We start from the raw sequence: 243,793 nt of genomic DNA on the forward strand, positions 1-243,793 counted from the left end.
GAGTTTCTATACATGCCAAAAGTCACAGGAGAGCAGTATGTTAGAGAGCTTTGGAATTCCTAAGTTGTGAGGTGTTACCTTGTGAGTGAGGCTGAACACTGGCTGGTTATTGGGGTTCTACTACTAATTGGTGCCAGATGAATGGAACAATCTGTTTCTGAAGCTGTGCAGGAATTTAATTTACCATAATCCTTGGTATCACATGTGTACTGGGTGTATACCAGACAGTGGTAATGATCAGTGGGTGGTAATGATCATTTACACTTGGTAGTAGGGGTGTGATGAGATCTCGCGAGATTAAACGTGGCGATATTTCTCGTCAAGCTTTAACCTCTCTCGCGGGAAAAAAAATAGTTTAGAGTGGACATTTTAAGCGGGATCTGGCAACACAGCAAACTACTTTCTGTTTGTGGTGTATGCAAACATAGTATCAGCCCTCCAGCGGGGGAGGGAGTGGAGGAGATACTCCTGTCATTACTAGCCCACCACGCTCCGCAAAACCAGCAAGCTGATTGGCTGTGTCTCCTGAGAAAAAAATGATTTGGGGCTTTCATTTGGCGCCCCCTTTAGTGCAGTGCTATGCTTCGCATAGGCTGCATACCCCTTTTTAAGTTGTATGTCTGGCTGCATTTTGGCTCCAGTGGAAACAATAAACGGTAACAGAGTGACCAACAAGACACAAACCATATATAAATACTGTAAGTAAATCGTACACGTGACTGTTTCATAGGCAGCTGTACTAATCCCTTAGCTCTGTACTTTATTAAAAAAATGTTCTGTCTCTGTTTGCACTTCAAGCATAGTCTTAATATGACTGCTTGTGGTTTGCACTTATTGTTTGCACTATATAAGACCTATAAAAGTGTTATTTTTATTTTTTATTCCTATTCTTATTTTTATTTCTTATAAAATCAATATTTGAGAGAAAACAGTCTGTTAAATTAGCGTTATATGGTTTTGTCAAATAAAACTCTAGTTTTCAAGCCATTTTTTATTTTTGAGGTTTTCTTTAAAATTGTATTTTTAAATCTCGTCTCGTTCTCGTGAACCCAGTATCATGTCTCGTCTCGTCTCATGATATTAGTGTCTTGTCTCATGATATTAGTGTCTCGTCACACCCCTGCTTGGTAGACAAACGCATCTCTAGTTTGTCAGCCTGAAATATGATTGCTGTGTGGGACAGTATATGCCAATTAACTTGCTGTGTTGCAAACATAAATGGTGAGTTTTGGTTGTACTGGAGAGAGTGTTGGCTGTTGAATGCGACTCGCAGAGGCAGTTCTGTTTACACTGCTGTAACATGTGGCTTGACCATTTCTATGTGGCTTGGTCTTATCTAGATATAATCCTGAAACCCAGATAGGTGTAAATGAGGTCCTTTATTTAAGGGAAGTATCTGTTCTTTTTCTGTCACATAAACATGGAGTGGGGTTTCACACTGGCTCGGTGGTTAGCACGTTCACCTCACAGTTCTGGGGTATTGGGTTCAAGACCAAGTCTGGGTAGAGTCTTCATGTCTCAGTCCAACAGGGACTGTGTCTAAATGTGTTTCATCCCGAAGTCCAGAAACAACAAGTGGTTACTCTGGTATATATGATTGTATGCTCAAAGTATGTTGTCTGTGATTGGTTGCAACTATTTGCTGTTGTATGTTGGTTGAATGTGAGCGTGTTGCATTGCGTAAATTGTGGAGTGTTGATTGTAAAGCATCCTTGGGTTCATTAAAATGCACGACAAAAGTGTAACTAATTCATTCAAATGGTTTATTGGCAACCTTTTACTTTCTTCATTATCTACTTTAATAGAAACTGTTCAGAGACACTATGGCAAAGTTTCCTTGTATGTAGGAAATCCAAGTGAAAGTCATTTCTTATTCTGGATGTCTGATGTATTTATTGCAAGCCCTTGCAGTAAGGAGCTCGTTTTAATGAACTGTGCTGCAGATACTTTACTCCTGCTGGTATTAAGTCTTCATATTAGGAATTCTTTCACATCTTACCTCATTTTTTTCTACAAAAATGACCTGAAAAGTCCTGGAAAAGGAAGCAATGAAGGGACCTTGATCCTTGCAGAAAGATACTTAAGCATGGAGGATGCTGGTTGCTTCCTTCAGAGACCCTTTTAACCAGAAATAAACTGTACACTAGCATAGAATGACTAATTGCTTCAGCTCAGTGACTGTAAGCTGACATTTTTCCTCCCAATCTAAGAATACAGAAGAACTGGAGAGCACTATATTAGGATGACAAGAAGTGCTGCTGTGAAAATGCCACCTACACTTCTTTCATATAACGGTGCTGCTGAGAGAAATGGTGGCTTTGGTGTGTGTGTGTGTGTATAAATATATACACACACTGATATTAAGCATATGATTATGACCACCTGTTCCTGTTTATGTACCCATTATTCATTATCCACATGTATCCACATGTAGCCATTTTCAATGATTATCCATATGTCAATGATTAGTCAGGGCCCACATAACCACCACAGAGCAGGTATTATTTGGGCGGTGGGTCATTCTCAGCACTGTGTTGTGCTGGTATGAATGGATCTGACACAGCAGTGCTGCTGGCATTTTTAAACACCTCTGTGTCACTGCTGGACTGAGAATCATCTATTAACAAGGGACCTATGGGCAGCATAGACTAGAGGATGACAACACAAACTGTGCAGCAACATTCAACAAGATTTTACATCCGCAAAGTAAAGCAGCAAGATAGGAGTGTCTAATAGGGTGGACAGTGAATGAACACAGTTTTTAAAAACTCCAGCAGCACTGCTGTGTCTGAGAATGACCCACCAACCAAATAATACCTGCTCTGTGGTGGTTCTGAGGGGTCCTGACTATTGCAGAACAAGGTGAAATGAGGATAATAACGTTGGCAAAGAAACAGATAAAGATTACAGGTTACTGTCTGTATATATAGAACTGAAAAAGTGGATATTGGGTGTAGAAATACAATGTTATGCTTGATTGATTTGTGTACAAGCTACCAGCTAGCTTACTTGCTAACATCTAAGTTGTACAGATGTCTGTAAAAATCCTTGCCTGTGTGTGTGTGTGTTTGTGTGTGTGTGTTTTGCTTACAGTGTTTAGAACAAGAGACGTGTCAGTATTTGGTTGTGTGTGATGGAGAGGGTAAGTGGACTGGGCAGACATAGAACAGAACAGTTAATTGTTTATTTCGCCTCTTGGCCCCCTCCAGCTGCCATAGTGTTTCCCTTTTAGTGGCCTGTTTTGACACTGTTTCTCTGCCCGCAGAGCATGTCCAGAGACTGGAGCCCTCTTTGCCCTACCTCAGCGCATCCATAGGCCCGCATTGATAGAGTGCCAGAGGATGAATAGATATAAATGTCTCCAGAGAGAGAAAGAGAGAGAGAGAGAAAGATCGAGCGAGAGTGCGAGAAGTGCTGAGAAGTGGATGTTGTAGGTGTTCACTCGCTGAGCTGATGATATAAATGCTTGAATATGATTTCGGGGGAAAGAAGCGTTCCTGAAGTTGAAGCGAATAATGAGAGGCAAATTTTGCATTTTTAGATTTAATGTGCTGAATGAACACGCTCCAACTCGCCTTTGATTTCATTTGCAATGCACATCATATTTGCAATCTTGGTGAACTTGTTACTGTTCTCTCCTGAGTGCCGTGTTCCCGTCCGGGCTGAATAAAATTCAGGATTTTTGGAGGTTTTTTTGTTGTTGTCCCTGGATGTAAAAGAAATAAACAGCCTTGTTTTGAAATCGATGTTCTTCGAAGGAGCAAGCAAGTCAGAGCGCAGTTTATTAAATTAGCGGCGAAGGAAAATGAAAGCCATTTCTGCTGATTTCTGAAACGCTTCAGTCAAGCTTGGATGATTCAGTCACAACACAAGCGCACGCACTGCCCTTCGGTTGCTACACAAACACAGCTTTGCCAGTAAGTACAGTAAATTAGGCCTGTTTGTGTTGTGTTGGTGTTTTGTGTGGTCATGGAAATGAAACTCCACACTTGAGCAAAACATTTCCCCCTCCAATCACTTCCCCAAAAAATCTGTCTGTGGTTCACTTGTTTTTGCCAGTTCGGCTTTTAAACACAATAATATGTGCAGAAGCTTTTAGTGTTTGGCAAAGTTTGGCTTTTAAAATTTGGGTTCTCACATAGGTTCAAGTTGTTCTTGATTTTCTTTTAAGCTGGATGAAAATTAAAAAAGAAAAAAATGAAAAGAGGGAGAGTAGGCCCAGGAAGGCAGCAAGCCTCATTTTCTTTTCATTTTTTGTTTATCCTTTTTACAAAAAAAAATCTTCCCGAATTGGCATAGTCTATTAACTCCACATATCACTTGCAAAGATCAGAACTAGAGATAGACTGATCAATGTTTTGGGGTCATTTTTTATCAGCAAGTCATCTTTTGGCTTGACCAAACAATGGCAAACCTTGTAATGCATAATCATGCAGGATGTGTGTTTATTGCCTCCGGCTGAGAGGGCCGTGGATACTCCAGAACAGAACCATACTCTGTACGTCCAAGTTTAAACCCAAACGAAAAGGACTGCTTATCCAGCACTAAAAATTCCATTACTGTTGCTTCTGTACTTATGGTGGAGGTTAAATGTGCTCTGCATTGTCTGCACTGTCGGCAATTGTTAACAAGCTCTGCTGCGTTGCTGTGATAATAGCTACTCACTGTATCAGTCAGTAAAATCTCTTGAAAGGGGTATCCTGTTAGTGGGGTTAATTGTCTTTTGCGATTGATTTCAAAACAGTTGACACTGTGACAGTGTTGCAAGTGACAAATACATTTAAGACTGTCGTCTGAAGTTGTCTGAGATCATTCTAAACTGATTGGTCGAACTCATTTTTAGACTAATAGCAGACGTGGGGGTCTATGGTCCCCAGTTTCTGTCATCTGAACTTTTGGTTTCTATCCCTTTTTGTTTGTATTCTAAACACTGATTCTTAACATGTAAAGGAAGCTTATAACTTTTGTTTCATACTTTTTTTTGTTTTATGTGCCAATTTGAAGAAAAAGGAGACATGGAGGAAAAAAAGCGGCTGGTTCGGTGCAGTAGCTTGCTAAATTAGCCAGTATGCTAACAGCGTGAACACAGGGTCAGAGTAGGACCACAGGGTTCAGGGCGCCGATTGGAGCTGGGAGATCTGAGTTCGCAGAGCCAATCTGAGCCCGAAAGCCTTGGCTTCTTTAAAAATGACTTTGATAAATCAGTGTAATGACTATCAGCGATAAAATTCTAGGTCTGTATTTACAGAGAAACACAAGCTCACCACTGAAGAATCCTTCGAGCTTCCAGATCATTTTATCAGCTATTAAAGGAGAATTGTCTGGCAGTCAGATTGACTCCACGATATTGAATCTTCCTTTATTGACTTTTTCAGCCACTGATGTTTTTTTTCTGCTCCCTCTGCTTGATCTTTTGTTTCTCCGACTCCCCCGCACTCTTCCAGTGGCCACATTTCTGAATGAAGCTCCAGAATAATACTTAAAGGTCACAAAACAAGCCCGGATGCACACGCGCGCACGTTGTCACCTCCCTATAGCGGCTGGAAATAGCCATTTTTCATTCTGGGAAGAGATGAATTGGAGATTGAAAGAGATTCCTCTTGTCCCCAGACCTCTTCTCATAAATATTGTACGAAAGTCTAAAAGTTGGTAGGAGAGAAGGAAGAGGAGAAGGAGGAGGAGGAGGACTAGCAGGAGGGTGGGGAAGAAGAATGGAGCTGAGGACGAAAGTAGGGCAGAGAGAGGAGTGAGTTAGAACAGCCTAAAGTGATGATGGGGGGAGAATGGGTGCTTATTAGAGGGGTGCGTGGATGGCAACACTTCACATGTCTCGTGCTGCTATTATGGTAGACAGCCTCAGTGTGCCTCATGTGCAGCCTGTCCCTTTCTGTTGGAGGAAAAACAGCACCTAGAGCAAAATCCTGCTCATTCCAGAGTCTAAAGCATTGGATGTTCGAGCAGCATGCCTTCACTGAAGTAATGTGAGGTAATGGAAGCACAGGCTGGCTTAATGAGGAGCTATTTCTTATTATTCGATAGAGAGCATCTTTAGCCTTTAAAACGTTAAATATGCTCAAACAGTGTATTTTTCATTTTTATTTATTTTTAATGTAACACACATAAAACACATCATTTGAATCTTGAGATTACATCAATATTGCCTCGTAAATGGTCCATTAGAAACACTCCAGAAAGGCATGACTGTGACAGTATATACCTACATATCACATATCTTGGAATAGGAACTTGGACAATTCCAGGCAGATACTGCCAGTCACAATCATTACCACCCACTACCCTGTCCACTGTAGGCAGTAATGCCTTCTATGATGTATTCCAGATACACATTCCAGATATCAACATAGCATATATATCGCACTCATTATCAGGCCATGAGAATGTTAGTCAATTTTTAACCTCACTCATAAGATAATACCTTACAACTTATACACAACATACTGCTGTTCCATGAATTTTCTTTGCCATAGTTAAGTAATGAGAGTTCAGTGTCATGCCAGTGTTCATTTTTATAGTAGTCCATGTGAATTTTGAGCAGCTAAAACTACAAAGATTTGGATGAATTGATTCTGTGATGTCACAAAACCCCTTATGCTTACTAGGTTTGTCATGGTACTTACGTTATTGACTTATCGTACAATAAATTAATATGATCTAAATCATTTTTGATAATCGTGATATCTACTGTGATGTCTACTGTGTTTATTTGTTCACATATATAATGGTGAACATTATTTTAGCCAGTTATATAATGATCAATGCTTCAATAACTGTGACTTCATACACACAGTGTGGACTGCAGTAGGTGAATAAAAAGTATATATTTTACAAACTATGATTAATTAAACTGTGTTTTATTTGAAAGGGTATATTTGTTGTATTATTCTATTCTATTATTATTATTATGTTACTAGCATTTAAATAGTCTTAAAATGACAATAATATTCTTTGTTGCAATAATTTCTGGGGCAGTATCGTCCACAACAATTTGTTATTTTCACAGGTCTATATTTATATATATATATATATATATATATATATATTCATATATACATACGATTTTGGCTTGCAGTAGTTCAGCTCTGCCCATTTGATAAAGAAAAGAATGCTGGAATGTTTAAAAAAAAAAGCATCAGTACCGCCAATCAGAACAAAGCATATAAAATCATTAAATTATTATAAGCCACAAAACATCACATGTAGACTATTTAAAACAATAAATTACAAGAGCAATCTAGAATATGCCCCCTTTCATTCCTCTTTATTTGACCCTTTGTTATTTTATCTTGAATATGTTTTGCAGATGCCACTGGTGTTTCCAATATGTTGTATGGTGGATTAAATATAAGCGCCATATAGAAACACAGTATCTAGTTAAATTTCGTTTATTATTCTTTCTGTGTGTGTGTGTGTGTGTGTGTGTGTGTGTGTATCTGGCATGCCTGAGAAATCAGGAAATCAGCTGTGTGAAAAAATACCCCTTTTTTCTGTGCCTGTAAATATGTTTACAGCATCAAATCTTCTCTAAACATCCTCAGTGCTGAGGGTCTGGTAATTTCACAAGCATTGCAGCAGACCCCCTATTATTAGGGTAACTGAGGAAATTGTACGAAAAAAGAGAGCGGCGTCTCGATTTATGAAAAGACTAATTTAGTAGTGGCTCCTCAGGCTGAAATGAAATGGTGGGCTGTCGGCGTGCTCCATGCGAGCGTCGCGGCTGTTGATAGTGTTATTTCTGTGCTTGTTCGCACACAACGCAACAAAAACACGCTCATTTAATACTCAGATTTCTCTACTAATTACCCCCGTTTCTCTCTCCCCTTTTTCCAGCCACCCCTCCTCTTTACAAATCCAGAAGTGGAGGGTGGAATACTCATTACAGCTCAAATCAGAATTCACTGATGGCACTGCTGCTACAGGTGCATTAATACACTGTTACCAAACTGCATTTACTGTATATAATATAACTATACTGCTAAATATTGTAGCACTGCTGCTACAGGTGCATTAAATACACTGTTATAAAACTGTACATACTGTATATAATATAACTATACTGCTAAATATTGTAGCACTGCTTCTACAGGTGCATTAAATACAATGCTACAAATCTTCACTTACTGTATATAATATGCAGTGCTGATAACTACCGGTACACTCCTAAATACTGATGAAGGCAGGTAAAACCTTTTAAATATAGTCAGTATATGTAATATATTTCATTCTGAGCTTGCTTTCGGAATACTAAGATTATTCAATCTATTTCTAGACATTTTGCATCTGGACAAAACAACTTGAAAAGCATAAGAAGTAGCAAATAGCACCTGTTTTAACATTAGAAATAAAGATACTATATTAATATAGTGGTAATTTGTTGCATTATTCTGCGGTTGCTGTGGAAAGGAAACCTTAGCTGAAGAATGAAGAAATATGAGGATGTTCTGGTCAACACGTCCGCAGTATCCAGTGCGTGTTGACCTGCAAAGGAGATGATTAGCATGCTGGCCTCTGTGTGTCCTGAGCTCTTCAGACAGATAATGGATATAATGGCTGTTCCCACTTCCCTGCCCTCCTCAGTCTATCATACATCACTTACTGTTGGTCACTCAGACGCTTAAACCATCCTTCATTATGTGTTTTCATATGAATGGGTTATTATCGCATAAGTACAGTCCTGAGCAGCCCTCAAGACCTGATTACATGATCGCTGACAGGTCTAGATGCTACACCTTCCAAATATTACCACGTGCCTTGTAATTAGTAAATTTTGCTACTTTAGGGTGCAGCAATTACTGACACAAGGTGTTCAATTAAACACACATGGCTTGCCTTTTCTGATCTCAGTGGGAAAGCACCGGCAGAAGTATGAGCCGCACTCAAGCCTCAAGGTCAAGCATCTTTGGAGGGATAGAGCTCTGTCTAATACTTAAGGAAGAGTTGGAGTTTGTGGGGTTTGTGATCTTTAGAATTATCCAGTATCAGTACCTGACCACACAAATGCTCATGTGTCTGAGTGCAATCAAACCCTCTAAAAAAATTTCTAACACCTAGTGTAGTTAAAAGAGTAGAGGCTGCTTCTGGAAATAGTAGTAGTATATTGTGCAAGTAGTGCTGTCACTACTCATATTATTGCTTTAGTACTCAGCACATCGCTAGTGTTGGAGAAAATAATAAAAATATAATCAAATCATATAATCATGTAATTAATACTAATAAGTATTCAAATACAGCTCTGAAAAAAATAAGAGACCGCTTCAGTTTCTGGTTTTGCAATTTATAGGTATGTGTTTGAGTAAAATGAACATTGTTGTTTTATTTTATAAACTAAGGACAACATTTCTCCCAAATTCCAAATAAAATACTGTGATTTAGGAGTATTTATTTGCAGAAAATAAGAAATGGCTGAAATAACAAAAAAGATGCAGAGCTTTAAGACCTCAAATAATGCAAAGAAAACAAGTTCATATTCATAAAGTTTTAAGAGTTCAGAAATCAATATTTGGTGGAATAAATAATAATGTTTTTTAATCACAGTTTTAATGCATCTTCGCATGTTCTCCTCCACCAGTCTTAGACACTGCTTTTGGATAACTTTGTTTTTTCAGAGCTGTATATCCAGCAGTCAGTGATTTGCAGTCAGGTGCCTGACCAAAACACTGCCTTTGGTCTACATAACAAAATAGCCTAATCTGCAATCTGTGCCACTGTAATTGATCTGTGCATATGCATACCCCACCAGTAGTTACTCTGTTATTATATGGTTTGTTATTGTGTAACTACACAGATATTAGAGACACTTATTATTATGAAGTGGGACCAGCAAGGGACACAATACTATTTTTTATTATTTTTATTATAAATAGGGATATGAAGGAGTGTGTACATTAAGCATTGCTCTTACTATAAGAAAGTTATAAGAGAAGTTGAGAATAAAGCAATCATTATTATCATATGAACTGCTAACTATTCACTTTTTTTTCACAATTTTCTTTCTTTTTTTTTTTGAGTAATTCAGCCCTATTACAAACCTTCCCTCTGACTCACGACACTCTTCTGTTTGTCAGAACTCAATGTTGTCCTTTAAATGTCAATATTCCAGTGACCTGCACGGCTGACACACGCATGACTCACTGGACTGACTGTGAACAGTTTGTGTTTTTTTCTTTTTTTTTTTTTTTATGAAATGTGCAATGTTTGGGTAATAGGAAACCTTTCTGCTTTATTAGCACAACCACTTCCAGTCTTTCTGCACCTCAGCTCATTAAGCACAGAAAGGGAATTTGTGCTGCTTTGTTTCTGTAATGAAGACGTTTAGAGAGTATTCCGAGTGTGATGTGTTTGTATTTTATTTATTTTTTTATTTTTTTTAACTCAGGCGCGTTGTAGTCTCATTATAGGGGCCTCGGGCATACTGAACTTTATGGAGAGTCAAACGCCACCAAAGCCCTGCTGTCAACCCAGTTTCCATCAGCCTGCCTTCTCCTCAGCCTCATTAGAGCCTACCAGGCAGTCTCCTGCTCGGGCCCAGCCTCTACTTCAAAGAGCTGCCTCTAAAAAACACTCACTCATTCACTCACACACACACTTACACACACAAAAACTCTCTCATGTGATCTGAAACACTCTCAGGTACAGTTTATATATTTCTGTTTATATTTATATATATATACACACAAACCTAAAATTCTAACACCTGCTATGTTTTTCAGCTGTAATGTGATGTGCACAGCTTTCGACACGTGCGTTTACAAGCACGTGCCCAGCCATGTGGATGGAGGCCATGTGATTACCTTGTGTTTACTCCTGACCCCCCCCTCCCCCCTTTGCTTCTCAGGCAGCAGCAGCCTCTCAATTACACAGACACAGAGACAACGCTGTGTATATACTTCTTGTGTCAACAGACTGACACTAGATTGCCAACACCGCAATATTGCAATTTATTGGATGTTGGTGCTCTTTGTGTCCTCAGGTGGTACTGCATTTAAAACAAGCATGATTTTATTCTGAAAATCACTGCAAAGTGTAGGGGAACACTTGGAGCTAGTGTTGGGCATCACTAGTGGCCTGAAAATTAAGCAATGCTATTTTTATTTCTTTTTGTTTTGACAATGTACAGGTTTTTAAAAGATTGTCACATGTCTTAGGGGGTGAAATTTCAACCACTTTCCTTGTAACTCTGTTCAGATGGGACAAAGGTACAAAGAGGGGTATAAATAGGAAATAGGCTGGGCTTTAGTCTCCACTGGAATGCATTCATCTTTGTTATTGGATTCAGAATCATTTAGAAGCTGTAATACATTATAATGTACTCTGTACAGCAGAAGTACTCTAGACTGGACCAATTGCTCTTCCTAAGGAGCTGAATGGCGAGAGCCTGAAACAGTAATGCTTTATACCTTATTCCACAGTTTCAAACAGACAAATGGAAGTTAGGGATTATTGTGCTGAGTGAGGTTCTTGTTGAACCAAGTGCTTTTTAATGATTCATTAGACTAGAACATTATCATTAGAAACACTTGCAATTATAACTCAGTATGGAGATTGTAGAGATCGGAGATCTGATGTAATTTGGTTCACGAGTGCTGAGAGTTCAGAGGTATAAATCTTAGAATAATATGATAGCTGGCCCGGCTGTCTCATTTTAAGACTCAGAATTATTGCTATAACTGCTGCAGATCAGACCAAATATCTCACAAGCATCATGCTATTAACTGATCTGTAAGTAATGGAAAAAGTAGTGAAACAACATTGTTAAAAGAATGTGTCTTATATATACTGTATATGTTTATATATGCATAGATGTTAAATTACATATTTAAAAAGAAACAATATTTTTTTTCTTTTAAATTAATAAAAAATATATTCAGTTTTATCCATTGCAGGAACTTTATATGTTTCAGGTTTTCGGCCAAGAAACCTGTCACAATAATAATAATAATTATTATAGCTAATTAACATATATGCACATAAGTCATTTTATCAATGTTGTTTTTCTATTACAATGCCTAAATTTTCACAATTCTTAAAAGTGCCTTGCTCTTTAAATGTAATATGCATATATGTTTTAATTATCCATCAGTGTTATACAATGGTCTTAATGTCTTATGACAATAATATCACAATATCGCTTACTGCAACTATTATTGTTTCTTGGACAATATATCATCCAAAAAAGAATATTGTGACAGGTCATATATACATACATATTAACATTAACAAGAATAGCTACAAAAATGCTCCTCAGTCGGCTAAACTTTGGCAGCATCACCAATTTTCTTTTTGCCATGTTGTGTGTACATATCATTCGTGACTGATGGAAAAGCATATTAGCGCTATAGCCTTGCACAACATGAGGATTTATATATATCTAAGTCTGCCAGTGTAGAAGAATTATTTTTCTTCTATGAACCATCAGAAATATTGTTCACTGGCCAATAATTATATTATTTGAAAACAGATCACGTTCCTTTTCCTCATAAAGACAGGCTTTTTCCTTTCATTCTTTCTTTCTGTTTTTTTCCCCTGGAGAGCTTTCAGCGAGTTCTCTTCCTCGGGAAACCTCCCTCCGCCTGTCTCCACGTGCCTCAGTCCATGCTGAGCTTAAGTAAGCCCATAAGGGCTGTCCCGCTCTAGAGAGGCCCCAGGCTTAGCGTCTGTCTACGGCACCTGACCTCAGTTCAGCTGTACGCTGCTGTCTAGATGTGGACTCCAGCTGCTGCTGTGTGCTTGTATATGTGTGTGTGTTTGTGTGTTTCTGGCTGCCTTCTGGTAACCTGTGGAACACCTCATTGTTCTGCATCTTCTACAGAATCCTAAGGGTCCCATTTTTCTCCCCCATGAGAGTATTAATATCTTTGCTAATTGCACAAACACAAATTCAAACTTGAGGGAAGGGAACTTTATTTGTGAGAGCACCACAGAGAAAAGTATGTCCTTCCAATTATTCCAACTTTTGAAACTTTGGCCATTGGTTCCATGTTCCAGAAAAGGCCCTTACAGCTCCAGAGGGGGTCTGTTACTCAGGAACCAATCAGAATCGGAGGCACTGGCCTCTCCTGGCCAACTACAGTACAGAATGTCTGCACTTCCCTGATGATTCCAGGGTAACACGAACCAGATGAAGTGAGTGTGTAATGGCGCTTTGTGTGCCCGGGCCTCAAAAAGAGCAGGCCTTGCAGTTTCGTTAAGCGCTGCTGAGGATCCTCCACAGAGCTGAGCATTCTTTAAAAACCGCACTGTTTCTGTGCTGGTTGAAATATTAATCAAGGCGATGTCTTCAGCATCTCAAGCTTTAATCAAACATTCAGCTTCTCTCAAAGCCAGCAAAGGATGCGTCGATAAGTCGCTTAATGAGCAACACTCTGGAGAGAATCAAGTGCTGGCTAATTACAGTTTTTTTATTCAGTAGAGAGAAGCATTCTTGACATTCTCTACTGTGTGGAAAGCAAAGAGATTTTGTGTGCTACTGTACCTCATTTCCAGTTAATTGTTTGCTCTCAGACAGTGCGGAAGTTACAACAGATGAAAAGCCCTGATTATTCACTTTTGTGTTATAAAGCCTGGAAATTAGATTGTCTTTGTTTGGGTTTGGATCCATTTCATTCAGAGCTTTTACAAGTATCTTGTTTGCGATATGGCCAAAATATCATGATATAGTGTCTAATTTTGCTCGATGCGATATAATTCCAGTATGAACTGCCAGCTGGCTAACTGCTAACGGGTGATACTGAACTGAGCTGGATTAATCTTTAACAGTTGATAACAGATCAATGGCACTGTACTGTTTAGATGTATTTATTTCACATTTCAGTGCATGATGCATCTGTACGAGCAAAAAAACATACACTGGTGATTGCTGTATCTACTGTAACTGTAGATTATTCCTCATTTTTTAAACAGAAATAAAAGGAACCCAAACGTAATTTGTTGCATTATTCTGCTGTGTGTCACACATGCACTTGAAGAGAGGAAGAATTTGGCACAACATCTTTAGAGGCAACTTGCAACATGTTGCCATCTAATGCGAACTCTTCTACAAACCAATTAATAGCGGATATAGGGAGTTATTAAGTACGATCACTTAACTGCAATGTGAAACCAAATTTAGTCCTGACATCTTTTTTTGTTTGGTTAAATTTAATGTTTGGATGCAGATCAAACTCTGTAAAATGGTTTGTTTGTGGTGAGAATGTTATTTGACCTTGCCCCAATCCAATTTAAAGGACTCAACTACTCTGTAGGCTTGAGTTAAGCAGCTCTGCAGGTGCAGTTTAACCTGGTATAATGCCCATATAATTTCTACATTTATGAAAATTTCTGTCTCTGCTATTGCTTCATGTTAAACATCACAGATTTCTGCACTAGTTCACAACACAGGATATTCTTTTTGTATTTACTTTTCATGCTCCCACCCTCAGAAAGGTCTGACCAATAAGTGGAGAGAATGCTGTAACATGATTTATGTTGCACATTGTTGTGCTCTTATTATTGTTGCGTTGTGAAAATAGAAATACGCTAAAATTAACTTGTTCACTGATTTAGACCAAAGCAAGCAAACTATAGGCGTGAAAACACCCTAAATGTAGGCTACAGCATTAAATACCCAATTAGCATTGCTAGCAGTGGCCTGTGTACTTTATGCAATATTTAAAATTCAGTTCAGGGACTAAAAGTCTGATGCACACTGCTTTATCAGAGTTTAAAGACAGAAGCGTGAAGTTTCTGCTGCTGGGGAACATAAAACACAGCAATATATATCTTGCATGATGAAATCCAGCTCAAATCAAAAAAGTGCTTCAGGCAAAAACATACCGTTTTCATGATTCCTCCAGTCCTCTATGACTAAGCGGAGTCTCGCCTTTACTCTGGATCTTCTATTCCCTTATATTGAGCTAAATTGCGCGTATGTATTCAGTAGAAGTGTGAAGGCAGAGTTCATCAGTCTTCCTCTGTTGAGCGTTCCATTTACTTCTCTGGCCTGTTTACACATTCATTACCTTATCTTCCCAGGATTCCCCAACAAGCCCTGCACTCTGCTGTCAGGGAGAGTGGTATTCCTTGCTGGCACTGGCGTTCTACTTTCCATTCTGTGTTTCTGTGCTGTTCTTGTTTATCCCTGGGACTTGTGTAGTCATTGTCCTTATTCATTGCTGAGCTGCTGAGGGTGCTGGTGAGCCTGTAGTTTTTTTTTTTTTTTTTTGCGAAGTGCCTAAAAAACTTTTTATTTGTCTTGCTGTTGAGAGTAGATGGTGAAAATATTCACTATGGTTATATGCTCAGACAAAAAAAAAACTAAACAATTGTCTAAACAATTGTCAGTTAAAAAAAAAAAATGACTTTCATTATTTCATTTGTATTTGATTAATTTGTCCTTTATATGGTTTCTACAGTTCTTGGAAGAACTTTGACAATAGACCTAACACAGAATTACATACGAATAAAGGTGACACATTTTACACATACATTTCTGGACAAGCTGAGAAATAAAAACAATCACTGGAAGTGCCAGAGGCATGTAGACTATCACAGTAGAATAATATTACATGATTTTACACAAACATGACACAAACAATAGTGATGCTGTTTTCATTATTAGAAGTCAATGGAGCTTGTTGTTTAAAGGTAATTGTTTTTTGCGGGTTTTATCTGGGTATCCTTGGGATATGTCCCACCCTACAGAAAAACACATTGTAGATGGTAGGAGTGAGTATGAGTAGGGCTGGGCAGTTTAAATGATAAATGAAGCCAAACTACAATGTCAGTGTCATTTTGCCATGTTAGTTGCTTTTTTTTATTGGAAAAAAAATATATATAATTATTTTATAATATATACAGTAGTATAATTATATACTCTCGACTCGACTCGTGTTTATGTACTGTTCACTTCAAAACACACTACTATGTGTAAAGTCACATTAAAAAATTTCAATTAATCATGCCATATTGGCCAGCAATAATTGCAGCAAAATGAGTATATCCATCTAAAATACATCACTAAAAGAGTTTAACATACCTATTACCATCATGCTAATTGCTATCTAATCACAGCGGTTTGTTTTTGTTGATTAAGAAATTATATTTAATGGTGTTATTGTAGCAGATTAAATATTACCAATAGCAACTACAATAATAAATACAATAACAAACTAAAGAACCCAACTTCTTTATTGCTTCTTTATCTGATAGCTTTCTTTTTCACATGCAGTGTCTGTGCCAAAGCATCATATACATAATGAGAGGGAAAGAAATCACTCACGTCAGGGGGTTTACATTGAATTCTTCCAGTGTTTCGTCACTGTTTGGTTTAACCGCCGACCACAAGCATGGAATCTCTCCTTGCGTCCTGAGAAGAGGGCCATTGTTCGCCTGGGCTGCATCCGAAAGTGCTCAGATTAGCTCTAATAGCGCAGCGCTGCAGTTTGCTGAAGCTCAAGCTTCTTATTAGATTAGGATCCACAGGAAAATATAAGTGAATCAGTCTGAAGGGCTTGCACTCTGGAATATGATCTGCTGGTAGACGTTTGATGTTTTTTTGGGTTCATACAAGACGCTCCGAAGGTTTACCAGCTTTCCTGAGGCAGGTTTCATTCTTTTCTTATCAAATTAATGAAGTGACCACTGTAGGCTCAGATATTCTCTGTGAACAGCTGGAAATCCATTTCCTCGTTACATCACATGTTCATCCACTGCTATTGATTGTACTTGGCTTTTCGCCTCTTTGGAGAGGAATAGCTGGTGTGGGGTGGTGAAGAGAGGATGCTGGAGATGAGTTATGGTGCTTTGACACTGGTTGGAAAGCGTCTGTGATGAGTAAGATGCAGTGAGTGGGATTCGCAGGGGGATTGGGGATGTCTGGATGGCCTCAGGGCTTGTATCTCGCATCTGAAAGGGATCCTGTTATTGTTTCTCTGTGATGAATGTTTTGTGGAGCTTTGCTTTGATACAGCTGACCAGCTTTTTTCCCTTTTAACCTGGATTGATCAATGACATTAAAGACACGTTCTGTCTTGTCGGCTCAGTGTGATGGGATTGTTTTGTGGGCAGTTGTAGCCGGGGATTGCTTTAATGGTTCCAAAATAGAAAGCAATGGTTTGAAGAAATGGTTGCTGTGATGATGTGTATTACCTGACATGTTGAGCTCAAATGTTCAAATATCAGATTGAATAAGATTTTAGCACAGTCAGTTAACTGTTCTTGGGGTCTGCGTTAACAATGGGGGCAAGCTTGGTAGTCGGTGTGCTAATGCTGTAGTAGTGATGTTGGATAAGCCAGGTCACTGGCATGCTGACATGGAACCTCAAGTGAGCGAATGAGGCAAGGAAGATTCCTCAGATCTGGAGGAGAAAGAAACCTTGGGAGGAACCGAGGCTCACATGTACCTTGTACTTGTACTATCAAATGTACTTAAAAGCTAACACATTAGAGGGGTCCTCCTTTGGTCAAACCACTTTTAAATGAATGAAGTCAATAAAAAATTCAGAAAAATCCTAGAGTTCATGTAAACTTCCATGTAAATGGTAGTAGAGAGTGAGCAAATCTTCCGAGGCAGGTGGTGTAAACTGGGCAGTGGGCAGCTGATCTGTGGAAGGTGACAGGGAAGCCTGATCTCCAGAGACTTCCATCAGTCTGGCCGGACAGGTAACAGAAGAACCTAAGGCTCGAAAACATCTATCAGAGTGGGCCGGACCGGTGGGCAGCAATGTTGGATGAGCCTAGTAGCTGGCATACTAAGAGTTTGGATGTTGGATGAGGCCATTTAGTTAATACTCTTTGTTTCAAAAATTAACATGTAGGAAAGAGAAGGAGCACATCTCCACTGACGAGAAAACATGCACATTCTGGTCCTGATTTAGCAATGCAGCAAATGGAAAAAGAAACCATAATCAGTTTTAAGACTCTGCACTTTGCACATAGTATGTTTTGCAATAGTGTACTAGTTCTCAGAAACACTGTATTGATTTTTGGTTAGAACTTTCATTCAGTCACAGTCATTTCCTTGATCATTTTATCTAAAAGCATGTATCAGCCAGGTTCTTGCCATTAAGGAATCCCTAGTCTTTCAGTTTGTAATGCTAGTATTGACTTACCAACGATACCACGTGACCATTTAATCCTGTCAACATGCACTAATGGTTACAGTAAATTCTTACACTGACTTACACTGTCAAATCTGATCAATTTCTCACAATCACAGGGTTTATACATTTATGACCAAATGCATTATACCAAGCATCTATAGTGATAGCACTAGTTCACCCTAGGATGCAAGCCATAACTAGAATAAGTTTTGTTTTGTTCATTTTTGTTCAATTTTTTTTTAAACACATTCCTTTCCTATTATGCAGAGATAATGCTGTAGATTGTAATCATATATTCAAACAAAAAAAAATCACTAAAATAATATTCTGGCTTCGTACTTCTAAAAGCATTGCTTTGGCACTTCATCAGTAGACCTTCCACCACAATGAAGGTTCTTCAGGAAGAGAACCGGTAGAGATTGACATTGGCGGGAATATAATCATTGTAAATGAAGGACATCCACTTGTTTACCTTCCATCTTTAGGCAGTTGGTGGTAAAGAGCTGTTGGCTGAATATAAGCCAGCAGCAGCAGCACATTTCCTGTGGCCTGTCTTACTCATGTTCTGTCCTTGCTAGCAAAACATGAAAGCCTTTTTTGGCAGTTGTTCACATGCATTGGTGGTGCGGATATGTAAATAGCGGTGTATAGATAATTGGTCTATTTTAATGAAGGCCAGGTTTCGTGCTATAATTGGAGCTATTTCTGAAGGTCTTGTGAAACTGGTTGTAATGTTTCACCAGCAGTTATACAGAAACCGTGGACTGGAAGCATTTGGAGGTTTAACAATGTTTCTGACGTAAACAGTTAACCATGTCAGTGTATTCTTGTCCCTTTACATTTCTCTTAGATTAATTTATGAATTTATTTTGTTTAATTTTCTTTTCTTCCTTTACTTGTTGTTCATTTTTCTTTAATTACCCTTTTTTAGCTATTTTCCTATGGTTTTCGATATTTTCCAATCATTACTTTACATTTAATATATATTTATGTCGTATCTAGTCCTGGTATGTCATGTTCATATGCTTTTGTTTCCTTTATCATTTATAGTTTGTCATTTTTTGTTCTTTTTTCCCTTTCCTTGTTTCTCTTTCATTTTAGGGTTCCTCTAATTTCCTTTGATTACCATTTCTTTTTATTTCCTCTCTTTTACATGAATTGGCCTTTTTAATGTCATTTTGATTTCTCTTTACTATTTCCTTTTACATTTTGTGTACTTTTCTGTTTCTTTTTTCTTCCTTTTATTTAATTTCCTTTTATTTCATTTCTTTCCATTCCTTTCTAATTTTTCTCCTTCTCTTCCTTTCTCATTCCCTTTCTTCCCTTTTCTTTTTATTTCTTCTTCTTCTCTTTCCTTCCCTTCCCTTTTACCCTTTCCTTTTATTTCTTCCTCTTTCCTTTCCTTCCTATTCCTTCCATCCCCTTCCCATTTCATTTCTTCCTCTTCCTTCCCTCCCCTTCTCTTTCTTTTTCTACCCTTCCCTTCTCTTCCTTTTCCTTTTCTTTTAATAATTTTCCTTTCCTTTCCTTTCCTTTCCTTTCTGTTTCAGTATTTCCTGCTTTTCTCTGAATGGTCTGTTGGGCTGTGGCTGGAAGGGATGGAGAGTGAGTGGGAGCGGGATTAAGAGGTTTGATTCTTAACAAGAGAGAAAGAACCTCCCTGTGGAGACTGGGATCTACAGGAGTCTAAATCTACAGCTTAATGAGCACAGGCCCAAATGCAGAGCGGAATTGATTGGTGCTGCTGGGTTTGTCACCCCGCGTTCAGCTCGGCGTGTTTGTGTTTGTACTTCACTGTGTAGCTCATAGTTTGTTCTGTGCCAAAAAGCTTCCAGGAAAATGTGTTTGTATGTGTGAGATTTATGAAAGTTCTGACGCATTAATTAGCTTTTAGCCTGTGTATCCAGAGCTGCTGGATCCACCCAGTGTCTGTGTTGACGGAGACAGTGCAGCCGTCCTGTGGGGTTAAGAGTGACATTTAGACAAGCCGTTGGAACAAAGCTGACATTGATCAAATCAATTCAAACATATAAATAAAGATGTGTCAGGAGCTGCTGCTGCAGACCTCTTTTCCACGGGGTTCAAATATAGATTTTTATGCACTCGTATAAAAAACATAAATTTAAATATGTCACTTTGTTAATGTACTGTACTTTAGTTTTAAGTGGTAAGACTTTTAAACTGCGTGAAAAATGTAAATATGTAAACATATGGTCTGCAGTTTCACTGACTATAATAACATTCAGATAAGCAGACTCACTGTATGAAGTATGTCAGTGTATTTAATCTCCCTCTTCCTCTCCTCTCCTTTGCATCATTTCCATTCCTCTTCTTTCCTTTCCTTTTTTCTTTTATTTACTTCAATTTCTTCAATTCAGTTTAGTTTCTTTTCTTTACATTCTCTGAGTTTCATTTCCTTTCCTCCCCTTTCATTTACTTTCTGTCCATTCATGTCCATTCCTCTTCTTTACTCTTCTCTTCTTTTGTTTACTTTCCTCCAGTCCCTTTTCTTCATTTTTCTTTCATTTCTTTCATCTTCTTTAATTTTACTCAGTTCCTTTTATTATGCCCACTTCTGAGATATATTGAAACTATATTAAAATGTTATGTTTTGAGTATATTCTAAAATATATAACACTTCATTTCCATAGGTATTTCTCTCTGATTGGCCACATAGATGAAAGCAGATTTGGCCAGACAGTATCAGTTATGACCAGATTAACTCCTCTTACCTTATTTTTGTCATTTTAGTAATAGATTCTTTAGCATTTGCTGCCTTTAGTTAGTCACAAATATTTTATTAGGGCCACTAGGAGGTGCTATATTTTAGTCATTTTAACATCAAATACTGAAACATAGTTTAAAAGTGTGATTTTGCCTAAAAAAAACATGTTTTTTTAGCACAAACAACTGTATCAGACTTCTGAGGACACTGAGCTTCAGCTTTGATAAATAATTCATAAGGCATAAATGAGAGAACTTCAGACCTTTAGATAGATCATAGTAATGGTCTTTTTTGTTTGTGCTGAGGTGAATCATCCAACAGCAAACCACAAACCAGGCTTCCTGTGTCCTGGTCGTCCCGGTCATTGTTCTGCCCCGCCAACATTCTCACTAATGGTGCTTTTTGTTCCATTTATCTCAGATTCTGGATGTTGGAGCTGGGAAGGATGTAACAATTTTTGAGGCACCAGTTAAATATATTCAGATATCAGCTGTCACTGCTAGCATTGTCTTAGGTTAGCACTTGTTGTCAGTTGTTAGCGATACCAGTTTACAACAAAGCTTTATGCAGTTATGCTAAATTTTAACAACTGAATATTGTGGAAATATGTCCACAGTTAGAAGTTACGCAGTACTGTGTGTGTATCATTTGATTTAATAAAACACAAATAGATAGAAATGATAATAAACTGTATCTTACTGATGCTTTTACTGCTGTTGATGTGCAGTGCAGCCATCTTGGATTCTGAACTCGGGGTTGGTGAGGATTTTCCTATTTTACTAGTAGAAAATCCGACCTGTAGTTCAGATTTCCTACTTGGAACTAGGAAATTCCGACATCCAGGCTCAAATGGAACGCAGCTTTACTTCTCTGGTTGCTCAGCTGTAGGCTGCCTAAAAGAGACGGGTGCTGAAAGAGACACTGAGGGGTTGGCAGACCTGCAGTGAGGCTGGTGAGGTAAAGAAGCTGTCTGTAGATGAAAAAACACTGTGCAGCTCTGCCCTGCAGGGGATTTACCTGGCAAACTCCTCCACTGTTTATCCCTTTCTTTTTCATTTCATCTCTCTGATCCAGTTCATTCATTTCTCATATACTTTCTTTGTGCACCTGCATCAATCCGTCGCTTTTAGGTTTTGTGTGCAAGAGACCGCGTTTCCTTTCGCCCATGTTCGCTGTGTTGTCTGCTTGCGCTTCCCTTCTGTTCGTTCTTCCTGCCTTCCTCGCCCACACAACTCCTGTGCCCTGAATCTCTTGAGATTGTTTAGTCAGATTGCATGTTCTGTCTGCATTACCTTGCTTAGTTTCCCCCTATCATCACACTGGTCCCTCCATCTCTGTTCTATCGCTCCATCTCTCTGGGTTTCCCTACACATTACCCCCTCTCTTTGGAGCTTTGCTGGCAGTGTTGATTACTGTTATTGCTTCGTGACTATGGTGGATGGCTTAAATTGCTTGTTGGTGTTTTAACACTGTGTTCTGGCTGTACTTCAGTGCACTAAGTAAAGTGTCAGTTGAATGTTTTCATGTGTTTTTACAATATTTGACAATACTTTGCAGTAGGATATTGAATATATATTCATATGTATATATATTGAATTTTCTTTTTTTTTTTTTTCATTTCCTTCCCTGCCATTTTTCCTGATTTTTCTTCTTGTTTATTTATCTTTCCTACTGTTTCCTTTCTTGCCGTTTCTTTTCCTCTGCTCTCTCTCTCTCTCTCTGCATCTCTCTGGGTTTTACTATTACTACTGTCAATTACTATTGTTGCTTCGTGACTATGGTGGATGGCTTAAATTGCTTGTTGATGTCTTTACACCGTGTTCTTGCTGTACTTCAGTGCTTCAGTAAGGGGTCAGTTGGATTTATGGGGGTTTTCAGTAACTGGCTTTGCGAAGACAATAGAATATATTGAATATATCACTTTCTCAGACACGTCTTGATGAAGAAAGTGGAAACTGTGGTGTTATTATGGTACGTCATGCTTTTACTTTGAGTAGAATCAATGTACTTCATCTTTAGCCAGAAAGAAGAAGAAAAACCAGCCCTCTCCTGCTCCGTCGGTACGAGTGAGATGCTGAAGTTAATGATTTCAGCATGTCTGCATAACTGCAACGTGACCAACTCCCTAAATAAGAGGAGCGTCGGTCTAAGCGCAACAATTACCATAGAAACTAGATCTCCTAACAACCAGGAATATGAAAAAGGACCAAGTTCTCCAGAGCGTAAACATACTGTCAAACTCCGCCGTGTTGCCATGGCTAGGCTCTGTGTGTTTACATGCATGTCCTGTTCACTGAAATTTGATTCAATATTAGTGCGTATGTGTATGTCTGACAGTGTGTATGTCTGAGAGTGTGTATGTGTGTGTTTTGGTGTGTGGTGGAGATTGGGAATGGCAGTCAGGAACCATGAGATTTTGAGACCATGATGTATTAATAATACTCCTCATCCAGTCCTTGGCATTGAGAATAGTCTAGTATAAATGAATGCAGTCTGAATTGCTGGACTGCTCTGTGCACATTGTAAAGACTGCAGATCCCTGCTGGTTTCAGAGAAAAGCTGGTGAACCTTCAGTAAACTTTAGGAGAAGAGCTTAAACAATGGTAAATGTGGGGGTATTAATGAAGCTGACTAGCCTTATTTTTCAAAACCAGCTAATTCAATTTGAATTGGAGCCGAGAAGTTCTTCTTTAACAGCAGTTCAGCTCTCAAATATTAAAGTTAATATTTGATGACATGCTGCTTGCTTACTTTGTCATCTTAGTTATCCTTTTTAATGGGTGTGTGGAAATTGCTATCCTGTTAACCTAAATGATTGTCCTGAATTTGGCTAATGCATGACAGCTGGCATGTTGGGTGTGTTTGAGCTCATTCATGTATTATACTTGGTAACCGCGGTTTCGACATGTTGCTCATATTATACACGGAAAACAAATGTGTTGACACATGGCCGATTCCTGCATTGTACTCTGCAGTATCAGGCCAACCCCAGACAAGCATTTGGACCAGAATTCAAACTGGGGTCAGGCCGGTATAACCCCTGCTCGGCGTGTGGTATCCGCCCCGGAAATTGCCCGATTGCTTTCTGCTATCTGGGTAGCTTGCCATGGTGCTTCTCTGAAGGCTTTGTTCTCCTGTGACTTATTTAGGGTTCCTTTCTGTGAACAAGCAAGTGCTGGGCTTTATTTACTGACTATAATGGGCTGTGAGATTGGCTGAGCTATTCCGGTCTCTCCTCCCTTTCCCCGAGTCTGAGTCTCTCATACAGGAGCTGGTACATTGAGAGCTGGTGTGGTAAAGTATTTTTTTTCAAGCTATGTAATCTCTAGCTGGAGATTTTCTCAGGATCTTTCCAAGATTAGATGGAAGAGCCAAGCTTTTCCCAATGAAGAAACAAGTCTGCTAGTCGGGTACTCTGAAGACAGTGATAGATAGAATGGATTCCAAAGCAGACAGAGGCCTCTTCACTGTAAAGGACCACCCGGCCTGCACGTGGATGTTCATCGGTACACACCCCCGCCTCCTCTTTACTACTTGTGGTACGAGGCCACTGAAATTAAGCTCCATGTCAACCAGATGGCTCCAATTCCACTCGTACGCTGGAATGCCTGTGTTGTCTTTCCTAAACCAAGAGCCAGAGGAGTTAACAATGTTGTTAGCATGCTAACAGATGAACGGTTGCTATTTACACTTAACAAAAAAAAGTGCTGGCCGGCTACTGCCGCCTCACACATACACACATTCTGCGCTGTTTGGATTAAGGGATATATTTCAGACGTAGCTACACTGTTTTGTTGTGTTTTTTTTTTTTCTTCTGCCGTCAGGCATGCGGCTCTCAAAGTGGAGGAGACTGTTTTATGCTAATGCTAATAAACCGGAGGAAGTGAAGCCGACAAGGAAGGAGAAACGTTTAGAATGTGTTTTATCATGCCTGCGATCTGAACCTCAGCTCGATAGTAATTCTGTCACTCTTTCTTGACCTGGGCTTGAGGTAGGTGGATTGGCTATGTGCTAACTTTAATATTCCTCTCTGCCTGGAGTTGAAAGGCATTTTAATGGACTTAATAAAATGATACCCTCTGTCATTTAGTCCCAGAGATATCTCCTCCATATGCCCCTGACACCCTGAAGTGCCTGTGTGCTCTGGAATGCTCGTGTGCACCTCACTGCTTTCTTGTAAACGTGCCAGACAGTTGGTATGTGCTTCTGTCCCTATAAACAGTACAGATTACACTAGCCGAGGCCCAGTTTCCCAAAAGCATCTTAATGTTGAGATTTTCTAAACTGGGAAAGAGTATTAAGTGTGATGCTCACTTGACTATTTAAGAGGCATTTTTGTGATACGGTGCTTTTGGGAAACTTGGTAGCACTTTATTTGAAGGTTACCTACATATACACTTTGGTACCACTTTAACATATGGCTCCTTTATAAAGGGTTTATAAATATCCATTAATGGTTATTAATTAAGTTGTAAATACTTAAAAAACATTAATAAGCACCTACAACACATAAAAAGAAAGAACAACAGTGACAGTGTCTTTTTTAACATATGTAATAAAATAATATAGAAAGTCAGTTTAATCCTTAATCATGTTAAAATAAATAAATAAAGTTATTAACAGAAGTGTTAATGCTGACTGATGGATACGACAAAGATAAGTTAAAACTAAGATAAGTATCTAGTAAGATCTGAGGTTGAATGTGAATGTGAATCACTATTTGATACGCCACAGGCCACTGTTGCCCTTCCTATGTATGTGTTGTAACAGCTTATTAATGGTTTAAAACCTAATTAATAACTTTCATTCTTAAAGACCAGCTAACCAATCAAACTAAAAAAAAAAAAACACACCCTGTACTGGTCAGGAGCTAAGCAGATCAACTAGATTAAGCACCATGATCAAGATTTTATTTTATTTTTTATTTTTTGCAAGGAAGTCACTAATATTATATATTTGGATAACTAACACATGAAAATACAATATAGATATAAACGAAAATACAACTTTTTTAGCCTAATCATTCTAAACAATCCATCATATGTACTTGATTTGCCACCTTTTAGCATTGTTCTCTAACAGCCGAGTTACAATGATACTCAAAAGTTAGAGGAGTTTGCCATTTGGCTGCACACTGTCTGCTTCTGTTTTTATTATAGCTTCAAAGCTTTGCTATGACATTGCTCTGAATGCCAAGCGTTTAATGTATAATGCAATCAAAATTGTTCTGCATTATGCTTAATAATGATTTCGCCATTTCCCTCTTTTTGCTGACGGCTGCACACAATCATTTAGCGAGAGTTACAGATAAAATATTCCAATCAGGCTGATCTTTGTAGACGATTAATGTGTAAAGAGGATAATGCTCTTTTTTCCTCTTGCTTTATTAAGTAACGCCTGCATTACTTTCATCACTTCTTATTTAGTGTCTCGCAATACCAGCTTAGACGCAGCAGTGTGACTGCTAAACGCTAATAAGGCAGAGCTGTGGATGCTGGGATTTGGGAGTGTTTTACTCAGCCATGTCTTAAGGCCTGAAGCTGCAGAGCTGGCTTAGAGAATACTAGCACGCTCCTGGGCATCACGTTAAAGTATTAGCTCTGTATTGTTTTTTCAATGTTGAATCTTTTGCTGAAGAACTTAGTTTTCTCAAGGTGTTTCTAAGAGCGTGTTTCTAAGAGTGCCATTTTCAGTTTCCTTTTATTGCTTTTGATGTCATCACCTGATCATATTTTATGCTAATATGCTTTTATGCGCATTTACTCACCAGAGGCTGAAAAAGTCTGTGGGCATGATTTTTTGGGAACTTGCTTCGGTCTGCCCTAGTTCCAGTTCAGCTGGCTGCGCCATCTGGAGGAGAGACATGGCCTCCCTTCACTGGTACAAGTCTGTGCAAGCCAGACCAGCCGGTCTAGCGGAAATCAGTGAGATGGAGAGGATATTTGAGGGCAGTAATTAATTAATAAATTGTACAAATGGATATTACAAGTTGTTGTTGTTGTTGTTTACTTGTTTTTCTGCTCTGTCCAGTCGGCCAGTCTGTTTTTTGTCTTTCTGAAGGAAAAAGTGAGTGAGTGTCTAACATTGTTGAATGCACATGTGCCATCAACATTCCTCAAAACAGTAATAAAATGAAACGGTAGGTGGCACTATACACCTATGATGTAACCTGCCTACATACTTCTATGTGTCTTTTACATTGGAATGGATGTTAAGCAATAAATTAACTAGATGTTCAGTGCAGTCAAACAACAAACAGCTGCTGCTGTACTTGCTGCTAAAGTGTGGTGCAAAATACTGCAGCACCATCTGAGGTCTTGTGGAATCCATTTTTAAAAAAGTTAGAACTGTTTTAGTAGCATGAAGGGACTGTCATGGTCTCGTCCTGTTTTGTGTCTCTCTTGTCTGTCTCTGTGTTTCTCCTCTACTCATGTTTGTTTATTTTACCTTCCTCTGCATGTGCCCTGTGTGTTTTTTCTGTGTCTCCGCCCCTGTCTTCTGTGCTTACTTGTTCATTTGTATCCCTGTCCCCTTGTTACCCAGTCTCAGGTGTTTCCTGTTTCCTGTCCCCACCCATATGTATAAATAGCCCCTTTTGTTTCAGTGTCCCTCGTCGGTGGTTGTACGTCTTTTGTCAGTCAGGTTACTTGTTTTTTCTTTAGTTTGTTTGTTTTGTTGTCTTGTTTATTCCAAGAAATACTCACAAGTGCGTTCGCTCTCAACGTCTCCTTGCTGCTCCCGCCCTGAGTTTTAATGTTATGCCTGATTGGTGTGATTTGCTTCAAGACTTCAAGAGGAAAGAGTACAACTGCTTGAGCCTGCACATGATTCTAGGTAAAAAAACTAGGTACTTCCTAAGTAGTAAAGTATGTAGGTCATGAAATATTGGCGTCTGCATCCATACAGAGTATTGTAGTACAGTATGTGTAATATTAAGCCATTAATATTCAGATTAATAGCAATTTATAGTTTAATACATACTAAGCCAAAAACTAGTTTCATGACATATGTAGTGGACTAACTAGGCAGTACAGAGGTAGGCTTGGCTTTTCACAAAACAGCAAATGGTGACATGGGGCATCATGAGCACTTAGCACTTGGTTTGGATGTCTGTAACTCAGTTAAAGCAGCTTTTAATGATTATGTGATACAAACGCCATGTAGCCAATAGCGGTCCTAAAAAATAAAACAGGCTTGTCTTGTTTGTGCTGTTATTTAACCAAAGTTTATTGCAGTGTGTGTATGTGTGTGTGCGCATCTGTGTGGAGGGGGAGTAGTGTGCTGTCAAACAGCTCACTCAACTCCGTATGTGGGCGAATATCCTACCATGTTCTTTTTCCCATCCAAACAATGCCTCTCCTGTCGACAAATTATGTTATTTGTTTATAGCTAATTACATTCTGCCAGACAAATTTTCTAAAGACAAATACTGCCTGTTGTTAGCTGGTGGTTGACTGTGGAGATTTTTCTTCTCTTACTCACAACGAAGAAGCTGGAGTAAGTCAGGGGTTAACTGCAGGTTGCTTTTTAATTTTCATGTCACAAGCCTACTCTGATCAACGAGAGCTCAAAAATGAAAGAGAGCCATGGATCATAAATGCGTTATTTATCCTTCTCCTGCTGCCAGGTTCAGTGTTCCATGCAAAAAAGGGGCTTTAATGGTCAAAATAGTTCCTCATTAAGTTTGTTTCTTCAGTTTCACAGTAGTCGGAGTTCATTGGTGCACCATATCATGCAGCAGAAACCAGTCTTGTGTCCCATAACTTTCACCCTATTCCTTATGAGTGTGTAATATAGTGTAAGTGTGGGGTCTTCTGCATTGAATGTGGATGTAATTTATGTGAGTCGCATGAGTTGTCTGTTCACATGGACAGTTCTAGACAAATGTCACTAGTCATGGCCATTACTATTTACCACACTGTGCTGTCCACTGTGGGTGGTAATGCCTTGTATGACGTATTCCTGATACACATGTGGCACTGTGGCACTCATTCAGAAACTTTACTTCAACTACACACTTTGTTTTTACTGTCAGTGAATGAGCTACTGAGCTCTGAGTTTCCCTTTCTGAAGTCTCCATTGCTCCACCAGCCGCTCGCGATCAGAAAAACTGAGCTGGATCCTCTTTTAGAGGCTGTACATGTGACGGCAGTATGTAAAGACGCGTGACGTGGCCAGAAGAACTCCCGTGAAAAGCAACCCGACACCCAAGTTTTTATAATGAATACATTTGGCTTAGCAGGGATGGTCGTTCCAACACACTGGTACCATTAAACACAATATTCTGACTCTTCTGCACCCAAAATGTTTCTACTTTCAGTTTAAAAACAAAATAATATAGACTACCACTTTAATTTGTTCTTAGAATGTTAGTTCTACAAGTGACAAATGGCTTTTCCTGGTGTTGTGACGAATTCTAGCTGTCTGTCCGAATCCGATTCACCTTTGCGTACTAGTGCATCTTGCAGCAGAATGAATGGTTTTTAAATTGTGTTCAGACTGCTGTGTGATACACCTGTACACCGGCACAACACCAAGTTTTATACCTTTGGTTTGTTTAAAGACTGCCTCAATTTTTATTAATTGGTCCAAAATCTGAACCATCTAGAAAAGTGCTTTCACACTGCAGAAGAACCAGACCATGGTTCAGTAGATCCGGACCAAGACCACCTCTTATGATTGGGTCCTTTGATCTGGGTTGTGGTTTGCAGCACTTCCACACATACTACTTTTTTTTTGGACCAAAGAGAAAAGTTTGAAATTTGAGACAAAACAAGGTATGTGTAAGCACCAAAGTGACCAAGCCAACCATAATGACCATGCTGATTTACCAATAGGATCAGCATAAAGAATGTTATTAACCAGCAGGATCAGCCTGGTCTGTTTGGCCAAGGTAGTCTTATGTTGTTTATGTTGGTAAACCAGCATATTCAATCTGGTCATGCTAATTGATCAGAGAATTGGTCACACTGGTATATGTGTATATGATCAGCTTGTTGACCAACTTGTTTGAACTCAACTGAACACAACACCATGCTGGTCAAGATCTAAACTAGCTTACTAGCTTTCTTACCAGCATTAGGTATGTGTTCACCTGGATGACCTGAATGACCACCGTCAAAGACCATTTGAAAACTAGTATTTAACCACTCGTTGTTGGTTAAGAGACTGGGAATAGGTTTCCACCATGTTAATGTATGACTACAAGTGCAAAACCAAAGAAGCAAACATAATATGGCTAACCACATAAAAGATGAGGGAAAAACTGTGTAAATTTACCTTAGATTACAGTAGAATTTGGGAGCATTAACCCTAGCAGGCATCTCTCCTGTGTATATGTGCAATAGAAGAGTTAAATTTAGCTAACATAGCTTTAACAAACTTTCATTATTTGCTAGCAACATTAGCCTCAAAGCTCCAGTGCAAACTGAAGTAACAAACTTGCTAAAATACTAAACATCTCATGGCTTACTGTATTCAGGATAAGGTAAAAACTGTGTAAATTCACCTTTACTTGCAGAGGGATTTGAGGGTGTTAACTCTAGCAGTCACTGATCCTGTGCATATGTGCAGTAGAAGAGTTCAGTAATCTAGCATAGCATAGCTTTATCTTAAATCTGTGCCTGTGTTTAATTTGAGCCCGTGTGTTTACCTCAGAGTGCAGCAGCAGCTCACTGAACTGGGACCAGTCTGCTCTCAGGATCTTCCCCGCCCTCAGCTGTCTGCTCTGTGATATAAAAATAGCCGTGTGCGCTCCCTCACGTGTCGGCACATTGTTCCAAATGAGCCTCTCTTCATATTTTGGCTTCAAATGTTTTATTCATCCTTCCCCAGCTCAGGAGCAGTCCTTGATTTGTTTCTCTCTCATCTCTGCCACTGTAATATTGAATGACTGAATAGATTTAATAGATAGAGTTAATGCCAGACCTAGCGCTAGTCTCACTAACTTCTCAGCTAAATCTCTTAGATCTTTGTCTCACTTTTAGTGGAGTGTGGAAGGTGGTGGAACAAACTTAGAGGTTGGTCATCACAAACTTCGATGTCAAACGTCAATAAATGGTCTCTGAAATTGATTTTTTTTTATGTGTGTGGTGTTAGAAATTTGCATTTGAGATATTCTAGTGGAATCCCTGCTATCACATGAAACGAAATATGCTCTCTGGCGGTAATGGAATAGGATCAGGGAGAGACCTTGAGCTGTCATGTAGAAGCTGTGTATCCCCATTCTTAACCACTACAAATGATTTAAAATGCATTGCGGTTCATTCAAGAATGGCAAAGTGCAGTGTTGTACTACTCACCTTGAGGAGCAAATCATATATTTACAGAAATACGTGGAGAAAAAATGAAAATCTGACCTTTTTGTGTTCTCACGCAGTGTCTATTTCTTGCGCATGGCAATGATGCCCTTGAAGGTGAGGGTGATAGTTCAACAGGCATTTACTCAGAGAACTCACTACAAAAAGTACAGTATTTGAACCAAAAACACAAGCCTTATTAATAGTATAAAATTCAGCTAGATGTTCTGAGAAGCAGAAGCAGCAGAAGATCGTCATTGATGCTTTTGTTTTGTTTGATTTTGATATTCTGATTATGTAAGTTATATGCCAAAAATTAATATACATGTGTACAGTTTTCTTTCTGTACCAAAATGTATTTAATTAGGTTTTTTTGGTTCCATAGCGTATTTCTGTAGTTCTGCAGTAAACATATGTCCTACTGAGTGAATGAGTGTATATACAGAGAATACTGCATTAGATTATTAGAAAGAAAACGAGGATTAGAGTTCCCTGGGGCTTTACTACAGTTAGTACAATCACAAATGTACGTATACAGTACAATTACACAAAGTACAGTGTCTTCATAACCAGTTACAGGCCTCGGTTGTGTTTTTACTGCTTCTTTACTTGTACTTTCTCGCGCAAGTGGATTATCTGTTTAGATTTGTCAAACGTAGCTTTAACGTTGTTTTAAAAGTGTAAACACGCCGTCAGACTACAGCCGTTAATACTCGCCTCTGAACGGCTAAATAGCCAGCATGTTTAGTGGCTAGTGCTAATTCTGCTCCAGCAGTGCTTGCCAGGGTTAGCAGCAGGCTACAGGCCAATAATACTTAACTCTTTTAGAATGTTGCACCTCATTGGAGTGGCTTTACTGCTGTCATTATAAAACTGTAAAGTGTTGTATGTTGCTCAGTGGAGCTGAACAAATGTACAGGGAGTGTTGAAGAAGCCAGGAAGTGTTCATAGTGTTGCGTTTGTGTCTGTGTGACTAATCATAACTTCATGTATAAACTGGGTGGAGCTGAATTAATGTATTATGCTCTGTTATTGTTATTTTTTCTCTTGTTTTATTGCGTACTTTACATGTTGTATTGTGACTCTACATGCGACCTGGTTCTGGCAGTTGTGCAATAGTTTAGGTTGTGTTGGACAGAGAGAAGGTTGTGTGGTTGCTATTGCGGTTTCTGTGATTGGAGTGGTTATTTGACTGTAATTGAAGTGGGGTTTTAGTGGATTGTAATAGTTGTGCTGACAGGAAATGCTGATGAACACGACTCTAATTCTGCTCCCTGCTGGGTGAAGGCCTGAGCCGGGCTGCGCCAGCTTCTCTGACTCACTCTTTCTCCTTTCACATTCATCACAACATCCTAAAAACACACGTGAAGGATCTCCCTAGAGACAGTGGAGCACTGCATTTCTTCCTCTGCATGTACCTCTGATCCACTGTTTGAAATTGTGTGTCAAACTAACCAGTCATAGTATACAGTGCAGACTTTACATTAAAGGTATTTTTGTTATACCATTTTAAAAACACAATCATTTTTAAACACATTCACCTTTCAGTGCTGGGGTCTTGGGTTTAACTCCCTCTCTGGGTGGATTTTCTATGTTCTCCATGTGTCTCTGTGGGTTACCTTAAAGATTCTGGTTTCCTTCCACAGTCCAAACACTTGGAGATCAGATTGACCAAAATTTAGCTATCATAAATTGCATACATTGCAGCTCTGGAAAATTAAGAGAACACTTGAGTTTCTGAATCAGATTTTGCTATTTATAGCTATATGTTTGAGTAAAATGAACATTGTTGTTTTATTCTATGAACTACGGAGAACTTTTTTCCCAAATCCCAAATAAAAATATTGTCATTTACAGCATTTATTTGCAGAAAATGAGAAATGGCTGAAATAAGAAATAAGAAAAAAGAAAAAAAGCACAGCTTTCAGACCTCAAATAATGCAAAGAAGACAAGTTCATATTCGTAACGTTTTACGAGTTCATAAATCAATATTTGATGGAATAATCCTGGTTTTTAATCACAGTTTTCATGCATCTTGGCATGATCTCCTCCACCAGTCTTACACACTGCTTTTGAATAACTTTATGCCACTCCTGGTGCAAAAACTCAAAAAGTTTTTCAATTTGGTAAAATCAAGAAAAAACATCATGATTAAATGGTCTCTTATTTATTTCCAGAGCTGCATGTGTGTGAAGTGTGTATATCTGTATACTAATATGTAAATTTGTCCTGGTTTAAAGCTCTTTGTTCCTGATGCTTGTGTGTGTTGGTTGAGTGCTGATTGTAAAGGGTTGTGTGTAGAGTGTTGATTGTAAAGCATCCTTGGGTTTCTAGTGAATTAGCTACACCCTTTACCCTTAAGGGGTCATTTTCTCTACTACACTATAAAATACAGACTAGCGACTCTTCACAAAGTGAAAGAGTGTCTGAGTTGAGCTACTCATACCTGAAAAACTTGAGAAAAGTAGTTTTGCACTGCCAGCATCCTGGGGCATCAGAAGTCTAAAGGAAATAACGGAATTGATGTGAACTGCAGGGAAACGGTCTGAAATAGCAGAATAATCCTACCACCAGTAGTCTTCACAAGCCTTTATGTTGCTTTTTATGAACATGCCTTCTACCTAAACAGCTGGTTTCACTGAGATTCAGAATCATAATGAGGAGAGCATGAATTCTGGCTAGAGGGCAGCATCTTATTCATGTACAAGTCCCAGCGGGGAAAGGATCAGCAGCTGCATGGTATTAATAAAGCATGTCAGAGTCTTCCACACAGTCACGAAAACCAGGATCCCCCTCACGGTTTCTGCATGCTCGCTCATGATAATCTTGCATAACTGAAAAGAGCTCGCAAACATCCGAGTGCAGTTGAAGATCTGCTTTTTAATCCTGCCTTTAGCCCACTTGGTGTGGTGCGCTTGTGTGATGAGTCCAATTGCTTATCAGTCAGCACCTGTGTCCCAGAGTTAGGCTGCCAGTGGGTTTGTGAAGATGACGGGAGGACGGGTGAGGGAACCTGATTGCTTTGTGCCGAGAGGGCCCTGCTGGCAAGAAAAGAAGAGCTGCCCACTTCTGGTCGAGCCAATGGCCTAATATGCTCTCGACTTCTCAGACACAGTGTTACTCGTCACACTACTCTCAATCAATGGGATCAGTCGACGCTTTACAGGTTTTCTTACTGTATTCCTGTTAACTCTGTATGAATTTCTGTGTTGAATTTATGAATTAAGGGACACTAACCACATTTAAAACCAGTTGAAACAGTGACACTTGAAACAGTTGAAACAGTGACATTCTGGTCCTGGTGTAACATCTCCTGCATTGTTTAAATGTGCCATTGTGCTAAATTCCAACTTATGTACAGTGGTGTGAAAAAGTATTTGCACTCCTACATATTTCTTTTTTTTTTTTTTTTTTGTGATACTGATATTATTCTTAATGTTGGTTTCTCCTGGGATGTTTTGCCAGTGTTCCATGCTTTCTCCATTTGTGAATAGTAGCTCTCACTGTGGCTCTCTGGAGTCCCAAAGCTTTAGAAATGACTTTGTAACCTGTTCCAGACTGATAGATGATCAATGTTTTTTTTTTTTGTTTAGCTGCTTCATGTGGTCAGAAAGGTTCTATTTAAGTGATTTCTTGATTCTACAGGTCTGGTGGTAATCAAGCCTGGTTGTGGTTAGTATTTAAATGAAACTCAGCTTTCCAAAAAGTGTGATTAATCACAGTTAATTTATGGGGGGGGGGGGGGTAGACTGATTTAGATTTTTCCTTAATAAATAAAATCATCATGTAAAAAGTGATTTTTATATTTACTCTGGTAATATTTGTGTGATATTAAAGTTTGTTTGATAATCTGAAAAATGTATGAATAAAAAGTATGACAAAAATGCAAAATAAAAAGAAATCTGTAAGGGAATACTTTTTCACGCCATTGTAAGGCCTACCAATGCTTTGTTTTGCAAAGTGTGTTTTCGGATGCATACAGTTTGGTTTAGCAGCAGGTTGGAGTCGTGTAGTGAATGATACCTAGTCGTTTAGTGTGTGTGCAGCTGTGCAGGTTGGACCTTCAGTTCCACAAGAAAACAGCTCCCAAAAATGTAATGTACCTTAACAGATTACAAAATTACATTTGTAATTAATACCATACCCTACAATTTGATTTTGTGAGTCTAATTTGTAGGTTAAATGGAAATGACTCAACATTTCATAGCTTGTTCAAACTAGCCAGGGATACACCATGCGATTTATCTCAGAGTATTAGTGCTGATTCTCAGTCTGTGTTAATTGGCTCTAGTCTGCAGGATTTTAATCAGTCAGAGATGCAAGAGAGAATTTGGGTATTGTGTGAGATGGGCAATGGCTTTTTAGACGATTTTTGGCCTCCCAGTCATGTTTAAGCCCAGTCAACGTGTCTCAAACATTGTTCTTTTTCTTTTATTTTCTCTTTGATTAAACTGTGAGAATACTCTTATAGTGATAAGCAATTCAGTAAATGTGCCATCAACAGTCAATTAAACCACATTGCACATTTTTATTTCATTGTTGTGTTTCATGTTAAATTATGTGGCATACACATTTGGACATGAGTACATGTCTGATTCTGCAGAACCCTTTAACCTGATGTGAGACATGCGTTTTTTTTTAGTGTGTGATAGAAAAACTCAATGGAAAAGTTTGAGATGCTCTTTTATAGTATACTATGATTTTAAAAGCTGTGTTGTGTGCCCAAAGCTTAGGGTATGGGAATAGCATGAATGCAGTCCAGTTTATTAGAAGCCTGGCCATTTTCTATTCTTCTCATTATGCCAAAGAACATGATTACAAAATGTTAGCAGACGAGCAAATCCACAATGCAGAAAGATTGTGGTCTTTAAGACATCTGCATTACTGCTAATACTGAGTATTAATTTAATGGGAAGCAGGTCAAGCAACTATAAAGTGATCTGAAATAATTAAAATACTGAATGTATAAAAAGAAATGTTGCAGTGTCTTAAATTTAATTGTAAAGCTTTGTTCAGTACAATAAACACTGCTAGACACTAATAAAGTATCAAAACTTAAGGTGCAATAAAATTGATTAGAAATAGAAAGAAATGATTAAGTAGTTTAGTGATTTAGTTAATGTATTTTCTGTGTAAAACAAATCTGTCATTTTTAATTTGTAATTTTGCACAAGAACTCTATAGGTCACCACTTTTTTAGACACTCAGGAGCGCCTTCTAGTGTGTGAGCATCCCAGAACACATTATGAAACAGCATTCACTAGCATTCTCTTAACTAGAAATTCTCTGGCATGAATCAGTTGGTTCATCAGTGTAATCAGATAAATGGGAACACTTCTATATAAGGAACAGTGGCTCCAGGAAGCAGGACAAAGAAACACCTCATTAGAACAATATGTATGTATTACAAAATGAATAGCAGTGCAGTAATGTAATATAAATGAATATAATTCCCACTTTTAGCGCAGACACACTTCGCCCTATATACTGTATACTCCCTTCCTCGTCACGTTGGAGAAAGAAATGAAAAAAAAAAAAAAAAAACTTGCAGCAGACTTGCTTGAGCCAGGAAACACCTCTGTTCCTCTGTGCTCTGAAATGTCTGTTGCTAGGCAACATTGGCTTTTATGAGAAAGACTCATGGTTCAGCAAAATAACGTCTCAATTACTATTTTGATGACAGTCATAGCAATGGTACAGCGGACACTGATTGGTTTATAATTGGAAGGAGTACAAATGCAGGTGTTAATGAGAACAAGTTGTATAGTTGAGCTCATTTTTATGTATTTAATAACATTTTGAAGAGATGGCAGCCTTGTGTTTGACAGATGCTTGTGATCAAACTGCACCTTTAGCAGTTACATTTATTTCTTCAGGATCTCATTTCATTCATCATAATACCAAGAACTAGATGTTCCTGCAGTTATAAATATATATTTCAAAAGCGAGTTTTTCACGGAAAACACAACAAACAAAGCAAGGTTTTTCACATTGTGTTGAGTTTGTGGGCTGTGAAAACATTTCTGATCCATGAACGATTCTGAGAATGAAGGTTCGGCACAGAATGCTTATTAACTGGCCTGGGCCCAGTTATTATATTTCTTTATATGCTTAGTTAACTATATTTGGGGACAACAAACTATTCAGGATGAGGGTTTACACACTGAGAGATCTGCCTACTGGCCACAAAAGAAATGTGGGACAATCCCGGTCGCTGGCATGTTAACATCACAGTAGTAATATTGGACAAACATGGTTGCTATTGTGCTAATGCTGTTCGTAGTGTTAGTTAGTTTGCTCTGCCTCAAACACTGCTTGAGCTGATTGTCGTATTATACTCAGCAACTGGGGTGTTGGCACATGCAGCACTCGCATTTGGGCAAGAATCAGGCCTAGATTCAAACCGTAGCAGCCGGGCTGATATAACTTATGTGGATGTGGTTAAAATGTCATGTTTTTGAATACTTCAACCCACTTTCACTGAATTGATGGCCTTGATGAGGGTTGTGTGTAGGTTCTGCTCTGGGGCTGGTGTTGTATCAGCTCAAATCATTGATCGATTGTCGATTAATTCTGGCTGAAGGTAGAATCTCTCAAAGTTCGGCTGAGGTCAGCTTCTTCCTGTGTGTCAGCTGGCCATTTTCCTATCATCAAAGAAATCAAAACTGCTGCTGAGAAACTTCACTTTCTTCATTTTCTCCTGCTAAGATCAGGGGTGTGCCCTTCCCTATGCCATGCCTCTCTGGAACAGGGCTTGTTTTGATGTTCTAGGCTGGTGAACTTCCTCTTCAGGTGATAAGGTATAGCTCACGCAGGGCAGGGCTCATCAGCAGAACTGTGACTCAATGGATGATGGTGGAATTATCCTGTGAAGGATTTGATGGGATGCATGACTTGTGTGCTGTGTGCTGAATTGTAACACATTTCTGTCTGTATAGCCAGTAGTTCAGCCTTGAATTTCAGTTACGGATACTCTGATATTATCTGATCGCTGAAAAAGACAAAAAAAGAATGGCAACTTTACAGGAGCAGGCTGTAGAAACAGTTTATTCCAAGTAATTTTGGGGGATTTGGGGGACTGTTTGTTTGTTGCTACAACCCAATCTAGGGTCAGGGTGATGACAGAAAGTGCAGATACTGTATTTTCTGAAGTATCATCAGTCAATGGAGAAAACATGAGTTCAGGGGTACGCATATGCTGCTAATTTTCCCATAAAAGTAGTAATGACAACCTGAAAAATTCTGATACGAAACAGAATCAATCAATTTAAAGCTTTGGAAGCCATATGAAAATGAAAAAGTATAGTGACTACATGTGACTGAAACATCCCCCATATTGGATGTTCAAGACAACAATTCCTAACAACGTGTAAAAAAAAAAAAAGCATTTGTTATCATGTAAAAATTGGCTGCTAATTGAACTGAACACAGAAAACAATTCCTGCCCAATTCCCAGTAATGTAAATTAGCCGATGGGTCGCTGAGCTGTCTCTAATCTCATCAACAGTTCCTCTTCTTTTCCTCCGCAAACAGAAAGACACACTGCAATCACAACAGCAGCACTCACTGATTGTGCTTCTGTGGTGTTCATCTGATTGCTTACATTCGCTTGGTGCTCCCGTTTTTATTGTGTTGTTCTTTCAGTTGATTGGCTGCCAAGATGATCAGTGCGTTTTAGACTTTAGCAGACGAATGGCAGACCGGAACTGCTCTGAGATGTTTTGAGATGCTTGCTTATACAGATGAACTGAAATGACACTCCAATTATCACAGCATTACCACTGCATTGGCAAATTCTGAAGTTTGTAGAGACAACTTTTGAGCACAGCTACAGTTATATGCAAAGATTTGGACATTCCTGGTAAATTTGTCTCAGTAATTACATTATGGCCTTACAATAAATTAACATTACCTCAAAGATTAATGGAATCCTCAGTGATGTCCGTTGCATTTACATGTATGTTTGTTTATATAAGGTTTTAGACTTATTTTAGTCTCACTTAATGAAAAGTACTGAAAACTTTTGACATATTATTAATAACTAAAATTGCTCTTTAAAATGGTGTAATGAATTATTTACAGAGAAATCTTTATGCTATTATGTCATCAGTATCAGTGCAAGACCTTGCAATAGTCTTAAATTGACAGTCATTTTTGCACAGTTCATCATCCATACAATGTAGCTATTGTTACATCCCTTTAAAGCACAATTTATGTGAACAGTTTGCTTTGGATGTTACTTGATTTCACAGTATTATCAGTTAAGCAGTTTTTAGCACTAATTTCACACTTTCAGGTTCTTCCTCTGACTCCCTAATGTCTGCTCACTATAATTCCCAGAATTGGGAATCAGTAATTGTGGTTTTACATAATCTGTCTAATTTTGAAAGGTTTTGTTTGCCAGTACACTGATCAGCCATAACTGTCCATAACCATAACTCTCTTTCCTCTGAGCATTTTTGGTAACTATTGACCACAAAACACCACACAAGACCTTTCTGATATTTGGGAGACTCTGAGCTAATCTTCTTGTCAGCACAATTTGTTCCATATCAGTGTGCCTGACCAGTTTTCCTGCATCCAGCAGAGCGGACTGTTCACATCCTGTATGTTTATATGTTAACAGATTAATAATATAAAATAAGATAAGCAGTGTTTGTAATGTTAAAGATAACTGATTGTTGTAAATCTCTCCAAATGCCCCTGAAACACTAAATGAATGAAATCTTCATAGCTTTTCTCAGTATGTTCTAATCAGCAGATAAACAAAAAGAGAAGAAAACACATTTTAGACTATTTTTTCCTTCAGCAGACTGAACTGCTAATTTTGACCACTCCGTTGGGGAGTTGAGTCACGGATCGTAGAAGTTCTTGGATTCGGCATGCATACAAAGTGGGTTATACTTCATGTTGATGTGTTTCTAGTAACACATGGTCACATATGTTAGTGAATAAAACATTTCACCCGCATGATTTAGATATGCTAATGGGCACATCTCTGGCCATCTGATACAAATTAGCACATACAGTTTGATTTGCCTTTGGGCAGAATACAGCATCAGCACAGTATTGGCATTGGACTGAAATAGAGAATAAAACATATTTTTATTTTAAACAAAGAAAGATCATTTATTTCAAGCAAGGGAGGCTGAAGGTCAGAGTTCAGTAGGGTTTGATAATCACCCTGTTCTTACATACCTACTAAACCCCTGCAAATAACTGCTGAATTGGATCAGGTGAGCCTGAGAAGGAAATTTAAAGAATATTCCACTGTGTAGGAATCTGAACCTCTGGGACTCGAGGACATCCTCTTCCCTGTTCTGTATCTTTGAGGATTCTGTGTTCTAGGTATGCTTGAGAACTTCTGTGTGGGTATTATCCAGTCTGGTTTCACAGTTGAAATGTCTACATTGGTTGTTTGTTAACTTTTTGTGAAATGATTAATTCCTGAATTTAAGGGTATTGCAACTGCTAGCACTGAATAAAAATGATTCTTTAAGGCCTCTTGTAGGTCATTGCTGTATCTCCAGTTTACTATACGTTTTGAAAACCCAAACTGTCCCTTACACTGTGTCAAAATGTATTGATAAATAAACCAATATAAATTCTTCAGTATTAATTGAAATTAATTATTTTTATAATGAATTTTATAAAAAGTTAAGAAGAATTTAACTTTCTTCTGTAAAGTTCTGTAATGTTTTTCATTGGACAGTGACAATTTATTCCTAAATTTCCTTCAGGATAAATAAAGTATCTATCTATCCATCTATCTATCTAAAGGGTCCTTCACTTTGTGACAGCCTTTTACAATCTAACCCAAGTTTAGGATTTAGCAACTATCTTCTAGTTTGCTTTTTCAATTCTTCTTCAAGTACATGACAAAAATAACACCAGATAGCTTGTAGATTTGGACTGGAACTAAAAAAAACTGCATTGACGTTACTTCGCGAGATCATTGTTGGTAGCAGCAGTGGTGAGTGCTGTCCTGGGAACAGTGTTGCAGCTTGGAATGGGGTCTAAACTCTAGTGGCCCATTCATCTTGACTGGCCTGAGCAGACTCAGCAGCAGGAGAACACACAGGCCACTTTAGAGACTACAGGGCAGCTAAGAGTGTGATAGTAAACCTTCAGTGAGTAAAGAAGCTAATACCCCGTGACAGGAAATCGTTGGCATATGAGCGCAGCGTGGCCTGGGCTTGGCTAGTAAAGAGCCGCCTCTGACCCGTGGTTAGTGTTCAACTCTAAAGGATTTGTCACTTCCCACTTATTGCCTTTTTAACTCATCAGCAGGGCTCTTTGATTCTGACTGTGGCGGCACGTTCCCTGCAGTTCGGTGTGTGATGTGCTTTAATGTATGTGGGAGCAATAGCAAAGGTCAAGAAGCATCAAAGCCATGTTGAAACGGATTCATAGCTTATTGCAGTTAACGTGGCTTCTCTTCCATATGGTCTGAAAGCATGCAATTACTACTGTAGAGTATAATGAAGCTTTAATGGTCAGCCTGAATGTGAAGCACCATGTTCCTGTGATGGTGTGTTGGGATCATAGAACTTTTACCTTTCCCCCACACATGCCAGCTCATGTGCTATATGTTTTTTTTTCCAGGCTGAATTTCTAATTTCGACGGCTCAGTTGGGGAGTTGAGTCACAGCTTTTAGAAGGGCTTGGCTTTTTCACACTGCTGAAGTGTATTGCATTAGCTCTTTGCACTGACGGAGAGAGAGCTGCTCCCTGGTGTAGAACACAGAGCCGCTCTATAAGCTCTCCTGCAGTGTAGAAACCCTCCTGTCAGAGTTCCTCCTCTAAACTTTTTCCTGCAGCATGAACGGTCTAGAAAGCTGGGAGATGAGATGAGCTGTCATTTTTAAGCACTTGTTGCAGAATGCTGCTAACCGTGGTAGAAAATACCTGCTAATGTTGCAGCAGATTTGAGCAGCTTGTTTATGAAGGCCTGTTTAGGTTATCAGATTTACTGGGTTGTACACGGCATATGAGGTATAGATGGGATAAAGGTGGGCTGTATTGTTTCTGCTTATTTGAGAATCCCAACATATGTACAAAAGCCAGTGCAATTCAAAGCCCATGCATACCTGAAACCAGGGTTCCAACAATTAGTCGACATAATTAACAATGTCTATTTGTGTCCTCCAGTATATTATAGAATCTATACCCTGGCAAATCCAAATCCATTCTGTTATATATTGTTCTGTCTGGGTCGACCAGAGGAGAATGGGTTCCTCTTACTGAGTCTGTTTCCTCCCAAAGTTTCTTCCTCACAGAGTTTTTCCATGTTACTGTTGCCACCATCGTCTTGCCACGGTTACCACTCTCACTGTGGCACTCACTCCATAAGAGGATTCTTCATTCTATTGAATGCATGCTGTTCTTAAAAGGCCAAGGCAGGCAGAACATGCTACTGGTGACTCAGTCTGTGTATATATAAATATACTTTTCATTTTGACCTGTTTTTGATATGTTGTTCAGATTGATCACATAACTATTGAGTCTGTCTGAGTTGAGCTGAACGTCTGACAAAAACAACCACAGAGTCGCAAAAGTCTGTCTGTCTGTCTGGGGAGAAAAAAAACGGAAAGATATTTCCAGACCTATGAGAGACCCCTCATGTTTGTTTTCTTACCCTAGGGCAGAAAAATGCCTCCGAGCTCTGTAAACATTTGGTTATCTGTTCTTCTCCTCATCTGTTTTTCTCTTCGCTGGTAAAAGTCCGTCTCTGCCAGCTAGGAAAACGTTGGAAATAGAGGGATGAGTGATAATTACTTCACTCATCAGTTACCACCTGAAGACTAAACTCTTATAGTCATAGTCAGTCCATCTGATCACATCAGTCCATCCAGCCATTCGACCGGTTTTCTTTACACAGCTTACTGAAGGTCCAGGGTGGTATGTTACAATCACAGAATGTATGTATCCTTCTTTTTTGTTAGTGTTTCATTGCTCCGAGCTATTTTCATCTCTAAAACTCTACAGAGTGCCGAGGGAGAAGAACTTAGTCCGACGCGTGGTAGAAAAACGTGCCAATTCCATACAGACTCTCCCCTCTCTCCCCAAAACTTCCCCAAACCCACTTTTTCACTTTTTTTTTTTTTGCTGTTTTACCCTTTTTCTCTGCACTAGATTGACAGACAGTTGCTCTTTAAAAAAGGAAAAATGAGAGTGTGTCAGAGAGAGAAGAGAGTGAGCCAGATATCTCATGAAATATTGACTAAAGTCAGCCTCGTCTTCTGTTTGATCCATCCCTGCCAGCGTGGAAACGGTGGAAATAGAGGGCTAGATCTTGTTGGATATATTCAAATTATTTAAATGATTCAAATGTTTGCAGAAATCTATAATTCAAGCTGTCATTTATATAGTAGTGTAGCCCAGTTAATCCACACTTATTCCTTTTTTGTATAAGCCCATTTAACCTACTGACCAATTAAGTTTTTTTTATTATAATGATGAATTGGCTTTCCTGTACTTTATCTAGATAATTACATCAGCATTGTCTGTTATTTGTACCTTAATGACTTTGAATAAATCTTTTGAACCACATGGTAATAATTCTGTTATTGATCGTAATACAGAAATCACTGTGAACTATTTGATTGAGTCCCACCGAGTTCTGCAGTATATAAGGGCCTATTAAAGTGAGGTTAAATAAGATAATATGAAAGAGTTAGAGTAGAAGCATTGTGTGAATTGAGAGTAGAAAAACAGTAAACTTAAGCTTGATATAAATGAATGACTCAGTAGGTTCTATGATTCATGAAATAGGCAGTTGAAATGAATCAGTTTGGTAAACTTCTTATTTTTACTGTTGTTGAATGGGTCTTTATTGCTTATGTTGTAGCTCTGAGTACAGTCTGTGCCCAGTCTGTGGCTCAGGGCTGCTGGGAAGGGATTTAACATGGCAAGGGTCCGGCTCAAGATGAGGTCAGGGAGTGTGAAGCCTGAGGCATAAAACAGACAATGCCAAGAACCTTCAATTAAAGAGCAAGCAGATGAAGAGGCCATCAGCCAGTGCTGGAACTGAGCCACCGCGGCCCACAGGAGCCCCAGAGAGTGAGGACAGAACAGCGCAACACACACACACACATTAACGCACACACACACACACTTAACGGTGGAATAATAAAAGAAAGACAGAATGTTGAGAGAGAAAATGAAAAGCCATGGTAGCAATTTTTCCTTTTTTTCTAGCGTTCTCTTTACAGAGCAGTCTGAATAACATCAGCAGTCCATCTCCTGCACTGTTCTGATTTTGTGGTTTTCTTGTTTTGAGAAGTAAAAGGTCAGCGTATTATTCCCACTTACATTTGAATACGCGGTCAGGAGAGTCTAACCAGCCAACTTTTTCTGCTCGCTCTGGTTAGAATGACTTTATTCTGCTAATAGAGCTTGTTGAGTCTGGAGGAAGATGTTTTATATTACACTTGCCTTAGTGGGAATATAGAGTCCTCCTGCAGACATACTGAGATGCGTGGAAATGCAGTACTAGATAGAACTGGGTCAGACCAATTTATCACTGAATTCATGGGAGCTTAATTTTGAATGAAGGTGGAGGAGCAGTTGTCTTCTATATGAGGTTTTTAATGAAAAAGTGGTCAAAATCTTGAAAAACTAAAATGTGTTTTGGCTAAATCATATAGAAAGAAAATGTCCTTATTATTTTATTACTACCTAAAGTAACAACTCTGGAAACTAAGCAATGTGTATGACTACATAAAAGCTTAACATTCTAAAAATTCTGCCATTCTTTATATTTTTGAAAAATCTGACTAAATATCTGTTTGACAGTAATAAGGGGCAGTGAAAATATGGGCTAGTAATATTCTTTCTTTGGCAGAATTGAATGTTAAGTGCCTTTTTCAATGGAGGGTTATGAAGTATAATTTTGAGTACTATATTTCAGTAGTTGTTTACACTGGAAGTTGACCATTTCAATAAAAAGTTAAGGAACAGAAGATAATATTTGTTCTCACACAACATAAAAATAAATAATAAAATAAATGCAGCCTTCAGTTGTTTTTAAATATGTTGGACCAAAGAACCAGATGTTGATTCCAGACTCTGTATGACATCTGCTGATACGAACCAATAAGCTCACCAACAGCAGCGTGTCTTAAATTGTTCATTACCTTGTCAAATGATGTTCCTTATTATAGCATTCAATATATTTATCTGGATTTTCTAATTCAGGGATAAATTTAATTGAGCTCAATTTAGGTATTGAATGGTAACTGTATAACATCACTGTCCAATGAAAAATAAGTATAAATATAAAAAGAGTTTATTTTACATAAATTTAGCACATTCTTATAAGCCTTTAAAAAAAATAAGTTTCCAAGTTCAAATTATGTAACAAACTAAAAATCAACAAAAATGGAGATGCTTGTTTGTCATTGGACAGCGTTGGGCCTTACTTAAAAAGAGCATTGACAGTAAGTTACACATTCACTCATATCAATCATTCTGATACAAATTAATGCTTACTGTGCAAACAGACCGTTTAAATCTCAATTTCTCAGATAATATTTAGTTCTTGATGGAATGAGGTCCGGTGGAACTTCCAGCAGTTTATGTATTGTCTGTATAATCCATACATTATGGTATTCTGTAGGAAGGTATAGGATAGATGGCAACCAAAAAAAATACTGCTGTGTTTGATGGAAAAATATTTCATATAAAGGCGTATTGTGATTTGTTTTTTTTTGTTGTTTTTTTTTCGGCTGGGATTTTAAAATGTTTAGTGTTTAATACATGTGTTAAAATGACCTTCTCTTTAAAAAGTAAAAAAAAGAATATAAATCGAAATAAGTGGTAAAAAAAAAAAATGGTTTGGTATTCAGTATATGGCTTTATATTACTTAAATTTGAATTGTACATCAAAACTAAAAAGGTCAATAATAAATAAGTGGTATTTTTAACTGAAGTTTATAACTGGGTGGATATAATGTGATATATGTTTACATGTAGCAAATACTGCTAAGAATGAGTTAAAAGAAACCATAATCCTTTAGCTGAATTGTACATTGTATTCGGGTCTGTCCAAAATGTTTCATTTTGGTACATCTCAAATATTCTGTGACTATATTTCCAGAATAGAAACCTTTACCCATTCACAAGACCCACAGAGCCACATTCCTCAGCAGAAGCTGACCTGTTCTGACGCCTGTCACCTTTTTCAATTACGCTTGGCTGCTGGATTTGTGGTGTTAGTCTGCACAGCACACCTGTAAATGGGGAGCTAGCTGGAGACAGTAGCAGAATCACAGGCTCACCAATCTCCTGCCTGGTGAGGGTTTTTTTTATCTTCTTCTCCTTCTTTGCCTTGTTAGAGGAGTGAGAAAAAGCGGCTTTGGAGCATGAAGAGACCCCCATCAGGGAATTTGGCTATAAAGCGTGGGGTGTTGATGAGGTTTTGATGCTGCTGTCATCTGTGAGCGAGTTTCCACCTACACTCTGTAAGCGATGCTGGAGCTGTGAGGATGTCCACGTGAGGGAGCATGCCAGTGTTTGGATGTGCTTGGAAGCGTATGGCGGAGGAGAGGAAGGAGGGGGGAGTTCAGTCAACCTTCTGACAGAACACATCCGTGTACGTACCCTCTCCGCCTGAGCACATATCAGAGGAGATCATCACTCTTTAAAGAACACACAGATACTCGGATCTTTCCTTCCCTCTGGCGTATACCCTGCATGTCTGAGATTTAAAGCTTTCCATATGTTCTTATTTCAGTCCCTACTATATGGAGTCATGGCAACAGGCCATATGATGTATTTGGATGCACAGCTTTATTGCTGAAGGCTTTTTTTAGGTTTATAATTTCCAGTTAAATGTTTCTATTTTTTATTGTTTATTAATTGATTTTTTTCAGTTTTCCATTTAATATATTACATTGGGGAGACATGGGGACTATTTCCCGTATAAATGAATAAAGTTCATCCTTTTTATCTTACAACAATCTAATTATCCACATGGACTACCACAGCAACCATCTGGCAACCAATAATTAGCACCATAGCAACACTATAGCAACCAAAAGGCAGGTAACTAGCAACCATATAATAATCACCTGGCACAATAACCACAACTAACTTCCCCAGCAACCTTGTATTTACTCTATAGCAACCCTCAACAACTACTTAGCAACACCCTAGCAAAATACCATGCAACCACTTGGACTACCACATGGACTACCACAACTATTAAGTAACACTGTACAGTAGCAATCTACCAGCTCTCACATAGCGCCCTTATAACAACCACATGGGATAAAATAGTAACTAGCTGTCAACCACTTAGCAACACCTCAGCAACCATGTGGTGGCTTTATAGCAACTTCCTAGAATACCCATCAAACATTTAGCAACACCTGAGCTACCACCGTGACAAATACCATGCAACCACTTGGACTACCATAGCAACCACCAAGCAACTATTAAGTAACACCCTACAGTAGCAACGTACTGGCACTCACCTAGCAACCTTACAACAACCACATAGGCTACTTAGCAACTAGCTGTCAACCACCTACCAAAATCTTAGTAACCACTTAGTGACTCAATAGCAACCACCAGCAATACCCGTTAAGCACCTAGCAACAACCTAGCAACTATTAAGTAACACCATAGGAACACCATACCGACTAACAGCTAACTAGCAACCACCTAAAATACAACCACTAAGCAAAATCATAGTGGAACCATCTAGCAAAACCATGGGAATCACATGACAATGCTAACAAAACTAAGCACCACCCAACAAAGCTACATCACCCCCAAACACACTGCCCTGACTTTCTTGACCCTGCCTACTTCCTGAGCTTCCTTAGAGTTCTCTGTCCCTCCACCAGGCTGTTTAGGGAGTGGTCTTCACTCACACACACTGCAGGTTCTAAAGCTTAATGTCTCCAGTCAAAGCGAGATTGTTTCAGTGAATAAGTGCCGCGCCCTGTACTAATGTTGATCTTTCATTTAGGACACTTTTCAAAGGTGCTTCATCACCTGCTGGATTGTGCCCACCCTGTAGTTCTATCGGCCTCCACCGAATCTCATCAGGCTGAAGCTCCAGAGCAGTGTGGAGATCAATGAGGCCCATCAGCAGTTAGCAGCTTGTAATTAGTTCCTCCGCTGACTGCTGGAGCGAGACATACTCTTTTCTACATTATTCATGAAGAATACATTACTGCTTCAGCTGCTCTCTGCTACCAGGGGCTTTTTTGGGCAACTGTAAGGTACTGTAATCTCACAAATACGCAGCACAGCACTTGCCCTAGGTGTGGCTAGCCGCTAGGATAGAAGCGGCGGTTCTTCCTCCATCCGTCTACGCTTAGGAAGGCTAGAGGCTTCTTTTCCGACAAGAAACTGCTACAGGAATGGCGATAAAAGTGGTTCTCAGGAAATGACGAGTCACGTAAGCAATAGGGAAATCCTGCAAACAGCACTTCTGTTCATGATACCAATACGACAGTATAGCCAATGGCTTTGTTGTGGACCACTGAGACGTACAGTGCATCTTTTCTGCCAGCCGGCTCCCCTTTAGAAGTTTCCCGTTTGATGTTGTATCCCCTCATCTGTCGTCTTTGCTGTTTTAATTGTGTCCCTTTGGTGTTGTCTCTGTCAGTAATTGAGAAAAACGAGCTGCTCTTTGTCTGGTGCCACAGTGTTCAGACAGCACCCTGCCTGGGGATTAGCATTGCTGTATTTAATTTAGATGTAAATGCGCGAGCACGACCCCTGGCTGGGCATCTGGGCTGCTGTGGACCGGCGGCACGACACTCGCCTACTTGGTGATCAATTACCAACAGCGTGCAGAGGATCCTTCTTCAGCGTGGCGGAAGATCAAGAGTAGTAGTGACTAACCTAATGACAAAACCATTATTTTATTTTTAACCTGCTTAACTGCGGTGACCCCGCTGTAGGTGAGACAGAGCCATCTGTAAAGGCATTTCTGGACGCTGTGGCAATTCGATTATTTGGAGTTTTCACTAAAAGCTTTCTTTCATCATGTGGGTAATAAGATTTTGAGATTAACTTTCTTTTATCGAAGGTGTTTATAATTACTGCTGATACATATGGCATGTTTTAATGCTGTTACTTTGAGGTATGTAAGCCCATGCTGTCTGTTGGGTATTGTTATTAGTGCCTAAGTTCTTGGTTTTTGTAGTTGTGGTTGTGATTATAGCTGGCAAAAGTCATTGGCATGCTCATGAAACCAGTTTGAGGTGCTCTGTGATGTTCTATGGTTGGAAGTAGTCATTAGAAGATGGCCATGAAGGGATGCACATGGTCAGCAACTATCAAACTAAAACTTAACGCTTTTGCACTCAAGCGATGATTGGATGGACTGTTGACACAAGGAAGGTTAGGTGCATGGACTCATGCTGTTGGCACCTAATTCTGACTCAGGCATCTATGACCTTTAGCAGAATTTAGCAGAGGCAGAGGCAGCAGACCATGCAACCTTTCAACCAGTCTTTTCTTTGGTGCTGTGCCCACTGCATCCTCAGCTTTCTGTTCTTGGCTGACAGACGTGGAGCCTGATGTTGTTTTCTACTGTTGTAGCCCTTTCTCCACAAGGTTGGACGTGTGTTTTTTCTGAGATGTCTTGTTTCTCACTACAATTGTACACAGTGGTTACTTGAGTTTCTGTAGCCTTTCTCTCTGCTCAAACCTGAGTCTGGAAAGTCTCTGTTGACCTCTCTCCAGAGCTGGGCATTTCTGTCTGTAGAACTGTCCTGTTTTTAACTTGGTGTTTTCACTTTATTGCACCATCCTGAGAAAGTTATTTGACACATTCACTACTTTTTTACTACATGATACCTACATCACGCTACACTACCCAATACATACACTGCTCTACACTTTTTGTCAAGATTATTCTTGGTCACAGCCCAATATACAGCTCTGGAAAAAATAAGAGACCACTTAAAAATAATTAAAAACCTCTGGAATATAATCAAAAAGAAGATGGATGATCACAAGCCATCAAATCAAACTGAATTGCTTGAATTTTTGCACAAGGAGTTGCATAAAGTTATCTCAAAGCAGTGTGTAAGACTGGTGGAGGAGAACATGATGCCAAGATGCATGAAAACTGTGACTAAAAACCAGGGTTATTCCACCAAAGATTGATTTCTGAACTCTTAAAACTCTTAAAAAAATTCAAAGTTTTTAAGCAGTACCACATGTTTACTGTGTAAAGAGGTATTTGTTTATTAGTTTTATGATAAAAAAAGATTGTTGTGTAAATATAGTCTATAATATATAAAGTTAGGGACAACCCTTTTATTTATTTATTAATTTTTTATTTTGATTTTTAGTTCACTTTTTGTCATTTGTTGACTGAGAACTTGATACAGATTGTAAATGTTTTAAAAAATAAGAATGTGGGCTAATTATATATGTAATAATTGTGTAGCTATGTATCAATTAATGCAACTTGTTGACTTTTAAGAGTCAATGCCCCATTTCTAACCACAACACATTTTAAACATGATAAATTAGACTGCATGAAGAGTGTTATATTGTTATATTGTAGTGTTATATTGAGTGTTATATTGTATGTTGTGTTTTTTGTTTTCATACAAAAGTTTTGTTCCTTAACTGCTGTTCTATACATGGTTTGAGCGTGCCAGTATGCTAGTGATCCTGCTGAACTGTGTGACTCTGGGCATGTTCCACCCATGTGAAGACAGTGACTGTGACTCCGAGCGCTGCAAGATCCTGGAGGTGAGTACTGCCACACACACACACACACACACACTAAGAAAAGTAAGTACAGATTTGTGCCTAAAAAAAGAAAGTTTGTTGCTGGGGCTATACCTTATACTGAGGTACAAAAAAAGTACCTTTCAGTGAAAGTCCTTTTTTGTACACATGATTTTTGTGCCAGTAAAGAGTATAAAGATTATAAACATTATCATCAACTAAATATGGCTCAAAAACTTGATGATGCAAAATTGACTGGCTTTCAAATGAAAAATGTGCAATTTAAATATATATATAGTTTATTAGTACAGTCATACAGAATACTGAATGTACCTTTTGTCTGGTTAAATGGTACAAATTTGTACTTATCAGAGGGAACAAATCTGACCCTGTAAAGACCGATATTGTACCTTTGAGGGTACAGTTATGAAGAATGTATCTTTGAGTACAAAAAAGTACTTATATCGTACCTCTGTTTATTAGAGTGTACACAGCATGCTTTAAACTGGTTCTTTTAGGCTACGTTCACATTACGAGCCACATTGCTCAAATCCAATTTTTTGCTCAGATTGAATTTGGCTGTCGGTTCACATTTACAAATGTAAGTGACCTGTATCTGTGTGTAATGTGAACGAATCTGTCTCTGAAACATCTTACGTGCGCACACTGATACGTGTATAAACGTGACCTTCATTACCAACAGCAAAAAAAACGTCATATTTGAGAGACGACTCGTAGCTTTATAAAGGTAAAATGGATGACTTAGCAGATCATATGTGGAGCATCTTTTGCTGGAGTGGAGAGTAAACAGCTGGTCTAAAGTGCATTCTCAGGTCGAGGAGGTGAATAAAGGCCAGGTGGTTTGCTTTTGCTGTTTTTGCAAATATAGTTGCCAGCTGCACCAAGAGAGAGAGAGTGTGGGTACGAGAGAGAAGCATATAGCGCATGTGTAAAAGCTAAAACATGCATGAATTCTGATTTGACAGTTCACATTCATGTTGCAGGAATTTGACACATTTACAAAGCCATGAAAAAAACAGATCTGAACCACATTGAGTAAAAAGTCGGATTTGAGTCACTTCAGCTTGGTAATGTGAACGTAGCCTTAAATAAATGTTGGGAGCTGACTTACACACATAAATACATTTTATGTCCAAAAGTTTGTGGACACCCCTTTTAATAAGTGAATTCGACTACTATTACTGAGACAAGCTGACTAATGCAAAGACATACACAAATGTACATACACACACACACACACACACACACACACACACACACACACACACACACACACACACACACACAGAACTGAGATGTACTGTCAATAGAATGGAATTCTCTGCAGCGGAAAATCCTGAACCTGTTGCCACCATGTCTAATACCAGGTGTGGTTAGTAGTAGGTATAAAGCCCTAAACCTGAGTTGTGGAGCAGTGGAACTGTGTTCTCTGGAATTAGGGTTCTTCATCCAACACTTTTAGGATTAGTTTTGGAGTTGGAGGGAAACAACTATGATGGTGACCATCCAACATTCTGACCTCACTGAAGCTCTTGTGTCTTTCTGTCTAATTGCAATCAAATTTTCACAGCAATCTAAGTCTAAGTTGAAAGTCTACAATAGACAGTAGAGTCAGTTATTCCAACTTTAAAAAAGAAATAAGGAAAAACTCTTCTTAATAATAGCTTTTGATTTATTGCGTTTCTTCTGTGAATCTTTCATTAGATGCTGCTGATATAGATTTTAACTATTTTACTTTTCAGTTAAAGTAATTTTTTTTATAAAGGCATTAAGTTATAAAGGATTATAAAGGAAAGGAAAAAAAATCTTATATTCATAGTATCTTTAACTTTGGCTGATACTGAAAAGAAAATCAACTGGCAGTGCTTTTGAATGAAGAGCTGCTGAGCTGACTCTTATTCATGTGCTGAGCCAACTGATCTGACTCACTCAAATACGCTGGAATTCCCATCACTACAATAACCCACATAACAAAGCTAGCCCTAAATAAAGTTCTATAAAATCAGCACAGGGTTTCACTCCAGGCCTGCAGTCTTCTTCAGCTCATTCCTCATTGGACAAGTGCTTTTATTATTGTTCACGCAGCAGCAGTGTCATCTGCACACAACACTGCGGCCCTCCAGATATCCTGCAGCATGTTTTGTTGAACACACTCCACAAACAAATGTCCAAAACCTTCTGCGGTGATCTCCAGTAATTCAAGACAGCTCCAGTAATCCGCTGGGAAAACACAGCGCTGTTTTATCTTTCACTCGCTGAGAGCAGGGCTCAGCTTAAGGACATGGACTTTGCTTTAAATCTTCTAAATTCCTTTTTGCTTTATACCAAAGACAAGTGTTTTGCCTGAAGGTTAAATGAGAACTGTCTTTCTGTTTGCTCTCTCTCTCTACATCTCTCTATCTAACTCAATCTCTCTGTATCTCAATTTCTTTCTCTCTCTCTCTCTCTGTATGTCTCTCTCTCTCTCTCTCTCTCTCTCTCTCTCTCTCTGTATCTCTCTCTCTCTCTCTCTCTCTCTCTCTCCCTGTATCTCTCTCTGTATCTCTCTCTGTATCTCAAACACACACGCATCTATGTGGATCCCTGAGATAAATGTGCTTAAACTGCAATAAAAAAATCTAACTTAATCACATTCATCACTGTTTGCTAAGAACCTATTTAAAACTGCACAATTTAAATCAATTTTAGCTTTTGAGTAAATTAATTAATAAATATTTACCTGTAATGAACAGACACATGTCACATGTCATAGTTTATTTTCATTAAATTCTAGGTTTAAAAATGTCTTAAATATGTCATTTTGCAAATTTATAGCTTAAATATCTTGCTCTACAATAATGCTAGCACATAAGATGATATTTGACATATTAGATTAAAAGTAACATCCAAATAAAAGATTCCAAATAAAATAAAAAAAGGAATGTTCTTTATTATTTTTAGTATATATCTTTTTATTAATATGATTTGCATTGGCAACTTTTATGATGCATCCCAAAATGGCGAATTAACCATGATGGCTAACAGCTAACTGGTGATGCTAACTGTTTTCTAAGCTAAATAAATGGCTGATGTCGGATAACAGATGGATGACACTGTACTGGTTTGATTAGTAGGTTCTGTTATATGTTATGATATGTGGATTATGGCTATAGTTTACAGCAAGTCTTTAGTTTTTGACCAAAGAACTGTTTTCCGAGATTAATTTACCACAAATTTTGAATTTAAATAAGATGTTAATGTGCTTGTTAGATAAAGTTCTGCTTTTTTATATGATGTTTGTCTGATGTCTGTACGTTACTCTGCTCTTGAGCCGTTTCATTTCCCTCCATCACTTTACAGTAACCGGAATGAATCAAATAATGAATTAACATGGGCCCCAGCATTGAGCTGTGGAGCATAGGAAATGTGTTCTTAGGTATTCTAATGCTCCACCATCCAATACTTCTGAGATGAAGTAGGGATCATACAATACCCTGACCTTATGACCTGGGAGCTGGTTTGGTCCTAGGCCCACCTTAGGTAACAGCTGTATTGAACCCAATTTCAGAACAGTTCGTCTCAAAGTAGGTGAAACGAAAAACCAAGAAAAAATATTAAAAAAAATTAATAAATAAACACTCCACTCCTTACACGAGATCGAACCCGGGTTATCAGAGTCGCATCCCAATACACTATCACTGCCCTGGCTAGTAAATTAAGACACGGCCGGTTAAAAAAAAAAAAAAGTTATAAGGAGACAGGGAACCTGAGAATGAGCGGAAAAACTAAAACAGGCGGAAACTAAAGTCATGTCAGGCGCAACAGGGAGAAAGGGGAGGAATATAAACAAAAGCTGGCCAGAGAAGCATTTTCATTTTATATTTTTATTTATCATTCATTATAGTTACTAGTTAATAACCTCACGGGCCAAATGTTTCATGCTTGTGTATAGGATATTAAAGTAATTTGTTAGTCATGGTAAACTACTCATGCATAGACTTTCCCCCAAGGGTCAACAAATTCAGACTAACTTGCAGCCCCCAGCCTCAACATTCCAACCACTATGGAAGCCCGTATTTCCCCAGTGTCCTCTCTTGTGAAAGCCGATCCATGTTCTGCTTAGTGAAACTAGCTACTAATATTGTTTAACGGTGTAACAACTTCAGCTGTTATAGCCAGCTGAGCGAAAGTTTCATTTGTAAAGCCAGACTTCCAATGGCAAAATGAGGATGACTCAACCGTGGTCATGAGATTGTGTGGGTTAACAGCGATTACCCTCTCTAGCAGCGCTATCATATCACTCTCCCGCTTACCATATGGAAATACCACATCCTCGCTGAAAAAACACGATAAAACCAGCCGGCAGGTAATTCACAGAGACAGCCAATCGGCTCCCATCTCTGTCAGGCAGATACCGGAGTCTGCAGAGCCGGCGGGACTCGGGTTAACCTCAGCATGAGCTGGAGAAAGAATGCCTTTGGTGGAATAATAGAAACCAATGAGATATAATAAAGGCAGTGAGTGTGCAGGACCTCTCTCTCTCTCGCTCTCTCTCCATCTCTCTATCTCACTCTGTCTCTCTCTGTCTTTCTCTCTCTTTTTTCCCTCTCTGCCTCCGCTTCTCTGCCCACACAACAACACATCCTCGTTTATTCCTCTGCTGCTTCTCTCGCTCACTATCTTTCCCTCTGCTGACTCTCTCTTTCTCTCTCTCTCTCTTTCTCTCTCTCTCTCTCTCTCTCTCTCTCTCTCTCTCGCTCACATACACCTACCAGTCTAAACACAGCACTAATGCTGCTCTGAATACCAGAGGAATCAGTCTGTTTATGCTTATATGGGTTTTCCTCATTCAGTATCATTCAATGAATGATAGCAACTTTGACAGAATCCTGTGCAGCTTTGCATGAATGTGTGTGTGTGTGTGTGTGTGTGTGTGTGTATATAAGTAGGGCAGAGTTGCTGGGTCAGATATGCATGGGAAGCATATTCAGACTCCGGAATAGTCTTTATAATAATAAAATATATATTTTTAGAGATATAACGATACACTCTACCCACAATATGATTTGATTCACAAAACTAGGTTCAGAATTCACTGTTCGCATGTATTTCACACATAATTAAAATAAAGAAAAACAAGCATTGTGTCAGTGTTGTTGAGTCTACTTGGGTCTATAGTAATTAAAGTAGAGTGACACAGTGGAAGGAGTGTCAGATATGGCATGACTGTGCTGTTGTGGGTTGGTTGCAGTTGCACTAAGTTTCATCATTCTGACAAACATGTATTATTAAGTCCATACATGCCAAAACCTTGTACCAGCATGCCAAGTATAGTAGACTCTGGACTAGTTTACTGTTTGCATGGACAATTTCAGCCAGATACTAAAGGTCATTATCATTATTAGCCCATTATTACTGCACATGCATCTTGTCATTGTTGTTCTTCTCCACCAGTCTTACACATTGCTTTTGAATAATTTTATGCCACTCCTTGTGCAAAAATTCAAGCAGTTCAGCCTGTTTTGATGGTTTGTGATCATCAATCTTCCTCTTGATTATATTCCAGAGGATTTCAATTTGGTAAGATCAAAGAAACTAATCTTTTATAAATGGTCTCTTATTTTTTTCTAGAGCTGTATGAGCACCTCTGCTATCTTCTGTATGCTCCCTTTAGTTTTTGCAGGAAAACATGGCTAACAGACACCGTTTAGGTCACCGCCAGTCACGCAGAATGTCTAGGCTTGTTTTGCTCAGACTGGAATGCTGATCTGTAGACTCAAGAGCAGTAGGATCCAGTGTGTTTACATCAACTCTAAGTAGTTTCTAGAATTTAAAGACTGTTACTTGTAGGACATTTTGCAGTATTTACAATTTAAATGTACCACCCTCCTCATAGTTAACTCAGTTTAAATGCTAAGAACGTGCTGTATAAACTGTCTGAGGTGTCCGGTGATCTCCACTGTCAATGAACTTGATGAATTCCAGTCATTCAGATCCTAGACCAGTGCTTACAAAATTCCATCAGTCTGTGCACTTTCCAACCTGTTGCTCTTTTCCTTATGATTTCTCAGGAAAGTAAAAAATATAGGTTAAAAAGTTCAATAAATAGACCAATATTGGCCAAAATTGGCTCATGTTACGGTCTTCTGAAAGAAAGAAAGAAAGAGGGAGGGAGGGAGGGAAAGAAGCGATGTTGGTCTTAATTGCACTGACTGCAAGTATGAGGTGTTATCATCCATCACCACAGCTCGCTGTCACCAGAAGATAGACACACAGCTCTTAATGTGTGTATTAACATAACTGATTGAATTAACTGGTGGGACTCCTTCCATTTCTTTCTCTCTTTCTTTCTTGCTTGCTTTCTCTCTCTCTCTCTATCCTGTGAGAACATGGGCAGATATCTCTGAATGAGTCTTGTATGCATGGGTTGAGCTGGGTATGTGCTCTGCAGTGTGATCTTCCCCAGTCTCTAAGGGAAGTGGAGCTGAGTTTTTCTTATCTTTTTCCCCAGGTGCTAGAAGCACATGTCTGTCTTTTGTGCTGTTTCTGTTCAGGGAAATCCCTTTCTTCCTTTGAAGAATTTAATCTTCCAATTTAAGTTACTGAATGGGAAGTTCTGCTTGTTCTCTGCAATATTGCTCTGTGATATTATGTTCTCTTATGTGTACATTTGATTACTCTTGCTTAGATTATATTTTTCTTACCAATTACACTTCAATTACACTGAATTTTATAACCATGTCGCAGTTAAAAGTTCCTTCTTATGACTCTTGCATGAAGATTAGAACTATATCTATGCAAGCAACACTGCACAGTGAAATAGTTTACCCGTTTTTTTGACTCTAAGATAAACTTTTCTGAAGATTTACTTGTTTTACCGGCACATTAGTAGTTCTCTGTGAGAGGTTCCTGGTCTTTCCAGTCTTGAGCTGACCTCCACATTTGCCCTGAATTGCTATTTGTTAATGACAGTTCATCCTGCAGAAACTGTAGTCTGAGCTACAAAGTTACAAAGTTACTGTGCAACAGGATTTGCAGTATGGTGTGTTTTATTTTAAATAAGCTATTGAGGCTATGCTTACTACTTCTTAATAAAAAGACAAAACAACTTTCTATAGTTTAGGTATTGACATATTAAAAAAGAGGCATATTCTGCGTAAAAAAAAATATTGATACTAATCAGCGTACATTTAATGCTTACAAACTTCAATTATTCCTTTCATTTCTTGGTTTTCATTACATTTTATGGTTATGATTTTTCTGTGTGAAGATGTGGTGGGCAGCAAAAACTTTAAAGTACAGAAATTCAATTCATTAATCAACTAAATGAGGTGACCCCTACTGGCCTGGAGGTGATGCTGTAGAATAGGATTTACATTTTGGTCTATATTTCCAGGACCATGAGTTATGCTGCAGGAGTCTTTGTTCCCTAGATTCCTTGGAATATGCCAGTCGAAAATGCCTCAAGGGCCTTGCACTTGGATTTCGAATTCTGAGCCAATTTGCATTATATGCAAAACCGACTTTTGCGAACTAGTGCACAGCTATTCATTCTCTCTGCATCAAAGTGTGCTCACTGAATGAGAACTGACTATAGGATTTGGCAGAGACACGTTTAGAAGTTTGCAGATTAGCTTAATTGTGTTAATTGTCCAAATTGTACTAATCAAGTGTTCCGGAGTGTGGATAATTTATCCTAAACAGCTGCTACTCAGGAGCTTTTGCTCCTGTCTTTAAACTTATTTTGTCTTTGCCCTGTTTGTTTAATCAAGTTGGAGTCCTAATGTCAGAACATGATGAATGGACCAATAGAAATGTTGGAATACAAATAAAAAAGTATTCTTGGTCTCCCACTACCACCTTATAATACCTGTCTCTAATAACTGTTTAGTTACACGTTCAAAATCCTTATAATAATGGTGGAGTATGCATTGTTATAGATTAATTACAGTTAGATTATGCAATTACATGTGTATAAAGGTCAGTGTGTCCATCACAGCTACACACAATATTATAAAAAAAAGCATACACACACATTATACCCTGTTCAATGTATTGTTAATGTTTAACTACATAGTAACTAGTGGCTTATATATTATACCACAGTTAGTTCCGGCCCTGCAATATGATTGGCTGAGTGGTGATCTATGAGTGCTGTTATCAGCTGGTAATGCACTGGAACCGAAGCTCTCCATGTATTACTCCGCCACATACAGATAACTTAGCAATGATGCAGCGCTTACAAGCCAAACAGAGCAGCAAACTTGCAGAGTTTTTATAACCAAAATCAGATCATCTTTTCTCATTCTCTTTAACTCGAAATCTTTCAGTAAACATCAATAATGTTAACATCAAAAATGTGGTACAGTTAAGCAATAATACACTCAAGGTTTGTGCTATAACGTGTAATATTGGCACTTGTGCCGCAGAACAGCACAGCAGTGCCAATATTACACGTTATGGCGCGAACCTCCTGTAAAGTTTGCATTTTGAAAAGTTTACAAGGCTTTTGTCTTACTGCACAATTTGCTTTGTGATAAGTACCCAATTTTTCAATGTTTTTTATTTTTTATTTTTACTTTTTTTCTACATCAAAATTGAGATGACATAGGCTTTGCCTTTCAATTTAAATGTTTATAGTTCATAAAAAGACATGAAATACGTGATATGTGCTTCGCACCCTCCTATTAGCCTTTACTAAACTATTGTGGACTTACTATAACATTAATAGAAAATTGATGCTTGGGCCCAATAATTGCCACTTTAGGATTTTTCATTTTCCTTTTTGATTCTCAATGATTTAATGCTCTCCAGTGGTGGAATGTTAGCATTTACTCACATGCGATGTGAGCACTGATCTGTTAGAAGTTCTGTACGTTCATCTGCTTTACACACAATGACGCATCATCTGCATAGCAACTGCTCTGTATACACATGTGATGAAAGACACTGTCGGTGGATGGAAATGCTGCTGAGAAAAGAGACAGAGAGAGAGAGAGAGAGAGAGAGAGAGAGAGAGAGAGAGAAGGAGAGAGAGAGTGGTGACCATATGTTTCTCCACCCTGGTGTGTCTGCATGAGGCACGCGTGTAAATTCGGATATGTGTGTGTGTGTATATGCATGTATGTGTGTGTGTGTGTGTGTGTGTGTACTGTATGTATGCAGCAGAGAGAGGGTATCACTCGCACTGGAATAACCTTCTCCACCAAGCAAAGGCGAAATCCTATCAAATGCATTGCGTAGGCAATAAACGTCTAAGCTGCTCGGACAACAAAGGGGACACCATGAGAAGATTTATTCGGTGCCAAAAAGATCACAGTGCACAGATGAACTCCCTCGCCTTCAGTCACACCACATGCTACTCTCCCCACCAACTCCGGCTATTTTTAAACGCTCGGCACAAGATATGAACAAGAGGGATGACAAGTCTTTAATAGAAATTGCTGGATGAGATGGCGGGGAGAGAAAAAAAGGAAGAGAAGGAGGCAGGAATCTTGAAAGAGATAGATGAAACAATGCCATCTGAGAGAGGACGGGAAGGAAAGCGGTAGAGGAAGAGATGCAAAGAAGGAGCGAGTGAGAGAGAGAGAGAGACAGATACATAGGAGAATAGGAGATCATTAAGCATGCTGGCAGGCTGTGTGTGTGGAGATTCTTGAGCTGTGCTGTGTTGAGGGGATCCCCCAGTCTGCGCTGTTTATCTTTAGAGAACTGCTGAACCATGGAAGGTCCGTAGAGGCGCGCACACACTTGTGTACACACAGTTAAGCAGACCAAACACCATACAAGGCTAAGAAAAACTTGTTTTTCCTAAAAAAAAGAAGAAAAAAAAACTCTAAGAAAAGTCTTTTGAAGAAGCTTTTTAAGGATTGCTCTTCTTTTTAGCTTTTTATTATTTAAAAAAAAAACATTTTTTATCATCATCATATTTACTCTCATAAATAATATATAAAAGGCTATCTCTTGTTTTATCTCCTGATCTCCTGTGTTATGCTGTGTTTTGCATGCAGTTTGAAACATACCATCAGAATGCGATTGCTTAGAAGGAAACTAAAGGGAGTGGTTGAAACTCTTTGGGCTGGAGTTCAGGTGCCCGGCCCTCTTTAAAAAGGTGGAGGCAACAAGGAGAAAAAAAATGTAGAAAGTTGGGATGGGGTGGAGGAGGGGTGTGAATACTTGTAATAGACTTATAAAAGTATTTATTAGGGGTGTAACGGTATGTGTAATCTTTACAAACCTTCATGGTTCGGTTCGCGCAAACACACACGCAGAATACACGGTACAGTCTACAGGAGACTTGTGGAACCAGTGAACGCGGAAAGTGTAGCTGTAGCACTGTTACTATTAGCAAATCGATTCTGACTTAGCCTATAGCCTGCTCTGAAATTTAGCTGCACCTGAGAGTTCATGCAGGGTCTGGCGCTCGTACTGTCTCTCTCTCACTCGCTCATTCGCACTCTCTCTCTCTTTCTCTCGCTGTCTGTCTCTCTCTCTTGCTTGCTTGTGCTCTCTCTCTCTCTCTCTCTCTCTCCCATTTTTAAGTGATTAAAACCACTAATATAATTTAATTTTAACAATCTAATACTGCTATTTCTTAAAAAGAACATCCAATAATATGGTTAGAAAAAATATTTGTAGTTTAAGCAGTTAAAGTAATGCTGTTGTTTTTGTTCTTAATAAAGCACCACAATCAGGCTCATTGTTTGTTTGTTCCAGCAAGATCCAAAAGATGGATCCTCTCATGATGACAGTAGGAGAGAACCCTGGTTTCAAGCATTTAATAAAAGTGCTTAAGCCCAGTTTAAACATTCCATCCCAAAATACAAAACATGGTTATAATGAAGATTCATTGTTATTATAAAGTTAATAAAGGTGAGGCTATACAGAATGCCCGCCTCTTTATTATTTTTTTTTTACCAACCAGACCGAAAACAAACCGAACCGTGGGATTTATACCGAGGTGTGAACCCAACCGTGAATTTTCTGTACCGTTACACCCCTAGTATTTATAGAATATTAGATTAGAAGTATGGCTTACACAAACCTTTGTGAACTCATAACACCATGTATATCCTGTCTGATATCCTGTCTGTTCAGTATTCCTCATTCCTTCAGCTTTTTTGCTATAATGAAGGTGAGATTCTTGGTTTTGATTCAGTAATCTCTAGGGACTGGCATAAGAGCTTAAAACTACATTAATTCTCAACATTAAGCTGTTCTTATCTAAAGATGAGTCGAATCTTTGAATATTAAATTAAAAGATGCCACAGAGTGTGGACTATCTTTAAGTTAGAGGTTCTTATCTGTTGTTTCAAAGATAAGGAGTTTGTAATTTCTGGAGTTTATAATTTCTTTGGTTTTGTCCATAGAAAGTAAAGAGAGGCTGCACCCGCAGCCCACTTCTACTGCTACTAAAGACTGGTGCACACCAGAGCAGAAGCTTTATGCTGTATTTAATGTTGTGCCCCCATACAGACACAAGAAGTGCTCCTGGTCTGGGTTCAATACAGTAAAGTAATAGTAAGATGTCAGGATGAGTCTATGGATTGTCTATGGAGTGTTGGTTTGTAGTAACCCATCACCATAAAGTCCTGAATTTTTTGTGTTTGTAAAAGTATGAACTCTATGGTGGTAAGGTAATTTTTTGTCCCGTCCGGACGCACATCTCTGAGTTTCTTCACCTCGAGTTTAATAAAAAAGCTATTTGTCCACTGCCATGCACTTAATTACACGTAATTAAGTAATTACACTTTGGCCGTGCGTTTTCACAGAGATCCATGTAAACACAACAGAGAGTGGAAATAGAGGAGCTACTGAACGCAATGTCAGATGACCAAGAAAACTCACTTTTCCTCTTGTTTTTTGAATTGCAGTCCAGCTGCAGGAGTTTTATCACTAAGTAGAAGTGTAAAATATTTTACACAGATGTCCCCCTGAGAAACTAATCCTGTCCAGTGAGGGCTTAATTGTGTTTTGTGTCCAACTTGCCTTTATGAGCATTTATGTTTGAGAGTTTGGGTGACTGGCTGATGGCCACATATTAAAGATGCAGACGGCAAATATACAATATGTTAACCAGAGTATGTGCCTGCCCACCAAATCCAGTTGTTATGTTTCCACTTCTTTCTACATAAGAATACATTGGGAGCTCATGGGAAAAAACATATTTTCTAAATTTCATTTTTTAACATAGTGGTCCTACTAGAATAGACCCAATCCTCCTGAGGGTGTTTTCACACAAGCACTGTTTAATCCAGTTAAAAAGCACTTCGTTTTTCCAGATGTAAAAACAGTCATTTCACTCAGGTGATGACCAAACAACCACCTCGATGTCCCAACCCAAACAAACTGTGGAGCAGTTTGTGCTGAAAACTTGATCTGACCTTGATCCGACACAACTAACAAATAGACTCAGGTTTAAGCTAAATGGCTGTTCAGGTGCAGGTTAATCTGATGTGTTACCCAAATAAATACTACAGGTATTATCTCCATAATAAATTGCTCTGACTCTAATGTGCTAATCCTGAATATAGGACCTTTTTTCTGTATTTACATCTCTAACCCACATTTTGAAGTTTCCTTGTTTGAACCCAATCCAAACCAAACCAAGCGGGGGGAAACACTCCAAGTTAACACACTTGTTAGCTAATTAGGACCAGAGAAATAATGTACGTAATGTAAAAAAAAAAAAAAAAAAAAAACCCTAAGAATTAATCTCTAAAACAATTTGAGATCTTTTCAACCTTGTTTTTTTTGAGGGGGGGATTAATAATTTATTTTTATATAAAGGTTCAGTTTGTAGCTCCACAATAGAAGATGACGGATTGTTAACAGTATTGCTTTTAACTTTGGCTGTGCTGTAAATGTGAATGTGGGAGCTGTGGGATTTCATGTGGTGTTGATGGGTGTGGTGGTCCAAAGTTGTTCATAAGTAATGAAAAAAAAAAAAGGCCTTTCTTGTCTATAGTGGCTTGTGTGCGTGTGCTCCCTATTTCATTCTTTATTGTCTACTGACACACCATGTGGGCCGCCATATGACCAGCGCTGGTGTTCCCGAGCCAAACATGGAAATATTACTTACAATTTATGGCCTTTTCATTTGATTCAAAAGCACTGTGGTCCCAAAGCATTCATGTTAAATGACTTGTCACAGTTTGGTGCCAGAACGGGCCTCTTGACAGTATTCCCTATAGAGAAACTGTGCAAGAGCATTAACTCTGAATGACAAAAGCGCCGGTCCGCAGTGAGTGAAGGCGCTAGAGTGGCCAACACTTTACTGCTGGAGTAGAGATGACGCAGAGCTTGTGACAGTGTGCTTATCCGCTGCAACTTAATTAATATTCCCTGCATAGCGAAAACGTCCTGGCTGGAGGGATTCCCTTGCTTAAGAGTCTTCACCGCTAATGCTCCAGCTGGCTCAGAAAGCCCAGGTGCATTTCCCATGCGACCACAATTACCCTTGAGGGAAATGAAGGGGTCACTGAGGCCAGACCAGCCCCAGTGCCTCCGCCTATTTCACGAGTGATTAACATGTGCACCAGCTGCCTGCACTCTTTCATCTTTGACCAAGTGAAGTGCAGGAGTGCAGTTAACCAGACTGTATTAATAGTTAATACGGTAAAAGGAAGTAGTCTGCAGTAGGGCTGTGCCTGATCGTATCATACAGAATAATATCGCCGTCATATTTTAAATAATGAAAAATAAATCCATATTGTGATTATGGTGGTATTCTGTTTTGAAAGTACTATTTAATTAATTTAACCCTTTAACAGACATAAAAATAATAGAAAATATTCAAGTAAATCTGCAACTGTTAAAATATATTGAATAAAATCATAAAATTGGCTCTTTCCTGAACTTCATTTTAAAATCAGGATTTTCCTGAATACAAATCAAACAATTTATGTCCTCCAAACCTTTCGTTTCGTTATGTTTGTCTAGTTTTTATGTCTATTTTCAAACCTGCAGAATTTGGGTTGATTGCTGTTACTGATCTGAAATCATTAAGTGGGGTAGAGCTTCTACAAGTGTCCTGTAGGAGATTTCAAAGCCCTTAGATTTTTTAGAATATAATGAGTTATTTCACTGCAGTAAAAAGGGTTTTGTATCACCTACACCTGTAGCATGTATACAGGTCAAAACATGTTAATAGGTTAATCTTTAGGGGTATTTTTTTGTGCAATTGTTTATATTTGCAGTTCCTATTAGTGCTGTCAACTTCAATGCATTGATGGCTCTGGTCTCCGCCTACTGAAGGCAGAGACATTTGCTCCGCCTCTCGTCATGTCTGATTGGTGGTTTAATATGTTAGTTATCTGCCTCTTACCTGTAATTTGTGGATTTCGTCTATGAAACTGACCAATAGACACTTTTCATCACAGAGCTCCACAGAGCTGCTGGAGTCTCTGCTGGGCTTTTGGGAAGCAGCTGTAAGACCTGAGGGGTTTTGATTCACATGATGAAGAAAATACAGAAATTTAAAGGATCTATTTCACAATAATTACTCTCTCTCACACACACAAAATATGAGCAGGGGAGTAACATCATTAAAGTTTTTAATCATGAGTTTAATTGTGATTAATCATATTATTATTGACAACACTGATATAACTGATATAATAATTTTAATTGTGTCAATCTGAAGTTAATTATTTTATTTACATTAAATATCCTCTATTAAAATCTCAGGTCTTAAGAAGAAAAAGTACACATTTATTGTGATTTATCACAGAATATTGTTGTGATTAATTCAATAATGGTTTAAATTGACTGACACTAGGAAAGCACGAAAATATCGGAAATTATATCGGTATCAGTGATATATGAAACCAAAACTTGCTGACATATTTATTGTATTCTGGAACAGGACCAATCGATGCTGGCTGCACCACTACAGAGGCAGTGTTACTTTAAAATCCATTGATTTAAGCTATTTTTATTTATTTTTATTATACATCTATTGTTTTATTTAACATGTTAACTATAAAAAGAGTATTTAAAGCTGTGAGCAGTCCATGTGAGGACCAGTTAGCTAAGTGAGTGTAAAAACAAATGTCTCACAAAAAATATTTTATTGTTGCTTTTATTGTAAGGCAAATAAATGTTACATTTTGTTGTACTGAGGTGTAATATTGAATATCGACCCAGAATTCTCACATCAGTGAATCTCTAATTGACACCACAAGTTTATATGCATTAAGTAATATCCACATGTTTTGTCATAACAGATCATTTTTATGTTAAATTATTTACTTATTAACATTTTTGTTGTTTTATACAAATTCTGAGTCTGGTAATGCACTGTTGTTTACAAAACAGATAAAACAGATCTTTTAGTTTCTGCTGAATGTTATTTTTTAAAACTGTGAAGCATGTACATTATAGCACTGTTATTTTGTAACAGTAGTGTATCCTTCTAAAATGAATACAATGTTCTTCCGCATTTTGTCATATTGCCAAGAATATCATTACTTCAAAAATAGACTAAAATATTGTGATGTTATTTAATAGTCTGTAGTATATTATGTTCATAATCCTGCACTAAATCATACAGCAGAATACAGACATTCAGCTCTGAGATAGAAAATAAATATCTAATGATGGAGGGGGATAAACAGAAAAAATCTTTTTTTTTTTCATCCATTGATTAAATTCTAAATGAAAGTACAGGATGTACTGTGCTTATTTTATGCCATTCTTATCATTCATAATAGATCCCCCTTCCCTTTCATTTTCTCTATTTAGACTTCAAAAATATCCCGTTTTTATTAGAGGCCCTTTTGAACATCTCTGATTAAGTTAGCGTAGCGGCGGCTATTGTCCAACCATATTGTATTGTTCATTTGCTTCACACATCATTACAAACAAGTGTTTTGTGAATAATAGAATGATGATGTTTTTTTTTTTCAACACTGTGTCCAAACTGTGCCTCGACTGCATCTTTCATCTACATATGGAATACAAAATAAAGGGAAAATAAATTGGCACCGGGAGCAAATATGCCAGCGCAGAATGCAAAGTAAACTTAATAATTTCTGCTATAAACTCACTTTTTCACTTAATTGGTTGGTTTTGCATTAATTAATCATTACACTCTGTGCTTACATGCGGATCTTTTACACTGTGTTCCTCGAAAAACTCGGGTTTATCATAAATAAATAAGGCATTTCCTGCAGAGAACATTGTGAACTCTGCATTTGGGGCATCACAGAAGGGCCTGGCTCAGGATTTGCACAGAAAATACATGAGTCGGCTGTTTGAGTCAACTTAGAATCAGCTTATAGATACACACACCCACCCACACACACACAATCCACCCCCAACACACACACACACACACACACACAATCACACGCTCTATACTGTGAAGATGTTTTTTACATGGGAAAATGTTTCTTCAGTCTCCATATGACAAAAGGAGATGTATTATATTTTAAGTAGTTCTGTATTGTTTGTCCAATCAACAATTTAGACAGCATCAGAGAGTCTGTTTGTCGGGCTCCGAGTGGTCCAGCAGAGATCGCTGGTTCGAATCCTGTTCATGTAGCTTGCCGTCGGCTACCGGAGCCCTGAGAGAGAGCACAGGGGCCTTGCCCTCGCTGGGTGGGTAGATGGCGCTCTCTCCCCACATCACTAAAGTGTGATGTTGATCAGCACAAGGCATCTGTGAGCCTACTTAGCACTGTGATGCTACTTAGTAATGCTGCATCACCAGCTGTTTAAAAAAAAAGACGGGGAGTCTGACTTCACATGTGGAGTCATGTGCTAGTCTTCACCCTCCTGGTGTTGGAGTATTATAAGTGATAGGGGTCCTAATGAGTGGGTTGGGTAATTGGCCGTGTAAATTGGGGAGAAAATGTCTGTCTGTCTGTTCTTCAGGGTTGAAGTTTCATTTAACCCTCTGCTTTTCTCATTGCAGGACTTTGACGACTTCATCTTTGCCTTTTTCGCTATTGAGATGGTGATTAAGATGGTGGCACTGGGCATCTTTGGCAAAAAGTGTTACCTTGGAGATACCTGGAACCGGCTAGACTTCTTCATTGTGTTGGCTGGGTGAGTGAGGACAGACTCGACTAACTGACACTTTCTTAAAGCTCATTATTTGAGGTGATAATATCACCACTCTCAACTCACAACTTTCATTCTCAGTTAAAATTCATTGTTGAAATGTAATTATGGTATATATTACAGTATTTAGCACAGTTTGAAGATTTGACTACACAGTACTATCTATGTTGTTTACAGAAACTCTATGAACTGATTGCTTAGTTTAACTTATTTTACTCATATTTACTTCTGCCTGATCCACAGCACAGGGTTTACAATTATATCTGTAATGAAGTAGAGAACCTCTGTATTCATCAGCATTAAGAGACTATGTGTGTATTTTACTTACTAGTGTCCAGGCATGCTTATTCTATAGTGATACAAGAGTAACAGTATTAACTCGTTTCTCACGTGGGGTGCGCTTTAACTGATGTTGAAAAGGTGAGAAAACCTCACACCAAAAGGCATTTGTCTGAATAACTGATTTGTTATTCATCAAACACCCCACACTACACAATCTGCTCTGAACGAAACACCACACACTTTTTCAGATTATACACGCCCAGCCGACACCTCTGATCCTCAAAATCTTGCAGGAGTTTCTCACAAGATGTTGTATCACAAGATCAGGTGGGAAACTGGATGTAAAAAAAAAAACATGCCAGACGAAGAACCAAACATTGGAAAGCGTAAGCTTTGTCCAGGGATATTCAGATATTTTCATACAGCTTTTTATTATTCAACCACAATGTGTTTAATTTTTTTTAAAACAGCCCATATATTAACACTTATATATTAGCACACAATAGCTGCATTCATTCATGTTGGTCACACATATGGAGCAATCTAGCAAGGCTACAAGGTGAGGTCAATTGAAAGGCCCAAATTATACAATGTTTGTGTAAAACCTGTGTGCATTTAGCATTTTAATTTTTCCTGTTATGATGTAAATGTTCAGTGTCCTATGGGTAACTGATACAGCTGTATGTCTTGAATATATTTAAAGTTTACGTCACTTTTTGGAACTGACTTCTACAATGTAATGGCCAAGAAATGTGCCCTATGATTAATTAGGACCTCCAGAATTCAGTTTTAAAATGTTCTGCTATACGGTAAGAAGACAGGGTTGCACTTAATTATATCACAGTTAGTTCAGACTCTGCAATATGATTGGTTGAGAGGGGCTTTGTGAGTGCCGCTATCAGCCAGTAATGCACTGTAAATGAAGCTCTCCATGTATTACTCCACCACATACAGGTAACCTAGCAACGATGCAGCGCTTACAAGCCAAACAGCACAGCTACAAACAGAGCAGCAGTGGAACTATTTTAACTCGTGGAGTGTTTAGAACCAAACCGATCGTATTTTATTGTTTTCTTTAACTCAGAACCATTCAGTAAACTGCAATAATAGAACTGTGGTATAATCACAGTAATAGACTCGTGTATTATTGCTTGAGTAAGTCAATTCAGAGCTTCTGCATGGTTAGCTCAATGAAGGCAGCCTGAGACACCTGACCTGGGAAAAGGGTGTGGGTGTACCACTGAGTAGTTGAGTCTGACTCGACAGGTCTTTACTGTCTGCTGACTTACTGGCTGTAAATTTAACAACAACATAACTAATCATAACATCTTTTTTTATTTTCAATTCTATCAGATGTATGGAATTTAAACTGCAGGGTCCATGTTTTGTAGAGTCATTGATCACAAACAAAAGTTTGTATCTCACTTTTTTAGTATTTCTCTGTGGCATTACACACATTTATTTGGAGGTATTGTATGGTTCTAGTCTGTCAGTTTATGTTGTCCAAATTCTTATTTGTCAGCGTGTGCCCAAATTTTTGCAGTCCAAAACTTTAAAAAAGTATAGTAATTGTTTGGACACTTGTAAATGAACAATTGATCATTTATTGACTGCTGTGTAATTGAAAAATGGAAAATAGGCTGGCAGTAAATGCCAAATCAACCTGCATTCTCCAGCTTTCTGAGCTCATAATTGTTTTATTAGGTGTAAAAAAAATGTTTGCATCTTTTTAAACTGTCTTCAGTGTCTTATTTAAGCCAGTTTTCATGGAAGCCATGCACTTTTTATATCTATAATTTGTTCTTTAATCTTAGATTTTAATATAGAAACATATGATAATAAACGTGACAATGTACTCTGTGTGTGAAACAGTCACAGCAGTCACATTTATAAACATAGACTTCCAACTATCGGTTATCTTTTCATTGCACAAATGAGCCAAACCAGCTTGAGCACATTTGTCCGTTTTCATTGCCTGAGCTTCATCTGCCCCAATCTACAGACCTGATGCTCTGTGCTGCCAATCAGTGCTGGCAGAGTGAGACTCTTGCATGTATCGCTGAGAGATGCATAGGATTATGTTTAGAGATGGAAATTACCCCAACATATGGAGCATATGGAAGGATATCCAGGAGCCATCAGCCAAAGTGTGTACACGAGAGGAGCGTGCAGGAATGACAGGATGCTGGCATGTTCTCCTGGCATGCTGGCAAAACCAGTTTCTCCACGGCTGTTTTGATAGCACTCCAGATGACATACTTACTGTCCGCGCAGCTTTGGGTGAGCGATGATAGGCTGTATCGTATTATGCTTAGTCAGATTTCTCCACAGATAGCATAAGTAGTGCTATCATGTTTATGGATGATTTTGTAAGGTTAAGCTGAAAAGTTACTTTTTTGGGGGGAAAATATGCTAAGATTTGCGATGTTTATATACCATATACTGTATGGGTAACACTTTACAATAAGGCTACAATTATTAAAAGTACTGTCTCAACTAATCATTCTTTGATATTAGTTAAGATGTTATTAATCATTGCAATTTTTAACTCTTGATGTCTTAATTCACAATTATTTACAGCATTCTTAAACATGAACATTTTCAGTAGTAATGGTTAATAATGTCTTAACTAGTGAAAATTAATAATTAGGTAATATGTTCCCCGTACCATGACCATTTAATAATATTTATTACTGTTGTTTGTACTGTTTTACCCGTGTTATCAACATACAATGAATGCATTTTAATAAAAAAAAACCCATCAAAAATCAGAACAGATCAGATCAGACATTTTACAAAGGACTTCAGTAAAATAGCATTTCTCCATCTTACTTTAATCCGATTGGCTGCACCAAATGACCAATTTTGATCACTCATAGTCACCTAGGGTTATGTTAACTTTCCATTAAAACTTTTTACAGCAACCTGACTTTATTCTCAACCAAAACCAAACCCTAAAACCTAAACACTTTAACCCAAAACCTAAACCTAATGCTGACTTCAACCTAAAACCTAAAACCAACCTTAACTTCAATCCAACACCCAACCCTATAGCATTCACTCTGACTTAAAACCTAAACCTAACACTTACTTTACCCTAAAACCTAAACCTAACGCTCACTTTAACCTAAAACCAACCTTAACTTCAACCCAACACCCAACCCTAGCATTCACTCTAACTTAAAGCCTATACCTAACTCTCACTTTAACCTTGACCTCAACCCCAAACATAACATTTAATTCAGGCTAAACCTCAACACCCAAAACCTAAACCTAACACTATTTCTAACCATATTCTTAAATTCAACCCCAAGGACCTAAACCTTTCACTGTTTCTAAACCCACCCCTAACCTCAACTCTAGAAACCTAAACCTGACATTTGTTCTAATCCTAGCCTAAACCGCAACCCCAAAAACCTAAACCTAACTCTTATTCTAACTCAAAACTTTACCCTAACATTAAGTCTAACCCTAGTCTAAACCCCAGCCCAAAAATCTAAGTAGATCACTCTCTCTAATCTAATTTTAACATCAACCCAAAGTTAAAACTCACTTGTAATTGTAAAACCTGAACTTTAGACTAGCGTTATAATCCAAATTCTATATTTAACACTCACCCTACCTCTCTTACTGTAACTTTAACCTTAGCCCAGAATCTGAAAATAATATTTATTCAAATCCAAAACCTAATAATCAGACTAATTCAAAGTTTAAATCTTAACTTGATTTCAAAATTCCAAATTTAGTTTTGTAGCTCTGTAGTTTTGGTCCTAAAATCAGGTTGTTTTCTAATAATTTGAGTATTTGAGTTTTAATTGTCTAAAAATATAAGTGTTTGTATGAATGTATGTGCTTTTGCTTAGGGTTATATTAAGATACACAGTACATATATCACTATTAAGAGAATGATTTTACCTCAGTGAATAAACAGTTGAAATATTAGATGTATTAATTATGTAATGTAAGCAGCAGTATATCACCCAGGCTTCAGCTTGTATATTTCTGTCAGTTGGCTGGACAGTGTTAAGTAAAGCACTTCATGCCTGTGTGAGGAGAGCTCCTCTGTTTGACACCATTAAGCCCAGTCTGATGTATCAGAGCTTCCTGTGTTCTGCTGAGCCAGGCTGCTGATAGAGCGCTGAACGTTTGGTATGCATGCTTAGAATCTTATGTCTGTGTGTGGTTCAGTTGGAGAGACGTTTAGAGCGCCTCTTAATCTTTAAAAATCCTCGGAGAATCCAACGCTAACCAGCAAAGGTATCGGCCTCAGACACCCCCAGCTGCTTGGCAACGAGTGCAGACTCATTTCAGCTTCCAGCCAAGCCGATTTACCCTTTCGCTCCTCCACAATGCCTTTATTCACACTTAGGAGCTCCGGTTGATTGGCCCGAGTTCACAGAGGCACGGGCGTTCTTCGCGCATTGGAAATGTTTCAACAGTGGAAAGTTCATTTCAAGTCAAACCAACTATAAAGCGAAAGACTTCAGCACAATCATGCTCTCGCTCATCAGGCCAATGAAGAGCTCCTCTGCGTTTAGAATTTGTAATTGTTTATTGCGCACGCCGTTCTCACCTTGGGAGAGGTGAGATTGTTTGGGGACGGAAAATAAAATGAATTTGCATAATGCGCTGCCAAATAAATTAACTTTGACATTAGAGGCAGTCTGTTAATATTTCAGCCACTGTTTTGCTTGCTGTAATTTTTTTTTACTGAAGACTGGTGTGATTCTGCAGTGTCCTTGAAGCACGTACAGTAGGCTTTCACCTGGAAACCAGATAAAGTAAAGTAAATCTATTGATTTTGAGTATGAGTGATGTTTCTCCTCACAGCTGATACAATAATACTTTTTTTTATTCCTCAGAGCCCCAGAATGTCAAACTGTATTTTCCTCAGCATAGTTGAATGATGAAAGTTTAATACATGGAAGTGACACCCCATAAACCTCAGACACTGGTGTGTTCTCCTTCAAAAGAAATCTGCCCTTACCAAAACAGAGCTGGAAAAAGGGGCCAATTTTAAACTCCAAAAATGTTATATGAGTATTTGACACGTTATATTTGCTTTCTCAAAATATGCATGAGCCCAGGCAACTTCCAAGATTAAAACAGCAAGAAAGACGGCAGCTTTCTTGCAGCAGGAGAATGCGACACTGTTGATACTAGAGAGCAGCACATCACCACCACTTTGCTAGTTAGGAGAATATGTGTTGGTACGTGAACCAGACCTTGTGACATAGGCATTTCCCATTTTTCTCGTGACCATGAAGCAAAAGGAAAGCTCTTGAGAAATTTGTCATGAGATGAATCGAAAACTGAGGGATGGGTGCAAATAGGTTTCTTTGCTAAGCTTAAAGCAAAAACTACCAAATTCTACAGGTGGTAAAGACTAGCCAATGCTAGCTTTTACCACCTGTTGGAGTGATGTGGAATGTTTACTTTTTTACAAACACAGAAAGGGTTTTTTAAAGGTTAAAACCCTTTTATAATATTTGGCTTCTGTTAGATAGTTTCAGTGTTGAGAACTAGTTAGTGAAAACTGAGCTGATTGTATTGAATTTCCTTAAATAATAAAAATGTAAATAAAATGCTTATGTATCATTCTCATGTAAATTAACAGGGTTATAAATAGGCTTGATAAACAACATCTGAACATTTTGACCAAATCTCATACTAATTATTTATACATGAATATGAATTTCTATGGCAATTCTTTAAGCTTGAATATGAACTACAACACTGCCTTATCACTGTCTTGATCAGTCTTTTGTTTCTGATTTTCCTCCTTCTCTGTCTCAATTGCTATGCTCACATTACATGCCTCATTTTTGCTCAGATCAGATTTGGTTTTCTCAGTGGTTTACATTCATAAATGAAGGTGACCTGAATCTATTTGTAATGTAAATAAATCTCTATATGTGACACCTCTAGGGGTGTTATAAACGAGGAGAACAGTCACTAGTTGAGCTATGAATGGATGTGTTTGTAAAGCACAGAATGGTGTCTGTTTATGGATAAAGTTCTGCCTTTAAACAAAAAGACACTATTATCTTAGTAGCATGGCAAATATGGACGCTAAGTGAACAGACTTTACTATAAGTATGTTGGCCTTAGAACTAAGCCAGTAGCACTGAGCACATGTGAACAGGCAAAAAGACACATGGAATCCAATCTGACTGTTTACATTTATGTCACATACCAACACATTGAATACGTATCTGATCTAAGACCACATATGAAAGTGACTCAAACCTGATTTGAAAAGATCAGATTTGGTTTGTGCACACAGCCCTGAAAAAATCGGTTCAGAAGACCAAAAAAGCAGATTTAAGTCCCGTCAGCTCGGTAATGTGAACGCAGCCATTTTTCTTTCCTCGCTCTGTTTCTCTGTTCCTCCTTTTCCTGCTTCTCTCTCTCTTTCTCTCTGCTGCCTGTCTTTCGCTGATATTAGCAGGCTGACAGAAGCGAGTGAAGGCAGTGACAGGTTGTCTCTGAGCATTGCTCTCTCTCACTCAGGAAGACCCTCTCGCTCGCTCGCTCTCCTCAGGCACATACTCACACCTCATTATGGACTTAAGCCCACCAAGCCCAACCTGAGTCCCTGCTTCTGCTTTCATAACACGCTGTTTCTCAGGAACGTGGCTTTAGTTAGCCTCTGTGGATTTACCTTGTTTTTCTAAATCACATTCAGCCTCTTTCTGTCTCTGTTTCTCTCTCTCTTTCTCTCTCTCTCACACACTCTCTCACACACACACACACACGCACACACTCTGGCGTGTATGTTACAGTATGTGCAGTAGCTCCTTATTGTGAGAGATTGATCATTTGTTTAATGCTCTCCCTGGAGATCTCTGCAGCCGTCTCTCCTCGGCAGTGCTGGAGGCAGACAGGCGACAGTTGAAGGGCAGCCATTTTCTGGTGGTCATGACAATAACAATGAGTGCGGCTCATCCTGTCAGCTTAATGGCCATCACTCATGTCAAGAAAGTGGACGATTACCACTGTATGCTGAGTAATGTGAGACTAATAATAATAATAATAATTATTTTGATAAACCTATTTCAGTAACACTTTCTAGAATAGTCATGTCTATAAGACTCTATGAACACATACTTTACTTGTAATCAGTGCTGTCAATGTCAGTGTGTTAACACATATAATTAACCAGGACTCTTTAATACGCTTATCAAAACTACCCAGAGATATTATAAGTGTAATAAATAATGATATATATAACGATCCAGATTCTTTTATTTACATTTAAACATCCATTTTAACACATTTAGTCTGAAAGGAAACTTATTATACCTATTTTTACACTATAGAAATTATTTTAAAAATCTCAGCAACTGTGTTCTTCCAGTTTCAGTCCCTTTCACAATGAGCTGTTTAAGGGCTCTGTCATTTTTATGCAAATAAGCTGTTGCTGGACACGCAATGGTTATGCTGCGAATTTACCACATTGACTGAAATTGCATTTTTTTCAACTGATCTAGTGTTTGGGGCTCTAGTGGGAGGTTAACAGGTGAGGGGTGGTTCCATGCACATTTTTTATTATGATGTTACAATAAGAGAGGCAACCAAAACGCTTATAGAAGCACATGTTTCCACCATGGTTCAGTTTATCCAGACCGAGACCACCTCTTTTGGTTCTTTAGTCTGGGACGTGGTTCGGCCCAATTTTTATTTAGACCAAACCTGTTCAGGAAACTGTGCCTTAGCTATTAAGCCACCTCATGCTATTTTTCTCATTTTATCTTTTGAATTTCATACATTTTCCATTGACTAGTGCATCTCCGGTCACTACTGTATGTCTGGTATCATTTTAGCACATTCCTGTGAATAGTTTTGACTTTAATGTTGCCAAATTGGCCATGGGCTATCATTCTATTATTATATCATTACTCTGCAGTGCGCACGGTTCTCCTGCAGGAACCTGAGTGAAGTATTTTAGGCTTTACTCCAAAGTCTGAAGCCTCTGTGGAGCCTTTTGGATCCTGGTTAAATTCTACTGAACGTCAGCTATAATAATAAATGCTGATCATCATATCCAATGGAAGCCACATAAGCAATCTTAATAGAGTCTCCCTTCCCCAGGCCAGATTGAGGAGCTCTCGGTAAGGTAATAGAGGCTTCAGCTTCAGGAATGCCATTTGGCCAGAAGTACTGATGACACTGGACAGTGTCCAGCACTTTCATCTGAGAGCTCCTTCATCTCATATTTGTATTTGGAGGCGCCTGGAATCGATAACACCCATTCACAGGTACTTGCAGATGGCAAAGAACGTCCCCATATTGATCACACTGCTGTTGTTTTGGTGTCTCGCTATGAGAGCCATTGGATGATTTACTGATGCAGTTCATATTGGACAGTTACTTCCGTTGCTTTTATAGACTGCAGTGTTTTCATGTGTACTTAAATCGCTGTTGCTATTACAACCCCAAGCATGTAGAAAACAGTATAGAAAATTGTGTGGTGTTACTTACATTGGTTGTGACAAAGTGTTTCAGGTGTTTTAGTTTTTTGGGCCATTTTTCCTGAAAACATATTTTTTAGGTTCTCTACACATTTATAATGTATGCAGCTTGTGGTATGCACTATCTTGCTGAAAAAAGCAGGAATCTTCCTTAAAAAAACATACAACACAACCCCATTTCGTTAACGCTGTTTCTGAAAATAAAACTTAACATAAAACTTCGAGATCTCGAGTGTTCAGCTTTCCCTTTCTGAGAGAATAATTTGTAAACCCCTTAAAATTTTTGTAGGATCCTGATTTTCAATATTTTTTTCTAAAATGTTTTGCATTTTCAATATTGTCTAAACCCTTTCTGATTTTGGGTTATAGTATATATTTTTAATTTCTGTCGAAAGGGCGCAGAGTGGTCCAGGAGTCTAAAGCGCTGCCACTATGATTCAGAGATTGCTGATTTGAATCCAGGATATGCAGCTTGCCATCAGCTGCCGGAGCCGTGAGAGAGCACAATTGGCCTTGCACTCTCTGGCTACAGCTGAGTAGCAGTTAAATAGGTGGGACAATTGGCCTAGCTAAATTGGGAGAAAATTAAAAAATAGAGGCCTGTAGAAGTATTTCTGTACTCTCTAGAATCATAAATAAAACCACAGCTACAGCCTTTTTGGCTTTTATTATCTGGCAGATGTTGGTCTTTAAATTTCAGTAACATTTACAGACCAATTACAATAGCTGTAATACGTTTTGGATTAAAAATGAAAAAAGCTGATCTACACCCTGAAGAATTTTAGTCTGAGAAACTAGACTAATAAAACTATTTTAGCTTATAAATTAGCAAACGATTTACAAAACAAACACTGAGACAAGAACCACTACAGAACCACTGCTCACTGCTTTCACCTCATTTACAACAGCTCTGAACTGAGGAACAGAAAACAGAACTGTAGTCTGCACCCAAATTCCCTCTCCTCTCTCTGATTTATTGATGCTCCTCAGACTGTATCCAGACCTTCTGCTGACACAAGTTATGTGCAGAATAAAGCCTCCTTGGTGGGAAGAGACAAGGGCAAAGTCATTAGAAACAAAGGCCATCACATATTTGTCCAAAATAAGAAAGTGTCCAAAATATATTTCTAGTTTATTTATTTTTTCCCATCTGGTCAAGTGTTGTTTGATCATTACTCACAGACTGAAGCTTCTGTCGATCCACACAGAGATTATATAAACACCAATAATCCAATGCTCTGTCTTTACTAAGTTAAGTTTTCTAAGTTGTAATTTAATCTTACAGTCTATTACACTGAGGCTAGACACGCACAATTTAATATAAATTATAAATAACCAGACACGAGACAGCAGGCTGGTGGGGATGACTATACACTGATGGTGAGTGTGTACACAAGTAGTTGGTGCCAATGAGAAGGAGCCAATGATAAGGTGTGAGATTTAAGGTGTGAGTGTGTTTATGCCATTTCATACCTTAGTGTGCGGAAGTTTAAATGTAAATGAACATTTAAATTATTATTAGAGTTTTTCTTAACTTCTCAGGTAAGTTGTCAAGTTAGAAATCAGAGTTATGTTGTGAATGAAGAAATAAGGGGCTTTCATCTCACTCTCACTCTCAGCTAGGGTCAGCTCATCTAATTTTGCGTGTAATCAGTCAATCAGTCCTATCTTATTAGGAGCAGCCCACTGCTGGAGAGATAGTAGTTGGGAGGGCATAGAGGAAAGTAGAAGATAAAAATACAGTGCATAGTGGACCAAGTATTTATTAATAAGCAGTTATTAAACTCATATTGTGCACAAGGCTGAGTTATTATGGGAAATTATAGTCAGTTGAAATGTCAAACACTGGCCTTTTACACTTCTACAAAATCCATGATTAAGATTAGAGTTGGACTGATCAGTGTTTTTGGGGCCATGACCAATGTGGGGGCTGGATATCACTTAATTTGTTTCATTGTGCACGGTTTCTGTAATATTCTTTGTTGTATCTGAAGATTAAATACACTTTTTTGGAAAAGGACTGAGTTTAAAACGCTATTTTCTGTGTGATTAGTGGTATTTATTAGATCTACTGTGTTTTGATACTCACTATACTGGAGCCATGCACTTTCAAGAGGGATATCCAGTTAGTGATATAATGAGACTTACAGTACAGTACAGATCTGCTGTAATATTTTACATCAATAGATGATATGATTGATCTCTAATAATGATGACTAGTTATAGATGTATTATGCTCAACTAAACCAGGATCTCATGTAAACCATATGCCTAATATTAGATTGATCAGAAATACCTAGAAAATAGAAACATTTACTCCAAAAAAGCAAGATATATATATATATATATATATATATATATATATATATATATGTAAAATATATATATATATATTGTATCATCTGTAAAATACCATCTGTGAAGCTGTCAGGAGAGATGCAGATTAGGAAAATGAGTGATGCACAGATTAAAGGTAAAGGACAATGTGTGGACAGAAAGAGAGAGAGAATAAGAGAAAGAAAGAAACAAAGAAAGAAAGAGAGAGAGGGGAGCGTTTTATCTTTCCTCCATCTGAATGTGGCTGTGGGGAAGTGAACCTCTCTGAAGCTCGCTTCATTAACCTGCCAGGTGGTGGAAGGCACCAGGCCCCGATTGAACTGAAGCCAGGACTGCTGCTTTGAAGACAACGAGGGACAGAGATAGAGAGACAGACATGGAGAGATAGAGATAGAGAGAGGGAGGGAGAGTGGGGAGGAGGAAGATATTTACTCAAACCTAATTCTGCAATTCTGACACTGTGGCTGGCTGTGGCATAGGCATAACCTGTGTCTTCAATACAAGCTCTTGAGATGACAGCGCAAGGTGGATGAGCATTGTCCTGTTGAAATAGTGTACCGGAATGTGCACATTGACAAACACGGCACATTCAAAATGGGACAAAAATCCCTGTAAACCATGTCCCCCTATCTCGCCCGAATGGGTCTCAAGTCAAGTAAACAGCAGTGGTATGGAGGGTTAAGGAATATTCTTCCTAGATAGAAGGGTGCAGCTGGTGTTTGCGTGCTTTCTCTCATTCTTTCCTCCAGTTGCTGCTGCTGCTAGTGTACATGATGTTCAAATAGGGCATGGAAGAACATAGTCTCTGCTCTGTGTTCTCACTTGGGGATTGAATTGAGCTGATTTCTTACGGATGCTGAAGGTCAGAGCTGTTTTGAATCGCGGTCTCTGGCCTCTCTCATACTTTTCCTATTATAGTGCCCTCCCTGCTGGCACTGGTACACCCGGAGCAGCCATTGTTGACTGTGTGGCCATTGTTGTCAGGACACAGAGGGATTCTGGCAAAGTGTGCCATCCTTCACTAGAGTTCTGCCATATACAAACAGATAAGAGACCAGCAGAGTTAGGTGCTCAGCCTTGGCCCTCAGCCTCCACTAGACACTACATAAGCTGTTTATGTTTACGCATGTATGCGTGTGTGTGTGTGTGTGTGTGGGTGTAGAGGGTGTATAGAGTGTGGGTGGATTCGTTGAGGGGAAGTGGGTATTACACTGACTTTTACATTTACATTTACAGCATTTATCTAGAGCGACTTACAAAGTTATTCCGAATACAGAGTTGGGCCACTGTACTGTTAGGAGTCTTGCCCAAGGACTCTTATTGGTGTAGCACAGCATAGTCATCCAGACCTGGAATTGAACCCCAGTCTCCCACATGGTAGATCACTAGCAGGCGGTGGTGTTATCCACTGCACCACACCAACCACTAGAAAGTAGAAAGTAGATTATTTTGTACAAAGTAATTAAGAAGCAGGTAGATCTTCAACATCAGGACCAATAAAAAGTGCCCACGTTTAAAAAAAGCTCTGTTTGTAGTATATACAGGGGTTGGACAATGAAACAGAAACACCTGTCATTTTAGTGTGGAAGGTTTCATGGCTAAATTGGAGCAGCCTGGTGGCCAATCTTCATTAATTGCACATTGCACTAGTAAGAGCAGAGTGTGAAGGTTCAATTAGCAGGGTAAGAGAACAGTTTTGCTCAAAATATTGCAGTGCACACAACATTATGGGTGACATACCAGAGTTCAAAAGAGGACAAATTGTTGGTGCACGTCTTGCTGGCACATCTGTGACCAAGACAGCAAGTCTTTGTGATGTATCAAGAACCACGGTATCCAGGGTAATGTCAGCATTCCACCAAGAAGGACGAACCACATCCAACAGGATTAACTGTGGATTCTGTAAGAGGAAGCTGTCTGAAAGGGATGTTCGGGTGCTAACCCGGATTGTATCCAAAAAACATAAAACCACGGCTGCCCAAATCACGGCAGAATTGAATGTGCACCTCTCCTGTTTCCACCAGAACTGTCTGTCGCCACAATAAATTACTGTGGGTTAAAACCAGATGTTTCAGTTTCATTGTCCAACCCCTGTATATATTTATTAACTCCTTTTTTTGATGACCTCATATTCATAATTTTTCGTTTTTCTCCAAGGTCCACTTGACAGTTGACAGTGTTATTTCATGTACCAGGAGTCATAAATCGTTTTTCCAAATCTCAAAGAGCAAAAGTTATGGTTTTCTTTAAGTTATTATTTTAGAGTTAAGCTCAGATTTAAATTCATATCACATATACTGTTGTTGCTTACATACACTGCTATGTCCAGTGGCCTTTAAGCTAGACAGTACAGTACATATACTAGTACTGGTACAGTGTATGTGTATATAGGAAAGATGAGGATGATTTTAAATTAAATATATTTTAAAATATATTTTTCTTATTTTAACTGAATTGATAAAAAAACATGAATTGTATGCTTTTGGAGTTTATGTTGTATATGTTGTGTGTGTGCGTTTTGTGGAATGCGTGTGTTTGATGATGGACCTACATATAATCATTCCCGACATTAGTGTTTGTTTGCTCTGATGTATGAGAGTAAACGGGTGGATTTAAGAGTTTGTTGATGATGTGAGCATTTTGTATGATCACATGTTCCCTGTGTTTATCTCTCTCTCCCTCCCTCTCTCTCTCTTTCTCTATTTCTCTCTCTCTCTCTCTCTGGCTGCCTCAGGAGCAGTTTGTAGAGTTGTGGAGTGTCCTCACGCAAGTCCTGTCTCACCAGCCAAACACACACTCTCCTTCTGTCTGTCTCCTTATGTCCCTCCCACTGTCCTCTAGCATTTTCTCTCTCTCTTTCTCTCTCTCTCACTCTCTCTCTCTCTATCTCACTCTCTCTGTTTCTCTCATCCAGAACTTATTTGAAATGATTTGAAGTTAGTTTCTTCAGCTTGGGCATATTCAACACAGTAATTTATTTATTTTATTTTAGGGTTCTACAGGCGAGCCATCAACCGCGCACAGCACAGTTTGATTTAGGGAGAGTCAGTGTGTCTTTGGTATCATGAGGACACGATAATATGCCTTGCATGATTAATTCCCTTAATTAATAGATGTGTTTTTGGCATAATGTGAAACAAACTAATCAGCTTGGGTTTGGCGAATTGGTATTTTAACGCTGCAGCACTTCTGCACTTCTCAGCAGAGGATACTGACCTGCACGCTTAAGCTATCTGTTTGTGTCTTATAAGATCAGTTGTACTGTCCAACACAGTGCTGTTCAACTTCTATCTGTGCTAACCTGGAACAATGCTAACAGTACTGTTAGCTGATATCTAAACGTTTAACTGGAATGCAGTAAATTTGCTTGTGACTTCATTCTTAGCTTCAACATCTGACATTCAAGGTAAATGGACAGCAGCACAAGTGGCAAAATTAAGGAAAAATTGTAAAATAACAATGTGTTCGGGATTTTACAAATATTTACAAATGTTTGATTTTTAACATTTATTAGGTTGGCGCATAGATGCTAACCTAACATTTAACCTTCAACATTTCAAGTTAATGGCTATAAATCATCACCCTGACTTAAACCTTAATCTTAACCTTAAATCTAACCCTAAAATTAACCTTAAAATGTTAAGTTAGGTTTAGGGTTAGAGTGGGTGTAGGGTTACATTCAATAGAGAACCATTTCAAACTTTCACCTCATAGTTTAGTTGCATTTAATAGACATAGAGTTGAATGTTAGTTGAATGCTATCTATGAGGCATCTATAATTGACCATCCAAATAAAGTGATATTGTTTTATTTAGTCCAGTTTCGACCAAAAATCTTCAGTTCTTAATCTCTCTCTCTCTCTCTCTCTCTCTCTCTCTCTCTCTTTCTCTCTCCTATCTCTAGAACTGTTTTTGTAATCAGAACCTACATTGTTCGAGGTTCTGTCCTTTCCCATCCCTCCGTTTTTACCCTTAGTCACCGCTGTTATTATTTTTCTACTCCAGCCACCAGCTGGTTTCCATCAGGTCCAATCAGCGTCCTCAAAAGCTGCTCCGCAGATTTCAGAAGCAACAAAAGCGGAACACATTTCTTCCGAGCGCTGCTTGCTTAATGAGGCTCGTAGTGTTTGCACATCACCATCGGCACCATCTCAGTCCATGTATGATCTTTTGAAGGCACTGGAAATGCCTTCTTTGTGACGCCACGTCTGTTGAGCAACAGATCCGATCGGCGCGCGTCACCGTCCTCCATGCATCAGGGCTGAAACCTGCGCTGAGGAGTTCAAGCCCATTTATTTTCAAGTAAAATCAATACAGAACTGATTTATACTGCTGCCATGTAGCCAGACAGTTTGTCGGAGACACGGCTTTGACTGTAATCTGTAATTACGTAGTTTCAAGCACGCAAACACACACACACACGAAACTCCACTCGCCTGCTGCTGCAAAAAAAGGAAAAAGAAAAGAAAAAATAGGGAATTTTTCATCTACCTTCACATGTGTTAAACAGCTGTGTGCTGTGTGCGGGTATGTGTGTGTGTGTATATGAATGTGTGTATGTGTGTTTGCTGGCATGTGTCTATTATAGGAGATCTCATTACTTTGACCTCCACTGGATACCCCTGTTTGACCTGCCTGAAACGAATCCAATTGAATTGGTAGCTCCTGGGGCTCTTTATTGATCTACTATGCACTCAGGCCGGTGAGCCTTTGAGCCTTTGATCTGGTGTTGATAACTCTTGAGTGAGACCTCAAATTTCCAAGCTGGATGCAAACAAAATGCTCCCAGTGCCACCAGTCAATGAAATCTGAACCAATATTTGTCACCATTCACCACTTCTCCATTCTTCTCTTACCTCCTGCTGGGGGGAAAACGCCTCTTACGCTTCCAGGGCTTCACTGAGATGCTACTGCAGCCTTGATGTCAGATAGTGACCAGAAGCTGATGTTAAATACTTAATTATTTTATGTCATAGTGTTATAACAAAACCTCCTATATCCCTTAGAAGATCAGAATGAAGATAAGAATCTGCATTCATGCTGTTTTGTGTAAGTTCCGTGGGGCCATTCATTATGAAATGCTTAGTATGAAATGTATACATTGATTGTATTTTAAATTTAATGCAATACTCTTAATGTTTCCTAAGTAAAGTGTAGGTGAGTGTAATAAAATTAAATGAGCTATTAAAATAAAGCACAATGTTTCTTACATTTACTGTGATACTGATATATATACAGCTGTGGAAAAAAATAAGAGACTTCTCAAAAATGATGAGTTTCTTTGATTTTACCAAATTGAAAATATAATCAAGATGAAGATAAATTATCACAAGCCATTAAACCAAGCTGAACTGGCATAAAGGAGTGGCATAAAGTTATCCAAAAGCAGTGTGCAAGACTGGTGGAGGAGAACATGCCAAGATGCATGAAAACTGTGATTAAAAACCAGGGTTATTCCAACAAATATTGATTTCTGAACTCTTAAACTGCTAATTAGTTAATAGTTCTAAATCTAGATCTAAATCTTTTAGGGTTAACCACAAATAATTTGCTACAGAATTTTGTGTCAATCACTTCATTCATTGTCGTGTGTGTGTGTTTTCTAGGATGCTGGAATACTCTCTCAACCTGCAGAATGTCAGTTTCTCTGCTGTTCGTACTGTCCGAGTGCTGAGACCTCTCCGAGCGATCAACCGAGTGCCAAGTGAGTATAAATCCAACTCTGTGCTCTCTAACTCTGTGCTTTTTGGATTTGGAGTGGTAGTTAAGAAACCCACCGATTAAGGTGATTAACTGCTTTCATAGCTGTTCAACATTTCTAAAATATTGCATTATGCTGAGATCAGACTTCAAAAATTCAGCCCAGTTTTGACTGTGAAATTGTAAATTCACATTGACGAATGGGTCATGTAGCGTGATGTAATTGAAGAACACCATTCTGACATGTTGGATGCCACATCACACTGTAAGACACCCAGAGTCTAGCATTGTTGGAATATTTTGTACTTTCCACCCAATCTGACATGTCTTACAACATGTTTCTTGACTTTGACCATGAGGACAGAGTAATATGGTGAAAAAAAAGAGGGATAGTGCCTCTGTAGCAGCTCTCAGATGGAACAACAGAGCTGAGGAAAGATTCATAAAGCTGTGGGAACAATAATCCTGCCTTTTTAATCTTTCATTGAAGGATAAAAGAAACATTTTCCTCCAAAAGATGTTCTGTCCTTACATACCATCATACATACTATCATACTATTATTGTACTATCCTACTATCATATTTGTGACACCCAGAAATCAGTCCCCTGTCACTTTTTTATTCTTATGTTTGTTTGTTTTTTAACACAAAACTTCCAGCATCATACACACAGTATAGTCACTTTCTTGACATAATCATAATTAGATTTTGTCAGAGGAGATATAAAATTAGATATAAAACTCTGAACAAAGAAACAATCCTACAAATAAATGAATGCATTAACTGAGAGTTAAATTTGATCCATTGTAAAGAAGGAGCTGAGGTAGGCTGCATGTCCAGACTCAGCAGGTCAAACACAGGAAATCCAACAGAAATGAGAAAGCTCAGAGCTTAAGTATAACATAGAAACAGTAACACAGCAACATTGCAAAGACAAAGTAAAGCAAATTAGTGATGTGCTTTTAAGGAATACTAATTAGCCTGTGGACATAGCCTGCAGCTGTGTCTGATTGAATGGCCTCAGGTGTTGCATGCAATATACACTGACTACATGCATGACGAAACACCACGTGATATTTCACATATGAAGTGCACAAATATGCTTTGGGTTAATTTTAATTGTGTGCAGCGTTCTAGAGGTTTCTGAGCAGAAACAGTACATTATTCAGTTCAGTCCTCTTGCTGAATATACATTCAATAGGCCAATAAACATATTGACAAACAGCTTTGTATTAAAATGTAGCAGTAGCGTGCAAACTCTACTCTCAAAACTTTGTACAAGTAGATCAATTGCTGTATAATGCGCAATGTTTCATGTTCTAAAAATATTTCAAAAAATAAAGCGAGAAGCTATCAGAGCTAAAAGTAAGTATGTAGTCTGTGAAAGTCTACAACAATAAGTTATTTGCATTTTTCTGTACACAGGAAAATGCCTTGTGTAGTACATAGGTGTAGTGTCCAGTCCCGATATAATGCCATACTGCATCTTGTGTGAAATAGATTTGATACTTGGTAGAATACCAAAACTAACCCAATAAAAAAATAAGTAACTCAAGCTCCTCTCTTGCTTCAGATCAGAAATCTGATAAAAAAAAAAAAATCTGCAGGTATTTTTCCTTACACTGTGAGAAGTCAACAGTATAGATCTGAAATGGCCAAGAAGCTCTTCTTATTGATAAACCAGACAAAAGACAAAACAAAGAAATTGCAACCGTTCTGAGAACAACAACCTCCCCTGAGTCTAGACCTCAATGTCATTGAATAAATTAAAAACTTGAACTTACTGAATAGCTGTATTGCCTGAAAGTGAAATACATTAAGGGTATTTCTCACTTTCATCTACACTGTATAGATAAAAAAAAAGAATGTGTCAAATTGTTGCTCATCCATTACGGTGCTGCCAGTTAAACATTCATTTTCATTCAGTTCAGTGGCAGTTCTTAATATCTCAACCTGTTAACACTCCACAGTGAACCAGCTGCTGGGTGTAGACAGCGTGACGTACAGCCGGACCCATCACGCTCCGTAAGCGCATAATTCTGATAGTGTGGTAACTGAAGATGATCTAATTGACATTTAGTGCTGAAATGTAGCTGCTCAGCGGCGTGAGGTAGCAGTTGCACGCCTATCGGGCAGCTAAAGGCAAGTCCAGCCAGCCAGCAGCTCCTTCTTCTATTCTCCAGCCAGAATCGCAGCAGCCGCCTCTGTTCAGCACTCGTCTTGTACCATTCAGGGTTTGGTGACCGGAGATTTATAGATTATTTTCTTCTTCAGTGCCTTTTACAACATGCCTGCACACACACATCCACATACACACACTTCCAGGCTGGAAAGGAGAATAACAGGAGTGTTTCACGCAAACAAAGTGTGAGGCAGGGCAAGGACCATTCATCTGCTTCTTTACTGCTTACTGACTGTTTTTTTTATCCTTTTCTATTCTAGGAAATCACCCACTATTCTTCTTTTTAATTTTCTGTGGAGCCACATTGGGCTGATTCTTCCCGAATTGACTAAATAGGAGGGTGTAACATTTAGATTAACCCTATCAGAAAGGCCATCCCATTAGAGGATGGGACTCCGTGTTATTTTGTCATGCTTAACATTGGCAGATAACATCAAATTACAGTGTACATTTTCAGAAAACAAACAGTTTGTCCTACAGTTTTGTTGGATGGCAATCAACACTCTTGAAAATGAAGGTATCTCACTATAGAAGAAAAAAAAAAAACATCATGAATCATGGATGTAGTTATGGCACCACATCTGGCAGCTAGCTGACAGACCAATCACAGCAGGGAAAAGAAAGCACCCATCACCACAACTTCAAAAAAAAATCACCATTCTCACTCTTTTCCATGACAACCTTGCTTTTTTTTTATACCTGCACTTCTCTAAAGTCTTGCTCCATAGCCATAAAGCAGCATCACACAATCATTATATGTCAGTAATGGCTCCATTTGTTTTATATTATAAACATTTCTATTGAATTATTTCATGTATTGACTCAGCACTCTTGTTTATCATGCTGCCCTTTTTAAATCCAGATTTTGCTCTAAACGTGGCGCCAAATTTCTCTAGACCCCAATATCACTGTGCTTTACACTATTATAATTGATTTTGCCATTATGCAAAGTGGTCTTATGCCTGAGTGCAGCTGCTTGGCCATAAAAACTTGGCCATTTTATTTCTGAAGCTCTAAATTAATCATTTGAATCTGCAATTGAAATCTAGCTTTAGCTAGCATTTTCAGTTCCACCTTTCCAGCATAAATTCCACCTTAATTGCCCAAGACCAGCAGTTTCAAAACATGCCATAGAAACTTTAGCGACAAGTAATTTATAAGGTAAATTTGTATCTCCCTCTCGTTTAGCAAACAAGTTAGCGCTAGCATTTTCCCTGAGTCTCTGTTGCAGCAGTTTTAAAACATGTCATAGTTTTAGAGAAGTTACTATTAAAAAACAACTTTTAGGTTTTTTTTTTTTTATCTCATTCGATGTGTTTCATTTTTAGGACAGTTATATCTTACTCGTGTTTATCAAACAAATCCATACTTGTTTTATAATAAATTCAAAACATTTTTCAAGGACTTATTTGACATGGAATTCTATGAAAGTGTGTGAGAATCTGAGCCAAGTGTATGTTTACATTACATTACACTGTTGTTGTTTTTTAATGTGGAAACATTAAATAATAATAACAAAAACATTAATAAAACTGTCTTGGGTGAATTCTCAGTTCATATGAACACTAATATGTTTAATAATGGTAGATTGTGTGTTATTATTGTGTAATTAAAACGTTAGTTCTCTAAAAATCTCATTTATATATGAACAAAAACCTGTAGATAACTGTTACTAAAATATTCCAAAAGAAATCAACATTGCCTCAAATTAAAACTGAAAATCGAAACAAATTAGGACCTTGTGAATTGCAATAAAATCAAATTAGATTCTGAACACCAGTGGTGATATCAAGCTCTAATAGAGTATAAGAGATGTGAGTGCTGAGTCTAAGAATATACTGTAGCTTTAATATTTGATGGTGCTGTCAGAATGACATGATAATGCATGTGTGTAAGGGCTTAAACTGAGGTAAAGTTCAGTTAAAAGTGGTGTCACTGATCCAGCTGGGATCTTGGTGAGGGTAATTAGATGTGAAGTCTCGTTTGTCCACTCATATTGTTCTTTATCCACCATTTTATTCCATTCCTTTCCTCTGGCTCTCCCCGGACTGTACTCAGTGTTTTCATTATAGCTCCCTGAGCACAGACTGAACTTCTCATAAACTTCCTCACTTTTCCTGGCCTTCTATCAGTGTGAGACCCGGCATAGTGTGAGGCAGCAGCACCCTGCTCCTGCAAAGACACAATCACTGTCATTTTTGCTTCGGTGGTCCCGGGGTGGCAGTCAGAGGCGTGACGGGTGGGGAGTTTAGGAAACATTAGGAGAAAAGAAGAGTACATCTATTTCTCACAGAATTACTACATAATTAATACCTGTGCCAATCAAAAGTACAGGGCCAGCCAGGTGGGAGCAGGAAGGCTTATTTGTTATTCAGGAGTCACTCGGGCTAATTAGTGACTTAATGGCAGAATTAATTTGGAAATAATTCTATCTGTACTTCTCCTGCTGTGGGATGTTTTTTTGAAAAATGGGAGTTGTAGGGAGTTTTTTTTTTGTTGTTGGGTCTCATTTGTCATTCGAGCACTTATTTTAACAGCTCTAATCAAAACACGTGGCAATGTAATAAGAAGCAAACTCACGCCATCCATCACTGGGCTGTCCACAGTCAGTAATGACACAGTCAGTGCTCAGAAAACATATATGCATTAAGCCCTATTTGGGTGGGATTAGTTTTATGTGGGGAAGAGGTGTAGACTCTCAGTGATTCTACTCATGTCTAAATGTGCCATGTCAGTCATACTGTGCAGCACAGTGAATTCACACAGGCACTTACACAGTCCAACTTTACGTTAATAAGGTCCTATGAGGCAACAATATTCCAGACAATGCTCGTTCACATGCTGCTGCTGTCTCAAAAAAAATAGATAGATGATTAGAGTCTCAGTGGACCAATTCTGCCCTCTTCAGTTCCAGAAAAAAAGAAAAAAAAAAAAAACAGTCTTGTGTATGTGCGATGGCTGTAGCATCACATTTTTTTTTAGAATTTTGGTCTCAACTTGGCGACAAATTACTCTAGACCCCAGTGGAACTGTGCTTTACACTACTATAATTGATGTGTGCTATTATGCAAAGGGTTCTTAGGCCTGAGTGCAGCTGCTTGGCCATAGAAACCCATTTTAATTATGAATCTCTAATCATTTGAATCAGTGGGAATGTAGTGTTAGCATTTAGTTCCACCTCTTCACAAGACCAGCATTTCATTTTCAAAATAACTATTTTACTAGAGTAATTAAACAAGATGTGTCTCATTAGTCTAGCAGACTTTAGTAACATTGAGTGAAAGCTTCTCTAAAACTATTCTAAAACTGCTGGTCTTGCATTTAAGGTGGAATTTTAGGTGTAACTAAGAAAAATGGAAATACTAAAAATTTACTCCGTCTTAAAAGCATTTTTTTTTTACTATTTCCATTTTTCTTAGTTACATCTTAAATTCCACTGTAAATGCACAACAACAGCAGTTTCAAAACATGCCATAGTTTTAGAGAAGCTAATATTTAGCCACATTTTTTGTCTTCTTCAATGTTACTGAAGTCTGCTAGACTAATTGAACAAGATGTCTCATTTTAGTGAAATGTCTTGTGTTTAGTGAACAAGTTAATATTATAATTTTCTGCAAGTTTCCCAAAGTTACATTTTTTACAGTTTCACCTTAAATTCCATCTTAAATGCACACAGCGGTTTCAACGCAATACTTCAATTTCAATTCAATTCAATTTTATTTATATAGCGCTTTTTACAACAAAGGTTGTCACAAAGCTGCTTTACAGGAAAAACAGGTCCACGCCTCTTATGAGCAGCCCCACAGAGATGCCAATTTTATGGTGACACAGTGGCAAGAAGAACTCCCTTTAAGAGGAAGAAACCTTGGAAGGAACCAAGACTCAGTCCGAGGAACCCATCCTACTCGGGTTGACCCGCTCAGTACAAACAAGTAACAAACAACAAACAAATAACAGAACAAAACAGTACAGAGAATTAATGTGAACTATGGCTAATATAACAGGTACTAATTTATGAATATAAGAATGTGATGGGCACAAACTATAGAGCTATGGCTAATACAGAAACAGATACTGAGTGTGCTAATTTTAATCAGTGCAGGGTTGCAGAGCCGGAGAACAACACAGCGGGCAGTGGAGAGCGAGGCTGGGAACATCGGGAACAGGGCATCTCCATACATGTAAAAGAGATAGATAGAGAAAACAGAAAGGAAAGGAAGAGAAACAAAAAGCAGGAGTTAGAAAGGTTGTGTAATAATTCTGACGAGTAGAAGGACAGGGCTGATTCCTGAAAGCTGGAACCACAAACGGACTGATCCAGGTAGACCGGCCGGGCATCTCAGCACATGTGAGAAAGATAGAGAGAGAGAACAGAGAGGGGAGGGAAGAAAAAGGGGTTAGAATGGTTTTATGAAACTCTGCTGGAGTGGGATGGGCACTGGTAGCAGCAGCTCAGGACATGGGGAGAGAAAGAGAAAGCAGATGATTAGGACAGGGTTTATATTTGCTGGATAAGCTGTAAGAGGAAGAAAATTGTAATGAGACGTTACTCAAAAGCTTGAGCAAATAGAAATGTTTTGAGTCTAGATTTAAAGATTGAGAGTGTGTCTGAGTCCCGTATATTAATAGGGAGGTTATTCCAAAGTTGGGGAGCTTTATAAAAGAACTCTCTTCCTCCTGCATAGTTTTTCCTAATACGCGGGACTAATAACAGGCCAGCGTCTTGGGAGCGGAGTGAACGCGGCGGATTGTAAGGAGTAAGGAGTTCCTGTAGATAATGCGGGGCCAGACCATTTAGGGATTTATACGTCAGGAGGAGTATTTTATAATCTATACGAAATTTAACAGGTAGCCAATGTAGGGATGAAAGAATAGGTGTAATGTGATCAAACTTTCTGGTTCTAGTAAGCACTTTTGCTGCTGCATTTTGAACTAGCTGGAGTTTATGAAGTAATTTATGTGGACTTCCAGCCAGCAACGCGTTAAACATATAAAGAGTAAAGAGTAATGGACCCAGTATTGATCCTTGAGGGACAGCATATTTTACTCATATTCGTTATTTAAATAAACACACTGGAAACGATCTCTCAGATAAGATCTGAACCAGGTGAGGGCAGATCCTTTAATTCCTATAAGCTTTTCTAACCTATCAAGCAGAATAGCGTGATCTACGGTGTCAAAGGCAGCACTTAGATCTAGCAGTACAAGAATGGCATTTGTGCCCCTATCAAGAGCTGAAAGTAAATCATTAGTTACTCTAAGTAAAGCTGTTTCAGTTCTATGGTTTTGTCTAAATCCAGATTGAAAAACCTCATGAATACTATTACTTTGTAGGTACAAGCGCAGCTGGTTAAACACGATTTTTTCTAGGATTTTGGCTATAAAGGGAAGATTGGAAATTGGTCTATAGTTAGCAAGCTCGCGGGGGTCCAGATTTGGCTTTTTGATAATGGGCTTAATGACCGCCAATTTAAGAGAATTGGGTACGTAGCCCATGCTAAGGGATGAATTTACTATTTCTAGTAACGATTTTCCCACCTTTGGCAGTGCCTGTTTAAATAATTGTGTGGGTACTGGATCTAATATACATGATGTTGATTTTGATGAGTTAATTACACTAAGTAAATCTTTTTCTGTAACCGGGCTAAAATACTCTAGGTAGGCCTCAGAGCTGGAGCAGCATTCATCTGTATCTTTAGGTAAGTTTTGGGAGTGATACTGAATTTTTTGTCTAATGCTATTAATTTTATCATCAAAGAACTTCATGAAATCATTACTATTAATGTCGGCAGGGATAACGGAGCTAGTTTGTTTTTGACTGCCGGTGAGTTTAGCCACCGTAGTGAAAAGGAATCTAGGATTGTCTCTATTTTTCTCAATAAGCGATGAAATACACTGGGATTTTGTTTTAATTAAGGCTTTTTTGTAGTCTGTGAGACTATGCTGCCATGCTAGCCGGAAACATTCTAGTTTTGTGTGTCGCCATTTACGTTCAAAATTACGAGTGGTTTGTTTTAATGTGCGTGTGTGGTCGTTATACCACGGTGCTAGTTTTTTATCCCTAATTTGTTGTATTTTTGTCGGCGCTACGCGGTCTAAGTTAGAGCGGAGCACAGTTTGTAAATTTTCTGTTATGTGCTCGAGATCATGGTCATAGGACAGAAGGGAGATGGTTAAGTCGGGAAGTTTATTTACAAATTCATTAGCAATTGAGGTTAGTATTTTACGCTTGCTGATATAGCGGGGCGGGAGGAGGATATTTTGATTAAAAACTATTTCAAACATAATTAGACCAATAGACCAGCTAGAGTAATTAAGCAAGATGTGTCTCATTTTTGGTAAAAAGGAGGGGTAGACTCTTAGTTATGTTGGTGCAGTGTCTTCATTACAGGCACTTACACAGTCCAAAGTTATGGTAATAAGTCCTGCAGTGAGTGGTTCCACCTTTCCTGAAAGCACACAGTGTGCTATTCCAACAGGACAAAGCTCGTCCACATACTGCTGCCGTCTCAAAACATTGTCTTGAAGACACAGATGTTATGCCATGTCCAGCTGCTTCACAAGACCTATTCCTGATTGATAATATGTGGGATGCTATGTGATACAACACTCCACTCTACCCCTTTATGTTACCAGTATTTAAAACAGACCCTTGTTTTGATACATTTAGTATCCACTTCATTGCAACTCTTCTGAGTCATCCCCTAGTCTCTCTCTCTCTCTCTCTCTCTCTCTGTCCCTGTCTCTGCCATTCTCTCTGTTTTTCACTTCACCTTCTTGTCCTCTGTCCCTCTCTGCTGTCCTTTATTAGCCTTTTTCCTCCCTGTCTTAATGAACTGAGTGTCCTGTTGTTCTCCAGTCCTGTGGTTTGATTGATGATGGAGTTGGGCGCACCTGTCAGGAGATGCATATCCCTCACAAATCAAAATATAAGCCACAATATACAGCAAACCCTGCTTCCTCCTGTTGGTGGATATTTGAAGAGAAGGCTGTGAATTGATTGCAATATCCCAGTGAAGATCCTCTTACTCAAAGGGACGGAATCATTGTGCACCATTCACCAAAAAATCTGAGTTGATTTTACTAAAGTGTTTAGTGCTATTAAAACTAAACTCCAAGTAAATTATCTGTCAAATGAATACTAGCTTGGTTATCATTTGCTATGGTAGCTAGATAATATTCCAATAAGCCTATGTCACCTTCTCATTGTGTTCCTTGTCTTTTCTGGTCTGTCTCTGTGTGTTTTTTTTTTACCGGTTCTTCCTCCATGTGTTCCTTAGCACATGGCCCTGTTGTGTCTCCTCCTGTGTCTCCGCCTTCATGTGTCATTTGTAATTCTGCCCCCTCATTACCTATCGCCAAGTGTTTCCTTTTTCCTGTTCCCTTCATGTGTATTTATAGCCCCTTTGTTTCAGTGTTTGTTGTTGGTTCTTGTACATTTTTGTGTTGGCTGGGTTGATAGTTCCTTATCTCAGTTTATTTCTTGTTTTTGTTAGTTAGTCATGTTTGTTTATTCATCCTGTATTTGTCTTTATTACTGCTGCAAACTACGTACTGAATTAAATGCAACATATGGATATGTGCTCAAACAATTTCACTTTACAGGGAAGAGGAATTATGTTACTGCACTTTTCAAACATATTTAACAAACTAACATTTTAAAACAAACTCTGCTCCAGAGGCTTTTTTCCCCTTCATTTTTATGGTTTTCTCTCATGTTCATCTTTACTCTAGTTGTGGGTAATTGAGAGCCTGGAAGGACAAATCAATTGCTTCCTTGAAATTGCTCTGAACGTAGACAGCATTCTTAGCAGTTTGGATCACAGCTTTTTATTGCTTTTTGTGATATCTCAGAACATGCTGCTTTTGCAGTTAAAATCTCATATATGGGTTTCATGGATTTCTTAGTGAATCGTATAAAAATGTATTAAATAGGCAATATTCAGTTTTCTACAGGACAAGTCCTTTAATTTGCATAAAAAAGAGGAGTAGACAGTGAGGTAACCTGAAATATTACATGGACTGGATGAGTCTTAATCTAGAGGGCAGCTGGAGGTCGAGTGGAAAAATCCTGGGTCATTCACTCGAGTGTCCATTATTCTTTGGGATGAAAAGTGCTACGGTCAGCGTGTGTTGGGGTGACGGAATGGTCATGGGTTTCGGAAGCCGGGTCGTAATTGGAAGGGTGGACATGTAGATTAGTGCCAGAAAAGAGAGCGAGAGGAGGGCAGCTGACGAATGTTCTTGAGACGTGAGGTGATTAGACTGCTGGATTATGGAGATGAGGGTGTAGCTGTGAGGGAAGGCAGGCTGGAGCTCAGGAGAATGCAGACAGTGATACAGATACAATGTCTTTGGCCAGTCATGCTTTTAACTGCGGATGAGAGAGTCTGTATTAGATTTTGCACCACCTACAAGGCGGGAAGGGGCGTTGCATGATTCGATTACAGAAGAGCGATTACAAGCTACTGACAGCTTCAGCAGCACTCGAGAGTCTGCGTGACGCAATGATAGCAGTTCACCGACTCACTGACTAGAAGATATCTCGATGCTAGAGCACGAAAATAAGATTAGAGTGAGTTGGTGGGCTGGAGGGCAGGGCATGCCTCCCTAAATTCCTTGATTATACTTATAACTCAAGATGTGTGTTTTGTGGCAAAGCTAAAGACAACGTGAAACCTGTTGTTTTTTGATATAGTGAAAATGGTACATATAAAACACGCAGAAACAGACATAAAACTTGATACACCATTTACCAACAACGTTTTTCAGATGTTTTTAATTAAATGCCTTTCTTTTTCACCATTGAAAAAAATGTATATGGTAAAAAAACTATTATAGAGCTATAATAAAAATACAGGAATACTTAATTTTGTTTGGCAGTGCAATTATAGTCATTAATTACTTCATTATTAATTACTGAATACATTGCAGAGATAAAGCTTATGCAGTTCTTAGTTATGAGCTGGACAACAGACATTTTGAAATCCTACTAATACAAAAAAATGAACTTAAACCTGCCGTTTGTCGGCTGTTTTCCATTTGCCTGCTATCGAGGAGTGGGAGGAGGGTGGGTCTGCTGCCACAGCTGAAAAATTTGGCCATGATGTAGTAAGAAGTACTGGGCCCCAGTCATGGGAATCATGGGATGGAAATCACAGGTCATCTTATAATATGATATCACAATATATTGCCCGTATATTGACTGTATGATAAAAATACTTGCTTTATCGCTATACATTTCTCTTCAATACTTTAGGCATCTGTGATACTGAAAAGGATGAAATACTCTTTGAATTTGATAACCAGTATTCTTCAATGCAGGTTTACCCGATTCATTTGATTAGTGAGTCTTATGAAGTTTAGAGTACATATGTTTCAATACAAATATTGGTATTTGACACCACATGCCTATCGATAATTTTGCTATATATCATAAACTATGCAATATATCGTAAAATTGCTATTTTATCCAACCCCTACTCAGTGTACTTGATATATATATATCTTGATGCTGCTTTAAATAAGATTCAAAATGATAGAGTTTAAGAGTTTTTGTCATCTGCACAGTTAGGAAACAAGTTTTTTCTTTAAATAAGGCTTACAACCCCATAGAAAGGGTGATTCATAAATATCTGGTAATGTGTGTATATAAATCAATACATTATTTTTGTTGAACCATAAGTATATTATTTGTAGTGAATTTTACTTGGAGAGAAAATTGAGTCAAATAAGCTACACTTCATCATTTTCCAAACCATATGGAGATAGTTTAGGTTTAGAGTTTTTTTATATATCAGACATTGGGTGTACTGTCAATTATGGATGCCCTTGAGCTTTAAGTGTGATACATTCCCAGCGCAGTGGCATGGATTTTCATGTTTTTAGCCCTCAAAGTGTAATTAATTTACCACTAAAGTTTCTCCTTTCTAATCCGCAGGCAGGCAGAGTCCGGATAAAGGCCAAGGCCTCAGATCCCAAAACATGGCTTACAGTTTCTGGTTCCCTTGTGTTTTTGATATTAGACTTGTTTGGCATATATGAAGGACTCAAAAGGGCAGGCTATCCCAGGGGTCTCTTTCCACTCCAGCACTGGGACCAGAACAGGCCTGGCTCATGCAGTTCACCCCTGGGGAATGTCTTTTTAAGGGAATGGATACAGCTAGCAAAGCAAAGGGTATTTAAAGGTCCTCTTTAGGGAATAATTTCTCCTCAAGATATTTTTCAAAAGGGTATTTGTGAAGATACTTTATCCACCTGTTGAGTGCTAGAGCAGCCATTAGTGTCTCTTGTTTGCAGTGAAATATTACTGATAAGGCGTCCTCTAACTGGCAGTTGTAGCCTCAGATGGGCTATCCTCTCAGAACCTCCTCCGAGGTTCACAGACTGTCTGATATTTATGAAGTTCTAAGGCGGCTAAAACTGTTGGGACAGTACTGTCCTCCGGACAGTAGGATTGGCCTGCACAGAGCGCATTTTGATGCCTCCGCTATTTAATAACTTTCAATAAAGCTGTAAACATGTTATTAATATGCAAATCGCAGAGAGAACAGAACCCACCCAGGCACTGTCCATGTTTCAGGCTCATTCTGAACAGGCTAAGCAAAAAGCAGAAAAGAAACAAAAAGAAACAAAAAGCAGACATTCGCAGACTCGCTATATGAGGTCAGGATTTTCAGAAAGCTTTATTTGTCCCGGTCCACAAATCTCCTCCTTGGAAGGCGTTTTTGAAAAGCTCAATTTTCAGTGACCAAAATTGCCTTAAAAATATCTGGATTCATGTAGACGCGTCCTCAGTCTTATGTACTTGGAGGCACAGAGGTTCTGTATGGCATCATACAGCAAATTAGCCCACCACAGTTGTTTGCAGCAGGGCCTGTAGATCCTGCAAACTCAAAGTTTCCTGAATCTGGCATCCCAGTCAGTCCCAGTGATGCTTGATTTGTTATAAATTGTGTAACTGAACAGACCAAGTCTTGCAATATGAAGGAAACCTTTCTAAAAAATCCCCTTGCCGTGTGTGTACGAGCATTATCCTGCTGAGAAATGCCAGCTGGTAGCCCTGCCTTGAGACGCAACACATATGTGGCCACAGCATGTCCTGAGCATCCTTAGTATCCCTCGTATCTCTACTAGGGGTGGCCAACTGTCCTAAGTGATGACCTTCACACTCAAATACTGTCATTGGATCCCAAACAGAACCTGGATCCATTGTATAAGTCAATACAGTTGTTCTAGTTTAAAGCAGTTTAGGCTTCTTGTACCAAAGACCACTGCAAATAAAGGAAATTGTGGCTGGCTCAACTTGGAAAAATGTCTTTAGGTATGTTGTTGAGGCATCTCTCAGCAAGAGGTACACTACCCAAAATCAGCCACTGCAACCCTTTTATAGCACAGCAGGGCATATGTTTTAGCAGCGTAACTATTTCATTTTAAGGTTTCCAGAAACAATATTGTGATATATGAATGAATAATGTCTGTTCTGTATAAAATCACACAATTCCCATAAGTAGATTGCAGGGGAGAAGCTAAAATAATAGAACCATGTAGAATATAGGCTTGGATGAATGAATGAATGAATGAATGAATGAATGAATGAATGAATGAATGAATGAATGAATATCTGAGGGTTTCATTTGAATAATACTGTTGACAGAAAAAACTCCCAGTATCTACTATTTCACAATTCTTGCCTCATAGGTGTGTATGCATTCAGTGAGAAGATTTTCTCCACAGTAACATCCTGTTCATGTGGAATTATTGCTCAGTTAGTTACGGACAGGGATGTGTGTCACTGTCAATGATTCGCTGCTTGTTAGGCCCGGCCTGCCAGACACGCTGAGCCTCTGTGGTCAGGTGAAACCCTCGGTTATTTGTGTCACTAATGAGCAGAGGGCAAAAAAAGTGTGTAAATGCTCCATCTAAATGCAGCGGATTAGCAGTGAGAGGACTGTGGTCGCTGGCCTGCTCATTATCTTCAGCCTTTACATTTGTACTGTTGCATTTTCTAATTACATTGTCAGAGCGCCTTATATATGAATTCTACCAGTCATCTATTAAGGAGCAGTAAAGCCACTCCACTGAAGTACAGCAACATAAGGGTGAGTTTTCAGTAAAGTTTTTCTCCAGCACTAAGCAGCATTAGCATTAGAGGTGAATATATCGGACTGTAGTCTGTGTGTTTGCCGTGTTAAAAAAAGCTACGTGGGATGAACCCCTAGCTGATAGCACCCTGGTTTACCGGAACACTCAAAGTTCCTTGGTCCTTGTCCTGCTAGCGCTGCAGTTACTGGCTAATGCTAATGCTGCTGCACCCAGCCTTAGCGCTGGAGAAACTTTACTGAAAACTCAACCTTAGACAACAGAATATTGGAAATCTAAGCTTTTTGTAAATAAACAGAAGCACTTTACCCACCCAAAGAGAGAAATCTGTGTAAATTAACATCCAGCACTCGTTTGACTTATAATCCTGTGTGCCTTATATTTGAAAATAGACGTTTATTGATAGTGCACCTTATAATCCAGTGAACCATATAGTCCGAAAAATACAGCATATTCTGAAAAATACAGCTCTAAAATTAACGCATTACAAAATAAAAGGTGCCTCAAATGGTTCTTTGAGCTCTCACATTGCCATCACATGGTGGAAATGTACTGTGGTCAAATCAATTCATATTCCAGATCTTTTTTTGGTCTGGTTTATGAGAGAGAACAGCATGATAGAACATATCTACTGAATTCTGCTTAATTTCTCTCCACTTTAGTTTGAGGGACTACAAATCATTCATAGAACTTACATCATGATGCGAGTAATAGCATAAGCTATTACATATCCAAATATCGCTTTATAAATGCATTATTCAATATGAATGTGTTGTGCTACGTTATGTTAAACATATATTTTATTCTGAGGATAGAATGCAGTCAGATTGAATTCCCTGGAGGAAATGCAGTATTGAGTATTTCTGTAGTTTTGTTTCCTCCATCCTGCTGGATTTGCCGAACTAAACCTGTCTGCAGAGTGATGAGTTTGAGAAACGGCACAGCAGCACAGTAATGAGTGCTGTAAGCCCACAGCGTGGACAGGCATTTTATCTTGTGCGACGGATCCTTCATTGTCATTCATTTATTTTGGCTGCCGTTAATACCTTGCTGCTTATCACCACTCACTCTCCCTCCAAATGTGCAAATTACAGCTGGCTGCAGTGGTCCCGTCGCCCGCGCCCAGCCTGCCAGCAGCTCAGGCGGGATTACTCCGCTCCAGCACTTACTCCCACAGCCCTCTATAGGAAATGATTGTCATCATTTATGCTCTACTCACCTGCTTTCACAGAGCAATCCGGGGAAGGTCTGCTGCAGAGCGGAGGCCACCAGGAGACGTTACACAGAATCGGCGCAGTGGATATCTTTCCTGTGCTCGGAATTTTATGGCCTTGTATAAACATTTATGCCTGTGGTCTACAGTAAGCTCTCGTAAAGTAGAAAGCACGAGAATGCAGAGGATTGTGCATGCAGTTATTGAACTATTACCGAGGAGGCGTTCATATAAAACTGTGCTGTTTTATTGGGCCTGTGTTCCGGCTGTGTCTGTGAGTCTGAGGTGACCGTCCTTCCTTCTTTTTCTCATGCAGGTATGAGGATCCTCGTCACTCTCCTGCTGGACACTCTCCCCATGCTGGGCAATGTGCTGTTGCTCTGCTTCTTTGTCTTTTTCATCTTTGGGATTGTGGGGGTCCAGCTGTGGGCGGGGCTTCTCAGAAACCGCTGCTTCCTTCCTGAAAACTTCTCCCTGTGAGTGTTCATCTACTGACAGTGTTATTTGTATGGGTTATAATGTGTTTTGATTTTTACATTCTTTATTTATGCTGATAGTGATTTGCTCTAATGTTTTATATATTTTGTTTAGTTTTTTTTATTACATTTTGTATATGTAAGTGATATTTAAGTATTTTAGAGTGAAATAATTGAGAAGTAGAGAAAGACGATTCAGTACTTCACCCACTCTTTCCATTACATTTATCTGTTTATTTAAATATTGAATCAAACTAAATAAAAAATGCATACCTTAAAATGTAAACAGATGATCAAAAATATGTTATAGTGAATGAGGGCGGGGCCACATAATAATGCATGACTTTATTTTGCACTATGTATTTATTTTCTGTAAACATGAAACATTCTTTACTTTTTAAAATAAACCTGGTAAACTTAAATATATATTTGAGTATACTCAACATTGACACTTGTATCTGCACTGCATACGTCATACTCAAAAACAAAATATTAGTAATATTATTAAGATTAGTAATAATAAGTATTAGTAATAAATATGCAATTGTGACGCCCAGAATTAGTAATACAATGGCGTGGGGAGGAGGTTATAGATTACATAATAATAGATTCATGATATTTTTAATAACATTTTTAATATTACATATTACATACAACCAAATAACCCTTTTAATTTTTTATTGTTTTTGTGTAATCAAATATTTACATATGTACGTATATTACATATGTATAGCTATTTATCACTGAAGTGAGAAATATTGCACCTCTTGCACCACTTTATTTTATTTATATAACGCAAAAAAACTAGAAAATAGATCATCAGCTTGAGTGAATCCTTTGCAGTGCAGAAGCGAGCTGGCAGCGGTGATTATATAACATTAAGCCTATCCTAAAATGTTAAATTGCTGTTAGGAAATAAATATTTCATTGGGGCCTGGAGCCGAGGAAGGCCCGGATTTGTCCTAACGGGTAATTGAAGCTACTTGTGCAGCTAATTTGCCACGTCACTTTCGCTCTGAAGTGAATTTGTGTTGACAGACGGCCCAATTATCCTCTGTCAGAAGGAAGCACCATTAGAGCTGGCCTCGCTCAGCCCTCTGTCCTCTGGAGGTAGTTAGCGCTTATCCCCCTGCAGCCTGACTGGTGCCTAAATGGCTGTTTGGCCAGCATACTGTAAAAGATACTGAGGCTGAGGTAAAAAACTGCTGTGGAACTGCTCATATAGCTACAGTTTCAATAAAAGTTCCGTTTACTGAAACACTTTCTTCTCCTGAAGGATTCACATCAGTCTTTTTTTCACATTGTATATAAGACTTCATCTTCTGGCTCATACGTGTTTGTTGGTGACATGACACTTTTTGGTGCAGCACTACGGTGGGGGAGTAGATGGGAAACAGTACATTCTTGAATAGATTTTTATGCTAGCTCAGCTTCTTATTTTATCCTACAAGTTGATCTGTCCTTCAAACTGCATTTATGAATAGAAAAGTTTAGAACAACTCACATTACTCCTTATTACAAGAGGATAATCATTATTTATCACATACAAATACAGTATAAATCATGCTGAAATACTACATACATACATACATACATGCATAAAAATGCAAGAATAAACAAATATGAAACATTGACTGAAATTATGGGTGAAATCAAACCATAGCATTTTAAATGTATTTGTTGCCATAGTAAAAGCTTGTTATTTTAACTGGTAAATGACCATATATCTAAGACTTTAATCATACTAAAATTACTGTCATAGCAAAAATGTTGCTGTTGATTTATTTTTTTAAGAGTATCACTATACTGGAATGCTGATACAGGTCCAATCCTATTTGGAAAGTCAGGAGAGCCTCACTAACCCAGAGTTCAGAATTGATATGAACTGCCATATTACAATACCCACTACTCATATACCATATGTCTCTGTCTGTGTGTGTTAGTCCCCAAACTCTAGACCTCCACACCTACTACCACACGGAGAACGATGACGAGAGCCCGTTCATCTGCTCTCAGCCGCGGGAGAACGGCATGCGGCAGTGCAGCTCCATACCCATGCTGCTGGAGGAGACTGTGCAGTGTCACCTGGACATGGGAGCCTACAACACCACAGACAACACCACCTGTGTGAACTGGAACCAGTACTATACCAACTGCTCCGCTGGAGAGGTCAACCCCTTCAAGGGGGCCATCAATTTTGACAACATTGGCTATGCCTGGATTGCCATCTTTCAGGTGACTTTTTATTTTCCCCACCAGTGTTTAATGACATCTGTTGGCATCAGTGTCTTATGGTATTTAAGCTCTGTTTGAGCTGGATTAGTTTTACCTGGGGAGGTACTGCAATTTAAGGGATTACTGAGGAGATCTGTGCTTTTTATCCCTCAGACAAGGATTTTAACTCTGTTCTAGATTAGATTGCATATTTGAAAGAATATACATAGTAATGATGTGCAAAAAATACAAAAAAAGCAAATAACTACACCATCATATGTTCAGATACAGTAGTAATATGGAAAGTTTACATTAGAGGCCAAGTGACAAACCATCAAAGCATAATACATTTACTTTAGCAGTGTAATTATAATATTGAACATACTTCAGCAGTTCTACTCCAGTCATAAATCTACCTCAGTAGTGCTATTTCAATCATAAATGTACCTTAGCAATGCTACTTAGCCATATATGAGTGAAAGTTACACAGATAAAGGCAGACATTGGTTTGGCAAACAAACAAATGCTAAAGGCCTAAGTTAGTTTTGTTAATGTTACTATCTTAGTCCTGTACAGCTTGTAATTTCAGCTGTAAAACCGACAGTTTGTGGGAAGATAGTAAACTGATTCCAAATGTGGAAATGCTAAATGTTTTTTTTTGTTTAATTTACATGAATAGAGTGTAAAAATGAACTTAAACCTGCCGTTTGTCTGATCTATGCTGACTCTGTCCCTCACTACCTGCTCTATAAATTATACACAGGAAATTTGGCAGTGTTAAATCAACACTGTTAGTGTTAAATTAACACTTATTCATGTTAAACTTTACACTCTAAGTGTTAATTTAACACTAACAGTGTTGATTTAACACTGCCAATTTTACTGTGTAGTTCTGTGGGCTACACAAGTATTGTTTTCCAAATAATTGGTTTGCTGATTAGGAAATTGCTTTCCTAATGACAACTGAAACTTCCAGGAACATGTATTATGATTCATTCCAATAAGCTACAGTTGTCAAAACATGTTTTTTGTGGTGAATAATGCATCAAGAGCAGCATATATGTCAGTCAATGCCTGTTCATATAAGCTGTAATGATTGTTCTTTCAGGCTTATTTCAGTTATCTGTCATCAAAGACTTATGTAGACTCATATCCTATAAATGCAGCCCTTCAGACATTAAGGTTTTACCTCCTGGTAAAACAAATACAGCTCAAATAAGCATATATGTTATCAGTAGAAATACTATTAAACATGCAATATATTAGGCATATATTAGGAAGACCTGTACCATGCAGTGCAGTGGCATCAACTTCAGGTATTGTTTACATTAACCAAATACTATCGTGTTAGTGCCAGACATGCTGGTTTGAGTATTTCTAGAATTGCTGATTTCCTGGGATTTTCAGCTCAGGAGAAAAACAAAACATCCACTGAGGGACAGTTCTGTACAATTGCAGTGAGCAGAAATGCATCTCAAAATGCACAGGCTCGAAATGTCAGCTTCCCTTTTAGCTACAGAGGGCTCAGGATAAAAACTGGACAGCTGAAGACTGAGAAAAGCAGCCTGGTCTAAAGAATCAGAACAGTTTTTGCTGAGGCATACAGAAGGTGGCATCTGAATTTGGGAACAACAGCATGAAGCTCTGGACCAAACATGTATTGTTTCAACTGCCCAGGCTGGTGGAGTCTTTTCTCAGCACTCCTCAGGCCTGTGAACTAGTTGAAACTATTTTTTGCTGACCATGTGTATCCTTTCATGGTCACAGTTTACTTTTGCTTAATGGCTGCTTCACTTTAACCATCTGCTACTGGTTTTATAAACAATACATTCAGTTGTTATTGTTTTAGTTATCTAGTTATTTCAAAAAATTGTTGACTACTTAAATTTTTCATAGCTTTTTCTTTTAAGTGCAGCAAAAACAGTAGTAAATGGTTGAATCTTAACCAAGATAATTTGTCCTTTGTTATTTTCTTTTGTTCATGAGGGATTTTTTGGAAATTTTATTTGAGGAAATTTCTTGATACACCAGTGTAAACTTGTGTGAGTTTTATCTTATAACTACCGCAGGTGTTAGCGGTTAGCACTGGATACTTAATTTCATTATTTTTATTTTAATATTACAATAATATTATTATACTGTGTTTCGCAAAAGATCTGCAAGTCTGCATCCTTGCACTTTTTTTTGTTCTTTGACTAAATAGCAACTCTCTAAAAGACCTGTCACAATATGATTTTTTTGTGGTCGATATATTGTCCCAGAAATTATTGTGATACATGATATTTTTCTAATTTTAGGACTATTAAATGCCACTGACATGATAATAACAGAATAGCATAAAAAAGCAATTATACCCTTTTTAAATACAAAAAAAATCGAATTATTTATTTATTATAATTAGTTTGGGAATCATATACTTATTTCTTCACCTACCTTAGTCCACATTGCGTGTTTGAAGTCAGTTATTAAAGCATGACTGGCTAAAATACTGTTCACTGATATATATGTGATCAAATATACAAATAAACACAATAGACGATATCACGATTATCAAAAATAATTGAGGCCAACTGTCTAATAGTGAGGCCAGTGCATGTTCTGGTCAACTGATCAACCAGTCATCTAGTCAATTAGTCTATGCAACCTCTATTTTCCAGTCACTGGATCTGAATCCAGTAGAAAACCTGTAAGATGTGGTAGAACAGGAGATTAACAGCCAGGAAGTGCTCCTGGAAAATCTGCAGGGATGGCATGATGCAATCATGTCGACATGGAGCAGAATCTCAGAGAAATGTTTCCAACAGCTTCTATAATTCATGCCACAAAGAATCGAGGCTGTTTTGAGAGCAAAAACTAGACCTTAGCCTTTATTAGTAATATTTTCTTTATTCCTAATACACTGTGAGTGTGTGAGTGTAGACACCCAAACCTGCTATAGCTGTGAACTCTTTCTCAGTAACTAAACAAAGAAAGACCACACTAACCATGAGAACTTTACACACCTTTCACAGCCCTGTCATATTACTTACTCACTGACATCCAACATTCTGTCACTTGATTCTGTATTCAAACAGTGAGCCCAAGCTCTGTGTCCTGAGGTTTCTGTAGCTGAAGAAGGTCACAGAGTTAATCCATTAACTTTCGATTTTTGCTTTTTGTTCTCAAAGCACTGATAAAGTTTTCATTTTTCAATATCTTATTATGGCATTTTCCTCTGCTTTTAATCTCATTTTCGAGTGCCTTTCAGCTCTCTAAGGAGATGCTCGTCACATTTTGGGTACAAATCGAAATAGAAATCTATTAAATATTTAGAAAGCTGACATGTACAGAGGACAGGGTGGGATTGAAGGCTTAATCTTGCACTTGCGAGTTGCCAATACTGTGGTCTGGGTGCTAGACGCCTAATTTACTGGCTCTAAAATGAATTAGCTGTCTGACAGCTCCTCATCCTGCTAGCACTCTCAGTAGTGACCTGAAATTGCCAAAGTGTTTCTCTCCTCTGTCTGACTGAGTAAGGGGTGACGGATGGGACAAAGGGAAGAAAGGGAGGCGTGGAATCAGGATGTTTCTCTAAGACTGTGGGCCATCCAGGTCCTGCTTGCAGATTTTACCACTGCCTAATGATGGCTGTCTGGATTCAAAAACTTTCAGATTCAGACTGCACTGCATTAAGTGATTTGTACATCACTGTACTGCTGCTGCAGGCACTGAACTAAAACATAGCACATCCAACAAACAACCCTATTGTTTCCTATTGACTGTCAGTTACATCTTTTCATTTCTCTGTACCAGAAAAAAAAAACACTGTCAGTAACATGTTAGGAAGTCAAATGTGTATCTTTGTTTGAAAGCTAATCATCAATAATTGCCAATAATGTAAAGCCAGACTCTTTTTTAGGCTACTAGAAGCTAGAATTAGAACAAGCCTAAAAAGTGTAGATTTAAAGCTTGTATTTCCAATGCTAACTATTCCATTTCGAGTTCAGGTGCTCATTAAACTTTTTTACTATGATGTGCAAACTAATAATAATAATACTAAACATTGTTGCAATGCTGTTAGTTACAGTGTTTGTTACTTGTGCATCTCTATGATAATGTAAATTAATGTTCTCCAAAAACATTAGCTAGCACTGTTAAAGTGAGTCAAGGATCTGGTTGTCTTTTATCAGTCATTGTTCAGTCAGTCAGGCACTGTTCCACTAACAATGCAATTGAGCCAAAATGTGCTAATGATATTTAAATCTCCATTATCAAACATAAAATGCTTGTTTCCAAATGCAAAGTGTCTGATTCTCCAATAAAAATGACTTTAGCCCCTTTGATATTTGATTATATATAACTTGTCCCTTTGCCTTAAATGGGTTTAACACTGTGCTTTAGCTAATTCAAAAATGAAAGAAAAACTTTACAAATAAAGTTCCAATATACTTCTTAAACAAAATGCTTATTTTTTTAGATTTACACATATAGCCAATTTCTAGTAAATATAAAAATGCACTGAAACTGGGGAGAACAATGGGTCCCCAGCTGTGGAGCTCACATTTTCTATTTATTTATTTATTTTTTACTTACATAGTGTGGCACATAAAAATATGACACCATGGTTTCATAAGGATCCATTTTTTTAAAGAAACACATGACAGTGAAGACCCTATGAACCTTAACTTTCTTCACCAACTCACAGGTTCTTCACATTCGCTCTCATCACAAAAGTGGTGCTTCAACAGCAGCATAACTCAAAGATCCCTTTGTATGACCTTTATTTTAAGAGTGTACGCTGAGTGTAGCTTCGCTTGAGTGCTTGTCTTTTCTTACCATTTCTCTGTTTAATGTTGTCGTTTTCCTCTGCAGGTCATCACTCTGGAGGGCTGGGTGGACATCATGTACTTCGTGATGGATGCGCACTCCTTTTACAACTTCATCTACTTCATCCTGCTGATCATAGTAAGAGGCTCTTGGCTGGAACACGTGATGACCTGAGAAGATCACATGTAAAGAGAGGGCTGTACTGCTGTTCTCCAGCTCACTGCTCCTTTCAGACAGAGAAATAAGGCCTCGCTCCCATTCTGCTGTAATTCAGGCTCAAAGCGGCTTAGTCAGACTCCCGCCTAGTTACTGGAGAATGATCTCTTCAGGCTTATGCTTTTAAATGGTGAACAATTATTGCAGAAGAAATGCGTACTAAAGTAGTACTGGGGGATAGTGATGGCTTTATTTGTCTGAAGCTTTTAGCTGGAATGTAAAAGATCCAGCGCTGAGTACTTAGTCTCTTCCCAAGACTACTTTTCCCTTCAAATTTTGAGGCTGCTTAGCGGAGCTGCAGTCTGAAATAATAGTGGCAATCACGTTACAATGCTGTTGCTTTATGAGATTTTGATTGTTTCATATAAACAGTAAGTGTGTAATATTATGTTCTTTTTAGCAGACCTTCTTCTCAAATACTGTTGTGTTTCAATAAATCTCTAGGCTTATACTTACAGGAAATAGCAATATGTCCCATGACTTTTGCTATGTCGCTGTACTGACCTGTAGGATAAGTGTGTGTGGCCTACTGCAATAAAACCGCTGGTCATGATCATTATCACCTTCTGCTCTGTCCACTGTGGGTGGTGCTAATGCCTTATATGAAGTACTACTATACGTTCATGACACTGTGGCTCAGACTCTTGTCACTTGTCACAAGATAACACCTCCCAACTTATACAAGTGTGGGCATTCTCAAACTGTTTCCCAAGGTAACACTTAATGATCATTAGATTGTAGAATTAGCTTTTTCATGCTCTGTCCACTAAAGAGTGATTTTGTATCAACTGTAGCTTATTAGCTTTACAGATCAGTGGCAAAAATCCTATTTACCTTAATAAGAGCTTTATTTCTTTGGGGATTTTAAGACATCTGCCCACATTTGCGACCAAATATCTTAACTTTGTTGTGCAGCTCGAGGCAATTTAAGTTGTGGTCTCTGTCTTTACGATAATGTCAGTGTATTCTGAAAGTATTACAAGGAAAGGTCAGCCAGTCTCTTAGGAAAAGTGCACGGTGCTGTATTATTACCGGTATTAACATTAAGTCCACTTGTACCCTCACATTTTCTGTATTTAAAACTGTATATGCAGTACCTGCCAAATCTTTGGACACCATTCTTCTCATTCAATGTGTTTTTTTTTTCGTTTTATTTATTTATTTATTTTTACATTGTTAATGTAAAATTGAAGACTATATTACAACTATACAGAAACACCTGCTGAATTATTTAGTAAACAAAAAGTGTTAAACAACCAGAATATATTTTATACTTTAGATTCTTCTAAGTACCACATTTATCTTTGAGGACAGATCTGCACTCTCTTAGTATTTTAATCTTAGTGTCTTCATGAGGTAGAGTCACCTGGAAGTAGTTTCTGGAGGTGCTGAACAATAGTTGCAGCTTGTTCTTCACGCTGTGAAGCTCCAGCTTGTCCCAAATCACCTCAAACCACCATCTCAGTTCATCAGGTTTAGATCAGGCGATTGTGGGGTCCAAACTTGTTGTTGCTTACTACAAAATTCCATATGTGTCCCATAATTGTTTTTTATTTTATATTAATATACAATGTAGAAAAGAATTTAAGAAATGAAAAGAAATTAAGAAATAATTACGAGAAGGTGTGTCCAAACTTTTGACTGGTACTGGTACTGTTTATATGATGTATCAACTAAATTCTTCAGATACTCATGTCTTCTTTACAAGGGACAAAATATATTACACAGTACAGTATGAGCACCAGTGTTAGCTTACTGCTAACACATGATTACTTAGTATACCCATATTTGTGCTAGCAGCAAGTAGCATTATTATATATATATATATATATATATATATATATATATATATATATATATATATATATATATATCCACATTTTCTCATTTATCACCTGAACTAAAGGCCTGAAAAAGGCCTCTAAAAGTTTCAGTATCCTAGCAATAAACAATAATAACTATAACTAAAAATAAGCACATTATTAACTCTACTATACACTGACATGCCAAAAGCTATGGAATAGCAGTATGTAAATTGATAATGTAGTTTTACCTCAGGGAATAGCTTGCCTCTGGGAATGACCACATCTGTATAAGTTGTGAGGTATTATTTTGTGAGTGAGGATGAGCCCTTGGAGGGGATTTGAATTATCCTTGTTTGAGTTAGAGTGAGGTCTGATAGTGGATGCCAGATGGATGATGGAACTTTGCTCAATCCACAGTGTCACATGTGTATTAGAAGAACATCATAGATGGCATATGTATCACCCAGTACAATGAGGTATTTCTGGTGCAAATGTGACTGGAAGCATTTGACTAGAATTATCTGTGCAAAAGGACAAGAGACAGAAATCACATCATAATTCAATGCAGGAGGCCCCACACACGCATTCCAGAGATAAGTTCAGTGTTCTTTAGCTTCTATGGGGCATGACAAAAGTTTTGGGACATGATAAATGAATGAGCACCAGTATTAGTTTAGTGCTGAAAGATTATTGTAGACGTTTTTTTGCCCACATTTTCTCATTTATTGTCCGAACTAAAGGTCTACATTTTAAATACTATAAAACGATATAATGAATTAGCTATATGACTGAGCTGAGCCAAAAGCATTGTGAATAGCAGGCAGAATTTATTATATATGCTTATTTATATTGCGTCTACAGTCTGAAATCAGGTTGGGAAATAATAATATTTGCCCACAAAGGCCTTGCATTTTGTTCTTTCTCTCTTTTTTGTTTGTCTCTCCTTCCCTGACATTTACTATTTCTCCCTCTCTCTATCTAGGTGGGCTCCTTCTTCATGATTAACCTGTGCCTGGTCGTTATTGCCACTCAGTTCTCAGAGACGAAGCAGCGCGAGAGTCAGCTGATGAAGGAGCAGCGAGTGCGCTTCATGTCCAACGCCAGCACTCTCGCCAGCTTCTCAGAGCCTGGCAGCTGCTATGATGAACTCCTTAAATACTTGGTCTACATTGTGCGGAAGGGCACCAGACAGCTGGGTCACCTGGTCCGGGTGGCCGCACGTCGGGCGGGCCTGAGGGTGCGCGCCTCCCCTGTCCTGGAGCCTCCAAACACCAAGAGACAGAGGCAGAAGCAGCGGCAGGGCTCCATCCACCACTTGGTGCACCACCACCATCACCACCACCACCACCACTACCATCTGGGTAACGGAAGCATCCGCAGCGATAGGACCAGAGAGTTAGAGATGTATAACCGTGCGGGTGCAGGTTCAGGACGCCTCACTCTGCCTTCAATTACCCCTCTGCCGGACCCCTCGTCCAATCCCTGCCCTGCGGCTCTGAGCCCCGGCCGCGCGGAGTCGATACACAGCGTCTATCACACGGCCTGCCACCTGGAGCCTCTGCACTGCAACCCCTCACCCGGACCCTCAGCCCTGCAGGCCTACAAAAGGAACTCTGTGCCATTTGCAGCATCTGCACACAAAAACTACCCCACGCTTCAGCCCTGCCTGCCTCTGGAGCACCTGAGACAGAGGAGTCTGGAGCCCGGAGGAGCCAGCTGCACCACCAGCGCCCTCACCAGCCTCAACATCCCACCAAACCCCATCAACACCTCCCAGTGCCTGCTGGACCCACAAGGGCCTGCTGGTGAGTGAGCATAAACCACTTTGATTAATGACTAAAGTGACTAAAGACTCAAATTTAGGCATTTTTGTGTCGCCATTGAATTCTAGTCTGGCATTTTTCTAGAAAAGCCTTTCAAGCAAAGGCTGCCAATTGTGTGGTTAAAGAAACAAAGCATGAAGCATGAATTAACATTTTCTGACACTCCTATCCAGGGCATCTTATAGGCTAGAGTTCATGTTGTAGGTTGAAGGTAGCCAAGAAATATAGACTTAGGTGTCTTGTTCTAGAGCTGAACTGGAATTGGACTAAATAAGTTAAATAAATAAAAATAAGTTAAATAAATAAACCATAAAAAACTTGCACATGTAAATATGCTTTCCTGACTAAGTAAACACAATGAGTAATATTAAGCTTATCAAAAATGATTAAATTGATTCCTGTATTAACGTAATTATGGTGACCGGCCAACAAGTAACTAATCTAGCAACCATTTAGGATAACCATAGCACCCAAGCTTTAATAAAGCAACTACCTAGCAGCACCATAGCAACCAACACCTATGCCATAGCAACACTGTAGCAACCACCCAGCAACACCTTCAAAATTGCAATATCTTAGCAACTTCCTAGCAACACCTTAGCAACCAGCATCTATACCATCTATACCAACTGCACAGTTGCAATCTGTATTTTTAGTTATTTATTTGTTCACCTTAGCAACCAACAGCCATGAAACAATGACATCTTAGAAACCACCTAGCAACAACTTATAAAAAACACCTATACCACAGCAATAAGTTGTTATCTCTTGTTATAAATTGATTGATCTTTACAGTTCACCATTCTTATCCACAAAATCAGATATAGTTGCTGGATTTCACACCACCCGAAGCCTTTTTTTACGCAGTACCAATTAACCAATCAATTAACTTCTCAGTCAATGTTTTTCTTTATTTAATACAATAATTGTCATATCTTATTATTAAAGACATGAAAACAATGGACACATATGGGATTATGTAGTAAATACAAAAATGTTTGGTCTTCACAATCCCTTGACCTAAACCCAACTGAGATGGGTGATTTGGGATGAGTTGATCAGTTGTTTGAAGACTGAAGCAAACAATTTTATGTTGTTTTTGCTTTAAAAATGCTGCATCCACACAGGCTCTTCCAGATAAAAAACGTGCAGAGATCATGGCTATGGTTAAAACTTGAGATTCTGAGGCATTACCCTTTGGTTTCTCTGGGAACCTCTGCTAGCTTACATAGATTTCCTGAGAAACCAAAGGGTGATGCCGTCAAAATCTCAAGTAGTCTGTGAGCCTGTGTGCATTTCTGGGATTCTGTGCATCAAGCGCAAACATTGATTTACCAAGCAAAGCAATGCATCCAGTAGTTCTGCTAGAGTTGCCATGAATCCCACAACAAAGCTAACCAAAATAATGTGTTGTAATAAAAATCTCTTGTAGCTCTTTTTTTTACTTTGCTTAGTCCATTCTATCTGTTACAATGCGAGAACAATGTCTGTACATGTGGGAACAGACCCACAGGAGCAGATGTATAATTCAGCGCTTAAAGTGTGACCTAGTGAATTACTGTGTTCTTATGCAAATTTCGAAGAACAAAGTGCAGTTATTTGTTTTTCCACTTTTGCCTGTTTTTCAAAGCCTTAATTTATTCCCGAATGCATTCCAGGCAAGTTCCCGCGCAAGTTCTCCAACACCAACTGCAGCGGCACGAACTTGGATGTTAGTCTGGCCTTTGACCCCGAGACCTGCCCTTATTGTACTAAAGCAGCAGCTAATGACTCAGAAGGTACTGAAGCGAACGAGACCGCAGACTCAGACAGTGAGGGGGTGTACGAGTTCACCCAAGATGCCCACTATCGGGACAACAGAGACCCCAACAAGAAGCGGAAGTTTAAGCTCGGGGCTCGAGCTGCAAAGGTGGTCCACTTTTGGAGACTGGTGTGTGACACTTTTCGCAAGATCGTGGACAGCAAGTACTTTGGACGAGGCATTATGATCGCCATCCTCATCAACACACTCAGCATGGGCATTGAGTACCACGAGCAGGTCAGTGATGATAATTATACTGCTTCTATTATTATTACACTCATGTGAAGATGCCTATATTGCCCCCACATGTGCCCCAATTAATTTAATAAAAAAAACTGTAATTCATATAGTGAAAAAGTGGCAGTTTAATTCATTTAAATCATACGCATTTGAGTCATGCTGAGAGAATTTCAGTGCTTTTTTTATGGTAGGATGGTCAGTCCCAGGCAGGCTTTTTTCAGTAGTTCTAGAACGGCTAATATCCTGAGATCACAGCAGATCCAGCACAACAATTTTAGGTTTTCCAAAAAGTTTACTTGGAATGGTGCAATCAAGCAAGTATGTCCAGTAAGAGGCAGTTCTTTAGACAGAAATGCCTTGTGGATGAGAAAGGTCAGAGAATGGCCATACTGCTTCAGGCTGACAGAAAACCTATAATGTAACTCAGATAACCACTCAGTCCAATGGTTTTTAAAAAAACATTTCAAAATGTACAGCATGTCCAACCAAGCTCAGATGATAAAGGGGTCAATGACAGAATGTTGTGTACACATACTTTCTTATTCAATTTTTAGATTAAGTGATTAGCTGTGAAAATGTATTTATTATTATTATTAGTATTATTATTTATGCTCTCAGAAGTGTAACTTATTTATAAATATTTTTTTACCATCAACTTAAACAGAATGTATTATTGAATGTATTATATGTATATCATTTTATGCATTTAAACTTTTTTTAAACTAAAAAATTATGCAGTCAGACAGGCATCACATCATTAATTCATGGTCAGGAAATAGTCCAAAAAATATTAAATCGATAGAGATAGGCCCAAATTTGTCAAAGCCAGGCAGTTAAAGGCAGTGTAAAAGTGTGGGGAATGCTATTTTCTTTGACATGCTTGGACCCATTATTGCCATTTAATCAATGTTTTAATGTCACAACCTATTTGAGGCTGTTTAATTGTTGCTGACCTTGTGTATCCCTTCATGGCCACAACTTACCCATCTTCTACTAATAGAAATGCAAAGCAAAAGTCTCCAATGAATCATGCAGGAATTCTTGACAATGTGTTCTCTGATGGATAATGTGAAGAGGAGCATGAGAAAGTGCTTGTCTGCATGGTGTGGTGACCTGCTGACTGTGTGTGCATGGTGTGTGTGAGAGAGAGAAAGATAGATAGCAGCAGGTAGTTTATATCTCACCTGCTTAATGGCCTGTAGGCTGACACAGTGCCATGAGTTGAAAGATCCCTCTTTGTAACATGAGAAGAGAGGGACACGTGTGTATGTATTAATCCTTTCCCAGTGGAATAACACTAGTGGTGGCTGTAATGTACGACCTATATTTAAAAGTTCAGACAACACAATGGCTCACCCTCTCAAAGTTCCTCTCAGGAGTGTGATTTACAGCCCCACTGTCTGTGGCTGGAGCTCAATAACTGTTTCTGCAAGTCTGGAGTGAAGCAATGCTCTGATTGCTTCCGCTCTGTTTGCAAGGGCAGGAGACTTCAGAACCTAATCTACCTTGTGTTGCTCGGTAAACTCCGTCATATGCAAAATAAACTGCGCAAATACGTCATATGCTCTAATATTTACTCTCAGGACTTGCACCCATATGAAAATTCTAGACTACCTGGATGAGCATTACAGAGGCATAGAAAAGTAGTAAAGAAGAATTGACCTGAAGTGAGGATGCATCAATACCAATACCAAGCGCTGCACTGTTAAGATATCAACGTGCCAAAGTCAGAGTGCACATGCGCTTAAAGGAAATGGCAAGTGCTACATTGATTGGTTTATTACCCATGTTTGGTTAAGAGATTTAGTACATGCCCATTCCACGTTTTGTGGTGCACAAGTCATGCCAAACAACAATACCAAACAACTCGCCTATACAATGCTAAAATAGGGCCCTATGCGTTATGGTTTGCTGAGCTGCTGGTGTTTAAACAGTTGCATTCACTCTTTCTCTTTCACTCTACTCGCTTGCTCACTCGCTCACGCCATCTCCTCTGCTATGGATCTGAGACTGAATAAATATAATTCAGACTTGCACATTAGCCCAGTGTCTTCCAAACAGCCTGTATCATCTATAGTCAAATGGCAATGCATTTTTGAGCAAGATTTTTCTATTTCTCATTTTGCTATCTCAATGCTAATAAATCTTGATTTAACAATGTTTAGCTAACAATTCAATTCACTTTCTTTATCATTTGCCAGTGATTAGCTGACAGGTTGACTGAAGGTAAAGCATAAAGCAAGTAGTATGTTATTACCACGATTCCGTTGATACAAACCAAGACTACTTCATTTGGTCCTTTAGTCCAGAACATGGTTTACAGCAGCTTTCATACCTTCTAGTTTGGTTCGGACCAACCAGTTTATTTTACAGTAGTGGTTAATAAATCGGAATTGTACTGTCTATATTGCCAGTGTTGTCTTTTTAAATTCCTAAAATAATCTGTATGTTTTATATATGATAAAGATTGTGATCAATGACAAATAATGGTAAAACTACAAAAAATGCCTTACAGCATTTTACAGATTCCTTAGAATCCACAGATTCACCACATTGACCCCTTGTGGAAAAGCAAAAGGCTAATGTGCACATGGTGCCTTCTTGTGGCACACTTTCTAACTGTGGCCGAAACTGCACTGTGTTCACTATATAGTGCACTACTTTGGGATATTGCAGTTTTGTAGTGGGAAACTTTCAATTCCACAGTGCACAGAAATAAGTGGTTTACAAATGACGTTTGGTTTGAAGATTCATGCTTAGCTTTGTTGAAAAATACAGACATTCAGACTGATATTTATTCAGTGCAATCAGCTGTTGTACAGCAGTGAGTTTACACACAAAGCGAGGCGTCCACTACTTCCTTCACGACCTTTTTGAATTGTGTTCACTATAATAGTGTGTTGAAGACATAGACATAATTAACCATAGAAATTCACCTTTAAATTTTCTTCTTAAAGTATGATTGAGTCTGAAGGTCAGTATCTATTTCTATGTAGGTTTCTTTGAAATATGCAGAATCAAAGCTGTGGGTGTTTTTTTATGGTCAGTTAAGCCTCCTTCTTTAGTTTGGCCTGCTTGATTAATCAATAAAAAATCAGCAAATTGTTTGATTGCTAATATAATCAATAATGACAAGTATAATTTTGTGTTATGAAGTTGGACAGTTGTACAGTTGATGAGATTTGATGAGTTGATGAGTTCTGCACGTAGGTCTGTTCTATCTGCACGCTATCGGCAGTCCTTTTCTCCTTGCCCTTTGTCTAACTTTTCCGGAGGGTTGCGGAATTCCAGGCTTTTCACGCATCTTGTGCTCATGTTGTTTACTGTAGGGGGAGTAATTTGGGCCGTGCTGGCGGAGGAGCACAAGTGTGAAGGCTGAATTGATGAGAGGGCAGCCGACACACATCTGAAAGCGATCGCGCCGTGTTTACACAGCATGCTCGCATGCCTCGCAGTCTTCCAGATCCTTCGGGGGGCACGCACCGTGCTCCGCCATGCCCACTCACTTCTGCTTGAAGTCGCTGCCCAGAGTTTGGATGCAAACAAAAAAGCGAATTATCTGCATTTTGCAGGATATTGCTGCGCTGATGAATGATGAGTTCCATAGCTTTTCCCTACTGTTATGAGCCTGGGTGATTTTCCTGCTCCAGCCTGAACGCTGCTCGGATTCGGGCAAGAAAACATTAATCATAGTTCTGTCTTCTATAAACACATGAATCATATTTAACAGGCAGCGCTTGTATAAATCCCAGAAGTCGCCTCATCAAGCATGTGAACTTTTGAACCTCGCCTGATAGTCGGAGGGTTCCTTAAGTGTGCTGGCGACTGTGTGAGAGTGTGTGTGTGTGTGTTGTCTTGTTGTTGTTGTGTGTGTTGTGTGAGTGTGCTGGAGCTGAAAGAAAGGTAACGTGAGCTCATGCTCTTCGTTGGCTTTGCTGAACACTGGCGTGGTGCTGGCGGTAGCCTGAGGGAAAGCTGTACATGCACACACACACACACACACATGCATGGTGTTCCCCTCCCGCTCAGAATTCGTCCTGCAGACTCCTGGGGAATTCTGGCAGCGCGAGCCGTCTTTATCGAGCGCACCATCTGGAGAACGGGAGATGGGGCTAGAGGAGGAATTCTGGATTTACAAGGTTACTCGGGTTCTTTGACCCAGTCCCTGAACAAATAAAACCTGACGCCAACCTGCCTAATTGCATCTGTTCTCTTTTACTGTCCTGGAGCTTTTTATCGCCTTCTCCTTCTTTCTGCCTCAGCTCTTTCTCTCATCACCACTTTCTCCCCTGCTTTTTTGGTGGTTCTTAGCTTTCTTTATTTTGCTCCTTGACTCAATTCAGTCCTTGGCCCTGTCTGTTTCTCTGGAGCACCTTTTAAAGCTTCTTGAAGCAGACAGTTAATCGACAGTAAATCATCCCTGTCTGCTGTCTGCTTCTCCAGCCATTGATATCCTACATCATCTCTCAAAGCCCACTCTGAACTGGGGAAGCCTTGGGGTGGACAATGCTGCAGTGTGTCATCATTATCGTGATGAATGATGCCATTCATCTGCTTTTCTGAGCATATCATGGGTATCATCATCAGGGCTTATAGAGCAGTGAGCAACAGCATTTAATATAAAAGATTTATTATATAGATTTATATCAGTATATTATTGAGAGTCTGTTTACAATAGCAACTAGTTGACTAGTGATTTAAACAGCTAAGCATGTAGACTCTGAGACACCCTGTTTCGATTACTTTATAGAATGTACATGAGGCTTGTTCTCATTCTGGTAAGATGGACACAAATGAACTTGTGTGAACTTTAGAGTCTAGAGTGGAGTTTGGATCCCATTTATGTGTTTATTTATGTGATACTAAAGCATATGTTGAGTGGTATGAGTGGTCAGCTCATTTTACTCTTTATACTACATCTTCTCAACTTTGCATATTAGTGGGTGTGGTTTGCACACTACACAAATTACATGATGTTTCACCAGGAGGAAGCCACATTGAGTGTGTCTGCGCTACAAGTCTAGGTTTTGCAAAAAAAACAAAAGTAAAAACCGATGCAAAGCCATGTGAGATGCATTGTTTTACCTTCTAAAAGGGATGTTTGTAAGGAATTAGTATTAAAAGTTTGTGTTCTGAATTGCTGGGAAATCGATAGAAGAAAGAGAAAAATCTTTAGATTTCTGCACAGCTTTAGAGTCATCAACAGGTCCAGATATTAAACCTGACACAATCATCATAATATTTTTTTCATAATTCTTTTTGTTTACAATTATTCAACATTTAAACGTCTTTACGTTGTCTGAAAAATCATAGTCTAACTAAGTCTAGTCTAACCCTCCTAAGGCAGCAGTCAATTCAATCAGCCATTACACAAAGAGTTAACAGCATTATGACCCTTTCCTGCTGTGCTGATGGTGGATTCATGGACCGTGCTGTTATTCAGGAGAGACCTGTACGTCCTCAGATGTTATCCTGGGATTCTTTCAGATTTGCCATAATGTTATTTGCCACGCTGTTGGAGTGGTTTTTGTGGACGATCAGTCTTTGGGAGAGTAACAGTGGTGCTAAATTTCCTCCATTTATATATCATCTGCCTCACAGTGCGATGGTGGAGGCCAAACACTTTAGAAATGCCTGGTGAGCTTCAGTAAATCTTCTCCTCGGGTCCTGGAGAATCTCCTTTGATCGAGGCGTAGCAGACCTATATAAAGCCCTGAGGTGAAGACCAGAATTGAATGGTGAAGATCCAACTTTAAGTTCTTGCGGGCTGCTGAACTCAAATCTGATTTTCAGATTTCTCTGTTGATGAATTACCACTCTGTCAACTCCAATTACCGCTATAAAATATTAATAAAAATACATAATTATAATAATGGCATACTCGCACAATGTAATATGAATGAATGGGTATGCACAAGGCGCCTTAATGAAATTTAAACTACAATATTTACTATTTATACTATATATACATACTGCTCTGGAATAAAATAAGAGACCACGTCAGTTTCTGAATCAGTTTCTCTGGGTTTGCTATTTATAGGTATATGTTTGAGTAAAATGAACATTGTTGTTTTATTCTATAAACTACTGTCACAATTTCTCTCAAATAAAAATATTGTCATTTAGAGCATTTATTTGCAGAAAATGAGAAATGGCTGAAATAACAAAAAAGATACAGACCTTTCAAACCTCAAATAATGCAAAGAAAACAAGTTCATATTCATTAAGTTTTAAGAATTCAGAAATCAATATTTTGTGTAATAATTCTGATTTTTAAATCACAGTTTTCATGCATCTTGGCATGTTCTCCCCCAGTCTTACACACTGCTTTTGGAAAACTTTATGCCACTCCTGGTGCAAAAATTTAAGCAGTTCAGCTTGGTTTGATGGCTTGTGATCATCCATCTTTCTTCTTCCTTTTGGGAAAATTCAATCTGGTAAAACTCATTATTTTAAGCGGTCCCTTACTTTTTTTCCAGAGCTGTATTATTATATAGATATTTATTTAGTGTTTGATAGTTTTGCTTAACTAATAAATGTATAAACTGTAATCACATTGCATATTTTTATGTTTTAATTTGAGAGGTTTATATAATATATCATTTTATGTTTCCACATGTCAGTCAAAAAGTTTAGCCTCCAGCCAAGTTAACTGAGCCCGAAGGAGGAGAAGCAGAGACGGGGTGGGAGAGAGAACGAGGTGAAATGGTTGGGGTTATATGAGCTGCACACGGCGGCCTGTACCGCTTCCTCCCAGACACTCAGACACTGTGTTTTTTGGAGTGTACATGTGCAGACCGCTCCGTCCTGCAGGTGAAAACCATTCAGACTTGACCACATAAATATTTTAAACATGTTTCTGCGTAGAACAGTGGGGGTTTTGATTTCAGTGTTCAGATTTGAACCTGTCTGCATGTCTGCCATTTCTAAAGCCTGTGTGAATATTTGTATTACACTCATGCCAATCATATTTTGATCTCTGTCCTCTAAAACCTTTAGGTCACGTCAGCATTATTTGTCCCAACGTCATTATTACAGCAGTGTGAACACACTCGCACCTTCACTCCAAGACACATTTGACAACCAAAGCCAGCCCTCCACACCACAGGTCCAACTGCCCACAGGATTCTGTTGATGGACTATTCTTAGTTCAGCAGTGACACTGAGATGTTTAAAAACTCCAGCAGCACTGCTGTCTCTGATTCACTCACACCAGAACACAACCACCAGGTCAGTGTTACTGCAGTGCTGAGAATGATCCATCACTGAGAAATAGCTGCTCTGTGGTGGTCCTGTGGGGTCCTGTCCATTAAAGAACAGGGTGAAAGGAGGATAATAAAGTATGCAGAGAAACAAAATATGGATGGATGGATGAATAGATGCTTGATTGGTGTGTGCATAAAGGCCCAATCCCATTTCAACCCTTGGCCCTACAAAGATCGTGCAGAAATGTATTATTGTTGTCCATTTTCTAATTTCTCTCTGAAGGGAAGCTAAAATTAGCTTTGATTAGCTTTTATTTTATTTCTCCGTTCTGCCTTAAATGCTGCAGCCATTTGTTGCACCATTTAAGGTGGAATGGGAAAGTTAGGTAGCTAACTAGCTACTGAGACAAACTACTAGCCATCATTTTTTTTGCTTGTTATGAACAATTCGGCCATAAAACGTTAAAATTACACAATAAACTATGTTAATATACTGTTAATCGTTACTTTTAACAAGGAAAATATTTACATTTGTGGGTTTCTTACCAGTGATTCTCATAACCCTTGGTTTGAAGTGTGCATCTGAAAAATCTCAGTTTGAAGGACTAACAAGCCCTATCCCTTCTCCCTACCCCTCCAGCTTAACAAGAATCGGGACACCCCTACCCCTTGGTGTGCACTCGCAAAACAGAGGGGTAGGGCCAAGGGATAAAATAGAATTGGGCAAAAGATTACCGTCTTAACCCTTCTTGAATATTAGACATTTATCATGGTGCATGTTGTCTTTATTTGTATATTAGTTAATTGCATATAACCCCTTAAAATCCAGTCTAATAACGTCCATAGGCTTTTTATAGTAAAAACTAGCTGAAGTGTTCTGTATACAGTATAAAAGTGTGTAGGGGGCATTTGGACACACTGGCAGGTCCTGCTCATTTAAAAGATTGTAAAGAGGTTGAATATGAAATGACATAATTACATTAGCATATTAACTTCTAAAGGTTAATACCCCATTTATGATTAGATGGAAAACCAGAATATATAATGTCATATGGCTCTTTTCTTTTCAAATGAGAGTGACCTTCATTCAGCCTAGCCAAACATCATTAGCAGCACCAGAAACTGAAAAAAAGGAAAAATGTCAGCTTGTCATAATAAAATGTGGCAATGAAGTCAACAGTAGAACAATAATTTATGAAAGAACATGAAAATTAATCAAATAAATCAAGTGAATTTCTCAAATCATTTTGTTTATCATCATTAAAATAATATTAAAAGAAGACTATCATCAATAGAGACTACACTGGACAACAAAAATGAACTCATCAGTTCGATTGGCTGATTGCCAATACAGATCAAAGGCAGCGTTGAATGCCACATTAATCTTTCCAGGCAAGCTTGCTAATACATCATTGTGCAGGGCTTAAGTAACTTAAGTAATGTTCATTTACTCTCTCTCTTTCTCTCTCTATCAAGATGATTTTTTTTTTTTGCTTTTTTGGAATTAATCACATTTAAAATACCAAGCACTATCTCAAAGTGGTTAGCTATGTTTATTAGCTCTGCTGTGTTGTGATTCTCATTGCACTAAGTTGAGTGATGTACTCTGGAGAGGAGTATCCAGTTAGTGGTGTTTTTAAGGTCTTATCGTGCTTTGCTTTCTCCTTGAGACTTGAAATTAGTTTTACACATTCTACAAATATGTGAGTATTTAGAGTGGGGTTTTCTACACTGGTGTTAATATGGGTTTGCAACAATATGTGGGGTCCATATTTAATATTAATCATAAGATCAGCACAGCACCAGAACAGATTGCTGATCTCATATTTAGGGTAAAAAAAACTGTCTAATCAATGCACAACTGAACAATCTTACTATTGTCCTGCCAGACAGTAAAGTAATCAGCTAAAAACTAACTTAAGTCCAAGTGGAGGGGTTAAACTTTGTAGTTTAGAAGTTTAAGATCATGCCTTTAGAGCACTGTGAATTTATTTGTGAATGATGGAACACTTTTCACTTGTTCTTGCTACAGCTCTTATTCGTGTATGTGAGTAATCAGAAGCAGTAAATATGTTGTTATTGGTTGTTAGTGGATTTTGATTATGTTTATGGACGTTATGTGATGTGGGCAGGAGATCTAATGTGAATTCAAACAAGAGTTTAGAAAGATGCTGCGCTGCAGAGACTGGTTTGTATCAGGGCTGATGTTCTAAATGTGGAGTTGTTTTGCATGTGTCTGGAGAGCACTGTGAGATGAAATTGCACAATAGCAGCCTTGCAGGATCTTTGCACTGTTTTATAACGAGAATAATGTATTATATCAACCTAGCCCCAGTAAACTCTGCTTTTATATCATTATTTCCAGAGGCACAGTAAGATGCCTGCAGGTGTGCATTGCCACACTCCCTAAACTACTTACATTGTATATCTGTATGTTTTTTCTCACTCCTTCTAATGGATGCATCCAGCTATTTTTCTTTTTATTCTTCTCCCTGTAGAGAAGTATTGTCAATAGAACAGAACACTCTGGAGCAGATAAGCTTGAACCTGTTGGCACCAATGCATAATGCCAGAGGCGGGCTATAGAGAAAGGTATAAAGCACTTCGGTATTAAGCTATGCAGCAGTGGAACTATCTTCTCTGCAATGATGATGCTCCATCCAGTACTTTCAGTCACATCCTCACAGCAGTGCTCCAAAATCTAGTAGAAAGCCTCCTCCCTATGCAGTAGAGACAGTTGATCCAACAAAGGTACAATTAACAAAATACTTTTTTAAAACAATTGTATTTCTATTTTTCCCCTTTTTTCCCCAATGTACACAGCCAATTACCCAACCGACTCATTAGGACTCCCCTTATCACTAGTGATGCCCCAACACAAGGAGAATAAAGACTAGCACATGCATCATCTGCTACATGTGAAGTTCCAAATTGGTTCTGATACATCAGCTCACAGACGCCTTGAGCTGCCGACATTACTTTTTGGAGTGATATGGGAAGAGAGCACCATCTACCCACCCAGAGAAAACCAATTGGTGTCTATGTGTCAACAGGTGTATTTTCTCTAAGTGTGTTGGCTACCAGTGCCAGTTTGAAAAGACTTTCCATGCAGGCTTGTACTTGTGTCCTAGTGTTGAGGGAATTACCAGTGATAGAAAAAATACATGTGGTGTGTTTGTTGGACAGCTCCAGGATCCTAGAGTTGTGGGTTCAATACTCTGTAACTCATTGGTGGGTTCTCCACGTGACCATCTTGTGCACCGGTTTCCTCTCACCTCTTAAAAACACATACAGTAGGTAAACTGGCCATGCTAAAATGGCCAATCCATGTGTCTGTTCGAGGGGGATTCAGTAGAGTACAGTACAATACATTTGCGCACAGTTTGTCTAGAGCAGCGTTTCTCAACCTTTTTTCTATCACGACAGCCTTTAAATATATGCGAGATGTCACGGCACCCCAGTTTACGGGGGGGGGGGGTGCTGGCGCAGTACTTCAGGTGAGAACGGGGGGGGGGGGGGGGGAGTGCTGGCGCAGTACTGCAGGTGAGAACAAGGGGGGGGGGGCGCAGTACTTCAGGTGAGAACAGGGGTGCTGGCGCAGAACTTCAGGAGAAAACGGGGGGGGGGGGGGGGGTGGGTGCTGGCGCAGAACTGCGTCACAGCTGCGCAGTAATACACCGCCTCTGTGGGTCGCATCCTTCAGAGTATGCTGCCTGTGAATTGGGACACACCCCGACACGAGCTGACTCTGGAAAGGAAATATGCACGTGAGGCGCAATATTTTGACGGCACCCCCGATGAAGCCAGACGGCACCCCAGGGTGCCGCGGCACCCTGGTTGAGAAACACTGGTCTAGAGCATTTGTTCTCAGTTTGAAGAATCCCTGCTCTGCACATTTTGGAGTTTTCCCAACATAGTTTTTGCTGTATGCACCTCCAGATCCACTGCAAAAACAGAATTAATTGGTGTCTGTTTGGAATGAATTGGGTCTTTACTGACAAATACTTGCATTAAGTGATTCCTTAAACCAATTCTTTTTCATTACTGGGTACTTCCTAGATACCATGCCCATGTGAGACCTGTATGCATGGCCCAATTGGATCTCAGCAGGTTTTGTATGTGGGTTTCATGTTAGTCCCACCAATGGGTGGCCCAACAAAATGATGGGCCCCATCAGGGTCAATGATTGGACCAGAAGGGACCAGTACTGATATGTTATTCATACTAATATGACTGAATTACCATTATTATGTTACGTAGCTGGGCGCAGTCTGTCTATAACATTGGTGAGGTTGCTCTTTTTCTGTACTACACACACATTATTAGTAACTTCTATGGCTCTTCTATGGCACCACTCAAAGAACCATATGAAGCATTAGAACTATGTTATACAACCACTACTACTACTTATAGTAGTAACAATAATTAAATGAAAGGTCACTATAATTATGACACTGTATGATCTATTTGTTAAATAAGTTCTGGTTGTCAGAAGATGGGTGTTGTTGCTGAGATTTGAACCCTATCATGTTGTGCTTTCTCCTTCATGTTAACAACTTTTCCTTTTATGGTCTCCTGATGGGATACTTGTCCCACTTCCAAAAATGTGGCACAGCATTTTAGCTTATTTACTTTAAGCAAATGCTTCGTTTTCTCACTTTTAACTTTATTTTGACTCTGTCATTCAGGAGACTGACTACAACTACCAAATCCTTAAACCCCACAGTCTGGCTCCATTCTCCTTCAGCCCCCCATCAGTCTTCCTCCCTCTGTGTTCTGTCCTGCTCTTGTGGAGCTGTGCTGTGTATTGTTGCTTTGACTGAGCAGCTTGATGGCGGTGGCGTCTGGTTAGCGTGAAGTCTGCTGGCAGTGGGAAGCTGACGGGGTTAGTGGTGGAGAGCAGGCAGGCAGGCAGACTGATTATTACTGTACCCTAAAGCACTGGCCTCTACTGCTCAGATCAGGTGTTGGGATGGTGATAAGAGTGGTCAGGAACAGAGTAAGTGCAGGGTATAGCTGCAGCGTTTGCAGTAAACAGGGTTTTAAGTGCTTTATCTTAGAGTTTATTCAACTTGGAGGTGCTGTATGGGCTGACTATTTGTTAAGATCCTCCTTATGTGGTTTTGACAGTATGTGAAAACAGCATGTCAGAGTTGAGGCCTTTGTTTAATTAATGTAAAAAAGCAGTGCTCGGATCAAAGCCTCTTGTGATACAGCAGTGTCTGCGTATTTGTGCTGGGCTAACTGATTAGGGCTGTGCTGGAATGGGTTTGGCCGTACGCTGCATGAGTGGCAGATAATACCTGGTGAGATAGTGCTTAAGAGCAGTTCAGCTGAAGAGTGGTCTGGGCTTCAGGCATGAGAGCTGCGTGTATCTGGGTACTCTTCATTAAGCACCTGTTGTGCTGTAGATAGTTGCAGAGTTTCGAGTGTCAGTGCAGCTGATCAACAGCAGTGCACAAAAGAAGCAAAGCTGTCACAATAATTCAGCCTAGAGTTTCTGACGATGACGATCTTATTTTATACACCCCAGAGGCCTGCATAAAAAGAAACGTATATACTGTTTATTATAAGCCTAATGTATCTGAACAGGTCATATTTCTAGCTTCCATATTTTCCACAAATGTTAAGAATGGCTGCCAAATTGTATAAAATCTCTGTACAGACCCTTAAAAAGAGTACTGTATATTCTCTAGTGTAAAATGTTGCGTAACCTCTCTAATCCAATGGGCATAATTCAGCGGCCTAGGGTCTTTCCAATTCAACAATGTGAGTCATCTGGCTAGCAAAGTGTAAAAAGCAAGCCCGTTACATTTATAGGAATTTGGATAAATATCTGAGGGCAGGATGCCAAACAGTGCAATATAAGGCGAATAGACACTGTTCTACCTTGAAAAGATGGAAGAAGTGCGCACTCTCTGAATAATTTTCTGTCATAGTTCTTCTGGAATTTGATTTTCTAGGTCCTTTTTCCACATCCCATTGAGATTATCCAGAGTCGAATGACATATGCCTATATATTGGAAACATATCCAATGTATAACCACATGAAAAATACACTTTGAAAAGTTTGTTTCCAACATGTCCACACAGCCATACAAATAATTTGGTTCATTTAGAAAATCGTGTTCAAACTACTTGCTCAGTCAGGGGAAGATGTGCTGCTCTCCAGTATCAACACCATATTCTATACACCATATATGTGAATGTGAGTGATTTTTAAGAGGGTAACTATGGAATTTGCTGATTTCCACCCCAATTTTGGTTAAACCAGATTTTAAATTTAAAATTCTAAATTACCCCAGGAAAAAATACAGCTTGATATTTTTAGGGCTTCTTTAAACCGATCGACATTCTCCTCGGTTAAAGGCGGAAATTCTTCTCTTCTTTGGAATCAGAAAAGAAAGAACAAAAATAACTGTGCCGAGTTCAGAGCAGTGTTTGTCCTTGGCTTTCCTCTTCCTGGAAAGGCTTCCCTGCAGGTTTGAGTGTTTTATGTGCTGCTTTCCTCCCACAAGTGGTCTTGATTTGAAGTGAAGGGCCTGGTCCTGCACAGAGGCCTGGCTCAGCTTCCCGCTGGGCCAACAGCGCCTGGACCTGCGCTGCTCACATCCGACGTGCTGGCACTTTCTCCTGTCCTGTCAAAAGACACAGTAACGGCAGATACAGAGCAGTCCTGCAGTAATTAATGGACATGGTGACACAGGTTTAGTTGTTTTGACTTCACTTTAGCACAGTGAACGTAAGATTTCATTTTAGGATATTTACACAGCCCTTTTACACATAGATTCAGAGAAACACTCCTGAACTTCACCTGGACAAACAAGCATATCTTAAATCATATAGTTCTGTTTTATAATACTTGATTGGCGATATTTTACTTAACTAAGTTTACTAAGTTAAATGCTAAGTGTTGTCCAGGTTATTGGATTAACATGGTTAATCAAGGACTATTTGAGTTTTAAATGTCCATGTTCATCTTGGTAAAAATGTTTTAATTATAAGCTGCATTCGAAAGCCTAGGCTGCAATTGAGGTAATAAACATAAATATTATATCAAATATTATATAAAATGAAACATATATAAAATAATAAAAAATATTGTCATTTAGAGCATTTATTTGCAGAAAATGATGAAGTTCATAAAGTTTTAAGAGTTCAGAAATCAATATTTGGTGGAATAAGTCATAAAAGTTTTCATGCATCTTGATATGTTCTCCTCCACCAGTCTTACACACTGCTTTTGGATAACTTTATGCCTGCACTCCTGGTGCTAAAAATTCAAGCAGTTCAGCTTTTTTTATGGCTTGTGATCATCCATCTTCCTCTTGATTATATTCCAGTGGTTTTCAATTAGGTCAAATAAAAAAAAACCTCATCATTAATAAGTGGTCTCTTTTTTTCAGAGCTGTATATTTTCATGTAATACTTGTACAGAGAACAGAAGGTAATTATGAGTAGTGTCCTTAAATATTCTAGAAACATAAGCTGCATTTATCGACTGCATGCAAAGTGCTACCGGTGTACTGGCCTACAACGGCTACAGTCTAGGCTTTGGCATGCAGCTATTGTTTTTCTGAGGTTTGAGGTGGTTAGTGGCCTATAACGAGTTGAAATGCCTCTGTCAGTTTCATGGGTATCCATACACATCTGCACTGTATGCTTGAAAAATGAGTTTGAATAGTTTAATCTCGTATGAATTTATTATTCTCTTGAGGGACTTTCTTTCTTAGCTTGACATTTATGTTTTTGATACTGTGATTTGTGTGTACATGTGGTGTATTCTGCTCTTTATTGTGGTTGTGTTGGATCTGTGTCCATATGCTGGATAGTCTTGATCTATGTAGTAGTTTGTCTTCATGATCGAAAGGATCCTTTTGTCATCCATTACTGTGCTGTTCTGTGGCCTGTCAAGCCCGTGGTTGCTAAACGATGTGCTCTTGCTTCTTAGCAATGTACCGAATCATTGATTTTGACACGCCCAATGGTTCAGCCATGACTCTGATTGATTTATTTGGATGTTGGTAATTGTTGTAGAAAAGAAAATGAAAGATGGGTCCACACCCACCCCTCATCCGGGGTACAACTCCCTTACGTGTTCGTTTGATAGAGAGTCGCAGACAGGTGGAGTGAAGTTGAAAGCAAACCAAGTATTTATTACAAAGTACTGAATATTCAGGAGAACCCACACATGAAAGACCGTCTAACAGCCGTCCCAGTATAAGTTCTGACCCCCTCTGATCTGACTCCATGTTTATACCCCAAATGACGTGAAACCTGCTGATGAGGCGTTGCTAAAATCATCTCATGTTAGCATGCATAATCTCAAGTGTTAGTACTCAAGTTTCACAGGTCTGACCGGACCACTAGTGTTTGGCCTTGACTGTATCCAGCCGGACAGTGTGGTATTGTTTCAAGAATTGACTGGGTCCAGTCAGACAGTGTGATATTGTTTCAGTAATTAGACAGTGCCGCCCTCCCTATGTGCGCGCGTCCTCCTGCCGCTTTGGTAGGTGAAGAACTTTGCACGCACAGAGAGAGAAAGGCCGCACTGTTCGTCCCGAAGTCTCCTTTGTATCAATTCAGTTCGTACAGAGTGCACCAGCCGATGATTGATGGCCGTTAGTCAGAGACATGCAGTGAACGAAATTTTTGAATCTGAGAGAAAGCAGCACAGCTTTCCTTGATAAAATATGGTTTGCCAAGTATATATGAAAAATAGATTAATTAAAACTATAGTTGGAACAGCAAAACCAACTATAACACTGTACTAGTGTGTGTGTGTGTGTGTGTGTGTGTGTTCACTGCATGGATGGCTTGAAGGTGAAGGCCAAATCCATTTGTGCCCCTCACAGCTTTGGAGTATACAATTGTCTTGTCTTGTCTTGTATGAGCGTGCCAGCCTAGCTGGAGAAGGTAAATTTTAACAAAGTTTGATATTAAGCATTAAAGAAAACAGTCCAAAAAGATGCCAAGTATCTTCCAGATGCAGCTAGAAGCCTCTCTACACATAAAACACATAATTTACCATTTATATATAATATTTATATGATATAAACAAGACAAAAACACTAATCACATGCTAAACAGCATCACTTTACAGGCTACATGTTACTCTAATCCTCTAATCCTTTTGGGTTTTCTACTTCTGCCACTTTCTTTCTTTCTGTCTCTAATTCTCTAATTACGTCCACAGCATGTGCATGAGGGCAGGGTTTCTGTTCCAGTGTGTTTCAGTACAGATTTGAAATAACAAACAGTGCGTCATTGTCCACATCCCCCTGTAGCTCCACAATTCATCATAATGCGCTGAGGGCCAGCTCTTATTTAAGATACATTAAGCTTAAAACAATTAACCACTGAGATGTGCAATTTAATTTCATGCACAACATGTAATTGCATTTATCTCTAATTATATCGCGGAAACAATTATTTGGAAAGTTGCATTTTTACGTCAGTTAAAAACTTTGGAGTTCTGCGTCATAGGTCTTAAATCTTGGCTTCTTAAATCACTATTAACGATGATAAGTCAGTGATTGCATGCCTGAGAATGTTTTATCATATTTAGGACTGTTGTTAAAAGCATCCTGTGATGTTGCAGGAATGTGTGATGTCTTGGTTGGGATTCATTTTTACAATCGACAGAAGAAGAAAGCAGAAATATGAACATGCCCACATGCCTGCTGTCCAGTTCTCCAGCACCTCGTAAAAAAGCGAGCTCTGCGTTCCTCACCATCACCATCAATTACACCAGTGAATCTTAGCTCAGTGCTTTGTAGTTTATCTGCACTAGAGGGATTCGATTACAGTGATGTGGCTCAACATGTAATAAAGATGCTTTAGAAAAAGAAGCTGATGCTCCACTGAAGAGGAAAAATATGGAGGAAGAGCAGGATGGAGGAGGAACTTACTGAAGGCTAAATGCTTTAGCTTGTTAATTTGCAGTTAGGCCATAACATTAGGCTTTATGTAGCGTGTCTGAGCACTTTTCCCCAACAGACCCTGGTTTGTTAGACTATTTTGAATGTTCTGTACAGTAAACATGCCCAGATCACCTTGAAGATGTCTTCTAGTCTGGAACACATCTAATGTGAACATTAATTGTGCTCAAACACGATAAAAAATCAGATATGCTGCCTCCATAGACATATTCCTATATGCGCAGCATGATTAACAGAACCTCACTGTGTAATATAATCAATAAATCTATATAGATATAATGGGACACTATCCGCATGCCCAAAACCACTCCAAATTAACCACAAATTAAATACAGCCTGCATCACTTTACTGATCTGATCTGCTCATCTAAGAGGGGAAGAAATGAGGGAAAAACAGTCAAATTTGGAGGCAGGGAGGACTCCAGGACTGGGAAGATTTAAAGGAGGATATAGAGTTTTGCAAATACTTTGGATGTGATGATTACCTATTAATAGATAATTATAATTTTCATCTCTATACAGGTCTGGAATGGCCACTTTATGTAAATGTTTATGTGTGGGTAAAACATAACGTGTGGGTTCCAAAACATTAAAGGCTTTGGACATAAAATGCTTAATTAATTCATTATTTGCAAATCACATGTGACACTATAATACGCATAGTGATAATAAAAACACAACAAGCAAAATAAATAATGTAAAGAGAGAAAATTTTATTCAATTCAAAGGAAAAAGCAGCCGTGCTGAGCACATCGCTTCTCCCCAGTTATAAGAGCCTTGCATTCCCTGGGGACAAAACAGTTTAAACAGAGCTTCATAGAGAACACGATCATATTTTCACTATTTATGCATTAAATCACTCAGTAACAGGTTAATCCTTAAGGTTATTCCATCTAACAGTTAAATCTGTTACACTGTACGGCCGCCTGACGCTGCTAGCGCACCAGTCTTTTTGCTAATCCGCTAAGCTAACGGTGGATTCAGCCGTTCAGGTCTTACTTTAAATAAAGTACACTGGAAAACAACTTAAAATTGTACTAGTTTGATAAACACAGGCAGCAGTGAGTGGAAATACAGAAAAAAAATAACTTACATTTCTACAGAAACTTCCCAAACTCCTGAGCATCGTCACTCATGCACCAGTTCAGCTCACCCCAGCCAGAGGGCGGAGCTCGAGAGGATGGTCTCACAAGGAATTCTAAAGATCGATTTGGGTTTATATGAATCAATATCGGATAATTTAAATAAAGATCGATTTAAATCGAATAATCTATTTTTTAAACACACCCCTAGTAGTAGTAGGAGTAGTAGTAGTAGGAGTAGTAGTAGTAGGAGGAGGAGGAGGAGGAGGAGGAGGAGGAGGAGGAGGAGGAGAAGCATTAGCAATGTTTTTATTCTTATTTCATTTAAAGGTGAACTAAAAACAGGCTTATTAAGTCACATGTCATAAGTGTATTTGCAGTTTAAAACATGTATTAGAAACAAAAAAGACTTAGTATCTGTTTACAACTATAGTAGTTTTAGCAGCATTCCTATTCTTCTTAATGTTAAATTTCATATCATTCAGAATACGTTAAGAGTGATTTGTATACAACTCAGGTTGGGTATTTACACTCTTCTTCAACACTAACGACATAAAAAGCATATCATGATGATGTAATTGTGCTCAGGCCTAAAATATAAAGCACAATATCAATTGCAGGCCAGTGGAGGAATAAGGGAACGAGTCACTGCACTTTTATCCAGTACAACACCTTTAGACTGGCACTTGAGACACATTTTAAGTATGCAGGTGTGTAACCTCTTAGATAAATAACCCATAAGAATAGAGCCTCTGGTATTGCCCTGCTCTCGCCAATATATTTGGCGAATGGTTGGCCCATGTTTACTGGCTGCCAGTGTGTATATCTTTGCACAACTAATTTGACTTGGCTTTGGACAGTGTTATATTAGATTAATGGTACATACAAATAGGCCAGGGCCAGTGTAAACAGTGTTAATAGTCTGAGATAATTAATTAAACCATTAAACTAATCTGTGTTTATTAATCTACAATAATGACTGTTTATTACCTCTGTAGCATATAATCAGTGAGCATCACTCCCATAAAAACAATAACAGACACGTTTTCCTTCACTATAAGAACCAAACATTATTTGACTCACAACTCTCTTACAGTAAAGTAAAAAGCAACAGACAGATGCTTCATCACGTCTCATTTCACATCTTCAACCTTCACCTGATCTAATACCTGTATAATATGTGCGGACTAAGGCTGGACCACTCTGACTAAGGCGCTGCCACGCTGGTTCGAATCCCGGTCATGCAGCTCGTCATCAGCTGACGGAGCCCTGAGAGAGCAGTGTTGAGCATAGTCCCTCTGGTCAAATAATTTCCAACCATTGTTTTTGTTCAAGCCATTTTCATTCAGTTAAACCACATTTTAAAGGAGTGTGTTTTTATTAGTAGATTCAGATTTTTTTTTTACGGAGTGCTACCAAGTTTTTTTTCCCACATAAAAAATTGGACTAAACCAGAGACATTGTGAAGACATTATAATCCTATATCTTTTGATACCAGAGTAAAAAAGTCAGAAACAGATGCTTCTCACTGCCCTCCTGTGGACTTAACCTTAACGCTTTACCTTCTGCTCGCCTGTTTAGTACAGCCATAGACTGTGTATAGCTGGACAGAGCATCGTTTTTTAAAACGTTATTCAACTCTATTTAAAAAGGTGTGGTTGTTGTAAAAGGGCTGGGTTACACCTTTCCAGGGTGGGAACAATGACTGTATGGGTGGGACCATAGACTGTATGAGCTCTGTGGAGGCAGCCCTCAGGGGCGGGGTTATTTAAATGAGTAGGCTGTCTCTCCAAAGTCTTGCTCCCTCCTCTGGTCTCTACTGCACAGACTCAGGTATCAGGATCGCCAACATGGCGGAAGATTTTGGCTTCATTTTCATTGCATTAATGGGAACGGAGACATGACGTCCATCTTTTTTACAGTCTCTGAGTACAGCACATTTAAGACTAGTGGTGGGACAAAATATTGATATTGTGATATATTTTTGTTTGCAATACATTATTGACGCATGGCATTAAATATCCATATTTGTATTGAGACATAGGTGCTTGCCCCCCAATTAGATTTACTAATGTTACTGCTTCATTACTCCACATGGTGGTGCTATTCAAATGAGGTGAATAAAAAAATGGTTGTCAAATTCTTCTTATTTGATTATTTATATTAGTATTTTATCTTCTTTGAAAACATATATTGTATTAAACAAGTTGTTGAACTTATATACATCTACTTTAAGAGGGCATATACTGCTTTGAATAATTTCCAGGTTTTATAAAAAAGCAAGTCAAGGAAGCTCTCAACAAAATATAAATGTATGACTTCATTTTGGACCATATTTCGCCAGCATAATGAGCAGATGTCTGGGGCACCAAAATGCCCATGTGCACATGATTGCCGACTTATCATAATTAAACATCTGAAATTAAATTATCCCATCCTCATGCAGTTTTAATTCATTATTTTTTCTTCTGTTTGATGTTGAAGTGAAGGATATTTGAAGTTGAAGTAAAAGAAAATATGTATATATATATATTTTTTTTTAAACTTCAACCTTCTATATATAAACATGATTTTTCTTTAAGTGCTGTATTTCTGACTCTTTTGTCCATTTTCTGTTCTTTTCTGTTTCTACTGTTCCAGCCTGAGGAGCTAACCAATGCCCTGGAGATCAGTAATATAGTCTTCACCAGTCTGTTTGCTCTGGAGATGCTGCTGAAGCTGCTGGTGTATGGCCCCTTCGGCTACATCAAGAACCCCTACAACATTTTTGACGGCATTATTGTGGTGATCAGGTACGTGCGTTCTCTCTGAGTCTCCTGGTTTAGAAACAGTCCATCAGATTTGTAGCGGGTGGTTTTTGTACATGTGCATCTTCATTATCTCAATGCACTCTCGCAGTTACCCTGTAATAGTGGCACCCTGACAAATTGCAGGCATTACAGAACGATGTGACATCTGTTGTTCAGCCAGATGACGGTCAGCTGTCAGGATGACAACCGCAGTTTTTTATTTGCCTATTTATGACACTCTGGCACTATTACATTTACCTCGTATATCTGAAGTCCCTGAGGTTTTAAGATATTACTGTTTATCCTGCGTAAAGAAGAAAAACTGGAATCTGTGTCATATTTACAGTGGAATGAAATATTAGTCTCTGAGCGCGTGGGTGGGTGGGTGGTTGTTGGGGACTTTTTGTACATAATGTCTAGCCACTAACCTACTTTATTAGAAAACTTTTTGGAACTCCATGTTTGCTTGTTTGTTTATTGTTAATTATTAATTAATTAATTAATTAATTTATTTATTTATTTATTTATTTATGTATTTATTGAAGTTCTGCTTAGTTTTTGACTTGGTAAATTATTACACATAGGTATTTTTAAAATCTCCAAAATGGCTTTTTTACATTTTTGTACATTTTTAACAAGAAAAAATTGTATTTGCATGGGGTGTGCCATATCTTATTGTACACAATAATATCACCAAAATGTTTAAATATCATTATCAGAGAAATACCCTAAAACATTGTAGTATTATTTTAGGGTCATAGCTCCCACCCTTTAGTCATTTTGCTCCATTTCTGTTGGTTCATTAATCATGGGTTTATAATTGGTTCATTGACCATCCTGGATATACGGAGGGTATTATTAGTATCATGACATGTTGGATCATTGACTGCTGTTACAGTCTGGTTAAAAACTCAATTAGGGGTGTGCCATATCATATATTAATCATATATCCAATAATATTGCAGAATAAAATATAATATTCATGTTTTTGCAGTAGTGTAATCTTGATTTTTATTTTTTTCAAGAATATTGTTATAACAAAAAAATACCTTGAAATATTGTGATATTATTTTAAGGACCATATTTCCCACCCCTAATTCTAAGTCATTGTGGTCCATTTCTATTGGTCCATTAATCATGTAACATAAACACAATGTAAATAATCGTCGTTATGAGCAACGGATGTCAAACAGATATAATTCACAAGAAATGGACTTACATTTAAGTGATATTATACTGATTTACAGTTATGTAAAAAGTTAGAACTGCCCATTAAAACTTTGCCTTTGGAGCTTACTTACTAAACTAAACAAATAATGGACATAATTGTACCATTTTATTAAATTTTCCGGGAGTGTCCTAATTTCTCATGATTGTGATTGAAATTAATCACTATTTGCTTTTGGGGCACTCATGACTTAGGGGTGGGACAAAATATTAATAATGCATTATACTAGTGCTGGGCGATATGGGAAAAATCATATATCATGATATGGATTTTTTTTATATCACAATAACGATATATATCATTGTATACCACATTTAAGTATGCTTCAGTTATTCTTCGAAAAATATGACAAAATGATATCATTGCTTACTTTTTTCCAACTTTATTTCAAAGTGACATTAAACTAAACTTTCACAAATAAGAATTACTTCCTTTAAGTGTAGCAATATATATGTATCAAATGAAAACAGATAAGGTAGATGCAGTAGCTACATTTTTCAAAAGAACAGTGCGTCTCCATTGTTCAGCTCTGTTTGTGTGTGTTTCAGTGTCTGGGAGATTGTAGGTCAGCAGGGTGGAGGCCTGTCTGTGCTGAGGACCTTCAGGTTGATGCGAGTGCTGAAGCTGGTGCGCTTCATGCCGGCTCTGCAGAGGCAGCTGGTGGTCCTGATGAAGACGATGGACAACGTGGCCACGTTCTGCATGCTGCTCATGCTCTTCATTTTCATCTTCAGGTCAGAAAGCGTGAGAAAGCATTGTCCTGATTTGAACCTGGCTGGTAATATTGTGTGGAGGTATCTAATAATAATTAGTCTCATTAAGTTCTGTTCACAACACATTAAACTGATTACAGACTTTTTTAAACATAGAGGAACTTTCCATGCTTTCTTTCACTCTAAACTTATCTAAGTCTATGCTAATCTAAATGTTAATATTTATGATCTGCTAAAATATTTAACTCTTTTGTTCTGTAAACAGTATTTTAGGTATGCACCTGTTCGGTTGTAAGTTTGGCTCTGAGAGAGATGGGGACACATTGCCGGACCGCAAGAACTTTGACTCTCTGCTCTGGGCCATTGTCACAGTATTTCAGGCAAGTCTGCTCACATAATTAGCCTGACTTTGTTGTGTAATTAAAGTACAATTAAAATTGTCCTGAAAGCTATGTGTTTTTAAAGTGAAATAAAAAAAATATGCCTCTGTAAATTTAAATGTAATTAATCAGCCAAGACAAGGAATCTGCATAATCCCACATAGCCAAGTGCAGCAATCAGATTATAGTCTAACCAACTGGAGACACATTGGGCTTCCAAGTGTGAACGCATGTGGTTGAACTCTCATCAGGTTACACGCCTAATAGTAGATACCACATAAAATGACCAGACATAAACAAGGCCATACCCAATAAAATGATAAAAACAATTGTACTTTGTAGACTCTGCTTGACCTTTTTGCTTTTCCATTAGGCAAATTTTGTTTCTGGGTACTTTTTACTGCCTGATTAATCATGGTTCCAAGTGAGCTGATTAGAGACTAAACCAGGGGTATTAAACATGTCCACTAGGCCAGTGTGGTTTATAATATAGATGTGTTTGTTTACATTGGAAAATAAGTTTACATAAACTGATGATTCTTTAGAACTTTAAAAGGTTTCTTACACTCACACGTGTCTATTGCTAATTTAGTTCTTTACGCAAATATAGGTAGTTTTAACTATCTAATATTTTTGTAAATCTGTACAATCTTTGGTTAATAAGGTGCCAACTTTAGCTTTCTGCTAACATCCAGATTGGTGAGAAATGATCACAGTGTTGAGAAGATCCCTGTGGAGGTGTAAATCCAGGCTTCAATGGTTTATTAATCTGCTGCTACCTGAGAGCTACATTAGCCTTAATGCATTCAGACACCAGTGATTTTCTGATGAACTTGTGTTTTTTTTTAACAAATTTTATTTTAGTGTTTGTGTATAGATGATTCTTTGTTAAACTATTACTGTAAATCCATATTAGGATGGGATTATTTTTATCTAGGGAGGGGGGTGCAGTAATTATTACAGGACATCTTCAGTAATTTTAGTCTCGCCTGACTGTACGTTTCTGCAGCAGTTAGGATTTCGTAACTTTTTATCCCTGGTAGAACAAGTTGTAAAGTTGATCAGCTAATTTGTTGCTAATTAGCTGCTAATTTCTGTTAATTAAAAATATAAACATTTTTATATTGATATGAGTTGGTTATGATATTGGTTGATGACAGTGTGTAAATCAAGTAGCCGCTCCTATCTCAGCCATTTATACTTAGATTTATTATCCCATACAAATCAGTCATATATATTTTTTAACATTGGCTTACCTCCATATGTTAATACATAAATCTAAATAGTGCTTAAGATTTTAATAATGAGCATAAAGTAACTAACTTTCCACTCTGCTGACAGATCCTCACTCAGGAGGACTGGAATAAGGTGCTGTATAACGGCATGGCCTCAACCTCTCCTGTGGCTGCCCTGTATTTCATCGCTCTTATGACCTTTGGGAACTACGTCCTGTTTAACCTGCTGGTGGCTATCTTGGTGGAGGGCTTCCAGACTGAGGTAGGGTGGTGGTCTTTGTGCATCACATCCCCACATGATTACTCAAGTATCCCATCATCTCTTCCTTTTTACCATAACTGTTCCAGTTCTCTCTTCACCCGGTCTGTCCCATTCTTTATTATTATTATTATTATTTTTTTTTATTTCTGTCTAACAGATCAGCTTTTCCCTGTTCCACCCCTCACACATCATCATCATCTTCATCTTCATCATCATCACCTACACCACCACCACATACCCACCATTCCCATGACCCTCCCATTTGCTATTCTTACACTTGTCTCCTCCTCTTCTCCTCCTCTTCTGCTGTCTGTCTCCTCTTTGTTTAATGTTGTGCATTTTTCAGCAGGCAGTGATGAGCTCCCTGTTCTCTGTTCACTGTGGGAGCGTCATGTAAAAAAAGAAAAGAAAAAAAAAAGCCATGTGCTAACATCAATCCCATGCCAGTTCTGTGCTCCGCTCACCTCGCAGCGCTTTGTCTCACATTCTTCCCCTCCCCATTCCCACTTTCCTCTTTTTCCGCCCTCTTACGCAACGACTTATCGCCCGACGCATAGCAACCATTCCTTCATGACAGGTAGTCAGACACAAAGACAACAAGGAAAGAAAAGAAAGGAAAGAATAGCCCCCGGATAAATCAAAAGATATGAATGTGATTCCCATGTATCATTTTTTGGGGTGGATCTGGGCCGTCTTTGAAAAGGAGACGCAGACTGGCTTCCGCTCTGTTTTAATTGAACGGCATCTCTCTCGCCGCAAGCTGTAAAAACACAAAGGCTTTGATCTCCTCTCTTTGGAGAGGCAACGATGAAGGGCACATTTTTAACATTTAACAGCGCAGCCGAGCTGGAATGGTGCGCAGGAAAGGTCCGCCTGCCCAATCATTTCATTTCTCAGCCCTTCTCAGCAGCAGCTCGAGAAATATTCTGACGGTTTGAATTACTAAAGCAACGGCAAAAATTCTTGGCGTCACGAAAACCACTGCTTCAATACGAAATTCATCATGACCCAGACACTTATCACATTACTGAAATTACTGCTGCTAACCATTATAATATATATGCTGCTCACTTCAGACCACTCAGTCTGGACCTACAGACTGCAAACCAGCCTTACTCCTTGGCCCTATGATATCCTAAAGTCTGTAGGTTGAATTTACAAAGATTCCACTCTGTTGGGAGTCCATGTGATACCCTAGATGTGTAGGTTGGTCCTCCCTGTCTATACACCCCATGGTACTAGCCAGTGCAGGAGTCTGTTAGTCGGCATATCAGAATTAAAATGTATTTACGTAAATGCAGGACTACTACCACATGACATCCCCAGACTTTTGAAGGCTTTTGACAATGAAGCTTTAAGCCCTTTTGATGAGCAGCAGTTAGATCACAGTGCTCATAAAGAGTTGTGAAATTACGTTATATTAAGTGAAATAGTTTTGAGTAAATTCTCCATTCCTTTTTTAATTTAATTTTCTTTTGGGTAGAGAAGTGTACAGGGTTTTACAGCTCTATATTGGTCTAACTGACTTCTTGTCAAGAGACAGGACATCATAAGTTAAAATCCCATCAACACTACATTAAGTCTATTGTCAGTTATTAGGAGTCTAAGAAAAAGTCAGAGAGAATAGCCTTTCTGAATAGCCTGTGATAGGATGAGTTCTAACCTGAAGATAGGAATAAACAGCAACAAATTTAACCAAAAGGAGCACAGCTAAGAAAATACAATGTATTAAAAGTTTTAATTTGGGTTATTTGGTTTAACTCACAAAACTGATTTAGAGACTACATCACTAACTAAACTAAGTTGATTTAACTAAAAAAAATGCTCCGAAATTAGTTAAACATTGCGGCATTGAGTGGAAACAGGCAATAATACAACTGGGAAAAAAATATGAATAAGCTAAGCATAAAAAAAAAAAATCAAAAGAAAAATATGAACATTTACATTCAGAACTTAGGTCACATATTTCTTTATAATGGCTCCAGCTGCAGCATTAGATTTGTTCAAATTCACCATAAATAGCTCACCTGGTTTAATTTAATTAAGCACTGATTAGCAGAAACAGCTTTTGTGTGAAGATAACTATGAGAAATGCTTGTAGAATTTCCAGTGAGAAGGGGTTTGAATATTGTGGATTGAATACATTGATAAACATGCTTTAAATCACTACATTTTGCATGAACAATATTTGCATTATTATATGAACCTTCTGACCCAAACCTTTTCCTAAAGCATTTATTGAAAACATATTTTTATAAGAAAGGGAAATGACTTCTTAAAGCACTTTAAACACCAATTTAAAGACTCTTACAAGGAACTTGCTTGTACAAACAATGTACAATGCTCTGATAAATCAGGGAAAGATATGCAGTGGCCGGAGCTCAAAGCGTCTCCTCTTTATGAGGTGAGCATGCTTGGTAGCCTTGCGTGTTCTCGTCTGCCAGATAGACATAGCTTTCACATTGCATCATGGCAGTTTAGAGGAAATTCTCTTAGCTGCTCCGAAGCTTTCCACAAATAAAAGCTATATTATAAATAGCAGAGATATCGTAGGTGATCTATTTTCCGTGTCTGATTTGAGTAACTCAGTGCAGAAGAGCTCTCAGTTCTTGGCTCTGTTGCTCTTGTGTCAGGAGACTTTTAGCGTTAGCCCCTGCGTTCAGTCTGGTCTCCTTCTCCCCAGTACATCCTAAAGCTGTTTGCTTAATTTTTAACCCACATCCTTTCCTTCAAACGGCGGGTTTATTTTTAGTTGGCCGAACTTTGCTGTGCGTCATGGTTGCCAGGGGAACCATCAGATGAATGAGGTATGTTAAGTGGAGAGATGCGGGGCCTGGACGAAAGCCCTGCCAGCCTCGCGATGCCTCAGCAACAGCTTCCAGCACATGCTGCCACACAATCCCATCAAATAGGTGATCTCAGTTACGCCAGCGTGTAATAGCAATTTCCAGACCCGGCCTGTGATCCAATCTCACCGCTTACTTTAAGCAGGCTTAATGAAATTAAGCGAGGAGTACAGTACTGCTGTGATCTGTCTTATTTTTGCGGGACACTAACTTATACTCTTTTTATAACCAATAATCACCATCCAACACCTTTAACTTGTTTTAATGCACTTTTTTTTAATACAGTGTCACAAATTCGTAACAGTACAGACTGAAGGAAGTAGTTACAAAATAGACAAGCCAACAGACAGGGGGTGTTATTGTAATATTAGTAATATAAATATTAAGCAGGTATGTTGAAAAAAGAGAGAAGTATTTACTTAAGCAAACATACGTGGAGGGATCAGCTCTGGATAAATTTTAAAAATGGGGACCAGATGTTCTTGTAGTGATTGATATTATCTTTTATGGTAAATGTATGTCTTTCCAAATTTGAGTGTTCATTTATCAGATTGTACCAGTGCTTTATTGATAATTTAGTTCGGCCTTTCCAGTTGAGAGTTTCTAGTTTTTTTAGCCATTGCTGAAGAAATGAAGATGAATGTTTGCAGATATTTTGAGGTTGATAACGATAACACCTTTAACTCTAATAGATCTCATTCAGATCTATTCTGAATTAACAGTTTACTTCACACATGCACACTGGATGCTAATGCTTTAAAAACGCATTGATGCCTTATATTATTTGACTTTATACTGCAATTTAATACTGTACACCCCTTGAAAAAAGCTTGTTGTGCTTGTTTGATGATGTCATAAAAGACCCGCTTTTAGTGCCACAAAGAACCCTGAGCAAAATGAGCAATTAAGAGTAAAATAATTTCATGTATAAAAATGCAGGTAAATATGATTATGTTCTGGTCTCTTCTACATACATAGTTCTTTGAAGAACCAAATTAGTTTGAAGCATTTTTGTTTCACTGTTAGTTAACCACCCAAAGCTCTATCTCCACTCAAATACATTAATAACCATTACAAGCTAAATTCATTGTATTAACCCTGAGAAAACAAAAAATATTTTGCTATACAATGTTGATTACATAATTAGATAATTAATTGCATTGTCTGATTAGATATTGACTCTTTAAGAGCGTCTTTTGTATTATTTTTCAAAACAATAATAAAAATTGACAAACTTAAGAGAAAGCATATATTCCTCTTTATTATTCAAATATCAAGACAAAAATGATGAGTTTTATACTTTTACAAATATGTTACATATATATATTTATGTCTGTGAATTATGATTTCTAAGGGTTAATGCTCACATACCAGAATCAAACATGTCATCAAAAATATGAATATAGTCCCCTATATGTGAATCCATGTGCAAATCCATATCATCCTCCAGCTCGTCTTCATCATCAGTGTGCAGATTTGCTTTTAGCACTTTTTAACAGCTTAATCTTTTCCCTCTGTGGTAAACACCTAACACATCTCCACTTTAGGAAATCACCAAGAGGGAAGACTTGCATGGCCAGCTGAGCTGTATTCAGCTGCCAATAGACTCAGGGGTATGTAGCACACCGCATGATGTAACCCAGTGAGACTAACCAGGAGGACCCCGGCGTTTGTGGACAATGTCACTTGTGGTTGTTTTTTTGTAGACGCAGATTCGACTCAAAGTCCCTCTTCAGGTTCACTTGCTTGATGCCTGCAGGCGAGAACAAGCCTGGCCGAGCCTCTATATTTGATCTGGTCCAGAGGATGTGTTTGGGTTTGTGGAGAGCCACAGTGAAATCAGGCAAAGCCGGACTAGCAAACAAAAGCAAATAAACGGAATGAGAAGTCACATTAGGTGGACTTCAAATTCACTCAGCCTAAGATGCTTTAAAGAGCTGTTCCTACATTTCGGAGTGTTTTACCCTTGTTACTGTTCACTCTGGTTCTTATAGCTTTCCATTGCTCTCTGTATTTTTGGCTACATTCACACAGCAGGTAAAAATCCCAAAATCATGCTAAATTAAATGCTCATTTTAGGATGTTCATGCATATCTAACATAAGTCTGAACAGTTTGCACAGTTGACACTGCTTTGTTTTGCGTCCTAAGTTTCTTGAAACTTCATCATCTGGCCACGTTCAGCCATATCCTTAGAAATACTGAGCGGTTGTGACATAAGTCTTCTAAGATCACCCTAAATGTTTCTGAGGCCTGTTACCTCATTAGTTCACAACTGAAACCCTCACTAACTCACAGTCTTTTTTCTTTTCCTTGAAGTGAAAGTTGCATGAATTCCTTTTTCTGGCTGTTCAGACATAGTCACATTGCAGTGAATCGAGTATGTATCAGATTCCAGTACTACTTAATGAAGTGGCCCAAATCGAAATAAAACATATCAGATTTTTTGTTGCACATATGACAAAAAAGATTAGATTTGGGCCACTTTCACCTGCTGTGTGAACATAGCCTTACAGTAATCAGAGCAATGGGTGAAAGCAATCAGCTCTTGATCCTGTTGAGGTGACTTTTTATTTTTGTTTATTGTTTTTTTTTTTGTTTTATTTTCTGGTCATCATCTCTTAATTTATTTTTTCATCAATGCAGCTGTGCTAGGTGACAAGTGCAGTGGATGGAAGGTCATTTACAAAGAGCTAGTGTTGGATATGAGCGACTGTGTGAATCTGTCTCTGGATAACTCATAACTTTCATTGATCCACCTGGACAAACCCCAATTCTTCCTACTCTTACATTTAGAGGCTATTATCATGGTTCAAGTAAGGACTTGTCTATTGTACTAAGTTGAGCAAGCCTCATCAAGTTTCTATTTGAGTCTTTCTCCAGAGTATCCCCAAAAATAAAGACCTGCTCTTGTAAACAATTTACTATTCATCCAGCATTTCTTCATAATGAAGGTGAGCCCCCAGCTGATTATCTTTCTCATGAGTGACTTCGGTGCTTAAGAGTCTGTCCACCTTGCTGTAGATTCACAGAAACTAGATAAATGTGATATATAATGCATCAAAGGCTGATATTTAGCGTAGCTTATAACAGCACAGTTAGACCTAATGCCTGTAGAAAATCATGGACACCATGGTTCAAAACCTTCTGTTCTGTAGACTTTAAGCCAAAAACTGTCCACCAGAGGTGGAGCCAAGCTTACGACTGCCTAAAGAACCACAAGCAAGCTAATTAGATTACATCTTATTATAACCCAACCTTCAACCCCAAGAATAGCAGACAAATATATCTGGACAAATATAAAAAATCTGCCAGTTTTAGCACATGAAAAACCTATTGTTGGAATTAGACAATAGAGATACATAGACAGTTTATTGTAGACAAAAGTTGTGACGTTGTGATGTCCATGCTTTTCTACAGTCATTAATAAGCCTAGCTTTACCTAACTTTGCCTACCAGCCTAGAAGATGCATCCAGCTCCAGTCACTCCTAGTCCTTTTCCTAGATACTGCAGAGTGAAAAGGTCAGTAATCTCTGAGGGTATTGTCTTACCGTTCCGCCTGGTCTCTCTGCTCAGAAAGGCCACGTGGGAGTGAGGAGGCAGATAGCCTAGCCTCAGCAAAACAGGGCTTCCCCCCTGCCCGCTCCATGCTGGCAACCTGAGCCACCTCCAGGGCCCAGCAGCAGTGGGCAAGTTGTGAGTAACCACTAAGGAGATGCTAAGAGACGCTAAAGCAAAGGCTAACAGCACAGCACACTCAGGCCAACAGTTCATCGAGGCCCTGATGTTGATAACTGCAAAAATCAGTTTGCCGTGTCACTCTGCTCAGTTCAACCTATCACAGCTGTGCTTCTGTTTGTTTTGTTCACTGGGAGGCGGGACAAGGCCCCTACCTCTCTTGTTTTGACTCTCTTGTGTAGATCTCAGTTCCAGTACCTTAACAACGTTTGATGTTTCTGTTGTCATCTTATTAGATTTTGCTGTTGTGTTTTCCCGTATTGACAGATCCTGTTCACCGTCCCTTGTTTCAGCCATATTGTGAACTAATTGTTTTATTGTGATATTGTGTTATTAGCACATGTATTCAGTGACCTCAGTGGTTTTCACAAACAAATGTCTCCACCATCCATTTGGAATTATTTTACATTTTACTTTGAAGACAGAGACTTCTTTCCACTGCCGGGCTGAAGGGTTATTAAGTCTACCAGTACAGACCTGTTTGCCTGGTTTCAGTTTCTTTTTCCATGTGCTGTATTGCACAGTACCAAGAAGACCACAATGTTTGGTCAGTGGATTTCATTGGATGTGAATGTCTGCTTGATGGCAGAACAAGTCCATGTGGTTGAGTGCCGGTGCATGCCTACCTCTGGATCATCAGGCCCTTCCTGCTGTGTAAACTCAGCAATGTTTGCATCAATCACTTCTAACCCTTATCTTTCTGTTTTCTATCTCTTTCCACCCCTTTTCCTGCTGTTCTGTTCTGGTGCCTCCTGGCCAGGCTCTCCACTAGTTTTCATTCCAGCTACCAGCTACCTTGTCCAATATCGCTATTGTGTAGCATAGCCCAGCTATCCAATAGTAAGATCATTCCTCAGTCTTAAGTCTTAACTCTCACTGAACTGTTCTGTGGACACAAGTATGGTCAACTAACCATGACTGAGCATTCTGTGCCAAACCATGTCCATGTTTAAAGCCACCTGAATGTTTACCCTTAAACCCTGAACTGTTCAGCCCTGCAGTGGAAAAGCAGCCAAAAAATTCTATCTACTGTAAATTGGAGTCTGGAGTCGACATTTGTTAAGTGAAACCAATGGGAGACATTGTCCTCTGTAGTTTGTAGAGTTTGTAGATTTGTCAGAATGGTCCCCCCTATTTCTCTCACTCTCGTCTCTTAAGCACCATAGAGCAGTAGGTATAAAAATCACATACTGAAATTATTATTGCAAAATAATTCATTTGGCATCGGTTCCATGGCCAAGAGCTCCACAGTTAATTGGCTGGTTCATTAGGATATCACTTTCCCAGTGCAGCTCCCAGTTTTCTGCTGCTTTTCATGTTTGAAATCAGGCTGAGTCCAGATGGACATATTATGTGCATCTCAGGAGGTCATTTTTTTAATGTACAAAATAAATTTGAATGTGAAAACGAATGGAAATTATAGGATGTACTTTTAAATCCAGGTTTTGGATTTCAGCACCAGCCAGGAGGTTGAGAAACAATGACCAAAAGAGAGAGAGAAATGGAAAAGGAAGGTGACGAGAGTGAGAGAGAAAGAGAGAAATTTCTAGCCAGTGTCACTGTTCTGACAAACCACCCAAGGTTTAATATATTTTATTTTATTTTTTTTTATGCTAGACCACACTGAAACCCTGGCTTGTCATGTGACTGGAGGGGGAGCGGGATACAGGCAAAATAAAGAGACGAGCCCCCTGGTAAAAATAGCTGTGTTTATTTCTTCAGCCTGGTAATTGGACGTGCTTGCTGCTCCTCCAGTGGGCTGGGTAAAAAAAAATATTAATGAAAAAAAACACACACATATTGAAAAGCATGTGGATTGGCCTTGTACACAAATGAAACAGATGGTCTGATCATGAGATCATCCTTTCAGAAAAAAAAAAAAATGCACGCAAACGATACGTCCCTGGATAAAGTATGAAACTGATGGAAGGATGGCAGTGATTTCAGAGTGGTCCTGCAGTCAGTCACTGGTCCGTGCATGCAGACAGCACTACTTTGTTGTATTGGAGAACTCAGACCGGGATGGCTCTCTCCCACGGACGCCAGCGACCCTCCGGCCTTTATGTGTGAGGGCTGCTGGGGTGGGAAGGCCAAACTCACACTGACCTTCCTGACTTTGACCTTGTACCACCCACACTGCCCCAAATCCAGACACCACCTGTGTCCAGTCTCGAGCTCACACTCTTCTCTCTCTCCGTGCAATAAAGGGGGACGCCTCCAAGTCTGACTCGGAAGCGGACTTCTACGCGCGGAGCATTGATGACGTGCGTGGAAGCAAAAAGGATGTGTCTGCTTCTTCTGGTGAGACCTAGCAGCATGAGCTCTACTCTACATGCTTTTAACTTAATAACAAAGCAAATACACCAGCACTGAACTATTAAATGCACCTGTGGACATGTGTGTGTGTATATATATATATATATATATATATATATATATATATATATATATATATATATATATATACGTGTATATATATATATATATATATATATATATATATATATATACACGTATATATATATATATATATATATATATATATATATATATATATATATATATATATATATATATATATATGTGTAGATTTAGAGCTAGTAAGACAGGGTAGGTCTTATGGGCACCAATGTTTAAGACAAAAAGATTAAATTGCAGAAAATAAAAGAAAATTATCAGTGTAGTTTAACCTGCTATATTTTGCAGATCATTATCACAGATATTAACCACAAACTGCTTCAACTTCTTCTTTAAGCAATGCAATAAAAAAAGTTCCAAATAAGCTCAGACACGTCTGAGCTCCATTCGGCTGCTGTTCTGTTGATAACACCTACAGTGTGCTTTTCCAGGGGCTAAGGGCACTGTAAAACTTTAATGCTAGGAAATGTAGCTCATGTATTTTGCACTCATCTGTCATGTTTTCTGAGGAATGCTGATGTTGAGTGGGGCTACACTACCTCCTCCTGTCTCTCTGATTGTAGTCGTGCCCATCAATGGTCATGTGGATCTGAAGGCCAGCCTCACGCCACCTCTCATCACACACACTGCTGCCACACCCATGCCTGTCCCTAAGATCTCAGGAGGAGGAGACCCCACGCTGGGCCAGGAGTCCCGAAGGGGCAGCAACGTGTCTGTGGATCCCAGCTGCCAAGAGAAGTCTCCGGTCAGTACAGAGGACTACTGTCTACAAACACTGTATTAGACTTTAGTCTCCTGCTATCAGATGTAATTTAGCATAGTTCATACAATAATAATAATAATAATAATAATAATAATAATTAGTTTGATTAGAATTAGATTAGACTAGATTAGATTAGCAGTATCAAATACATTTATATGTTTTCTTGTGAATATTAATAATGAATTATCTTTAACAAAATGTGCACTGTAAGCTTTTCAGGATCAAAATGTAAAGATTTGTGTTACAGTTAAACATATATGTTTGATACAAACAGTATATTAAAAGGCAATTTAAAATTGTAGGTATATTGTGTGTGTTTATACGTGTTTAAATATTGTTCCAGTCATTTGTCTTGGTAGTCAAAATTATTATAAGAAAAGCATTACACAAAGTATTCTTTTTATTTTTATAATATTTAATTTAAAAATAGAGACAACATATTATTTTCCTTAACGTTTTGTGTTAAATATAGTTTAATACAGGTACATTTAACATGGCAACATTATTGCTTTTCCCTGTCACACCATGAATATATGGAATTTTGTTGCCCATATTTTTTTTTCTTTCTAGCAAGAATAGCCTATTTACATGAATGAGTCAATATGTTTATTCATGTTTTAGTTATTTAGGACAAAATACAGTATAGGTCCAATATCTGAATATTCTTAGTAATTAGAAGTGTGTTAGTCTTTCACTTTAAATATTAACATTATGTCAGTTGTGTAAATGTAATAGTTATTACAGTATATAATAATTGTGACAGGCCTACTTACAAATCACCATAACAGTGAAGTTAAAAACAAATATATGTTCTATTCTTATTTGTGTGTAAAACCTCCACAATTCACTCTCGATTAGTCACTTGTGTAAGTATAATGATTAAGTGAACCCACCTCACCTGCACTGTCCTGTTGTTACCTGCAGTCGAGTGCTCGGAGTTCCCCCCATGCCCCCTGGAGCTCAGGCAGCAGCTGGAACAGCCGGCGGTCCAGCTGGAACAGTCTGGGCCGGGCTCCCAGCCTGAAGAGGCAGAAGCATCAGTCTGGAGAACGCCGTTCCCTGCTCTCCGGAGACGGACAGTCCAGCTCGGACGAGGACGGGGGCAGGGTGGGTGGAGGAGCCTCGGAGGGGGACGATGCCTCTCTGTCCAGGACAGACTCTTTTGGCCAGAGGCCTCGGCACCGGCGCATGGAGTCCCTGGAGACCCGCAGCTCCTTCGACCTGCCGCCGGACACTCTGCAGGTCCCCTACCTGCACCGCTCAGCCAGCATCCACAGCACACGCCCACCCAACCTGCTCAGCAACGGCAAGAGCTCTCCCACAGGAGCCACCACTCAGCTCTCACTGGACGACCACCACAGCGAGGACGACAACCCTGATGAAGAGGGAAACCTGGTGAGAATAATCACAGAATATCTGCAGGAGTGAGCTAATATAACAATGCTGTATAAAAAAATTATAACATGCATTTATTTATTTTTATTCACAATTTATCAGCCCCCATCCACCCAGTCACTGGAAAGGGATTACAATGGATAATCTCACCATGGCCCAGCTATTGTTTAGGTGGTGGATCATATTTAGTAATAGTTACAGTGGTCATGGCAATATAGTGTGTTGCATTGCTTCTACACACTGAGTAAACTTACTGTGTACCTTATTAGACACTAAATCTACTTTGCTAGTATACCTGCTGTAACATTATAACTGCTGAACAGAGAATGATCACTCCAACTCCAATAATCCACAATAAAACACAATAAATAAAAATAAATAAAATATAAAATTTCACCTATAACTTACACTATACATGAATTATTGCATATTATAGTTGAATGTATTAATATATAAACCCTAAGTAAACAGATGTATACATTGCTATTTACATATAGACAATTGGATAATATGTGAATTCAAAAACATGTGTCAGGAAAAGTTGGAGAAAGTTTGGTTGGTGCTGTGTGATTGTACAGTAAATATAGCAAAGCACAGGGTGCATATTGAGGTTAGTGTTCAAACTTACAAGATAACACCTCATAACTTGCATTCCCAAGCTGTTCCCTGATATATGCATGACTGGTTTACATCCTGCTTTCCAATGACTTTTGCCTTGTCAGTATATTTTGCCATCTATAATATTACATAACATAATTTAATGTAATTGCATTACTTATATAATTATATAATTATATAATTAACCATGATATAAAACTTTATTAAAATAAGGTTTTATTGTATTATACAGTAAAAAAATGCCATTAAGTGTGATATTACCAGAGTTTTTAAAAAGTGTTATCAGAGTGCCAGAATATAGTTATACAGGGTTTTACAAAATGTGAATGACTCTGGCAGGTTTAGACAAATTAATGTAAAGTACCTATCAAAAGTTTAGACACACATTCTCAATAATATTTGTTTTTTATTTGTCTTATTTACTTCACTGTATATTAATATTAAAGACTTAAAAACTATTAAGGAACACATATGCAATTATAAAGTGAACACAAAACACCTGACATAAACACCCAACCTAGGTGGTTTGGGATGCGTTGGAGTTCAGATTGAAGGAAAAGCAGTTAACAAGAGATCAGCACCTCTAGATCTCCTTTAATACAGCTGGAGAACCATTTCTGATTCTACCTCATGAAGCCAACTGAGAGTATGATGCTAACAATGAGCAAATCTGGCATCGAAGCAAAAGGTACTACTGTGAAGAATCTAAAATGTAAAACATATTTCAGCTTGTATAACACTCTTTTTGGTTTACTTGGTAATTGCATATGCATTCCTTCAAGGTTTGTCTTCAATATAAATCCACAATGCAGAAAATAATACAAATAAATTAAAAAAAAAACATTAAATGAGAAGGAGTGTGTACAAACTTTTGACTGGTAACAGTATCAATACTTATAGTTTTTGTTTTTCTGCAGAGTCGGCGAGCGCGTCTGTACCGCTGGTTCGAGAGGAAGCAGCCTGAATGGTGTCGGCAGAGGGGCACCTGGTCCTTGTACCTGTTCCCTCCAGAGTCCAAGTAAGGCCGTCAGCATTGCATGCTAAGTTCTGCTGTTAGACTGTATCAGAACTCTCAAACTTTCAACTAGTACCAGGCTGAAACTTTTAAACTTTTGAACTTTAAAACTTTGAGATCCAACTTCTTAAACTTCAGAGTTCAGTTCCCACCTCAGGGTAACACAGCGTGATCAAGGCTTTCGGAAGCACCTTTAATACTTCGTTAAATCCAAACTCTTATGTAGTCCATTCTTTCAGAACAATGCTGGATAATTACTGTCAGTTAAGGTAAAAGCATATTTTTCTGTTTCATTTCCTGACACCAAAATGAATCATCAAATAGCACTGAATTATAAAGCGTTTTGCAAGCAAACATTTTTCCCTCTTCTTCTTGCTGAGGATTTAGAGCTACACTATGTGAAGAAGTGTTTGCTCTCTGCCTATGTGTGTGCAATTTTTATTTATTCTATTTTTTTAGTGAATAGTGGTAGTATATATACTATACAATGCAAACTAAAAGTAAATCTTAGCAAGTGAAATTTTCTCATTTTAAACTTATTTCATTTTCTGAAAAGACTTTATTTTATATTTACTTTATATTTGATTAATTTGCTTATTTTAGAAATAATAATCTTCATTCTTACTTAAATTTTTACCATGTTTTAATTAATTTGAGCTTAAATTATGCACAAAAAGCTATTCAGAGTCCAATTAAAGGCAAAAAATCTGAGATTTGTGCCTAATTTATATCTTACTTCATTCATTTTAAGACTTTGTGAATTCTTTTTTTTAAGAAATCTCACTTCTCACAATGTTACAGATTGTTTTGCTTACGGTTAATCCAGACGGTAGATTTATTTTTATTTATGCTAAAATATGGATTAACTCTTGCCGTCTTACATCTCTCTCTCACTCTCTCTCTCTCTCACACACACATAAACAAAAGAAGAAAAAAATAGCATAATTATGATTAATCACAGCAAATTGTCTGATTAGTTCGTTAATTTTATAGATCAGCAACATTGGACAAAACAGTTTGGTAAATATGCCACTTTTGAGGTGTGAACATGCGTTTACCCTGCCAAAGCAAAGCAACCAAATTAAAGAGTTCATTAGTATCAGTGACTAGTGGCTAGAGTGACTGCTGCTTCCATTAACAACCTTAACAGACTTAAGCCATTTGTGTCCAATTTAGGACAGAGACATCACAGAGAAGACAGGTCCCTGAAGACCTCAGAAAAAAATGGTTAGGGACACCTATTAGTCTGGAAAAGGTTACAGAGCCATTTCTAAAGCTTCAGGGCTCCTCCAAACTACAATCAGAGACATACTGTTCTAATGGAAAAAGTTTGGAAGAGTATTAAATCTTCCCAAAAGTGGACACTCTCCAAATATTGCTCTGAAAGGGGGGCTTAAAATCATCCAGGAAGTGACAAAGAATACAAAAATAGCATCTAGACAACTGCAGCCCCCTCTTACCTCAGCTTAGGGCTAAGGTCAGTGTTCATAACTGAACATAAGAAAAAAAACACTGGGTGTGTAAGGCCAAACCACATACAAAATCCAAATATAAACACATCTAACACACAATCACACATCTAAAACATATATACATCTACATTGTATTATACAAATCTACAAATGCACATTATAAGAACTAGTTAACCTCAATGTTTTTTTTTATTTAAATAAAGGTTAATTGAAATCTTACAGGGGGTGGTCTGAGACAGTGTAAACACACCCCTCTCTCAAAAACACATTCAATAACCAAAACCACTCCCAACACAACTGAAACATCAGTAATAATTGCCACACAATGAGGATATCTGCATATTCCGTCCCAAAAATCACATAGAAATCACACAGAAATCATATTTTAGTTTGGCTACCCAAAGACGTTCTAACATTTGACTACTAAGCGTAAATACATGTGGCTAAAGTCTAATCAGGAATCAATCCATATACTAATCACATTAAGTGATCAGGTATAAATGGTATCTATGACACATGGCAGAGTAACTAAGTCGTTTAATAAGAATTACATAGATGGTCCACCAGATTTGGAGCAATGTGCTGTAGACAGATACATCTAAATTTGAGCTTAATTAACCAACATGGAGTCTCATCACACCAACTGTGAAGCATGGTGATGGTAGTGTGATGTTTGGGGATGCTTTTCTGCATCAGGACCTGGACACCTTGCCACCATTGAGGGAACTATAAATTGTTTGCTGTATCAGAAAATTCTTAATGATAATCCTTAAAATAATCCTAAACCTAATTTTGTGGCAAGACCTGAAACTCGCAGTTCTTACTTGAAGTCCTACGAATGTCATTGAGATGAGGCAGTTTTGCTAGGAAGAGACAGACAAAAATTGTACATGATGCAGGCTCTAAGTCAAGGTCAGATCATGCTTACCATCAGCAGCTGGAGTCCGAGAGAGAGAGAACTGGAGGAGGCATGTGCTAGTCTTTACCCTCCTAGTGTTGTGGGTTTTACTAGTGATAGGGGTAGTTCATATGGGCAGGGATTAGGTAATTGGCATTCCAAATTGGGGATAAAAGGGGATAAATAAGAACCAGTGTAACCAGCTATTGAAAGGAATGAAGAAGGTAATCACTTTTGCACATAGGCAGATTGGATGTTAAATATCTTTAATAAAAAATATATATGAATAAATATATATTATATTTATATATTTGCAGTGTTTTTGTTTCCTCAGGGTCCTTCTCTTTAATATTTTTGTCGCACAAGTTTGGTTTAAGATGTAATGTAATTTAAATTATGCACATATTCAAGAATTCAAAAAAATGGCACTGTGGGTGTTTCAGAACTGAACTCTCTGGGACTGAATGTTTAGTAGGTTTCGTGTCTATTCCCATGTTCTTCAGAGCAAGCGTGCACTCACGCACTTTTGGGCCAAAGGACGCTCCCAGAGCTTTCAGCTTACCACCCAGGCAAGTGCAGACCACTGCCCTGCCCTGCCTTTGCAACCGAGGCCTCTGGATAAAGTGTCTGTTCACATTAGTCTTGAAGGGGAATGCACTTATTAAAGGGGAAGAAGATAGTAGAATACGGGATCTTGCATGGTGCACTCTGCCAGCGCTTTACTAATTAAACATCAAACAGCCGCGGATCATCCTCCTCCTCCTTCAGTGAACCCAAAAATGATGAAGCCTCGCTCTGTGCTGCATTCAGGAGCTTACCCTTCCTAAACCCGGAGCGCTGCAACACTGCGTGCATCTGATTTTCAACTGAAGTTAATGTCATAATATGATTTTTTTTTTTTTTTTTGCTTTAACTATGATGCTAAAAAACTATAATGTATAGATATGTTTACCATAGATTCCTCAGGATAAAACTAAAGAAAAGAAAATGCAGGTAATCAGGGACTTAATTTGTCTTAAAATGTCTTAAATCCATCCCCTAAAAGTCTTAGAAATGCTACAGACCGTAAATACAGTTTTGTTTTTATTTTCGTGCATTGCATTTTGCAATTAAAAAAAATTGTATTGCAAGTTAGCTTACTGATTTTAAAGAATTTAAAGAATTAACTTTTTCTTTGCCGCTGTGTCACCACAATAGTTGGCATCTCTGTGGTGATGCTCATAAGAGGCATGGACCTGTTTTTCTCTGTAAAGCTGCTTTGTGAAAATGTTTGTTGTAAAAAGCGCTATATAAATAAAGTTTTATTTAATTTAAACCAATTTAACTTCCAAAAAAATTTAAGCATGCTTTTTGTCTTCTCTCTTTCATCTTTCTAAAGCCTCAGCTAAAATACCAATTCCTTCATCCTTCTGTTAGTGGAAGCACTTAAATATGACTAAAATAAACAAGTTCTTCAGTCTTTTCACCTTTTCAGCTGAACACCAAAAGTGCTTTTTTGCCATTTTCATCCAAATATGTTCGACTGCCAAAAATTTGGTGCATCCCTAATATTTTCCCCAAGGAAAGAGGGATTGCCTTGGTCTACGTTCTCCTCTTTTTTGGCCCCATTACAGGCAGTCTCACAGAGCGAGGGATGGGAGCTGAGAGAAGGAGGTTGGCATGACAACGCTTTGGAGTTATCGTGTCCTCCTGTGCATGAATTCCTTAATATCAGGCCAAGTCTGGAAGACATTAAAGTGCGCTGAACTTTATTTATTCATCATAGGAATCATCAAGTCAGCGCCACTGAGGCTCTTGTGGCTAAACTCACGTGTCTTTATGTGTCTTTAATATTTGTACCTTTTGAGAAATGTATTGCTCATGTATCTTTACATTGCAGTGAGTTCTGTTTTAACCCTTTTTTCACTGTCTGACTGTTGACTAACTTAAGGAATTATGTCTTGCAGGTTTCGTGTGACCTGCAATAAGATCATCACGCACAAAATGTTCGACCATGTGGTCCTCGTTATTATCTTCCTCAACTGCATCACCATTGCTATGGAAAGACCCAGGATTGAATCAAGAAGTGCTGTAAGTGTGCATACTCTTTTTTTTAAATATGGATATTTATTTGATGGAGCAGATTAAAAGCCTGGTGTTCACACTAGTAGACAACAGAGTGAACAACAACCAGTCATATTAGATGGAAGTACATAATTAGTAGCCATAATTTGGTGAGAAAAGAAAGTGATGTGGTGACTGAGACACATCAAGTTAATAACTGAGCATTTTTAATCGAGAATTATAAAGTAACATTCTAAACCAATTTGCCAAACAGATTCTTTGGACCAGTACTAGACACTGAGGGCAGAGAATTCATTATTTTGCTTTTGAAACTTCTGGTTTCTAGTACATTGTTGCCTTTGTGCTTTCTCAAAAGACGATCTGTGACAAACTTTGTTGTTGTAAAAAGCACTATATAAACAAATTTTAATTCAAATTTTCTAATTCCTATTCTCATCCGTCTGTTTTTGAACATGAAAGAGTACTGCTGCTGTTTTTGTCTGTAGTTCCTCTTATATAGAAAAAAATATCATGGAAGAAAGTAATGGATAGTTCAATATGTAGCTTGCTAGATTTTCCAGCATGCTAACTGGCTCAAAAAACTTGCAGACTTTTCACCTGCCAGCGTAAACACAGAAAAAGAGCTAACCTAAGAGCCTCACAAACAGCTAACACACGACTTTATTATAGCTTGATAACACCAGGATGTTCTGGTGTTGGTGTCACCTCCACAAAAATTGAGAACAGTTAAATGGACTCTGGGTAAATGTTTTAAATACAGCATCTTTAATTATAGACACAGCCCCTTTTTTGGAAGGTGGTGAGTATAAGTAAATACCCCAACACACAAGTAAAACTCTCTTTTTCTTTAATGGTCCTTTTCTTAAGGTTCATTATCACTTATTGCTATCCAATCGGAAGCTCTATTACAAAGTAAACATCAAGCAACATGTGGTGTTTTTCTTTTTGTTATAGAAAGATGAGTTGAATTACCAGGACAAAAGAATAATTTAACTCTCTAAATGTGTATTTGAATCAGTGTATTTCTCAGGATTGTGCTAACTGTAATTTCCTGCTTACATAATAATGTAATTATTAAAGCTGAACTGCTCCAGGAGGTGTTTTTGGAACGCACCCTTCGCTTCACAAAAGATGCACTGAATTTTGTATTTAATGGTTGTAGCATTTTCTGAGGCTCAGCCTGCTGAGAATTAAAGTTGATTACATGACACATTTGCTAAAAGAATGATTACGCTGGATTGTGCGGACGCAAGTGTGAAAAGATTTCATTTCTTATTCTCGCCTCTTCTTCTCAGACCCAACGGAGAGATCAGCCTGGCTTAAAAGAGTTGCTTCTCATTATCAGTTCTGCTTGTTTACTGCTTGTGACAGTTACCCGTACTCTTGCTTGACACGCTGAGCAGCAGAATAGAGGAGATGAAGGAGAAGGTCAGCAGAATCATGGACATTGTCAGCTAAAAGGGCTTAATATGGCAAGTCGTCTCATTCGTCCCACTGTCAAGATGTCAGGAGTAGATGACAGAATTTTTATGATTGTGTGATTGTGTGTAGAATGAATAATGCTGCTTTAAGTGGAAGACACACTTTTTTTACAGCCTTGTGAAAGATACCATAAATATATGTCACTATTGAGGAAAAACACACTTTGACCAGCTGTCTGATATATGTGTATATGTCAATAAGACATGTGAATATTTCATAATATTCAATATAATAGATTCACAGAGATCGGGTGTTTGATTTGTTGGATCTATTTGGTATGGACAAAGTAGGACAAAATATAAGTTTCTTTTTTATAGAACATGATACCTCATACCTATTCTGTTTAATGATACTATTTACAAATCTGTTTACAACCATTTTATTTAGTCTCAGAATAACATTATTTATTGCAAACTTATTTTGTCAATGTGCTAATCGTCTCTGCTAATCCAAGCAGTGCTTTCCACGATTCTCCCAATTGTGATTTCCCCGAGGGACACTTCCTCAGCTCCTCAGCTGTGCTCCACTGAGGCTGGGCTTATCCAAATTATGCCTATGTGAGCTAGAGTTAGCTGTTAGCGTAGCACCTGTTAGCTTCTCTGGCTTTAGCTTTCTGGTATACTGACATTAAGCTACAGTTCTGTAGACACTGCAAAACTGTGGCTACAACAATAATTAGACAAATATAGTCTGGCAGTGATGTGCATCTTGAGAATCAGAAAGCTCTGCCAGTATCAAATTCACTGTATTCTCCTAAAGGGGCTGTTTTATTTAGCCTGGAAAGACTTTAGCTAATAGGCTGAATGAGTCTCGGTTTTTATGTAACAGTTTCAGGGTTTGAACTTGGTCTGTTTTTTAGCTCTGCTTTACTGATCTTTTAAAGGAGAACACCACAGTGTGTCTACCTTTTGAGTTCTTTCACAGATTAAACTTCAGGAGAGCTCATAAACACAGCCCAAAGTTTAAACGGTTTCTGAAGAGATCTTAGAGATGCAGCTCCACAGGTGAGGGGGATCCACTGTGAGTTCAATTAAAAAGTTGTAGTTGTCAGCTGTCACGGCTGACTGGTACCATATACCAGCGGCAGAAGGAGAGCTGTGATTGATGGAGAATGCGCATGTCGCTGTGGAAGATCACTAAATTAGACCACTGGGAGAATGAAATTCTGCCAAATTGCTGTGAACAGCTTTACAAGTATACATGTGTTTTAAATGTATTTTTGATGTGCGAATAATATGCATAGTGAAATTGCATTTTGTCTGTAAGGGAGCCTATAGATTAGTCTTCCTGCAGGTAGTCAGTAAAATAGGGAAGCATTTAGCAGGCTTGTATTCAGTTGGTTGTACCTCCACGAAAACTAAAATCTTCACAAAATGATGCAGAAAATTATATTTGATATTAGACAGATTTAAACAAATACAACCCAACAATCATTGTAGCCTATCAAATTGATTGATATACTGAAATTGCCTCAGGATCTTTTAATGTAAAAAAAAACAACAAAAAAAACAGTTTTTAACCATTTATCTGTGATAGATAAAACTCTTACTCTTGCGAATATTAACATAACTAGCATCAACCAGCTACAAATCTAACATTTTTACTGTTAATATAAATTAATAGTGTGTATTTAACACTGGCGAATTTACTGTATACCAAATAAAAGGTGTCTATTGTACAGTTTTAATCATACTTACTCTGAGATATATGGGTCATTTGACTGACCATGTTGCATCTGGTCTTCTATAGGTTAAGAGATTATTTGAAAATGTGTATAATGAGAAATTGTTCATTAGGTCTTTCCCATATTTATGGAATTGTTAAGATTTTTGTTATTTAATCCATAAATACAGTTATTTAAGGAGCCCATTTTTCCCCCCTGATGAAAATGTCATTAGCTTTGCCAGGAGAAGGCTTTGCTTTTGCCTGCAACTGACAGTAAGCCAGGGAACCTCAGAAATGGTGGTTTTGATATTTTGATGTTCTTTTCATTAAATTTTTATAATAGCAGAGGAAAACCTCAGCTTTTAACCAGGGTGTTATTTCCAGAGCGGCATGCAGACACAATGCGTAATTTAAATGTGCCTCGCTACATAATGATTAAAACCACAAATACACAGAGTAAAAAATACACTATAATATCATGCACACTTCTTCTTATTGAGCTGTCGAGAACTCTGCTGAAAAGGCTCAGAGGCAAAAAACACAATTTATTCCTAGACACCTCCTGAAATTCATTCCCAGACAAAAGGGGCATTACAGTGAAGTGATGTATTGTATAAATAAATGCACTGGTGGTCAGTGGAGTTATGTGGGTTAAACAGTCCAGGGAATAAATGAAATTGCTTGTATTTCTAAATGTCAAGAGAGCAATAATGTAACCAGCAATGAATAGAGTAGCCTACTCAAATAAATGTATCATTACTTCAATACAATAATGACTCGAGCAGAAGTAACCCTGCAAAAATTAGTAGGAGTGGGAAGTCAGAAAGTCAAAATCAGGTTAATATCCATCCTCTGTGAAATCACAGCGAAGTATCTTGGTACTTTCAGCAAATACAAGAATAGACTGTGTTCTCTCTCCTTTTTTTGAAAGGGGTGTCTAAAAGAAAGTTATAAATACCAATCAGAGATCAGAGATGTGACAAAGCCGTACAGATGTTGCAACAAACCTCCACTTAAATTGGAAATCAAAAAATAAAGGCAAACTGTACCATAAAGAAGTATAATTGGTAAATTGCCCATCTATTGTAAAATAAAAGGCTTATATGTACAGTTAACATTAGCCATTGCCATTTCAGTGTGTAGCCTGAACTATGCATTTTAACTTTATTCCCATTAATACAGCTCAGTTTTAGTTTAATTTTTATCAGATTCTCTTATAAAAGCAGACAAGTAATGTTTTCATATAATTTATTGATGTTTGAAAAAAAAAATAATGTGGTATAATACTATATATAAAAACATGTTTAATGACAAAACTTGTTGATTGATTGCTTAATGTAATACTAATTAGCAACCAGATAACTACCAGATATCTGCAAAATGCAGATTAATAAAGACCTAATCTGAATAATAACGTTTTATGTAGACTTTAATCGTAGATAATAAAGATTTTACCAGCCAATAAAAATAGCCTAATTCTTGTTTCATGACATTTGGCATGTCATTGTTTAACACAAAAAATACCATGAAATCACACAGCCTGGTTAAATGTCTTGCACCAAATGACTGAATGCTGTAATAAAGCAAGTACTCCCTGCTTTTGGCTATAGCATTTTCACACTCATACATAGCTTTATTACACAAAAGGAAATCAAAGTCTGAAATATGCTTTGTTTGGTGTTTTATGAGTGCAAACAATGGAGACATGATATAACAGAATTGCATCTCATCTCATTATTGCCAAACAGATGCAACATTAGTAAGCTGTCATTTTATTAATAGAGAAAATTTTAAATAAAATTATAAATGCAGCTTCAGTTTTCTTTGTGAAAGAGGTTAAGTTCCTGGAAATTAGTAAATGTAAATATTAATTACAAATAAAAATTAAAGGATAGTATCTACACAGCTAGGCATTGTAGCTGAAAGCAAGTAATATAGTCTGTGTGTGTGAGAGAGGACGACCCTTAGAATTCTGTCAGCCAAAAAATGAACTATCAATAAACTATTTCAGATTAGATACACAGCGGTTATATAAATAAGGATTACAGAAGGATCTACAGAAATTTTAGATACTTAGCTTTTCTTTCAAAGGGTAAATGTAAAATAGGCTTTGTCTCTGGGAAAATCCTAGTTCTATTTTATTTGAGCGGGAAAGAGGGGGCGGGCAATTAATAATAAAATAATAATAAATTTAAGTACAAATGCCTTGACCTCAAACATGTCTGTAATGTTGTGAAGTGGCTTTGAAATGAACAGTGGTGACTCAGTTTTATGGCCAGGGAGAATATATAAATCAGAGCAATATAGGCAACATGAAATGAGCCATAAAGTTGTTCCTGCCTCTAAGAGACAACTTGATGAAATGAAATAAGAATGAAGTATTTTGAAAATAAACCTTTGCGGTTTCAGTCAGTGTGATTTGGTGTAGTAAATGATTAGAATGTAGTAGTAGACTGTAAAATGACTCACAGTGGACTTTTGTGGTGTTTATTGGATTGAATTTTATGACCTGTGTCTTACTGTTATGTAATCAGAACATATAATATTTTAGTCGAGGTATGAAGTCATTTGAAGGCCACTTTCCAGCTCAGCCCACTTCACGAGGAGGCTATATGGAAGTGCATACATTTGCATCCATTGCTCTTTCTGGACGCCTCCCTGTTGTCTTGCTAGTTGAGTGATGGGGTTGGGTTTGGCAGATCAGAGCACTGGAGACCTCAAGGCAACTAAATGTACAAATACACTGTATTTGATAGTAAAATACAGTTAATTGTTGTCAATGATGGAACAAAGTTTAAAAAACAAATTCCCATACTTTATCCTTTGCGCCATTTTGAGTTTTAGCCACACCCCATCCAGAATGTACAGGCCCCATATCATGCAGTAGGTGCCTGGAGTCTGCTGCTGGATAAGAGGCAGTCACAGCCGTAAATTTAACGTCATTCTTTCTACATTTCATTCTATTGTTTTTTGCTTTCTTCACAGAAAGTCCAGGTAAGGAGCAGGTCAGGGAGTGAAGCCTCAGTTTCTGCAGAGACGTATGCTTTAAAAGCTACACAGGCAGGGGATTTGGATTGTAAGGACAAATGGAAATGCTGGAAATAGAACAGAATTGTCTTTTATTGTGTGGTAGTTTTGCCCCATACAAAACTGTGGTATTGGAGGGCTTTGAAGGTTGTTGGATAAAGGACTCGAAGGCTTTTCTGACATAGTAATTGTTTTGCAGGAGACAGGAAGGTTTGTTTTCAGTTTATTTTCTCCAGGTCTAATCCATGTAATCCGTTTTTTGCTGTGTGCATTTTTGCCTCTGAGCCACTGTATGGATTGTTCACCTCCCCCTGTAGAAAACGGTTTGACCCTCAGTAAAGCACATAGCTTTCAGGGTCTGTGTTCTGTTTTTTTGTGTAGAGGTTCACTGTCTAAAGGCTGGTTTATACTTCTGTGTCGAGTCAATGTGTTTTTTTACGACATAGCATGTGTGAGTGTCCAATCGAGCGGAGTGCGTTTATACTTTTGAGTGCGTGCGTCCACGTCTTTGCATCACTCTGCAGTTGAAACCGTCAAGGCGGGAGTGTGTGGGCGGCACAGCTGAGCTGACCAATCACATCTGCTGCTGTCCGCGTGGGGGCGCATTCCGCACAACAAAGACATGTTTACAGTCCCTTTTGGTACGTTTATAAGGTGCCTGTAATTCTGCCCACAAAAGTTTCCACTTGCTGCATCCGCACCACTGTATAGATATTAAGAGGAGAATGGTGACTTGTATGGCATAGGCTACAGCTTAGGTTCTATGGCTATGTGTGGGCTACGGCATAGGACTGATGCGGAAGTATAAATTGGCTTTAAGTATATAGTATTTGAAAGTGTTATATGAAGGAATACACCATCATTTCTGTATTATGGTTGTACATTGCACTGCTTTCGTATTGTTTGGTGTTTGTGGCACATTTTGTTCTTTGGTTTCTGAGATGTCAGCACCATTCCAACTAGGGTTGGGCGGTATGACGGTAATATCGTATTCTGCCGTATTAAAACATTTGAACGATATTTTTAAACGAGGACGCTACGTCAAGAATATGTAGTGCCAGGTTTCAGCTCTGTGGTGAATACAGGGCAAAATAGCTCATTCATGTGCATTTATTCCGGCCACAGGAAGGGGGCGCTCATTGAATTGAACATGTCTCTGAAAACGGGTGGGCAAAAAAAACACAGCGCACCTTAGTTGTACATTCAGGTAAAGGATGCCGCAGGATGAACCTCAGAACTCCGGAGATCTTTCACTCCACATAATACTCTATATATGTTGGGTGCAAAACGAAATGAATCAGAAAAAGAAGAAAAGGGGAAGAAGAAGATCCTTCACTCCACTGTGAGCACAGGTTGGAGCTTTATCTTCTGAACGTGTGGGACTTGGACCTCATTTAGCCTGAACACCTGCGCTATTAGCGGTTAGCCTGCTAGCTAACGTTATCGGTCTGTACTGTTAGCATGTTAGCCTGTTAGCTAACGCTATAGACGAGTGCTGTTAGTGGTTAGCCTGTTAGTCAACGTTATCGGTCTGTACTGTTAGCATGTTAGCTAACGTTATCAATCTGTGCTGTTAGCGGTAACCCTTTTAGCTAACCTTATTGATCTGTGGTGTTAGCGGTTAGCTTGTAAGCTAACCTTATTGGTCTGTGGTATTAGCGGTTAGCCGGTTTGTTATAGTTATCGGTCTGTAATGTACTGTTAGCGACTAGCCTGCTGTTAGCTACCTAGCTTAGACTCCGGTTAGTTAGTTATAAACAGCTGTACCGAGTTCTGTGTAACTGTGTCAGTTAATTGAATTAGAGCCTGATTTAGCAAGTGAGCTTTAGAGCCAACACCATCACAGGACTCGAAGTCGTGAAGTCCTCCGATTAGCGGTGCTTGCCAACCATGTTTTAATGAGACAGAGTTGAACATTTACTGTATGACTGACTTAATGTGTGACTAGCTTAATGTGTGTAGTGTTTACGTAGTTTGTAAACAAAATTAATATTATTCTTGATATTTTTTAGTTTAATAATAACCCATATTTTGATAGTATTGTAGCTACGTCTGGTTGTGTGAACCTTGATCCACAATTTAATGTTTATACCGGGAATATGTAGTAGACAGTACAGTGGGTAATTATCATGACCGGCAGTATCTGGTTAGAAATGTCTGTGTAAGCAGACAAGCGACTCACAACCACAGTCAATGCAGAAGGTACCAGACACAAACCAGTAGAAAGTTGGTTAGCTCCCCATGTGACATGATAAAGGGGACACAGTAACTAATTAGTGTTCCAAAACAATTGAATGATTATTTTAATACTAAATACTACGTAGTACGTAATAATAATAGAGATAGAATCATTCAGAATAAGTGGTGTTAGATCTTACAGTGCAGTGTTGGTACAGTATGTTCTTCCCTTACTCAGCTGTAATGCATTTTTCATTACTGCAGTAGTTTCCATTAGTGTATAGTAAGCTGCAACAAATGCTGTAAGCCTGACATGATGTCAATGGATGAAAGTAAAATCCTTGACAGCAAGAAGATCTCTCTCTCTCTCTCTTTCTTTTCCTATCTCTCTCTCTCTCTCTCCCCCTCCCCATCTCTCTCTCTCTCTCCCTCTCTCACTATCTCTCTCTCTCTTCCTCTCTCTTTCTCTCTCTCTCTACTTGAATTTTAGGACTTTTTTCAACTTTAATGTGATCTCTATTCATATGTCAGTCACACCTGTGTGACATAGCCTCTTTGTAGGTACATGTACCATGTGGTTTGGATATTTAATTTGACTATTTTTAATATTATTTTGGATATTAACAAATTCCATCAGACTCCCCACCTGAGCCCCTCGTCATGGCTAGGTGTTTTTCAGCTTTTCGAGTGAGATTTTTTTAGGACCTAAACTAATGAGAAATGAATGAGGAGGAGGCAGAGGGGAGTTGTTGCAACATTTGATAAGCACCTCTTGCTGTGTGTGTGTGTATGTCTTTGTGTGTGTGTGTGTGTGTGTGTGTGTGTGTGTGTATGTGTGTGTGTGTGTGTGTGTGTGTGTGTGTGTGTGTGTGTGTGAGGCACAGGGTTTGGATGTTTAAAAGCATTTACAGAGTGAGAGCAGAGCAAGTGACATTCTTTGTTTACAGATCCTGCAGTGAAACTCTGGCATGCTCTTCCTCATTCATAGACTGAACAAACACACATTGATCAAGCATAACATTATGACCACCTTTATGTTTTTGCACCCATTATTTATTTTTCTGCTCATCTGATCATATAGGAGAGCACATTCTAGTCGTTTAGTATTATTACAGACTGTAGTGCAGTGACTGTTTCCCTGCCTACTTTATTATCTTCCTTTCACCCAATGCTCAGGACCACCACAGATCAGGTATTATTTGGAGGATGGGTCATTTGCAGTGAGACTGACAAGGTGGTGTTGTGATGGTACGAATGAATCAGACACAGCAGTGCTGTTGGAGTAAACACCTTAGTGTCACTGCTGGGTTGAGAACAGTTCACCAACAGCATCCTGTGACGACTGTTTAGGTCTAAAGGATGACCAGCACAACAACAGCACAACATGAGCTGCTGTCCCAGACTTTACATCTACATGGTGGAGAAGCTAGGTAGGAGTGTTTAATAGAGTGGACACAGTGTTTAGAAACTAAAAAAAAGCACACTACTGTGCCTGATCAACTCTTATTAGAACAACACACAAACACTAACACAAAGACTAAAGTTTCTAATTCTAGAACTACGTAGGGCTCCTATATTCTCAGTGGAGCTGAAAAAGTAGAAAATGTTTTTAGAAATAATGCTTGACTAGTCTATATATAGCCATGCACACGTCAACAGAGAATAAAAACATAGGTTTTCAAAAAAAAAAATAGCTGTGATGTCACCACCAAACTCTCTCATGACTGCAGTGTACGTATTTATGCTCTGACGGACCACAGTTACGAAGTAGGGGGTCATGGGAAACACAGTCCTGAGGTCTCGTGGCCCATAACAAAGGAGCAGCAGAATAAATAAGCAGGAGGGAACGTGTTCTCCACATTCCGGACGAAATGCTTGTTTTCATTCCCTGATCCTTGTTTAAAGTACCAAAGCTCTTTGCTCATCCCATCTCTTTACATGTGCTATCCTTCGCTATGGCCCCCAGGTCCTGTGCCAAGTTTGTGACAGCGGTGATAAAGGGCTTTGTAAGCACACATGCTGCTGGCACAGTCAGCTTCTCCACCATCAGCTTCATATTTACATAGAAACCTTTAACATAGGCCGGACAGAAGGCACGTTCATCTGAGACCCTCCGTCTCTGGAGAGGAGAGCCATTACTGTAAGCCTGTGGCTTAGTGTTGATGCTAACTGAAGCTTTGAGGAATTCCAGCATCTGGCTATCAGCTAGCTAGCGGAGCGTGGACGTCAAGCTCGCCTCCCAGCTGCACTACCACACCATTATCCAATACAAAACAGAACTGGTAATAGCGGAAACCTTGGGAAGGCCTTGCACAGCTGTGTAAGTTTCATACATCACACCTATAACCCCCCCAATCCTCCCATTCCCCCCCTTTTTTATCAGCTTCTACACAGACCCACCCGTACAGAGAGCTCATTAGAACTGAGGGGGCTGCAGCTCTGGTAATGGGACTGCAGCTCTGGTAATGGGACTGCAGCTCTGGTAATGGGACTGCAGCTCTGGTAATGGAGCTTTGTTAACAGTGGTGAGAGAGAGAGACTGTCAGGGACTGAAAGAGGAGCACACAATCCCAGTTTAGGCCAGAGAGGTGGAAACGACAGCACCTGGTGCGTGGGACGGCTGTGTGGCAGAAGGACACAAACAGAGGAACAGAGAGAGAGATTTGACAATTGCAGGGAGGAGCCAGCAGACTCTGTGTTGCCAGTGTCATTTTAAATGCTGTTTGCAAGAATCTTACCTCCATTAGCTGTTTTTACTTTGGATTTTGTTCTTTTTTGGGTTTTATTCTTTCTTTGGTGTTTTTTCTTTTCTTTTCCGGCATGCAGTTATGTCTCAAGCTGATTCAGAAATGATTATAGGTATGAAAGCATTAAACTGCTTCCTTCTCTGCCTTATGAAAAGGTTATTAGATACTACATTTGGGTAGTGTACCTCTTGGTGAGAGATCACTGACTGAATATTTTGCCCAGCTGACAGACTTAGAAAGGGGTTCATCATTGGACTGAATGAAACAGAATAGATTTATCACAGATTGTCCACCACTTAGGATTGTCATGAACGAGAAACCTGAACTACTTTGTATAATGATGGTTCTGTGCATGATAAAAGTGACATACAAAGATCCTCAAATGATGCTCCTATTGTCTGCTATTATTATTATATTTGTGGTGATAGAAACCAGTAATCACAATAATTTAAACATAAATACAGTTATTACGGTATTTAATGCTTGTAATGACCCTTTTTCTCCATGTGTTTTGAGAGTTTTATTTATGATGTTGATTGGATTCAGAGTCTGGCAAATCCTGGTAAAACTAAAATAGCAAGTGTCATATTTTAGCTTTGGCTTATCGATTGCATCTCCAGTAAGGGAAAATTGCGTCAACCTGATTTTTCCACCAACCTGTTTCTCTCATCAAGAAACAAGTTCAGATTTTTTTTTCTCCTGTCTGATTCATGACATGCTCTGTTTAGCAAACTGGAAATGAGAACCAACTATTATCTCACTTAGGAGTGGGGATCCTTCAGTCATTACCCACTGAGGTATCTAGCATTACCCACTGAGACTGATGAAACGTGTCTCACGCAGTGACTGTGTGTGTGTTTGTGTGTGTGTTTGTGTATCGGTGAGATGTTAATGTTTGTGGAGTACTCTATGCGTGGGCAGAGTCACAGTTCCATAGATGACTTCACAGGAGGCACCTCTAATGTGCTATGCGACGTACACACACACACACACACACACACACACACACACACTAAAGACTGCGTTGTCTCTGATCCTGCACTGACTCAGCCGTCACTTTCCCTCCTTGTCTGACTCTCTCCACAGGAGCGCATCTTCCTGACGCTGTCCAACTACATCTTCACTGCCATCTTCGTGACTGAAATGACAATAAAGGTAGGTGACGGCGTTGGCATTTGGCGCTCTGTTTGACAGGGGGTAAACGAACTCCGCCCGGGTTCAGCACATTAAATAGAAGTGGTTCAACTTAATTTCCACAATACATTTGTATCCTATTCTTCTTTAAATGCTTCCTTTTTTGATACACAGAGGGCTCACTGATTATCGACTATGTCACAACCAACAAAATATCGAATTATCAGTTTTTTCCAATATAGTTCAGCCTTTATATCAAAGTTCAAAGCAATGCAACACCTGTGCTTTGACCCTAGCTTGCTATGCTGGCTCTTGACTTAAGTCGAGACCCATTCCAGAGTCTGTAGGCGTGAAATTTCCGTAAAGACAAATCCATCAGGCGTCCATTCAATTCTAGACGTCACACCTGTTAGTACTACGAAAAAAGGATCGTCTGCCAGATATTCAAATGACCAGCATTGAAATGGAGGAGCATGCGGAGACCTCTCAGGAGAAGACGGGAAAGTTCACAGGTGTCACTCACCCAGGTCTAGGGTTTCTATTCTGAGGCCCTGCTATATGCCAGGTCACACCCACTCAGGAGATTTTAAAATGAAAATCATGCGAGAGAATAATCATACGCGCTGGAGGTTAATTAACGCAGCCTGACAGAAAGTTTCTGGGGAGGCCAGAGATGAGAGGGTGCCGAAACTTCTGCCTTTTTTTAGGTGCGTGACGTGCCTTTGTTCAGATAAGGGTTTGATCATAGTGCTGTTTGATATGTTCACACCCCACATCATTAGGAGCCTGGCGTTCTACCCAAGCACCTGAGGAGATGATCCTGATTTGATTCTGATTTGTTATTTTTGTCTCTTTTCAAGCTCCTCTTGCAGAAGTGCATTCAGCTGCCTCATGTGATCGAATGTACCTGCTGCACCGTTTAAGGTGGACCTGTAATTTTAGCTAGCTAGCTGCCGGGATGTACTACTTGCAATTTTTTTTTAAATGTTTGTTATAAAGAAAAGGGCCATAACACAAATAAAACTACATTAAACTGAGATAATGCTGGGGTTATCATATTTTTAACCAAGCGATTTCCCATAACCCTCCATTTGATTGGAGTTTGCTATTGAAAAATCTCAGTTTGGAGGGACATATAGTCCTAATAGGGACCCCCTGCCCATAGGTGTTTAAAATAGAGGGTTAGTGCTCATTCCAAATTAGAAAAAAAAATCTGTTCTAAGATGTACTTATGTACTAGATATACTTGTGTTTATTTTCTGCTCTATATAATGTATTATTGTGTTACTAATGAGCAAGTATTTGTGTGTGTGTGTGTGTGTGTGTGTGTGTGATGAAGGTGGTGGCCCTTGGTTGGTGTTTTGGGGAAAAGTGCTACCTGAAGAGCAGCTGGAACATTCTGGACGGCATGCTGGTGATGATCTCCGTTATCGACATCCTGGTGTCTCTGATCTCCAACAGTGGCACTAAAATTCTTGGCATGCTGCGAGTGCTGAGGCTCCTGAGGACCCTGCGGCCCCTCCGGTACAGTGACCTACAAATTCATCTTTTCTGTACACTTTAACAATTCACCACAAGCTTCATTCCTTCTGTCTTTACACAAAGGTAGAGAGGGACAGACAGATAGGCAGGCAGACAGAGCCTTCCTACAGTAACTGAGGTCGACTAGCCAGGATTTTATATTCAGGGTTTTATTTGAAGGAAAACCCACCCCCTCTCCCATAATCCACCTGTAAAACCTACCTTCTCTCTTTCTATCCCTATTGGATTACTGTGATATCGCTTAGGTCTGTTTTTAAAATTCCACCCATATGTGAGACTTACACGGCAAGCTGGGTTTATCAGAGTTGCAGATTTACAGATTTACAGCTTATAGAAAGCTTGTGCTCTCTATATAAACAACAAATGTCAGTCTAATTACAATATACAAGATACAGCTGGTCAGATTTAGGAGAATTAGGGATGCACTGAAATTTCTGCAAACAAAATAATATAAGTAAAGGCCCAATTAATTTGTTCTAAACAATGATTTTTTTTCCCACTCTTTGATGTGTCTGTAACTGCCTTCTGGTATTCTGAGGGATTCTGAGTGTATTCTGTGTAATGCATATATTATATATCTAACAGCATAACGTATCCTAAACTTTCTATCTGCATGGTGCCCTCAACCTGTCCTCAACTATCAGAGAGTAATCCAGCTGGAAAAGCAGTTATCATCTCAGCTACCTTGCCCGTATGTCCTTGGTCCTTGTGTTTAAAGACTGAATTAGCACAGTTAGTACATAAATTGGTGTGTGTAGATTAATATTTATTTGCTGCAACAGTGCTTTTTTTGCAATAAATCTTATACAGTTGGAAAGCATGTTATTTTTCATTTTAAATGGAGCCACATGTGGAAGGAACATGCATTTGTGAGATGAGTATGTGGGTTGCGCCCTTAAAAAAATGACCAAATTCTCTCTGCAAATGTCAATTAGCTAATTCTGTCATTGACTTGTTTCGTGGACTTCAATTCAGAGATGATACTGGGGATCACTCCAAATAATGCCCAAATAATTGCCCTATGAACAGGCTCTATCCAGATCCAATGTGGCATGCTGATTCTTGGAGCAGACACCTCCTGACCACTGTAGCAGAGCACATGCTCACCTGGGGGTACCAGAAGCTCAAAACTTGTGTCAATAGCTACAGCAAAATAAGCTGTTTGGCAATGGCTGATAAGATTTGGCATTTTTTTTATGGGGGCAACGTACATACTAAGCTCCACTGCTTATCTGACAAATGCATGTTCTTTACAAATGTGGAAGCATTTGATAGCATTGTTATAACAGAAATATTTGATGACACCAATTTTCTTATTTTTTTGTGTTATGTTTACTTCTGCGTTAAGTCTACAAAATAGCCTAAGGAAGTGGCTTATGCTATTGTGAGCGTTTATAAGTGTGTGTAAGTGGGAACATGAGTCTATGAGGCGGGCTATATTATTTTTATTGTCTCCCTGTGTAGGATGGTGAGGATGTATTACTTATAGATGTTTTTTTAGATCACATCCATCTATGAGAATTTTTTGTCTCCCCCTGTAGAGGGCAGTGAGTTTAGATGGAAGGATTGAGTTTTTTTTTTTTTTTTTTTTTTTTTTTTTTTTTTTTTTTAAACCTCTGTAAGAACTGGTTTATGGACTAGATATCTGATGTTATGGGTCCAGGTGAGGTACTTAGCTTTTTTGGCTTTCTTTATCTCTAAACCATTGATGTACAGTAAAATAGGGTCACCACAGGCCCTCTTGAAATCTTGAACAACTATCTCTACCTCCTCTCTATATGCTGATTTAACAAAGTTTCTGTTATATATTTGGTGCACCACTATCAGTAATCTACCACATCAATACATTTCTGTGGCATTACATTGCAAAATACACTGACGTGCCAAAAAAGTCAGGAATAGCAGTATAAAAACTAATAATGAAGTGTTACCTCAGAGGACAGCTTAGGAATGCGCACACCTGTGTAAGTTGTGAGGTCTTATCTTATGAATGAGGTTGAACACCTTTAAGAGATTCCATTTCCAAAGCTGTGTAGGGACAGGAGGCCACACGTATCTCACAGGTCAGTGCAGAGTGACTGTGACTCTTTCACCAGTGCATTAATAAAAGTCCACCAACCAAAAATGTCCTGTCGGTAGAAACTGATCACTAATAGAAGACTGCTGGAGAGATGATTTGTGATGATTTGTGCATTAACAGATGCATAACAAGCAGTGCTAGTAGTTCTAAATGAAACAAAAAAAACGTTATTGGGACTTGGCACATGCTAATATTTACATATTTATACATTATTACTTTCATGAATTTCACATGTAATTTAAATCTTTAGTCATAAACAATTAATTCAGGCCAGTGAAATGCTGCATGTGCAGAACGTCCAATATTCTATAGCACATAGTCATTAATGAGTAAACATGAAAGCACTTGAAAGCATTTGCTAAAGAAGGGCAAGGAAATTTTGCCAATCCTGTGTTTGTTTACTGGGAAAAGGAGATAAACACTTTGATCTCCTGTCTAGGAAAGTAGGTGATGCTGTATCTTGCAGTGTGTGCACGTGGATATATATGTGTGCAAGCCTCATGCCACTGCTCTTGTTAAAATAAATAAATAAATAAAATAAATCTCCTGATGCCTCCCTAGCTCTGAAATAGCTGAAATATTTATCTTGTATTCAGGAGCAGCTCAAAAATCAAATATTCTTCTTTACTGCAGAATTTGGCTGCAAAAATCATTTAGTTGATCGATCTCCTAATTACTCATTTATCATTGTTCTCCAGTGGTCTGAGTCTTCTTATTCTGGATTCTCTAAGCACCAACAGCTTTAAATTATCTTATGATCAGAGTTGTAAATCTGAGCAAAACCTTGGGGGCATAAAGTAACTTTATCTTATTCACTCATTGCTCATGTTGAAAGAAAGATAAATATAATAGTATATAATAAATATATACTGACATGTGCTTATCATTCTGTGATACTGACACTCTGCAGCTGGTAGAGAGTTGGGCAAGTTGGACTAGAAGTTTGTAGGAGCTCCAAAAAGAAAAAACAGCCCACATGCATTAACAGGGTGGATAGATGTATTTTTGATGAAGGTCTCAGCTTTAGAAGGTGAATCTTTTGCTGTGGTAGGGCCCTGAAATTCACAGTGTGGAGAAACATTGACAGAATTGCAAAACGAAAAACGTAAAAAATGTAGTTTTTTAAAAACTTATTTTTATTTATTTATTTTTTTTTTTTATAAAGCATCTGAGCTTATTATGCAAGCATGTACATCACAGTGTGTTGTGTGGATATAATGTTGCGGAGACTTGCTTGAGATGTGTCAGTAGTATTGAAAATGCAGTGTTAACTGCAAAATTTAGACCTCAACAGAAGTTCATTATGATTCTTTCATGATGAAAGGCTGTCAGATTCACTTGCTCTTGTTTTTGGCATACAAGAATGCCGTTTGTAGAAAATCCATGCTTAACATGTTAACAACACATTATTGCCTGTGCTACGCCGAGTAATTTTACTGATATTCCTAATAAATATGTAGTTTACAAGAAACGTTTTTCCATAGGGTGCATTTAGCATTTAATTTTTGGTTTCATACATTCATTGCAGGTGTACTTTATTCATTTTCGAATGGTGCGCTCCAAAGCTATGACCGTTTTTACCACCTGTGGAAAAGCTGCTACATTAAACTACAGATTTTCTGATGTGCATTTTTTCCTTAAAGTGTTTCTTTAAAGAAAAATCTTGAGGCTGGATATTTGGGACCTACTATAAAAAGGAGCATGAGTGAAAGAAATGTCTGTGAGGACCTCAGCAATAGAGACAAGTGCTGAGTGAGTTTAATGTAGATTTACAGCTGACTCCACTGATGATCCAGCTGATCTCAACACTGACACTGTGTTAATTAAGCTTACATACATTCTCTCTAATCCTACAGCCATTAAGAATCATGCTCACATTATCGCTTCACTCCCTCCACATCTCTCTGATGCTCTCTCCCTCATTTCTCTATTTCTCATTTCTTCCTTCTCTCTCCCTCTTTCTTAGTTTATTGCAGATCTGTTCAACTCAACTAGCTTTTCTGGCATGAAATGTAATTTACAGTGAAAAAGTGTTTTGGACACCTTGCAAAATCAGACAATGAATTTATTCCACAGGTTCTACGACAAATAAATCAGGGAAATGTGAGGGCCACTCCAAAAGCTTTAGATTGTGCTTTTGAGGAATATCATCCTTTTTTGTTGGTATTATGTCCAATCTATGAAATGCATTTAATATTCTTTGCTGATTGTGACCAAAGACTTTAATTTTGGCTTAATCAGTCCACAGCAATTGTTTCTGAAACTCGTCCGGCTTGTCTGGATGTAATTTTGCATACTTTACTTGCAACTTCATCACAAAACTCAAGGGTTACCATTTTCTTCTTTTGAGACAATGACGTTCTTATGAGGGTTTGGATTTGCCTTAGTTACCAACACATATTTTGACATTTTTTTTTTTTTTTGGTACTTCACAGTTAACTTTGACTTCAACCATTCACCTGGACAGCCAATTTTAAAATAACAGTCTACACTGTAGAAAGTGTAAACCAAAAATGCTGTGGTACTTTTTAGCCTTTTTACTGCTGTATGGGCATCAATCATTTTTTATTTCATTTTTTTTACTCTGAATATATTGAATTGTAACGGCTGTATCATATAGACAAGTTCCTGCCAAGTTCCTGCCAATACACAGCCTGACCATGCAGTGTGTTTATTTTATAGTGTTTTATCTTAAGATATTTTGGATTTTGTCGCATTATAACACTGTCTGTCTCAGCCTAAATTCTGGATTATGTAAGGTGGAATAATGAGCAGTGTGTGTGTGTGTGTGTGTGTACCCGGTTATATGTAGGGACCCAGTTCCCTGTCGAACAGGGCCGATTCCCTGGAGAAAAGAAGCTGTGTGAATTAAACATGAAGCGGGCTGTGTTTCCTGCTCCAGCTCTGGAGCGTTTACATTACAAAGGTAGCCTATTCTCACGCTGTGCTTCAGCCAGCTGCCCGAGCGCTGCGCTTCAGAGCGTTTTACAGCCTGAGCGCCGGCCTCGGCATCACTGAACACCTCTCAAACTTTCACTCCACTCTAGATCCTTTCTTCAGTCTGCGGCTCGTATGGTAATGCACTCCACCGCTGAGTCCAAGGTAAAAAGTCTAACAAAAGACAAAGAGTCGTAAAAAACAGCTCTGCTGCGTGAGCCTCAGCTGCCCCAGAAAGATGCAGGCTGCAGGGAGGGTTGCTGGGTAATTTGGACCACATGTGCATATGCATGTGGATTGCTTGGGTGATGTAGGTTCAAGGTAAGCTTACCGGTAGTTACGCTGAGAGAGAAAAAGAATGTGTGTATTAGTGTGTGTATATATGTGTGTGTTGTAAGATAGGCTAGCAGAAGTGTTTTCATGTGTGTGTGCTTGTGTACGTCTCATCAGGAATATTAATGATGTCATTACAGTGGAGCAGTGGGATGTGTGTGTGTGTGCCTGTTTGTTCTGCAGACAGGATGATTTATCTGATATGTTAAGGGAAGCACACACTCCGCCCGCATTCATTCATCAGCCCTACTGACCCCCAGGTTAAGCCTCTCTTGCAGTTATCGTGCATGCCACCAGCAGAACTAAATCAGTCTTAAATAGATGTCCACGTGCCAACTTTCATTCTTCTTCAATCTTTTCCCCTCAGCCTTGCACAGCTCCTCCAATGCACATATTGTTGCACTACAACTTGCACTGTGCCATGCAGATGTTTCAAAACTATTAACATGCTTTACTTAGGTAGAAGTATAGATATTAAGGTTTAAAAATACTTCTGTAGAAGTTGAAGTATCAACTCGAGATTTTTACTCAAGTAAAAGTGTGAAAGTACTGGGTTCAAAACTACTCAAAAGTGCCATTAAGGACAAAAGCTTGGGCTGAGCCATAGACGCCTGCAGCCAACTTTCCTTTCTGTCAAAATACTTCTCCATTTTTGCTGTTTTTGACTTTTTGAAGTAAAATCTGGAAGTTCTACTTTATAGCAAAAATTCATGATGAATGGACCAGTAGAAATGCTCCAAAAATGCATTAATTTCCATTAAAAGTTAAGTTTGAGGTTTTTTTTTTTTTTTTCCCCATCTCCTCAAAAGCAGTCCTTCTATCTAAATGCAACAGTGACAATATATAGCTCCATATTGACAGCATTTCAGTAATAAGGCAGACTTTAAAATCATAATTCTCGTTATTACGCTTTAATGCTGTCTTGGACAAAGCACAGTTTGACCTCTTCAATCCTCTCAACATATGATGTAAATATCCTGCGGCCATCCACTGCTTTATTAATGCTTGTCCTCGTTAATCCTCGCATTAATTATGAGTGAATGTTCTCAGAGCTGGCCCAGTCTCGGATTCATTTGTTAAGCTAATTTAGCCATGGATGGCCTGAAATCAGTTGTTTTGTTTTGTGTGCTTGGTGTAATTACAGTAACCTAGAGGAATGGCTACAAAGGGTTTTCCATTTTTCCTGGTTAATTACACCAGGCAGGAAGTACAGCACCACAGATAGACGTGTTTGGACAGATATGAAGGCTCTGATGGAAATATTTTGGAAGGTTAGAAACAAAATGAAACATCAGGGGAAAATAATCGACAAATTATTCTGATGATTTGAGTTGTCAGACTTGATTTAGGCTCCGTTTCTTACAGTAAGAGAGGTGTGTGTGTGTGTGTGTGTGTGTGTGTGTGTGTCTGTCTGTCAGTCTGCAGAAACACCAGCTTTTCATGAATGTTCCCCTGTGTAAAAGAGGCCACACTCAGCTCTCTATCCATCTCTCTCTCTCTCTCTCTCTCTCTCTCTCTCTCACACTTTCTCTAGCCTTCCCTTGTAATCTGTTTATCTCTTCTCTTCTTTTTGTGCTCACAGTTTTGTCTTCTTTTCACTCTCTTTTTCTCTCCCACACACTTCCTTTCTTAATTCTTTTCTTTCCTGTTTAAAGGTCTGTATTGCCATCATAATTCTTATTTTCTCTTACAGTCTCTCTCTTTTTTAAGCTCTCTCTCCATCTTTCTGTCTCTTAAACTGTCTATAACTTTCTGTCTATTATTTACTTCTCTCTCTTGTGCTCTCCCTTCTCCTTGCTCTCTCTCTTTTTCCTTTCTTTTTTTCCCACCCATCTATCCTGCTCTTCCTCTTTAGTGCCTCTCCCCTCTACCATCCCTCTCTCTCCCTCTCTCTCTCTCTATCTCTCCTTCTGCAGCTCAGCATCCTTTAATTACAGGCAGATAAAGGTGCGTCTCTGTGCTCTGGGAACAAGTAGCTCCTCCATGCTCTACTTGTCGTTCTTTCAGTGTGTGTTCTTTCAGAAAATAGACGCTGTGCATATGCCAGATGAAGCCTGAATCCACTGCGTAATGCCAGTGCTGCTCCACGAGTCACAGCAGAGGCAGGGTGGCTGTGGAGAACTGTGTGTGCTGACTCAAATTGAAGAGAATTTGTGTCTCATCAGGCTTCAGTGGTTTCTCCTCAGAGACGGCTTCCCCCGGCCTTTTACAAACAACTGCCTCCTCTGCTGAGTAACCCCCGTCTGCTGCACGTTACTGTGTGTTTGTTTCAGCTGTGCTGACGTCATATTAGGCTGCACTTGCTGCACAGTATTGCACATACAGCTCCAGTTCTATACAGTAAATGTCAAGCGTTCAGTGTTTTTCAGCAGTAGCACACTCAACCATATATATATATACTCTTTACCCCTTCACATATTGGTTGTTTTCCAGCTGGTTGTTTGAGCTGTACAGAACTAGGATAATAATGTAAGCTGATTTAACTTCCTCTTAGTTTACCAAAAGTCTGCTGCTTTTCTGTGAGTAGAATTTCAAGTCACATTGTGGCACACAGGAATAAGGACCTATTCTCCCCTACATATGTTTTATAGCTGAAACACTATATTTAGTTGCTTTAAATGTGAGTAAACTTATTTTTAGCATTGGGTGGCTCTTTGATACTCTGGATTAAGCCCTGCGTTAACATGTCAGTCACTGATGTCCACCAACCTTATTAATAGAAGACAGACTTTTTTTTTTTTTTACGGTATACCTTCACCAGTAGCATACCATCCTAACCTGGCTAGGAAGTATGGTTTGGGAAAGACCACATTGTACGTAGTTAGGTGACCTTGTGAGTGAGCTTGAACACATTTTCGAAGTTGTTAGGCCATTTACCTTTCCTTAATCCACAGCACTGTGTGTGTACCGAGAATTCATCATAGAATATTGAATTGTGAGCGGCAGCATCTGGCTAGAATTGTCCATGAAAACCCCAAAGATCTGGAAAAAAAGACCACTTAATGATTGTTTTACCTTGATTTTACCAAATTGAAAACCTTTAGAATGTAATCAAGAGGAATATGGATGATCGCAAGCCATCAAACCAAGCTGAACTGCTTGAATTTTTGCACCAGGAGTGGCATAAAGTTATCCAAAAGCAGTGTGTAAGACTGGTGGAGGGTTATTCCACCAAATATTGATTTCTGATTGATTTCCTAATTTTCTACAGATAAATGCTCTAAATTACAAATTTGTTTTGTTAATTTGGGAGATAAATAAAACAATATTAATTTTACTCAAACATATACCTATAAATAGGAAAATCAGATAAATTGACTCAAAAACTGAAGTGGTCTATTAATTTTTCCAGAGGTGTGTGATTCTCCCGCGGGTAAGTGCATTGTCTTTAGTTCCATGGGCTTTGGCAAAAGTCATGTGACATGATAACCAGTTCCTGTCCTATGACTTTTAGTACTGAACAAATGCATGTGTCATTTAAACAGACTACTGCATATATTCTATTCTATAACCAACAACAGTCAGGCTATAGTAGCTATATTAACTGATATATAAGCTAATTGAATATCAGTCTGTTTCTGTCATTGTGTCAAATTATGCCTTAATCAGAGCAATTTACTAAACATGCAATCACAATCATAAACGAACACTGCACACACTCTCACAATACAGTATGAACCCACACACCCAAAAAGCACATACACACATCTCAGACAACAGTGCCCTCCACTGGTAATGTGAGTAACCACATGGGAAGAGCATCCCTGCTCATGGCTGCTTCATTTAGAAGATTTATTATTTTTTAATTATTTATTTTTAATCAGGTTACACTGCCTTTCCCAGACCGTAGATTAGGAGCACTTGATCCCTGTTGTCCTGATCCCTTTATCATTTCCATCACATATCTGACACTGTCACAGGGAATCTCTAACAGCATCGTATCGACTGAGCTTGAATGTAGATGCCCAGGCTTCCCGGAAAGGTGCAGAGACTCGAGTAAACAAAAGAAATAGAGATTAGACTGTTATAGGAAGTGTCTTGGGCAGCGGTTTCACCCCCCCCCCCCCCCCCCCCCATCCACACAACCACCCCATCACCCCTACCCCCCTCAGTCAGTTTGACTGGATCAGATTTGTCTTCTTAACATGGTCTTTCTCTGGTGTTTAGACACTGATGCAATCACAGAGCACTTCTTAAGGAGATCAAAGCCCGCGATCAGATCAGGCTCTGGCTCAGGGCTCTGCTGGGGAAGCAGAAATTCCTGTCATCAGATGAAGAGAAATGTGGCCTTTATTCTTCACTTTAAGAGGAGGAGCAAACACACTCCAGCTCGTACTGCTGCTGCTGCTGTTTCAGTGCTGTTACTGAGGCGGGGTAATGTGTGGGCAGTATAAAATCAAATATAAGGAAATTTACACAATTATTTTGCATGCTTTATTGTCCTCCTTTCAGCATGTGTAGTGCTGGCATAAGCGGATCAGACACAGCAGTGCTGCTGGAGTTTTTAAACACCTTGGTTTCACTGCTGGACAACATTCTGTAGTATATTGAGCGTTATGTTGGATTGGTGTATTTTACCTGATGTTTTCATCCTCTTTAGTTTTGATTAGTATTAATAATTAGTATTAAAAAGTATTAGTGTTTAAGACCTGTGAGTGAGTGAGTCCTAGTTTGGTGATAGTACTCTCATAAAGTGCAAGAGATCAAAATCGAAAAAGCACTATTAGTGTCAAACGAATCTTTGATAGTCTTCAAACTATTGGACATTTAGAGCAGTTTTTTTTCGGACCAAGAATAAATCTTAACTTAGCAAAAGTCTATGAAATTGTGACCTAGAGTATTTAAGTAATTGAGCCCTTCAAATAAACAATAATATAAGGACCGTTTTGCTCTTTTCGATGAAATCAGTAATTCTTTCTTTTTGTAAAGTATTTTGACTTACATTTCTTTACTCATGAATGCATTTAAAATAAAATAATAAGGCAAACATAATAACTGATTAGTCCCAAAAGGGTTAAATGGTCGAAATGTGGTTATTCATCGGAAGGATTCAATTACTTCTACAGTATTTTACTTAATACCTATTATTACATTCAGTAAAACAGGAGCAGGTATGCTCTCAGCATCATCAGGATGAACCCGCACGCTCCTTGGGCGAAACTTGGAAGTTGGGTGAAATCTTGGACAGCTGCAGGTCCCATAAAAGGTTATTTGGAGCTAAGCCATAGAAGAACCACTTTTGCTTTCCCAAAGAAGCTTTTTTGGATGTCACTTGTGTTCATGCATTTTTGTAAATGAATCCTGTGATTGTGAATGACCTCTAAGTTTAAAGAGCCTCCACTATACTGTAAAAAGTTTATAGTCAGGCCACCTTTATATTTATCAAGTTTTTAGGGGTTTGTTTTTTTACTTAAAATAGTGTAGTTAAAAGTTTTTCCTTACATTTTACATTTTACAACTTGTATTCTGTGTTAAGAGTTAAATTCAGGGCAAGGAATGTCATGATCTGTATAGAAATGCAAAATATCTATTCAGTCTGTCCATCTATTCATTATTTTTTGTTCTGTAATTGGACATAATAGGGAGAATTGAGCTGTGGGCAGTGCAACTGTGTTTTCTGAAATAATTGTGCTCCATCTAACCTTTAGGATCAGTTGGGGGATTTGGCAGGTGATGATCTTCCAACATCCTGACTTCACTAATGATGCTCTTGTCTTTAAATGTAATATCCTCACAGCAATGCTTAATGCTATCTAGTCTGAAGTCTTCCCTGGACAGTAGAGACAGTTACTTAAAAAGAAGCAGGATAAACTATTTTGAATACTCTTTCAGATTAAAACCAGTAAATGAGCAGGCATCTCAGTACTTTTGTGCGTAAATGTAATTTTGTATGATTGCTTATGTCACTTCTTTAGCAGTGGATCAGTAGATCTACAGTAAGAGTGTAGGTTGTAGTTGTAAGTGTTTATATACAATATACAGTTCTGGAAAAAAAAAATGAGAGACCACTTTAGTTTCTGAATCAGTTTCTCTGATTTTGCTATTTATAGGTATATGTTTAAGTAAATTGAACATTGTTGTTTTATTTTAAAAACTAAGAACAACATTTCTCCCAAATTCCAAATAAAAATATTGTCGTTTTTAGCATTTAGCATTTATTTGCAGAACAATGAGAAATGGCTAAAATAACAAAAAAGATGCAGAGCTTTCAGACCTTAAATAATGCAAAGAAAACAAGTTCATATTCATAAAGTTTTAAGAGTTCAGAAATCAATATTTGGTAGAATAACCCTGTTTTTTTATCACAGTTTTCATGAATCTTCATGCATGTTCTCCTCCATCAGTCTTACACACTGCTTTTGGATAACTTTATGCTACTCCTGGTGCAAAAATTAAGGCAGTTCAGCTTGAATGGTTTGATGACTGATCATCCATCTTCCTTTTGATTATATTCTAGAGGTTTTCAATTTGGTAAAATTGAAGAAACTCATCATTTTAGGTGGTCTAATTTTTGTTCAGAGCTGTATGTTAATGTGAACATCTGCATAGGTGTTTCAGTGTTGTTGGGTGTGCTCAACCTCAGGGGTTGACTGCTCTGCTGCTGTGCCAGATGTCCTGCTGTTAATAATAAGGGCCCATCGTTACTGTAATGGTTTAATTAAAACTGTCTCCTGTCTTTGTTGGAGCAGTCAGGTCCTCTGAATTGGCACGGCACGGCGTTAGCTAGCTAGACAGCTAGGTTAAGAAGTCATGTTTTAGCTGTAATTGCCAGACTGCGCGTCTCCTTGAGGTGTGTGTTGAGTGGAAGGGTGATGGAGTGGTGAAGCTGTTGGCAGTAGTGAGGAAGAGAACGCAGTGCAGACCTGTAGAGCTGTTCTCCACTGTCCTGCATTAGCTCACTGATGGAGAGTGGCCGAAGACCAACACTTATCTGAAATGGGATTGAACTTTAGAGGTATTACAAGCCTGTGAAAGGGTCATTGTAACTGTCCTGGATTCTGCATTCTCTCTTTGTTCATGGACTTTCTTTCATCCCAAAATGTGAGGCTTTTGACAGAATTTAAGCCCTCTGTCTTTTGAAGTTTTCCAGTAATATCCAATAAAAGTGGATTTCTTCTGTATTCCAATCCATTTTTGTCTGTCTGTGAAGAATGTAGGTAATCACAATGTTGTATTTTTGACAAAAAAATAACTGAAATCTTTATTAATATTGTACTTTTTACTTCAACACCACGTTTGGCCACGCTCGCCTCAGTTTTTGTGGCTCAAAGGATTTTAGATCCAAATATTACAGACATGAGTATCACAATTCTGTGATACTTCTCAAACTATTAAACATATCTTAGTAAACTTAGTAAAAGTACTTATTTTTCTGGAAGTCCTTCATATGAAGACATTGATTTATAGCAGCACTAGGAAGGATTTTCTTGATTTTTTAAATCTTTTTAAAGAAGTAAAATTACAGCTTGAAACTGCAGTGCTGCATTGAGGTGTAATAGGAGGAATAGCGTGTCTCGTGTCTGTGCCGTAGCTCCTCTGAGCTCAAACCAGACTCTGTACGTTTTCCGATGCGGCCGCGACCAACGCTCGCGAGAACTGCGACCTGCTTTCCAACCTTTAGTTCTAACAGTTCTACAAGGAATACTGGTTCATTCTTTACAAACTAACATACAGACACTCTGGCAGAAGCTGGAAATAGACTGAATATGTCTGTGAAAGCCAGAATACGAGAGAGAAACTAATCCGCCTGAAACATTTATTACACTCTGCAACTGTAGGGGGAGCCCACGAGCACAAAAGCTCAATCCTACCTAGTGGGGCTTTAAGGCTGTGATGCTCAAGTCATGAACATTGTCGATGCTATAAAATAGCCAACATGCTGCTGATATGGCACAAAACCCAAACAAATCAGGCAAGCCATCAACCACACACGTTGCAGCTTGATTTAGGGCGTGTCCGTGTGTCTTTGCTATCATAACGATGGGAAAAGTGCGTCGTGCACGGCTCAAAACACGGAACAAGCATGTACTAATTCTCTTAATTCATTATGAGTGTGATTTGGGTGTGAACATGAATTTAAACCGATCAGTGCATCACTTGCTATTCCTTTTAAGAGTCAGGTGTGTTCTGAATTTGGCGGATTGCTATCTTAACAGCATAGCGCTTCTGCACTTTTCATCAATGTTAGTTTATTTTAGATTCTGTGTTTTGTTGATGTAAAAGTTGGGTTTGTGCTCTGCTCCATGTTCGTGTGTATAACGAGCGAGGGTGTACATGCATTGAGCATGTGCAGCATAGTGTCACACTAAGCCCATTCACACAGGCATAAAAACTGCCTGATCTCATCTGATCTGATCTGATCTGACCATGTTTATGTTTATGTTGCATGGCCAAGAATCAAATGGGATTCGAATGTAGGGCCACATATGAAAGTGACCTAAAATTAATTTATAAGGCTCTAATTTGAATACACTACCATTAATAAGCTTTGAACGTACATATCTAAGGTCTTCTGGTTAGTCCCTCTGAAAAAGATGCCATTTGACTTGTATCCAGCCATCCATTGGATAATTGTATTGTTCTGCTATCATGAAGAGCCTTATTTCCATTAAAGCCAAAAGACTTTTTGATGCTTGAAGATTACCCATGTGACCTTATACAGCTTTACGAATGTATGTAACTTGAACTTGTATATTTCTGTTATGTTCTCATCAGGGTGATCAGCAGGGCTCCAGGGCTCAAACTGGTGGTAGAAACACTGATGTCGTCCCTCAAGCCTATCGGAAACATCGTGGTCATCTGCTGTGCCTTCTTTATCATTTTCGGCATCCTCGGGGTTCAGGTTAGTTACCATTTTTATTAACATTTTATTCTGAGAGGCCACCTTGTTCTAAACCAACATTTAACTGTGTGTTAGTGAGTGCATTTCTAAACTGAGTACAACAGTATTAATTACTGAAGTTCTTCCAGATCATTTATTAATAATTAAAAGTCTGTAGATAATCTGTCAAAATAAAGTGTGACTATAATTTTTGACTATATGGATATTTGCAAAGAAATACGAGAATGCATTTGCGATATAAAAAATGTCACAAAAGGTTTTGCATAGTGATAAAAACTAAACAAAATGTAACTGTTGAGTTAATTATAATTGGCTTCTTTCACATTTGAATCAACTAAAAATTGTTGTGTAGCTTTTATAGGACATGCCAGAAGTCATGGAATACAATGCTACTTCCTGTCCCATAACACGTGGTATGTCAGTATAATTTGAGGTAATTGATCACACTTTAAAGACATGTCAGAATAGATTAGGGTTAAATCATACCCAACATTGGTCCTTATTTCCTTATCTATCTATTTTCCAATATCAATGTAATATCAGATCATTCAAAACACATACATTGTCATGTGAGGCTCCTGTGAATAAGTACAGCATCATAGAGCGTTGAAATAATTTATGTCTGTATCATAAAAGCCCGCAGTCATAAATTCTAAGCCCCCAGTGGGCTTCCTCTACAAGATTTTGTCTAAAGGGTCATTAGACTGAAAAAGGAGCTACATGTAGAGAACACGTGGCTAAGACTCGACACAGAGTAGAATACCTGGGGCCCTAAACCCACCCTTGTGTACGCAGCAGCTGAATGATATGACTGTGATGAAGAATGTTCTGTATCACAATTCCACAGCTCCTCCACACCCACGGGGGAATCTTGCAGCCATTTGTCTTTAGTGCCACTAATGAAAAATGACGCTCTCATTTCTACACCATGTAACATATGTAAAAATGGCTTTGTCCTTCTCTTTTTTTTTTGCTAATGTTATACACACTTTAAAATAGATGTGTCTAAAGCGCTCTTTGGAACAACGCCATAGAGGAACCACCTTTAGCAACTAATCTGCTGCATCTGTAGAGTGTAGAGAAGAACAGGAAAGAGCCTTTTTTCTGTGTAGCCTCGAAACAAACGTTAGGTTATGAATATAACCCCTGTTCCCTGAAGGAGAGGAACGAGGTACAACACATAATGTATGGGATATCACGCCCTTGCGTGTCTGGCTGAAGACACCTTTAATCACGCCTAAAAGGCAGATGATGCATAGTGACGAGGGCAGGAGGGCCCGCCCCCTGCATATAACCCCACGTCACCAGCATCACTCCTCAGTTCAAGATGCTGCTCTTCACTGAGCTAACAGCGAAGCGGGGCAACCTGTGTTGTACCTCGTTCCTCTCCTTCAGGGAACAGGGGTTATATTCATAACCTAACGTTCCCTTTCAGTCGATTCACTCGGTACAACACATAATGTATGGGACCTATATACACGCCCCGCGGAGCAGACACCGAACCAAGCGGGCACACTAGAGCACCCCAGACCCCGAAGAAAGAACAGCATGAGCTACTGAAGGGGCCACCACATCTAGGCGATAGAAGCGCACAAAAGTATGAGGTGATGCCCAGCTGGCAGCAGCGCAAATGTCTTTAACGGAGACACCCTTAAAAAGGGCCCACGATGCAGCCATTCCCCTAGTAGAATGAGCCCTCACCCCCACAGGCAACTCCAGACCCTTGCTGTTATAAGCTAATGCAATAGCTTCCACAACCCAGTGAGAGAGACGCTGCTTAGACAGAGCCCTGCCACGAACTGGGTTGGCAAAACAGACAAAAAGCTGGTCACACCCACGGAAAGCCTGAGTACGATCAATGTATGTACGCAGTGCACGCACAGGGCAGAGCGTGTGCATTTTTTGCTGCTCCTCAGAAGCAAATGGAGGATGAGAGAAAGAATTAAGCTCAAAGGCTAGTGAACTATAAGACATAGGCAGCACCTTTGGCACATACGCTGCATTAGGGCGTAATGTAACCTTGAAGTCCCCTGGTGCAAACTGGGTACATGAGGGGTGCACTGACAGAGCATGAAGATCACCCACACGCTTAGCAGAGGCTAAAGCAAGCAGCAGAGCCGTCTTATACGAAACATATTTCATGTCTACAGAATTTAGGGGCTCAAATGGAGGCCCAGACAGGGCTTCGAGCACAATAGTGAGGTCCCAGGGAGGAACGGCTGGCCTAGATACAGGCTTTAGACGTCGCACTCCCTTTAAGAAACGTATAGCTAGGGGGTGTGCCCCAGGCGACAATCCCCCAAAACCAACATGACAGGCTGATATAGCCGCCAAATATACTTTTATTGTCGAGAATGAGAGCCCACGCTCCAGTAACTCCTGAAGGAATGTCAAAACATCCACAATGGAACACTGGAAGGGAATCAAATTTCTTCCCTGACACCAGTGCTCAAATGCACGCCATTTATAAGCATACAAACCTCTTGTAGAGGATGCCCTTGCACACTGAATGGTAGCCACAACATTAGAGGGCAAACCGCTGGCCATCAAGGCAGACTTTTCAGCGGGTAGGCATGGAGACACCACAGCTCTGGCCGGGGGTGAACAATTTCTCCTCCCGCTTGAGACAGGAGATTCGAGTGAAGTGGGAGAGCCCATGGATCTCCTGCAAGGAGACTGATTATTTCTGCATACCATGGTTTTGATGGCCAGCAGGGAGCTACAAGTATCAGAGAGAGGTTCCCCTGGCGCACCCTCTCCAGTGTTGGCATGATCAGCTCCACCGGGGGGAATGCATAAAGCAGAGTGTTGGGCCAGAGATGTGCCAGTGCATCCACTCCCAGGGGAGCACCCTGGTCTGCTAGAGAGAAAAACAGAGGACAATGCGTGTTTTCTCTGGATGCGAAGAGATCTACGTTGGCCCTGCCAAACCGATCCCAGATCTGTTCCACCACCAGGGGACTGAGTCTCCATTCTCGAGCTGGAGGACCTCCCCTGGAGAGGAGATCCGCACCCAAGTTCAGGCGGCCTGGCACATGTGTCGCCCTGAGTGAAAGTAGGTGAAAACTGCTCCACATTAGAAGGGAGTGGGACAGATTCAGAAGCAGGAGTGACCGCGTGCCCCCCTGCCTGTTTATGTAAGACACCACGGTGGTGTTGTCTGTTCTGACTAAAACATGCTTCCCCCTCAATTCTGAGAGGAAGCGCTTTAGGGACAAATGGACCGCGAGCAACTCCAGACAGTTTATGTGGAGGGAGCGCTGCGCTGAAGACCACGCCCCCTTCACAGCTGCCCCGTTGCACACCGCACCCCAGCCTGTCAGGGACGCATCTGTTGACACTACCACGCGAAACAGAACTCTGCCTATAGGCGAGCCCTGGCAGAGCAGGCGGGGCTCTCTCCAAGGAGATAGTGCTTTCATACAACCCTGGGTCACAACTATCTTTTTCTGGAGATGGTGTGAGGCGTTCAGGCGGTGTGATAATAGCCAGTGCTGAAACGCACGCATTAGAAGTAAACCCAGCGGAACTACCGCTATCATTGACGCCATTTGACCCAACAGCTGGAGAAATTGGCGAAAACGTAGACTGCGCGCCAGCTGAAACTGCGCGAGGCAGTCGCGGAACGCACATATTCTGCGCTCTGACAGACGCGCTCGGCTGGTGAGAGAGCATATTTCCAACCCCAGAAAAGACAGCTTCTGGCTGGGAATTAGAGAGCTCTTTTTCAAATTCACCGAGAAACCCAGCCGCTGAATATGGGATAACACAGCCCCTGTGTGCGCTAAAGCTTCGTCCCTCGACCGTCCAATTAGAGCCAGGTCGTCTAGATATGAAAGCACTCGCACTCCTCGCATCCGCAGAGGAGCGAGAGCTGCTTCCACACACTTCGTAAAAGTGCGCGGGGCCAGAGAAAGCCCGAACGGGAGAACGAGCCACTCGTAAGCCACGCCCTCGAAGGCGAATCTGAGATAACGTCTGTGATCTGGATGGACTGCAATGTGAAAATATGCATCCGTGAGATCTATAGACGTGAACCAATCCCCCGGGCCGACCGCGCGAAGGAACTGGCGAAGTGTTAGCATTCTGAATTTGAAAACTCTTAAATGCTTGTTTAATGTTCTTAAATCCATAATTGGACGTAACCCCCCGCCCCTCTTCGGCACCACAAAATAACGGCTGTACCAGCCTCTTTGTGCATCGGCCTGAGGAACTACACGGATCGCCTGCTTGCAAAGAAGAGTTTCTATCTCCTCTCTGAGCACCGCCGCAGCGTTGAGTGACACTTGCGTGTACACCACGCTGGAAAAGCGGGGGGGGCGCTTTCGAAACTGCAAGCGGTAACCCATGGCAACAGTCCGCTCTACCCAGGGCGAGACTGCGCATGCGCGCCAGTTTGCTGCACGTGCAGCGAGCCGGCTGTGATGATATGCTACTCGTGGAGGGGCGGAGCCCTCCTGTGGCTGAAATTGGGAGTGCAACACATTTTTTTGTGGGCTGGACATTTTTATTTCGCCCTGAGTTACAGAATGCAACTTTATTATTAGGGCACCCTCCCCCCACCCCTGAGTACAGTGACTGGGCTGTGGGAATGCTTGAACACACGTGTTTACAGAGAACAGGTGATTTATAAACGATGTTGGGGCAAAACGTGCCCTTTTTGAACTTGGCCCCGGAAGAGGGGAAAAACTGCGCCTCTTCGGTGGCTTTAGGGGAGAAACTGTGGTGTCTCCGACCAGCGGAGACCTCACTCCCCCTTCTCTGCGAGCTAGGATGAGTCAGGCTTCCTCTTCCTCACCGCGGAGTCTTTCTGGTGCCCGGGAGGAGGACCTTTGCTCCAGGCTGAGTGGCGTGGAGTGTGTTTGGGCTGCTGCTGCTTGGGCGGGGGATTCCCCGCAGTAACCGTAGCAGCGGGCCTCTTCATCGGAGGAAGCGGCGCTGCGGGCTTGCGGGCAGTCAACTGCGGTTTCTGCTTCTCCCGTCTTGGCAGAATAGATCGCAAAGCCTCCGTCTGCTTTTTCCTCAGCTCGAACTTGGCTTGAATGGCTTCGAGTGACTGGCCAAACAGACCTGCCGAGGAGACCGGCTCGTCCAAATAAGTCGCCCGGTCTCTGTCTGGCATGTCGGACAGCGTTAGCCACAAGTGGCGCTGTGCCACGACAGTAGACGCCATTCCTCTGCCCAGCGAGAGAGCCGCACAGCGAGACATACGCAGGATGTAATCTGAGGCAATTCTAACCTCATTTAGCAGAGCTGTTAGCGGGCTGTCCGCGGGTAGCTGGTCTCCGAGTTCGGCTAGACACATCGCCTGGTAAGTCTGGAGGAGAGTGACTGAACTCATCGCTCTGGCCGTGCCTGCCTGCGCGCGATAAACCTTGTCCAGCTGGGAGAAGGAGAACCGGCAGTGCTTGGAGGGAAGCACGGCTGGTCCCGCGACTCCCTGATTATGAGACGGAGCCAGGTACGCTGCCAGCGAAGGCTCCATCGGAGGGGGGTTTAGCAGCCCCGCCTCCCCTGACCCTTCCAGCTCGAGAAACTGCGCGTAACCAGGCACCGTGGTGCGGGTTGACAGCGGTTTAGCCCATGACGACGTCAGCTCTGTCATGAAGTCGGGGAAAAGTGGGAGACGATGCTTCACCACTTGCGGAGCCGGGGGAAGGAAAAATCCCGCGAATCTGGTCGCTTTTTTGGACAGATGAGGAGCAGGCCACTCCACGTCCAGCTTTTGCGCCGCACGACGGTAAAGGGAAAAGAAAGAGGTGTCAGCCTCGTCCTGTTTACCCTCCGCAGCCGTCGGGGCTGGAAGAACCTGCAGCTCTTCCTGCTCGTCTTCGGAGTAATCAAGCTCGTCTACACCGAGACCGAACGGGTCGTCGTCCTCGAGCTCGGCTGCAGGCTCGGAGAGCTGCGGCTGACACGGAAGAGTCAGCGACGGCGAATTCATTTCGCACATCTCCAGACTCTCCATGTGCTCAGCCCAGTTAAGGCAAGGTTCCCCTTCGTACTCGGCTTCCTCGACGTCCGAACAGGACGGCCCAGCCTTTCCGGAGATCAGGGGATCCTCGCGTGCCACTGCTGCTTGTCCGAGAACTTTCTCAACGAACGTTACACGGCGTTCGAGGGTCGACCGCCTGAGCTGGCGACAGAGCGCACATGCATCAGGTTGGACCAAGGCCCTCCTAGCATGGACGATTCCCAGGCAGACTGGACATGCATCATGTTGGTCCTTCTCGGTAATGGCAAAACCACATCCCTGAGGACAAGGACGGGAGGCTTTCTTGCCAGGCTGAGAGGTAAGGTTGGCTTGCGAGCTCATTTTAGGCAGCCGTTAGCGAAGCTAAACAGGCTAGCCCCGAGACTTACAAAGCAGGTTTAAAAGCAGCAAAATCCTTTAAATAACGCTCCGCGGGAAGACGACTCACCAATATGAGGTTGTTGTCGTGCTTGCCTAATGGAACAGTTAAGTTATCCGAAGGATTGCTGAATTGAGCTAACTAGACTAGCAGAAAAGGTGTAAGGTGTTCTCAGCGAAGTGAAGAGCATAAGAACTGAGGAGTGATGCTGGTGACGTGGGGTTATATGCAGGGGGCGGGCCCTCCTGCCCTCGTCACTATGCATCATCTGCCTTTTAGGCGTGATTAAAGGTGTCTTCAGCCAGACACGCAAGGGCGTGATATCCCATACATTATGTGTTGTACCGAGTGAATCGACTGAAAGGGAACTTATAATACCATTACTTATAATACCCTAATTGTCTTAACAAATGCAGCTAATGGGCACTAAATTGGACCAGTCAAAATTGAGTCCAACAAAATATCAACCCCCAGGTGTTGCTTGTATTTTGCTTCAGATTAAAGTTTGCATTTAAACTTGTGTTTTGGTCACCCAATGCCATGGCCTATACTCAACCAGCTAATTCAGTAATGTAAATAAGCGTTGGTGCCCATCTGGGGTACATTAAATAACTCATATAATATGTTTTAAGTTTTTTTTTTTTTTTTCCCTAATGTGTATTAAAAGCAGTTTGCTAGTTTGGAAGATGGCACCAGCTTATGATTATTGTTAAATTAAGGTAGGAGACAGAGCCATATATGATTCTGAAGACTTATCTAAAACACGTTAGAAAGGTAGAGATTGTATTTGTTGGATGTTCGATTAGGAGGAGGAGCTTCAGGCATGTTTCTCCTTCCAACAATGTGTTTTTTTTCCCATAACACTAATAAATTATTCATTAAAAAATATTATCTCTTATTTAACCCCTAAATAAACGGCCTGTTTTTTTTATGCTGTTAGAACTGATTTTAATTCATTCAAAAAAGCAGTGTAGGCTGTAGAACTCTTCATAACTTTATTGTGAATGGGCAGGGCTAAACTGCAGTATGCTGAATAGACAAATGTATGCAAATACAGCTCTGGAAAAAATTAGAGACCACTTCAATTTCCAAATCAGCTTCTCGGATTTTGCTATTTATATGTTTATGTTTGAGCACAATGAACATTGTTGTTTTATTCTATAAACTACGGACAACATTTCTCCCAAATTCCAAATAAAATCATTGTCATTTTGAGCATTTATTTGCAGGAAATGAGAAATGGCTGAAACATCAGAAAAGATGAAGAGCTTTCAGACCTCAAATAATGCAAAGAAAACAAGTTCAAATTAAGAGTTCAGAAATCAATGTTTGGTGGAATAACCCTGGTTTAATCACAGTTTTTATGCCTCTTGGCATGTTCTCCTCCACCAGTCTAACACACTGCTTTTGGATAACTTTATGCCTTCACTCGTGGTGCAAAAATTCAAGCAGTTCAGTTTGGTTTAATGGCTTGTAATCATCCGTCTTCCTCTTGATTATATTCCAGAGGTTTTCAATTAGGTAAAATCAAAAACTCATCATTTTTAAGTGGTCTCTTATATATTTTTTTTCCAAAGTTATGTTATGTTTCTTTTTTTATACAAACAGTTTTTGCAGATTAGTTTGAATACACTGATTTACTGTTCATTGGAGTAAATGGTATGGTTTGATACTGTACACATAATTACAAATTATTGAATTAAGACGTTTTTCCATCACATATCACTACTTTTGTTAAATCCATGGTAATCCCCTCTCTGTCTACAGACTCTTAAATATGACCACCGGTTAAGCAAACTGGGTCATTTGCTGATGATAAACTGTTGATGGCTGGATACAGTAGCAGAGTCTGTAGACTGAATGATGATGTGGAAGTGCTGATTCTTCTTCTCTCCACAGCTGTTCAAAGGGAAGTTCTTTGTGTGCCAGGGGGAGGATATAAGAAACATCACAAACAAATCTGACTGCCTGCTCGCTAAATACAAGTGGGTCAGGCATAAATACAACTTTGACAACCTGGGGCAGGTAGGCACTTATCCTGCATTGCATTTAAAGCTCTTCTGCTTAGAGATGGTAATTGTTTTAGAGCTTAGGGGATGAGTAATGCAGTTTTTGCTTATTTTTTTTTATTTCATAAGTGGCTTTTATTTGTGATGCCTATTTGGCATCTCAGGCTATTTGGCATCTCTGTAAAAGAGCTCCCATCTCACATGGGAGCGGGTGCATTTTGCTGTTTTCTATAACTATGTTAATTACTCTGCCCTGCTTTTTTTGCTCTGTTTCTGCAGGCCCTGATGTCTCTCTTTGTACTGGCTTCTAAAGACGGCTGGGTGGACATTATGTATGATGGACTGGATGCTGTAGGAGTTGATCAGCAGGTACTTACTCTTAAATGTGCTAAATTAATATGAACAAAACACATAAATATATTGTTGCTTTCATGCTAATATGCTGTATGTCCACCTGGCAACGAATCCTTATATGCAATTTGTTAATATTCCATGGGTCATTATCAGAATATCAGAATACTGTGCCGTTTAATCCTCAAAACTTTTTTAAAATATGGCTTTTTGACTCTTGTACAGTTTAGAGTTCAGAAATCAATATTTTGTGGAATAACCCTGGTTTTTCATCAGTTTTCATGCGTCTTGGCATGTTCTCCTCCACCAGTCTTGCACACTGCTTTTGGATAACTAAGCCACTCCTGGTGCAAAGATTCAAGCAGTTTAGTTTGGTTTGATGGCTTGTGCTTGTATTCCAGAGGTTTTCAATTTGGTAAAATCAAAGAAACCCATCATTTTTAGGTGATATCTTATTTTTTTCCAGACCTGTATTAATAAGACTACACATAAATCATATTTTACCAGCTTTATCACTTTATATTTTTATTTGCATGCGTGTGGCAATGCTGTAATTTCAAGATGCACTACAGAGCAGACAATTTTAGCCAAAATTGCTAATTAATTAAAACGCATTTGACCTAGAATTGTAAACCTTTTAAATTGTGATCTTGTTCATGTTCAAAGATACCTTTAGATTTAGATCCTGTATTGAATGTGGATGTACTATTCTGCTCACCATCATTAGCATCCAATGCACTGCACTGCCCACTGCGGGTGGTATTGCCTTCTGTGAACATGCTGGCCAGTGTATAATAACACTCACAAGAAAACATCTCGCAACTCACAAGCAATGCCCTGAGGTAACACTTCAAGATCAATTAACATTCTACTGTCCCATTACTTTTGGGATATCCTTTATGAAGCTTCAAACCTTAGGTAAAGATCAAAAATGTTTTGTTTGCATTTTTTGTAAACACATAATTATTAAACTATTAAAAAAATAAAATAGTATCAGAACCAGACAGTAAAACATGATTTGTACACCACTACCTTTTTTGACAAATAAAAAAAAGACTGTGTTATTTTTAAATATTGTAGCAACACATAAAACCAGTCATCCTAATCTTTTTAATTTTGTCTTTTTAAGAAGGATTTGAAACAAAAGCAGAGACTTACCAGACCTTTTAAACCAAAAAACACCACCTCAGCATGTCTGACTTCACACACAGCTACTTCCTTATTTATCACTGCCTCTGTAAGCTCCTTACTGTCCACTCAACAGATCTCTCTCTCTCTCTCGCTCTCTCTCTCTCTTTCTCTCTCTCTTTGAAGTGCTTTATTATACACACTCCCCTCCAAAGATGTCCATTTTACATTTTTGAATTCTGAAAATGGCTGCAGTTTAATTCCCTCGCCTCTTGTCTCACAAAGGACTGGCTGAACCAAGTTCTGCTCTGTTTGAAGGGAGAAGTGCAGAGTTTAACCTGCTTTTCGGAACACCAGCCAAGGCATTCATAAATCTGAATTGGGATAGGCTTTTTTTATTATTATTTATTTATTTTTTTAGAATGTGCTGAACAGTGAGGGAAGGGAGAAATATTCAGGTTTGAACTTGGTTTATGCAGAAATGTGCAGTTTGCTTCTTCATTGTCTGGTGTAGTGATGATGATGATGATGATGATGATGATGACGATGATGATGATGATGATAATGATAATGTTTGTAATAATATACATTGATTAAAAAGTAATGCATAACTAATATTTGCTGCAAAAAACAGGGCTTAACAGATCCTAAACAGAACTCATAATTTAAAATGGTACTCTGATAGTAAATTTGCAATAATATGATTAATGAAATGCACAAAAAGATCATGAAAGTAAAGGACAAGAATAAATAACTAATTATCTTTCAATTATTTTTAAACACTTCACCAAATACATGTTAAGCTGCTATTTATTTAAATACAAAACATTGAAATCACACTAAATTTGCCAGTATATTAACATATTTTGCTAGTGCTGAAATTTAACACTTGCCCTGTTCCTTTAACATTAGAAACATTAATTTAGCACTGGCAGATTTATTGACTATGTAAAGGTTAAAGGTGAACTCAGGTGTAAAATGGACTTTGGGTGTAGTAAAACATGATAGAGTACTAACCTTTGTTGATTAGCACACCTTTGTTTCTTCAGCAGCTTTTCCGAAATCCAGTAATTTTTTGCTTTTAAAAATTGGGTAAAAATTTGTATATTTGTGATAATTGTAGGTGTATTAAACACCTTCCTCAGTGTAAATAAATGCACTGGGCGCCGGCTGCATATACATATCTGCCATTATCAGTACCGTGAAGGTGGATCCCAGGGCAGAAACTAGCGTCACGGGATGTAAATAGTGTTTTTTAATAACCTTCTTGTGCACTTTTAAAGTTATCAATGCCTCGTTTAAAATATCAGAGCTCTCTGAATTCTATAAATAAGGTGTGGAGCTACTTTGAGCCTGAACGGTGAAAAAAGCGATTTTTTTGGCTCAAATATGCCCTGAAGTGACCATTGTAAAGAGTACTGGGCAAAAAGCAAAAAATTACTGTTTTTCGGAAAGCTGAGAGAGAACAGAGGTGGGCTATTCAACAAAGGTTAGTACACTTTATCATGTTTTACTACACCCAAAGTCCATTATACACCGGAATTCTCCTCTAATGCCTCAGAGAACAGCTTGGAAACATAGCCCCCAACGTTTGTATAGGTTGTGAGGTATTATATTGTGACTGGTGTTGAATAATGGTCAGCCTGCCAATTATAGGAGTTTGAGCGAGGCCTGCTAGCAGGTGGTAATGATGGTGACAGGCAGTGTCTTGCTTGATAAGCAAAAATCACATCAATGCAGAAAACCCTACACACACATTCCTACATTCCAGGTCAGTGCAATGTACTTTAGCTTTTTTGGGGCACGGCAAAAGTCATGGGACATGATACTATTTCCTGTCTCTTGTCATTTATCATGTCAGTGTATTTATTGTGAGAGCCTGTACTGACTTCTCTGAATTTGCGTTCTCGTTTCAGCCTATTATGAACTACAACCCCTGGATGCTGCTGTATTTCATCTCCTTCCTCCTAATCGTGGCGTTTTTCGTGCTCAACATGTTTGTTGGAGTGGTGGTGGAGAACTTCCACAAATGCCGGCGGCACCAGGAGGCAGAGGAAGCCAAGCGGCGCGAGGAGAAGCGTCTAAAGCGGATGGAGAAAAAGAGAAGGAGTAAGGAGAAGGAGCTGGCTGGTCGGTAGTCTTTCCACATCTTTCTGAGTCCTGCTTGACCGTTAGATTTTGACAGCGCGCTCAATTCCAAGCTAACGCTGATTAGAAAGACCCGCGTCTGATGAATGAAATGCTCGGGCCCACGCGTAGCTAGGACGCTCCCCTCCCAGCCTGCCCCCTCTGCCTGGGAACGTAACTAGAGCATGTCCCGTGGCCTGCATGGTGGCCTGCTTTCTGAGGGAGAGCAGGGTGTGTGGTATATCCCTGTCCCGGGGGTCTGCCAAGTCTGCTCTTCTCATGCATGCAGGGCAGTGCAGCCTGACTGGTAAATAGATCTGTTCAGTTTTGCCAAGTTGAGCAAAAAAGAAAAACAAATAAACAGATTGGTTAGGTCCTACAACCACTACAAATCACATTTTATGAAGTTGCAAGTTTCCATCTTTTTTTTTTTTGTTCTTCCTAGTCCAATACCTACTATTTTTAGAACAACTTTTTAGACAGTGGCGGGCCTTTTATGTACCCTTGAGAAATACAGATAATATGTTAACCTGTACTAAATGTTATGATGGGTCCTAAGTCACAAAATTATAATGAATCTATTATAATTACTATTAATCCTTATATTTAGATAACAGCTAACAAGTCAATTGCACACAGCATACTCTTAACCGGAAACAACCACACTGACTCTGACCACACCGAGTAGGGAGTGGCAGTCCATATCTGGGTATAGAGACAAGCACGCATTTATGAACAGACTTGCATACATATTTACACAAAGGCAGTTTTTTAAGAGTAACTAATTTCAGGGCAATTAAGAGAAATAAGTTAACTTGATTCTCCAGAAAAAAAAACACACAGAGAACATGGCAACTCCACCCAGATTGGGACTTGAACCATAGACCCCAGTGCTGAGAGGCAAACATGTTAACCACCAAACCACAGTTTTGCCAACACAAGAGAAGTTAACACAATTGATCACATGAAAGCTTATGTTTTGCCTCTTTTACATTCTTCCAAAAGGGCCTTTGTTGCATTTCTATTAGATTTGCACATTCTCTAAGGGTTTAGATTTCTTCATGCATTACTTTTATTTATTGACTAAGGGTTATCACACCATTTCCTCTCCTTTTGGATTGGGAATAGTCCTCATTTCCTTTTCTCTTCCCTCTTTGAAAAGTTCTTTTTGTTTTTAATATAATGTAGAGTGTTAGGACTCAAGTGGACTATAAGATGAGCTTTAATCTTATCTAGCCAGTTGATTGGACCTCCTTTGAGATGCTGTAGCTTGTTGGTTGATTAGGAAGATTGTTGTATAGTGCTCCCTAAATAAAATATTTCCTTATGTAATATGTTGAGACAACAGAAATTAAGCTCAAAGATTTATTGGTTCCTCGTATTTTCTTTTTTATATTAGAAGAATTGGATACATGGTCTTCATAAATATGAAGGCCGGTTTCCTTGTAGCAGGTCCAGTGGCACAGTAGACAGTGACAGCGGCACATTTCCAACTAATTATACACATCCCTACTGAGCACTTAACAATGACATTGTAAAATTAATGCTCGTACTTTAATGTTTTCAGGGAAATTTCCCTTTCAATAGAATAATTAAACTAAATCAAATAGAAACCTAGCAAAATAGAAACCCTTGCCTATCCACATTTTTCTGCACACATACAATGCAATGTGAAAGAATACAGCATTGTTTCACAGAACAAAGCATTTAGAGCCGACTGTTATTTTAAAATGTTAGTTTTATATTGATATTTTTTTCTTATGAAAAAATTACAAAGATAGAATGGGACTTTTTCACCTTGAATTTCCCTTACACATTTCGCACAGTTGCAAGAGGTGGGACCTTTCTTGTATTGTGACCAAAAATCTTTGTTAGACTGGGACATTTTTATGGTCTATAGGCTTATTGGACAGTCCAACTGAGGACCCGCCTACCCTCTGCTGCAGCCTAGGCTTTGGAATGCAGCTGGAAATTGATGGGAGCAGCTGGGTGGACCTTGATGAATAGATCATCTTCATCAAGAAGAGGAAATTTAAATTAAAGCTATTAGACTGCATAGATATACAGCTCTGAAAAAAATTAAGAGACTTCAGTAGAGACTTCATAGAATCAGTTTCTATGATTTTGCTACTTATAGGTATATGTTTGAGTAAAATTAACATTGTTGTTTTATTCTATAAACTAAGGACAACATTTCTCCCAAATTCCAAATAAAAATATTGTCATTTGCAGCATTTATTTGCAAAAAATGAGAAATGGATAAAATAACAAAAAAGATGCAGAGCTTTCAGACCTCAAATAATTAAAAGAAAGCAAGTTCATATTCATAAAGTTCAGAAATCAATATTTGGTGGAATAACCCTGGTTTTTAATCACAGTTTTCATGCATCTTGGCATGTTCTCCTCCACCAGTCTTACACACTGCTTTTAGATAACTTTATGCTTTACACTCCTGGTGCCAAAATTCAAGCAGTTCATCTTCCTCTTGTTTATATTCCAGAGATTTTTTATTTGGTAAAATCAAAGAAACTCAACATTTTTAAGTGGTCTCTTATTTTTTTTCTAGAGCTGTATTTTAAATGTTAACTAATCAGTATATAAATAGCAGTAGTAAGGCAGTTGACTTTAGTTGACTTAGTTGACTTTCTTAATCCTCTGAAATCTACAAACTTGTTTTTGTTAGTATACTCAGGAAATCTTACTCAATTGAGACATACAGATTCAGCAAATGCTCAAACCATTTTATTGTACTGTATTTTGGCTGGCATGGGGAGTTTGTTTCCACTCATTGTGAAAGCTACCTTGTGTTAGAGCTCACTAGTAGGGGCAGTAGCTCTATGAAGCATTTTAACCAATGAAGCAATATGCAAAAGCAAGATTTCAGGAAAAAATGTCTGAGTGTCTCCTACAAAGAAATATAATGCTGTCTTAGAAAATCTGCTGCAGCTGTAAAAGGCACCAGGCACCACTTTGCTGAGGGGACGCCTTAGGGGACGCTTCTGCAGAGGTAATAATAGCGGAGGAATTAGAGCCTAGCGCACTATTTAGTCCACTGTTGATGATAACTGATGCATGCACAGGTATGAATCAGCCTGTGCACAACAGTATAGGCAGCATATTAAAATAGAATCAAAAGCTGGGCAAATCTGGAGTCTGAAATAAATACAAAATAGCGTTCCAACAACTAGAAGCAGATTCAAGGAAATAATAAATACTGAACATTCTACCCACTGTGCACTTCTCGGTCAAGTGGCCTTCAGGTTGGGTCTAGGCCAGTGAAGTACTCCTGCTTCTGCAACATCATCATCACGCTACATCCTGTGCATTAACCGGCAGGCACTTGCTTGGTCTGAGTACTGGTGATTAAACTTCTGAGCCGTAGCTAGTAACAGCTACTGCTGGATTGGCTTTGAGCGCGCTCTGTGATTAGGACTAATATAATGATGTCCAGGTGACTCACCAGCCAGGCCTGTAGTAGCAGAATCAGTTTCTTCAGTAGTCACCTAAGAGCAGCTGGGAAAGCAAAAGATTAGAAGCCAAGCGAGGGATTTTGAGTAATCTGAGATGAGTCACGGCACTCGCCGCCCAAGGAGGACAGAATAGGAGCTTCAGTATTGTTATCAGAGCTGTATAAGAACAATCCAAGTTGTCATCCCAGGTCACTGGGCGAAGAAAAGAGAGGGAATATTTTGTATGAGCTGGATAGTTGTATTAATGCTTGTTTATGCTCTTAACAGTTACAGATATGGATAGAGACTTCTGCTCATACTGTGCATTTATTTTGACTGTATTTTTTCTAATTCTCTAACAACATTCAGATAGGAATGAAACTTAGCAATACCATAAGAAATCATTGAGGTAATGTAGCAAATAGCAGGGATCTGGACAAAATATTTACTCAGAATTGAGTGGCTACTTTAAGGAATACATTGGGCACTAAGAGCTTTATGTAAATGCCATGTAATAATAATTAAACTGCTAAGCATCATGCCTGACTATTGACTTTCCCTTCCTTGTATCTGTGTAGATGACTTTTGCAACAGTAATTCTGCTTATCTTGAAACGATGTACTGTTCTACTGAAATTTTTGGCTATTCTGCTTTGGATATCACTTTTTTTTTTTTTGAAAGTGGCTGGGTGCTGTAGTGTAGCCTGTCAGATAGAGCTTAGTTCAGGCCCAAAAAATCTAGACTGACCCCAACCCGTGCACATTCTGTCCAAACCTGGCCCACCACGCCCGACCCTATAAACTGCCGTTGTGAGTCCGATTTAAACCCAACATTTTTTGCAATTTTTTAGTAACTGGAGCTTTAAAACTAAAGTACAGTTTCTAGTTGTAGCTGCCTGTGCTTTTTGATTTTGGCCCCCGAAACTTTTCATTGTCTTGCCTGGCGGCTCCATCCACAGCCCGCATAGTTAGTCTTTCTTTTTAAGTCTTTAGACTTTTTTTGTATTATGCGCATTGTCATGACCGTTTACACCGTCACCAGGTTACATAATTCCAAACAGGCATATTCAATTATACACACAAAGGGAGTTTAAATGTTCCTTTACTGAAATGTGCCACTGCTTGACTTTGATGGTAAAAAGTTTGTCTACTGTGCTTCTGCCTGTGGTGGACAATAGGAACTGATTGATTACAACCATAGTTAAACTATTAAGTAGTTGTCATCTAAAGTGCCAACAACTAATAAAAAAAATGTGATTTAATCATAGTCTAAAAGCATTGAGTGAATTATAAGGGAGGTCCATGTGGTGTTTTATATTCGAAAAGTGACAGGAAGTCTTTAAAAGCTCAGCAAGGGTCTGTAAGGTGCTAGAAAGAAACAAATAATCCCAACAAAGCGTATTATAGCTGGTTCTGGACTCAGAATAATTGGAAATAGCTACAACTCTAGATCTTTCACAAGTTCATTCTCCATGAAAGTCCATTTACACTTCAGCTCCTCCAGCAGCCTTTTGTTGGCTCCACCTGATTAACATGATCTGATTCTTCTAGATATAATGATGACGGGTGTCAGTTGGCCCAGTCCCGAAGGCGGAGTGACAGGTACAGAGCGTTTCTGGCATGTTTGTGTGTTCACCATAGTTGGGTATAAGGGCTTTTGGCCCCATGGCTTCATGAGGGTGGGCACGTTCAGCAGCCCACGACCTCACCTCATCTGATCTATCCCATTTGATCCCGTAAGAATCGTCTGTGGAAGTCTTGTTTGTACGGTTACCCACAACTCATTCACCGTTCACCAGCATCACTGGCACTAGCCAGCTAAACGTCACAATCACGCAGTTTATCACAAACACACATCGACAGAGGGAGACAGACCGAGGGAGAGGCAGATAGAGAAGAGAAGAAGGAAGGAACCCCCCTTTTCTGCTGTGAATGACAATATTGGAACAAATACAGTTGACAGTTTTGGGTTAATTGGGCAGCATTTATTTTATGTATCATCACTGTCTTAATAAAATCTTGCTGATATTATCACTCTTAGTGATGTCCTACAAGTTCTGTATTCATTATACACTATGAAAAATAAATTTACAATATAAGGCATTATATAACATACATAACACCTTATAATAATTGTCATTAGTGTCTATTATAAATCAGAAGTCATCGTAGCCACATACATAACACAATATAAAAAATGTGTGAGTGATGTTATAAAGTTTCCAAATGCCTTTCTTCTTATAACCATATATTATAAGACATTATGAAACTTTTCTTTATAGAGAAATCACATACTTGTATTTTATCATGTGCAGTGTATGTCACTATAAGGGCTTATAGAGTGCTTAACGAGTTCTTATACAAATTCTTAGGACAGTCATTATAAGGGATTTTGTATGACTTATAATGCCTTGTACAACAAATGGATTCATAATGGATATGAATACAGGGCTCACAGGAAGTGTTCTTTATGTGTTCTACTATTCTGTTGCTGCAAGTTTTAATATGACAGTGATTATATATTTAATAGAATTGTTTTTACAGGGACAGAATTTTATACTATAGGACCAACTTGCCATTGCCCTCATTGTTACATTGTGACACATTGTTCCTGCTTGGCTTTGTGAGGGGGGGACTTACAGAACTCTAGAATCTGTCTGCCTCTGATTTCTCGCTTTGGTTGGTTGTTGTGGCGCAGTGCTCACTTTGTATTGTGTTGTAAAGTCATGACACTGTTCTCACAGTTCTGGTGGCGTAGTGAGATGTCTGAACACACCACACCACTCATCGTTAGTCGAAGACTGCATGACTGTGTAAAATCTCATGTGCAACTCACATGGCTAAAAGGTACATCAGTGTGGATGTATTAGCTTTTAAACAATGAAAAATAGACAGTATATTTCATTACCGCTTCATTATCAACTGAAATAATAATTTTATATTTCGATGCCCAGCTGTTTTCTCAGTTTTACTAAGGTGCAAAAGAATGCATTTATAGAGTATTTGAAGCTGTTATTTGATGAGTAAATGTTAAGTATGTGACTGAAAAAGCTTAGGTGCTGTTTTGCTCACTTATCATCCGACAAATCTGCCTCAGAAGGAAACAGTGATATTTCTTTCTCAGAGTGTTTATGAAAAAAATACATTACAATCTGTGTTTATTGATTAGAATATGTTACCAAGATTACCAAGTTAGCATAGCAGTGTTACCTAGATTAGCTTGGTTTAGCCTAGCCTAGCACTATAGTAATAATAAACACTACTAACAAATAAACACAAACATGTATATACTTGTATTATTCCTGAATAGTGTTGCTGGCCTTTTCTGGGTTCTTTCTGCATGGTTAGCTCTGGTTAGCTAGCTGAAGACATTAGTCCGTCTCTCTTGTTTGACCTTTTTATGGCAAAGCTGTCTCTGTCTGTCTTGTTCTCTGTAGTCAACCTGCTAGCTTTGTTGGCTTTTTTATGGGACACAACTCTCCTTCAAGTTAACTAGCATTAGATCTTAGCATGTGTAGCTTCTTTTCTTTATTTTCCTGAACTAGCTGTTGCTTAAAGGACAATTTCTACTTTTGCGTCAAGTCAACGTGTTGTTTACTGTGTAGCCTACATGAGCACAGCATACTGAACTCAGCTATGCCAATGTTAATACATGTTTTCTATTCTGGAGCCCCTTTATTTATGACTAAAAATCACAGTTTTCTTTTGATTTTCATGAGTAAATAAAGTTATTGATCATTAAAATTTAAATTTAAAGTTAAATATTGCTAGAACTGTCTATTTTGTTCCTTAAGAGAAACTGTCTCCATGGATGTCCACAGGTTACCCAATTTATGACTGACAAACACTCAAAAAACGAACAGTCCTGAGTTTGTCTTGTGGATATTTGAGTTTACTCAGTTTTTACACTTTTATCTACACTACAGTACTACATACTCAGAAACTAGTTAGTATTGGTAATACACAACTAGAGCACACCCACTGTTTTATTCAGCTCAGGATGAAAAAAAAAAACCTTTTATAGAAAAGTATGCATGCTTTATATTTGGTGATTTTTTTTTGTGTGCAGTTAATGGGGATAGGTGGATCCAGCTGGAATGCTGCGTTTGGTTCTGATCCCAGTAAGACAGACAAATGTGACAGGATTATTTAAACTAGAAGCCTCAGCAGCGGCTGGTTTGCAGTGTGTTTGTGTCTGGTTCTGTAATTAAGTTGGAGAGCTGAGCCTTCGTATGTATAGAGTGTATTTGTTGGTGCTGTGCACAGTCACACTCAGTGGCCTCTTATCTCTCTGCCGCTGTTGGCGACTGAAAAACTCTTTTTTAGCCGCCCGGGCCCCCCATGAATTCGCCCTCCTCTGCACTTCTCTCCTTTATTCTCCCCTCTGCTTTAGTCTGCCCTCCTCTCGGGTCCCTTCCCTCCCTCTCCATTCTTTCCCTTTTCTGTTGTTCTCTTTTATATATTTTTAGACGGCTTCATTTAATCTGATTTTCTCTTTTTTCTACTGCTAGCAGTGAACACAATAGTATAGCTAGAGTCAGGGCATTTAAGGCGCAAAAAGTAATACTTTCCATTTAAATCTGTTTAGAAAAGTACCACAAGTGAACCCTGCAAACCAAGTGAAGTTACAAAGGTTTACTGAAGCAAATGTTGTGGAGGTCTAGTGAGAAAACTTGTTGATTGTACAGGTAGATAGGTATACTTCATTCATTTAAAGCTAGGTATGCAAGCATATCTAAATAAAATCTGTAAATCTGTAACTTATTTACTGTGGAATGCTGCATGCACTGAATCATAGCATTCATAATGTGACATAATATATTCCTATCTTGTCACCTCTATTACCAGCAACTCAGTAAGACACTTCACACCACTCTAAATAACTTTCTTTACTTTGGAAAAAAAAAAATCTGTAAACTATAACTCAGCTGTGTCTTGTGCACACTCGTGATGACAGAACTACGTCACTGCTCTCTGGATGAAGAGGCGACAGGTTCCGTTCTGTTTCTAATTAGCGAACAATGTGTTAATTAGCCTGGCGTCCAGTTCGACTGTGCTTCTGCTTGTTTTAGAATTCCGCCCGGGTTCTGGAGGGGAGGGGTTTCACCCCCCACCAATCTGTCTCTCTCAATTAGCTCCTGTTCCTCTCGGGTTGGCCCGCCGCAGCTGCTGTGCGCTAGCGCAGGGAATCAAAGGGGCTGCTTAATCATATCGCTTGGTGGTGGGGCCGGAGCCATCTGCTTCTTCTCTACCTGTGTCCTGCTCTGACACTGTTTATTGGCTTCTCACTGAGGTGCCTCATTGAAGAACTGTTAGAAGGTCTGTTAGGACACTAGGCCTGTAGAGGATGAGAGAAGTTCTGTAAGTGCTGTCTTTTGTGAAAAGGAGCTTTATGATAAAGTATATTAATGGCACTCTATCATTAATACTTGCCAAAGGAAAAGTCAGTCAGTAAAGTCAGTATGTAATGTGCTGCAATCTAACTGTTCCTGTTAGTACAAGTGTGCATTCACCTCTGCATTAGTATTATATGTTCTCCATATTTTAGTAAGCGATTATAAATAGCTGATGTGCACACAATAGTACGTTCTGGTTTGTGTCCAGTTGTGCCGCTATTTACATTTACATTTATGGCATTTAGCTGACGCTCTTATCCAAAATGACTTACGAGGTTATTTCTATTATATAGTTAGGAGTCCTACCCAAGGACTCTTATTGGTGTAGCATAGCATTCAGTCCCCAGACCTGGAATTGAACCCTAGTCTCCCACATAATGTGTTAGCTCACTGGCATGCAGTGGTGTTACCCACTGCACCACACTAACCACTGTTAATTATATAGCATATCTAGCTGTTTGAATTAAATGTGTGTTATTAAAAAAGAGATTGGATTTGTATATTTAGACTGACTATAGAAGAGCGCAAGCTTATTTTCACAATTTTGGATTAACCCTACTCCATTACTTGAAATAAATGACAAAGCCTGTTACAAAGCATGTTAGTCACAGATGCCATGTAATTGTAAATTTACTAAATGACAGTTTTTTTTATATTGTAAATATTTAAGTGTAAAGTGTTTTAAAAGAATCCCAAAATAAAATAATATTTAATATTTAGTTTGACAGATATTTATTATCAGTTACTTTTATATTTAGGGAATTTAGCTGACACTCATATTTAAAGGGAACATAGTGTTTATTTATTTATTTATTTATTTTTTTTAGGTAAATTGATATAGTTACAGTATGAAGCATTGCCTGGTTTACAGCCATGGACACAGCATCCAAAATGCAGGTACTATAAGGTTAATTCACTATTAAACTTTTGACATATTTTGTTTTCAGTTAGCTAGTGTATAATGTGATATTGTGGCAGGAGTTGTGCAGCAGAGTGTAAGAGGAAGAAAGTGAAATGACAGCACATACTCTTGGCACAGTGAAGGGCAGCACTGACGCTTATGTAATCCAGCAGCTTTCAGGAACCTTTTTCTTTCTTCCGTCTGCAAGTGAAAATGAGGTAAAAGCACTCAAGTTCTTTATGTATCACCGACTGAACAGATGGGGCAGTATCTCTCAAGGAATTACTTTTACTGATATTATTCTGTTCATATGTCTTCTTCTCTGTAGATAGCTCCTCAATCAGTATAGTTTAATAGTCCGAGTGTGTCTTAATGAGTCACTTTAAGATCAAACTGTCTGTTTAGGGAACCACTGAATAGCCCTACTTTTCACAGTCCTTTACCAACAGAACATTTTGCTGCTTTTCTCGGGGGAGCTGAATTTTTTCCTTTGGCTCTTGCTGACTGAGTGGTTCTCCATTTCACTATTGAACATGTGCACTGCTTCGACTGCTGATCCAACCGTGACAGCCAAACAACAAAGAGTAGGAAAGATGAAGCGCTATGCCAACTCATGCAGATTTGCAGGCAGGAGCCAACCCGTTCTACTCCCAGCACTTTTCAGCAATTCTTTTGTATCATTTGGAAACAAAGGACATTTCTTGTTAGAATGTTTCCTTCTTTTTTTGTCATGAGACATGAATTTGACCTAGCCACGCTCTGCCCAGAAATGCATTCTTTCATGGAAACTGTGGCAAAGTTGGGCAGGCTTTATAGAATGTTGGCAAAAATCTAATTTAAACTAAAAGAAATATAGCATTTTTATAATATAGCAATCAACTCAGTTTTTGTCATAATAGATACATTGACAGTAGTATTAAAGAAGCATTATATGAGAACACTACAGTTCAGACATGTAATTTACTGTTTCACCATCACTATTAATACAAAACAAGTTTCAAGTTCCCCTGTTATTTAAAGGGTGTACTTGCAGATATTCTTCTATTACGAGTTGTTCTTTTCCAAATAACACAAGCTTAATTATTTATATGAACTTCTTACCAAATACTTTTTTTCTATGAAATTTTGGCAACGTTGGCAGAAAACTAATTCAATATATTGAAATATTATTGCAAGGATGAATACAGATTGCCCCTTCCCCACAAAGGACAGCTGTACACATGCAGTTGTGGACAAGCTGAGAAAACAAAACTAACATCTGAGGTAAAAGAACCTTGTGTACTGACATGGTAGAGTAATATTACATAATTTTACACTAATATGTTTTGTCTTAGGGAGTTCTTGTGCACATACTACCAGTTACATAGATACTTATAACAGTTTAAGCACGATATAACAGTATAAGAACACATTAGCATGGTTGTAAATGTGTAGTCTTGTATAGTAATCGGAATTTGATGCAGCATATCCAAACTCAAACCTAAACTCATTAGATGAAATGGATTTTTTTGCCAAATTTCTGTCAAATGTTCCACCCTTGCAAACAGATATTGTTTAGATTATAAATGACTGCATGTATGACAGAGTCACGATAGCTCAATTCAAAGTGGTCACTTTAGCTTGTCTTCTTGTGCAGGCTGTGAGAACCTTGTTTAAGGGTGCAAAGTGTCACATAAGATGGAGCATGCTTCTGTAACTTTCAGTGGCCTGTGTCTAGTCAGTTGTTGTGGTCTTTTAGATCTTTGACTTGTTCAGAAAGACTCACGTGGCTGCTCACAGCAGTCACACACACGTACCAGTGCCCAGATGGCAAAGTAAGCAGAGTTTACTCAAAAATAAAAAAGAGAGTCCAGGGGGAAAAAAGAGTTCATGTTCGCTTTTAGCACACGCTTGATTCACACTCTTGGATTTGGGCTTTTCTTATGGAAAAAGACCAAAATAACTCTTCTTGGATGCTTGGTAACTTGGTGATTGATCGCTTTAGACACAATTGAACTGTTGGGGGATGTGTTTTATAGTCTGTTATCTAACAGGTGTACCTGCAGACGGTTATCTATTTTGGTATGTTCTCTGCCAAATAACGTGAGTGGGATGTGGTTCTACTCTCTTTGAAGGATTCTACTGTTTTGCTTGGGTATTAAACTGAGTGTATACAGTACCTATACTATGAAAAGAACGATGCATTGAATTAACTTGGATTCCGATGTGTACATCATTTCATGAAATGAATAAAATAGGCTCCTGGACAAGGTGTTCAGAGAACATGTGTTTTATGTTCTGTAATTCCAGGAGATTGGTTCCCCTTTTGGCTTAATAATAATTTTAGTCCTGTCAGGTAAGAATTGCACCAGTGTATTGAGACTCTTGCAGATTAATTGGCAATTCATTCCACTCGTTGCCTGTTCGGTGTGTGATTTATTTACAAGCAGAACACATTTCTGATATTTGTACATTCCAGCTTGGGAACTGTGGGTTCCTTAGGTCCTACAGGTCAGAAATGTATGAATGTAGCATTGGAATACTGCAGTTAACCAGCTGGAGAACCAGTCTTTCAATCTGCATCCCAATTCTCTGGTGTAATTTATACATATAATGAAAACCATTGCACTATCCTTTGGTCCAGTGAGCTTATGAGCTTATATTATACACAGTCAAGTCATTAAGTCATGATCATCTCTTTGTTTCTGCACTTATAGACCATTTTTCTGCTCCACTGTGTGTATAAAGAACTACATTTGTAGTTCTGTAATTACAGACTGTAGTCTAGTATCTCTTTCACTACTTAATTATTATGGGGTCAGGCCCAAAAGGACAACAAAACAGCAGGTATTAGAGCAGCTATTATTTGGGTGATGGTGTTGGTTTAGTAGTAGTGTGTGTTATTCTGGTATCAGTGGGTCAGACACAGCAGTGCTGCTGGAGTTTTTAAACACCACAGTGTCACTGCTGAACTGAAAATAGCCCATCAACCAGAAATAAAAATCAACGTAATTCCTGAAATAATGAACACATCTGTATCAAGCAAATTCAATGCACCCTTTTGTCGTCTTCAGTACAGTGATCTCCTGTGTTGAATGGTAAAGAATTAAATGAATGGCACTGCTCTCTACACGTCATCGCACTCACCTTGCAACCCATCATGCACCACAGCCACCCAGCTCCACAGCCCCCATCGCCTTTCCCATCCAGCCTCCATCCCAAAAGGCCCATCTCGCTCAAGTCAGACTCAGAAAGAAAGCGTGGTTCGCCTGCCTACCATGTCTACCAGCATGATATCTGTGTGTTGGTGTGTTTGTGTGTGTTCTGTCTCGTCCCAGCACCTGTCCAAATGTGTTCTGTGTGAGTATGTGAAGCTGTGTGTGTGTGTGTGTGTGTGTGTTGCTTTGTGTTGTGTGTGTGTGTGTGTGCCTTTTTCCATGCCCTGCTTTATAACTGGAGTTATCATGTATAGCTTTATTTTCCTTCTTTTTCTTCTTCTTCTTCTTCTTCTACTTCTCTTTGCCTGGACTCCTCAAGTTTCCTGCTTTTTCCTCCTCACTCCTGGTTTCTGATTCTGATGATCTGTGTTAACAGGACAGCAGAGAATTTGAGCCATCCAGCAGCGTCATGTTTGATTGTTGTTTGTTTGCCTTTTTTATTATTATTTATTTCTTTTTATACATTTTTATTTTTACAGTTGGGTTCTGACTCAGTGTGTACTGGCGCAGAGTGGAATAATCTTAAGAAGGGTTTTTGCAGAGTTCCCAGCCGCATTGGATTTGTGTCTTTTCTCCACAGCAGAACCAGCGGGCCAGCAGACACTGACTCATTCTGTGATCAAACTACTGATTGTTTTTTTTTTTCTTCTTTCTTTTCTTTTCTTTTGGTGGTGTAAAATCAGCCTCAACTAATTGGATTAAAATGAAATGACATTTTGTTTGTCTGCACCAATGACTGTAGAAAAATTGACACAAAATGGAATGCACAATGTCTCTCAAAAGTGGAACCACTATCTATTCAGCATTAGTTTTATCTTACGCTAATATCTTTAACATAATTAAAGTTTATCCTCTTCAGGAATAACGAGACCATCTGCATTACAGTAGCTGAGTTGTAGTCAAGCTGTTAGACAACTAGCTAGTTAATCAGATTATTATTATGGGTCTTGTGGTGTTATTCTGCTGGTTTCATTAACAGACATTCTGAAAAGTTTATATTACAATTTTACATTACAATCTGATGTTTGTGTAAAATGGCCAGATTTTAATAGTTGTTACTCTTCAGCTTCAGTTCAGCTTCAGTTATTGATAAAAAGAAGAGCTAAAGCAGCTGCAAATATAAATCTTTTTATAGTAAAATACATGTTGAAACACTACACTTCATAGTTGAAACATATACTCTACAAATCAGATATCCGCTTTGCTTTGCTTTGTGATTAGGTTGTGCTATAAGCTCAATGAAGGCAGTCTGAGACACGCTTGGTCAGGGGACAATAGCAGATCCACTACATAAACATTTCGTCACCACCTCTGGTGTCTACTGTGCAGACCCAGACTGATTGCAAATTTAACAACATGGTGGGCACTTTTGGCTTCTTCATTTCTATAGAACAGTAGGAAATAGATGCATTGGTTCCAGGTTTTCTACAGTTATCGGTCTGTACATTTCTGCTACAATACACGGCTGAACCCATTTATTTATTTATATATTTTTTTATTTATTTGTGTATTTATGTGCACACCTTCTGTCATCCAGGCCTCAGTGTTTCTTTTGTTCAGCTGCTCCGTCAGACAGTCAGTCTCCTCACGGCTCATTCCACTTTCAGCACCGTGTGGTCTTTCTCCACTGCTGCATTACTCAGTGTTGCACTTTATCAAGCACAGCTCCAGAAAGAAAAGGTCTGTCGGCCTGATCGCAAACAGTCGGCATCAGTGTACGTTCATGCAGCGCTGTCCTGCATTAGAACATGCCATGCCATTAGAACATGTTAAGTGTGAACAAAAGTAGGGTTTCATAGTGGTCATAGCAGTCTGCATGCAGGGGTACTGTAAGTACCTTGGTATTTAATCTGTTGAACATAAAACAAAATATTCATAAAAATTAATTACAAAACCACTCGCTAGAAAGTAAAAAAAAGTAAAAAAAAAAAAAGCTTTCAAGTTTTTGTTTCAGGTTATCAGATGATCATTCACTAAACACATTCATTACACATGCATTTTAAGCTGACAATGGTGTTTATTTCATTGTCTGTGGTGTTGTTTTGTGTATAATAGTTGTAAATTGATGGTACATCACAGTGTGTCTGTATTTCCCAACTGTCCAAGCTTCTGAGGTACAGGCTGATATGTATAGCATCTCCGTAAACGGATCTCTCCTGCATCTGTGACTGTATTGTGAAAGACCCTGGACCTCTGTTTTATCTGTTAAATTCATTTTTGATTTATTGCAAAACAGAAACAAATGCAGATTAGTATTTGGTGCATAAATGCTAAATATATAATTTTTTTTTAATTGAGACTATTTTTTATAATCTAGACTACTGATTCAATCAAGGGGTCCATGGTCTCTGGTTTTTAGCAGGGTTGGGCTAAATATATTTGACGGTCATTATCAAAATACTGTGCCTTTTGGTCTTTAATTTTTTTCAAAAAATGAATTAAGATTCGTAATTCTTTTGCATATCACATTTATTATACATAACTTACCTCAAACAGCACAGAAATCATAATTTCCAAGCTTAATCATTATATTAAGATACATTCTGATATTTTACCACGGCAGAGTGAAGAGCTTAAGCTTTACTTCAGCTCAGTATTGAGACAATGAAAGAAATATTAGACTAATTAATTAAATATTATTAATTGCTGAATATGCAGCATGTGCCTTTAGTCCCTTGAAAAGGAAAAAGCTCAATAGTTTTGAGGTCACTGATGTCAAGGGTTACTTTTTAATGGGGTGGTTCCCAATTATCCCAAAATGACAGGGTGGACAGTAAATTCTTGTACATGTTTAAATAGCTTGATATTGTTTACTAAAATAGCTAAATGAGGAATTAGTGTTTGTATGCAATTTAAACTAATTAAACTGTTCTGCAGACGAAACAACAGGCACAATATATTGATTTTGACCCTTGGATAAACTGCATGTGGAAACACTAGACTCATCACAAGTTCTACATATCTATGCATTAAGGCAAGCATGGTTTTAGGCCTATGAAAAGACAGACAAGAGTCCATCTCCTCAGGCTTTATGGGCATTGCTCTGAGTTCCCAGCCAATCATAGCAAGACTTTTGAGCAACTCAGTCTCTCTCACTGATGGATGCCCAAAGTCTTGTGGTTTACAGCTCTTGCTCAGTACACTGCTGTTTATCATTCATCCAAGAAACTTCAATTGCCTGCCCCAAATTTTTGGCCACTTGAAAAATATCAAGATGAAATTGGAAAGGGGATAAAATTGCCATCCAAGCGAAGAATGTCTCATTAAATCATAGTCATGGTATCGTTAGCCCGTGCCGTGAAAATAGAGACAGAGATGGAGAGGGCCGAGAGTCATGGTCCTCACCACTATTTCTTTCTTTTTTTTTTTTTTTTTTTTTCCTTGTCTTGGTTAAAAATAGTCCCTGTCCATCCCCTTTCCCCCAAAATCTAAATCTCTTTAAAGCTGATTTGGCTGACACGTTTGTGGCCGTTCGCTTTGAAGCATTGCTATGGCATGACATCAGAGTGGCACCGCTGCCAAAAGGAACCCAAAGTTCAATCCATTTTCCAAACATAGCATGCCAAGCTTCTCACTCTCCTTCTCTTTTCTCTCGTTCTCTTTCTAAAGAGAGGGAGAGAGAGAGCTCAATGTTGGGGTTATGGAGGGTAATTTGGCTCATCACTCCTACGTTCCCCTCACTCCTGTTTGGGCTACAAAATGGTAGTCTTGTCCTCTAGCCAATAAAAATCTGTACTCTGTTTTTACCTTGGTGCAATGCTCATTAGCTGTGAGAGCTCTCCCTCCACTGTATAAAATTGCCTTTTAATATCTTCTAACCCTTAGATGTCAATCAAAATCTGATAATGAAAGTGTATGATGTTTGGTAATTCACCTGTAGCTTATTGTCTTATTGAATCAAGCAGTGTTTAGGCAACAATGTACTGAACGATGTCTTACTACAATTTTTGTTTTACACAATATAGACAACTGTAGCTGGACACCAGCTCATTTATCAAGGGTATTAAAAAAAAAATAGTTCCCCACCTTAGCCCACATCTGGTATTAGGCATGGTGCCAAAATGTTAATGTTTATCTGCTTCTAAGAGTCCTAAACTATTGGCAGTTTGGCAGTTCAATTAAATTTTTCTCTACAGAGACTAGACAAGTTCTGTATGTCTAGTTTATGCATTTGCACATTTGTGTCAGCAATTTGTGCAACTTAGCATTAGTAACTGGAAGCAGTCTTTAAAAAATGACTCCTCTCGTTCTGTAGAGTATGATTGTTTAAATATATATTTTTTGGAATATAATAGTCAATCTACTGCAATAGCTACCGCAATAGACCTCTAAGGGTTAACCAGTGCAATTTACTATACTATTAAAATAATAGTGTTACAAAGTGTTCTATGAGTGATGCCATAGAAGAATCACTTCTGGCTCTATAAATTATTATTTTTGTAAATGAGATCTATGTGTGAGAAACCTTTTAAAGGAGTTATATATCAATGTAAATGTGCTTTCTATGGTATTGCTCAAAACACCCTTTGTACCACCTTTATCTTTGAGTAAATATGAAATACAGATTCCATTTACCCCAAGTAGTGCATGCTTGCAGAATTTTTACCATTTGGGTTTTATTTAGGGCCATAAAGTCCTTCAGTGTGTTTCATTAGTTGAAAGATTGAGAGGGAGAGCTCCTCACCCATCAGGAGGATGAGAGGGAGGTGGAGGAACGGTGGGGTCACGTGGGAGCGGATCTCTTCAGAAGCAGCCAGGTGCACCTGGAACCAGTAAACAGTCCCCAACACACAGCCACCATGGCCTGCTTCCGAAACGTCTCCGTAATCGAGCACCCTAAAACTGGAGCAGTCTAGTGCCTGTCCCCCCAGGAATTGTAGTACAACTAAGAGATGAATCGAAAACGCACACTGGCTTGTGCAATCCACTCCATTGCTGCTTTCCTTTCTTTTTTTTTTTTATCTGTGCCATTCTTAAAAAAGAGGGAAAAGTTTTTGCAGAGGCGGAGTGCCTTACATTCATAAGTTATAAGCGAATTATGAAACTCTAGTAATGTCAAGTCAGCACATTAAAGAGCAACAAAAAAAAAAACGTGGCTCCAATTAGGCAGCACTAGAGCCAGAGCTCACACTGTGATCCTGAGATAATTAAGCACAGCATTGGTCTAGCTGGCATCCTGTCCCAAGACCTCTACAGTCTCATCGACAGTGTATAAATACAGCAAATAACTAATAATAGGTAGCTAAACATCAATATTAATGAAAAAATGAATTTCTGCAGATTTAGCTTAATCTCTGTCTTCTGCATCTGTAGCATGTGGTTGATTACCACAGTATATAATAATTCTAATGTATTATACAAAATAAATGCTATGCTATTTTTTGCTACTGTGCTCAGTGTGTAATTTACTTTTACTCAACTGCCATACATACAAATCACACTTGAGCTCCTTCTTATGGATTTTACACAAAATTGGCTAATGTTATGCAGCATTACACAGTTCTCTTGAGAGATTTTGTGCAGCTCTACCAATGTTACATAGTGTATTAGCAGCATTGGAGCTAAAGCAGCAATGACAGAGATGCCATTCTCATTTGTACAAATCAGTGGAGCATCAAAATGATTTTAAACCTATTTTACGGTAAAATTGCTCCAGGTAAAAGGTAGAAACAAAAAGGTAAAAAGACAGTTATATTCTGAAAATAAATTAAGATATTTATACAAAGATTAAGAATATTTCTACAGATAATAAAACATTAAATGAGTGAATTTGTGTCAAATTAGAAAAAACTTCACATATATATGATTGTTGTATACTACCAACCTCAGACCATCATTTCCAGTCTTATCATTAGATTAACATTTCCTTAGTCCAATCACAGTTTACTTTGTGCTAAAAGAAAGAACACCTACAGATTAGACCTAATTTTGTATAGGATATCTAAATTACAGTATGCCTTCATAGTTACACCATGCCTTTCCTCTCAATAACACAGCAAAAGCCTTTCCCTCATGTCCTTCGCTGCCAATTAGCTCAAGTGCAAAGGCTGAACAGCTGTATAGCGCTGGCTCTAGTCCATGGATTCACAGCAGAAGCCACTTTCTCCTGTCCTATAAAGCCCTATGGGGCAGTACTGCACAGACAGTGATGCATATGCACCTGAAGTGCGTGTGATTGTATGTCCATTCATGTGCATGGCGGTCGTTCATGAGTGTTCCGGCCAAAGCTGGGCACACTACGTTCCCGGTCTTCACGGCCTCCCAATTGCCCAAGCTGCTGGAATGAAGTGTCCAGAATGGAGCAGCCGTACGATTAAAGGAATTCTGCTGAATTTCTTTGTTAAATGACAGCACACTGCACCTGTTCCTCCAGTGCGGGGGGCGGCTGGTGCCAGGGCTTTGGGGACAGGCTGTTTAATGGGCTGACAGGACCACAGGGAGCATAGCTGCTGCCTGCAGCCCCTGTCTGTGTGCTGGAGTGATAACCCCAGCACCCCTCCCGTCGGACCCCGCTGCTCTGGCAGAACCTCCACCCCTCCATTCTTCATTCCTCCTTCCCATCCTTCTTCTGCCTTCGTCCGTCCGTCCGTTCCTTGTCCTCCTCCAGAGGATCCAGAACACAGCAACAGCAGTAGCAGTAGAGCCACAGCCGCCTGCAGTGAAATATGAAATGTGCCTTAGATGCTTCTTCAGTAGCATGTGTTTTTTATTCTTCTTATTTTTATTGTTTTTATTTTTTGGGAGATCTTTTTATTGTCTGTTTGGAAATGATAACAATGCAAATTTAACCTTTATTTATTGTTTTAATTATTTTATTTTTAAGCAAAGAGTTCTGACTTTTTTTTAAAAAGAAAGAGAGGAAGATGTCTAAAAAAAATCTAGGAGTCATCTGAAGCCCCCAGAATAGAAACCTCCCAGCTAATAAGCTACCAAATCATTCTCAGACTTAGACTGTATGCAGGTGAACACACGTGTGTGTGTGTGTGTGTCGCATTTGGAAAAAATCATTCATCTGCAGACTCGGAGAGCCAGCAGCTTTAGACCAGCAGGTCCAGGACATGCTGTAATTTAAGGAATGCTAACATTAGCTACAATTTGTCTTTTTTCCTTGCAGTAAATGTTACTAAAGCCTATACAAACTAAACTAGATCAGTCTTATTGGTACTAATATAATATATAACATTGCATAACAAAACTCAACTTTTTTTTTTGTTTAAGGAAACATTAAATATTAGCCTCAGACTTTGTTAAAAACTAAAAAGTTGGGAATTAAGACTTGATTAATATTTAATTGCATGACTGGGCTTTAATATAGGTTTGTGATTTATTCTGCTGTCAGGAGTACATAGAATACAAAACGCTAAAGGCTTTAATTGAGGATTTAATTAGTATAGGGTGTACGTTGTCCCACAAAACGACACAATATATTATATATAAAGGATTCAGTCTGCTAGGTGGTGCTAGTCTAAAACTACATCATATCATGGAACTGCTGTTCTGAATCTGCTGCGCTATAACTGGAGCTCTCTGGGTCTTCAGATGGATGCATCTCCTCTTCAGTGGAAAATTTTGTGTACGAGAGCTCATTAGAATAATTGTGACGTGAGGGAAGAGTGTGTTGATGAGATGGCACCTGACAGCGGGATATGAGTGTGCAGGTTTGAGGCATCCTAATTCTGTAAGGCCTCCTCAATGCCCTTGACTCTGCAGATGGAGGATGGCAAAATGTTCAAGGACCTTTTCCTCTCTTTCTTGCTTTAATCAATTATGAAGATCTATCTGTTCTAGCTGCTTCTCTTTTAACCCTTTCCCCTTCTTCCTTTTGGCTCTCGCTGCTTTGGGCATGTGTGTGGTACGTGTGTTAATAAGTATGTGTGTGTGTGTGAGAGTGTCTGATTATTTGTGCCTGTGTATGAGTACTAATATCTCTCACTTGCCTCCTCACCTTGATGGTGGTTCCTTACCGTAGAAGCTCAGAGTAAGCCGTACTACTCGGACTACTCGCCGACTCGACGCCTGATCCACAAGATGTGTACCAGCCACTACCTGGACCTCTTCATCACCATCGTCATCGGACTCAACGTCATCACCATGTCCATGGAGCACTACCAACAGCCAAGGGTAGGTCTTTTCTTTACTTCTTTTATCTAAATGACTGCTGTGACTGTAGAAAAGTAAGGAGACCATGCTTCCAAAATCACCTTCCTTTCTACTGAAATAAATCCAAAACGTCCACCGTATTGTTAAATTTAAGAGCCATGTCTATGAAGTAGAGACCTGAGATAGAGCCAAGCTCACCTACTCATTTGGAAAGCCACTTTTATTGAGTTTACAGGAAGAAGGTTCTGTTTTCTAGACTACTATGTATTTAAAAATAAGGTTTAAAAACTGATTTCTGGGGGGAATTAAATAATTTTTTTCAATATTATCACAGGAAAATCCAACTGTTGGAATTAAAAAAACTGGAGATGAAAAACAGTTTAGAGGCTGTTTTGCAATCATTGAAACAAATAGGGATAGGCACCGCTACACGTTTGAGAGACATTGCACTGCCCATGCTTTTCTATAGCCACTCATTCAGTTCTTACATTAATTAAACGTATCGCTTCAACAAAGTTACTGCTAAAAGAGAGTACACTAAAAAACAAGCTGTGGTGATATAGTAGTTTATTAATGCAGAAATGATGTGAAGTAAATTCAGTGCACTTGTTTTTATTGTCCAGCACAGGCTATGCTGACTGAAACACTGATAATATTTTATGGTTTTGGATGTGTGCCCTCTCTTTTCATAATTGCTAATGGTCACCCACAGTACAGCACATTTTGAAGGCCGCTGTGTCGTTTTTATGGCCCTTCCAAGTAATTACTGCTTTAATCTTGCCTCTTTGTAGCTCTGCTTTGTTGGAGCTTTAGTTATTACACATCAGTGATTGTATAATTGGCCTTAGAAGCCATTATATTTTGTTGCACCTTTATTGGAATGCTCTAAGATGCTGAATTGCCGCCCTTTTGCATCATTATGTTGAGTTGTTGCGAGAGGCTTGTCTGATTAAACAAAAGAGAAACACATGCACTGAACTTGAGGAGTGTTTCCTTTAGCCCTCACATAATACTGAATGTGGATTCAATTAAGCAGTGAGACACAACAGCCTGTGAGTTACCGTGATTTTACCTTGGGTTAATAGGTACAATATAAACGAGTGATTTATAACACAACAGCAGCAAAGATAGTGAATAAAGAAGGTATTAAAGAAAATATGATCTAATCAATAGAGAACAATGAATATAAGAGCTAGGCCTTTAGATTGACACTTTAATGAAAAACTCTGGTCTTTCACAAACCATATTTTCATGTTCTAAATAAAGCGTGTTAAAGGCATTCTTCATATTTTAGGACTGAAAATGTTTTTAGCTCTTTTACAGCTCTTTTATTTTAGTAAAACATTCAGGTACCAAGATATTTTTCTTTCTAACGAAATTAAGTGAAATCTAGTTAGGTTGCAGTTTACACTCACATGCCAAAAGTCATTACACAGAATATGTCTGGGGCGCCTTTTGCATTGAATGTTGATGGGGTTTCTGCCTGAGCAGCACTTCTGTTCACCTGGACAATTCTAGCCAAATGGCATCGGCCATCCTACTGTGCTGTCCACTGTGAACGGTAATGTCTTCTATCACATATTGTCTTCTGGTCATACCAGCAAAACCATCTTTTCAACACAACCTCTCTATAAGCATCGACTCTCTCTCTCTCTCTCACCGACAAAGGTTGCTAGGAACCTGGGTGTTATGGTTGATGACCAGCTCTCCTTCACGCACCATGTGGCCTCGGTTGCTCGATCCTGCCGCTTCGCGCTTTATAACATCAGGAAAATTAGACAGTTTCTGGCGCAACAGGCCACCCAACTCCTGGTACAAGCAGTCGTCATCTCACGCCTCGACTACTGCAATGCCCTGCTAACTGGCCTCCCGACCTGCGTAGTAAAACCACTCCAAATGATCCAGAATGTAGCAGCACGTCTGGTCTTCAACCAACCAAAACGGGCACATGTCACCCCACTGCTCATTGAGCTCCACTGGCTACCAGTTGATGCTCGCATCAAATTCAAAACTCTTACAATCGCCTACAAGGTGATGACAGAACAGGCTCCTTTCTACCTGCACTCACTCCTGAAGGCTTACGCTACCTCCCGGCCGCTGCGCTCCTCCAATGAACGTCGCTTTGCTTTGCCAAACACTCACACAAAGCAATCCAGACTGTTCTCATACAGAGTTCCCCAATGGTGGAATAAACTACCTTCCACTACCAGATCAGGAGAATCTCTCGCTATCTTTAAGAGACTCCTGAAGACAGAGCTCTTCAAAGAGCACTTACTCTCCTAACACCTCTAACACACTAACTACTTCTAACCTCATTTCCCTCTTCCCATCCTCACTTCTCTATTCCTTTATTTCCCTTCGACCTCCTTTAAGCCCTATCTAAAAATGGGTTATCTAAATTCCTATTACTTTTGTACTTCATTATTGTAAGTCGCTTTGGACAAAAGCGTCTGCCAAATGAAATGTAATGTAATGTAACATATTCCGGGTACAAACGCAACCCTGTGGATTGAGTAGTCTAATGTAATGACACTTCATGATCAGTTTGCACAGTGCTACCCTTTGGCATTTCAATGTCTATTCTGATTGGTCCATGTCTAGCCCTGATGATTATATTAAATAAAAAATAGGCTTAAATTACAGTGTATTCCCTACTGCATAACTTAAACAAATATTAAAGTAACACTTAATACACACTCATTAAGCACTTTATTAGGACAACCTGTATGTTTTGTATGCATGCAATTATCTAATTAGCCAATTATGTGGCAGCAGTACAATGTATAAATCCTGCAGATATGGGTGAGCAGTATCAGCAACATTCTCATCAACCATCAGAATGGAAAATAAAAATGTGCTCTCTGTGATTTTGGATGCGGTGTGATTGTTGGTGCGAGACGAGCTGGATTTAGTATTTCTGTAACAGCTGATCTCCTGGGAAATGATTAGCACAACAGTCTCCAGAGTTTACTTAGAATGTCACTATGAAAAAATGCATCCAGTAAGGCAGTTCTGCAGATGGAAAAGGGTCAGATGTGTGACAGAGCAGATGGGCTACAGCAGCAGAAGACCACATCAGGCTTTACTTCTCTCAGTGTTCTGGCCAGATTTTGTGTCTGTTAGTGCATCTCTTTACACCATACACCGAACACTGCACAGTTATCAGTTTAGCGAGATGCCTTTCCTGGCGTTGTGCTGAATTCTATTTCAATTTTATTTCTGCTTATAAACAATGGTATTTTAGTGTGTAATGAGTGAAAAAGGCTTGCCTCATCTTCCTGTAAATGGTCGGAAATCCTGAATCAACCAAAAAATCTGTTACAGTTATTGAAACGCATTTGAGATGTGGTAAAATGGGAGATTTTCTAGCAATAAAGGGCTTCTGAATCTGCGAGGACTGTCACGTGACTACGGCTGGGCGATATACCAAGATTCAGTAGTACGATTCAGGGCTTCAGGTACACATGCAAAATTATGAGATTTTTACTATAATATAAAGTTTAATTCTTATTAAAGGTTATAAGCTATAAATATTGCGTAGTTGTTTAGTTATTGTTTTTTTTTGTCTGCAATTTTATTCAGCAAAATATATAAGTCCATAAAGATAGCTAGAGATAGCTACAATGTATTAGGATTGTTTCTGGTAGATTTTACTACTCAACAAACAGGCAAACTGCTCTGTTGAGCTATCTGTGTGTCTTCGATCATATGGACTAAGCTAATGTGTGTTTTACAGCATATACATATATGATCAGAAAAAGGAAACTGCAAGTGCCAATGTGTTGAGAGTTAAAAAAAAATAATGTAAATGTTACTTTAATCTATTTGTTGTTACTTTATATTTTGGATAAGGGTCTGTTTAATATTTAGTGCAGTTTTTCAAAACCCAGGGTGGTTGTAATTTATTTTTTTCAGTTATTTAGGATATTAAAATATTTTTATATTGGGAGCCCAATGTCTGCTCTTGTTAATATAACATAGTTTAACTGTAAAATGGTGTAATAGTAGAAGCAGGAAAAAGTCTTTTCTATAGTGCCTTTAAAATGACAATATTATCGTTTATCGCATTAATTTCTGGGACAATATATCGTCCTGAAAATGTTATAGTGACAGGCCTAGTGGTGGGAAATCCTAGGTCGGTTCGGGCTCGGGCAGAGAGTCTAGGCAAATTTTACGCCCATTTAATACAGCTACAGGAAGGGGGAGCTCACTGAATTTGACGTGGCTCTCTAAAAACGGGTAGGGAAAAAAACAGCCCTTCTAAGAAGCACGTTTAGGCAAATGAATCTGCTGGATGCGGAGGTCCTGACTGAGCTTCATAACTGTTCGGAGATCATTCACTCCACTGTGCGCGCAGGTTGGAGCTTTATCTTCTAAACGTGTATGATTTGAGCCTCATTTAGAAAGAACACTGTCTGTGCTGTTAGCGGTTGGTCTGTTCGCTGTCTAATAGTATCGCTCTGTGCGGTTAGCATGTTAGCTAACTAATGATATCGGTCTATGCGGTTAGCGGTTAGCCTATTAGCTAACTAATATTATCGGTCTGTGCGGTTAGCATGTTAGCTAACTAATGTTATCGGACTGTGCTGTTAGCGGTTAGCCTGTTCGCTAACGAATGTTTTCGGACTTTGCTGTTAGCGGTTAGCATGTTAGCTAACTAATGTTATCGGACTGTGCGGTTAGCTAGCTAACGTTACCCGTCTGTGATTTTAGCAGTTTGCCTGTTTGTTAAAGTTATTGGTCTGTGCTGTGGTGTTAGTGGTTATCTTGTTAACTAGAATTAGCTAACTTTTTTGGCCTGTGCTGTAACTTACTGTTAGTTTTTTATCGTCAGTAGAATTCAGTTATAAACAGCTTTCCTGGACTCTGTGTAACTGTACTATAGGTTAGCGTAGCAAGTGAGCTTCATAACTCAACACCACCACAGATAAAAAGCTGATTTCTATATTCTGTCCATTCAGTCGCTCTATCATTCTAATCTAAATTTTTAACTATAAGTGGAGTCAGTCAGACAGATTGGACTGTATTCTGTGGTAAACAAAATCTTAAATATCATGCTAATTAGCTAAGTTAATATTTTGATTAGTTGTGCTAAGCATTTTATTATGGTCAGACTGATGGTTTACATCTGTATTTAATCTTTTTTTTATCATAACCCAGACTTTGACGGTATTGTAGCCACATAAACACAGGACTCGCGCAGTTTATGCAAATCTCTGTCGCCGGCAGTACTGTATACCTTGTTAATGTTTTGAAATGGTATGAATTGAAAAAAAAGTGAAACTACTTTATTATCTTGTTGTGGATCCCATGCTATAATAAAGTGGGACAAAAGAAGGCCGTACCCAGTATTCATAAAGTATTCAGTGTTCCTATTCTTATGCAGTGTAATGCTGTAATACATAATAACATCTGTTCAGTATGGAATTATGTATGATTAAGGTAATTTATTAATTAGAAAAATCGCAATAATGCAGTTTGATATCAGTAGGCTGTGGATGCCAGGCAATATTACATGCACAAGCAAGAGCACAGTAATTGTTAATATGTTAAAACATTAATAGAGAACTCAGCTGATTTAGGGGTTGTGTGTATAAAATATTTAATAGTTTATTAATTATAAAATATAGATTTTATTTATTCACCATTCAGACCTTCACTGCTTATTGTGATGCACTTTGGAAGTGTCTTAATAGAAAAGTTGGTGTTTACTTCCTGTGCTAATTCTTTATCTCTGTGTGGGGTCACTGGGCATTGCCCCTGTTGTTAATGGAGTACACACCAGCATTACCTGTGGTTATAAATAGATGTCTGTGAGGGAAAGAGGTGCAGAAGGTGTTTAACCATTGGCCACTTAAATAAATGCTTATTCACTGCGCCAGGTCAGTGATTTTAGTCCATTGTTGGATGGAATGGAACAGTGTGTTCCCATAGTAGAGCCACTGGAAATGCTAGCTCTTTTCCAGCCTCCTCTGTGGGTTTAATCAACTATGATTCTTTATCTTCTTTTCCGTTATCATATAGCAAGGCTAAAAGACTTATAATTAGTATGGAATTGACTTTTTCTTAACTCATGAGCCATACAGGACATCTCAACAGTTGAATTCGATAATTATCATAAATTGCTCTCTAAATTACATTCACATTCCAATAAAAATTTACATTGCAGTAAGAAATAGTGATAATTATTTGTCATTAAAAAGTTAGTATGGTTAAAAATCTTTTTATATGTAAACATAAAAAAAAGCAATGCTTTTTGTGAGTTGACTCTTTCAACCATCCTACTGTGGATGAATTTGTGTAATTTTACATTAAACATTAAAGGGCTGTCTCCCAGACAGGAATAAAAAAAACATGTCTTTTTATGTATTTTGTTTATTTTTTGAATATGGCAGTTGTTGTTTACATTGTTCCAAAATGTCTTCATGAATGGATAAACAGTATGTATAAAAAAAAAGTGCATATTGTTGATACTGAAAATAATTTAAGCATCTATATACAACTTCAAAATGTTTTAAAATAAGAAGTAATGCTACTTGCACACTGCTGCTTGATGCGAGTAAAAGGGATTCAGATTTCAGCACAGTGCTTTTTTTTTTTTGTTTGTTTAATGAGGGATGATAGCCTGCATCAGTTTCCTTTAATTCGCCTGAAAGTCCAAACTCTCAGTTGATTCAATTGATTATTACCAAACTATTTATTTTGTTTGGATCAAATTTTTTTTTGGACCACCATTCACACCTTTTTCAAATACTGTTTGGGTCAATTTGAAAAGTCCAAAAGTGCAACCCAAACAATGTAGCTATAACACCCCCACATATAGAGCATTAAGGTGATTGGTTTTGTCAGGAAGGATCGAGCTCTTTCTAAGCTCCTGTTCTGCAATCTCTCTTGTTTTAGGTGCTTGATGAAGCCCTGAAAATCTGCAACTACATTTTCACCGTCATCTTTGTCCTGGAGTCGGTTTTCAAACTGGTGGCTTTTGGCTTTCGCCGTTTCTTCAAAGACAGGTAAGAGACATGCAGTGACTGTTTTCCTGAAGTTCAGAACGTCTATGAATAAATCACGATTATGCGTCTGGGAGTCTAGGAAGAATGAATCCAGATGTGCTGACAGCAGCATAATTGATGTCTCGTGTATATCAATAGCTTGTTAGCTGCTTTAAAACCATATCCCACACCATGATATCACAGCATAGAGATCCTTGGTTAGCCTCAGACTGCGGCAAGCACAGTAAGGGATGAACGATTTGGCATGTGTGGTGGAAACTGAGAAACAGTTCATATCGTTTGTGGTTGTCAGAAGAAACCGTTCTGCTTCAAGTATCCAAATGCAGCTTCATGACGACCCATAATAATTTGATAGTGCCTTTGGGTTACAGACCAATAGAACTCCTATTGCAAGTCAAATGGAGCAAAGGCATGCATGTTTGACAGTGTAATGCATCCAGCACACAACATGCGTAGGTATAATGACGCACATCCTCCCTCTTACTGGAATTGTGATCGTTTACTGTAGAGACAGGAGTATGCAGCATATGAACTCTTCTGTATTGTTCCTCATATTACAAAATGAATCAAAAAAGGAGAAACTCTCTTGCGGCCAGGATTTATATTGAGCCTGTCATGAAAACAAAATCAAGTTTTAATGTGTTTATTGATTTACCTGTATTTTACAACATTCCACCTGACATAAATCTAAAATACAGCTGTGTTATATATCAGGATATGAATAATGAAAAGTAAGGGGGAAAAAAAGCCTATATCTTATAGCATGTTCTTGTGTAAGCTGTGTTAAAATTTCAAAATGCCCCATTTGATCTCCAGGCCATTCAATTCTTTTGCTTTTGTGATGTCACAGAATGCATAACTTACATACACACACAGCACACTTCTGTAGCAGTAATGGTTTCAGTTTGGACTGCTTTACATCTCTGTACAATACAAGGAAGCTAATCAGAAAAAAAGGTTATGTCACAATTGTCTCATTTTAAATGCAAAGTACTAAAATCAGCATGTTTAATTATAAATGATAGAAAAAGGTTGGAAGATGTAAAGAAGAAAACTCTCTGCACGGCAACACCGATTGCAAAACAACTTTAATACTTCAGCATTGTTGAATCACTTATGCTTATTAAGCAAACATTAAAAATAGAATAGAATGGAAGTAGAATAGTTACTCATTCATTATAAGAGATCACTTATAAAATTACAAGTTTTTGATTTTACCAAATTGAAAACCTCTGGAATATAATCAAGAGGAAAACGAATTATCACAAGCCATCATACTATTTTATTTGGAATTTGGGAGAAATGTTGTTCATAGTTTATAGAATAAAACAACAATGTTCATTTTACGCAAACATATACCTACAAATAGCAAAACCAAAGAAACTGATTCAGAAACTTAATGCATTAATGCAAACTTTCAGTTTGTACAAAAAAGATTATTTTATTTAAGGTAATAAACTGGCATACATAAAACATAAATTTCCCTGCTTACAGTGTAGGATATATACCTTTTGTATTTGTATTTAACAAAAGTATAATTTTACTTACTCTTTTACCCAAGTTACACTTTATTTGCTTAGTATGATTCACCATTTATAAATGAAAGTTGTTATACAGATTCTATAAAGTCTGTCCGCTGATCAGTAATCTGTAGCAGTTATTTGCTGGGAGCTCCAGGTGTGTATTCTTGATAAAAGCAAGATTGCTTTGATCAGATACTTGATGGTTAAGAAGCTGGTATGAAAATGTAGAAATGATTTGTGTGATGATTTTAGCTTCAGTCCTCCCTCATATCTAATGAAACACCTCGCATGGCTGCAGGCCTCTGAGAATTGGCTGGCCTCAGAGCCAGCTCCAGGCAGCACTTCAGCCATGACAGTTCTGCAGTGCTTGACCTCGGAGGAAGTGATTTAGATTTTGGCGAGTAGTTTTAAGTCTCACTTGGAGGCAGTGATTACTGCTAGAGGCCTGAAAAAGTGGGGTAAGATTGAGTTCAGATGAGGGTTTTGACATTACGTTGTGTGTGAATGATGTTAAATAATGTTTCAACTTGTGAAAACTGGAAGTCAGATTGGAAACTGAACGTCTCTCTTACAGTCTCGTTTAAACTGCTGTGCTGAAGCATATATCACCACTGTCATCACTTCATCTGCATCTCAGAAACAGTTACTTCATAGAGACAGGGAGATCATTAACATCTGTTATATCAGAGTTGTTTAGTAAGGAGGTTTGTTTTTCAGAATTAGTTTCCTTTCATCATGAAATGTTCACACAGTGTAAAGGCTAGCATTTTCAAAAACTGCCAGCAGTAGAGATGGAACCATTGATTGAATGGTTGAAGATCAGCTGATATATCTCTAATTTAGCTGCAGCAGGTCTGTGAGGATTATTATTGTTGCTTGGTCACAGTCAGAGATGTATAAAATACTGGAGACTCAGGCTTGAGTGAAAGTACAAGTGCTCTATCAAAAAAAGTTTTGTCGTGTAAGTTTTTAACATATTCTGTACTAAACTATTGCAAGTAGTTTATTTTAAAATGTACTATTCAAATACTGAAAGTCAATTACAGTACTACTATTTAGGGAGCATCGTTGTCTTTTTATAAGACAGATTGATTGCTTGATTTGCTTAGTGATGAGGCTGAAAGACGATTGGTGGGTGGTAATCAGCCCAAAAAAACACAGATTGGTCCATCTCTATCAAGCAGTTTGTGTGTGCATGGTGTTGGGTAGATACAGAGTGTTATATCATGTATATAACATTAGAAAACGTGTAAACATAACTCAGAAAATATAATGTAATTAATGCAAAATGTAGAAATAGTAGATAGGCAGTATCAATTATTCATTTAGATGGTAAAATGATAGTATAATAAAGGGGATTTAAAATTAACATGTAAGGTGCTGGGTGGAAACCCTTCTGATCAATACAATCTAACTGTGAAAATACAAAAGCAGTACAAATATATGTCCCTCAGGACCCGTTTTTCACTAGTGGAATGAATCTAACTGAACTGTCTGGGCTGTTCTTTGATGGTCCACCCCCCTCTCCCCAACACCAAGAGTGTTAATAACAGACATGGGAGCAAGTTGCAGGTATCAACATTTCTTCAGCACTTTACCCAACTCTTATATAACCTGTGTATATGTGTGTGTTTGCAGGTGGAACCAGTTGGATCTAGCCATTGTCCTGCTGTCCATCATGGGAATAACTCTGGAGGAGATAGAAGTCAATGCCTCGCTCCCCATCAACCCCACCATCATCCGCATCATGAGGGTGCTCCGCATTGCCCGTGGTGAATACACATGCTTTATTTTCTTGCTTTTTTCTGATCCTCTGTTCTGAAAATGCCAGCAGCGTCCGTGTGTCTGCTGTTTCCCCACACACTGTTCAGCAGTCCCACATCATGCAGATAGAGACCAGATGGCTGCAATGAGAAATTCAGCTCACATAACCTCTTCCTAACTCTTATACACACACATGCGCACATGCCCACACATACACACCCAGAGTGTGTGAGAAGCTGGGCCTCTCATCTGTTTTGGGCGATTACTCTCTTCTAATGAATGAGCTGCTGTGGGAGTCTTTATAGATTACTCCCTCAACAGAGACGGCCAAGCAAACACACCTGCGTTAGAGAGAGATTGTGTGTGTGTGTGTGTGTGTGTGTGTACACGTGCACTCTGGCTCTCCTGTCTCATTCATAAAGACACTCCCTTAATTAAAGTTGCAGTCATTCTCAGCTCCTCCAGCAGCAGAGAGTGTACAGGTTGGTTCGTGGTTGAATGGCCTTGTCATCTGCATCATTAATGCAGTGTGTTGATATCATGACCCCAATAAAACCACAAACACGCTAATCTGCACTCCTTAAAAATTACAAGGGAATTAGTTTCCACTTCTCACTCATAAAGTAGCACTGTGTCTAATGTGTCTCTTTATAGCTCTCTGATGGCATCCTGATGCCATCTTGTCTCTTTAATCTGCCTGCTGATTATCTCCACCTCTTACCTTAGTGTCTCATGACCATAAAGCAGCCTGTGAAGCTCCATCAAAGTGCAGACCTTCCAGCCCAGACTTCTAGATCCTGCATTCATAATTGTTCTAGTTTCTTTAGTTTTTATTTTATTATTCCCTATTATTACTTAACTATTCCGGAGATGTGTGATATGCAAGGTGTTGTATTGTAGTGGATACCAAGTCATTTGGCATGACCTTTACTTGTATTTATATACCAGTTTACTTTGGAAACTCTGATATAGCATGGTGTGTTTACCAGGTCAAACAAACAAACCCTATTCTATCAGTAAGAGTCCTTGGACAAGATATAATATGATTCAAATGTTAGTCACTGTGTGATCATCAGCCAAATACTATGTTTATATCATTGCTGTCCAATAAAAAAAACAAGTATCTCTATTTTGGTCGATTTTTATTTTACTGTATACTTTAAACAGATGAACTGTCCCTTACACTGTGGCAAAATGTCTTGATGAATGGACCAATAGAAATGCTTTATAATTACCTGAAATAAACTCTTTTTACAATGACCTCTATTTTCTCTCACTTCTGCATAGTTGCTGTTTTGGAGATACTTGCTTTTCTTTGGACAGCGACGATGTGTACATCTAGGCATTTATTGGTTTACATAAATCTAATTGGTGGTAAATAATGCCACTATATACTGTGCTAGCTCTAACGTTGGGTCAATATGTTAAATTGTGTACATTTTGTAAAACAAAAAAAAAAAAAATTAATTATGCAGAGAATGTGCTTTTCTAATTCCTCTTTATTTTGGCAGTGCTGAAGCTCCTGAAGATGGCAGTGGGAATGCGGGCTCTGCTGGACACAGTCATCCAGGCTCTGCCTCAGGTAGGTTATATTGTTTATCAAATATTGTTGCTGATAGATCTCCCTTCTTCAGCTGTCATCACACATGAACTGTTGATCTTTTTTGTAATGTTGTATTAAAAGCAGTAGCTCAGTTTAAGGTGGTATAGATCATATCCCCTAGTGTCTGTTCCACAATGTTAATCGTCAGGCCTGTTGGGTAAGAACAAATATTGTAAAATCAGATCCCCAGCTTTTCTCTAGTCTGGGACCCATCATACTCCTCCCTTCTGCATCAGCCTTATTCCCATAGCCAGGGTGCTACAAGGAGAATAGTGTTGCTAAAGACTATCCAACGGAGAGCATCAACAGCAGCAGGAGATAGAAGTCAACATGTTTTCTGTGATGCTATCAGGCTTTGCAGCTCCTGCAGGCAGGGGGACTTTAGATTTGGGTACACACTGCGCCGCAGGACGCTCCCTTTTAAATCCTATAAATCATGTAACACTTCTGACTCACAAATGTGCATAAATAATGACGCACACATTCTCTCCCTGGCCTGATTACTTCATGTCCTAAAACGGAGCTGCAGTTGAGCCACAGAGATGATCAGATCTGATCCTATGAGTCTGTTGTTGTCCTACGGATTTGACCCTTTGAAATATATCTTAAGTTTTTTTATTTCTCACTAATTTCTCATTGAAAAAAAAAACATTCTGTATAAGGTGAAGATTTAGTCTTACAATATTTAAGTTTTGGTATATATTAGGGATTTAAATGCACATGAAAATAAATGCATTCGCAACTTGCATGGAACTTGCAAGGTTAGACAAGATCATTAAAAAGGGGTGTCACAGTGGTGCAGCAGGTTCCAGGGGCCTGGGGTTGTGAACTCATTGCTCCTTCTAAGGTGTGTTCTCTAAATGTTTGTGCAGACACGTTTTTTTTTTTAGGGTATTCCCAGTTTGGCATGGATGTTAAGCAATACAATAGAGGGCAGCACTAGGCTCAAGTGTCTGTGCTTTTTGTTTTTAAATAGCAAATATTTTAAATAAAATATTCTGCAGTGCCGTGATCGTTTTGTGGTGGGTTAGTTAGCAGTTAGTCGCAAACGTTTTGGAATCCCTGGTCTAACAAATATTGTAATGGAGGGGGGGATTGTGATGATGATGGAAGTTAAATGCTATAACTGCTTTACATAGTGTGCATATGCCAGTTGTCATGCACTTCCACAGTTTTTAGGGGCACTTCTTTATTTCATCCATACTTGTAAGCTTTGAATGAATGTGCACAGATGTACAATAGTACAGTGAATACTGAGCCCCTTCCTGTATTGTGTTTTTATCTGCATGTATTTAGCTTGTGTGTTTAACATTAGGTTTAGCAACTCCCCTGTGTTTTAGAAGGGGCTGCATAGGCATGCATGTAGTGATTCCTGACCTTTCCAAAAATTCTGGGATGGGATTCTGTTCTTATTTTATGCTCTCACTGGATAAAGTAGCATTTGTTTGGGAAAGGCCCAGCTTTTAGACAATGCAAATATATATTTGTTATAACTCTTGGACTAGAACAAAGCATTTTCCAGTTGCCCCATTTTATTCCCCCGTTAATTTTCCTTAAAAGCTTACCTGATGTTGTCCATGCAGTTGTGCATGGTTACTGCCGTGTATGTTTTGCTGCTGTTTGCCATATTTAGCCACTTGTAGATGCTTTTGAGGCTATAGTGCTGGTGACTGGGAATGGGGCTAATGCACTCTCACTCCATAGCTCTCTCCTTCCTTGGCTCTCAGCAGGTGGTATTTCTGGATCTGTTCCTCTTCTCATCTTCTTTCAGGCTTCAGAAAAAAGCAAAAAGTCTGGCTCTCTATCTCAGTCTGTTCTCGCTCTCTCTCTCTCTCTCTACAGGTGGGGAATCTGGGTCTTCTCTTCATGCTTCTCTTCTTTATCTTCGCAGCACTGGGAGTAGAGCTGTTTGGTGACCTGAGTAAGCATAATGCACTATAAAAATAATAAAAAAATAGAAACTTTCTCTCTACACACTCTAACACACATACACTGGGAATCACATCTTTACCACACTTCAGGAGTTCTAAATTACTAACTAGACTCCTTCTGAGACTAATTAATTGATTTTCCTAATTAAGCTAATTAGCCTGCTCTTTAACAAAGCATTGCTCTAAAGTGGATTATGTTGTAAAGAAACTGTTCTGGAATCACAGAATACAACACCATACAGTTTCTTTCTTGACTGCAAAACAATGGCAATTAAAAGATTCTGGATTGGTGTCCCAAATTGTATATGGTATCTTTTTAACTATTAAAACCAATCAGCACAAAGCAAATCTAACTGTGTTCTGATCGTCACACTTGCCCCCGGCCGCTCCAGGTTGCTGATCCTCAGTTAAATAAACTTGCATGTGTTTCTGACACGCTGTGTGAATGACATGCAATTGTACACTTAATTGTTGAAATTTGTTGAAGTTTGTAGACCTGCTTATTCAATTTTGTATCTAATATTTATCCTACTTCACAGTCAAACTTTTCTAAGAAAGTTAGGAGCATGGAGGACTGTGGTGTTGATTTACCAATCTAGGAATGTCATGTAGACAGTCTAATGTACAGCTCTGGAAAAATGTATATATATATATAAATAATGTGTCTGAGCTGTATATATCAGAATAAACAGTAAATATATTGCGTGGGAAAGACACAGACTAAACATCCAACAAAATATTTAATAAATTTTTGCTGCAGTTTCAGTTGAGGCTGAACTCTACTACTCAACTTATAAGTGAACTCAGAAAATGCTTAGTAATCATTAACATTTTAATGCCATTTTTACGCATGAACTTGAGTATGAAATTTATTTTTACCCATGTAAAGTACAGCCATGATTTTTTCCCCATGTCAGTTCTACGTGGCTTAGCCAACCTGTGTAGCCCATGTAGAAGGCAAATTCCTAAATTGACTATTATAAAAAGGCACATATCTTATGTATTATATGCCCGTGTTAGTCTACAGACTCTTTTGTGACCCTTGCTGTGTGCATTACAGTATGTGATGAACTGCACCCTTGTGAAGGCCTCGGCCGCTACGCCACGTTCAAAAACTTTGGCATGGCCTTTCTCCTGCTGTTTCGCGTGTCCACCGGGGACAACTGGAACGGCATCATGAAGGTACGTTCACGCTTTTTGCATATGATTTACGAGGTGAGCGCTAAAGCCGAGCATTTTCACATGCTCCCTATGTGCCTCAGGAGGAGCCATTAAGGTTATCATCATTTTTGAATAAGTTTGTGCTGTGTGTGTGTCCTCCAGGACACCCTGCGAGACTGCGCTCAAGAGACTGGAACTTGTTACAACACAGTGGTGTCTCCCATCTACTTCGTGTCCTTTGTGCTCACGGCTCAGTTCGTGCTGGTCAACGTGGTGATCGCTGTCCTCATGAAACACCTAGAGGAGAGCAACAAAGAGGCCAAAGAGGAGGCGGATATGGAGGCGGAGCTGGAGCTTGAGGCAGTAGGTGGAGATGGGGGGCTGATGAGTGGGGGGCATATCTCTCCTCCAGTCATTGGGGACATAGTGGGGTCTAGAGGGTCTCCCTGGATCTCTAGAGGCTCTCAGGACAGAGGTTACCCCACTGACAGCCCACCAGCAGACATACGCAGAGACTCAGCAGCACACATAAAGACTGACCCACCTCTGGAGTGTCTGGGGCCACCATTAGAGGTGAGTAAAAATCTAAATCATTTGTTGGTGCGTGGGTGTGTTTGTGTCTGGATTTACATCACACCATAGGAGGCACACTTCAGACATTAATGTGCCTTGGCAAGTACTGAGGAAGGTTTGCTTACTCAGTATGGGTTGGCAGCTGTGCAAGTTTGCAAAGGGCTTTGCTTCATTAGCCAGTCAGAACAAACCTGAGAGTCACATGACACAGCGAGTAGAAAGTCCAGTCTGCTAATGCCTTGGCCAGGTTCTGCACGCCCGTGTGATTTCTGAGCTGAGACTCATACAGAGCTCCATGTGAGATGAGACATCTATACAGAATGAGCAAGGCTGACCATTGACCCCCATCGTCTGTCTGGTGGACGTCGTACTGTTGTCCAAGCAGTGAGACAGCAGCTCTCTCTCCATGTGAAAACCACTTACTGTTGAGACATGAGCTGACCAGACACCCATTCTTCTCTACTAGTATAAAGGGGACCAAAAATATATTTCTCAAATATTATTTTAATTCAACTTACAATTTTTGTGTGCTTTTAGATAAAAAGTGCAGTCAAATTTCTGGCAGTTGTTCTTTGCACAGACCTGCCAACATGTATGCATTCTGCTCAATGGCATGCTTGTACGATTCCATGTTTTAAAGTATAAATATCATTTGATTTTGTGTTTCGCCACAAACTGGCGATTTCAATGTTTTTGTTTCAATTATCAAAAAAATGTCTTAATGAAATAGCTTCCATTAATATATTGAGAAAATGTAGAAAAATGTTTATAGTTGTTTTCCTCAAAAAAAAAAAAAAAAAGAATGTATCTACTTCCACTGAGGTTATCTCCTATCTCTTTGGACACACAAAGTTTTAAGAGACAGTGATGACATGTAAATTAACTTTACCTGCATATGTTACTTCTTGGTAAAACACATCCTACAACATTATACAAATAATGGCCCAGCAAGTATTTGGTTGCAATATCAATGTAAAATAATCCTCATATGGAGGAATTTAATGTTGATTCATCAGATATTGCTAGCTGGGAGACTATAATTTCCTTATTTGGATTGTGTGGACTGGGATCAAGACTGATTTATTATTAAGAGTATAAATTAAATTAATTTAATAAAAAATGCTTTGGGAAATAGTGTAAACTTAACAAAAATGCACACTTATCAAAATTATCAGTATTTTAAAGAATGCTGCCTGCTCACTGATAAGTGCTAAATGTTGCCTTGTTCATTATAAACAAAATTCTAAAACCCTTAGAAATATTTCATGATGTTATAAATTGTCTATTCCCCTGCCTTTAATTGTCCTAATACAGTTGTGAATAAGCTGCAGTTCTTGGCCTCTCGATGTCATTTAGAGACAGTCCTGCTGTTTTCTTCTGCCGCTAATAGCTGAGTGGTCATAGGTCAGCCTGGTGCCATGGGAAAGCACTGATACATCAGCTTGTTTTTTTCTTCTTCTTCTTTTATTGTGCCTGGCTATTTGTAGAATACTATTTTTTAGAAGAGGGGAGTTACCCCTCCTACATCTCCTGTAAAACAAACGTCCCTGCTCCAGTCTGCTCTGCGTGCTTGAAGTTTCTGTAGATTTTGAAGTGTTTAGTAGATGTTGTGTGCCCTCTTGTGGTGACCTGTGGTAATGCAGAAAAAGCAGGAAATTGAAAGAACAGGTGTTGTAGCTGTGTGTTGAACACAGGGGGCAATCAGTTGGTATGAATTGATTTAATGAATGCACTCAATATAGGAAATGAGTCTAATGACGATTTTACATCTGGTTAATTTTAGTATAACATACTTAATTGCTTAAACAGGTGGGCAATTACTTGTTATATTTACTCAGTTATGTGTATTGAAGTACTTTTACTGAGCATTCTATCTTCTGAATTCTAAAATTTTCCTCGTGAGTTTTATGATGTCTATAATTGTACAAAAAAAGGTTGCACATTATTTGTGCAAATTATTAAGTCAAATTATGACCACCTCTTTGTTTCTACACTTATTATCCATTTTTCAGCTCCTGAGCATAAATAGGAACACTTTATAGTTTTATACATACAGACCACAGTCCATCTGTTTTTCTGCAGGCTTTATCTTCTTTTCAAACTGTTATTTAAATGTCAAGACCCCCACATGTCCCCCACAGAGCAGCTATTCTTTGGGTGTTGGGCAATTCTTAGGACTGCAGTGCTGGTACTAGTGGTCAGACCCTGTGCAGTGCTGCTTAGGTTTTTAAACACTGTGCCCACTTACACATGCACACAGTTTTCGTTACCTGTACTTTGTGTCCACTTTCTTTTGGCTTCTTGAATTGTTAAATATGAACTTCTCTCTTTTGTAAACTCTTATCTCTTTTAAACCTCCTTCCCATGTCTCTGTCTGCTCCCTCTCTGTCTCTGCTTTGTTCTGACTGCATCTGCTGGGTCTGTAGCGGAGGCCCATGTTTGACTCGGTATCCCTGGTGATCCAGGGCTCGCTGGAAGGAGAGCTCAGCCTTATGGACAACCTGTCCGACTCCATCTGCCACTACTACGCTCTGCCCCCTCTCCCCAGCAAACACAGCACTGATAAACAGGTCAATTCCTCCCCTGTGCCACCTCTGCCTTTAATGAAATATTTCAGCATTTTTCAAACCTAATCTCCATCCGCTGCATCTGTAGCATAAGGTCAATTAATTTCAGCATTTTTCATTGTACCCAGTACCTAGAAATGAATAGACTGAAATGGAAGGCGGCTTGAGACTCAACAGAATTATAATTGAAACCCGTGGGCAATCACTTGAACATGCCTGTGAAATTATTGCTTGCGGTAATTGACCATATGCAGCAGATGTGTCAGACAGAGATTAGGCTAAAAGTAAAAATGCTGAAGTATTACTCTGTATGTCACTGGACTCTCTCTGTCTTTCTCTGTGGAACACTTTGCTTGTTATACATTCCTTAAATAGCTCTCTAGCTTATTTTAGAACTTAATTTCACTGATTATGAAATTGCCTCTATAATATAACATCTGTTGGGTCTCTTTTATGGCCAAAGGTACACGACAATCAGGTTGCTTCATGAGAGGAGGGTTTTGGTTCTGATCCAGTAAAATCCATCTGCTTTACTAATTTCCTTATTTCATAAAAGAGAGGGGAAAAAAATCTTTACTGCATAATATATTTGGATTCCCTTGCCTTAATCCAGAGTTCATAAACATAAAAAGCACTATTTTTTTCTGAAATTGCTCAGAAAAGCTTTACTGGCCAGGCTTGAATGTGATAATGTGAGGATCGAACGATGGATTGCTTTTGAATTATGCAAAGAAATCTCTTTTGCTCTTCCTGAGGAGAATATTGCAGCAAAATCCCATTAGCATTGCAAAATGTGTGCTCCTAAAAGCTTTTAAATGTAATTGGAGATGCTTTAATGTCTTTAGATGACATCTTTTCTTACTTTTTTTTAAAGGAAAAACTTAGCTAACATTGATTCCAGCACACAACCTTTGCCAGGCATAAGCAGGGCACTGTCTATCTGCCTGACACAGCATTTCCTACATTAACTTCTGAGAACCTGAACTGGAATAGGTGAAAATGCAAGCGACAGCATCCCTGGCTTAAATACATTTCCTACAGTATCTCCCCTCCTCAGTGGATTTCCAGTTATTTTTCCCCTCAATAACTCTGAAGCCCTCAGAACAGATGACTTGGCACTGCATTTACCACAGTCACTAAGGGAGGAAAATGGGATGAAGAGAGGAAACTTGAAGCGTCTTTCCCCAAGCTAAATAAAGACTCTGCCTGTGCTGAATATATAATTTTAACCCACTAAAAAGGCTCCTTATTCCTGTGCAAGTGTACTGTATGTTTGTTTGAGGATGTGTGTCTCTAACTGCATGCGGCCGGATGGTCTCTGTTCTCACCCTGGCCTCTCTTCCTGTTTAGATCCCCCTAGCGGAGATGGAGGCTCTATCTCTGGCATCGGAGAAATCCTGGTCCTTAGCTCTGACGGACGACTCCGTCCCAGATGATTTTAACCCCCCCTTACTAACCAGTCTGGAGTGCAATGTACTTAACAGTAGAACAACGTCCGTTCTCCTTCTGCAGCCTCTTAGGCTTCCTTGACAGAGCTTGTGGGCTAGTTTGCCTCAAATGACAAAATGCATCAGAATACAGAGAGATGTATTTTAAGCTTTATCAAATTGCTATTCCAAACTAAAAACAGCAGAAAAAGAGAAAAATGCTTTAGTAGATAAATACAGATGTAAATAACTAATCAGCTCAGTGATTTATCAGTCTACTCGGGTCTTAGTGGAGTGGGGGTGGGCAATATGACACACTAAACATAAGAATGACTCTCTGAGTGATTTTAGTCTACTCATGCTTTATTATAAATCAATATATATATATATATTACTAAACAGCTTCATTCGTCAATATTGTGTTTAATCTACTGTAAAAAGTAGTGTTTAAATATGGTGATCTTACATTTTCACCATATTGCTCGTCCCTACTTGACACATCACAGTGATACCCAACTACTCACTGTGTTTTATCCTGGGGTGGCTAATAGAAATAAATGTTCCCTCTGGATATAAAATCTAAATCAGTTGAAACTGTTACTTACAAATTATGACTAATTGCATTTATTGTCACCCTCCTTTGCACTGCGAGGGAGCTGATTATATTGTGTCTGCGGGAAGCAGATGTTTTCATTGGTATATATCACATTTAATTCATTTGTTTCACTCAGAACACCAGCGGGAACAATGCTAATCTGGAAGGCAGTTGTGTCTAGAAGCTCTGGGGGATTTCTAAGAATCTGCACAGCTTTCTCTCTCTCTCTTCTCTCTCGTCATGTCTCACTAGCTTGGTCCATGTCCAGTAGAGTAGTGCTGCTCCCTGCTCTTCTTCTGTCTGGGTTTTGCAGCTGTGTCCCTGTTTTCTCATGTCTTCAGATATCTGTATATCTCCTTTTCTACATGTATTTTTTGTCTATGTATTTTTGATGGTCCTGTCTTGATCTTTTGTCTTTGTACTTTAGCATATCTACAGTATATAAATGTTTGTCTACATGTTCAAGCCTCATGATTTTATCAGTGTCTTCTCTGTCTTTACTGTCAATTCTGTAGTGGTGTGATGTTGCACCACAGCACCATGTCCCTATACTCTTTCAGGGGCCATGGGGGTGTGGTGTGAAGTTTGCTTCTTTTGTCTGCTAGCTACGGTAGTAGAGGCTATATGATTGTGGCTTTAAAAGGGAGGAGACTGATGGTAATAAATGTCTACGCAAGACGCTATTGGCAATTTAAAAGCTACGTATCAAATAAAATAAAAATAAAACGATACCTTACAAAGCTCAGTCTTCTCCTTGTTGGCCAGTGTGCAATGATGTCTGCCTTTCATTGTGTGCTAACCCGTCCTGTAGGTATTGTATGTGTGTTTTGTAAGGGAGGTGCCCTGGTTCTCTCTTCCCCAGCCCAAACCCCTGTCGAAGCTCTGCTTACCAGTGTTGTCTCTGCTTCTCAGATCGCAGATCCTCTGGGACCTGTGCAGCCACATGAACCTCTGGAGGAGCACCTGCTGTGTGTAAAGAAGACGACAGTTGGGCGAACTCACTCCTTACCCAATGATAGCTACATGTTCCTGCCCTTGCAGGATACTGTCAACACCTCCACAACCCTCACAACCTCAGTTCAGCAGGCTCAGTCAGGTACAATGCATGGGCCTAAGAATCTGTGCAGTAGCACTGAGATAAATAACTGATCAGAACAGTGATTTATCAATATAACAATGCTTTGGTAGAGTTCAATAACACTGAGATAAATAACTGAAAATCACCCCAGTGATTTCAGTCTACTCATGCTTTATTAGAGCCCAGTTACTCTGAGATAATTGACCAGCACAGTGATTTATCAGTTTACTCATGCTCATTTAGCTTAGTAACATTGAGATAAATAACTAATTAACACAGTGATTTATTAGTCTACTTTTGCTTTAGTAGAGTATATTATATTATTTATATTGCATCTAAATAGAAAACATTTTACACAGTAATATAAGTAAGAAGAAGAATTGCCACACTAAAAATACTGTGCACCACAGTTTCTGAATATGTTGGTTGTGCTACATCTTTTTCTGCATATCCTCCCCCACAGGTTCCAGTGGATCTGTTAACTTTCACACAGAAGATCCTTCCCAGCACCTCACGGTGCCCACAGAGCTGTTCCGACCCATCAGCCCCCACAGCCTGTCTGATTCCGAGAGTATCCCTCGCATCCCACCTCCTCGTCGACACACCTTCTCACGCACCCTTCGTAGACAGGTAAACTGCAGCCCCAACACTTCCTCTTTCTCTCTCTCTAAAAAAAGAAGGATACTGGCTGTTTAATGGAATGATGTGCTGTTGTACTGCATTAGCATCTATCTGTTCGTGGTCTATCGCTGCACACCTGGTTCTTTGTCCTGGCTTGTCTTTCCTCATAACGCATTGTATTCTGTGTGTCTTCTGTCCAGTGCTTTGTGTAGTGTATTGGAAGACATGACTGGTGTGAAGCCTGACACCTCTGCACTGTTCATCTGTCCTCTGGGCCAGTACATTTCCACTCTAAATTCTTCCTGCATTCTCTCCTTTCTTCTTTCTTCTTTTCCTCCCTCGTGGCCTGTGTGTCCTCTAATCTGACTAATCCCGATCAGCTCAGCATGGTACAGCACAAGCCGGACCCCAGCCTGCTCCTGAGACACAGATACTCCTGTTGCTGAGAGAGCTGGAGTGGTAGTCTCCAGCATGTTTCCCATTCAGAAACATCCCTGACCCCCTACAGACCATTACCCTTTCCTGCCCCTCTCCCCACCAACCCCATGTAGTCCATGCCCCCACTGCATTTCACCAGGGCTACTCTAAGGGACAAAACTAGAAGGCTAAAGATCAGGTATGATTCTAGTGTTAATGAGCGTTAGAGGCACCATATTGCATAAGTATTGTTTAAAGTTTTCAATTTGCTACATCTACCAATACTGTGCTGTTGATTTATTGGAAATTTATTGATTTATTGGATTGATTTATTTTGTTTACAACCTTAGTACTACTATTACTAATAATCATAATGCATTTTTAAACATTGACAAAGCGTATGTTTCCATTAATGAGATTGTTTTAAATGACATGAATCTATTATAATATAAATTCTATTGTAGACAGCATGGGTGCAGAACTATAAGTAAGAAATATATTTATATATTAAATTTCTTTTCCCAGATCAGAAATGATGTGGAAAATTTTGTATGAGAATCAAAATTGTATTACATATACAGTGGCAAAAAAAGATGAGTGGATCAACATATTCTATAGGATAACAGTGACCAAAAACACTGGAGTAATTCACAACAGAATGGCTTAATAGAAACAAAATCTGCCTTTTGGAGTGGCCAAGTCAGAGCCCTAATTTATGTTGCTATGGATTGACTTGAAGAGGGACAAACACTTGCTGCGTCCAAAGACTGTGCTAAAGCAGTTCTGTCAGAAACAAAAGTGTAAAATAGTGTATTAGTCAATAACCTTGAAATAGATGAAGATCAGATCACATTTTATGATGAATTTATGGAGAAAACTCCATAAAAGAATAGCAAAAGGTTCATATTTTCTTGCCACTGTATATATAGGTAATAATGCAATTTTAAATGATACCAGTTTTGTACAGTTTAAAGATGTCCTTGTGCACTTGTCATTATCTCAGAAAAGATGAAATAAGTGCAATAAACAGTGTCTAAGTGCCTAAGCATTTAATTTTGACGTCAATTCAACAGAAGACAATACTACCTATAGCCACTAGATGGCAGTGCTGCTTCTATTATACAGTCTTGGTGCTGCAAACGTGAAGTAAACAGCCTGTATGTATGTGTCAATTCTGCAGCTCTTAAATTCAGCACAAGTCTTCTTGATCTTTAGCTCTTCTTCGAAATCCTCCCCAGACCTTTCTCCTACTGGGCTACGTGTGCTTCACTGTCTCTTGCTCCCTCACTCCTTTTGGACATGGTGTAGGGAGTATCTATTTTTCACACTTTGGGTTTTTTCAGAATTGAGTGACCGCTGGCACACAGCCCTGTGAGGAGACGTGACACGTGTTGTCTCTTAGGGTATAGCCCAGTGGCTCAGAGTGCAGTCTGCCAAACAGTGCCTCCAGTTTTTTGCTTAGGGTAAAAGTTCCTCTGCCCTAGTTTAAAACAGCTGTACTGGACAACTACTTCCATGAAGTGCAATTGGTACTACCAACTTTCACCTTTGTGACTTGATTGACAGCAGCGTAATGCGTACATTTCCTCAGGATCAGGGGGGTGGTAAATCGAGTAAGAGATAGAAAAGGGAAGGAGAGAGAAAAAGGGCAAAATAGTGTTTTTTTTTTTTTTTTTTTTCCTTCTGCAAATCTCTGCTGTGTACTAACACATTTATTTTATTTGGTTAAGGTGCACAATGGACTAGTCAGGGCAGCGCCTGATTTCCCATAAAGCACAGAAGGGATGTAAGATATTTTAAAGAAACAGACAAAAACCAAAAAGTGTTTTTGAGTATCGTCACGCCATAGACAAACCATGTTTGGTTGCATAAAAAAAAACATGCTTGCAATGATATGCAGGAAATGTATGGGTGTGAGGAACCTTTTAAATGTTTGGTCCTTTATGTGACAAAACATGTTTTTTCTATGTTTTGTTTAAGAGTGTAAATCAAGAGTATATTCCAGTGTGTTTGATTCATTTCAGAATACAAATATCTGAAATACAAATATCTGTCACGTTTTTCTAGTTACGCTTGTCTACCACTTATTTACTTTACTTGTTGGTCAAAATTCTCAGAGTAGTAATATTACATAATCTGCTTTCTATGTCCTCATGTTCATATTCAAAGAACCAACATTAGTGTTAGTCTCTATATACTGGCTACCTCTTAGGGAAAGCGCCTAGATGCCAACCCTACAACTAGATGGCCTTCAGAGCATCTAGTTCCACTTGTGGAGGCAGAGAGCATGTGGATCAGCATAACACACTAATGGTGAACTCTACTCTAACCCCACGGCTCGCCTTTCCCCCGGCCACCGCACCACTCCCCTGCCATCTCATGCTAACTGAACGCCCTCTCGCCTTTCTCATATCTTAAAATACTTTCCTCCTCCCTCCTTTTCACCCCCCTCCCTCCTCCTACCTGCCTCGTCCCATCCCTGCTCTCCTCAGGTGGCAGTGAGTGCTGACTCTCAGGAGGCTCTGAACGTAGAAGGCGGGGAGAGTGAAGGGTCTGCTTCTGCTGAACTCTCTGCGCCTCCTGCCAATTGCCCGGCTCCTCTACAGAGGCAGCAGCATCGGCCTTCTCTCCTCCTGGTCCCTGCCACGCCGGGCGCATCACCAAAAGCATCACGCTCCAGTGTACACACGCAGCACAACCCCTATGACCAGTACAGCGTCTCCTCCAGATGCCCTCGCTCTCCTCCACCACCACCACTACCATCACATCTTTCCAGGAGTGCAAAACCTTCTGGGAAACAGCAGGAGGAGGACTCAGTGGATCAGGAGGTATCTCACATCATCAGGACAGGGTTCAGGGGTGGCAGTGACAAGGATCTAGAAAGAGGGAGCCTTGGAGTAGGGCTTGCTGGTGATCTCGGAGAAAGCCTTGGAGTAGGACTTGCTGGAGCACTTGGAGAAAGGCTTAGAGGAGGACTTGGGGAAGGATACGGAGGGGGAGGGCTGCCCACGGACAGCCGTGGACCTTGCCTGCGGCAGTTGAAGAAGCATCACAGTGCGGACGCTCAAGGCCACCGAGTTCCCTTGCTGCCCCGGCCCTCCTCCTGGCTGGACGACCCACGGCGCCATTCCATCGAGGTATGCTCTTCAGTAGAAAGCAGCCCCCAGCGTAGCTCTGCTTCCTCTGGCTTCGTCTCTCGTGCCGGCAGCCTGCAGACCTCTCAGCCCTCGCCCCACGCTCGCAAGAAGAAGATGAGCCCACCGTGCATCTCAGTGGACCCCCCTGAAGGACCGGAGGTTCAAGGGAACTTCCGTGCAGCACTGAGCTTGGGAACGGTGGCTCCTCCTCCTCTGCCCAGCAGGGACACCTGCCTAAGGAGGCGAGCGCCCTCCAGTGACTCTAAGGACTCTTTTGATCTGGGTGGAAGTGGAGGAGGAGATGGGCTGCCACAAGAGGGGGTTCCCAACCCCAAGCTATTGACTCTGCCCAGCTTCTCCTTTGAGAAGTCAAGCTCTGAGCATTGAACATTTGCGCACGTGCACACACACACACAAAAAAAAAACACACACAGATGCACATGAATAAACACAAGATGCACTCTGTGTATCCACGCCAGTGATAGTCATAGTAATAATACCATAGAGAGTAATAATGCTATCTGCAACAACGATGAGTAAGTACTCCATGACTCCACGAGGAATAGTGACCATCCCTTGTCTTTGTTCTGTACTGCCAAAAAGAAAACAACACTGTACTGAGGACAAACCAAGCTAATAACAGAACTGTCTCTCTTCCACGATGCCAGCAGACATCGTTCGCTGGCGATCATAAGGTACCAGCATCCAGATGGGGCGCCCATTTTTCTGGCTGTTTTGTTGACTTTATAGCACTGTATGGTGGAGCATCTCCCCCGAGAGCAGTGGTGAAGGTACAAAGCAATATGAACGTTTTAGAGACACTATTTTCTTAAATTATTGGGCCATAGTGTTTGTACAGGATGTAGATTTTTTTTTATTTCATTCTATTTTTATTTGTGTCTTTTTGTGACTTTTCAATGTTTAAAATCGTTTGTTGTCTTTGCTTTATTTTTTCACCATAGGATATTTTTAGCTTTCTTGTTTTAACAAATGAACAAACAAAGAAAAAAAGAAAAACATTTTTCAAAGTGCCGAGATCCATGTATTTGTAGTAATAATATATATATATATATATATATATATATATAAAAGAAGTCATTAAACTGCTCTGATTTTTCAATTCAAGTTGGCAGTTGTAGTGAATTGGATAATCAGCCTCGTGGTGTGACCGATGTACCAACAATGCATGCTGCCCAGAGCAGGGCATATCTTTCTACCAGTCTATTCTTTGCCTACGAGAAATCAAAAGGTAATCACGACGTGCAGCGGGTGATTTTGATATTTCACGTCTAGAAGAAGTCTGTTATAATGCCCTGTTACGTGTACATTCAGCTCAGCTGTCAACAGTGTAAACTGTAATACGTGCATCAGGAAGCGTAGCAGTGTATTGTCTACCTACAATCCCTTTATTTCAGCCTTGTGCTCCATTTTCCCACCAGCTGCACATTCAGGGTGCCAAGATTAACAAGATAGGGTATGTATGGTCAATTGTTGACCTTTTTTGTTTCACGCTTTTCCAATAACCAGAATGGGTGTTGATTAAGGACACAGTACAGTCCATTGAGAATATTTCATCTAAAAGATTTCTCTTTCATAATGTATAATCAGCACTCATACATGCCTCCTTTTCAGGACACCATAACAAACAACGGCGGTGTAATTTTACAGCAACACACAGACAGCGTGTTTCCTTTAAGTAAACACATTTCAGAGTACAGTGAACCACTAGAGAAAACTGTCGGGTAAGTACTGTATCTGAACCTTGGTTTTCGGTGTGGTGT

General features: G+C 39.0%; 1 protein-coding gene and 1 long non-coding RNA gene across 9 annotated transcripts; one reads left to right on the forward strand and one right to left on the reverse strand.

Annotated features, from left to right (window-relative positions):
* Nucleotides 1–50,707: 50,707 nt before the first annotated feature.
* cacna1g (calcium channel, voltage-dependent, T type, alpha 1G subunit) lies at nucleotides 50,708–243,137 on the forward strand. Of its 8 annotated transcripts, none has more exons than XM_049464284.1 (37): nucleotides 50,708–50,850; nucleotides 67,748–67,881; nucleotides 84,595–84,692; nucleotides 100,502–100,661; nucleotides 102,605–102,896; nucleotides 107,727–107,819; nucleotides 110,685–111,507; nucleotides 113,184–113,563; nucleotides 134,435–134,586; nucleotides 136,360–136,545; nucleotides 136,790–136,904; nucleotides 138,246–138,401; nucleotides 142,795–142,860; nucleotides 147,193–147,286; nucleotides 147,967–148,148; nucleotides 149,091–149,561; nucleotides 151,097–151,197; nucleotides 155,511–155,634; nucleotides 167,814–167,882; nucleotides 169,201–169,385; nucleotides 183,469–183,595; nucleotides 191,848–191,973; nucleotides 192,237–192,326; nucleotides 195,353–195,545; nucleotides 200,563–200,613; nucleotides 216,478–216,626; nucleotides 223,506–223,615; nucleotides 226,777–226,910; nucleotides 228,414–228,484; nucleotides 230,348–230,426; nucleotides 231,497–231,618; nucleotides 231,760–232,170; nucleotides 234,597–234,740; nucleotides 236,088–236,210; nucleotides 237,672–237,855; nucleotides 238,301–238,467; nucleotides 238,839–240,554. In XM_049464284.1, exons 1-37 carry the CDS (start codon nucleotides 50,758–50,760, stop codon nucleotides 238,902–238,904), a joined length of 6,321 nt encoding a protein of 2,106 aa, XP_049320241.1. In that variant the 5' UTR covers nucleotides 50,708–50,757; the 3' UTR covers nucleotides 238,905–240,554. The 8 variants fall into 8 exon arrangements, with proteins under 8 accessions (XP_049320241.1, XP_049320242.1, XP_049320235.1 ...); XM_049464285.1 differs by lacking the exon at nucleotides 238,839–240,554 and adding an exon at nucleotides 238,659–238,823; XM_049464278.1 differs by lacking the exon at nucleotides 238,839–240,554 and adding an exon at nucleotides 241,368–243,137 and having other exon boundaries at nucleotides 50,709–50,850.
* On the reverse strand, nucleotides 228,133–237,733 carry LOC125781156 (uncharacterized). Its single transcript, XR_007424284.1, has 3 exons — nucleotides 237,650–237,733; nucleotides 230,071–230,422; nucleotides 228,133–228,655 (listed from the first exon to the last, which is right to left on the reverse strand). It is a non-coding gene; the product is annotated as an uncharacterized LOC125781156 (long non-coding RNA).
* Nucleotides 243,138–243,793: the final 656 nt, after the last annotated feature.

Source organism: Astyanax mexicanus, chromosome 15 (genome assembly GCF_023375975.1).
Source record: "Astyanax mexicanus isolate ESR-SI-001 chromosome 15, AstMex3_surface, whole genome shotgun sequence".
Lineage (NCBI taxonomy): Eukaryota > Metazoa > Chordata > Actinopteri > Characiformes > Acestrorhamphidae > Astyanax > Astyanax mexicanus.

Coding starts and splice junctions, on each gene's coding strand:
- cacna1g (XM_049464278.1), top strand. CDS start 50,758: ATGCTAGTGATCCTGCTGAACTGTGTGACTCTGGGCATGTTCCACCCA. Junction 50,851..67,747: donor AGCGCTGCAAGATCCTGGAG/GTGAGTACTGCC, acceptor TTCTCATTGCAG/GACTTTGACGACTTCATCTT. Junction 234,741..236,087: donor AACACAGCACTGATAAACAG/GTCAATTCCTCC, acceptor CTTCCTGTTTAG/ATCCCCCTAGCGGAGATGGA.